General features: G+C 35.2%; 1 protein-coding gene across 9 annotated transcripts; it reads right to left on the reverse strand.

Annotated features, from left to right (window-relative positions):
- Positions 1–14,961: 14,961 nt before the first annotated feature.
- On the reverse strand, positions 14,962–146,842 carry TTLL7 (tubulin tyrosine ligase like 7). 9 transcript variants are annotated; one of them, XM_079139602.1, is made up of 22 exons: positions 146,619–146,841; positions 126,485–126,618; positions 97,660–97,860; positions 97,323–97,454; positions 95,393–95,514; positions 94,479–94,546; positions 90,383–90,541; positions 86,410–86,626; positions 82,677–82,841; positions 79,506–79,664; positions 74,682–74,776; positions 68,731–68,878; positions 68,572–68,645; positions 67,362–67,497; positions 65,253–65,339; positions 61,229–61,421; positions 55,591–55,796; positions 54,487–54,621; positions 52,606–52,686; positions 38,823–38,983; positions 32,209–32,382; positions 14,962–17,167 (listed from the first exon to the last, which is right to left on the reverse strand). In XM_079139602.1, exons 3-22 carry the CDS (start codon positions 97,682–97,684, stop codon positions 17,047–17,049), a joined length of 2,658 nt encoding a protein of 885 aa, XP_078995728.1. In that variant the 5' UTR covers positions 97,685–97,860; positions 126,485–126,618; positions 146,619–146,841; the 3' UTR covers positions 14,962–17,046. The 9 variants fall into 9 exon arrangements, with proteins under 9 accessions (XP_078995728.1, XP_078995729.1, XP_078995730.1 ...); XM_079139603.1 differs by lacking the exon at positions 146,619–146,841 and adding an exon at positions 130,147–131,976; XM_079139604.1 differs by lacking the exon at positions 146,619–146,841 and adding an exon at positions 127,261–128,751.
- Between the last annotated feature and the right edge of the window lie 62,614 nt (positions 146,843–209,456).

The raw sequence follows: 209,456 nt of genomic DNA on the forward strand, positions 1-209,456 counted from the left end.
GAATGAGAATAGTAAACCTCATAAATAATAGAAGGATAAGTTTATCCATCTTTTTTTCTCACTGTTTGATATCAAAAGTCTCACTATAATTTTTGTTAGATATGACCTGATTTCATTTATGTTTGTAGTAAGTGAACCAGGATAATGCAATTTAATTTGGGAATAACAAATACTCTTTAAAAAAAATCAGGAAATGGACAGATATAAAATGAAATCAAGTTTTACAACCATATTAGCTGTATCCTATTTTATGAAGGTCTAGCATTCTAAAATCAGATTAGTCATCTTATTCATCTTCTTTTGAGACTCTTCACTTTAAATTCTTAGCCTTAGCTCCAAGTAGCGAGTGGTGAATATTACCAGTTTCTTCTGAATTAATATCCGACTCCCCACCATGATCTTGAAAGTCTCATGTGAGTAGCTGCTTCTCCATCCTCACTGTACCACCCTCCCTGATTCCTCACATACCAGCCCCACTGGCCTTTCTCTGTTCCTTACACAGGCCATTCTCTATCACTTCAGGACCCCAGAGCTCTGGTGGAATGTGCTTTGACTGGCTGAAATATTTTTACCCTTGTGTCTCTAGTACTCACAGGAGTGCCTGACACATAGTATGTGCTCAACAAATATTAGTTTAGCTAACTGATTGGTTGATTGACGGATTGATGGTTCTTTAAAGTAGATTTCATTCAATTTTTATTCACTATGGGAGTCTTTATTCACTAAGAGAGTTTCCTCTATAAAGGAACCCTGAAGTGAGATATATGTATATATGTGTAGAGTCATTAAGTTATAATATTTAAAGTGGCATTTTTTGCAGATATAAAGATATATATATATGATCCAGGAATATTATGAAAAAAAAAAAAAACAGGAGGTTCACTGAATACATGAAATTTGTCATAATCTGAAATAACTACTTTCAGTATAGAATTAGATCTGAGATTTTAGATACAATGTCTATGTTTTCAAAAGTAGGTATGAAAGAATAAGATGAGTTGTACAAGACTGCAAGGATATATGGGGCAAATGCCTCCTTGTGGCATTGAGTCCCTAACACATGCCTGTCTGAATGCCTAACAGAAAGCTATAGAAATTATACAAGTATTTACACAGAATTTTTTAAAATCCACCAACTTCTTCCTATAAAGACTTCTAAAATTAAATCTTTTAACAAAAATAATTTACATGTATTTCAAGTAATTCATAAATTTTTCTATATTTAAAATCACATGAAAATGCCTTTCCTAAGAGCATGAAACCATTGCATTTATTTGTAATCATGACCTTTTTTCTTCTTCTTTTTCTTCCCTCACCTTGGTAAATGTTCCTCTTACCCCAGGCTGACAAGTATCTAAAGATCCATAAAACATGAGTTTAATAATATAATAAATCATTTGTTACTGGCATTTTTAAGATTTGGCCTTATCGAGTTTTAACTGATATGTTTTGCAGGTACTCCTGCTGTTATATAGAAGCAATATAATTTTAATATTTAGTTACTGCAACCTAAAGATACTGTGTTTTACTGATGGATAAAACTTGCATGTGGAAACAGTGTCCTTATAATAATTAAGGTAATACTATAAGACACAAAATCTAGCAAAATTTCTAATTAATTATAATTAGTTCTTTAAAGTTCAAAATTTAGTGGTATAATCTTCACACTTCCATTTTATTCCAATGTCAACTGTTTATATTCATCAAACTGTCATTACATTTAGCAGTTCTGAAATCATCTTTAAAAAATTTCCATTCATACCAGTTCTCTAAAAGTTGGATATTATGTATGTTAATTGTTTTAAAACAAGACAAAAATTAAAAATCCACCATTCACACATTTAAAACTCTTATGATTATTCTTAACCTCGCTATACCAGATGGAGAAAATGTGTCCTGTTGAAAGCCATTTCTGACAGGAAAAACAACGTCGATTTTTAGAAACTCATAAACATGGACCATAAGTGAAAGCACAATGAAGAAGCATATTTTGCACAGAAAATATCTTAAGACAAAAATATGACATCTGAACAATGCACCATCAGTTGCCATAACCCTAACTAATCACTGCACCTCATCCATCAAGTTCAAAGGCAGGTAAAGTAATAGATTCCTGGATAAAGCACGCACAGGATGCTACTGCCTACAATGGAAAATGGCCACTTGGATGTAATTCTGTTAAGTGTGCTTATGTTGCTCTCTCTTGGTGAAAAAGCAGTACTGTTCAAATTGACTACCACCGATTTTTTAAAACTTTTCTTTGAAAGGTTTTCTTGTTAAGAGAAACAGTCTGTTTTGATACAGCATTTTCAGTGCCATTTGCACAAATTAGAGTGCTAATTGCTAACCTTAGAACAGCTAGAACTACTTTAAATAATTCTGGGTTTCTAAATTGATGTGAATTAAAAGCCAGTTGGAGTACACCTCAAATGTTTTCATTTATGGACTCCAGGAAATTTCATTTTGTAATAAGCAAAGTACCAAATAAAATGAAGAGCAGGAGGGTACTAACTATTTAAGAAATTTGACTTTGAAAACCTGATGCACTAAAAGAAGGTGAAAACATTGGCAGAGTCTCCTAAGTGCTCTATCCACTTGTGTATTTGCAGAAACAAATTATGATCCATTAAAAAAAGAAAAGGTTACTGGATAGACATAAGTGGTAGCAGAAATCCAACATGTAAAAAAATTTTTTGCAAAAACCAGTTTTAATATCAGAACCAGTGGCATGCTGGAGCTAGCTGGTACCAGCTTGCAAGAGCTAACTGAGCATTATCTTCCCAATTCCATGTTCAGTGACATGATTTTGACAGATGAAATCTGTCATGGTGGGAGTATTTACACTACCGAAATTGGAAAAACACTATAAATGAGAATTTTCTGTGTGTGTGTGTGTGTGTGAGAGAGAGAGAGAAAGAGAGAGAGAGAGAGAGGAGAGAGAGAGAGAGAGAGACTGATGGTTAAACATTTACCAGCACAAGACTAGAAATGCCAAGGAATATGCCAATAAAAACTTTTTTCTTTGACCAATGACAATTGGTACATAATTAACAAATTGTTCTAACTGCAATGATTATAAATGCAGAATAAAGGATTTCTCAGGGGATGGCACTACATACTAAACATTGTATAAATGAAAAATACTAATTAATACAATGTAGTACCTTGAAACAAAAGGGCATCTTTCCCCCTCTTTCAAATACTTACAAATCAAATAATATGTAGCATTTTATTGTCAGAATAGAAACTATTCACAATCCCTATTTCTTCTCTTCCAAATCAAGTCTTTTCAGAGCCCAGCCCATTTTTAACCAATTCTCTATAGTCATAAAATAGGTATGAGTAACCTTCAGGAAATTTTTAACTTATCTAAAATATCACACTCAATGGAAGTGAAAAAATGTTCTGTACGCTTTTGTATTTTACATATGAGACTGGTGACATGGATGTTTGATGGTGGAATGAAGATGTAAAAGGTGTAAGTAAAAGTCTATTTGGTAAAGACTTGAAAATGATGTTTCATACGGCAAGCCCCTCAAGTGCTCACTGGGTTACACTTTAGAAAGTAAGACTGGGGAACCTGTTTTAATCTTCCTTTCACTAGGGAGGTTCACCCATAAATTTAGAGAACAACCTCAGAAAGCTACTGCTACAGTATTTCAAACCTTGGGACCTCCTGTCCCAAGACAAGAAAATTACTTCTAAAGTATCACAGTCTCCTGCAGCCCACATATGCCAAAGGCCTCGAAATGAACTTGTAATGCATGGTCTGGTAGCTTGCATTTGTATTAGGTACAGCTCGCTGTGTGTGTAGGATTATCAAGGGAAAGTTTGATTGATTATTATTCCAGTTCTGCCTGTGCCCCCAGGACCCACTTGAATATGTTATACCTCAAGGTGACTATTCTATTGAAAAGAATATAATATTAATTAATTAATTATTACATATAAATAATGAAAAGAAACTAATTGAGCGATAGTTCAGCTAAATAGCTCCAACAATGTCACTAACAGTGACAGCACAGCTGAGCAATTGATAAACAGTACCAGCCATTGAAAGCAGAGAGGCTTTTAAATTCATCTTTGCACATGTTTCCTCACAATGAAAACCAATAACAAAAGTGTATTTGAAATGAAGGGATGTTAGAGAAAACATAATCATTGATCAGCAAGAGTTGTCTGTTTATCATTTAAACCTCAGCATAATAAAAGATATCTGATGATATAATTTATAATATTGACAGAAGGATAGAAAAATCATCATATCAGTAACATGGAAAGAAAGAATCATCATGTGGCAAGGAACAATCAATGGGAATGTAATTTTCAATGTTATAAGTCATTAAGTTGAAGATACATGAGAGTCAGTTTTAAATACAACAGATGATCAGAATCTATTATGAAACCATGTAATAAAAATAACTTTTTAAAAATTTCACCAAATCAATAAGATACTTATTTAATAAAGTAAAAAACCTGACCTCTGAGTATAGTTATTTTGAAAGTTCCTATCATAAGTAATGAAAATGAGACTTCATCTCATTGACTTCAGAAATACACAAATACACATTTATATCAATACCATATGGGTATTATCATTATCATCCCCATTTCACAGATAAGAAAAATGAGAAGCAGGGCATTAATTAACTAACATACAGAAGGTCAGATCACCAGGAAATGATGTGACTGGCAGTTTAGTTCCTAAATCCAGCCTCATAGCAACTGCATAGCACACTTCTCTTCTGGATTAAAGACAAAACTGTACAAATCCCCAGAATCCTTGCTAAAGAGAAAACTCCATCTTAGCCTGTTTTTTTCCTTTTTCTACTCTGCGCCCCCTATTTATATTTTACAATAGCAGACATTCAATTCTGTCTTCTGATCAACTGATTACCAAGCATTCCTGATGCCTGAGGACCATCATCCCGGAACTAGAGACAGGCCCTCCCACCATACAAAGGAGTTCCATGCTGCCAATAATGCAACATGTGTTAGAATTCCTGACAGACACTTCTGCTATTTATTGTTGTTATATTTAACAATTATTTTAGATGACTTTTTCTGTACTAGAATTCAAACTAGTGAAAAGTGAGGCTGTCATCTTATAATTTGTTCCTTTGCTAGCTAGCATAGTTCCTGACACACAGCTGATACTCAACACATCTGTTAAAATGAAATCACATACCACAGCCAAGAAACAGTTTTGAAAGGAAAATCTCAGTCTACATATTAAATAGAGTTAACCATGTATTTTGCACTAAATAAGAATTTTAATTAAAAAAATGTTTTTAGATGGTTCCTTGACTTGTCTCCTTTATTCTTCATACAATATAGGTCCAAAAGTTGAAGGGTTCATTTTTTTTAATCTGCTTCATTATTGCCCTGCCTCTTCTTTATCCACCTGGACTCTGGCTACAGTGTCCTAACTATTCTTTTGAAATTAGCCACCGCCAAACTGTCTTCCCCAATTTCTCCACAGAGGCTGACATAGCCAATTCCATAAAATGAAGACTCTATCTCCTCACAACTTGTTTTAAAATGTTTTATTGATTCCATTGTGTAAAGGGTAAAAGCCAAAGTCTAAAGCATGACATCTAAGACTTTGGGATTTGACCCAATCACACACCTATCCACACACACCCTGTATTATTCTATTTTTCATCTCTTTAATGAAATACCTCCAGTTAGATAATTGTATAGAGAAAAAAATTTTATTTAGCTCATCATTCTGGAGTTTGAGAGCCTGGTTCTGGTTTTGGTTCAGTTCTCCTGAAGGCCTCATGGTATGATGCCAGGGGTTGTAGGAGTGATGTGACAGACATCATCCCCAGACAGGAAGCCAGAACAAGAGGCAGTGCCAGCCTTGCTCTTTTTATTAAAAGAAGGAGAAGGAGAGAAAGAAAGAAAGAAAGAAAGAAAGAAAGAAAGAAAGAAAGAAAGAAAGAAAGAAAGAAAGAAAGAAAGAAAGAAAGAAAGAAAGAAAGAAAGAAAAGGGGGGAGGGAGGGAGAAGGAAGGAAAAAATAAAGCTCCTCACAGAATTAACCAAGAATCCCTCCTCCCTTGGAAGAGCAGCACTCCACTGACCACTAGGCTCCGCCTCGTTCAGGTCCCTCCACCTTTTCACTTTACAGCACTGCCATCAAACTTTTAGCACGTGAGCTCTTGCAACACAAACTGCATTCAAACCATAGCACACCCCAAAATATATTCAGACAGGCTGAGCTTCTCAGTCCCCTGTGTAAGTTGAGTCCCCTGGCTCTGATATTTCCTGTGTCTGGATCCTTCCTTTTTGCTGCTGAAATTCTGCGCATATGTCAAGACCCATGGAAGTGCTCTCTTCTACTTTTCTCAGCTTTCCCACACAGGATACTTAAGATTTCTGCTACATTCCCACAAATGCCTAGTGTATTCATCTATTACTTGTCTGCAGGTATCATTTAGTAGCGATTATGTGTCTCCCCACCCAGTATATGAGCTCTTCATACCCCCAGAGCACAGTGCTCAGCAGGAAGTAGCCTTAGTATTTATGGTGCTAACAACTGACTGCTTTTACATTAATCAAGACCTACAGGGTAAAATCAGAACCAATTAAAAGCTTTCATTTATCATCTCTCTTACTCCCAGAAAAAGCATGTTCATGGTAATTCTATGGTGTTTATGCTTAATATTTCCTAAGAACATGCTGAAGACAGCTTCTTACAATGGCCCAGGTCTTCCTTTTGTTCACACAATGAGATCTCGACCCACAGATGAGTTTTCTAGGGAATGCAACCACCACACTACCTGCCCACTCTGTTCTCAACTTACATGTTACCTGCAAGGAGGAGGAACCAGACAGCAAGGTTGGGAAATGTGTGATGGAAGAACCCTGAGCACAACTGAGAATACCAGACTGGCGTTGGGAGCTCTAAAATATTTCAACACAATTGTTTCTCTGGGGATGGTGGAGAAAGGCATCGTGTGGTGAGAACAGACATTTACTGGGAGGTAGGCTCTCAGACGTTTATACACACCATGCTACAAGGAAAAGAGTAGGAAAGTCCTACTCTACCTTGAAGAAATTGAGGCTCACAGAGTCATTTGCCCAAGGTTCCCAGGGGTTGAAAAATCAAGTCATTGTGGCATCTGAAGCTGCTCTTCCACCCCAGTCTTGCTTTATTGGAAATAACAAAATCTAGGAGTTTGGGGTTCATTTTAGCTAAACATTCCAGGCTACATGATTTTTACTTCATGATGTGGCGTATGAAGTCACCTGAACAGAAAGGAGGACGTGGACAGGTCTGGAATTGAACTCAGCTCCTCCTCCTCTTCCACCCCCGTGGTCCTCGTCCCCATTCCGGGCTGCCCTGGAGTCCCATGGGTGCCTCAGGAGACCGAGGACTGGCAGTGTAGGTGCCGAACCCGCCTTCTGCGCTGGCCCTCGTGGTAGGTTCCACTGCGCAGTCATCTTCCAGGTCTATTTTAGGCCTATGGTGACGCCAAGCAACTCACCCCTCTGCTGAGTCGCTCCAGCTCTCCAGTGTGGGAGCCAAGCACCAGCAAGGCCGGCTCCCTGCTCTGCCAGGGGAAGGTGGTTGAGGATGAGACGCCTTTCAAGAACACCCTCCAGTGGACAGGGTTTCTCTCTAACCTCAGTACCAAAGAGAGGGCACTGTTACATCTATCCCCTCAGGAAATACTACCGGACCCTAGGAGCTTGAGATCCTTAGAGATGGAATCTTGTGTCCCCAGTGATAGCTAGAATGTTCGCTATTTAGTTTGTACCCAAAACATTGTTACTGCATGATGAAAATGATTACCACCTGGTAACACGTTTCCTGAGTCCTATTCTTTGACCCAGTGATAACTCAGTTATCATCATTGGTGAGATGTTTCTGTACATACAATGAGGAAATTGTAATACATTACTCCAAAGACTACTGCTTACTATGTTCCTAGCAACGAAACTCTTATAAAAACCGCGGTGGTATTTATTTTTAGGAAACAAAGACCCTGTCCAACCCAGCTAGTTCATAGCAACACCAGGATTGGAACCTACATCCTCTGCTTCCCATTCCAGAATATTTTCTACTACATAAGAAAAATAAATAGACTAGTAATAATAAACTAAGCACTAATAAAGTAGACTCCCATCTTTGTAAGGAGCTTTGTTTTGATTTTCCCTAAACCTATGCATTAGTTGGTGAAGTGTTAGGTTCTGTGCAGCCTTTTAGAAATCGAAATCCTCCAGCTAACAGTTAGGTATCCAGGTCAGATCTGCAGACTGCTGTGAATATTTCTAGCATGTGTAGAAAGAAGCAAAATCAACGTTAGAATATTTCAGGTCTTTAAGTGTGTTTCTTGTGGTTTACAAGGATGTATAACTTTCATGAGATTCTGAGTAGTCACAGAACTTAGAAAAGCTGTAACCATTTACTTGAGCTCAGAGAAATAGGACGCTATGACTGAGCCAAATTGCTAAGAAAAAATAAAAGTCAAAAAATTTAATCATAATTCAGAAATAATCACTTTTGTCTTTTCTATCGATTCTTTTAAATGTAAGAATTCAATGTTTTAGTAAAAACAGCCAAAATAAGCAAGATTTACTTAGCATTTGTAGAGTAACACATGAGAAAATGTGTAGCTAAATGAGATGAAATTTAGAAGCTGAGAAATGGAAGGAAAAAAATTCAAAAAGCCAATATAAGTAATATTTGGCCAAGAAGCCTGAGGCTAAAATACAAAATCAAACTAATTTCTGAAGAATCTACTTATTTTTTATTTGTAGGAAATGTTTCATGACAAGTCTATTGCTTTAGTTTGGAAGTCAAAATAGAATTAAATTTGCTTATTTTTAAAAACCCCTTCAAGTTCTCCCCAAATTTGAGTTTTCGTTTGTACTTTTTATATTATGATGTAGAACATTTACTGAACAAATATCAATTTGAGCTGAAATGGTATTAGGTTTTGATGATCTACCTATTTTTAGCCTAAGGACTAAGTGATTTTCTGTATTCACATTTTCATCATTTTAATGAGAATGAGGTAATATGCTGAAATGGTGTTTTCTTAGATTGTATTAAGGTTTATATATTCTTGATTTTTCATATACACCATCATATGCTTTTCCTCTAAATCAGATATATTATGAACATGCAGATATAGTAACATTTTTACTGCTAACAGCATGCTGCAGGTTTAAAAAATTAATTTTATGTCTCTTGATCTTTTACATTATCTTATTCTAACACTAGCAACAGCAGAGCTGTAATAGAACAAAGCTTGATGAAATGTATATAGTTTTGTGGTTGCCCTTGAAAGTTTTTGTCACTACAGTGCTTATTTAATATTTAAGGGTTGTCCAATTTGCATCTATTCTTAGAACAAAAGTTGGAATTTTCTTATTTCCATCACATGTTTCCATTACTATATAAAATATTGAAGGATGCATTAATGTAACATTTCAAAAATATCTATTGTATGTAATAGAAAACACGCTACTCAGTCTACAGAAATCTCAGTATTTTTTTAAAATGCATAAAACAGTTTAGATCACTAAAGCACCATTCTATATAATGAATGGTAGGTCCTATATTTTTAAAGGGCAATATTTTACCTGGGATAAAACAGAACCGGGTGTGACAAAACTTATTAAGGCTTACAAAGTCCTACCATGTTGCTTTAAAAAAAAAAAAAAAAAAAAAAAAGACAAAAGTCTGACATGATATATATCATCTCTCACAAATAATATGATAAAATTTGAATAAATTCCATCTTTGTGGGTTGGCCACAAACAGATTTTTGTTTCTCTATTTTCAGATGGCTGTCAAGTGTTTCTAGATATTCCATAATATAATGCAAACCTCTTTTATGCTGATATGGTAAATTTAGATTTTCATTAAAGACCAACTTTTATCATATAATTATGATTAATATATTTTTATAAGGTCTTAGATGACATTCCAACCACATTCTTAAGTGTTTTACATGACTTTGCATATCACAGTCATGTTACAAGTATCTAATATAATTCATGTTTACCATTATGGTTATTTATCTATGGCTAGCCTTCCTGGCCTCAAGCCATTCCTCTTGAAACCCTGGTTCAAATATTCCTTTGTAAATGACCAAATTCTCAAGTAACAAGTCCTTGTAAATTTCTTGACCTAAATTTAATTTTCATTGTTCATTATTATGCCACCAAATGTATTTTTGATAATTCATTCTACACCTTAATTACTTTATTAGGGAATGAATTGGTTTAGTTTGGTATTTTCCAAAGTTTGTTCAATAGAAGACTAATCTTGAGGTATGCATTGCAATAAATATATCATGGCAAAATTAGAAATCGATGCATGTTCTAGTCACTTTCTGTAGACTCGTTTTTTGTGTTTTTGTTTTTGCTGTGCTGGGAATTAAACCCAAGGCCTCATGTAGGCCAAGTGAGGCAAGCATTGTATGATGGAGCTTTACATCTCCACTCAGCCCTTCCAGGATGCTCAATGCATCTTGAGATACTAAAGACTCTGAGAGGTATTGAAAGTAGAGAAACACATCCAATTTTTACACTCAGCATTTTCAAAATTTACCTGACTGTGGTAACGGGCATTATTGTCACCATACTCTTTATACATAATGAGTATGCCTTAAAAGCCAACTTTTTCCATATTATTTTAAAAGCCTATACCCTTTTTTATTGGTTATTTTTAGTTACACCTGACAGAATATGTATATCTTATTGATATAATTATACAAGCAAGGAATATATCTTATTCTAGTTAGGGCCCCATTCTTGCGAACATACATGATGGTGGGATTCACTATGGTGTACCCATGTGTATACATAGGGAAGTTATTTCAGACTCATTCCACTGTCTTTCCTTATCCTATGCCCTCTTCCTTCTCTTCATTCCCCTGATGCACTGGATATCTATTCTTCCCCTCTCTCTTCTTATTGTGGGTTAGCTTCTACATATCAGTGAAAACATTTGACATTTGGCTTTTTGGAACTAGAAAAGCCTATATCTTACTGTCTACAAAAAAACAATATGTTCATTTTGTTTTCAAGACACTATATTTAGTTTTCTGACACTAGAAATTATGTCAGAATGTTTTATTTTTATAATTTAAAATACTTGACATTTAATTAAATGGAATTATAATATGGATTATATGTGTAATTTGATATATATTTGATAATATATTAATTATCTGGTAAAATAGGGAGATGCCAAACCACGCACCCCATCTGTAGCTTCACTGAAAACAAATCAAAGAATCCAACTTTTAAAGTCTGTATAGAATATTCTAACTTTATAAGTTTATGTGAATTTTTAAATACATTTTTTGAAAAGTCATCATTTATACTATCTGGCTGTTAATGCAAGGCATGCATTGCATTAAAGTACCTTGTACATGATAGGATTTATTTTCCAGTACTAGGGACTAAACTCACAACCTGTGCATATTAGGTGTTGTAACAATGAGCTACGTGCCTAGCCTTTTTATTTTGAGTCAGGGTCTTAATAAGTTGCCCAAACTGGTCTTGAACTTGGACTCCTGCCCCAGCCTCTTAAATAGCTCAGCTCTCAGGTATAGAATGCCATATCCCTAGCATGATAGGATTTTTATCTAAAGTGCTTCCTTCCTTTCTATTCTGAGTTGGGGTATAGAGGTAGAAGGCTTGCCTACCATACACAAAGCCCCGACTTCAATCCCCAGCATTGTAAAAACTAAATAAATGAAAGAAAACATTTTAAAATTCCTTATATGTAATTATCTTAAATCACAATTGTATGAGGGTCAATAAGACATGCTACCTTTTGAGGCTTAGTATGTAAAATCTCAAAAATGATGAAATTATAAATTCCTGAAAATAATGAACTTCATGCCAGAGATTCTGACATAATTCTAATCAGATTACTAACACCATTGCTATAATCCATAATTCTAGAAAGATATAAAAGTGAAATTTCTAAATTTTAGAACCATCTGGCTTCCAGTTAACCAAAAGAGGAGTTCACACCCATTTTATTTACTTGACCTGACTTTTATGGCAGGTAGCACTATTTTGGACAGTGCTATTGCTGTCTGTACAGCAGCAAAAAATTACTGTGAAAATATATCTCATCACCTTGAAAGCTTAATTTGAAACCAATTTCTATTACTAAAGTGTATGTATGTGTGTGTGCGTAAGAGACCGAGAAAAAGAAAGAAAGGAGGGGTAGGTGTGTGGGGAGAGAAACAGAAATAAGCATTTGATGACATACTGTAGCTTTCTTATGTTAAACATTTTTTTATTACAGTAACATATCTGAATAATTGAAATAACTTCACCATACAGATACCACATGCTGGAGCATGACAATGCAATGCTAATTGCATACTGTGTTAACATTTCAAGCATATTTTTTGTGACATTATTTGTATTCATATACAGGTATTAAAGCACAAGGGGATAATTTGAGTAATGATTTGTGTTAGCACATGTATTGCTTTCAAGCTAATCCTCAAACCCAGAATCTTCTGCAAATCCATTAATCACATGTTATAGTATGTATAGTCATTACCATATGAACTCAGGACAAGGAATTTTGGTTAGCCTTTGAAAGAGAAATATCAACATTATGTGGTTACTTTTGTAAGGTAAGCCTTCTTACTAATTTAATAATAATTAGTTTATTGAATGATGTTTTTACCAATAGCTTTCAAGTTAGTAGGTAGGGATAAAATGAAGGCTTTCTGTAGCTCTTCTTAGGTAAGACAGTCCAGTAAATACAGACTATGTTATTTGAGTAATTTTCCTTCAATATACTATATACATATTTATGACAGACAAAAAATGGCAGCAGTCTCAAAGTGCAATAAGTTTTAATATTCCAACTTTTGGTTGCAAGACTCTTATTTGTAGCCATGTATCTTGCTTTGTATGGATCCAGCAATTAATGCTTTTTTAGGCATAGAGACTTCAACCTGGTTCCTAAAAATCTCAGCAAACTGACTTGATCCAATAACATATTGGATCTGAATTTTACTGTTGCTTAGGCAAAAACACACCATAAAATTCAAGGAAAATGAATGTTTAAAAAGCAGGATTTCTCTTTTCTTGACTTTGTCCATGCAAAGTTCAAAGCTTGAAAGGGAATTTAGAGAAGGAGCAAGATAAGAGGGAGAAGAGAAACAGAAAGTAATGTAAGGCATAAAATTTTCATCATAAATATATTTCTAAATTTTAATTTATTTTTAAGTTAACATTAGTCCAAAAAATTAGATAACTAATAGTTAGATAACATGACTCAAAAACAAATTCTCAATTTAAAAAGAAGAGCATATATTTAAAAAATCATCAGGTCACAGGAAGACAATTCATTACATAGTTACATTTTTTATTAACTCTTAGAATTAAGTAAACCAAAACTCAAAAAGTAAATTAGCATTGCAAAACAAATATGGAAAGCATTTTCTGTCACTCCTGAGGTATTTCCTATTATTTTTGAAGAATATACAATTAAGAATGAATTAATGCTTTACAGAAAATTAAATAAAATTTATGAAGCTAGTTTTTTGGTGCTTTTGAAAAGGCTGAATATTGTATGTTGAAGAGAATTTCTACACAGAATGACTTTGACATGTTAAAGAAGAGAACATTTGAATTTATTTGTATTAAAACATCTGAAATTTCAAGTTAGATAAAATTCCATACTCATCTACTCTCAAGTTAAAAATAAAATTAAAATAAGATAATATTTACACAGTTAAACCACAATAATAATCTCTTTAATATACAAATTCTCAAACTAATAGTACTCAGGGGCTTTTGGATATATCAATTACCTATTGCTTTGCAACCAATTACCCCCCAATTCAGAAGAAAACAATGTCTTATGTCTGTAAATCAGGCAGCTGGACATCACTTAGTTGGATGCCCTCATTTTCTTATGGCTAGAAGCCATATCATCTAATTATTCATAAATATTAGATGAAAAGAAAGGGATTTTTGTTGTTTGGGTTTTTTAATTTGGGACATGAGGAACTAGTGGAAACTTTTTGTGTATTTAGACCTAACATAGACATATAATAAAATTTGTGTACATATCCTGACATTTTATCTGTAACCAGGAATATCAACTACATACTAAACAGAGGCTACCATTTTCATTTCCATGCTTGATCCTGTTACAACATCATTATATTCTTACCATAAATGAAATGCATTAAAATGTTGCTAGTAAAGTTAATCAAAATATGAAGAACAATAGTACCTTCAACATAGTATATAAAGCAAATGGGAACTAATCTACAGTGCTGGTTTATTTGAGTGAAAACTAATTTGCAGTCTCAGACTGGGTTTGTATTTGATGATTTAAAATAAGAAGGTTCTTCCCTAGGCAATCTGGAAATCAAACCAATCTTATAGCATTCCAGTCTTAAGATTTACCCAATGAGTAGGGGTATGTTTTTCTCTATAACATAATGAAAATATGCTTCCATCGTAAGTAAACCAAATTCCCTTTTTAAAAGCCCTGGTGAGAATAGCTTTCACAGTTTTTCAGATAAAGTTATTTTCTCTCCTAGAAGAAAGAGTTGGATTTGTACTAACACTTATGCTGATATGTTTTTACTCTGTGAATAAAAAATTTATAATAAAAACTAAGGGTATTTTATACCTCTAAAGCATTTCTATGGCCTCTGGAGACTTCATGGTTCATTATTGCATCTTCTCCTCTTAGTTGCTCATTAGGGAATAGCACTACAGCAGCCAGAGTGCACAGCATGCCAGGTAGCATATATAAACAATGAGCAAATGGCTTTTATTCAAAACTTCATCATATCAAAGCAGATCGGTATAAAAAGGCAAATGTGGGTAATAAAATTCTAGTGCTCAAAATAAGGCCAGATGTAAGTAGCTACAGAAGTAAAATTTGGTTCATCAAATAGCAGGGTAGTTACATACTTTTAAATTTACTACTAGTTTTCAATTTGTGTGTGTGTGTGTGTGTGTGTGTGTGTGTGTGTGTGTGTGTGTGTTTCTGGAGGAAGGGTTCCTCCCAGTATTGAGCATTTTCATTTTTTATTTTAAATAAAAATTGCACTCTTGTATGACAAAAGACAGAATTTCCAAAACATGCACTATTGCAAATTAAGTGACCATTTGTGACTTAAGATAATGAAAATGGTCAATGAACTGGGTTGACAGCATTTATCAGCCGCTGCAAGTTGTATCTCCTTCATGGTCAAATCATGATTAAAAAAAAAAAAATACTTAAAATATTCTATGAAATGACTGACTTGTTGATCGTTCTTATAGTGATGATTTTATAAGATTTTACATTATTTATTCTGGAAAAGCTATCCCATGTTTGAGAATTCACAAAATAAGTCATAAATACTTCAGGAATTTCCTTCATCCCAATATTTTGTCCTCTTTTCTCACAATGACAATGACTAATTATTTGGGATGCATTCAGCAAAGAAAATTCCCAACTGGAATGTGGGTGCTAAGTAGTCAAAAAAAAATGAAGTAATGAGCAATAATTTAGGAAAGAAATAAATAATTTCAATCGAAAACTCTCAGAAGATGGCCTTAAAAGCAGTCTATCTAACTTACAACTCTGGGTTGCCAGCTATCCAGTTTCTGAATTAAACCAGGCCAATCTGCCTACTCAGTTCTCCTGCTGTGAGGTCGTTTCTTGATTTACTGGAAATAAATTTTAGGATATTAAAAAGAAGTAAAACATTCATGAATTTTGCAAATGAATTAGCATCTATGAGAAGAACCATTGGTTGAAGAAGTTTCAATAAAATTTCTGAAAGGAATATTACACTTTCTAAGGAGTTCAATGATAGTACTGTTAACATTTTGTGGAAAACTAAAAGCTCATTGTTGGTTTTGAAACTGTAAGTAAGAAATGGAAGTAAATTGCTATGAAACTTATCCATAACAATGGACAGGAAGAAAACTCCATATTGTATTAAAAAAAAAAACTCTTAAAGGTATGTCAATTATTAGTAATATGTGGTTACTAGAATTTTCTGTTCAGAATCATTTAGATTTTCTATGGTGCAATAAGAAACTACCATATTAGACTTTTTAATGTAAACTGGAGTCAACATTGAGAGATTTATTACACAATACATGTGATGCATTATGTTTTAACACCAAAATGACTTTGAAATGTTTGCTCTTCTACTTCTGCAGAAGAATTGTATTTAACTATATGTTTACCCATCAAAGATATACTTTCCAAATAAAAATGAATGTTATGAGACACAAAAGTCTCATAGAATTCTGTCATTACCATCATTTTCTGTTCCTTTATGTGATTCCCTATAAAAGGTAAAGATAAAAACTATATTACATTTTATTGTTAGCCCAATGGATTGTCTTCTGTTTTAGACCATAATATGATCTTATCAGATCCTTACTGAAAATGTACATTATTACATGTTGATAAATTCCCACACAGAGGAATAAAAATGTAGGAAAATCAGGTTTGGATTTTTTCTAGTACTTTACACGTGCTATGTTAATGGTAAGCCCATTTTATACTTAATCCTGTCATCAAGCAACACCAGGCTTCTAAATCTTTTGTGTTTCATTTTAAATGATTACTGTGAGTAAGAGAACTACAACATATTATACTATTAATGCTTTTTCAAGTCAAAAGCCATATTATCTAGAAAATAATTTAACACTGTAATGGGATCTTCAAGATCAATTCTGTTTTATAATCTCTGCAGAAAAATAACATTTCTAGTAGGAAGGAATTATAAACCTAGCAAATTCTAGACATTCACATATTTGTGTAAACAATTTTAACATGGTTTATTATATTTCCAGAAAGGTTAAATCTTATATTCAATTTTCTGCTAATTCTTCTTTCATGTATTATAATAAATAAATATATATATATACTATTTGAGTGCATGTGTGCATATATTTCCACACATATATGTCATATATACATAAAACAGCACTTAATGGTCACTGTCTTTGTGTGTTCAACTTGAGGCAGTAAAATAATTGCTATTATGCATGACCTATGATGATCTTCCTTTCAGTTTCATGAATGGCCATATCGGGATGTAAACAAAATATTGGAGCGTGTCATTCCAGGAGAATTGTATTTTGTGTTGTAGACTGGTGTTCTCATGAAGAATTGGGTACTTCCTGGTAGTAAATACCTACAAATGACAGTTAAAAATTTAGATTATTACAAGCAAATCAGTATTAACATATCTCACTAAAGGGTTATGTGTTCAGTAATTTATATATCCTCTATGAAATATGTTACTGAACCAACAGTACAATTCACATAAAAAGATTTCCTCCCCAAGATCAGGGTAAGAGAAGATCATAGAACCTCACTCAAAGAATCGAATACAGATGTAACATATAATATTATTATCTCAAGATATCCCATAAATAATCATTGAACTCAAATGCTATGAAACTGTTTATGTGGCTCCTGTTAATTTAGAATCCATCATCAGTCCCTGTAAGTAACATGTGGAGCCAAGTATGTCTTAAAAGATGGGATGTAAGAATTTGACAAACCATATTAACAGTAATTATGTTTCAAGAAGCTGGAACTACTGATTATAATTTAAGATATATCATTGATGCATTATGGCTAAGGGTAATCTCAAAGAAAAAGTTAAAGATTAGCATTCATAATTAGATTATAAATTTTATATTCTTAGGCTAAATAGTGCTTATCATTACAGGTTATGTGTAAACCTCATAGCTAGATGTATTTCAGAACATGTGATTTTTCCAGGTTTTAGAAAGACAATATAGTGCATATACTGTACAACATTTCCATTGGGCATGCTGTAAATAAACTATTAATATAGTAAAATGTGTGACTCTTCATAAGCAGAGAGACAAAGACTATAAGAAATTTCATGTCGATTCATGTTATAATTGCCAACAAATGGTCCCCACCCCCCTTTTTTAAACTCATATACTCGGAAACTAGGAATTTCAAAGAAAATCATACACCCATATAACCCCTTTTCCTATGAAAACCTTGATTAGCATTATGCCAGTCCAAACTACATGTCTAGAGAGAAACAAGCAGGGAAATCCTCATGAATAACACTATTTGAAGTATAAGTCCAAGTAATAATGTAAAAGGACAGGACATGCTAAAAAGTCAAAACAAAGATCTCTATGAGAAATTTCTAAGAGGAGAGGTTGCAACAGAAGGAGACTGGTCATTAGCAGTGGTTTTAGAAATAAACAATGAACATCAAATTATTCATTTTATTTTCTTCATTTGACATCGGAATCCTTGGGTGACAGTATCATAAATCTATAGATATATGAAAAAAGTGAAGGTCAAGAACACTATTAGCTACTATTCTATGTTAGATAATATTGGAAACTATTATACATGTCAATGGCAAATTACATTTATATTTGTTTTATCTGAATTTTGTTAAAGAAAATGGATTCATTATAAGCAGCTTTGTACAGCATTCAGATTAAAATGACAGCACTTTCCATAATACACATAAACATTTTTAGCATAAATTATCTAGTAATATCCACTAAATCTATTATCTAACATCAAAAGCTATAAGCAATTGCTCAAATCATTAGGTTAATAGAGCAGTAAAATAATATACAACAAAGTAAATTAAATCAAAATTCCATAATGGATGAAGAATAAAGAAACAATTTCTCACATCATAGTTTATATATTGCATTAATATCATGGGTAATTTATATGGATTAATTATGATGTCAAGAGTTAGTGTAGTCATGATTAATCTGATACCCTTTTTTTTTTTTACAATATCTTTATTTTATTTATTTTTATGTGATGCTGAGAATCAAACCCAGTGCCTCCTGCATGCTAGGCAAGTGCTCTACCACTGAGCCACAACCCCAGCAGCCCAATTTTATACTTTTTGCTTTGAAAAAGCTTCCCTTCCTATTTGGGACAGAGGTACAAAATCAACTAAAGTGTTTGATCAAAATTCATTATTCTGTATTAGTTGACAGTTAATCTACCTTCTTTTAAAATGCATTCTGATTGTACTGGTAATTACATAGTAAACACTTACTCTACCAACTTTCTTACAAAGAATTTCCAAGCAATCAATAGGAATTCAGTAACATTCACATAAATTTTTGTAGTAAAGATCTCCATTTCACATGTGAAAAAATGAAAATGCAAAGTCCAGACCACAGCTAACTTCTATTTAAGTAAACAAATACTTAAATAGCATTTTCGGTGAGCACAGTATTATTTCAAGTAGTTCACAAATGTTAATTCAGTTTTCATAACAATTCTATATATTAGATATTCTTGTTAGCTAAATTTTATGGATGCATAAATTCCATGACGCAAACAGTGGCCAAATTCCTCTCGTATGATCACACAGCTACTAAGTGCAGACCAGGATGCAAAGCCACAAAAGCCAGCTTCAGCATCACTGCTCATCACTACTATACTATGCTGTTAGGACAATTTCACATAATTGTCACTGTACATGAATCCAAATTTTTAAACTAATGGGTACAATTATATATTTTTTTGCAAAAATATGAAGTATGAAATAATGTGAAAATAGAAAAATATTATATATGTCATAAAATTAAACTTTCAATAGAAACAGAAAGTTAAAAAAACTTAAGACTGGAAAAAGAAGTACATATGAACTTAAACTGGAAGAAACAGTTTGCTTACTTAAAGCAAGTGCTGTGGGATATTTTAAAGTATTACAAAGAAATAAAATGTATTATTTGTCTTAATGTCTCCATTATTATCTCTTGGAAGATCCCACACTAGCTGAACACTAAAGATGACTGAATGTTCCTTGCAGTGAAGTTAAGTAATACAATTTGAATTTGTAACAGGAAAATTACCTCAAGGAAGCAAATTTAAAGACCAGGTCTAAAGAGTTTTTATAAAACACCAAAAAGTATGAAAAATTTACAACTTTATATATATTCTAGTTTTTCTTATGTACAAAACAGGCTAACTCAGATGCTTCATGCCAAGGAGAAATAATTCAGACCCCCTTATATCATCTGCTTCACCCACACAGCCTCACTCCTTTTCTCTAAGGCTAGGTATAAGCATCTTCACATACTGTACTGTATACATACTATACACATAGAACACATGCTCATTTATTCCTGATTCAACTGGTTGGTCTTTTATGTTCCTTCTTCTTTTTATTTTTATAGACTGCATTTTGATTAATTGTACACAAATGGGGTACATCATTTCATTTCTATGGTTGTGTACAATGTAGATTCATGCCATTCATGTCATACATGTACATAGGGTAATGATGTCTGTCTCATTCCACCATTTTTCATACCCCCCCATTTCCCTCTATGTAATCTAAAGTTCCTCCATTCTTCTCTCACCCCCTACTCCTACTCCCACTGTATATCATGATCCACTTATCAGGGATGACATTGGACCTTTGGTTTTGGGGGATTGGCTTATTTCACTTAGCAGGATATTCTCCCAATTCCATTCATTTATCTGTAAATGCCATAATATTATTCTTCTTTATAGCTGAATAATATTCCACTGTGTATATATACCACAGTTTCTTTATCCATTCATCTGTTGAATATGAAGAGAGAGCCTAAAGAGTGGGAAAATATCTTTTCTAAACGCACTTCAGATAGAGCACTAATCTCCAAAATTTATAAAGAACTTATAGGACTTTACACCAGAATTACAAAGAACCCAATCAATAAATGGGCCAAGGAACTGGACAGACACTTTACAGAAGAAGACATACAGGCAATTAATAAATATATGAAAAAGTGTTCAACATCTCTAGTAATTAGAGAAATGCAAATTAAAACAATCTAAGATTTCATCTTACTCCAATTAGAATGGCGATTATCAAGAACACAAACAATAATAGATGTTGACATGGATGTGGGAAAAAGGCACACTTTTACACTGCTGGTGGAGTTGCAAACTGGTACAGCCACTCTGGTAAGCGGTGTGAAGAATCCTCAGAAAACTTGGAATGGACTCACCTTTTAACCCAGTTATCCCACTCCAGGGTTTACACCCAAAGGACTTAAAATCAGCATACTACAAGTGTTGCAGCCACATCAATGTTTATAGCAGCTCAATTCACAATAGCTAGATTGGAGAACCAATCTAGATGCCCTTCAGCAGATGAATAGATAAACTATGGTATACATATATATACACAATTTTCCTTCTTCTGGAGGGTCTCTAGAATATGAAGCATTTCAAGACTGGTAAGAAATTAACCTTGGAAATGAGGAAATGTAAGCTCCACTAACTTTCTAGTATTTTCCTAAAGTAGGACAAAGACATCTGACCCCCAACACCCCAAACCAGAATAAACTCAGCTGCCTGATATGGGGAATGGGGAATAGATAAAGTTTATCAGAATATATGTTCAGTATTTTTTGAAAACTTTTTTATTGTAGTAAAATGAAATAACATGAAAGTTATAATTTTTTACCATTATCAGGTACACAGTCAGTGCATTAAGTACATTTACAATATTGTGTAACCATCACCAGGGATTCCAGAATATTTTCATCATCCCAAACAGAAATTCTATACCCATTAAATATTAATTACCATTTTCCCTCCTTCGGGCTGGAATATAGTGCAGTAATAGAGCACTTGCCTAGCATGCATGAAGCTCTGGATTCAATCCTCAGCACCACACACAAACACACACAAAAATTTCTCATTCCCCTCCTCTGTACCCCTGGTAACGTCTACTTCCTCTATCTATAAATTTCCCTGTTCTACATAATTCATATAAATGGATACCACAATATTCATCCTTTTGTGTCTGCTTATTAGCATGTTTTCAAGGTTCATCTATACTGTACTGTGTATCAGATTTCATTCTGTTTTATGGCTGAATAATATTTCATTACATATGTACATCACATTTCTTTATCCATTCACTTGTTGATAGACCATTGAGTTGGTTCCACCTTTTGGCTGTTGTAAAAAATGTCGCTGTGAATGCTGATGTGCGAGTATTTCTTCGAGACCTTGTTTTCAGTTCTTCTGGGTATAACCTAGGAGTGCGTTTCTTGGGTCATATAATAACCTTTCGAGATATTGCCAAACTATTTTCCACAGCTGCTACCCTGTTCTACATTCTCACCAGCAATGCACGAAGGTTCCACCTTCACTCCCTTCCCAGCGCTTAATATTCTGCACTTTTTTAAAAAACCATTCTAGTGAATATTCATTTTGCTGTGATTTTTAACTTTGATTTGGGGGGTTAGAGGATAAGTGCTGGTTTCCAATTTTACCTTTGTCACATGTTACCAATGTGGACTTTGATAAATGACTTAACTTCTTTGTACTTTTTTAGTTTTCTCAGTTGTGAAAACAGTCCAGTAGCTTCTGCCATGCCTGCCTCATACAGTATGGAGCCAAAGAGAAAGTACTTTTAATAATTTATGTATTATGAGCACCAGCCTCACTAGAAAGAACATTCCTACTCTGAGATAGATATATCAAACTATCTTAATGTAGGGTCATACATGATACCAGGTATTTAACTCCTCAGTTTTAAAACTTCTTAATTGTAAAGTATAATACACATTCAGAAAACTGCATAAAACATTAATATCCAATTTAGTGAATATTATAAAATAAGTATTTTATAACTACCTCTCAGGATAGGTAACTGAAGATTCATAGTATCCCTGGGCCCTGAATTACAACATCTCCATGAACTCCCTCCCCATAAAGTTAATCACTATATTAACATTTATGGCAATTTCCTTATTTTCCATCTAAGTATATATTCCTTAAATTTAGTTTTGTGTATTCTTATTTTAAATAAATGTATAAAGTATGTATTCCTCAGTATCTGACTTCTTTAATGAAACTTTATGTTTGAGACTCAGCCATATTGCTATATTAGATGTGCAGTTTATGGATTATCAAACCTGTATAAGATTTCATTGTATGGATATTCGAGAAAATGCATCCATTCTTCCATGGATATTTGAATTGTTTTCAATCTTTACATATTATAAGTAAATACTGTTATGATCATTCTAGTAAGTGTCTTGGTGCCCATGCCAACACATTTCTGCTGAGTTTACAGGGAGCAGAACAGCTGCAAAATGGGTAGACTTTAGTAGGTAATGCTGAACTGTTTGTAAAAGGTACCAGTTTTCACTGCCACCAGCAGTGTAAGAAAGTTCCCATTTCTCTACATTCTCATCAACTCTTGGTATGCAGAGTTGGGTATGCATTATTTTTGTGATTTTGTATTTCCCTGATTACTAATTAGCGTGAATACTATTTCAAATGTTTGTTAGTATTTTTTCAAATATATTCCCCATTTTCCTATTCAGTGGTCTCTTTCCATGCTAGAAATTTGTAGAAGTTCTTATATGATATGTATAAGAATTTTTAATATATTTTATGGATTACAAATACCTTCCTCCATCCTGCAGCATGCTTTTCTGCCCCTGAATAGGATATCCCGATGAACAAATGTTCTTAATTTAACAGTGACATATATTCATCTTTTCACTTATGATCAGCACTTCTCAGTCCTCTTTTTATAAATACTAAATATCTCAAATTCAAGAATATATTCTATATTATCTCCTGAAAGCATTGGTTTTGCTTTTGCTTTACCTGTCTGTTTACTCAGCTGGAAAATAAATTTTTTTTTTATGGCATGGATAAGTTTTTTTTTTTTTTTTTAATTACTATTTGGAAATCTAACTGTCCAGAACCACTTCTTTAAACAAATTTTCTTTTCCCACTCTTTGTAAATAAGGGACCCCGCTTTTTGTCATAAATCATGTCAAAAAAGGTAGGCCAAGGTGTATTTATGGCTCATTTATTTACACTTTTGCAATTTCACATTAGCTTAATTTAGTTTATCTTTTTTTTATTAAAATTTTTTTTTTATTTTTACAGACACATTTTGATTCATTGCACACAAATGGGCTACAACTTTTCATTTCTATGGTTGCGCACGATGTAGATTCATGCCATTCATGTGATCATACATATGGTAATACTGTTCCATTCTACTGTTTTTCCATTCCCACAACCTCCCACCTCTTTTTCCTCTACATCATATCCAAAGTTCCTTCATTCTTCTCTTCCCCCCACGACCCCCCATCATTATATATTGTCATGCACTTATCAGAGAAAACATTCGGCCTTTGGTTTTTTGGGCTTGGCCTATTTCACTTAGCATGATATTTTCCAACTTCATCCATTTACCAGCAAATGCCATCATTTTATTCTTCTTTATGGCTGAGTAATATTCTATTGTATATATATACCACAGTTTCTTTATCCATTTGTCAACTGAAGGGCATCTAGGTTGGTTCCACAGTCTGGCTATTGTGAATTGAGCTGCTATGAACATTGATGTGGCTGCATCTCTGTAGTATGCTGATTTTAAGTCCTTTGGGTACAAACCAAGGAGTGGGATAGCTGGGTCAAATGGTGGGTCCATTCCAAGCTTTCTGAGGAATCTCCATACTGCTTTCCAGAGTGGCTGCACCAATTTGCAACTCCACCAGCAATGTATGAGTGTACCTTTTTCCCCACATCCACGCCAACACTTATTATTGCTTGTGTTCTTGATAGTAGCCATTCTAATTGGAGTTAGATGAAATCTTAGGGTGGTTTTAATTTGCATTTCTCTAATTACTAGGGATGATGAGTACTTTTTCATATATTTGTTGATCACCTGTATATCTTCTTCTGCGAAGTGTCTGCCCATTTCCTTAGTCCATTTATTAATTGGGTTCTTTGTATTTGGGTGTAAAGTTTTTAAAGTTCTTTATAAACTTTGGAGATGAGTGCTCTGTCTAAAGTGTGTGTGGAAAAGATTTTTCTCCCACTCTGTAGGCTCTCTTCTCACATTATTGATTGTTTCCTGTGCTGAGAAAAAACTTTTTAGTTTGAATCTATCCCATTTATTGATTCTTGCTTTTATTTCTTGCACTATGGGGGTCTTATTAAGGAAGTCTGATCCTAAGCCAACATGATGGAGATTCGGGACTACTTTTTCTTCTATTTGGTGATGGGTCTCAGGTCTAATTCCTAGATCCTTGATCCATTTTGAGTTGAGTTTTGTACAGGGTGAGAGGTAGGGGTTTAGTTTCATTTTACTGATATGGATTTCCAGTTTTCCCAGCACCATTTATTGAAGAAGTTATCTTTTCTCCATTGTAAGGTTTTGGCACCCTTGTCTAATATGAGGTTACTGTACTTATGTGGGTATGCCTCTGTATCTTCTATCCTGTACCATTGATCTACCTGTCTATTTTGGTGCCAGTACCACGCCATTTTTGTTACTATTGCTCTATAGTAGAGTTTAACGTCTGGTAGAGTGATAGATACCTCCTGCATCACTCTACCTGCCCAGGATTGCTTTGGCTATTCTGGGTCTTTTGTTCTTCCAGATGAATTTCATGATTGCTTTTTCTGTTTCTATGAGAAATGTCATAGGGATTTTAATTAGAATTGCATTAAATCTGTATAGCACCTTTGGGAATATGGCTATTTTGATAATATTAATTCTGTCTATCCAAGAACAGGGGAGATCTTTCCATCTTCTAAGGTCTTCCTCAATTTCTTTCTTCAATGTTTTGTAGTTTTCATTGTAGAGATCTTTCACCTCTTTGATTAGGACAATTCCCAAATTATTTTATTTTTTTGAGGCTATTGCAAATGGATTGTTTTCCTCATTTCCCTTTAAGATGTTTCATCGCTTGCGTATAAAAATGCTTTAGATTTATGTGTGTTGATTTCATAATCTGCTATTTTACTGAATTCATTTATGAGGTCTAGAAGTTTTCTGGAGTTTTTTGGATCCTCTAAATAGAGAATCATGTCATCAGCAAATAGTGACAGCTTAAGTTCCTCTTTTCCTATTCGTATCCCTTTAATTTCTTTAGTCTAATTGCCCTGGCTAGTATTTCAAGTACGATATTGAATAGAAGTGGTGAAAGAGGGTATCCCTGTCTTGTTCCAGTTTTTAAAGAGAATGCTTTCAGTTTTTCTCCATTAAGAGTGATGTTGGCCATGGGCTTAGCATAAATAGCCTTTACAACGTTCAGGTATTTTCCTACTATCCCTATTTTTTCTAGTGTTTTCAGCATGAAATGGTGTTGTATCTTATCAAATTCTTTTTCTGTATCAATTGAAATAGCCATATGATTCTTATCCTTAAGTCTACTGACATTTTGGATTACATTTATTGATTTACGTATGTTAAACCATCCTTGCATTCCAGGGATGAACTCCACTTGATCATGGTACACAATTTTCTTAATATGATTTTGGATACAGTTTGCCAGTATTTTGTTAAGGATCTTTGCAACTATATTCATCAAGGATATTGGTCTAAAATTTTCTTTCCCTGATGTGTCTTTGCCTGGTTTGGGTATGAGGGTGATATTAGCCTCATAGAATGAGTTTGGTAGGATTCCCTCCTTTTCTACTTCCTAGAATACTTTGAGAAGTATTGGAATGAGTTCTTATTTGAAGGTCTTGTAGAACTCAGCTGAGAATCTATCTGTTCCTGGGCTTTTCTTGGATGGTAGGCTTTTGATGGCTTCTTCCATTTCATTGCTTGATACTGATCTGTTTAAATTGTGTATGTACTCCTGGTTCAGTTTGGGAGAAGCATATGTCTCTAGAAATTTGTCAATGACTTTAGTATTGTCTATTTTATTGGAATATAGATTTTCAAAGTAGCTTCTCATTATGTTATGTATTTCAGTGGTGTCTGTCGTGATACTTCCTTTTTCATCACAAATTTTAGTAATTTGAGTTTTCTCTCTCCTTCTCTTTGTTAGTGTGGCTAAGGGTTTGTCTATTTTGCTTACTTTTTCAAAGAACCAACTTTTTGTTAATTTTTTGAATTGTTTCTCTTGCTTCAATTTCATTGATTTCAGCTCTGATTTTAATTATTTCCTGTCACCCACTACTTTTGGTGTTGTTCTGTTCTTCTTTTTCTAAGGCTTTGAGCTATAATGTTAGGTCATTTAGTTATTGACTTTTTATTCTTTTCTTGAATGTGCTCCATTCAATGAATTTTCCTCTTAGTACTGCTTTCATAGTGTCCCAGAGATTCTGATATGTTGTGTTGTCGTTCTCATTGACCTCTAGGAATTTTTTTTATCTCCTCCCTGATGTTTTCTGTTATCCATGCTTCATTCAATAGTATATTATTTAGTCTCCAGGTGTTGGAGTAATTTGTTTTTTATTTTGTCATTGATTTCTAATTTCATTCCATCATGATCTGATATAACACAAGGCAGTATCTCTATTTTTTTGCATTTCCTAAAGGCTGCTTTGTGGCATAACACATGGTCTATTTTCGAGAAGGTTCCATGTGCTGCTGAGAAGAAAGTGAATTTGCTCATTGATGGATAGAATATTCTATAAATGTCTATTAAGTCTAGGTTACTGATTGTGTTATTGAGTTCTATGGTTTCTTTGTTTAGTTTTTGTTTAGAAGATCTATTCAGTGGTGACAGCAGCATGTTAAAGTCGCCCAGAATTATTGTGTTGTGGTCTATGTGATTCCTGGAATTGAGAAGGATTTGTTTGATGTACATGGATGCACTGTTGTTTGGGGTATAAATATTTACTATCGTTATGTCTTCCTGATTTATGGTTCCCTTAAGCAGTATGAAATGTCCTTCTTTATCCCTTCTGACTAACTTTGGCTTGAAGTCCACTTTATCTGAAATAAGGATGGAAACCCCTGCTTTTTTACTGAGTCTGTATGTGTGGTAGGTTTTTTCCCATCCTTTCACCTTTAGTCTGTGGATGTCTTTTTGTATGAGATGAGTCTCTTGAAGGATGCATATTGTTGGGTCTTTCTTTTTAATCCAATCTGCCAGTCTATGTCTTTTGATTGATGAGTTTTGGCCATTAACATTCAGGGTTATTATTGAGATATAATTTTGTATTCCCAGTCATTTGGGCTTATTTTTGGTTTTTAACTTGACTTGGTTTCTCCTTTGAATGGATTGTTCTTTAAGGTAGTCCCTCCCTTTGCTGACCTACATTGTTGTTTTTCATTTCCTCCTCATGGAATATTTTGTTGAGAATATTCTGTAGCACAGGGTTTCTATTTGTAAATTCTTTTAAGTTTTATTTATCATGGAAGGATTTTGTTTCATTCAAATCTGAAGGTTAGTTTTGCTGGGTATAGGATTCTTGGTTGGCAACCATGTTCTTTCAGAGCTTGAAATATGTTGTTCCAAGCTCTTCTAGCTTTTAGAGTCTGGGCTGAGAAATCTACTGATATCCGTAATGACTTCCCGCTATATGTAATCTGATGCTTTTCTCTCACAGCCTTCAAAATCCTATCTTTATTTTGTATGTTAGGCATTTTCATTATAATGTGCCTTAGTGTGGATCTGTTGTGATTTTGTGCATTTGGTATTCTGTTTATCTTTATTATAAGTTTTTGTACATAGTACTTAATAAATCCTACCAGTCCATGGCTTTATTTCAAGATTACTCCTTTGCTTTTCTGTATTATAATGCAAAAAAGGTTTTGGATAAATATTTTCCCTACCAAAAGTAAATTTAAAAAGTAGTTGAAAATTACAGATGTACAAAACTATTTGAGAAGAACTGACAAATTCATAATAATCATTTCAATGATGAATAAGGTATACCTTTTCATTTTTTACATTTTCTTGCACATAGGTCTTATGCCTTTATTGCTAAACTTATTCTTAAGGGTCAGATATTCTTTCAAGTTATTGAAAAATGATATGTCAAATTTCATATTCTAGTTTTTTATTGTTAATATAAAAAATGCAATTGATTTTCTTATATTGACTTCGATTTCATCAAAATTGTTGCATTCACTTTAATGTATCTACAAATTTGTTTAGATGTGTATAAGCACAATCATACCTACTGGTAATGAGTTTTAGTTCTTTATTTCAAACCTAATGCTTTTTATTTCTTTTGTTTTCCTCACTGAATGAGCTAGGCTTTCCAGCACAATACTGGATAGAAGTAGTAATAATAAACAATCTTGTTTTGCCCTTTGTTTGAAAAGGAAAGCTTTCAACATTTAGGTATGTTTGTTGTGATATTTTTATAGTTATCCTTTATTAGACTGTAGAATATATTTTTCCCCTTAGATGGTTGAGTTTTTAAAGCAAGAATATACACTGAATTCTACCAAGTGATTTATTTATGTATTTTAAAGTCATCTTTTATTCTAGTAATATAGCAAATTATACTGATCACGTCTTAGTGTTATTGCATCCTTAAATTGATGGATTAAGCAGAAGTTGGTCATGATATATTATCCTATTTAAACTCTCTTGGTTCAGTTTGCTAATATTTGGTTTAGAATTTTTGCATCTATGTTCAGAGGTGAGATTGAACATTCATTCTCTTTTGCAATAATGCTCCAGTTGGGTTTTGGTATCAAAGGAATGGCAGCCTAATGAAACAAGGGAATAAAGTTCCTTCTTTTCCATTCTCTGGGTGGATGTGATAGAACTGACTAGTGAAGTCATGTAAACCTGGAGGCCAAAAAGTCGTTGGAGATCCCAAAGCCTCACTGTAACTGTCTTGTTACAGTGGGATATTGAGTTGGTCCCAAAAACTCTAGTGTCCTGGAGATAGATTAATAGATAGATTGATTGATTGATTGATTGATTTTAATTGATCATTTAGGTTTATATATCAGTTCTATTTGCTTAGATATTATGAGCCCACCTCTGAGAAAGGCTTTTTACTCTTTGTGCCTATTATTATATTTCTGAGACTGTAAGATTGAGGGTCATTCTCTTCCATGTAATAAATTCCATCAACTCTATAAAGCCTCTTAGAAAATACCCACAGATCTAATATTTGGTTTAGAATTTTTGCATCTATGTTTAGAGGTGAGATTGAACATTCATTCTCTTTTGCAATAATGCTCCAGTCAATGTTTGTCTAGTCAAGACAAACATTGTCAATAAACCTGACCAATGTTAATTCTATTTTTTCTCTTTTAATTTTATAGACAAATTTGTCAACGATGTATTACCTTAAAATTATTTGGTGTACCTCTTAAGTATATTAAATATATTTACATATTATTTATAATTAAAATTTATGTATGAATATAAATTCATGTGTATTTTATCAGATATACTTCATAAATAAAATGAAGCTAGTAACAAATATTATTACCTCTACATATAAAGCAAAATGCTATAGGTTCCCTTACTTATCTATAAGAGGAAAATTTATGTTCTTAAATTAATGTGACATTGACTTAAGTTTTAGTGGTTAGATTTTCGAAGAAAAGTGTATCTTCTGCTCCGTGTGTTTCCATGTACAACTTCCAATAGTATAACCTTCCTGGCTTCTTACCACAATTGAGTTATCTGATTTGTGGATTTCAAAGAAACAGGGATGCTTGGCTCAGTTCTGTAGAGGGAATGCATCCACACTTTCCCTCCCACTATCACTAAAGGAACTAACTTCATCAGGTAAGGATAGAGGAAAGTCTGGCTGATCCAGCTCTGCCTTGGAGTGGGTAAGTTCAGTTCTGGAATTCAATATTTGAAAACTCACGAATCTCACATCTATACTATTTCCTCCATGTAACTTTTGTGAGTAATGTAGTTACATTAATGTCTGATTCCCACATTTCTTTCTCAAAAGGTTCTGAACATGGGCATAAATGAAGATGTATTTATTGACACTCTTAAATGTTTATACTCACAATACTGGGGTTATCCTGAGCACTCATCAGAAGTCTAGAACTCAATATTACAAGGTCAGGAATATCTCTTCTGACCATCAGAAGGGGAAGAAAATCAAAAGGCCTGAAGCAACTGTAAGGCATAACTTCTTCCTTTGGTGTAACCGGGAAGGCTCGTTCTATTTTGTCTACCCACTAAAACTGCATGATTCATCAACAGAAACAGGGTTATGAAATCTGGAACTTTGAGAATGATATTATAGTCTAAATAAATTCCTTCCTAGACTGGAATTTAAACTTGTCCCGATCATGCTCCCAAAGTATCACCTCTTAATGAGAAGGCTCTTTATTTATATGCTAGAATATCTAAAAAATGGCTATCATTCTTTTTACATCACATGAGACTATTCATGAAATAATAAATTTTATTTCAATAATTTTCTTCAATAAAACCATAAAAACTGTACAATATAATTTGGATATTTACGTATTTTCAAAATGGTTAACTTTACCCCTCCCATGGTTGTGATCAATTGGTTAAGATTGTCAGAAGAGTTAATATAGGTTAAAGGTACTATAACAGTATAACGACAGAATCCAGAACTAAGATTTAAAATATCTCCCTCATCGATTTTGTGCATATTCTAAGGATCCTGCTGTTGCAGGTCACTTTTGGAGAAAGCTATTTTACTATTCTCCCTGAGGTATTTTTTTAATAAACATCAATTTTTAGCTGTTTCATAAAGAAAATACAAACTATTTTGGTTCTGTTTTTCTCTCCGTTTATCCAACTATTAGTAGTATTTTTTTTACTATTGCTTACTTTTTCAAAGTAATGGCCTACTTCCTTCTATGTTGAGTAGTACTATAACGTATACACATAATAAAGCTAATATATTCATCTTTATTTCTAGGAGGAACTAAAATTGTTTTGAGAAATACTAAAATGTGCTTCTTATTTACTCTGTATTTTTGCAACTTAAAAACAATATTGTTTTGTTTTATTTTGGAAAGCTACTATTTCAACTTAACAACTTTCATAAAACTCAACTTTGAAGTGAAACTTGACAAAAATTCAACTCCGACAGATTTGTTTAGTGTTGAAGAGAGTAGTGGAGGCATCTGAACAATAAAGTGAAACCATAGGCATTTTCCCCACTAAAGGCTCCAGGATAAATGTTTTAATGTTCCCATTGGGAAACAAAAGTTGAATTTATTACCACATTTTTGGATGCTCTTACTGCATTGTTAAATGCAATAAACCAAATAAGTTCATTTCCATGTATGCTGTTTCCATCATGCCCAGGTTTGAGATTGCTGTCCTTGTTTAGTCCCTTAAAGGAAAAGATGTGCCAACTAAAAATATTTGTAGATTATCCCATATGTAATTTTTAGCCTTTAGATTTTTTTCTCTAGCTATATAAGCAAAAAGAAACTCTCGATATCCAACTGTGCTGTGGCATTATTTTATATCAAAATCTCAGGGAATACAGAATGTAAACCAGTACCTGGAATTACCCCAGTCAGGACCAATGCCTGAGAGCGATCCTCTTGTGTCAGTTGCATATTTGTAAACCACTAGCAGGCACTGTTTACAAAGCTCGACCAGGCGCTGGCAACACTGGAGCTGCAAAGGAGTTACCATCTCCGGACTTTTACTGAATATACTCTCCCAGGAGGATCTGTTGGCATGGAAACAAACATGATTTCACATTCGCTGTTAAAAATGGCATCCAGCCATATCATTTACCTAGCAACAAACCCATAAAGAAAACTAGAAATGCTCTCAACACACCTATAACAACTACAGATGATTGAAAGGTATACAAAAAAATACAAATTAGGAAATTAATCTTTATATAAGAAAAGAACCAACATCAAATTCATGTAGTATTCCTCTTTAAAGCCTTTGGCAGTACCAACCATTGGTAACTAAAAGGATGACTTCCCAACATCTCCTTAAAAATGGAGTTCCTCCATATTAAAGTTTTAGTAAAATGCTTAACTAATTTCTCAAAAATCAATTATTCTAGGAATTTAGGGTTTGTAAGAATTTGTAATTACCTTAACACTAATAATGATCCCACAAAAGAGTTAATAAGTTGCTGCAATTTAATCTGTGAACACTCAGCACTAGGATAATTTAGTTTAAACCCTTTTAAAACTACATCCATGATATTCCCAGAACATGGGTCCTGTGCTCTAGAAATAACATTATCTCCATAAGTACTAATGTACTGCAATGTGGGAAGCACTGATTTGGATCAAGGTTTTTATTGCCTTGTGGACTTCTGCTGGGAACCGCCTGTGCAAAGTATAGGTTAAGATTGCCCAGTTGCTGTGGTGATGCTCTGCCCAAGAAAACTCTGTGCAAAGGCTCAGAATTATCAGTCTTGACCATGAAATTCAGACACCAGCTCCCAGGAATAGGGGATTCTGAGCACAGCAACATAACCATCTTGTCTCATCAGTGCTGTGAACTTCAAGCCTGCCTGCTTTGCAGAAACTTTCCCACAAATAACCTTTTGATGATAAAACCTATATAATAAATGTGCCAAGCTAGCTCTGGGTCACTGTTCTCAACCAGAGATCAGTGTCCCACCTGACCCCAGCTTTTTCTCTTAATGTTTGTGTATTTTTCTTAATCCCCCACCATCTCTCGCTGACTAGTGTTCAGTCGTTCAGGACACGGCATTGCAAAATCCCAAAGTCAGTGTCCTTCCTCCCTCAGTGTGCTTGGCTCGATCCAAAGCAAGAACTAGTGCACACTTTCCTGGTTACCTCAATTTGTGTGTTTGTGTGTATGTGTGTGTGTGTGTGTGTGTGTGTGTGTGTGTGTACGTGTGTGTTAACAATCAGGAAACACCTCACCAAGCCACCCAGCAACCCAAGAAAGGAGAAAAGCTTTTTTCTCCAATGTAAATGAAACTCTTCAGCCTTTAGGGGAAAGTGATTTGAGACTTGGTAATGGTTCAAGTATCATTTTATATAAACTAATTCATGTAATCCTCAGAGAGAAAAGAGTATAGATTTTCAAAAAGGAAAAAAAATATTAATATAAATATTTTCCTGATAAAATGTACTTTCTAATAGAAAATTCAAAAATTACATTTTCAAACTTCTAGGGTTATTTAACATATTTAGAATTTTACAAAGTGCCTTAGACACTCAAAAAGATATTGTTATTAGAAAGACTAAATGGTTTCTTTTCTTTTACAGGATAACCCTGATCCCAAAAAGAGAGTATATGTAATAATGTTTTTTTTCCTTAACAAAGGAGTAAAAGTCATTTTCATTCAGTAAACAATAATATGCTAGTTAAATTAACTCAAAATAAATTTAAATTATTACTAAATATAAAACCATATGTTTACCAAGATAAAGATAGGTATATAGATAGAAAATAGACTTACCTAATTTGACCAAAAATGGGAAACATTTATAATTAATATGTCATAATCTAGCAGGCCCTAAATCTCCAGACTCAGATATTAAAAATTTATATAGATGTAAATACACACAGAAAACATCCTGTTTTCACTATCTGCCTAGCACTTTTCTGACAGGATTCTGAGTATGTCTACCAAAGTCCACCCCCACCACCACCCTCAACTCTCAACAAGGACGTATTATTTTTACACTTTGGAGTCATTTGAATAGAGTTACTATCACGTCACTCACATTAAGATAATTTTTTCTTTTCTTAACTTAAGGTTTAGAGTTAGAAAAAGAATAAACAAAGTGGGAGAATGACAAAAGGGCTACTTTAACACTCTAGTTTGATATAACTTTCTAAATGATATGTGAGTTATAATCTAAGCAAGTTTGGCTTCTCATTCTCTCATTCTTTTTAAAATATTTAAAATTAATATATGAATCAGAATCCTCTACATATTTATTTCTTGTGTATATAGTCACCATTACTGGCCATACTTCATTCTATTCTGGATTAATCCAATATTCAAGTGTCAGCAAACCAAAACCCCTCACTAAGAAGAAAGAGTGAGTAAGACCAGTTTGCTCAGTTCTGGGATAATGGAGCCCCTCTACACAGAGGAAATCTGTGTCTCCAACAGTATCTCATACTAGGCCACATGCCCACCACCCCACATGGCTGTGTCCTGCGAAACACCTCCTAAGCACTACAGTATCTTAACTGCCAGTGCTAAAAGGCTAGAGAAAGTAGAAATAGTTAAAAAATACCAGTGCTTTTATCAAAGAACCCAGGGTTTCATTTGCCTGCTTTCTGAATCTAAATTCCAAGGAAGTGGAAGTACCAAAACCTATGAATTCAAAAAGAAAAATTAAATGATTAACAGTTCTTTGGGGTGCTCCCTAAACTTCAGAGAGGTAAAAAAGGAAATGAATGATTTTTTTAGTAATATAACAATAAGATATACAATATTGAATACTTCTGACAATGAAGGGGAGTTAATGAAAATCCAAAGACTTAAAAATTCTCATATTGCACAGTAATCTAATAATTTTCACCCCCTTTCTCATCAAAACATTTAATAAGGCAGTTATCTGAAGAGTGAAACTCATTCATTCTTTTCTCCTCTGCAGAAGTACTAATTGATTGGCCAGAAAGGAGAAAGTAAGTTTTAAAAACTCTGGACAGGGACTGGGATTGTGGCTCAGTGGTGGAGCACCACACAAAAATAAATAAATAAAATAAAGGTATTGTGTCCATTTATAACTAAAAAATACTTTAAAAGAATCTGGACAATATATCAACTGAATGAATGATCACCAACAGAAACATGAACAAGCTGAAAAATACTAACAAGAACATCTCCAATTGAAAGTGGTATTAGAACAGGGAGGTTCACATTATTTTAAGTATATTTAGTCCATATTTTATGCATGTATTTTCAATTAGGCATAAAGCAACCTAAAAGCAGACTGCTATCTAAGAATGCTCCTTGAAGTTTATTTTTGCCCTAAAATTCTGAAAGGAAAGATTTTACATGACCAATTCCTACAAGAAAATACTTTTGGCTAAAAGCAGATCCTCCTGTTTGGGTGTTGCGCCTCAGGGGCTGAGTGCAGAGGGGGCTTTTCCAAACTGTGCATTCCTTCTCCCCTGCTCCACTGCCTCTCTTTCTGCAGTAAGTGGCAGACTCTTAGTCTTCCTTCAGGTCTTGGCTGAAATGCTACTAGCTATAGCCACCTTTCCTAAGCTCCAAGGTCTGAATTTGAGTTCCACAGAATCCCAGACTTCCCTTATTCCAATATAACTTGGTAGATAATTTTATTCACAAAAATTCCAAGAATTATTCCCTAAAGAGATGATATTTGAAATGTGGGGCACTATAACAGTTCCAGGGGGGACTACAGGTAATAGAAGGGTTCCTGGTCATGAGCTCAGCCTTGAAGAGGGACAAGGGTATTTTCTATTTGATGCATCGGCAAAATTCCTGAGCCAATTCTAAAGAAATCTGTCACAAAGAACTACATTACTCTTTGATATTTGTTCAAGTGGACATGGAAGGGCTTAATTTGTTTTATTCTTGGATGTATTGACAGACAGAGGCAGAAATCAAGATGGCCTACAGTTATTAGGTTATATTTTTCCAAGCTTTTGCACCTAACTGGGAAAGAGCTGTGCCTTATGTTAAAATAATTCCTTCAAATCTGGGAAACGTAGGGTTTCACTCTGACTGACAGGCTGTTAGACTAAATGTTAAAGGAGTGTATGCTGATTAGACATGATTCAAAGGATAAGATATAAATAGCTGGATCCAAACTGAGAATCAGAGTATTATGTGACTTCATCAAATTAAGGAAGCCTAAGAAACCCATTTGTAAAGCTGCAAACTAAAACCTGATGTTAAATTCACCTCTACAAACCACAAAATTGAAAGAACTGGATGGAGAGTGGAGTCATAATAGAATCAAAACTATTTCTGCTCCACCTGCCCAGACACAACTGGCAAGGAATTTGGAGTTGCAGTAAAACAAGTTTGGCAGGCACTGGTGACCCCACTTTGAAGAGAGTCATTGAACAGCATCAGCTGCTGAGCTTTTGACTCAGATAACCTGGGTCTAAATGTAGGCTCACCCAATTACTCTGGGAATAGGAGAAACTTACATACTCTGTTTCAATTTCCTCATGTGTCAAGTGTGGATAATAATAGTTTACTAAAAAATATCTTTGTGGGGATTTTGTAAGTATTTAACATCTAAAACAGTGTCAGTAGGTCTTCAATTGTGTGACCATCATTATCATTACTAGTAGCAAAAGACACCACCAGGGAAATTTGGAGGGAGTATTACGCCAAGGATAGAAGGATTCTGAAACAAGCTAGAATAGCCTAGCAAATTAGCTCAAGAAAGAGGAGCCCTGGAGGCAAGGAAGTATACTCTACAAATATCTCTAGCATTTGGTACTGGAGATTGCCTATGAACTCAGAGCCACCAGCACCAATCTTAGTATCAAACTGTTTCATTGTCATCCATAGTGGAAAGTAGCTGAGATCCATATACAGCATCAAACCAAGGGATCGACAAATACAAAAAAAAAAAAAAAAAAAAAATTCAATTCTGAATTCAAATCAGGAGAACTTTTACAGAAAGTTATCAATTAAGGAGCTATGGAGTATGGTTCAAATATTTCACTTAAGTCTCTACAGAAATAATTTATTCCCAAGATTGTGCTCAGATTTTATCACACCCCAAGGCACATTATGGATTCTTCCTGTTTGGAAATGGCAGCTGAGGAAAAACATGGTGGTCAGGAATCTGAAAATGATATAAATGACTCAGGATCAGATGGTTAGAATATGGAAATGAGCACTCCAAAATCCTTTTACAAAAGAGAATGGTCTAGTCTCAGGCTTTACATAAGACTCAAATAATGTAGAAGGGACAGATTTTTTAGAATATTAGAAAACTAGTGAGTTTGCTTTCCTGGAGCAGAGTTCAAGTAGAAGAGAATAAGAGAGAAGACTGAAGAAATAAAAAATAGTCAGCATATTAGCCTTGTACCTGCAGATAAGAAATTTAGACTTCGATGATAAATGAGAGAAATCACTAGATTTTAAGACCCTGACAGTAAGATAGTAAGGGAAACAAAACATTGGAGACAAAAATGCCTAGTAATCTTTTAATGTCACTTAGCCCTTCCATCAAAAAGACTCCTCTTGTCAAAAACCCTTTCATACTTTCTCTGTGCCTTTTTTGTTTACTTTCATGTACATCATATTTTGTCTACAAAAAACATTGGCACTTATTGGTTAAGAGTATGAACTCTGGGGTCAAGGATAATGGAGTTCAAATCCCAGTTACTCTGGGTCCTTATCCCCTAGCTGCATCTCAGATTCCTTATCTATAACACAGAGATAATACAGAACATGACTCAGAGTGATGCTATGGGGAATAAACCACTTAACACATGTAAAGTGATTAAATAATGCCTGGCACACATCAAGTAGCACAGTTAACTGTTATCAACTTTCTTGAAAGCAGCTGTATCAGATTCAATTTTGTATCTCCAAAAGTATCTACCCAATAGTTAAATGTTGATGATTGCAGAAAGAATGAATGGAAAACAATTCAGAATAACAACAGTGGAAATAATGTGACAGAAAAACTGGTAGGATTTCACCAATGAATGAATAAAGACAGTAACTGAGACGGAAGATGCAGATGCCTCAGAAACATCAAGCCTGTATGACAAGGAGAATAACACCAGGATTATGGGAAGACATCTCTGAATGTAATGGTATGGAGTGTTCGGTTTCAGATATCTTGAGGAACAAATGACAGTGAGTCACAGCAACTCTGGCAGCACTGAAATTCTGGAGGGATGGAAGGGTATTGTCATAATTTTAGAAGTCTGATACATAAAAGATTTAAGGATATTGGTTTGTAATTTAATTTTTTCATTAATTAAGACTACATTCTCTCCACTGAATTCAAATTAGTTATATGGTGTTGTGTTCATATTAATCATCATATAAATTAAGTTAATTGATAAAAATTACAGTTGAGTACTAACACAATTACATGCAGTAAAAATAATCCATATTTAAAGATTATCAAAGAAATTTAACCATTTTACTGGGCTACCTCTTTAACTTAATAGTAAAATACTTAAAAGAAATGACTTAGAACTTACCCTGAATCACAGAAACAATTCCAGAGCCCTTGGCCATGACTCCAGAGTAAGCGATTAAAAACCCGGTTGAAAATCCGATATAAATTTACTTCCTCAACATCAGCTACCTTCCAGATGCGTGGAAGAACCGTACGAATACTTGTTTTTACTATGTCCAACACCTAGTGGAAAAACCAAAGCACTTAAAAATCTAGGTATATATATGGGCCATGTTCAAGGATGGGCATACACACACACACAAGTTGAACAACAGCGTAGAATTAAAAAGTCCACAAGTAGATCCATATACTCATAAAACTTTGGTATATACAGAGAAAACAGGTGATACCACTGGAGTAAGAAGAGAGCATTCAATAAATGGAGATTTAAAAATAATAATCTTTATGAAAAAGATCTTCATCTGAAGTCGAATCCTCCTTTCAGTCAACAAAAATCATTCTAGTAAACCATCAAATATGTTAGTGGAAATTATGGGTAAATATTTTCAAATCCTTGGTTAGAAAGATATTTTGTAAGTCACAAAAAGGAATAAGACTACAAAAGATTAATAGATTTTGATTATATAAAAATGAAGAACTTCTGATCACTAAAGAAAACAAAAGACCAACTTACACATTTGGAAAACATATTCAAAACTTATATTTCCTTCTAACTAAAGACTAGTATCAGGAATATACAAAGATTTCTAACAACTTTATAAATATCTTAGGAAAAACATAAAATTTATGAACAGGCATCTTACAATAGAGGAAATAAATATGCCCAAATGAACAAAAAGAATAAAATTAAGTCTACATAGTAAGATATCATTTCATATTCATTTAAATGAAAAAAAGTAAAAGTCCAATGATACCAAGTGCTGGAGAGGTTGGAGATCTACGGGGTCTCTGAGACTTATTGGTATAAGTACAAACCAGTGCAGTTGCTCTGGAAAACAGCTTGACATTATCTCCTGAATTTGAAAATTCATATACTATATGTCTCAGAAACTTCATTCCTAAGAGAATCTCTCAAAGGTAAAAATAGGAGGCATGTACAAGATTGTTCATTCAGTCATACACAGTTGTAAACACCTGGAAATGATCTAACTTCCCAACAGTGGGAGAATGGATAAACAAAGAGTGATAGTGGATAAATGAGTTAACTCCCCTGGACTATTATACAGCAGTTCAAAAATGAATAAAATATGACACAAAACACAGAGTATTATGGTAGTATAATGAATGATGAGTTAAAAATAAGTGTCAGTTTATAGAAGCTCATCTCACAATAGCTTAACTATGGAAATAACTGAGGTATCCTTCAACATATGAATGGATAAAAGAAAATGTGGTATATATACACAATGGAGTATTATTCAGCCTTAAAGAAGAATGAAATTATGGCATTTGCTGGTAAATGGATGGAGCTGGAGAATATCGTGCTAAATGAAATAAGCTAATCCCAAAAAATCAAAGGCTGAATGTTTTCTCTGATATGCAGATGCCAACTCACAATGGGGGGCGGTGGTTAGGGGAGAATAGAGTTACTTTGGATTAGGTAGAAGGGAGGGGAGGAGGTATGGGGATAGGAAGAATAGTAGAATGAATCTGACATTATTACCCTATGTACATATATGACTAAATGACCAATATGATTCTACATCATGTACAACCAGAAGAATGAGAATTTATACTCCATATATGTATGATGTGTCAAAGTACATTCTACTGTCATGTAAAATTAATTAGAACAAATACTAAAAACAGTCAAATTATATACAGTGTGATATTTAACAGAATAAAAAACAAGTAATTTTTAAAATATTTATTGGAAAAATACATAATTATGATATTAAAATATAAAGAAAAAAAGCAAGGGACTGGTGAATGCTGAATCCAAGAAAAGAGTTCCCTGAAACAGGGGGCACAAAGGGATGAAAGGGAAAGATTTGACTGGATATAGGTTATTATTAACAGATTAGCTTTTGTTTAGGTATTGGATTTACAGGAGGCATAATATTAAAAATGCTAAATAATAGTAGGCCATATGCAGACTAATGAAGAGACACAATCATGGAAGAAGGACTACAGTTAATCTGGACAACTGAAAATTCAAGTCTTCCTAGAAAATGTGCTTTGGGGAAAGCTACTTTGCCTAAGTCATGAGTACTTGATTTTTATGCAATGCAGGTATTTCCAATAAAACTCTTCCATAAAAAAGTTAATGCCAATAAACACAGTAACACTAATTTCATCTCACCAAAATAGATTTTTCACTTTTTGTTTTATCTAATTATTAGAACTGCCATAAAAATAAGAGTGAAAGATGAAAACAGAAACAAAAATGACTCTCAAATATGAAGGCTGAGCAGAGACATGATTTGAACAAGAACATTTGAAAAACTGGAAACAAATAAAATAAAGTTTTCTTTTTGAAAAACAGCAACATTAAAGAAGTGATGTTCCTTATCTCTGATCAGGATAAATTTAGATTGTTTAAAAATGGATCTGGTAAAAAACTTTCAAAATAATGCCCTATTTCTAAAAGAATACCAGCTACAGTCTCTCAAAATGAACTATGAGCAGCATAGCATCATTGCTTCCCTGCCTGTGCCAGCTGCCCCCTCTGTGAAGTGGAAGCAGAAATGCAAACCCTGGAGTGGATCAGGGTCTGTCAGTAAGGGGACAGGAATGACAGATAAGACAATCTGCAATAAAGTAGCTTGTGAAAAACACTGACTTGGAAAAGCTCAGTAGTACAAATAATGAATGCTTCATTATAAAGAGGAATTTTTTAAAACTTTAATATGAATTATTCTCAATAATGCTGATATGATATGCATATTAGGCATTAATTTATGCCTTTTGTTTTTTACAACTTTCATTGAAGCTATTAGTTTAACTATTTTTTATAGACTGCAAAATGATTCATTGTACACAAATGGGGTACAACTTTTCATTTCTATGGTTGTACACAATGTAGGTTCACACCATTTGTGTAATCATACATGTACCTAGGGTAATGATGTCTGTCTCAGTCCACTATCTTTCCTTCCCCCAACCTCTCCTACCCCATTTCCCTCCACACAATCCAAAGTTCCTCCATTCTTCTCTTACTCCCCCCGCCACCCTCTCCCACCCTGTTATGTATCATCATCCACTTATCAGAGAAAACATTTGGCTTTTGTGATTGGCTTATTTTACATGGCATGATATTTTCCAACTCCATTCATTTACCAGCAAATGCCATAATTTTACTCTTCTTTATGGCTGAGTAGTATTCCACTGTGTGTGTGTGTGTGTGCGCGCGCGTATGTGTATGTGTGCATGTATACATACACCACAGTTTCTTTATCCATTCATCAACTGAAGGGCATCTAGGTTGATTCCACAATATAGCTCTCATGAATTGAGCAGCTATAAACATTGATGTGGCTGCTTTACTGTAGTATGCTGAGAGCAGTACTTATGACTGAGGTGATATAAGAATCAACACTAATAGTAAAATATAAATTTAAATCATTTCTCAATTTTCTACCTTCTGTCAATATATCAGTGAGGAGTAACAGGCTAAAAGTCAATTCAGAAAGGAAAGAATGGAAAACCAGCAAATTATGGGCTAATGTAAATCAATCTAAAAATTTATGAGTTGCATAAAATAATTGAAATTGAAACTGTTATCAATACTGGGAATTATAATACTGCCCTAAATCAATGTTTTCACCTTATATTATACAGGAAATTATTCATCTTTTAAATGATAAAGCAGTTGAGATTATGACATATTCATTCATTTCTCTTTAAATACATCTTATGGTAAAATGCATATAAGATACACAAGAACCAAACAGAAGGGCAACTCCTAGAGCTTCCTGCTCTATGCCACACACTGTGCAAGGTACACACTTAAAATCGTCTTTATTGGTCACCACTCTACACTACTCTTCATTCTAGGGAATTTGAAAAGCTTCTTGGTCTAATATTCCCAGGACACACATGTCCAAAGCAGCAACTTCAGATTGGGATGGGAGACGCTTCTGCTCCACTCTGAATGTGTCCTGCAACATGGAGACAGAACAGTCTTCAGGCATGTTGCACCTGCTAAGGAGCATTTTCCAGACCGGTGAGACTGGCATGGTCTGAGTGACACAGGCACTTCCTCCTTCCTCTCCAGAGTGACAACTGAGAATGTACATCCCCCTTGATCCTCTTGCCTTCAGTTTCCAAAGATCCTCCCCAAGAAGGCAAGCCTGGGTCCTTGAAGAGGGGTAGTTAGAGACACCCACTCCTATGACTTGGAGAGGACGAGGAGACACAAACCAAGGGAAAAACAACCCAAGTGCTTCATCTCTTTCATACGGGTCTTTGCAAAGTCTAACAGTCTTCTGTCTGTTCACCTGTTAAATCTTAAACATCATTTCTTAAGGAGACTTTACCTGCCACCAAACTTATATTATTCTTCAGTGCCTGGTTCCTCCTCCATCATCAATCATCTCACTTTAACTTCCAATTTAAGTATGAAAGACTACTATTTATGTAAAGGGAGGAATTATATCACCTTGGTAATATAGTTACCTGTCTCGAAGGCTTGAGACAAAGTCTACCACTTAGTAGTTGCTTACCTTAGTGAGTTATTCCTTGCAAGAAAGTGAAACCTATGCAGACAAGGTAAAATCAGAGCTAATATTTACCAAGGACTTACTGTATATTAAGTACTATTCTAGGCAATTTTATACATATTAACTCATTTAATCTCAAAACAAAAACATGGGATAGATATTATTGGTCCACAGAATCATTCTAAAAATCTTGAGGATAAATTCCATGATTATACACATTAATATTTCTGCAGAAAATGCGATGTGAATTTTCAATCTCAGCAACAGTCAAAAACAATGCATTATTTCCTGTCTGATGATCATCGGCAACTGAGCTAAGGTGGGTGAGATTTTGCTGCCTAAGGGTTATGAAAAGTTTTTGGTTGTGAAACATTCTTGATCTTGTATTATGTATGAGAAATCTCAGGCACAGAACAAATAAGTAACATGTCCGAGAGTACACAGTTGTTAAGTGGACCATCGTGTCCAGACCTGTGCTCTCAGCTATTTCCCAACATTGCCTTACAATGTCTTCTTTGCAGCTGCCAATATCAAAAGTTGAGTGGAGAACCCAACCGTGTCTTCTTAGACTCACATTTACCACTAGGCAAAAGTATTTGGGAAGGAGCCGGGGGGACCATCCTTCACAGCAATGGAGTAGGACAAGTAGGGAAACAATGACTGCACCTTAGCAAAATAGTCACAGAATAATTTCAAGAATGCAGAGATCAGGCACACCAGAAATCAGACTGTAATAATGTAAATTAATGCCAGTTTTGTGATTTTTTTTTTATTCCTGGTATTTTAGGGTTAGATGCAATTGGATGGAGATAAATAATCTGTGAAACACAAAAATAAATGGTCAGCAAGGTGCCCTTGTTTTTATCTATGTGTTCAAGTGAGGCTAACTTGTAGAATGTAGGTATCCATTTCCTTACATTATGACATTTAAAAGCATCCCAGTCCAACATTAAATTCTCCATGGGAAAAATAAATGGGAGTGTCAGTCAATGACAACATTAATAAAATAAAAAGATTTGTCTTTTCCATATGAGATATAGCACATTTGAAAGCATAAAGCACACTGACAAATTCATGTTTTGTAAGAATATTCAGATGTTGAATGACAAACCGCTCCATATGGCTGAACAGTTGGTCCTAAATTAAAATAATGGCACAAGGTGAAGGCAGTTTAGAAATAACATTAAAATCACTACATGCTGTACTAATGATGCGTGCAGCAGCCATGGCTATAGGGTAGAGGCATCTTGGTTGACGAAAAACGAACAGCTTTGAGCAGCATCTATGTCAGCCCATATGTAAAAGAGATGGGAAAACCATCACCAAAATGCAGTCAGAAGCAACAAGGCTACCCTTGTTGAAATGGCTATGTAGAGAAGTAGTCATCAATAAGTAAAGATCTCTAAGAACCCTAAAATAAATGCAAATATAGCAAACATAATGCAGCCTTCATCTCACTACTGATTTCTCTTCATCCTCTAATCTTAGTTTATGCCTAGATATCAAAACAGAGAACAACCTTCTCAGTGAATGTGGCATTTTCACAGCCCACCGACACTATAGTATTTTCACACATCATATATATTCCTTGCAAACTATTTAAGGCAACTGCATCCTTGGCAGAAAGCTAAATTATGCAAGTGTGGGTTTACCACAACATGACATTAAATAAGATTAACTATTTTCATTTTCTCCTGGTAAGGATTCTTTTCAGTACTTAATTCCTGAACCCAGGATCTTTACATTTTACACCTATCAAGGAAAATGTGAAAAGGCAAATAATTTTCTTTTATTTCCAGGAACATAAAAAAGGAAAGCAGGTGGGAGACTGTATGGCATTCTAATCTTAGTTATATGACATTCTAATGAACAACCAGCAAATGCCTCAATCCTGGAACAGAAAAAGTGAGACAAATATTTCAACAGCAGTCTCTAACTAGAATTCAGATGTGCATTCCACACCTAGAATAGTGCTTTGGACATGGTAATCCCTCAATAAATATCTGCTGAATGCATGTTTGAGTGAGCAAACAAATGAATGAACTCTCAAAATCCCCTGTAGTGCCTAGAGAAGTTCTTGTATAAAACTAGCAACCAATAAATGTTTGTCAAATTAAATTGATTTGCACGCAGACTTTGTGGCAGCTACAGAGATACGCCACTTGAACCAAACTGTTCTAAAGAATGCATGTTTTAAAACTGATGCTTTCCCATCCAGGATCCCCTGTGATATCTAAGCCACGCTTATGGTCTTCCCAGACTCCCAGCCAAGAAGTAAGTGGGGAAGGGCTACTTCTGCCCAGTGCCAGTACGTTCTCTCCAACAGGCTCTGGGCCCATCAACCTGGTCACGACTTTCTTAGAACTTCACTAAAGTCTGAGAATTTTTCCTACCCAGTCATCCTCCCTTCCATTCACAGGTGTCAGATCTGCATTGCAGTCTAAAGGCTCTTCCTGCCTACTCCAGCTCTCTCTCCCCTTTATCTCTCTTAGGAATTTTCCCACATAAATCTCCTTCGTTCTAATTCCATCTTAGGGTGTCCTTCCCAGAGAACTGAACTGGCAAAGCTTTCCAATGATTATCAACTATTATCACAGTCAAAGAAAGGATGGATCTAATTAATCCACATCTAGTGTAAACTAGTTAAGTCCTTGCTTTCTAAATGGGTGACTTTATATAATTATTTAATTCTGCATTCCTAAACTGACCAAATTTCCATGTTTCTTTTGGTTTACTCGGATATATTTCCTAGCTTTATAAGGAAACACCACAGGTCACAAACTGGTGGTCAAATAAAAGGTTCACACCTACACCTCATTTTCACATACTCTATACAAAATAATTTTGCATATGAAAAATTCTTAGTAAAATAAAATACATTAGAGAAACAGCCTGACATGAGACTCCTTAGTAGAAAAGAAAAAAATCAGCTGGCCTTTAACTCTTTCTAAGGCTAGAGGACAATCCCATTCTATGTCTCACTCCTTACAAAAGCCCTTGAGGACTTAAATTAATCTCAAAGAAATTCTAAGAAGTTACCTGCCTGGGGGCAGGGATGGAGGCAGTCATGAATCCAAATCTAAAATACTGTAAGCCCAGTACTGCTTTCCACCACCGAATTTGACTAGTTTTACCCAATGAAGCTTTCTTATTGTCAGGAAAAACATTTTTCAGTTAGTCATTCTGTGATCACTTCATCTCTGCTTTCACATAAAATAAACCTGAGGCATAGAAGAGGTAGAGAAAATTATTTACATATTTAATATTCTACATACGTAAATAAATCAGTTAATATCATTTAAGTTTGCCCTCATGGTGGTCTCCACAATATCACTATACTTTTTATTCATGTCTGAGGTGAATTTTAAGTATTTTACATGATTAACTTAAGCATTATTGATTAAGTGGACACAATATTTTTTAAAACTCCAATAAGAAATGTTCATTTACATGAAAGGTTAGGGTCTCCCCATTGCTGGCTGGTACTCACAATGTGTGTTTGTTATGTTTCTTTTTGTGACTATAGGTGAAAACAATAAATTTTGGCACAGTTAATTTAACAGAAATGAAAAGTTTTGCAAAAATATGTCTTGGGATTCCTTATATTGATTACTCATGGGTAAGAGCTCTTAACCATGTGGTTGGGGAAGAAAGTCGACCCACAATGGCGGAAAGCTACGCCCTGCTGCTTTTCCCAGCAAGGCTCACCCTGAACTATTTGTCTGAGAAAGCAGAGTTTGTTTTGGGAAAAGTCTCTTAAAGAACAAAATGGTTGAAGAAAGAAAAGGAACCACAGTAATCATAACCATAGCATGAAAAATTGCTACAAATAAGTTGCACATGTGGAAATCCTGGGCTTCCACTTCAGCTCACAGCTTGTGCCTTGAATTTCTCAGACACTTTCAGGGGCCGCTTTGCAAGATAAATTTTTTCTACTTAAAATCAGACCTTTTTACTCTTTGAGAGCCCAAATTCAATATATGAATTCCCCTGTCAAAAATAGAAGTTTATTAAATTACCTATGTAGAAGAATGATGGCAACTATTTGGCTAGTGCAAACTGTGGGATGTTAGCAAGCTTCCTATTGTAGGTGGGACATCTTGTGACTTTCTATGAACACAAAGGAAATACAATACCATTCATTTATGCCAAAGCAAGAGGCAAAACAAGAGCTCAAAGAACAGATAACAGGATGGATAAATCATAAACAAAGATCCTGTCCTCACATTAGCACTACTGTCCATCCCTGCCTTAATAGTGAAGTATATGATGGACACTTAAATGAGGTTTCAGATCTAGAACTGGAAGAAAATATTACACAAATATTCTTAGAGTAAATCAGCATGGTAAAAATAGATATACTTTGATAGGTGCTTGACTAGTAAGTTGATAAGCAAGCAGTTATTTTTACTCTAAATTCAGAAACCCAATTAAGCATAACAACTCTAAAACATATGCAATAAATTTTTTCTTTCTATTCACAAACAGTATTACTAATCACACACATTATTTGATCATCCCATACAATGCTCATCAGGCCTTTTCATATCACATGTGAAACACAGAAGAGCACTGTCTTAATTTGTCATTGCATTCAAATGGACACATCACTAGCAAGGAAAGAAGGGTACAGAAAATGAGCTTGGTATTAACAGAGCTCATAAGTCTGAAACTGAACCAATTTAATAAGTGTTTAGAGGATGCCTCCCAAGGTAACTACAGGTAAATCTGACCTTCTTGGTTTTAAAAGGGTGGGAAAAAAATCAATCCATAAATCTCTCAAAGTAGATCACAAGTACAGTTGAGTACAAAGGGCCAAGAACATTCAAGTAGAAAAAGATGATGTTTGGCTGTGGAAGAACCTGACAGGTTTCATGAAGACGAACTCTACCTTCCAAAAGAGTGATGTACAGGAAGAATGAGTCCAGGTAGCAAGGACAGCTAGGCAAGGTCCCGAGGCCCCAATAGACCCGCTCCACCTCTTTTCCTTGCCCCTACCTCAACATGAGATCATTGCTGGGAACAGTAAGCCAGGTTACATCCCTGTTGTATTCCTAGCCCCTTTCCACAGAGAAGTCTGTGTTGTCCTGCCATTCCTCTAGTTTTAAAAAGATTATTCTAACATAAATAAATATGTATATGTATACGTGTGTGTGTACATGAGAGAGAGAGAGAGAGAGAAACAGTGAGAGAGAGAGAGAGAGAGAGAGAGAGAGAGAGAGAGAGAGAGAGAGAGAGAGAGAGAAATCCCCGAAAACAAAAGGAAAAAGGACACCAAATGACACCACATTCCCTTCCTTGGCTTAAGAAATCTTCCCTCCAGAAGTAAGTTAAGAAATTCTGGTACCCAGGTTTACATGGTTTAAATAAATCTTTTAATGCTGGATATGTATTTTTTAGAACAGCACATACGCAGTTAGATTTCAAAGGACATTATATATTACTGTTTAACTTGTTTCTTTAATATATTGATATCTTTTTAGGGTGGTATCAAAGTGAGAAAGCAAACAGTGTTGCTACTTCTTTGGGATTCTTATGGAAATGCTGACCTTACTGGACATTCTTACAAATGCTCTCAATTTATCAGCAGGAAGATAACCGAGAAAGTTCTCATCAAAAAATGCTTCAGAAGACTGCATCTAGATCCACACTCTCAAATACAGAAGCCAATAAAATAGTTGGCTCTTTAAATTAAAATTTAAATTAATTAAAAATAAGTCAAAAATTAAATTCCTCAGTCACATTTGAAGGGTTCAACAGCCACATGTGGCTAAGCACTACTATACTGTACATCACAGGTATAAAATATTTCCATCCTTGCAGAAAGTTCTGTGGAACAGAGCTCACAGTAAATAAGCCTAGGATTTGTATTTTGTCTGGCTGGAGAATGGAAGTTAGTCACACAGGCTTCACAGGTGACCAGTAGAGAATAAAAATAAAACCCACCCAAATCTAAATGGCTCCCTCTATGCCAACATGGGTCACACACTCCGAACCCAGAAAGCCTCCAGGTATCTCAACAGAGGCACCAGAGAGCAGACAGACTCAGTTTCACAGAATCACTGCAGTTGGTGGCTATTTCCTGCAAGTGTCCTTCAGTCATGATTAGTAAAGTGTGGGTAACTTTACTAACATAGGTCAAAGTCACAGTCTTGTACTATATCTCAGGTTAAGATTTGTGGTTCTAGAATAGTACTCAACTGAATGCAAATGAATTGTATAAATGTACTAAAATTTATCTAACCATAAACCTATTGAGAGACATTTAGGCAGCTTCGAGTATTTTGCTTTCATAAATACACCGCAGTAAATGCTCACGTACAGAAATCTCTGATACATTCAGGCTGTAATTCTATAGGGCAAAATGCCAAAAGTGATTCCACTGAGTTATAATGATATGAACATTTGTAATTTTAATAGATACTGCAAATTACCTTTCTAAAGAGGTTTATCAATTTATTCTCCTTCTACTAGTATGGTAAATCCCCTTTTATCCACACTATTTCCATCACTGGATATTATCTGTCTTATTACTTTTTACCAATATGATGGTTTTATTTGCTGTTTCTTCATCATTAGTGAGGCTAAGGATCTATTTACATGTTAATTGGCTATGTGAAGATTCATAAGTTTTCTTTTCAAGGATTTTTTTTATGTTTTGCCATTTTATTTATTACTGTTAATAGGCTAGTTTGCCTTGCGGTTGAGTTGTAGCAAGTACTAGTTTACAGACATTACTTTTCATTTTATGTGCAACATATCTATCTTCTTGATCCACTCCCTCTCACCCAATTCTCTTCACCACTCTACTTTTAACTTGGTTTTAGATGCCTCATGCCATTTGTGTTTGTTTTTATATAGTCAAATCTGTTGATTTTCCTTTTAAGAGTTCCAAGTTTTAGGTCTCTCTTATTTCCCTACTTTTAAATATTTCTGTACTTTATTTTAAATCTTTAATATTTTCTTTTTTACACATCAAATTATAATCCATTTAGTATTTATTTTTGCTTATGGTGAGAGATAAATTCCAAATTAATTTTCTTACAAATAGTCAATTGTTTCAGTACCATTTGCTGGAAAAATCATTTTTCCTACATTGATTTGAAATACCACATTTATCATGGGTTAATGTCTTGTAAATAATTTAACCTATTTCTGGACTCTCATTTTAATTAACAATTTACCTACACTATTCTCTCTTTCAAATTACAAAAATCGCATGGATTCAAGGTTGTAATTCTAATAAAATGCCCTATCTTCATCAATCAATGCCAGAGTCAGTGAGTAGGTAAACAGAGATTCAGGGGTTACCATATGATTTGTAGTCTACCCCTGTCACCAGTTCTGATATAAACTCCTCAATAGCAGCACTATATTCACACATAACAGGATACCACATAAATACTTACTGAATGTACTAATGTACAATAGTGAGTTCAGCTAATGCAGATAAAATATATAATTTACAAATCAATCTGATCAATGTCAAGTTCATCTTATTAACAATAAATCCTAGAAAGGACAAATGGTCATTTGTATTACTGAAAGAATACAGAACTTCACTAAAGCTATTAAAACAGCATATCTCCTTTTAAAATTATGTTCCAGTGTATCTGACAGGCCCCCTTCTAAGTTCCAAAAGAACTATAGTGTTCCTCTTATTCTCCTCTCATATCTCCCACCAGAAGAAAACTTTTACATTTTCCCACCACACTACTATATATATCTTGCCCTCCCTGATTAGAATAAATGCTCTCGGTTAGGTCAAACCCTCCCAGTTTATTCAAAAATCTTTTAGCACCTCTCCTTCCTAGAGGTGCATTTCTCTCTTCTAGATCATTCTCATCAGCACACATACTGAAAATATTTTTATCTAAAAAGAAATAAGAAAGCAAACCAAACAGCCTTCTCATTGGCCCACATCACTCTCCAGCTCCCAGCATATTTCCCTCTCCCCTCTTGGAAAAGTGCCTGCACAAGCTGTGGGTTTTTCTCTCCACTTTTCCTCCATCAAGACTACTCTAGTCAAGTTTTACTCCCCTCTACTCCTCAAACATGTTATGACTGGGTCACCACTAACCACGTTGCCAAAAACAAGAAGAGAGTTCTGAGTGCTGAACCCCAGCAGCAACAACTGGCACAGGTGATTGCTCTGTCTTAAAATAATTACTATGCTCGGCTTCAAGTTCCGGTGTTTTTCACACCCAACCTCAGCCCTGCACTCAAAACTATACATACAACTATGCACTCAACATCTCCACTTAAAATGTATAATCAATACATGAAACAAAGCATGCTCAAAGTCAAAACAATACAATAGCAATAACAACCCTACTCTCTTTCTACAGCATCCACCCACTCAGTTACCACCCTACTTAAACACTTATTAGTTCTTGCCTAAATTACCCTAAAAATCTTCTAGTTAGTTTCTACTTCCATTGTGCTACATTCTGTCTCCCTCGATTCTACTCTCTTCGAGTAGCTCTCATGATCCTTTTAAACTGTAAACCAGGGCCTAGGTTTGATCCCCAGCACTGAAAAAAAAAAAAAAATTATAAACCATATTATGTAACTCTTCTGCTCAAAATATTCCCAATGGCTTCCCATCAGTAAGAATAAATCTCAGAGTTTTTTCACAGCCTGCAAAGTTGTGATCTGAGCTCTGCCTATCATTCCAACTGCATCTCTCACCACTAAATCACTCACTCTTTTCCAGCAAAAATAAATGGACTATGAATAAGTGAAAAAAATATAATGGTGCCTTGCTACTCTTCATGTACATATCAAACTAATTTCTACCTCAGGATCTTTGCTCTAGTTCTTCCTTCTGCTCCATAACATTGTATCTACAGAGTATAATTCCTGTTTCATTTAAGTCTGGCTCGAACATTACCTTCAATCCAGCTTTATTTTCCTTCATCATACTTAATACTATCTTACATTCTATTGCATGTTTATTATCAAACATCTTAACTAAGATGTAAGCTCTGTGAAAGCATAGATCTTCACTGATTTCAATATCCTCAGAATTCTGAACAATAGCAGCATAGTAGGTACTCTGTGAATACTTGTTGAGGAAATGAGTAAATAAATGTGTGTACAGATCTGACTGTGTATTTGACTTACTGACCCTGGCTTAATGCACAATCCAAACAGGCAAAGCTGTTCCTGAGCACTACTCACTTTTCGCTGTTTCACAGAATCCAATTTTATGAGCCAATATGAAGCCACTTTTGTTTTATGATACTTCCAGTTATCGATGATCTGTTTAGGGGAAGAAACATTAAGAATTTATTCTAGAATGTTCATTGAAAGTAATAAATGAAAACTAAAGGGGTGAAAGCCAATTTTATTAATTTGTGGAATGAAAGCAATATAATAGTACTCATAATGAATGCCAACTTTCAGTAAAAGATGTGTGAAGACTTATAACATCAGGTACAGAAGCTATTCAAATCCACAGCTGTCTCTTCTTGTCAAACCAATAACACAATCAACAATGAGTGGAAAGCAGAAGTCTTCAGGCACATATGTTTTGGGAAGAAATCCAAGACATAGATTTTCCATTTTTATTCCCAGGGTTGTATTAACCACATCATCCATAGTAATAGAATATTGAATGATACATTAGAAGGCAGATTATATCTAATTATGATTCTGCTATCCCTTTTTCTTTTCTATAAATCTACAGAATTTCTAAATGCATAGTCTAATAATATATACTAGAGCAAACAAATTATTTACTGCATATAGTGAACATATAGCAAAGAATCTAAGGTTGGTGTCACTATTAATTACATTTCATTAATTATATAAGTCTATATATGTTCTTTATAGAACAATCACATAAGCTACAGATATTAGTTCTACTCTATGACTGTCAAGTTTTCTTCTGATTCAAAACAGCAAAATATAATTAATATCTATGAAATATATAAAATAAATGTACATCTTTGGTGTTACTTAGAAAAGAACTTTATTGAATAAGATAGCATATATAAACAAAAAATATATCTAGCATAACACATTACAGCCAATGTTTATCTTTCTTCCCTTTTATGTAGTAAATAGCAGCTCACTTCAAACAAGACACCATTTTAATAATAGATATATCAACAAAATGCATAATATTTGAGGACTTAATCATAATTATGTCATAATTACAAAATATAAATTGTCATCGTGTATTTATTAAAGCAAAGAAGTCTTCTTCATTGTTGTTTGTTTTTGTTTCTCACTTGCTTTAGGTTTAAAGTAATGCTAAAGTAATGCTAAAAATCTAAGGCCAAGTGTAGGTTTTTATTCTACAGTTGACCACTAGATGGTGCCTCGTTCTCTGTAAAAAACAAAACAGCCCCCCTACCAAAAAAGAAAAAAAAAAAGAGGATCCCAGCAAGCAATGTTGAATTACTGAGGAATTACCTAAGAATAACCATTTGAAATGCATGCTTGAACAAATAAATGGAAACTTGAGTAAATGCTATTTCACCAAAAATATCTTAGTAACTTTGATCTTCTTTATGAATGAGAGTCGACTGTAACGTGAATTTCAGGACTCTTTGCCATTTTGTAATGCTCCACTAGATGGTGCAAATGTGCAGGTAAAAAGAAAAACACAATTCAGCATATGCCATTTCAAAATTTAACCAAAAACTGTGAAATTCAAAGTGTCATTTTGTGTCAGGGCCCCGCTTTTTTCATCACATCTCTTTCCATCCAAAATCTAAATTTTTGTAAAAGATTTTAATAATGTGTGATATTTCTTAAATCACTAGGAACAATAATAATTTAAGACTAATTATTTTTGCCTGATGAAAGTCTTAACATTAAAATAGGACTTTGAACTGAGATATTTTGCATTGCTGATTATAAATGGGACCTTGCTGTTCATGAATGATAATAATTAAAATAATTCCCTATATTTTGTAAAGCTTCTGGAAGCTGAAAAGAACCTCTATTAAGTTTGCTATGTCATTGAAATATAATCCTATCAGTAAGTAAATTTTAATATTCAAGAAGAATAAATAAATGCTCCTTGGCATTTTATATACATCAAATACTCACATCTTCTATCAGAAGTTCGGATTCTGCATCTGACTTTCCTGGAAACCGGATCTTCATGTCTTTGAGAACAATTAAGGTCTGACTCGTTAAATCTTCCTCATCTTCTTTTGTTTTCAGTTGCCGCAAAGTCTCACTCTTAAATTTGAAAGAATACAGATATTTGGAGGGGGTCTTATTTCATTGTGCCAGTATAATCTGAAAGATATTTCTAGGTAAAAATGATGCACTTTTAATTGAAAAATAATAAAAAAAGGAAGAATATATTGTTTTACATTTATAAATTGTTGTCAAGGGTATCTTTCGTGCTTCTATATGGTTGTGGTTTATTTTGCTCAAATAACTAAAATAAAAATATAAATACTTAAAAATGACTTCCTGGTCAGTTTCATTTGCCACATATACCTTAAACAATTGTGGATCAGAAAAAAAAATTCAATCATTGCTGCCAAATGAATTCATCTTGCCTTTGTAAACATCATCAACATTAAATAAATAAATGAAATAATTAAATCCCTGATCTATATGTAGGTACTTTTGTTGCAAAATCAATTCACTGACATCTTTAATTCTAAATTTATGGAATTTTTGCTAAAGACAGAATACTGTATGTTAATGTATATATCATAACAACATAAACAATATTGTACTTTGCTCTAACATATACATTATAAACAAAATTGATACTTAAGTACTCTAAGGAAAACTAATCAATCTGCTTCAATGTTTTTTCAACTTATTAATCAATAGTTCTGGTAAGTAAAATTTTCCATATAACAAATTTTTTGAAATTTAGATTGCATAATATACGGCAAAACCATACATTTACTCAGACAATTTGCAACAATATTATCCTACTACATTAGCAAGTAGAAAATAAAATAATGCTATTCTCAGTGTCATCTTGGAGCTCTGTGATAAAGTCTGTATTTTTAAACATCCATTCTAAATTGCAGCCTAAAATAGATGAGTAATTCTAATACCAGAAGTCATGAATTGAACTATAGAAAGGATTTGAGGCTAATCTGTCCTCTGAAGCAGATTCCCTTTGCCACCAAGATTCAGAGTACAGTCTGAAATCCTGAAAAGGCAAAATAGATGACTTACCACCTGAGAATTGTCAGAGTTGGCTTCATTACTAGGAGGCAGCGGTTTCAGGTAGGAGGAAGTACGATTTAAGGAATGTGACCGAGATGCTGAAGTTGGCCGTGATACTGATATCACTTGTTGAGCAGAAATGGGGCGAGTATCCCCCATGGATGGTGAGTGAGTAGAGATGGACCGAGGGCAACTGACTGACCGCCTCATGGAATCTATCAACAATGGAAAAGAGGGAGAACACAGTAGTAGTGTAAGTAGAAGTTTCCCCCTAGAGCAAGTCTATATAAACTGAGGATTAAAGCAGGTGGCAGTGGAGTGGCAGTAAATGTCAAAGCACAGGCATCATCATGAGATTATAAAATTGGAGTTAATTCTTAAATTTAAACAATAAACTTGGTGTAGAACCCCACTACTGTGCAAAGAATGGCTCTTATGGAATAACACTATAAACACCACTTTAATGTTATGTTCTCAAAACATTACATAAAAGAACCAGAAGAAAGGAAATTAACACTGATGATGCACCCACTATAGGCCAGATATCATGCTCATAGAAGCCCTCTGAAGAAGTGACCATATTGGCTCAAAGGCTAAGAGTAAGAACTCTCTCTCAAGGACACATACCCACATGGGGCCAAGCTCAAGCTTAAGTCTTTACCTATCTGATTCCAGTGGCCTCCCTCTTTCTATAACATCATGATGCCATCTACAATCCTTGGGACAAGACTGGTCACTTATCAGAATCTGTGTACAGGTTAGAGATTGAATATTATTATAAGATTCCTAGGAAGGATAGGAAAGGAGTCTAGAAAATGATCAGGATAAATATGTAAGTTAAGAAAATTTAGACCCCTAAAGAAAAAATAAATAAAACAGAAGAAAAATATAAAGATTATTATAATGTAATTTAAATATATAATTGGTTATTATAAAAGTAATACTAAACAGTCTTCTTACTTACAGACATGAAGAATAAAAAACTAGATTAAATTTCAATACTAAAAAATCTAAATGAAGAAAGAAATATGGATTTATAGAATTGTTACCAGAACAACTATAAAAAATAGAGTGGAAAAAAACAGTGTCTTCCCCAATGCATACTGAGAACATTTAAGAAATAGACCAACTGTTCCTGATAAAATGTGACTCTTAACTCTGGGAAATAGATTATCACTCAATACTATCAATATTTTTTATCTCTTTCTAGTTCATCTGTTCTGTATAACTTTGTTATACAGAACATTTAGTCAGTCTCTCTCTCTCTCTCTCTCTCTCTCTCTCTCTCTCTCTGCTTGGGGAATAAAGGAAGCTTCATTAATTATATAATTAATAAAACTCATATTTAGTCAGGTAGAACACCCAAATATTTCTCTTTGTTAATTGCTGAAATATATTTAAACCTTTATAAAGGATATAAACCATATATTTTGGGATGTATATCTGATGGGTATTTTGAATATGTGACAGATACAATGCTGCTTATTCAGATTCTGTAGAGATTAAAAAGTACACTCATTCAAGCTGTTAGTTCCAACTACTAACTTCTGAGTCCTTCTGAGCACGACTTTTTTATACTCCAACAAAAAATTAACTGAGAAGAAAAATTAGGAAAACTATCCCATTTTATAAAATAAATTAGAATAAAATACTTGGGTACTTGGGAATCAATCTAACAAAAGAGGTGAAAGACCTTTACAATGAAAACTAAACAACATTAAAGAAAGAAATTGAGGAAAACCTTAGAAGATGAAAAGATATCCCCCCACGTTCTTGGATAGGCAGAGTTAATATTATCAAAACAATCATGCTATACATTGCTGGTGGGACTGCAAATTGGTGCAGCCACTCTGGAAAGCAGTATGGAGATTCCTTAGAAAACCTGGAATAGAACCACCATTTGACTCAGTCATCCAACTCCTCTGTGTATACCCAAACGACTTTAAATCAGTATACTACAGTGACGTGGCCACATCAATGTCTATAGCAGCTAAATTCACAATAGCTAAGCTATGAAACATACCTAGGTGCCCTTCAACAGATGAATGGACAAAGAATATATATGTATATATATACATATACACACACACAATGGAATATTACTCAGCCTTAAAGATGAATGAAATTGTGGCATTTGCCAGTAAATGGAAGGAACTGGAGAATACTATGCTAAGTGAAATGAGCCAACCCCAAAGAACCAAAGGTCAAATGTTTTCTCTGGTATGCAGATGCTAATTCACAATAAGGGGGTGGGGAGAATAGAGGTTATTTGGTCTAGGCAGAGGGGAAGGGTGAAGGGGTAGGAAGGATAGTAGAATGAAGCAGACACTATTACCCTACATGCATATATGATTACATAACCTATTTATCTCTACATCATGTACAAGCAGAAAAATGAGAAGTTATACTCCATTTATGTGTGTCAAAATGCATTCTACTGTCATGTATAACTAAGTAGAACAAATTTTTTAAAAAATTTTTAAATGGTCATGCTACCAAAAGCACTATACAGATTCACTGCAATTCCCATCAAAATTCCAATGACATTATTCATAGAAGTAGAAAAAGCAGTCATGAAATTCATCTGGAAAAATAAGAGGCCCAGAATAGCCAACGCACTCTTTAGTGAGAAAAATGCAGCAGGAGGCACCACAATCTCAGACTTTAAATTATAGTACAGAGTGATAGTAACAAAAATAGAATGATACTGACACCAAAATAGGTAAGAAGACCAGCGGAAGAGAATACGAGACACAGAGACGAACGCAAAAATACAGTTATCTCACATGAGACAAGGCACCAAAAATAAACAATGGAGAAAAGATAGCCTCTTCAGCAAATGGTGCTGGAAATCCATATGTAGCAGTATGAAATTTAACCCCTCTTACCCTATACAAAACTCAACTCAAGTGGAACAAAGATCTAAAAATCAAACCAGAATCCTTAGAAAACCTGGAATGGAACCACCATTTGACTTGAGAAGAAATGTACACCCAACACTCCAACATGTCAGCTCAGAATCTAAAGATTCCTAAAATGCCAGAAGTAAAATCAATAATCAACAAATGTGATGGCATCAAACTAAAAAGCTTCTTCACAGTAAACAATCAAGAACGTGAAGAAAGAGCCTATGAAATGGGAGAAAATCTTTGCCACCTGCACTTCAGATACAGTGTTAATCTCCAAGATATATAAAGAACTCAAAAAACTTAGCACCAAAAAAAAAAAAAAATAGCCCAATCAATAAATGGGCTAAGAAACTGAACAGACACTTCACAGAAGAAGAAATACAAATGGTAAACAAATATATGAAAAAATGTCCAACATCTCTAGCAATTAGAGAAATGCAAATTAAAACTACACTGAGATTCCATCTCACTCCAGTCAGAATGGCCATTATCAAGAATACAAGTAACAATAAATGTTGGTGAGAATGTGGGGAAAAGGGTACACTCATACAGTGCTGGTGGGACTGCAAATTGGTGCAACCACTCTGGAAAGCAATATGGAGATTCCTTAGAAAACCTGGAATGGAACCACAATTTGACCCAGTCTTTCAACTCCTTGGTATATACCCAAAGGACATGGCCACATCAATGTCTATAGCAGCTCAATTCACAATAGCTAAGCTATGGAACCAACCTAGATGCGCTACAACAGAGGAATGGATAAAGAAAATGTGGTATATATACACAATGGACTATTAGCCTAAAGAAGAATGACTTTATGACATCTGCAAGTAAATGGATAGATCTGGAGATTACCATGCTACGTGAAACAAGCCAGTCCCATTGTTCATCATTCATTTGCATACATAGAAAATTCATACAGAAAACTAAAACAGCTGAACATCCCAAAGGTACTTGGTAGATTAACAAAAAATTGTTGTAATTTCCACAAACTATGTGAGGAAAGTATTTTATTTAGTTTTTTTGTGTGACTAACTTATCAAACCAAAACATATCCCTTTGAAACCATAAGAAATTTGAATTTCCCAAGTTAGCCATAGTATTAGAAATAATCAGGATTGTGTCTTCAGTCATTTGCAATATATCTTCAAGGATAAAACTCAAGGAGAATTTGTTGGTACAATGTGTAAGATTAAAAAGAATATAAAACAAGGTGAAACCCTTGTTATAATTCCTAATAAGCATAAAAGAAAATATAACTAGTAAGGAAAGGATATATAATTGAATTAGACTAGCTTTAAAATGAAAATTTATATTCAAAACATTCTTTTAAAATCCATACACTGTTTTAGTACACAACTGCACTTATCTCAATTTTTAACCTATTGGTCTGAGGACCAAAAACAATTTCAGAACTTATAAGAACCCCAGAAGTTTTTTCTCTACTTTTCCTTTACCCCTCATTAGTTGTTGTTGTTGTTATGGATAGACAATTAGCTAGTAGGAGCAGGGCTCAAAAACTGACAACACTTAGGCAGGAAACAGAAAGAGAGGCTTTAAGTGGAGACACACTGAAAGTACTTAAGAAATCCTTAAGAAAAACCAGAGGTAGAACAGCTTACAAACTCTGGAAGAGGTGGTCAATGAATACCCCTTAAACAAGTAAATAAATAAATGAAATAGAACATAGTACATTATTTCCAAATATACAAATGCTCAAAGACAGAGCAGTAGCATTAACTTTAGGGAATAATTTAAAAGTAAAGTTAAGACCATTCTTCTAAAATCTTTACCTATTCTTCATTCCACATGCATTTTTCCATAATCATGGAATGCCAGTTTTAAAACACACACATTACCGGGAAGCTAACATATCATGCCATACTGGAGATCAGCAAAGGCTCACAATTGTGTTTACTGCCTAACTGAACTGGTCCCTTTAAGAGAACGCTGAGACAGGGAACTCTAAGTAAACAATGAATACTGGAAAATAATCACATATCAGAGACAGGAGTTTAAAATAAACTGGATTGGAGGCAGCATCAGTTATGTTGGACATCTGGGGGATGAAAGAAGAATCACAGGGACAGTAGTGGGCATTTGGGGTTGAATAAAGAATGAAAGACAGGAGAAAGGGGAATGTGAAAAGAAAGAGAGAAAAGGAAACAGAAAAGAAAGGAGATGGACAGGCTGTTTGGGTGCTTTCCTAATTACTTCCAATGCACCAAAAGCTTCAGTGCTTACCCGTGATGAAAATGGTACGGAACAAAACTTCGAAACTTCAACTATTTCACAATTGTGTGGCTCACAGACACATTCAAGTCAAAAGCCTAGAGAGATATGTTCTGTTTAAAAAAAAATAGGTGGTGGAACCAAACAAAGAGGTGATAGGAGAGGGGGAAGTGGAGAGAGATTACACTGGTTTTAAAAAGAAGATAACCAACAGATGAGTCATAAGGCACATTTTTTTTTTAAAGACCCAGGCAAAACTGCAGTACTTAAAAGCTATAAAATATAAATGGGTGGATCCTTAATGTAAGCCAATTGTTTTCTATTTGCAGAACTTGACAGGGATTGAGGGATGTACGTGCCCAGGTCTGGTTAGGGAAGGAAATGGGGTAGAATCCAGGTCTCCTCGCACACAAGGGTTCATTTGGTTCAAGGACCTTTTATTGAGTTCAATAATTTCAATTCCATGAATCTTCATATATCAACTAACTTGGAAGAAAATGACTTACTGGATTGTTGGATTAATTTGCAGTGGTTGGAGTGCTTAAGATCATATGGAACTTGCTCTTCTCCTTTCTTATTTTGATATTCTTCATTTTCGTCAGATTCTGAGGAGCTGCCACTACTATCATAACTGCTGTCACTGCTGCAGTACTTCTGCTTTTTCATTATCTCGGAACTCTCTGGCATAGAACACAGAGGCTGAAACAGAGGAAAATGTGTTATTCTGCTAGAGTTTTTCAAAAGGCTCATTAACATGATTAGTTGCTATTTTTAATTTTCCCCTTCTGCTTGCTGCTTTTCACTGAAGGCTGAAAATCCCCCAATAGGCTATTGCTGTAGTCTGCTCAGCCTACAAAGCATTCACTGGTTGTTGTTCCCACAAAATATGCTTTCTTAAATAATATAGCTCAGTCATGAGGAAATTTTTCTACATGACTATAATAAAGAAACAGAATATCTGTAAACAAAGAATAAAAATACAAAGGGAAAACATTTAATATAAAAACATCAAAATTAAGAATGTACTTGTCTTTTCTTCATTCCATACCGAGTCATTCAATAAATGTGGGGGTGGAAGGAGAAAGGATGGAAAGGAACAGAAAGTGACAGCCAGAGAAGCCTCCATAAGTAAAGTCACACCTTAAAACAGGGCCTAAGGCACAACAAGGAATAAGGTACTACTTACACAGATAATTTGCTGTGAATGATTAGTTAATTAGTTCTGGTGCTGGGAATTGAACCTAGTGTGTGCTAAGTACAAACTCTACTACTGAGCTATACCCCCTGACCCTTTTAATATGTAAAAATGAAAAAATTTAGCTAATTATGTATTTCCTAACTTAGTCATGAATACCTTATGTCTCTTCTCAGAGGACTCCTAACTTTGACAAACAGAGTCTAGCCATAAGGGAGTAACACTGCTTTTTATTGCCAGTGCTACATTTTACAAAATGATAATAATGTGAAAATCCGTTTGACATGGATATTTTTAGAGGACAGGCCCTATATTGAAGGGTAAATCTGTAAAGACTCGAAATGTCCTGTTAGTATGTTTCAGTATCTTATCAGAATCACTTGTTTCCAATCTTCCCAATCAATGAATTTCCAAAGATGTCAGCTGAAAGAATAGAAAAGAATGGACATGGGACAGCATCACTTCAGAAGGAACAAATAAAACTGAGAAGAGGACTGCTTTGTAATGCAGTCATTTTAAAAGACTATTTGCTACACACACCATTTGCCTCCTATTCCTCTGGGAGAGGTTCCTGCAGTTGCATACTAGAGGTCTGTGTTAAATCAAAGAGGTTTTGATGTTAGCATACATGATAATGAAATCTTGCATACCATGGGATTTCACTGAAAGAAAATATATTCTCCAGTGTAATTGCATAGGATAAAAAGAAAGAAATGGCATTTCATGAAGTGCCTGGAATACATAGTAAGCCAAAGCATGATCTTCTTAAAGTTATAGGCTTTGCAAGGATGAAATATAACCAAAGCAGGAAAGAGGCTTAATACACTTAGGGACAACTTATGTTTCAATGCTTGTTCTCCTTTTGATAGTCTAATCTTTACTGAGCACTAACAATGTTCAAAGAGGTGCATAAAAACATTTACAGTAACACAATCATCAAATATTTTGACAATGTTAGGAAATATGATCTCTAGATGTTTCTCCAGAGGTTTAGCACACACAGAAGAAACTCCAGCACACTTGGACTTGCTAGAAGTACCTTTCCTCAGGCAGCAAGCGTTTTAAGGTTTCTTAAGGAGCCTGACTACACAATTGTCTGACCCTCTGAAGAACCACAGGGGAAACAGACCACTGAGCCTTTGTGTCACCTATGCATTTAGGACTCCATGACCAAGACACTGTAGACTTCACAGCAGTGTAAACTTTCAATAGTGCCTCAACTATAAGAGGAATTTTGGAAATAGGCATTGAGTTACGACCCAAGCCATACTACTTATCTTTATGTTGAATTTTATTATAAAATCAGTCTTAAGTAAAATATGTCTAAAGAATAAGGCAAATACCCATGTATTTACCATGCAGCTTAAGAAAAAGAAGGTTGCTAATATTGTATGTGGCATTTAATATTTATGTACTAATTAATATTTCTTAAATTCTAAAATAAGAAAAAAAAAAAAAAAGTTTTATTTAACCGTGGTCATCTCCAATAAAGATATAGGAGACCAATGTTTGGCATGAGTATCAGCCCTCTAAAATGGAAAGTTTACTTTGAAGTTTGCTCAATGTAGACCCTTGAAAACATTAAGTTAAAAGTCATAAAAATGTTTCTACTTCAAACTATTTATTCAGCTTTCAACTTTGAAATACTGTTGGCTTTAACAATGACAGGCTCTATCCAATTCATTTCATTTCAACAAATACATTTTTAGATCCCATTACTTGCCTAAAATGAGAAGGGTTAAAAAATATACAATGTGAATTCTGCCCTCCAAGAAGTTGTACTTTTGTTTGGAGGCCATTCTAATGTAAGGGGAAAAACAGTGTCTGACTATGTTGGGGCTTTTGCATTTGCTATTCTTCCATGAGCACTGAGCCCCCAGGAGGTCTGGTATGTGGTTTGCCATAACCGATATATAAGCTTAGAAACTTCCCAACATTTCCCAAAATGAAGCCATGATTCATGAATGTAGAAGATTCACTTCTACAAATAACTCTACATTTGTTCCAAAGGAACTATGCCATAGTGCCTGAAAACAGAGCAGATAATTCAGAATGTTGTCCTCCAAAATCTCCTTAGATATGATCTCTCACCAGGCCCATCTTGCACCATTTCACCCTCCAAGAACCTTCCACTTCAGTCACACCAAATTTTTCACTATTTCTACAACACACTGTCAAGTTTTTGCCTTTAAGGTTCTAACCTGAATGTTCTTCTATCCCTCTGAAGGGTGTGGAGCACTCCTCATTTTTCAAGATCCAGTTCAAATAGCAAAGCCTTTATGAGGTCATTCCCATTCTACCTACTGATCCTGTGCTTCTATGCTGCTATAGCACTTTTCATTCTCTATTGTATATTTGCCACATGATCTCCTGCTTTGGGGTTTATCAATTTGCTCTTCCACTTGCCAAAGAAGTCCTTGTGAACATATTCAACAAATTTAACTAAAACAGTTTGAGAATTTATGATGTACTAGATAACTTTAGGCAGCAGAGATGCAAAGATGAAAATGCACTTCCCACCTCAAGGAGCTCACCACCTCATACTAAGGCTAACATGCAAACAGTTATTTGTTATGACTGCTCTGTAAAAATGTTGTCTATGGCACAGCAGGAGAAGGAGGGCAACTAATCATGATTTTTTTTTTTTATACAGGCATTTCAGAAGCATGGACAGCATGAGAGCACAACAGAGCATGATTGTCTGATCATGTAACATAGTTTAGTAATGCTGAAATATAAGGTAAAAGGAACAGGATGAAAAACGTTTCCAAGATTTTTCAAACTCAACCCTTTTTCCACTAGCAAGAACTTCAACATACATTAGGAAAACATACAGATGTCACCACAACAGAGCAGAAGCATGGCAAGCAAACATCTGTCCTTTCTTTCCTACATAAGAGTTTTTTATTTATCCCTAGGATCTGTGCTTATTTTTATTAAAACACTATAATTGTTGCTGAGTTATCAAGAACAAGACTTCCCCTCCTCATTTATCAACATGAGTCTCGAGAGTATGATTTTTCTTCTCTCTAATGCTACATGTGTCCTTGATAATTACTGGTCTAAAGATATAAAGAAAACTTAATACTGAGTTTAGAATTAGAATACTACTTCTTGGTCACTCTTAGCCCCGACTCCTAAGACTTTCCCTAGCACTAGGGAGAAAGCCAAAAAAAGGGAAACAAAACTTCTCCTGTGTGCGAGACAATATCGTCTTTCCAACTCCACCTGAACTCCTTCAAAGTGGTGCCACTCTTACAATGTGAAATATCAGGGAAAACCAGCTTTACTTGGGAGCATTTACTCTTACACTCGGGAAGGTTGAAATACCGCACCTTTGGTCCTCGAGGTCTGGTAGCTTTTCCCATCAACTTTTCATCATCAATCTCACACTGTTCCAAAAGATCCAAAATATCTTCCTCCTTCAAAAAACATTTTATTTAAATAGTGATCACTAATGAACTCTAAAATTTTTCCAAGTTCATCAATCTACACAGAATAATGTACAAGAAGTAATTTTAAGCTATTTAGTAAAGATTGCTCAGATCAATGAAGGAAAACTAAGGGGTCATGGCAAATTCTCTTGAAGAAACTCACTAAAATCTGGTAATACAAATAATATATAGTTAAAATCTATTGTGTAATAATTACCATAAACAAATGTTTCCCTCTGTTATACTATTAAAATCTTCTAATGTAATATAATACTTTAGCCCATTTTAGACACTCAAATTTCTGGAAGTACGGAATTTTCTAGACTATAATTTCATTAATCATTCCTGTACTAATTATTCCAAAAAATACTAACACTCCACATAGTAAATTGGTGACTACACTAAAAATTTCATTTCAAATCAATCTAATATTAGTATTTGGCAACACTTAATGAAAATTTTTATAAATTTTTACTATTGCACAAGAGTATTTTTAGGGCTTTATGGAACGTCCTTTTTCTATAGGCATTAATGGTAGCACCAGTTCAAAAGTGCTCTAATACCTGTCTCTTATGCTCTTATAGAGGCATTTTGAACTCAAAAGGAAAAATTATAAAAACATACACCCCAGTTGATGTTAAACAAACCACAGAAGTAACTATGGTGAAAGAGGTATAATCAAATACTTCACTGTTACTTATACCACCTATAAAAATCAAAACTTTAATATTTATGCTGTGTGCTTCAACATCCCCATAAAAGTTTTCTGAAGTAAGTAGAGGTTTCACTACATAAGAGAAATTTTTAAATAACTTATTCTTCATTACAGTCCAAGGAAGGTTAGCTAATAAAATACCAAAAGACTCATTATAGTTTTGATGAAATAATAATCCTACAATGAATTCCATGGGTAGCGGCATGTTAAAAAGGATCTCACAGAGTTCTGCTTCAGTTCAGAAGAAAAATCGCAACAGACAATACTTTCATCCTAACAGCTAGAAAATGTCAGATGAACTAAACTGGTTTTTTAAAATAGAAAGCCATAAGTAAAAAGTAGTGTAAAAGAACAAATTCCAGAGAAAGGTAAGTTCTTCCAAAATGAACAGAGAAGAATGACCACTTTCTATTTTAGGTCCTTTGTCAAGTCTGAGCATATGAGGGCAAAGATCGGCTCTATCATAGACAAATAAGAGATTCTGCTGGGAGACAGGGAATGCTTTTAACATACTCCCTTTTGGAACTCTTAGATACTATTATTAAGAGATCTGTGTACCATGCTGAGAGGCCCCATAAAAAGAAAGACACACTCAGCCAGCTCCCTGATGCTCCAACTATCCCATTTGATGCACCAAACACAACAGTAAAGCCACCTTGAAGTTCTAGACCCAGCTGAGTGCAAGAAACTGCCTTCAGATAAATGCAACTACCAGATCTACTCCAGGAAAGATCAGTGAAAGAACCACTCAATATTTCCCAGAAAGACTGTAGAATAATGAGCAAATAAATGAAGTGGTTTGTTATGCTATAATGGACAACTGATAAACCTTTCATTAGGATAAACAGGTGTGCGTGCGTGTGCGTGCGTGCGTGCGTGCGTGCGTGTGTGTGGTTTAATTACCGGCTCTTATGCCAGGTCTATGTAGTATTAAGAAAAAATGCTGCATAATGTTAATTATAATGCAAATAACAAGAGTATCACAAACCGCAAGTTTAATTCATTGGATTTCTTTATCCAGTTACACGTATGAATCTATGTAATAAGAATGTTCTTATAATATGATTACAATATTATATCAAAATTCTCTACTCCATAATTTGTCCTGTTAGACATCTTATTTATGAAGTCACTTGGTTTGTTGTCAAACACTACCAACTGCTAAAATGAAAAGCCTGAAATGCACTATAAAATAAAAGTACAATGCTTTTACACGGACGACGAAGGCTGGCTGTTTTTATAGACACACTACTGGGTTTCATCCTTTTTTCTCTGTATCAACCTCCTCCTCTTACCTTCATTCTTTTCAAAGGATTATTCAGCTCTCGCTGGAATGAGGCTGCTCTTCCTGAAAGGAAGGTCTGAAAGGCAACAGCCAACAAATTTTCATACTTCTCAAGCAGTGTTTTATCTTCTGGAGGATAAATTCGTCTACAAAAACAAAAATCAGATAATCCAGTCTGTTTAAAAGAAATGATCATAGTTCAATAGTTAAGATAATTGATTAGACAATTATTGCCCTCCTGCTCTAAGCCAGTTAATACAGCTAACTGCTAGAAACAAAGATGGTTTTGAGAAGATCACAAATTTTCATGTTACTCAGACAAATTCTTCTCTAGAGAACTATCATTACACAAAGTAGTTCCAGAAGATGTGGTATAAGGGTTTGGTTCAAAGAAAGTGACTGGAGAAGAACAGCAACTGTTCGAATTGATAAAATACAAAAATTTGTGGGAGAGTGTTGAGATGATAAGGGATACTAGGGAAGTTTTGACTTCATGTAGTGACTGAAGTATGCAAAAATGAGGCATTAGTCTTAATGGCTTCTTTTGGGGTGAGGAGGACTAGGTAGCAGTAGGGTGGAAGGAATGTGTCCCCTCACTACTAAGGAGGTAGGTGCTGAGGACAGGAAAGACACCTTAACAGGGGTGGAAGAAACTCTACACCCACACCTTCTTAAACCCACTAAAGCAAGTCAAAGCCGGAGAGGAGAGGACACCCTTCCTAGAGCACAAGGAGCTTAAAGAGCCTCTCTAGATCCTGTCAAGGATATTCTGAGGGGTCCCAGTTCAACACAGTCCAAAATCCTGCCTATTGTCTCTAACTTGCTCCTCCAAATATTTTCTTATTTTTCCATTTCCTCAGGATTTGAATTTAAAATAAAGAACAGCAACCACTATGAGTTAGTAGAAAACTATTATTAAACCTAAATTTCCACTTTCTTAAAATAGTGTGTAATAACCAAATCCAGGCACAAGAATAGCTGGTTAAAAAGATTTCCAGTGAGCACTCCACAGGTCAGCTGGCAGGAGAATTGTCAAGTCAGAACCAACTACTCACTGACTAGGCTGACTACATTTTCTTTCTTAAAAGATATTAAGCAAAAGGCACACTCTAAGAATGAAAAGAACAAAAGTAAAAATAAGCATAAGAGGTCTAAAAATATGGAATGATTATTTGACACTATATTTCCTTCAGTGTATACAAAAATGGAAGCAAAGTTACCTATAATTCCCCATATGTCGATTTTCATGTTCTTCTCGTGAAATCTGCTTTCGTACTTGAGCAAGTCTCTCTTTCTAAAAATAAAGAAAGTTTACAAATAAAACCCAATGCATGAATCATGCAATTGAAATTGTGGGTATGTTGCTAAAATGTTCATACCAACTCTTCTTTCCGCCTCTCCAGCTGGTGTCTCTGCTGTTCCCAGTCTGAGGAACCCGGTAGGAGTCTTTTTATTGAATTTTGACCATAAAGTCTCTTTTGAGCCTCTGCTTTTTGTTTTGCCAAGTTTCTCCTTTTATCACTGGTCCTAAAATATGAAACACAAGACCATACACAAGAATTCAAACAAATTCTGATCTTAGTCCTGTGAGAAGCATTTGCAGATGAAAAGGCACAATGCAGATAGGAATCAAAGATGGTTTTATAGATTCACATAATATATTCATCTGTATGGGACTCTGTATGGCAAACTTATGAAAACAAGATAAAATGGAAACACTAGATGCTTGAGGAGCCAGAGGGTCTTGATATACCATACTAACAACTTAGCACCTATACAATCTGACACTGGTCAATTAACTGCTAAGTCTATTACCCCCTGTATTAAATGTTAACAATAACGTTTCCCTCCTAGGGAACTTATACAAATCAATTTGTGGTAACATTAATTGGTAACTAGTCATTCTCTTCTCCCTCTTCAACCAATTCCATTTATATTTAAGCACTCTCATTTATACTGACCGCTCTTGAGCACATTTTTAGTTATGACTGAAATTCCAGCCTAACAGTCATCATTTGTTCAAAAAAAATTGGATGGTCCTTCTAATATTTTATTTAATCATGAAAATTTAGTTAAAATTCTCTGTTTTTTATCGAAGAAATTCCATTGTGGGATTATTTTCCCCTGAGCCACTTTTTCTTATTTCCCTCCCATGTAGCTAGTGAAATAAGTCTGAGGTCTCTAACTCTTCTAGTTTGTACTCCTACATACAACCCCTAAAAGACTTTTCAAGAACAGGATGGAATTCAGGAGAAAAGGAAAAAATCACAACCAATTCTGTCCTCAGCCTTGTGGAAAAAAAACAGATTTCCTATCCTTGAGTTTCTATGCCCATGCCTCATATAGTGTCATTATCCTGGCAGGGTGCAGGTATGGATGCAAATCAAAGGGAAATGGACATGATATCATTTGGCCAGCTTCTGCTGTGAAGAGGTAAAAGAGGTGCTTAAATTCACATATGTCCCCATTTAATTCATCAGAAAATGGTACTGAAAATATAAGACCAAGACTCTGGGCAATAAAGAAATTGCTACTGCCTCAAGTATATATCCCCTCACAACTACAACTTGTAGAAGTGCTAGGAAAATGATCCATTCTCTTTCAGGACAACATAACACTGAGGCTTCAGTGGCAGGCATCCAGTAGGTGGTCAGAACAAAGAAATAATTTGAGAAAATAAACAAACATATCCAGAATGTTGGAAACCATTTAGTAGAGTTGGAACGATGGGTGAATGCAAGATATTCAGGTAATCATAAGGAGTTAACACTAGATTATTGAGTTTCAAGTTTATCTTCAGACAATTAAAAGACATAAATTTTAAAAGGAGAACAGCATAATTATATTTGCATATGTTAAATAAAGATTATGGCCTTGGCAGTATGTGCAGTGTATAGTGGCTTAGAAAGAGGATGAGAAAAGATGATGAGATGCTATTTCATTAACAATATGAAATATGAAGACTGGGAAGCAGCAGCATGTTAGAGAAAAAGAGTGAGTTTAGAAGAATATTTTGGAGAAAGAATAGGAATGCTTTGGTGAGTAATTAAATGTGCAGAATAAGAAAGAGGGATAAACTTGTAATGATACAAAGATTTCTGATTTTAGTGAGTAGGTAATTATGAATATCAATTTTCCAATGATGAATACATATTTGACTCTGAGTTTTCTGGGTAAAGGGAAGAGGTAATACAGAAGTTTAGGTAGCTCATCAAACTTGATTTTTTAAATACTCCATTTTATAGAGAAAATTTATTTCTATATAGAATTCAGTTCACAGGTAGGAGAAAACAGGAAAAGGAAAAAAAAAAATACAAGGGAAAAAAGACCAAACAAAATAAAGGAAGGGGAAAAAAAGGAAGTAAATTTTTTAAAAAAGGAACAAACGAAAAAAGGAAAAACAAAGAAGGAATGAGATATTTTAATTAATATGCTATAAAAGATATAAACATAGACCTACATCCCGTCCACAGTCAAAAAGGCTGATAGACAAGGATACTGAAAAGAAAAAGCAGATCAAACACATGTGAACAGAAAAGAAAACAAAAATAACCTCACACAGAAGTCCTCTCAGATACATTAAAAAATGAAGAAAGACAATCACATTGAGTCTTTCATTTTTTATGATATGATCTCTCATTAAAAAAATAGCAAAGTAACAAGCAGTAAAATCACTTCTTTAATTCACAAATCAGACTATAATACCAGTACTACAATACAGCCCTTGAACTAACAGCTATGATTGATATGATGATGGTACTTTGATGGGAATCTCTCCTTCACATCTCGGCCTCAGAGTCTCGTCCCTGTGAACCTGGTCTGCGTCTCTATGACTGCAGCCACGAATCGGCACTGATGAGCCTCAGTGCCCACTTCACAAACCAGAAAAATCACCAAAGCCTGAAACATCCCGACTCACTTAGCATTTCATTTATTTATTTTGGGGGGATACCAGGGGTTGAACTCAGGGGCACTCAACCACTGAGCCACATCCCCAGCCCTATTTTGTATTTTATTTAGAGACAGGGTCTCACTGAGTTGCTTGGCACCTTGCCCTTGCTGAGGCTGGCTTTGAACTCACGATCCTCCTGCCTCAGCCTCCAGAGTCACTGGGATTACAGACACGTGCACTGCACCCGGCTAACTTAGCATTTTAGTCAGCATTTTTCTACTCAACTGTGTTCATATATTGACCTAAAAAGTTTTGTTTGTGACTTTCTGGATTTCTTCCCACTATTCATTACCCTGTGATTCCATTCAAGGGATTTCTCTAACCATTTGTGTCATATGCGGCATGGATCAAGAAGTACAGAATAAGTGGAAGATTTATAAACATGTTTTGCTTTGTCTTCCCACTTCCCTATTTTTCTACAAGTAATTACCTTAAATAAAAGTCCTTCCCCTAGCCTTGTCTTCCAACCCAAATTATATTTACTACTTACTCTATGCTAGATGTAGATAAGGCCCAACAGATACAAAGAGAAACAGAGCCACCGCCCTCAAGAAGCTGAAAGACTAAACAAGGGTGGGGAGATGGCAAGTAAACAAAGACACAGGGTCCAGGGAGTGCCGTTCGCAATGTAAGAGCATCGTGATAGCACAAAGGGAGAAGTGAGCCATGCTGCTTTAGTAAAGGCTTCAAACAGGAGGTTAGGCTTGAGCTAGGTTTTAAGAATGAGCTGATAAAAGTTCGATCAACCTGTATGCTATGGCTTGAGTATAGCATTTCCCCCAAAGGTTCATGTGCTATTGGTCCCCAATTTAATAGTATTGAGAGGTGATGGAACCTTTAACAGGTATAACCTAGTGGCAGGTGATTAGGTCATAGGGCACCACAGTCAGGAACAGATTAATGACTTTCTGCAGTGGCTGGGTTAGTTCTCTAGAGACTAAATTAAGTCTTGCAGGATTGAGATGGGTATTATGGCACTGAATTAGTTACTGTGAGGAATGGTTGTTTATAAAATGGGTCAGTCTCCCAATTCACTACTATACATGTGCTCTTCTGCATGCATCCACTTTCCTTCCTCTTTTCAACCCTGAGATGATACAAAATGAAGTCCCCACAAGAAGCCTAGCAGAAGCCAGCACCATGCTTTTGGATCTCTAGAACTGTGACCTCAAGAAACCTGTTCTCTATAAATTTCCCAGTCTCAGGTATAGCTTCAGAAAACAAAGAAAGACAGCATACAAAGACATGTTACTCTGACTTTCTAAAAAGAAAGGAAATTCTGACACAAGTTACAATGAACCTAAAGACATGCTAAGTGAAATATGCCAGACAAATACTGTATGACTGCACTCTTATGAGATAAAACTAGGTTACTCAAATTCATCAGAAGCATAATGGTGGTTTCCAGGGAGTAGGAGATGAGATAAAAGGGGAGTTAGGATCAAATGGGTCTATAGTTTCAGTTTTGCAGGACAAAGAGTTTTCAGGTGGTGGTGATAATTATATAACACTGCAAATGTACTTCATGCCACTCGACTGTACACTTAAAAATGATTATAATGATACATTTCATGTTAACTATATTTTACCACAACTAAAAAAATAAGTTTGATGCTCACCAGAGGGACCAAGGTGCATGAATATTAAATGTGAGAAAGTGCAAAAGCATGTAAATGAGAAACAGCACTACAATAAAGTTCTCAGATAAATCAATCCCCAGGCAGAGAAAAAAGAACAAGTGATTGGGTTGGAGAAAGATGCAAGGGCCAGCTCAAAAAGTATCTTGTATGTAATGCAAAGAATTAAACTCTATCTCATAGGATGGAAATTATCTGAGCAGAATATCAGAATTTATAAACATATCTTCAAATGTTGGCATCACTCAGGGCTCTGACTCTGACCCTCCAACTGTGTGATCTTATTCATTACAATCAACTCCAATCTGTACATGAATGTCAATCAGATATCTTTACCTCCTGAGGCACTCGAAACTAAATTTTCCACTTAACATTCCTACCTTTTTGTCTCAAATCATCTTAAAAGTAGCAGATTTATTATGCACCTCAGATAGAGCATTAATCTCCAGGATATATAAAGAATTCAAAAAACTTAATACCAAAAAAACAAATAACCCAATCAATAAATGGGCTAAGGAATTGAACAGACACTTCGCAGAAGAAATACAATCAATCAACATATATATGAAAAAATGTTCAACATCTCTGGCAATTAGAGAAATGCAAATCAAAACTACACTGAGATTTCATCTCACTCTAGTCAGAATGGCAAAGATCAAGAACACAAATAACAATAAATGTTAGTGAAGATGTAGGGGAAAAGGTACACTCATACACTGCTGGTGGGGCTGCAAATTGGTGCAACCACTCTGGAAAGCAGTACAGAGATTTCTCAGAAAACTTGGAATGGAACCACCATTTGACCCAGTCATCCCACACCTCAGTATATATCCTAAGGACTTAAAATCAGCACCTTACAGTGATGCAGTCACATAAAAGTTTATAGCAGCTCAATTCACAATAGCTAAGCTATGGAACCAACCTAGGTACCCTTCAACAGAGGAATGGATTAAGAAACTGTGGGATATATACACAATTCAGCCTTAAAGAAGAATGAAATTATGGCATTTGTCAGTAAATGGATGAAGCTGGAGAATATCATGCTAAGCAAAATAAGCCAATCCCAAAGAACCAAAGGCAGAATAATGCAGATGCTAATTAACAATAAGGGGGAGTCGGGTTAGGGAAGAATAGACGTACTTTGGATAAGGGAGTACTTTGGAGTGAAGGGAAGGGAGGAGGCATGGGGGTGGGAAAGACATTGGAATGAATTGGATATTATGACCCATGTGCATATATGATTATACAACCAGTGTGATTCTACATCATGTACAGCCAGAAGAATGAGAAGTTATACTCCATTTATATGTCAAAATGTGTTCTACTCTCATGTACGTAATTAGAACAAATAAAAATTAGCCTGTTTAAAACTGAATTCTCTCTACCTTCTTCCATCATTTCTCTCAGTCTATAACTCCACTATAATCTTTATCTCCATGAATAGCATATTATCAAACAATCCAAGCCAGAAACCTAGGACTCTTAGAAGACTTTATATTTCCAGTACCTACTGTAATTTTAAAATAATTATTGCAGGTGCATAGTATTATATGGGAAGGAGTCGGGAAAAGAGTTTACAGGAAGAAGGGAAAATATATTTTTAAGACTATATGGGTTTAAAAAATGAAATAAAAAAAATTCAAAGTAAAAAATATAAATGATTATAAGCCAATTTCATGTACAAATGATTTATCTATGCCAAATGTGGGAAGTTTTCCAAAAGATGGGGAAAATACTTTACCTGATGTTTAGTAGCTTCAGTGCATTGAGCAACACTCCCCTTTTTACATCATAGTCTATTTTCTGATCAGTTCCAAAGCTTGGGGCTCGATTAATCTGAAATTTACAAAGAAAACAATGTTGGCAGCCAAATGTTGGAAGGTCAATAAATATTCCATGCATGTTTGTTAATCTAAAGTTATATCTCCAATCAGGAGAAAGAATTCACAATAAATCTCAAAGCTTTATCTGGTGGAAGACCCAGTTGCCACTGCCACATCTTTCCTGCCACCACCCTAGGTCAAGGAATTGACTAGGAGCATGACCTTCTGCCCTTGTTGCCTCAAGCTGAAAATCTTAACCGTCAGCATCATCTCTCCAGGCCATTACCCCATGCACTGGAGTTTTTTAGTTTAGGGAAGTTAAAAGGGATCTAACTTGACAAAGAGTTGGAAGAACAGTAATCATGACATTCGTGTTACCAACACCATAATAATTACATACATGTACATTTTTAACAAGTAGAAAACATCAGTGCCCTCTTTTCACTGCTTCGGGTATTCCTAAAGAATTCATCTTTCGATACATAGAAAATAAGTTGTGTTTCTACTCAGCTCAAAAAATAATTCATCAATTTTCATTTCAAAAGGCATTGACTAAATTTCTCAGATACTCTTTTGCATTGTTCTTTTTTAGTTATACATGACAGTAGAATCCATTTTGATATAATTATACAAGCATGGAATATATCTTATTCTTGTTAGGACCCCATTCTTCTGGATGTACAAGATGGTGGGATTCATTGTGATGTTTTCACCTATGTACATGGGAATATTGTTACATCAGATTTATTCCATTGTTTTTCCTTTTCCTTTCCCCCCACTCTTCCCTCATTCCCCATTGACAAGATAATCTTAAGGGCAGCTGCAGACTAACCTCTAAGAGTCTTTCTAACTGTATAAGGACGGACTAATGGGAATAATGAGTTATTTGTGACCATTCTACTTTCTGATGCCATTCCCAGGAATTCAACAAGATAAAAAAGTAGCACCTTGAAATCGCTCGTACGATATTGAGGGACCTCAAGAGCTGGAGTTTTTCTTTTTGTATTTGTTGTTGTTAGGTTTTAATGTTATTGTTGGGAAAATTAACTGGCATGACAGGTTTTTAAGAAACTAAATTAAATCAGTTGGTTAGAATATTGCTGAGTTTAAAACTAAAACTTCATTTTTCTTCATTACCAACTAACCCCTTAAGCTATCTCAACAAAACTATATGCTTCTAAACATAATTATACAAATTTAGTACAAGGGACAACCAACAGCATACATTCTACAACTGAGACCTGAAGAAATGCCCCCATTATACTCAAAAATATATCTAGGAATACCATCTATCTAACTGGAAAAGTGGCACAGTTTTCCAGCAGAAAAAATAGTAAACAGAAGCAAAGCAAACAGCAAAGAATCACCTGTCATTCACTACCTGGAATATTATTAACCATTTGGTAAAGAGTATTACAGATGTATATGTATGTCTATACATACATATATTACTATGCATCTTATTTTCTAAGTACATGTCTATACAAACCATATTTTATTTTATAATCCAAGTTTTTCCTTAATAAATATATCATGCAAATTTTTCATCAAGCCATCATTTTGAATACATCATACTCCCTCCACAGACATAGGTCAAGTTGCATTTTGACTTCTCTGCTGATTTCTAACTTAGAAGGTGATAGACATAGTCCTATCTTTCTGTGGTGTGGTCTTAAGATAAGGGAATAGCTTGAGAACTATAAAAACACCCACATATTCTAGGTCAACTTGAAAAAACTAGTTTATTAATCTGTTACTTCAAAGCACCAAGTCCTTTCCTTTACAAGTGCAGAGAAAGGGTAAAGTAATATATTTTATAAAATAAAATAGATTTTATAAAAAAATGTTTTAACCATGCTAATTCAAATAGATTTTATGAAAAAATGTTTCAACCATGCTAATTCAAATCTCTGGAAATTTTAAGATGATTAATGATGGCTCTGGCTGCTACATGTAACAAGATTATAAAGTAACCAGATTCAGGAACTGATGATTAAGTGGTTCATTGTAATGTTATCTATCTTCATAGAATTCTTTAGCTATTCCATTCCAAATTGCAGCTGGGAATTCTGCCAGGTATATACCTCCACCAGGATGCTACCAACATCTTAGTTCGTACAGTTTTCATATATTCTTTCATCCATATTCTTCCTTCTACTATAATACAGAAGAAATTAGTATTTGAAGAAGTACACCTTTAAAAAATAAACTAATTAAAAAACTAATTTAGGTGCTATCCCTATATTACTGCTGTTCCTCTGTCCCACAGTCTTTCCTTGACACTCACCTAATCTCTCCCAACCCAACCCCCTACTCCAGCCTTAAAGACTGCTCAGATGTCCTTTCTGCAAAGTTTTTGTTATTTCTTTTGATTTTTTAGGGGGTGGGGTACTGGGGATGGGGCCCTCTACCATTAAGCTATATCCCTAGCTCTTAGCTCAGTTTTTTTTTTGTTTGTTTGTTTGTTTGTTTTTTGAGACAGGGTTTAACTAAATTGCTGAGTATCTCACTAAGTTGCTCAGGCTGACCTTGAACTTGCAATTCTACTGCCTCAGCCCTCCAAGTTGCTGGGATTCAGGCACATGCACTGGCAAAGGTTTTTTGTTTGGTTTGGATTTTTTATTTGTTTGAACTCTCAATTATACATATCTGCATATAAAGATTAATCCCTATTTTTGGTGCTGCTTTCTGTTTCCCTGCTAATTCTTACAACTATTAACATAAAACACACATCTGGATCTCCACTAGACCAAGGCAAATATTCTGTGATTCTTGTATCCCCACCACATAGCACAATATCTATAACTACTCAATAAGTACTTGCTTTAATTCAAGGGTACTTAAAGTATTGACGATCTATTCACACTCCACACAATTTTTCATTTTAAAAAGGCCTTCTATGCTTGAAATTTTCTTCAATTTTATCACTACCAATCATTACCTTAAATTATTCTAGCTAGCTGAAAGCTGTCACATTCTCAGACGTATCTTCTACCTTATTCCACTTGATGGCGCCAAAAGGTTTTTAACAATGTACATCAGACCCACCAGAATTTTAGGTGGATGCAAAATACAAACCAAGAGCTTAAAAAGATTACTTTAACTGTTTTAATATACTAAATGTTCATCATACACAGATTTTGCTTATTTATTTTGGAGATTTTTTAATGGTTCTGATTGATCTGGAAATAATGAAGCAGAGGATAAAGAATTAAGTAAAATGTTGTTTTTAGTCTTTAAAAAACAGAAAGAATTCGACCCTCCAGTCAATGCTGATTGAGCAAGCTAATGGAGAGCTCCAGTAAGGCCTTATATTCCCTTATATTCCTTGCAATCCTCTCATGTGCCTTTACCTCTTCTCCAGTTCATTAAGTAGCAGGGGCAAAGGAAAATACAGCTAAGAACAGGAAAGTATTACTGCAGACAAAGTAGTAAATCGAAAGAAGAAAATTTAAGGCCTTAATAAGTTGAAGGGCCCACATGCAATCAAGTGCTTTCCTATCTAAGGAATGAAGGAAGCAAAGGGTGAGCAAAATTCTTCACTATAATCTTACATCTAGTGCCAGATTGGTCAAAATATGAATAGCCAGCAGAGAACTGAAGATATAATACCAATTATTTGCTCACAATAGATGAAAACACAGAGGGGGGGTTGGCCTTCAAATTACCAAAGTTCATATCTATAAAACATATACTTTGAACATCTTGATCTCACCCACAACTCATTTGGCTTGCTTACACAAACCTTGATATGACAGATGTAACTTCCAACTTCTACATCACTAACAAAAAGAGATAAGTCAATTTAAAAAGAAAGGTAGCTATTGATTATAACTTCTGTAGCAATACGGTATTCAAAATGTAATTAATTCATTAAGTACTGTTTAGATACGTGCTATTTTTCTGATAGCTGCCTAAACACAGTGCTTCAGCAGCCATGAGGAAGATCCATGACCCCAGCTCAGGGAGCGTGGAGGGATCTGCAGAATGGAGCATGTCTGGACAGAATGACTTCCAAGGTTTCCCATGGGCAATACAGATATAAATATAACTGTCTGGAAACAGAAGCATCTTAAACAGAGGTAATTTTAATTTTCTCCTTTACATTATTCCCTATTTTTCAAATGCTATTAGGTGACATTATATAATCAAAGAAAAGTAATGAAAACTCAGGCCTTACCTGGGTTGGGCAGCAAACCCAAAGGCATACAGTTGACAGGCTGGACATGAGGGGAGTCTCAGGCATATAATATGGCCTTAAAGGACAATTTACTCCACCTGGGGTACTGGACACTGAATACTGATTACTAAACCAATTAAAGTCTCTCTCTTCTTAGAGACACTGAAGAGAGACACGCTGAAGGCTTTGAAGCCCAGGCAGTCACACAGAGGAAAGACAGTATCCAGAGTTCAGGAAGTGGTAGAAGCCATGTGGTTGAGAAAATAGTAGACCAAGTAAGTAACTCAACAACTCAGTAAAAATAGATTTGTGCTTACATTCAAAATCTCTGTCCTAGAAATACACTGAATGCTAATTTGGGGAAAGTAATATCACACACATAATTGATTCACTCTTAAAAGTATGTGAATCCCTGAATTTTCATTCTCTTCCTCCCACATACTTTATTCAGGCCTGATTCTAGACAGTTAATGGGGATAACTGTGCCAAGAACACATTTAAAAATCATAAGTTTTAATACAGAACAGTGATAACTTCTCTAACTTGTTAAAGAGTGCCTTACCTCCAGAAGCCAAGGTTTTAGTTTTCTATCCAACAAAATGTCAAATCCCAGGACTTCAAAGCAGACACTTTCACTTCCTGGAGGTTGACCAGGCCTACACATTCGATACGCGTGCAGAACATGAGGTTCTGCCACAATCAGAGTCTTCACCACCAACTCCTATAAAGATTACAGCAGAGGTGAAGAGGACTTATTTACTTGTACCTCATTAACACATATACCAGGATGACATGGCCTGGCCTGACAAACTAGTATTCTGATTATATTTACTAAGCTTTATAGCCTCTGTCCCCTACCACTGCTCTGACTTGGTTTCATCCAACCATTTACCATGCCCATTAGGCCCCAGTAAGTCTCACTTTCTTTGGGTTTCTTCAGTAAATGGCACTTCCTCCTAGCTTGGGTCCCTTGCACTAGCTCTTCCCTCTTCCTGGAACACTTTATACTCACTCACTACCATCTCTGACTCTTTGATATTCTGAAAGGCCTTTCCCAACCCCATTTGTAAAAACAACCAACCATGATTGCTCTCGGCATCACTACACACAGGATGTAACCTGCTGACACAGGACATAACCAGCCCTTTTTGTCAAAGAAGGATCCTCGACTGTCTTACCTACAGTCCCATTTTCAGTACCTAAAAGATTGCCTCACATTAGTAGATGCTCAAAAACATTAGTAACCAAATAAGTTTTTTTAAAAAGTTGATAAATGTGGTTTCTATCCATTCAATATGTAAGATCAGGAGCATATGACAGCCCCATAAAGAAGGGAATGAAAATAATCAGGAAGAAAACTTTCAAGGAGGGTACATTATCTCACAAACAACACCATAGAACTTCCACTGAGACAAAGGCTGAAAGGGCTAGAAAAACATAATCTACGAGAGTTGGGGTTTTTGGTATCATGGCGATTTTGTAGTTCTTAAGGTTAAACTGAGAAGAGAATATTTCCAATTAAAAAACTGGTTATCAACATTTTCTGTGAGGAAACACAAAATACAAAATAGGATGAATTACTAACATTTTTAGTTATACATGACAGTACAGACTGTTTTGAAATATTTATAGAAACATGCAGTATATTTTATTCTATATTTTATTCTATTCTAATTAGGATCCCAGTCTGATGGATGTATATGATGTTGAGGTTCACTGTGGGATATTCATATATGTACATAATAAAGTTATGTCAGATTCATTTCACTGTCTTTCCTATTACTATCCCCCCTCACTTCCTTTTATTCCCCTTTGTCTAATCCACTGAACTTCTATTCTTGCCCTCCCCACCCTTGTGAGAACATTCGAACTTTGGTTTTGGGGGATTGGCTTATTTCACTCAATGTAATAGTCTCCAGATCCATCTATTTACCAGCAAATGTCATAAAGTCATTCTTCTTTATGGATGAATAATACTCCATTGTGTATATATGCCATAGTTTCTTTATCCATTCATCTGTTGAAGGGCATCTAGGTTGGTTTCATAGCTTAGTTATCGTGAATTGAGCTGCTATAAACAATGATATGGCTACATCACTATAGTATGTTGATTTTAAGTCCTTTGAATATGTACCAAGGAGGGATAACTGGGTCAAATGGTGGTTCCATTCCAAGTTTTCTGAGGAATCACCATGCTGCTTTCCAGAGTGGTTGCACCACTCTGCAGTACCACCAGCAATGTTCCCAGCACACCACATCCTGCCTTCTATTCAGACCACTTCAAGACTTACTTATCTGATGCCTTTACACCTTACTTGTCCCACCTGTCTGGATTTATCGGCTCTCAGGTGTCAGACAAGTAAGGTGACATTTTTCTCTCTGATCCTCTCAATTAGAACCAAGTCTGACCAACTCTGAACTTTCATGACCATCTTCCATAATAGATGTATTATTTGATCATCCCAAGAAGAAACCTCAGAGAGGTTGTATGACCTTAATCATACTGAGGCTTTTCAGCAGACATACTCCTCTAACTATACATACTATTTTAATACTTCTGTTAGGACTGATAATGATCTGTTTTACCAAGCTAATCTTTTTATCTGTTTCCTTCTCTCTTTTATCTTCACCATTTGGAATTTCACCACTGCCATGGCTTTAATTATCAGTTGTACCCCAAACACACACTTTTCACTGCTTCCTTGACCTTCTGCCTGAGAGAGCAGTTTAAGATCAGCATATCTAAAGTGGAACTCATCAGCAAAGCCTCATACACTTTAAAAACCTCCCCTCAGGTGTCCATCTCCAGGAAGTTCTGTGTTCTGTCTGTGTCACCTAAAGCTACCACATGTGGTCTTCTTCCATATTTCCATGCTATGGAACACATGCCTCTGCCGTACTCGTGACACTGCCTTCTATTAACAATTTTTGTGTGATGACTGGAACTGTGTCTTATAAATCTTCAAGCTATCAATCAGAGACAGACTTATGCCATGTACTACATGAATTAATGAACAAATAAGTAAATAAAACACTTTTCCTATATCTTCAAAATGAAGTTCTACATCCTCTTAGAATAAATTCCTTCTCAGTCTGTTTCGGATAATGTGGCACACATTCTTCCTACAGTTCTTCCTGGAAACTTCAGAGGGAATGCCAATCTTCTCTACCTGGATATTCAGTTAACCCCAATATTTACCTCACTGTCATCTCTTTTGCTGTGGTTCAATTCAGGCCATTCTTTTCATTTCAACTTCTTATAGAGCCTCCCAAATGCCCTCCCTGCCTACTCTGGATCTTCACTTTAAACCATACTACACTTATTATTTATCTTTTAAGTGCATGGGTTTGGGTTCTATTTCTCTCTTCCACTAAAAACTGAATAAATCCCCATTGCTGACCAAGCTATGCCTCACTTTTCAGACCTGAAATCTGGCCCCACATATCTTTTCAGCATAAGTCTCCCAACCCATATGCCATACATGACAACCTACACCACCTATTACAACTCTCAAACCCGAGCCTTTACCTATGTTTTTTCTTCACCTAGAATTCCTCTCTCTAGCAGTTTTTAAATTCCTACTTGTCAAGGTCCATCACAAGGTCCACTTCCTTCACAAAAATGCTCTTTATCTGCACAATCTGATGTAATCTGTTCTTTATTTTAAATGCTTCATGGTGTTTTAAATTAATGCTGAGAAAAGAGGGTTACAATTGAATGAGATAATCTTACTGAAATATCACTCCAAAACTTAGCAACGTCATGTTGATTTGCTTGTAGGAATTCTGTAAACCATTTGATGGAACGTTTGCTGCCTCTGTTTTCAGTTTCATCCCGTTCAAAACGTTCATTATGCTTGTTCACAGAGTAGTTTGTCAGATGCATGTATAACTGGGTCTGTAACATGTAAGAAGTAAATTCATTACCTAACCTATGAGCCTTTCCAACTGTATGTTTTCACAGAAATAAGGCATTCAACTATTAAAAATGTTTTAAAACTATAGAGACTGCCAATCACTTACTTAAATAATTTTCAATTGAACTGGAATGGCATATTTCCCTTGAAAGGACTGAGAATGTAATCATCTACAAAATTACTTTGTATATGATTCATAATAGTAACTACCATAAAGAAGTATCAAATGAATAAGTATATAAAAAATAATTAGGTTAGAATGTGAAACTACCTATTGCAAAGCAGCAAAATGTTCCAAATTTGTTTTCATTACATTGTTTTTAATATTTTTGGTCCTCACTGTTTCCACCCGAATTTGAAGAAAGGAATTTTCTGCAAAAGTATTTGATGCCTTTTCAAAGGAAAGTAAAAAATAAAAGCTTAGGCAGGTAGCATAAACCAAGAGATAGGACTACCAAACACAACCTCAGGACTCCTATGTTGAAGGGGAGACCACTATATCACATCAACAGGACAGAGCACTCAGTGTCAGCAGACAGAATGAACCACACAATGCTGTGCACATCTGAATGGTTAAAAGTAAATGTACTGTCCTCCACGCTGGGGCTCTTACATTTTAGTCTCTATGTTCTTATATTTGTTGACATTCTTTTCCTTAAATAAACTCCAAAAAGAATCCAAAACTCAATACTTCTCATAATGGTCAATCAATCAACAACTAATGGTTTTTATCAAGCTAGCAGTAAGCATTCTTTGGTCTATCTTGCAACTTGCAAGGGGTGAAAATGATATAATCCCGCCTTACCCTGCTTGTCAACATACAGTGCCAATACAATGCATTGTACATACAGAACTTTTCAAGGACTGGCCAACCACTACAATGATAGCAAAAAAAAAATGTTTATTACATGTCAACACAACTGAAATTCTTGCCTTAAAATGTTTTTATGTTTAGTTTTTCCATATTTAATTTTTATAGAAATGCACACAACTCTTTATACATGTTCACTGTTTTAATAGTTGGAAATAAGAAGAGAAAACACATGCTGCAGCCTGCCATCCAAAACAACCAGTAAAATCATTTTGTTTCTTTTTTCCCCCAGTCTTTTATCTTAAATTGACCTTTTACATAACTGTGGTCTCAGTTTGCATAAAATTTTATATTTCACTTTTTTAGTTTTCAAATCTCATTCTAGGAGTTCAATCATTAAATTATAGACTTAATTTATTGCCTGATACTTAACACTCACATTTAAGTAGGAGAACATCCTTTTTCTATGAAAAACCAAAGCTTATATGATTCCAGAGCACTTGGTAAAAAGAGATCTAGAGGTTACATTTCCCTTCTCTCATTATAAATTCTTAATCCAGTATACTTGAGCAAATTATATACACACAACATAACATAATAATGCACTCTATCACCCAAAAAAGAGTTTCTAAAGTCTTACCCTTTCCAACACTACCAAAAAAAAAAAATCACTACTGCCTCACATAATTGATAGGCTATTTTTACCAATTCCAATTATTTTAACTGTAATCTATGAACTGGCAAATGCCAAATTATTCCTGTAGTTCAGACCTCTCTTCTGAATTTCAAAAGCCCATACAATATATCCAAATGACTACAGAACAGATCCACCTGGAGGTGACACAAACATTTCAATGGAACACAAAACTTACCACAAAACCTTTGATAGCTCATCAGTTTTATCCATGTTATCTTAAATAAATCTCAAGTCCGTGGACATATGATCTGTCCAGCCTCACTGCTGTTATTTCAATTTAAGTCATTCCTCTTCTCATACATGGTCAAACTAAAGTTCAGTCTCTTGTCTCCCTTTCTCCAGTCTTTGCTACCCATCTGAACCCGAGATCACACTCACCATATTACAGACAATGTGACCTTTTTAAAACACAAGTGTCACCCCTTCTTTCCTTAGTTTAAAATCTCAAAATGCTCTCTTTCACTTTAAGTTAAATTCCAAAATCCTAGATACGGTATGTCATGTTTCATGTCACTGTGACCAAAATACCTGACAAGAACAAGTTGGTGGAGGGAAAGTTTATTTTGGTTCATGGTTTAGAGGTTTAGTACATGGTCATCTGAGTCCATTGCTCTGGGCCCAAGCAAGGCAGTGCATCGTGGGGAAAGGGTGCGGTGGAAGAGCACTGCTCCATTCATGGCAGCTAGGAGGCCAAAAGGTGGACAGAGAAAGGGACCTGCAGGGAAGATGAACCCTTTAGGGCACACCTCAGTGAGCCACCTCCTCTAGTCACACCCCACCTGCCTAAGGTTACCATTCGGTCAGTTCATTCAAACAAGGCTGGACTTCTGAACATTACTGCAATAACATAGGAGCTTTGGGGGGACACCTCATACCCAAACCATAACACATGGACTACAAAGTCTTGAAAGATCTGGTGTGTAGAACCCTCCTTTCTTGTCTCTGAATCAACACCCCTTCTTCATCTGTACTTTAGCCAAACTCAATATTCTGCTTTCTCTCTTTTACCTCTGATCTGTTCATTCGTCTGCTGCTACAGTCAATTCCCACCTCACGCCACCCAAACCTGAATAAGCTCCCCATTATTTAGACTTCAATTTACAAACAAACTCTGTCTCTAAATCTTTATCCTCATTCAGGTTAGGTGCCACTGCTATGCACTGCCATAGCAACCCAAGTTTCTTAGACCATCACACTTACCATCAGTTATTATATTTGCTTATATTATTTTCTGCCTCCCCACTAGACTGTTGATTCTGAGAGGTCAAGCACTGTATCTGTTCTGGTCATTCTTTTTTCCAAAACCAGCACAATGCCTACAACACAGTAGATTTCAAACATTTCTTGGTGATTGGCTAGCTCCATACCTTATGAGTTTTAATGAGATGTTTCTTTCTTTTAATGGCCTTTCCTATAAAACTGACGGCTCCCTTGATTTTCCTTTGCCAGGTTTACACATTTTCAAGCATATTGAACATAGTGATATTTATGATCAGCCATTATTCAATTTTGACCCCTCTTATTGGGCATAATTATGTGCATAATATTTGGAGGGAACAATAATCAGGCTTTTGATAAAACAGAAAATAACTGCAATTTTTATTATAATTAGTAGATCCAAAAATAGAAGTTAACTAAAATTTTAAGTATAGATAATAAATTGCAATTTGACTTTCATAAACTGCAAATTGCAGTTGATAATTTTCATGATATTTTAGTTATGACTTTCACGAATATGCAATGGTTGCACAAAAGAAATCTTTACAAAAACTCTACAAAATTTTAACATTAAAAAGCACATATACTTTAATTTATATCTTAAATTCACATTTGGTCAGTATAAATTTATAATCCTCCTTTTTTTTACTGTTCTAACAAAAATTAGTTAGAAGCAGTCTTGTTTATGTATATGATTCTTCTAGATCATAAAAACCTAAGATGAGGAATTTTGATTCACACAATCTTCATATGTAATAGATGCTTTAGTAAATACAAGTTTAACAAATTAATAAAAACAAAAATTCTCTCTGGTATCACTTACCAAATTGGACTCATTAGGTGGAATATACTTTTCTGTTCCCATTCGCACAAGTCCATCATGGTAGAGAAATATTTTTAGCGGATCACATGATGTTACCAGAATATAAATTCGTAAGTCAAATTTGTAACCTTCCATTAGGAAAGGCTTTTCAATGTATTCTTGAACAATTAAATGATCCTGAGATGGAAGTTTGTCACCATTTCTTATCAAAGATATCCTGAGTTTAAAGAGAAACACCAAAATGAATAATTTGATATGGAAACAAAATGTTTAAAAAGTTATCTACATACTCAAGAGGAAAATAATGAAACAGGAACTCCAAAAATCTATCCCTCCACAAAGGCAAGAAATATTTTTTTTTAATTGTCATAATCAACATTTTGGAGCCCCAGAAACTTATTAAAAGCCTACAACATCCAGTGACCATTTAAACAAGGAAAAAAACAACTAAACTTCTAAAAAAAGTTTTGTAGCGTTTTAACCTACTCTATTCCTACCACTTAATTCCAGTTCAGCAATGACCTTGAACAACTGCCCATGTTCCTAGCACAAGTACCAATTCTGGATTGCACAGAATGGACCTTATTCTTGCAGTTGTTTATTTTACCCTGGGCCTCCCTGGAAGAACTCAAGGATTTCCATTTACCTTGTGTAATTCAAAGTTCTACCAGTGCTGAGGTGCCCCTTGAGGGACAACTGTTGAAAACATTTAAGGGCAAAAGTCTGTTGCCTAGTGCAAAAAATAATGCTTGGAACAAACAACAGACTAACTAAAAAAGACTAAGAGAAAATGCTTGGGAATGAAAATCTTTGGGACTTTGAAAAACCTGTCATATTCCAATGAGGCTAGAGTGCAATGTTCATGCTCCAGGCTAGTCACGGGATCAGGAAATATCTGAAAATGTCACACATTCTCACCTCCGACTAACCATCAAACTGTAATAAGCAGGCACTAAAGGCTAAAGTGAAGTGGGAAAGGAGCACCCAACAAACAGCACACATCTGCAAAGACAGTCAGGTTTCATATTCAAGCTGTTTGTTTGGGTCTAAGTGTTTGAGGGTATCTGTCAAATTTCCAGCTGAGAACTGAGCTGACAACCAGGAACTTCACTGGCCACACACAACAGACAATACAGACTTCAGGAAATCAGTTCTAAGAGGTCAATAAACAAACAACAACAGCTACAACAAAGCAACAACAACAAACAACATGAGGGGGGAAAAGTCTGATTTCCATGGTTGCTACATTATAATATTCAACAAAAATTATGAACTATGCAAAGAAAAAAGAAAATATAACCCATATGCAGCGAAATAAAAAAACTAAAGCCTAGACATTGGCTTTATTAGATAATCAACTATTTAAATCACTGTTTAAAATTTATACAACGACCTAAAGGAAACTATATACAAATAACTAAAGGAAATCATGAAAACAATGTCTCATTAAACAGAGCATATCTTTTTAAAAAAAAAAAAAAGAACAAACAAATTTTGGATTTAAAAAGTACAGTAACTGAAATGAAAGTCATGAAATAGTGTATTGGTAAAAGCATAAAAAGAATCAGTAACTTGAAGATAAGCCAACTGAAATTATCTAGTCTGTGGAACAGAAACACACACACACGTACACACACAAATAAAGAAAAATAAAGAGAGTCAAAGAAACCTGTGAGACACCTTCAAGGATATCAACATACACAAAATGGAAGTCTCAGAAGGAAAGAGAGAGGAAAAAAAGGAATATTTAAAGAAATTATGAATGAAAACTTCCCAATTGAATGAAATAAATTTATGCATTCAGGAATCTTATTTAACTCCAAGAAAAATAAAATTCAAAGAGATCCATATCTATTTTATAATAATTAAATTGCCAAAGAACACCAGAACTTGGCAACACAGATAAATATGAAAGTCACTATCAATGTAGTTTGGGTTTGTAATTCCTCATTTATTTTTAATGATTTAAAAGACAACTGCATAAAACAACAGTTATAAATCTATACTGATGGACCAGAATATTAGACAAATTACAGTGTTAATCATAAGCTCAAGGCAACCATTAAACAATAACTCTAAAACTTACAATAAAAGAAATAACAAGGGAATTAGGTGTTAACAAAAAATTCTATTTACACAAAAGAGACTATAGTAGAGAAATTTAGAAATAAAAACCATATAAAACATATATGAAATAAACAGCAAAAGGAAGTAATTCTTTTTCAGTAATTACATTAAGTATAAATAGATTAGCTCTCCAATGAAAGAAAAGGTTTGGCAGAATTAATTAAAAAAAAAAAAAAAAACCCATGGTCCAACTATATGCTGTCTACAAAAAACTGTCTTCAAAATCAAAGGTCTGAATAGGATGAAAGTGAAAAGACAGTGTATGTAAACAACAATCTGGAGTGCTATACTAGTATCAGATAAAAGAAACTTAAAGACAAGAATTACAAGAGGCAAACAATGACATTATAAAATGATAAAAACTGTCAATGCATCAAGAATATATAATAATTACAAATATATATGTATTTAGTAATTGAGCTTGAAAATATATAGAATATATAGAGCAAAAACTGGTAGAATCAAGGGGAGAAACAGTTCAACAATAACAGTTGAAGGTTTCAATACTCCACTTCTAATAATAGCACCTACAAAGCAGATCAGCAAGAAGTAGACACCTTCAAAAATTAAAAGCATCTTTACCTACATACTGTTGCATTATATGACATAAACTCAAACAATACAGAATACCCTTTTAATTATCTGCTCTTTCGGTTATTTTTATATTGTAACCAAAAGAAATTTGAAGACTATTACTTATACACATTTTAACAATAAATATAAATATATTTATACTAAATGTTACACTAAAATTAAGAAAAACATAAAATTTAGTAATCCTTCCAAAAAATTTCCTTTTGATACCTATAGGAAGCCAAATAAACATTAATCAATTGAAACAAAACTGCCACTAACATACTTGATTATTCTTGTTATCAAACCACATTTAAATATAATATATATGATTGAAATATTATGATTAACAGTTAAAGGAAAATTTTGGACAATAATTTTGCAAGTAGATACCACTTCCAAGAATCTTTTTTCCCATGTCATTTTTTTTTTTTTTTTGGTACTAGGGATTGAACTCAGGGGCACTCGACCACTGAACCACAACCCCAGTCCCACTTTGTATTTTATTTAGAGACAGGGTCTCACTGAGTTGCTTAGCACCTTGCTTTTGCTAAAGCTGGCTTTGAACTCGAGATCCTCCTGCCTCAGACTCCTGAGGTGCTGGGATTACAGGTCCCCATAGCATTTTTAATAAAAAATTTAAAATAACTTAAGTCTATTTTATTAAAAACTGCCTCAGTCATATTTTTCTAAAAGTTCATTGCAGACAACTAAACATAAGAAAGCAAAAGGAAACAAGAATGTTAAGTCCACATTCTAATCTCAGTTAACATGTCTAATTCTTGAGACTCTAGCTTTAAATGTGTTCTACTCATTTCTAACCCAATTATCATGGCTACATTTAAAAAAAAAAAAAAAAACAACTATTTATCCAGCAAAGATCATACTATTCTGCTTCAGGGTTCTAGTTAGGCAAAGAGTAACTTCCTTTTCATTTCTTTCTCTTTACTATAGCAAATGACTTTCCCTCCAAGCTTATTAAATTATAAATGAGCATTTTATGTTTATGAAGAAAACAGAATACAGATTTTTCCTTCCATTTTGTTATCTATTAAGTTCTCATGCCTGCTGATTCATTTTTTAAATTAAATTACTGAAGCTTGTGAGATAGGTTAAAAGAATAAAGCTCATTAAGCATTTAGTTCCAAAAATCAATAAAAACTTAATTTTATTATTTTTTCATAACAGTACTCAACCATGAGTAATTATGCACATTTATTACTTTCCCTCCATTTTCAAAGTGTTTATATATTCCAGGTATATATAAACCTACCCATGACCCATTGCACCATTAGCTGGTTTTACTATAAAAGTTTTCTGCTTCCGTTTTTTCTTCAATTCTTTCACATAATTCTGGAATTGAGTATATTCAGCAGGGAAGATCCATGTTCGAGGAACAAAGGTATAATCCAGAGGCCGAGACTTGATCATTCTATAAATCAGAGACAATATGAAAGATAAATTCTATTTAAATTTTTATTTTATTTCTCTACTAGGGATACTGCAATGATTTAAATTCCCTCCATTTCTTCATTTATTCCTTCACTTATTGATCCAGTTCAACAAATATCTATTAAGCACCTACTATGTACGAGACACTAGACTAGACTTTACTAGATCCATTAGTGAAAAACGTAAACCAAAATCTCTGCCCTAGTATGTGGTAATTTTCATATTGCTGCACCAAAGATTTATTTGATCATACACAGTGCTAGGCACTGACAATATTAAGATAAATGCAATATGGTCTCTGCTCTGGCGAATCCACAGAAAGGCCATTGATCACAAAACCAAATGATGACTGCACGGATGGCATATGAGACAAGGGCATGGGAGTGTGTCACTGACTGACAGGGAGGCTCAAGGCCAAGAGCAAGACACAGGGGCTCTTTAAATGTGATTTTTGGTTCATCCATGGGAAGAAATTTTGGGTCATCCATGGGGAGCAACTAATTTACTTTTATGCTACTGTTTTTAAAATTTAACTGCTTTTCTGAGAAACAATGTGAAAGCATCTGAATCAACAGAGGTGCTGATTATTATCTGTATGCACTATCTGTACTTGTGATTGTATAGTTATATGTCCTGATACTTTCATTTTGCTATACATTAGGTCATCTATTCTATTAGATCACATAATTTAGAAATAATTATAGGCTTAAAATGTTTAATCTTGATTAATCCCAAATGTTAATTTTGTACTTAGAAGTTCCCAATAAAATGAAGAAATTATGAGAAAGGTTTTTTAAATATTGCCTATTTATGAAAATTTGATTGTTTCAAAGGAGAATTTTTTTCTGAAAGTCTTTTATAAGAAGATAGGGCCTCCAAATGAAATTGGTAAAAATTAAAATGGAGTCAGAGCACACAGCTTACATAGAATTGAGTCTAAATTCTATGACTGGGTGTGGAATACATCAGTCACTTCAGTTACACAGTGAAAGACTCATATATTTTAAAAGTGCTTCCTCATGAGAATCCTATAAAAATGATGCCACTATAAGAAAATAATTACACATTTCATCTGGCAAATCTATTTTAAGTCAACAAACTAAATAATCTCAGTACAAAATGAGAATAATATAAGTTGGTTTGAAAATTAAAGACAATTGAAACAAAGCAAAATAACAGTGATAAAGTCCACAGTTTTTGTTTCCAACACCTTTAAATTTATTATATATTTAACAATGATATAAAATTAGATCAAGTAAAAGTTTTTATCAGAATAATACATTTTAAAAACTAACCATCTGGTATTTGTAAATGGTACCATGCTTTCACATATATATTTGGAAAAAACTCAAGCACATGCATATTCAAGTGAATACCTTATTCCATCTAAGTTATCTAGCTCAAAAGAAACGAAGTTTTTCTTAAGAAGATATCTGGGATCATTTGTTTTGTCATAGACTTACTAAGTGATATTAAATAAGTAATCCTGTTAACTATATTTATATTACTAGGTTATAACTTTTTATCTAATAGAAAACTATTTTTTCCATAAGGAGAATTCCATGGGCTTTGTGGAATAAGAAACTGTCCGACTACAATAGCCTGCCAACCACACAAACTTCTTTCTCTACAAAGGAGCCAAAAGCATCTTTACAAATTGAGAATCTGGTCAAATTACCGCCACTACCAGTCTCCTCACCCCTATATCCCCCATGGCTTGGAGATAAAGACCATAATTCTGAACATCTTCACCCTCAGTTAATCTCTTCCCTGTTTTCCAACCATCTCTCTCTATGCCCCAATTGTACTTGACATTATTTCAGTATCTTGATCATTTATGTTTTCTCCTACCACCTGACCTTGGTTCATGCTGCTCCTCCTACCTGGATGTTTCTTACTTACTGTACCAATAAAGTACTATTCATCATTCATATATCAATTTCCACATCACTTCTTCAGGGAAACTCTCCCATTCCATCCTAACAAGGTCAGAGCTCCTATTCGACACACAGGCTGAGGACTACAAACCAGTACTTCATAGCAATTATCAAAGTTGCAACTGAATGTTATAGTAACAATAGGTCTGCTGTTGATGACTTATGTTCCCAGGGTCCAGCACCATTCGCAGTACATGGTAGATACTTAATAAATGTGTTAAATGACAAGTAAGACACATGCCCAAAACTTTACAGAGGTAATTCCCTTCCCCCCCCCCCAGGTCCATTCTTCTTATAATCCTTATAATCATGCTACCTACAATATATCCCAAATCAAAAACCCAGGAATCATCCAGAAAACCTCTCCCATCTTTAATACTCACATCACAGCTGTTTTCAGTCAATTCCATCTCTTTAACATCTTTAATAGCAGACCAATTTTATCTCTAATAACACACAGATTTATTCTCTGTTCCTCATTCCCACTATCACTCTTGTGGTTCATTAGATAATCATTATTTCTTAACTAGATAGTGATGATCATCTCACCATTTTCTCCTCCAGTTCTACCTTCATTGAATTCATTATGCACAGTACCACCCTGATTTTCTCAGGCATTATTTCTCTGCGTAAGTTAATTCAATAACTCCCTCAGATGAAAAAAATTTGTTGAGTAGATAAAAGAATAATGAAATAAAATATAATATGGTACATGTGACCCTGCATTTGCATAAATCATCTCAGGCTGAGTCTCACAACATCATACATAACCATAGAAACTACTTAAAGGTGCCCAAATGTCATGTTGGTTCAAGTCTTCACGTATTTTCACCCACTGCTATCTCTGCTGTGAGCTTTCTCAAAGAGTAAACCCTGTACACTTTTCTACATCCATTGTATATTTAACTATACCTTTCTGACCACCAAAGTGACCTCTCCCTAATAGTGGCATGTGACCACCATGACTTTAACACTTCATATTTTTCTTACTCCTCTACTAAAATGTGAGTTCTAGGTAGGAACTAAGTCTTACGATCTTTTTACTCAAAAATTAGCAGTTTTTGGAGCATGCACCAGACCTACAAAAAAACTTGTCTCGTGAATAGATGACTATTTATAAACTTTAACATGGAAGCATATTAATAGTTCTTAATTATAAACATAAGTTTACTAAACTTGAAGAATAGAGTTCCTTTAAAAAGTTCTTCTTACCCACTCAACACTCTTAAACTAAAAAAAAAAAAAAAAAAAAAACAAACTAAAACATAAAACAACCTACCAGCAGAAATATAAAGTAGACAAAAATTCTACAGTTCATTTAGCAAAACACTGGAGTACATGTTAACAATTTTTTCCATGAAAGTACATTGTTACTGACCTCAGAGATAAATTTTTGTGCATGTACATCCCTGGGTAAGCATGCATACATGTATCTACGTGTATTGCGTGCACATATGCACCTATTACAGTGTGCCCGGCACATGTAAGATGTGTTCAATAACCAGTATAAAAACACACGTGTGTGCACACGCACACGCACACACACACAGACACACACAAGCACACATACATGGCATATAATGCAACAAATTAGTTACCGCACAGTTTAACTAAAAATAAACAAATATCAATTGAATGCCATACAGATTGCCACTTACATTTAAAAGAAAAACTTCCATTACAAAGAAACAGCAAATTACAGTAAAAAAGAGAACTGACATTATGAGATGAATTCTGATCCAGCTCTGCTATTAACTATGTTTGACTTTGAGCAAGATATTCATTTCTCTGATCCTCAGTTACCTCCTCTGCAAAATGAAAGACTAGAATGAGGGAACTGGTAAGATCATTCTAGCTCTAAAATTCTCTCTCATCTAGAAATCATTTCAAATCAATATAACCTTATAAAAGATAACACTACAATATTGATAGTATAAAATCTCAAACAGGTCTTCTCTATTACAAAGAAATGAAGATTACTTGGTCATATTTCTTGCTAAGAAATCCTTTCTACAGATCTCCCCCATTCCTGGAAAATGGTTGATCCTCTGGAAAATAAAAAAAGTAAATATTAATATTCTCATTAACTTAATGAATATATTCATTTATACTATAATACAATTAAATTCATCCTTTGAGTTTTATAAACTGGAACTTATTAATGTAAAATATTTTAAATTAAATTATGGAATTAAAGAATCTGTCATAATAAAGAACACAATTGTAAAATTTTAAAGAAATCAGAGAAAGATTTTACATTGATGGTAAATAATGTCCTGTGTTGAATAAGTGGTAATTCAATATCCAAATTGTTTTTGAAATTTCTACATTTACTATCTTAACACACATAGGGATTGTAGAAAAAAATGCTGAAAATGAACTTATCAAATATTTGCTACCACTGACTAATTGTGTATTATCCTCTAAATTAACAAATGAAGGACTATATAAAATGTCAATTGACTGAAGTTCCTTGTTTTTAGCTTCTCAATGTGATGTCTACTTTCTTCTGAATAAAAATTTGTGTTGCATTGTAAAAATAAAAGCCCAATTACATATATCTGACATTGCAAGATATTTCCATTTCTTGATCTGCCTATGCAATCTAGTCCATTTCACTCCTCTTTGTGTAATGCAGAACACATTCTTAGGAAAAGGGTTTTTTCCTATTAAATCTTCTTTAAAGAAAGAAAGAGGTTAAAAGGTAAGCTTTTTAAAAAGATGCAGGCTTCATGCAAAGAGTCAACACAACTGCAAAGCAACAAAACAGGCTGTTGAGGTAAGCTAGAACTGAAATCTACCACGTCAGCATACTAAGGACCTATATAAAGAAACCATGATGGAATTCATATAACTTTCCTCATACCAAGAATTGGTTGTGATTAATGTCCCACCTGGTAATTCTGCAGCTCTACAATTTTCTCCTGCTGAACAGCAGAATCACACCATATAAGGTTACTTGTTTCATCCTCATCTGGAGTTTTCATAAATCCCATTTCATCTATTACTAAACGAACTGCAAACAAATAGTTAAACCAGAATTGAAATACTTCTGAAACATTTATATATGTAATATACAGTATTATAAATACTACAAACTAATTAATACAGTATTTCATTTATAAAATACACATTAGTTGTAGCATAACTTCAATTTTAGTTAAAACAGTTTTATCTAGGACCAAATTTTTCTCAAAATAACCAAGAACTGTATTAGGTTATACCCCAAACCCTAATTTCAGTCCTCTCAGATTTAACAGGCACACAAAACTTCCAAAGGGTTAAGTAGTCAATTTTTAGCACAATAAAAACACAAAAGTAGCTGAGACAAAACCTATACTCAGATACAAATTTGCTTTTATTTCTTCTTCATGACCTAAAGATAGGTACAAAAGGGCAAAGGTAAAAATAGCCCCTGATCTTGAGACCGATCTTGTATTTTCCACCTCCCTAGTTCGAATTATTTTTGGCTCCTGAAACTAAGTCATCTCTGTTTACTTAGAGTATGAACTAGTGTAGCAGAATTCACTGGAAGAATTTAGATACTGACCTAACTCTGTCATTCTACTGAGGAAGTTAATACTCAAAAAAGCTTCATTTTGAATACAAACTATTTAAGCATTGCTCTCTGATCTAGATTTCACAGTTAATATACTGACCTTTTTCTTCCAACAAATTTCAATTTTAAAATAAAGATAAGCAATATACTTCGCATAATTCTGGGGTTCCAACAGAATTCTGAACCTTAACAGAATGATACAGAGCTATACAAGAGTGCAAGAATGTTTTGTTCATGTTTTCTTTTTACAGGAACCCTACCTATAACATATCAATTGTTGGAATGATTTATCTCAAGTACAAGTACTGATAACCCCAAACCTGTTGGTCTCAAGTCCTAGGGACTCCTGATACTTGCTTGCTGAAAAGAAAGAAAGGACTCTATATGCAGGCATGACAGGCATAAAGAAGTAGACAGTGAGTGGGTGGAAGAGGTGAGGGAGATAGAAACAGCTGCTGAGTTGAAGTTGCTGCTTTCCAGGGAGGCTTGGTGGAACCTGGGGTTGTACTAAAGCCCCAGGTGATCATATATAAACACATGAGAACTGAAGGAAAGGTTCATTACTGACTCCTGTCACAGCTCTGGCATTCCGAGGACTGTGCCACCTACAGCTCATACATACAGAGGGCAAGGACAACAGCAGCACAGCCTGGGAGACTCCTTTAACCAGTTCACAAGCAGCTCAGGAGCAGACCTATTCCTGAGTAAATGAGAGCCACTGTCAGGGGCCTCTCAAAAATCACAGGGAGGACGTTGAGATAAATGGAACTCCTAGCAATTATGGAGGAGGGAGTACGATGCGCTTCTTAAATCTCAGTATCATGTGCACACAAACCAGTGGAGCTGGGAACATCAAGCTTGCATAAGAGGAATGAAGAAGATTTATTCTTTTTTTATATTCACAAAATCAAATTTTAGGGTCAGTCATATATAAATCCCTTTTATAAAGAATGTCAAAGTTCAGAGAGCCAAATTGAGCTTTAAGGAAAAAAATACAATGTCAGGTTTGAAACTCACTTTTTTTTTTCACCTAAGCTATTTAACTGCCTTTTTGTTTGAACTGAAATTTTAGAAACCACTTAGGATCTTTTCAAGGATATCATCCTCCACTGCACAGAAAAAGAATCCCTCTAACGTGTCAGAAATTTTATAGAAAACACTTAAAAACCCATTACATAAAAGATAGTTATCTCTCGGTATTGTTTTCAACACCAAATCAGTTTTTCAAGCAATTTTTAAAATCACATGATTCTGAGGAAACTTACCAATTTCAAACTTTGTCCCAGCAACATTTGCAGTAATGATTCCCTTCTTCTTCTTCTTTCTGACTTTCCTTTTCACAGTGCTTTGATAAGGTAACTCCATATTCAGATCCAGGGGTGAGGATCCCTGAATAACTTTAAAAGAAATGTAAAAAACAACCAAATATAACTGAAATTGAAAAAAAAAATCCACACCAGAAACACAAATGCCCTCCAACAAGGTAAAATTATAATTTACGGTACTTCAAAAGTACACAAGCAATTTTGAATATTCAACAGTAAACAGTTAAGGATCTACAACAAATCACATGGTGTAACATGGCTCAGCCAGTCTGCTTACCTCCGTCTTGAGGCAGAGATGGCATTACTGCCTATGCCAATAGGAAAGAAGTGTATGTAGCTGTACCACGCTCTCATGAAATCTGGAAGTCTCAGGTTACTTTAAGTAGGATGTAGTCCCAAATGACTGCAAGTTCTTATCATATTATCTCGGTGGAATCCTCAGATTTCAAGACACTTAAGTTATGGGCTATGAAGGTACCTATAGGGATTATAAAACAAAATCATTTAGAAAAAATGTTTTATGAATTCTTGATACATGCCAATATTATTCTTTTTTAAAGGTCAGGTAATGACAAAAATTAATGTATTCAATCAACAAATATTTATTAATCAATTTCTTAACCTTATACAAAATGCAAAGTGATGGTTCTCCATCCTGAAAGAGAGCAAGTTAAGTGGAGGGGGTTTTATGAGATTATGTATAACTTTTATGAACACTAACATACATAAGTGATAACAACAATAAAAAAATCCACTACCACTTATTGAACACTTACAATCTTCAGCATTATATTATGCCACTTAATTTCAGCAAGTCTTTGAGGTAGAAGCTTTTTATCCCCATCTCACAGGTAACTAAATTTAGCTCATAAAGAACAAATAATTTTGTCTGCTAAGAGACAAAAGTGGAGATTAAAATGAAGATACTTCTAATGTCAAAGTCAGAGTTAATTAACCAGAAACCATGCAACCTTCAACCCAATACCTAAAATGTAACTGCATTTAAACATGAGTAAAATATTGATATTTTATAAATGAACCACCAGGGTAGAGAAGGCTTGCTGAGTGAGTGAATGCAGAGAAGTGATTTGTCTTTAATGGGGAAAGAGGAATAATAACAAAGCAGACCACATTTGAATTGTATCTTAAAAAATAATGATTTTGAAGGGCATAAAAATAGGATGAGTATCACTATAATGATCTTATTTGAACACACAGAAAAACAAAACAAGCATTTTTTAAATGAATGACCCATTTTGATTGACATGTTATCATGGCCTACAGTATACTTTGTGTGTGCACTGTATGTGTATGAACTTAGGCTTCTGTGCCCTGACTATACTGTACTGCCAGGTCTCTATTATCAACATTCTGATTTCTCCCTTCATAGTGTAATAATCTTTGAGTTCTTATAAAACATCTCTATGTACAGTGAAAAATTATGAAAACTATTATTATGATAAACAAAGGCATGTTACCAACACCTTCACAAGGAAATTTACCTAGTCATCAGAAATTCAGAACTATCCAGAAATGCAGCTACATTAAATGTAACTCACATATATCACTCCAAACACCATCGTTATAAGATTCATTACTAACAAAATTTAGAGTTTTATTTGTTCACAGGTATCACTTTTACTAGAGTAATTGTCCAGTATAACTCAATACCAAAACTAGGAATATATTATTTATTACAGAACAACAGTGGCAGTGTATTAATATTTAAAACAGTTCATCTCATTAACCAACCTTTAACTGCAGTTCATTTCTCCCCCGATTTCCAGATGTAGAAACTAAGAAGGCTGGAGGTAAGGCAACAGAGCTTAGAAACTGCAAACCTAGACTTTGAACTCAATTCTAACTAAGTATTCTCTTCATTGAATTCCACTGCTTTCAGACACCATGCTAATAGGCTACATATACATACAAGAAGTTTACATCTCTTGTATGTCAGTATTCTGGCATGTCTTGCAGTATGTACTGCAACAGTATCCACAGTACTTAAAACCAAACAGTGAAATCATAGTGAACATCTCTAACCTATCTCTCAGTTCCCAATTGCAAGCTGGACACAGACTAGATCACATCTCAGAACAAAAGAAAGTAGAAGCATAGAGTTCAGCTCCATTTCTTTCTAGAAGTTTTCTGATACTTCCGGGAGATAACTGAGTTTACCAGGTCATGTCCAACATCTTGTCACTAGAGTAAACAAAGGCCCCCTTTATAAGTATCAGAGTACTTAGTACATTAAAAGTAGGTGCCAAAGTCAACAAGAGTTTGAAAACAATGTTCGTTTACACTAGGCTCTGTGAGCAGATATGCTAATTTGTAACAAATCTTGTATTTGTTTTCTATAGAGTTCAAAATAAGACTGTTTAACCCATCCATTCAGGAATTTTAAGTCTTAGAAATTATTATGTTCGTATATAGACTTCATTTAATTTTTTTATGGTTTGGTAAAAATGTTTAACAAATGTGAGGACCTCACTATATCATCCCAATTATAATTATTTCACTTTATTCCAGGCAAGAAATTTACAATGACAGATTTATCATACTACTCAGGTAAGCCACAGTTATCTGCTTTCCCGAAACAGCATGTTTCAGTTAACTCCCTAAATTCCTTAAGTCAATGATTTCTAAAGTTTGACTGCAAAGGAGAAACACCTGAGGAGCTTTTGAAAATCTTGGTGCCCAAACTAAACCTCAGAACCAAGTAGCACCTACTCAACAGCATTTTTAAAGCTCTTCAAGTGATTATAGAATGCACCCAAAGTTGAGAATCTCAACTACAGGCACCTAATGACATTTAAGCAAATAAAATTTTAACATACATATAAAATTATAAGAAGTGAAACAGAAAAAATCTTTACAAATTTTAAAAATAAGAAAAAACAGATTTTTTAAAGCATTTATAAAAATCTTTATGTCTAGTTTAACCAAAAAACTGAGGAACAAAAAAGAAATAGATCAACAGAAAACGACTCCTAAGAAAAAGAAACCAAAAAATCATTTCTAAAAGAAAAGAATTTGCCAAAATTTCAAGCAAATAATAACCTTGAATATAGAACTTCCTAGTACCAATACATAACACAATTGAAACAAAACCAAAATAATTCCAGTACATACAAAATAATTCCGGTGCAAGAGAATCCTTTCTTTCCAGTTTTTCATGTTGAACTTCTACCACTTTTCTCTGAAATCTTCCTCTGATCATGTCCAAAGAAATTCATTTCTCCCTCCTCTGGTCTATCATGGAGATCTTTTCTCATACTTCTATCATAACCAGCAGCCAAGAAGGCAAGTTCCATGAACAAGGTGGTTTTTTGTCCATCTTTTTCATTCCTCCACTCCCAGAGCCTAGAATGGTGCCTGACACAGTGTCCAAAAGGCACCTGTTACTGAGTGCTATGGCTCAACATTTATGCCTCCTCCAAAATTCATGATGAACTTAATCCCCAACCCAACAGTACTGGCAGGGGGACCTTAGGGGATGATTAGGTGGTGAGAGCTCCTCCCTCATGAATGGGATTTAAGACTCTCATAAAAAAGGCTTCCCACTGAATTCTGCCCCCTTCGCCTTTCTATCCCTCATGCCCCGTAAGGCCAACCTTCCCAGAAGACACAGCACTGAGGTGGCAGTTTAAAAGCAAAGAGTGTAGTCCTCAGTTGACAAGGATACTTCTGGTACCCTGATCAAGAGATTTCCAGTCTCCATAATTATGAAAAATAAGTTTTTATTGTACATAAACTACCCAATCTATGGTATTTTGTTCTAACAGTACCTATGGACTAAGACAATGAGTTGGAAAAAAAAAAACCATGACAGCTGGGAATAAGGAGAGATGGTCATGGGGCTCTGAGAAAAAAACATGCATCATTTACAATCTATTATTTTCAAGTTTTTAAAGTAAAAAAGGCAAAGTATAAAGAATATTATACAGCCACTTGGGTATATACAGACTGCAGTAGCTGCCCTGCTATGGCTGGGGACAGGGCCCAGGGAGACTTGCCTGCATGAACACCTTTTAGCATCCCACGCATACTTTACCTATTCAAAAAAACGTAAAATACTTATAATAAAAGTTTCTATCAACAATTTCATATTTATAACCAAAGCCATCAAGCTTCATGTCCTCTTTTTGTTACCTGGCATCATAATTTTTGGAATCTAGCTCATTCCTCATCTCATTTCTATAATTATTATCCTTTGGCAGGACTTTTCAGTTCTCAAAACTCATAAAAACCAAATTTTATTAGTCAGAACAAAGTATGTTTTGCTTCAAATTAAAAAAAAATCTCAGGAACTTAAAATAATTAAGAACTATTTCTTGATCACACTACATATCCACCAAGGATTGGCAGAGATGTTTGCATCAATAGATAGATAGATAGATAGATAGATAGATAGATAATGAGGTATCCCCCAAAGCTCCTGTCAATACAGGAAAGTTCAGAGGTAAATGATTGGATTATGAAATTTATAACCTAATAAGTCCATACTAGTTTGCGTAGACTGACACAAGTGGGGCATGGTTAGAGGAGGTGGGTCATTGGGGACATACCCTGAAAAGGGTTCAGCTTCCTTGTGACATCTTCCTTCCTCCTCAACCTCTCTCTCTCTCTCTCTCTCTCTCTCTCTCTCTCTCTCTCTCTCTCTCTCTCTCTCTCTCTCTCTGTTTCCTGATCTCCCCATGAGCTGAGCAGCTTTCCTCTGCTTGGCCCTTCCTCCATGATATGCTACTTACCACGGGCCTAGAGCAGTGGAGTCAGCCATCTCTGGGCTGAGACCTCTGAAACCATGAATCCCAAATAAACTTTCCCTCCTTGAAATTGTTCCTGTTGGGTATTTTAGTCACAGAGAAGAAAAGTTAACTACAACTCTCACGTGTGTGTTTTTGTATGTGTGTGAGTGTATGTATGTTTTACATATTTACAAATCTACATATGTTTTAGTTAGCTTAGAAAAAACATTTGAAACAAAAATATAAAGAACTAGGTGAATGATAAACACCAAATCCGATACCTCTTGAGAGAAAGGAGGAGGATGTAATAGCCCTGTTTTGTACATTGAGCATCTGTGTTCTTCTACATACCAGAGATATATTTCCCAATATAAAGTATACATTGATTATAGCTTACTCTTTTGAAATAACAGGTAGACATAAAACAGTCATGATACTTTTGTTTGAGTCATTGTGTGTCTTTTTAAGTACTATGTTCTAAATCACATTGTGGAAAGTTAAGTGTGATCCTAACTTGTCAGCATTGTGGTATCACTAAAGGACACCAAGCAGAGTAACATAATCAAGAGTTCTCTTTGACAGAGCACACAGTCAGTTATTGTGAGTGCCGGAGTGGAGACAGAGAGTCTAAGGAGGAAATTTTAAAGTCCAGGAAAGAGATGCTAAGAGCTTGATCACAGATCAAAGCAACAGATACGGGAAGAAGAATACTGCTACTATAGAATAGTAACAGGACTTGGTGATCAAGAAGGGAAAAATAATCTCATATGACATGGAGATTTCGAACTTAGGAAACTGGGTAGGAACTGTTACCAAGCATCAAAAAGGAAATGCCTACAAAAAGGAAAGAAAACTGGAGGTATAAGATGATTTCAGTTTTACATAAGCAAAAAAAGATGAATAAAAAATAGAGACAAAATTAGTAATTGGAGATAAGGAATAAAGAAAAACATCTATTTTTATAAATGGGGACCCACAGAAAGGTCCCTTGCTATTTTTGTGCTATCTGCCAAGAAATGACAATAGACTTCAAAATGCACAGCTGCATGATGGGTGAACAAGTGACCTCACCCAAACACCCCCAGTAACAACAAAGCATTGACACCACTCTTTGTACAAATTAAAGGGTTTAGAGAAGCTACTTACTCCCCTACTTCTGTCCCTTTTCACAGCTGGGCATATTCCCCAAAGCCACAGCTAAAGATGTAGTTTCTTCTAGATATCTGAAAGTATCATTTGATCAATCTCCTCTATATACCTGATAGCAGTAATGAATCAAGTGTGATATGCTAGAAGAACAAACATAACTATTTATTCTTTCTATAACAGAATTAATGTTGACCTTGAGCAATAGTACCTCCCACATGTGTACGACTTACTTATTTTTCAAATTGACCTTAGTTTGCTTAGTATTTTTTCAGTATTTATGGTTAAATTACATCACCCACACTTAGAACTGTGTTCTATCTTGTCTTTAGAATTTAGCCTACAGTGACAATAAAAAGGGGGGTACTGATAAAAAGGTAATGGTAACATAGCATATCTTAAAGGCATTTTTCCTTATTACTGTTTGTATTTTTACTACTTAGGATAAAAAAAAGGCAAAAACCTCACTGAATAAATGGTGAATTGAAAAAGTCAAAGCAAGTAACAATTATAGTTATTTAAAGTGACAGAAGACAAAATTATTTCACAATGTATCAATCATATACTTAAATGAGTTGAAAGGCCCTTTGGATACATTTCTCCTATAATATAACATTTTCTCCTAGAATATAATATTTCAGATCTAAAGAGTTTTCCAGTAGTCTAAAAATAAATCGCTTCTGCTCCCTAGAAATCTCATGTGATGTTATCAGTTAACTTCATTTCTCACTCACTTTTGTCAAACCATTGCCTCCTCCTAGTCCCTCATCCTACAAAGTACTGAACCCAAACCAGCAGAGTAGAACTTATACGTATCCTCCAAACACCCAAACTATGCTTTAGTACAAAAAGAACTCTTGTTCTAAGCTAGGGCATTGGAACTGACTGTTCTTTGGACCCAGTTCTTCCCAGAGTTGGATCAAAGGTGAAAGTGTGGGGTAGAGGTGTGGCTCAGTAGCAGAGTACTTGCCTAGCATGTCCAAGGTCCTGGGGAGAGGGAATCAGACCAAGGTGGAAGAGAGGGAATAAGGGAAGTGGAAAATTTCTAAAATAGCAAGTTCTGTGTTGTTTGCCAGATAATGCACAATAGATATTAAAATGTGCAGCTGCTTAGCTGGTGAACAGATGACATCAACCAAATGTCATTTGATGCCAGTATTTATAGTTCCAATCATCCAAAACTTAACTCTTTAACTTCCTCCTAAAAATCTGATGATCCTTTTATGTTCCCCACTTGGTAAAAGATACCAAGATATACCTAATATTGAATGTCAAGTATCCAAGAGAAATACATCAGAATTATCTTTAATTTTCTGTTGAACTTCTTGCTTAATACCCATTCAAAGTATACCTTGTTACCAATTTCAGAGCATATCTTAGTTTTGCTAATTGTATTTCCATCTGCTTCTATGAATCTTAAATATTAAGTTATAAAATTCATTGAATTGTTAAGCCTCCTATGACACCCATATTAGTTAAAAACATTTAGTTAACACTACTAGCCACCTACCTAGTAGCTACTCACTAAGTAATACTTACTAACAAACCAACTATTGGGGCTTATTAGGGGTGGCTTTGTGCCTAACTAAATAATTCCCTTTCCCAGACTTCCTTACATGAATACATACGTGGCCATGAGGCTACAAGAACATGGGGATGATAAGCCAATGAGGTAGAAGTTAAAGTTGCTGAGCATGGAAGGATAATCAATGAGCACTTATTTATTTCTCTTCCTTCCAAACTGGGAAGCAAAGGTGATTGCAGGAGCTGTGGCAATGCACAGTGCCATTGATTTTGTCTTGGAAATACTACATCAACCTTAAACAGCCTACCTCCAGAGAAAATAAGCCTCCTTCATGTTTAAGCTACTGTTTAATTCTGTTACCATCACTTAACTACACCTTTGAATGGACAGGCTACTCCAAAAGAAATTACTATTTTGGTTCTAAAAAAGATATACTAGTCAAAATGCAAAGTCACTGATACAGTGATTCTGAACATTTACCATTTTTGCCACGGTCTATGTTTACCCATTTTCCACTAACAGTAATTTGATTTTCCTCTGGTGAAGCACTTCTCCCTCACTCTCAACTCCTGTGCAGGGGAAAAAGAGATCATGCTACCTCCTTAGCTCTTATGTGCACTCACTAACTTGCCTAGGAACCCAATTAATACAAAAACTGCTGAGAGAAAGCATAAAAGAATTATTATAGTGGATCATCACAAAGAGTAAGGTCTGAAGAAATGACCAAAACATGATCCTTACATACTTTTTAGATGAACAACAAAAAATCTATGAAGGAATGGGACAGGATGGATGGATACCTTGAGCAAGGTTCTAGGGACATCGTAAAGAGATCTATGGGTAAGCAATGTAGGGAGAAGCTTGTGGAAGACAAGGGTGACTTCAAGGATTTTGCTTATTTGGGCTCACTGCAGTCCCATTACTAATCTCTGGTAATCATGGCTAATTTCTAAACTTGGTATATGAAGGGCATTCCTCTCAAAAGAATCTTTATGGCCTGCTGCATATAGGGAAAAGCAGGACAAATGGCCCTTACTAGTTACAGCTCCTCAGATAACTTCAGCTTGAAATAATCAATATGCCAAAATGCATACTTTGCATTAACTCTTCAAAGGTGTTTTGGGTAGAATGAAGCTGATACTAGCTTCAAGGATGGGTAAGTGACTTACAAATGAAGAATTCCATCCCCTTGACCATGGAATTGGTTCAGCAATGAATATGGATTCAACTAAGGTCAGTCAGAGTCAGCACTGGAGCTAATTTTAAGACTCAGGAAGAAGACAGGTTCTTCTTCTGAACTGGATTTGAGTCTGAGAAGAAACATGCCTACAGCTGTTGGTCCCCATCTTCCCTCTACACAGAGCCTGAGGAAGAATTTAGGTTTGATTTTTTTTTTTAAATAAAGAAAATTACTCCAAAATGTCTTTGCCTAAAATGCCACAATTTAAGTGAAACCTGTTACCTCTCTGAGACAGCCTGCAAGATGTCAAGGTATATATTCTCCAGGCTAAACTCAGATCCTGGGACACAGGAGCTAAACTGCTGAGAAACCACATCAGGGGCTACAGTTCTCTAGAAAGTCTTTGAATTTAAAATTTTTAAAAATTAACTGTACTAACTTCTAGAATCAGTAAGGTTGTCACAGTTTTCAAATCCCTCTAAATTAAATCCCAGTAAATTATGACATGGTCCAAGAATCAAAGTTTATAAAATCCATGTGGAATAGGCAAACCCATAGGCCTAGCCCACATAATGCACCATGTGTCTCCATCAAGTAAGCTACAATGTGAGCAGAACATTTTAAGAGAGAGTAATAAGACTATTTTGTGTCTGAATCATTAACTGAGATCCAAAGTGAATTTACAAGATAATCTTTGAAGAGAAATAAAATATTAATACCATTTATCTAGTAGACTGTTAAAAAACTAATTCAATTCAGTTATATTTAATAAGTGCAGCTTATTTTAAAATAGAAATCTTTCCCAAAAGTCATTCCAGCTCTTTTAAAACACTCTCTCACACCACAATCTTTGTCATGAAGAGAGTCCTTTTTTGGAAATGCAGAGGAAAAGAACTATTTTTGTCCTTCAATCTAAAAACAATAATGGAATGTAGAATACAACTGGGGCTTGAAGTTAACCAGTGGACAATAATATAAACTCCACAGATATTCTGAAATAATTCAAATTCATTTTTTTAATCCTTCATTCCTTCTCTTGACCACTGTCTTCTCTTCTCACACATAGTAAATGCTATAAAGATGTGTCACCAATGCTTAGAAGTTTATTTATTCTTCATTATTTCATTATATATGATGTTAAAGCAGCAAATATTTGTCAGTGCTCATCATCTCATTAGGTATCCTAGAAAGAAAAAAAATGAATGCCAAAGATAATATATATGTGCTTCCAATGATAGCATATAAAAGGCAATAAAAACTTGCTGGTATCCCCTTGAGGTACAATTAAAACAACCATAACGTAGCTGACCATGAGAGAACACTGGAGTACAATAGTGGACCGATGAGTCTCTCCAAGAGACTTAGAGAAACACAGAGACATTGGATAGTGGAAGAGAACTGGAATGAAGAGTGAAACAGAATGACCCATCACCAATTGCATGGAATCATGGTAAGGGTAGAGGAGAAAGAGGGAGAGTCCCAGTGCACACCACTGGCATAGGATTCAGCACCCTACAGAAACAGAGGCTAAACATTTGAATGATGAACTGACTCTGGAGAAGTTCTCTGCCATCTTGAAAAGGGCCTACTGCCTGAGCTTACTGCTTTGAGAAACAGGGCAGAAGGGAGAGAAGACTCCTCCTTCTGGAATTGGTAGTTTGACAGACCTGCTGCTAGAGCCTAGGAGAGTAAGCAGTGGCCCCGGGTGGGAGGCAAGGGCTGAAAACACCAAAACTGGATGGAGAATTACATAGAACTCACCACCATCATCCCCCAGTACAGATCTTTGAGATACCACAGCCTTCCTCTGACCTCGGGGACATGCAGAGGCACTTCCTGGTGAAAAGAGACATGCAGACAAATGGAATGAAGCAGAGGACCCAGAAATAACCAACCTATCTACAGTCGACTAATTCCTGACAAAGTGAGGGAAAAAAAAAACAGCTTCTTCAACAAAAGGTGCTAAGAAAACTGGGTATCCAAATGTAGACAACTAAAACTAGACCCCTATCTCTCACCCTGTACAAAAATCAACCCCAAATGGATCAATGATCTTAATGTAAAACATGGAATTCTGAAACTGCTAGAAAAAAAACAGGGGAAACACTTCAAGATATTGCCGCCAACAATTTCCTGAATAGAACACTCCAACAGCTCAGAAAACAAAAGCAAGAATTAACAAATGGAGTTACATCAAATTAAAAAGCTTCTGCACAGAAAAGGAAACAGTCAACAGAGTGAAGAGATAATCTTCAAAATGTGAGAAAAATCTTCACTGGCTGTTCGTCTGACAGAGAATTAATATCCAGAATATATGAGGAATTCAGAAATTTAACAACAAAAGAACAAGTTATCTATTCAAAAACAATGATAAAATGATCCAAATAGAAACTCTTCAAAAGACAAAATACAAATGGAAAATAAACATAAGGAAAAAATGCTCAGAACCTTTAGCCATCAGGGAAATGCAAATCAAACCTACCTTGAGATTCCATCTCACTCCAGTCAGAATGGCTACTATCAAAAAATAATAAAAATTAACAAGGATATGAAGAAAAAGGAACCCTTATACACTGATGATGGACTGTTAATTAGTACAGCCACTACAGAAAGCAGTATGGAAGTTCCTCAAAAATTAAAAACCGAACTACCATATGATCCAGCTATCCACTCCCAGCTATTATGGGAAGGAAATGAAGTCAGCACACAAAAGAGGTACCTGAATAGCCATCCATGTTGTGGCAATATTCACAATAGCCAAGATATGTAATCAGTCTAAGTGCCTGTCAACAGATGAATGCATAAATGTATGTGTATATATGTGTGTGTACAAATACATCATATATATATATCTACATACACACAATATATATAATATCATTCATATATATCTACATACACACAATGGAGTATTCTTTGGCCAAAGAGAATAAAATCCTGTCATTTTCAGGAAACTAGATGGAACTGGAGGCCATCATTTTAGGGAAAATAAGCCAGACACAGAAAAACAAGTATCACATTTTCTCTCATATGTGGAAACTAAAACAAACAAACAAACTTAGAAATAGAAGAGAGACTATTAGAAAAAGGGAAGGAGGGCAATATAAGAGAAAAGGGAGGGCAAAAAAAGGGTAAAAGGGAGTGTAGACATAATTGAAGCATAATATATACGTGTAAATGGAAATGTCACAGTGAACCCCATTACTTTATACAATCAATATGCATTAATAATTATAATAAGTGAATGTGTGTATGCCTCCTGTCTTTGACATATACATTTTTCTTTTGGGGAATTTATCAATTCACAAACTACTTGAAAAATAAAAATACATCTGGAATCCATGACATACTGTTCTTATCAACTATAAATACACTCAAGAATGATGACTGGTCCTAGATATCTATTAAACCATATGTAACCATATACTCAAAATGTGCACCTTAGTGTTATAAATTAAATTTTATACTAAATCAACAAAGCCAGTTGATTTCTCAATTGTGACTCAGGATCTGGACTTACTCTTTTTATTTAATCATACCTAGTATTCAGAATTATCCAATATACAAGTCTCACTAGGAAAAAAATTCACATTTATTAGAAAAATTTTAATCAATGTACTGAAAAACTCACCTATTTCTGGCTTGAACTGGCTTAGATGAACATGCCATATTGCTAAAATTTACATTAATAGATTACTTTGAAAAACTTCATTTCTCTATTCTCAGGCACACTATTAAAACAAAAACAGACTTATTTACATTAAGAACATGGCAAAGATAAATCTTATAACAATATACATTCGGTATACAATTTTCAACACTCTACCCTCATTATTGTTATTCAATTGTTAAATTAAACTTTTCACTTGAATGTGTTCTAAAATACATATCAACTAAAATGTCAGTGTCTTAAGGGCAAAGGTGCAGGGTATACAGGCTCTTCATTTATAAGTCCCCAGTGAGCATGTGTTTAAGGAACTAAATACTTCAAATTCTTCTTCCTCATCCGCAGACCTAACTTCCACATCTTCACCACACACCCCAAAATCATAGTCTGAGAACTGAAACTTGCCACCTACTATTAAGTATACAGCAATAGGTAAAAATAGTAAAATCACTAGGGAATGATTAACTCACTCAGAAACTTTATCTATGGAAGATCAAGATTTGGCATCACAAAATTAAGATCATAGATACCAGGTAATCTTCTGTGATGATTAATTTGATATGTCAACTTTTGAGAGGCCACAGTACCCAGATACTTGTTCATATGCCAATCTGGATGTAGCAAGAAAGGTACATTGTAGATTAAGTTAATATTTAAATCTGTAGGACTCTGAGTAAAGCAAATAACTCTCCATAACATGTGTGAGCCTCATCCAATCAGTTGAAAATTTAAGAGAAAACAAGTTGAGCTTCCCCCAGAACAACAGAATTCTGATTGTCTTTGAACTCAAGCTGCAATATCAACTCTTCCCTGCCAGCCCACTCTGTAGATTTTAGACTTGCAAACCCTTCCTAATCACATAATCCAATTGCTCAAATCAGTATCTTCACTCTCTCTTCCTCCCTCCCCTGGCCCACACTACACACACAAACTCACACACACACACAATTGTTTATGTTTCTCTGGAGAACCTGGACTAATTCATCATTCCATAGGATCAGTTATATTTCATGTAACTAAAAATATGATTGAAAATGCTTAGCATGGCAAGAAAATTCCAGATGCAAAGATAAACTAATATAAATATAATCAAGATTTAAAATAAGGATGATCATTATAAAAGAAATAAATGGATGAGGACATTGTATAAAGAAGAATCAACAGAACTGTATCTATAACAGAATGGGGAAATGAGAGATACTATCTATAATCACCACCATATTTCTTTGATTGTAAACCATACTGTTTTCTTTTTTACCATTTAAAAAGAACCTCTAAAATTATGATGTATCTTATCATTGCTGTCAGTCAGGTGGCAGTCCTGACATTGTTATTATTGTCTGTGCATACACAACAAAATTTACACCATCAGTGCTGGAAGCTGAAAGAAAAATCCATATAAGAGAGTGGAACTCTCTTAAGAAATACTGGTACTGGAGAACAAAATAGATCAAATCATATTGTTATATTGTATACATATATGAATATTTAATAATAACTGCCAGTTATGTATATAATTATAATACCCCAATAAAAAGTATAAAAATAAAATACTGCAACATCAACTCTCAATGAATGATGTGGTGTGAGAGATGAATCAAGAAGAAATTACATCCTCCAATGTAAAGAATTTTTTTTTTTTTTTTTTTTGTGGTGCTGGGGATTTGAACCCAGGGTCTTGTGTTTGCAAGGCAAGCACTCTATCAACTGAGCTATATCCCCAGCCCATAAAGAATTTCTTAAGGAATGCTTTAACCAACTAATTTTACTTATATTTTCCTTTTTCTATATGGATGAAAGTGATGTGGTACTTAAAAACCACCTGTAATCACCTCTTTCAGCATGTATGAAATAAACTGCAGGATTAAGATAGCACTGTTAGGGGCTGCAGTTGTGGCTCAGCAGCAGAGCAGTTGCCTAGCATGTGTGAGACGCTGGGTTCAATCCTTAGCACCACATAAAAATAAATAAATAAAATAGAGGTATAAAAAAATTTAAAAACAAAACACTGTTACATAATTGAAATTGCAGTTCTTTACCCCAGTGAATAAAACATTGGTGTCTTACATGCATTTGATCTTAACTATAGTGAGAAACAACAACTTAATAGCTATCAGAATTTCTAGTGCACAGAACTCATGACAGCAGTAACCACCTTTTAAGTCTTTACAGCATGCTAGTAGTTCTCAAACTAGAATGTGCATCAGAATCTCCTGGAGACAGACTACTTGTGCTTCTCATTCAATACAGCATAATTCACATGAGACTCACCCCTGGGCAAGGCTGAGAATCCTTCTGTACTTAGACCTGGATTAGCTAAGGGTCAGAGGGTTGAGCACAGAGGAAGGACATCAGTTTTTGCTGCTGCACAGAGGAAGGGACAATGACTGATTCATGCATGATCTATTTCTAAATCAATGACATCAACAATCTGCAGAAGGCATTCAGGTTTATAATTATTAATGTGAAAAAGACAGAAAGTGGAACTCAGATCCTTTCTAGTTCTAAAATTCAAAAGTTTTGGCCCAAAGTGGAAAGGGCTTAAGTTATTCATTTATAACCTAGATAGGTTTTTTAACACAAGTCTCACTCAAAATATAACTTTTCATATTTCAATTAAAAATGAACCTAGAGCCAGACATGGTGGTGCAAGCCTCTAATCCCAGTGACTCATGACGGTAAGACGGGAGGATCATAAGTTCGAGGTCAGCCTGAGCAATTTAGCAAGGTTCTCAATAACTTAGTGAGATTCTGTCTCAAAACAAAAAAATTGAAAAAGCTGGGAATGTAGCTCAATAGTAAAACACCCTTGGGTTCAATTTCTAGTTTGACAAAAAAAAAAAAGGATATAGAATTAGAATGAGACTGCTTTCAGCAATTCTCCTCAAAAGACAATGATAAAACTGCACAAAACTGTCAAAGAAACAAACATTCAGGATTCTGGAAAATGACCAAAGGCATACAAGAAATGAAGAAGCTTCAATTCAAGGAAAAGTGAGAAAGCCAGGAAAATGAGAATGCTAAACTTCATAAAGTCAGTCACATATGGGTCAAATGGAATTTTCCTTCTCGTAAGGAAAGTAAGTCGTAGTAAAGATATCAGTGATGAACCTGGGGGAAGAAGTGGGAGTGGCATTTTAACCTAGGACCATTCTCATACACCATCACCCATTTGTGTTAGTTCTTCCAAGGCAGAGCAGGAGGAGGACCAGAATCCATGGTGCTGGGGGGAACTGCCTTGATTTGAAGCAAAGTATGGAAAAGCACCATGTCTCTGGACTTGCCAGAAACAAGAGCAAACTCAATGGTACATATACCTGTGGTTCTGATACTGCACCATAATACAATTAGCCAGAAAAATACTGGTGTCATGAGTACCAGTCCTTCATCTCACCTAACCCCAAAATGAGGTTGCCTGTCATTTCTTTCTGCTTTCTTTACACTCTGCTCCTCACTCTTCCACCAAGAAGATAAGTGCATTAGCAGGTGATCAAAATGCAAACAGATAATATTTAAACTCACATTATTTATGGGGATGTTTCTCCTCTTTAACTAACCTGAACTCAATTACATTTACTTCATGATTCTCACTTGGGTTCTAGTATGTTATAGTTTGGATGTGATGTGCGCCCCCCTAAAAGCTCATTTGTGAGACAATGCAAGAAAGTTTAGAGGAGAAATGACTGGGTTATAAGAGCAGAAGAAGATCTACGAGCAATCAATAGATATATGAAAAAATGTTCAATATCTCTAGTAGTAAGAGAAATGAAAATCAAAACTACCCTAAGATTCCATCTTACCCCAATTAGAATGGCGATTATCAAGAACACAAGCAACAATAGGTGTTGGCGAGGATGTGGGGAAAAAGGTACACTCATACATTGCTGGTGGGGTTGCAAATTAGTGCAGCCACTCTGGAAAGCAGTATGGAGATTCCTCAGAAAGCTTGGAATGGAACCACCATTTGACCCAGCTATCCCACTCCTTGGCCTATACCCAAAGGACTTAAAATCAGCATACTACAGAGATACAGCCACATCAATGTTCATTGCTGCTCAATTCACCATAGCCAGATTGTGGAACCAACCTAGATGTCCTTCAATTGATGAATGGATAAAGAAACTGTGGCATATATATACAATGGAATATTACTCCGTCATGAAGAATGATAAAATTATGGCATTTGCAGGCAAATGGATGAAATTGGAGAATATCATGCTAAGTGAGATGAGCCAATCTCAAAAAACTAAAGGACAAATGATCTTGCTGATAAGCGGATGATGACATATAATGGGGGGGGTGGGAGGGGTTAGCATTAGGGTTAGGGTTAGGTTTAGGGTTAGGGTTAAGGAGGGTGGCAAGAATGGAGGAAGGAAGGAATGTATAGAGGGAAAAGAGGGGTGGGAGGGGTTGGGGGGAAGAAAAAAAATAACAATGAATCAAACAACATTACCCTATGTAAATTTATGATTACACAAATGTTGACTCCATGTACAAACAGAGAAACAACATGTATCCCATTTGTTTACAATAAAAAAGAAAAAGAAAAAAAAGGAAAAATGAAAGATTACGTTCCACTTATGTACGATCTATCAAAATGTATAAATGCACTGTACGGACATATACAACTAATTAGAACAAATAAAAAATTTAAAAAATATTGATTATAAAAAAATAAAATTCATAGGGAAATGAAAATTACAAAAGAGCTTTCAGCTTGAAAGCACAAAAAAATTTTTATTTGTTTATAATCATTTCCTCAAAGTAAAAAAGATGTTCTTAGAAATGTATCAGGAATAACATTTGATGATATTCAGTGTATATCCCTGATTACTGTACTTTCCGCAAGTTTACTCTTAGTAAATTGACCATGAGGTAAAAGGGTAATTTAGTAAATTAAATATTTAGATTTCCAGAGAGGATACAGGTACATGTGAACACACCTGTACAGTAGATAATGGTAAAATTTTCAGTTTACTCTCTAGATTGTACAGATTGAATCCAGAGTTACATTACTAAATTCAAAATGTTATTTACAAATAATATCTCATATAACACAACATTAAATGTATCACTGCTGTATATACAAATCATTACTTTATGACTTTAGTACTATTAAATTAGAAAACTGGGCACAGTAATTACTAAAATCAAACTCAAAACATTTCAAGTTATTAGTTTGCTTATTTAAAGATAGTTTATCAATTTTTTCTGTCATTATCCATTTATGATAAAAATGCTGAAGGCACTATGAACAGAAAGAATTACTTCATCATAAAAGCTATATACAACAAATCCAAAGTCAACATCATAATTAATGAGAAAAACTGGAAATGAAGCCTCTAGAATTTAGAATAATACAAAGATGTCCACTCTCACCATTCCTATTCAATATAGTACTTGAAATTCTAGCCAATTCAATCAGGCAAGTGAAGGAAATAAGAGTTAAAAATAAAGAACAGAAGTTAAATTATCACTGTTTACAAATGATATGATCCTATACTTAGAAGATCCAATAAGTTCCACCAGAAGTCTTCTAGAGTTAATAAGCAAAATCAGGAAAGGAAAGTAGCAGGATACAAAATCAGCATCCAAAAATCAACAGCTTTCCTATACACCAATAATGGATTTGCTGAAAAAGAAATCAGGAAAACAATTCCATTCACAATAGCCTAAAAAAAAAAAATATATATAAGGAATAAATCTATCCAAGAAGTTAAAAATACCTCCACAATGAAAATTATGAAACACTGATCAAAGAAACTGAAGAAAGACACTAGAAGATAAAAAGATTTTCCATATTCATGGGTAGGCAGAATTAATACTTGTAAAATGGCCATATTACCAAAAGCAATATACAAACTCAATGCAATCCTCATCAAAATACCAATGATATTCTTCACAGAACTGGGGGGAAAAACATTCAAAATTCATTTGGAAGAATAAAAGAACCAGAATAGCCAAAGCAATTCTTAGCAAGAAAAGCAAAGCAGGAGGCATCGTGATACCAGACCTCAAATTATACTATAGAGCTATAGTAACAAAAACAGCATGGTACTGGCACCAAAACAGGCATGAAGACCAATGGAACAGAACAGAAGACATAGAGACAAACTCACATAAATACCATTATCTCATAGTAGACAAAGGCACCAAAAACATATGTTGGAAAAAAGACAGACTTTAACAAATGGTGCTGGGAAAACTGGAAATTCATACGTAGTAAAATGAAATTTAACCCCTATCTCTCACCCTGCACAAAACTCAACTCGAAGTGGATCAAAGACTTGGGAATTAGAGACCCTGTACCTGCCAGAAAAAAATGTAGGCCCAACACTCCAAAATGTTGCCTTAACTCCTAAAGCGCAAGAAGCAAAATAAAAACTCAATAAATGGGATGGCATCAAATTTAAAAGCTTTTTCACCCCAAAGGAAACAATCGAATGCGTGAAGAGACAGCCTACAGAATGGGAGAAAATCTTTTCTCACCTGCTACTCGGATAGGGCATTAATACTCAGGATATGGAAAGAACTCAAAAAACTTAACACACACACACACACACACACACACACACACACACAAAGAATAATCCAATCAAATAAATGGGCAAAGAAACTGAAGATACTTCTCAAAGAAGAAATATATGAATAGAATATATATTTTAAAAATAATCAACATCTCTAGCAATTAGAGAAATGCAAATTCATCTCACTCCAGTCAGAATGGCAATTTTCAGGACTACAAGTTACAACAAATCTTGGCAAGGACATAGGGAAATGGTCACACTCACACATTTCGGTGACACTGCAAATTGGTGCAACCATTCTGGAAAGCAGTATGGAGATTCCTCAGAAAACAAGATATCCCATTCCTCAGTGCATATCTACAGGACTTAAAATCAGCATACTACAGTGACACAGTCACATCAATGTTTATAGCAGCACAGTTCACAATAGCAAAGTTATGGAGCCAACCTAGGTACTTTTCAATATGAATGGATAAAGAAAATGTCACACACATACACACACACACACACACACACACACACACACACACAGTAGACTATTACTCAGCCATAAAAAAGAATGTATGGCATTTGCCAGTAAATGGATGGATCTGGAGACTATCATGCTAACTGAAATAAGACAGTACTAAAAAGTCAAAGGTCAAATGTTTTCTGTGATATGTGGAAACTAATCCAAAATAAAAGGGGAAGATAAAAAAAAGAACAGAAGAAAGATCAGTGGAGTAGACAAAGGAGAATGAAGAGAAGGGAGAAGAATTAGATAGGGAAAGGTGCTTTTCAATAGATGAATGGATAAAGAAAATGTGACACACACACTGAAAGATCAGTAGAGCAGAGGGAAAGGAACAGGGGAAGGGAAGAAGGAAGAAATGGGGACATACTGGGAACTGAATTAGAACAAATTATATTACATGCTTTTATAATTACATCAAAATGAATCCCACTATCATGTATATAACTAAAAATAAAATTTAAAAAATACTCCTAATAAAAAAGTAAGAAAAGAAAGCACTGCTAATGGCATCCCAATACACAACTTCAAATTACATTACTGAGCTATAGAAAAACAAAACTTGCGTAATACTGATTAAGAATGGAACCACAATATGACCCAACCATACTTCTCCTTGGAATTTATCCTAAAGAATTTAAGTCATCATACAATAACAATACATGTATACCCATGTTTATAGCAGCACAATTCTCAATAGCCAAACTATGATAAATGGATAAGGAAAATGTAGTATGTATACACAATGGAGTTTTATTTAATCAAAGAGAAGAATGAAATTTTTTCATTTGCAGCAAAATGGATGGAACTTGAGAGTATTATATTAAAAGAAATAAGTCAAACTCAGAAGGTCAAGAGTTCTAAGTTTTCTCATAAATGTGGAAGAGAAAAAAAATAGAAGGGATAAAAAAAAGTTGGGAGAATCTCCTGAAAATACAAAGGAGACCAGTAGAGTAGAGAAAAGGAACCAGAAGTAGGTAGGAAGGGAGGAAACAAGGAGATACTGGGAAATGAAACTGACCAAATTATATTGTTCTATTGTGTGCATGTATGAATATGTAACAACAAATCCCACTATTATATTTGTAATGTACCAATTTAAAAAAAGGAAAATAAATGGGAACTTTTCTCTCTTGACCATCGCTAAAGGAAACTTCTAGAAAGCATTAGCAAAAGCCTAAAATATGTTCTGTAGCTATGCTCTTAATTTGATAATTCCACTTCTAGAAATCAGTTCTAATAATATCTTCCAAAACACTGAGGCAGATTTGTGAACAAGAATGTATGGCAAGACATTATTTAGAATACCTGTAACCAAAACCAATCTAAATGTATCCAATAAAGAAATTAAATAAGATATAGACAAACAGCAGGTTATCATATGGTCTTTAAAAATGACTGTGAAGAGATTTTCCTGGTATAGGAAGACATAATTATTTGAGTAAGGATGTTTAATAAATGAAATAATATTTATTTTACCATGAATTAATGAATAATGTCAAAAAATTTGCTTTAACTTATTGCAACTACACAAATATGTCTAAACTGTTATATTTCTTTTTCAAATCATTATATATTTATTATAACCTAGCCAAGGAAAAACTGGTATATCACATTTCTTATTTATCTACTTTACATATGAAATTTAATTTCTTTGTCTAAAGTTCTTAATATTTTAAAGCAAAGATAGGAAAAAATTCAATTATAAATGATAAGCCAGGATGACTGTTGGTATATAATTAACCTCTTAAAATAACCTATAAATTTGACTATTCTCAAGAGACTAATTCCTAAGTGGTACACAAGGATTATATTTGTGAATTAAAACATTTTGTCTTTATTTCAGTCCTTGGAGTAATTCTTAAACCACCTCTGAGGTTAATACTTGCAGAATAAATCAAAATATAAAATAACTGATCTCATATTCCAGGAATCCAAGCCAAGGCTGACATCATCATGTAAAAATAGCTAACAGTGAAGTTACAATATGTTATATTTGTATGAGGTGCTATTCACACCCAAATCAGAGAAAATTAGGAACATTCAGTACATACTGAATCATTTAAAAGATTTTCCCTTTAGAAATGAATAGCACACTGACAAAATCTTAGAAATCTTCTCTTCCTAATCAATGCAGAAGCACTTCATTTTTCAAGTTCTGATTTTAGTTTAGACATGTCCTGTGTGAGATATCAACAGTATATCCAAGCAGTAACTCCAGGAAGCAGCTAAAACTTAGAGGACATTTACAAGTTAAGGAAATAAGATGTAGCTGTAGGTATTACCCAAGAAGGCTATCTTAGTTCAGGTTCTCCAGGAACAAACCCTAATATGAGGATTCAAATACAATAGTTTTGTAAAATGCAGGAAACACCGGTAGAGGGCCAGAGACTCAACAGAAAGGAGGAAGACAGCCAGTAAAGGGTGTTTTATAAAGCCTGCTGCATTAGCACAATTCACAACAGCCAAACTATGGAACAGCCTAGGTATTCATGAGCAGACAAATGGATAAAGAAAATGTGGTGTATAGACTCAGTGGAGTTTCATTCAATCATAAAGAAAAATGACATGTCATTGCAAGCAAATGGATGGAACTTAAGATAATTATGTTAAAAGAAATAAACCAAACTCAGGTCAGGGGTGGTATGCTTTCTCTCATATATAGAAGTTAGAAAGGAAAAAGGACAGATACAACCTAGATGCCCTTCAATTGATGAGTGGATAAAGAAACTATGGTATATATATATACAATGGAATATTACTCAGCCATAAAGAATGATAAAATTATGGCATTTGCAGGCAAATGGATGAAATTGGAGAATATCATGCTAAGTGAGATAAGCCAATCTCAAAAAGCCAAAGGACAAATGATATCACTAATAAGTGGAGGATGACACATAATGGGGGGGAGGGAAGGGTTAGTGTTAGGGTTAGAGTTAGGGTTAGGGAGGGGGGCAAGTATGGAGGAAGGAACTACTGTATAGAGGGTAAAGAGGGGTGGGAGGGGTGGGGGGAAGGGAAGAAATAACGGAGTGAATCAAACAACATTACTCTATGTAAATTGATGATTACACAAATGGTATGCCTTTACGCCATGTACAAACAGAGAAACAACATGTATCCCATTTGTTTACAATAAAAAAAAAAAGAGAGAGAAAAAAAAAAGAAAGGAAAAAGGAAAAGAAATGTGGTGGGGGGTGGAGGGATCAGGGTAATTGGTGGGAAGAGTCATGAAGGAGTCATGAAGGAGTCATGAAGGAACTTGATCTAGGGGATGCTTACACAAGTACAGCTAAGCTGGACCTTTAAGATTTGTGCAGTGTATTCTAAATATGTTGTCCCTAAAGTATTAAAAAGGTAGTGGCATGCGCCATCAGAGAGAGGAGAATGAGAGGACACTCCAAGGTCATAGAAGTCAAAGGGAGAACGAAGTTTCCAAAAGCACAGCTTGGGCAACCACATGAGATAATACAAAAGGAAAGATGGAGAAAAAAAGAGATCATCTTATTTAGAAAAGTTCATGATTATTTTTGAGGCAGCAACAGGACAAATCAGATTACTAAGATAACTAGATGGAAAGAGATGACCTTCAGGAAGTAAGAGGAAAGAAGATGATATATAATTCTGGGAAAAGGGGAACTCAATGAAAGTTTCTTGCAAGGGGTATGAGGGGAAGATGCAGATGTTAGAAAAAAACTTGACATATTTGAGAGCCAGTAGGTTGAAGATAATTAAAAATAAAACAAAAGTGAAGTACATGATGGGCTAGGCACAAGGGTCTAATTACAGCTCACAGGCCAAATTCACCTCATGTCTGTTCTCTAAATAAAGCTTTACTAAATTAAAATCAATTAAATAAAATGAATAAATAAATTTAAAAAGAGTCAAGTAGGTACAGTATTTATACCAGAAAAAACAGGGGACAGGGAGATTTACTGAAAAGCCAGCCCAATTTGTTTATGTATTGTCCATAGCCGCTTCTGCCCTAATAAGGTAATGTTCAATAGTTGCAAAAGAAACTAATTGGTATTATACAGAAAAAGTTTGCTGACCCACAAACTAAGTCAAGAGGATTATCTAGGAACTGGAAGGAAACTGAACAGACACAGAGAAAAGAGTAAAAAATGTATCCTTATGAAAAGATTTAGTGAAAGAATGAAGGAGAGATATAAAAAGCTAGCCCTATTCTATGCCAGGGAATGATCAGGGTACTGAGTACCCATAAAATTAAAATAGTATTAATCCCCGGAAAATAAGTCAATGATGATAATATAAACAGCTAGTACTGCTCTGTTACTGCTGCTTCTACTCCTGTAGCAATGACAAATATCAGAATTATACTGCCTACTAAATGTTTCCATCTGGATATTCTCAAAGCCACCAAATACTCAAAATGTCCAATACAAATTCATGATCGTGATGCATTCTTCTCCCTCCACTCTCAGCAATTTCATCATTAAATCCTGTGTGCTTTACCCTCTTAATATCTCTAGGACTCACTGTCACTTGTTCACATCCTCTTTACCTCTGCCTCTAATCCTAGCCACCATCATCTCTCACTTGGACCACTGTACTAACTTCCTCACAGTACGTATCTCCACCCTCAATCTCCTTCAATTAATTTTCTGAAGTGGAATGCAGGATTTCAAAATACAAATTTTGTCAAAAATCTTGCCATCCTACTCTCCCATTTCTCTTCCCCCAACACTTTAGCTGCTTTTGATGGCTTTTCAATGTTCACATCATGAAAACTAAAACCCTAATCATAGCCCAAAAAGACCTTTTGAGGACTGATAATATCAGTTCAGCCTAAAATATTCCATACAATTCCTTTCCCTGCCTGGTTTCAAATTGGAGTTAGCCAAATAAGTTAGTGTGTGATTTTGGAAGGCAGAATTAAAGTATTAATCATTATGCTCTGAAAGTTAATGTAAGGCACCATGTACTTTTTTAGCTCCTGCATGATAGCATAGGTCTGCTTGCTCTCCTTGTTGGCATAGTAAAGCACCCGACTCTGCAGCTTCCCCAGCTCCTGCCAGCACTTCTCCTTCATTCAGCTCCTCTAAACCTAGGACCCCTCCTTGGCAAAGATCAAACCCAGGCCCCCTCAGTTAGGCAGCTCCTTGGCAAAGATCACCAGCTCCTTATGAAGGTCAACCACATGGTCAACGTTGCAGAGAGTGAGAGTCTGACACAGACTCTGGTTTTATCCTAGTAAGTTCCAACTGATGTCCAGCTGTTCTTTATGATAGCCAGCCCTGCTGATTCACCACCAGATGCAGAGATACCAGTCCTCTGGAGACATCTTCCAATTTCTATAAAACCTAATTCCCAAATCATTTTCAGAGGTTCTGTCTCCCTGTTGCAGCCCCAACAGAACCAAGTGCCTGTCAGTCTTCCACTCTTTCCATCCAGATCCTGAGTCACCTTCCCTTTCACTCTCCATGTTGCAATCACCCACCACATATTATTACTACACGAACTCTGCACGTTCTATTCCTTCTTCCTGGAATTCAACCCTTCCTGTCTTTAGCCTTTGCCTACTTAGAGTTCATCTTCCCTGACGTGACTCTTACAGTCTGAAGTACCTTTCTTTTACAATGTTTATCATAATAATTATGTGTTTAATTGTTTAATTCACTCTCATTAGACCATAAATTTGCAGAGAGTCCTGTTTGATTCTGCTCACATATCCTAAGCACCTAAAAGTACCTGCGACATGACAGGCACTCAATAAACATTTATTGAATGAATGAATGAATGAATGAATGAATGAATATTTGCTCTGTATCAAAGCACTATGTTAGGTGTTTATGTAGGTTATATTATAGAATACTTAACAAAACCTCAGAGACTCGTACTACTATCATTCCCATTTTGCAGATAAAAAGTTGAAGAAACACTGCTGGTAAGTTCTGGGACTGGTATCCTACTACTTAAGCAAAAATGGTTTTAGTTTGAAGCAACTGAGATTAAAGAAGTTTGCTGACGTACCTAAAGCCATCCTGGCTTCTAGAGGACCCAATTGCAACACCAGTTCATTGCTTTTTCTAGAAAAACTTGATCCATCCACCTTGCTGAAGACAGGCTTCAAATGTATCCCTATACTGTTTTCCATGTTCACATTCACCAACCCTATCTTGACTAATCTGTACAGTGAGCTAACTATGTGCACTATCTTCTTTTCAGACATAAGCAAAGGTGATTAGAAAACACAACACAGCACCTTTAACAACACACTGTTAATTGATTATGACCAACTTCATTACTTTTTCTTTAATATCATTTTAACACATCTCAACCTCTTTAATGAAAGGAAATGCAGAATGGAAATATATATTACCCTGTTTATATATAAAAGTTTTTCAAAAGAATGTAGTTAATTTTTCAAAAAAAATGGAAGGAGGAAGAAATAAATATAGTAAGGGAAGAAAGCAAATGGAAGATGATTAAGGAGAAGAATTAGGAGTTAGATTTTTCTGCTTGGCAAAATCAAGTCTGTTTACTTAGTCACACAGGAATGCATGAACTCATTACCGTCTATAAAATATGCTTAATCATTAATCCTAAAAAAATCATATAGTCTCAGTCAATGCTGTCCCAAAATCTATCCATGACGGTTTCTAGATTTCAACTTTCACTCACAAGGGGCTCTTAAGGTGCCACAGTGTCAGAAGAGGCAATTTGACAATGACAGAAGTGTAGAACCACATGGCAGATGACCATACTAATATATGTGAGTCTTCATAAGAGCCAACTCTGGTTTGGATATTTCTCACAAATTCTAGAATTCAATCCAAGTGGATTATTACCAGTTTGCGTTTTGTCATATTGGAAACCTCTGGAAACAACTGACCATTCATTCAAATCCATTTTACAATTGAGACAACTGAGACTCAGAGAGACTCAATGACTTATTAAAGAATTCTTGACAGGTCTGCCAACTCTCCAAACCCTTGCACTATACCATGTTGAATTCTGAAGGGCAAATATGCCACCATCATCAGTTGTGTTTCCTACCATCTTGAAACCCTGCAGAGAAAGTGTTAAATAGTTCCTCTGCAAATCTGCACATTGGATATCGAAGGGGCTTCTCTTTATATTCTGAGCTCTACCTACTGATTTGTAACCAAAATAATTCTTTCTTCCTTTAAGTTGTCCTTGTCAGGTATTTTGGTCACAATGATGAAAAGCTAACTAACACAAGTGTATCCCCATTGTTACAATGCCTACCACATTATGTCTTATATTTCTACATATCTGCTTTAAAATTCTTATTGGAAAGGGCAGCGTCATTCTGAGCAATATGAGTAAAACACAGAAACTAACATAGCAGAGTTTGTTTTTTAATTAAATAGATCAGCCCTCCAAACTACATATTCTTACCCACTTTAATGTAAAACAGACTTTTCTAATTCATGTTTCCCTACTTGCTTTTAATTCAACAGGCATTTGTTGAACAATTACCAAATAAAATACACCAAATAAGTTATGATTTCTTTCTATGTTATGAATTATAATGGAAAAAGAATTTCATAAAAACACTAATTGAATACAAACTTCTATTCTTTCTTGATTTTGACTTCTTAGCTCCATCAAACTCTTCATTATCTATGATCATATCAATAAAGTCATTTTATCATGTCTCCCATTTCTCAACTTTATATGAAATATTGGGATGTTTTGATAATTGAAAAAAGGTTTTTTTAATAAATATGCATTATATGTATGCATACATATAACATCTATATGTGGCTTTAATACCTTATATCCTGACAAGCAGAAAGTCCTATATATCACAGTGATCTAAACAATAAAAACATTTAACAGATATTATTGATTGCATCTAGTAAGTACCAATTAATATGGAAATAATATATATTTTTTTAAAAAACAGAATTAAAACCAGGCATGGCAGCAACTAAGAAGGTTAAGGCAGAAGGATCTCAAGTTCCAGGTCTGCCTGAGTAATTTGGCAAGCCCCTAAGCAACTTAGCAAGACTCTGCCTCAAAATAAAAATTTAAAATTACTATAGGACAGAAATGAGAATTAAAAGAGAATTCCAGAGAGCATACACATCACTCCATAAAAATCTGTTTTAGGAATCCATAGGAAAAAGTCTGCCAGTCTTTCTGAGAAGTTAAACTTTAAAATTTCTATAAACATCATGCAATTTTCAAACAAAAGGGAAAAAATTATGTAGCACTTTTTTTCCTTAAATTACTGGCCCAGATCAAATAACTTTATGATCTTCTATTTTATACAGCTTCACATAACACTCCCAGGCTTAGTCATTAGAAGCAAAAGCCAGCATGTTGAAACTGACTGGCAAGCAATACTGCAGATTCATGTCAGGAAGATACAGCCTACAGCACCCAGAGTGCAAAGATGTCCAAAGAAGGTAGAGAACTGGTCATAAGCCAGTTCTCTCCTTAGATCACCAACAGAAGGAATAGGAATGGACAAATTCACAGCTTGCTGTTTGAATTTCAATTTGGCTCTTCTAGCCAAAAAAAAAAGGTAATGGGGCAACACACACACACAAAAAAAAAATGGAAATGGGGCAACACAAATGTAAAAACTTTCAAAGCCAAAATGTGATTCCACGGTAGATGATTTAGGTATGTTTTTAGAATACAGCACTGTTTTTCTTATTTGCTTAATGCCATATATAAGAGTTATGTGACTATGTCACCTAAAAGTTTAGATTGCCCTTTAGATACCATTCCCTGCAAGAAGCCTGTATCAATGCACTTCTTGTTTTCCTCATTTTGTCCATTAGATTTTATGTAACATTTATCTTACCTACTTAATATATAACTAAAAGCCATAGAGTAAAAATAATAATCTTTCATCCACTATGGAATCGGAGGCAGCTCTCAAACAGATCATAAAAAAATGAAGCAGGCACAAGTCAGAGAGCTTAAGATACCAATGTGCCCTTGTATGAACCCATAAAGTTTTTCTTTCTCAGCTTTTTAGTGCATTTAGGTGACTGTTCACAAACAGACAAAAATACACAAGTAGAGAATAGAGCCTAACAAAGGGACCCTTAGCCAAAACTCTATCCAAATGAGATGAACAAATGAGATGGGTAAATTACAGGCACTTAAAAAAAGAAGTAGTAGGATTACCCTTCCCAATCACTCTCTAGAATGGTATACTGGAGATTCCATATATTATAGAGAAGAAATGTTCTGTGTCAAAAATCAAGTATAGTTCATCTAAACCACAGTAAGAATGGCTTACACAGAAAAGACTAAGAAAAATAAGTGTCTGACAAGAATGTGCAGGAAAAAAAGAAGCTTGCATACTGTTGTTGGGAATATAAATTAAGACAGGAAAAGAAATCAGTGTGTCAAAGAGACACCTATACTCCCATGTTCACTGCAGCAGTATTCACAATGACCACAAAATAGAAACAACCTAGGTGCCCATTCAGTTATTAGTAACAAAGAAAATGTACACATACATGTACATACACAGTCATCCAGTTTTCCTGAGAAATTATAAATCTCATCCATAAAAATAAGACTTATATTTTAATATATGTTTACAACTGACTTTTGAGAAACAGTTTAAACCAAAATTATATCACAAGGCCTTCCAATAAAGTAAGAAGTACTTTCGTATTCAGAAAAGGAGAAATAAATGAGAATGATAGGAGATATTTATTTAAAACCCTCAAATTCCAATCTAGTGGTGATCAAAATGAAAATTTCTAATATGAAATACAACAGTACTAGAGTATAGGGTATATATTTGAGTCTTAATTTATTGGTTAGTTCAACACATACCTAAAGAGCGTGGTGGACTCAGAATCGTATGACCATGACCTTCCCACTGGATTAGTTCAGACAGGAAGGACCTGGGCCCCTCTCCTCGGGGCCCTCCCTTGGAGACAGAGGAGATCAGTTCTAGCTTCAGCAGCCTGCAGACACAGGATGAAACTGGGTTAGTCCTCTGTGGATAGCCCAGGGTGGCTTTAAATGATGTGGAAAATGTGTGGAGACTGCAGGATTTGCTAAAGTCAAATTCTTATGGGATTAATAAGGGACGAAAATCCTACTCTTAACAAAGACTCAAAAGATTTAAAAAATCAAAAACCTGATAGGTTCCTCTGATAGCTTTAAAAGACCACTAACAAAGCAAGTAACCCTTGTGGAATGCTTGTGCAATTACTACAATGTGTAGGAAAAATCACCTTTTATGAAGATGCAAGTATTAGAACAGAAAGAAGAAAGCAAGCATATGGCTCAACCCAGTAAGATGAGAGCTCTTCACTTGCCAAATGTGATAAGCCACATGCCCATACCTCCAGCTTTACTTTTCCTCTTACCTTGGCTGCCTTAAGCTATGATTCTCAAACTTTTTCATTTAGGAACCCTTTACACTCTTTAAAAGTTATTGAGTTATATGGTTTAGACCTTCAATATTTACATGTTAGAACTTGAAAGTGATTTTTAAAACATTCATTATTAAATGTTACTAAAAACAAAACATTTTATTTAAAAATAACTATAAATTTCAGAAACAAAAAAAAGAGAACAGGGAGATAGAGATTGTTTCACACTTTTTCAAATCTCTTGAATGACTTGGTTCACACTGGACAGCTGTATTCTTACATGTGCTTCCACATTCAATTTAAGTTGTTCTTGTTAAAGAATATGAGAATCTGACATCACAGAGATATAGCAGCAAAGAAGAGGCATGAAATCTAAATTAAATTAATGAATCTTTCATTTTGTGTTACATCAAAATGCACAAATATCCGAAACACTCTTGAGCAAAAAGAACATTGGAGACAACACACTCCTTAATTTCAAAATATTTTATAAAGCAATTATGGTCAAAGGAGTATGATAATGGCACAAAAAAAGACATATTGACCAATGGAAAAGTATTGAAAACCCAGAAACAGACACACACATTTATATTCAACTAACTGATTATTTACAAAGATATCAAGAACATACAATGAGGAAAGGATAGTCCCTCCAATAAATGGTGTCTTAGCCCATTTTCCGTTGCTTGTAACAAAATACTTGGAAGTCAAATAATTTTTAAAGAATAAAACTTTATTTACCTAATGGTTAAGAAGACTGGACTGCACTTCTAACAGTATGGCCCTGGCATCCAGGAAGGGCTTCTTGCTACACTGTTAACATGGAGGAGGGCACCACATGGGGAGACAGAGCCAGCAAGCCAAAGAAAGGCTGGCTTGTATAACATTCCTGCCATAACCCATTTATCCATGAATCCATAAATTCATGGACTATCCATTTGTGCTGGTTGAGCACTCATGACCCAATTACCTCTTAAAGGCCCAACCTCCCACATATCAACAATGGCAATCAAATTTCATCATGAGTTCTGGAAACAATAAATCATATTCAAACCATTGCAAATGATATTGCAAAAACTAGATATACACATGTAGAAGAATGAAATTAGAACCTTATTCCATATACAAAAATTGACTCAAAATGGTTTAACAACTTAAACATAAGAACTGAAACTATAAAACTGAGAATAACAGCCTTTGGGGCAAGAGTCCCCTATATTTCTCCTTTACTAGCAAAGCAATAAACCTTCTTTTTCGTTTTTCTCAAAACCATGTCCTCATTATTGGATTGGCATCCAGAACAAGAACTGAGCTATTGGCAACAAATTTGGCAATCCAGATGGGACCAGAAAGCAGTCCTTGCTCATCTTTCTTGTCAGGCCTGGCTCTCCAAGGAACCCCACCTTCATGTTGAGGATTCACAGTGCTGGCAAACTTGTTGAGAGTCAACTGCAGGAGAGTGAGGAGATGGATGAGTTTGCCTCGGATTGAACCAGAGGCACTGTTCCTGTGAGTAAGGCGAGGGATTGAGTTCCCAGCAGCTGCTGAAGCGCCTTTTGCTTTGGAGAACTCCCGCCTTCTGTCCCTGAACAGTGTAGTTTGCTCCATCATGGTTCACTTTGAGAAAAAAAACCAACTCAGGTCTTCATATGACTTCAACTAAGTCAATTTCTGATCATTAACACTGTTTCCTAAATGTATAAGAGATTTAAGGCTATCCTTTGATTTTTTTTTTTTTTTTGTTAATCCATGCAGACCTGTGATTATTGTTACCATATGTTCTGTATTCTAAATTATACTTTAAAAGTTAAACTTAGTTAAATGTAAAGCTTAGGAGAGCACTTTGCGAAGTTGGTGTTATCCAAAGTAAAATTATCTGCAGCAAAAGTCTTGGATTTGTATAGAAATAATAAATTTGGTTGGTATTTATTCCTGTCATTTGATGTTTTATAGCTGGATAAAGTAACCTGTTGTCAATAAGTTATATATACAATTTTGTGTTATTCTTCATACTGAAATTGGAATTTAAATGCATTTTTAGAAGATAATAAGCAGATCCTAATCTGTTTAAATGTGACACTGTAAAACATGGAAGCATTCTGCTACTTTTTCCACAAAAAGGAAGTTAAATGCTCTCTAACCTTTCTTTGAAAAAAAAAAAAAAAGAAAGAAAAACTGTAAAACTTCTAGAAGAAAACATAGGGGGAAAGTTTCTTGCCACTGACTTGGCAATGAATTTTTGGATATGATCCTCAAAGCACTAGCAAAAACAGAATGGCATCAAATTAAAAAACTTATGTGTACAGCTAAGGAAACAACAGAGCGAAGAGACAACAAAATAGGAGAAAATATTTACAAACCACCCATCTGATAAGGGGAGTTAATATCCAAAATATATGAAGAATTCAAAAACTTCAATAGCAAGAAAGCAAATAATCTGATGAAAAAAAGGGGGAAAGAATGAAAAGTCATTTATCAAAAGAAGAAATACAAATGGACAGCTGACATATGAAAAACTGTTCAGCATCACCAATTATAAGGGAAAGCACACAAAAACCACTGTGAGATATCACTTTATATCTGTTAGAATGGCCAGTACCAAAAAGACAAAAGGTACCAAGTACTAGAGAAGATGTGGAGAAAAAGAAATTCTTACACTCTGTTGATGGGAATATAAATTAATACAACCATTATGGGAGACAACATGGAGGCTCCTCAAAAAACTAAAAATAGAACTACCACATAAGCAGTGATCCCACTTCTGGGTGTATATCTAGATATCTGGAGGAACTGAGATCATTAGGTTGAAGGGATATCTTCACTCCCAGGTTCATTGCAGCAATGGAGCATTATTCACAACTTCCAAGATATGGAAACAAGCTAGGTGTCATACCAACAAATGAATGGGTAAAGAAAATATGGGGTGTGTGTGTGTGTGTATAATACACTATGGAAAACTATTCACCCTTTAAAAGAGGAGATTCTGTCATTTGTGACAACATGTATGTATCTAGAGGACATTATGCTAAGTAAAATAAGCCAGACACAGAGGATAAATAATAATCTTATTCACATATAACATTTAAAACTCATTAAAAGTAGAATGATGCTTACCAGAAGCTGAGATTGGGGCAAGCATGATGAACTGTAGGTCAAAAGGCATAAAATTTCTGACTGGCAGGAAGAATGGATTTTGAGCTTAACATGGAAAAGTGACTGTAGTCTACAATAAAGTATAGTGATGTGACACTTAACAGCAGGGATATGTTCTGAGAAATCATTGTTAAGCAATTTTGTCAGTGAACAAACATCATGGAATGTACATAGTAGATATAGACTACTATACATCTAGGTTATATAGTATAGACTATTGCTCCTAAACTATAAACTGGTATAGCACGTTACTGTACTGACTACTGCAGGCAACTGTTACACAATAGTAAGTATTCATATATTGAACACATGTAAAGATAGAATAGAAAAACTGGACAACAGAACTTTTTCAATTCCATTATAATCTTCTGGGACTATCATCATTGTCTGAAACATCATTGTACAACACATAACTGTATTATATGTCTTAAAATAACTAAAAGAGTATATTTCAAACATCTCACCATAAAATGACAGGTAAGTGACATGATGGACATATTAACTGACTTCATTTAATCATGTTACATTAGATATACATATCAAAACAAAAATATGTACTATTGTAATTTGTCAATGAAATATAATAACTTTAAAAATTCAGTGATCTATATTATACTTTGAATAAAAGTTTTACCTGTTCATCATTCTGAAACATACTGAATTAGTCATTACAAAATACTGGTTTGCTCAGCTATGCAGATCTTCCAAATGTTGATATATTTCATTATACAGTATTTAAAAAACACTAAATGATTTCATCGAAAGCATATTTAGGTACTGGGAAGAAGAAAAGCTCACAGTGGTGGATTAAAGTTTCCAAAATTCTGACTTTTTTCTTATAAATACAAATTTTGTCATTTGCAACAAACACTGATTTTCCTTGAAGTGATAGGCTCATTTCATTTTCATGAAAAATGACTGCCAAACACCCAAATCTGAAAAAAAAAAAAAAAAAACTGTTTTATGCTAGTCTTTCTTTCAAGTAAAAATGGTATGGTATGTCAAAAGCATCTAAAAATATCACACAAGTGATTTTCTTGAGACAGTCATCAAACTTTGATGTACAGCAGAAATGCTCTGTGCATACTTTGCTGTGAGTAAAACAGCACATTAAAAACCATGTACACTGATTCTGAAACAAACTGTAATAGATTTAATTTTTTCTGGTCCTGCTTTTTATATACAACTGACTACCCTGGAAATTACCCATCATAAAACAATGAAAGGACTCTGAAATGTGAAAGTATAAAGGCAGACTAGCCTTAGGAACTTCAGGATGTAAGAAGCAACAATGTGGTGAGTTCCCTGGGTTTTCTGTTTATTGTAGATTCCCCAGAACATCACAGAATCTTCCACCCATGAATACCAACAGGCATCCACAAAAAAAGCCTTCTCACGGAACCTGTACCTCCACTTCACAAGGAAAATGACTTCAGACAGTCTGATTCACTAGCTTGGACAGTGTCAGCAGAGACTTTTGTCTTTCCTTCCTCCACCCAGAGTCATGAGGCAATGGCTCTGGAAAGCATGAAAAGATATGACAGAACCTACACACCAAACCTAAATAGGGTGACCGCCTGCTAAAAAAGTCTAGAGTTAAATAGGACTGAGAGTCTCCCAACATAACAACTAAAATGCCAAGAGTACCATCAAAATTCATTTGTCACACCAAAATTCAGGAAAATCACAAACTGAATGAAAACAGACCATCAACTGATGCCAGCATCAAGATATATCAGATACTGGCATCATACTGGAATAATCCCAATATAATCAGATACTAGAGTTAACCAGAATTTTAAAGCAACTTTTTTTTAAGATGCTTCAATGATCAATTTTTTAGTTCTCTTGAAACAAATGAAAAAACATAAAACACCAGCAATGAAATAAAAGTTATGAAAAAGGATCAAATGGAAACCATAGCGCTCAAAAATATAACTGCTAAAATTAAAATCTTGCTGAATGGTATCAATACTAAAGTGGTAATGACTGAGAACAGAACTACTGAGCTTGGGAAAGATTAATGAAATTTATTAAACTCAACAACAGAGAGAAAGCAGGCTGGGAAAGCCTCCAAGATCTAAGTGACAATAACAAAAAATCTAACGTTATCAGGCTGGGTAGCTCAGTGGTAGAGCTCTTGCCTAGCATGTATGAGGCACTAAGTTCGATCCTCAGCACCACATAAAACTAAACAAATAAAATAAAGGTATTGTATCCATCTACAACTAAAACCATTTTTTAAAAAAAATCTAATGTTATTAGTAATTAAGAGAAAGAATATAGAGTAACAAAGCATTTGAAGAAATAGTGATTGAAAACTCCCTAAGTTTGTCAAAAGACAAGCCTCCAGATTTAAGAAACTAAGTGAATCCCATATACTAAGACATATCAAAATCATATTTATGAAAACTAAAGACAGAAAAAATCTTAAAAACAGTAAGATGAATGACAATATTATTTGTAAGTTAACAACAATCCAAATGACAGCAAATTTCTCATCTGAAACTGTAGAAGCCAGAAACAGGGGCCCATTTCTCAAGTGCTAAAAGAAAATACTTACTTACTAACCCTATCTACTATATCTGGCAAAAGTGACATTCAGAAATGAAAGACAGAAAAGACATTCTAGACAAAGGAAAACTAATAATTTATTAATAGCACACCTAACTTGAAAGAAAGTCTTAAGAAAACCTTCTAATACAAAGAAAATGATAACAGAAGACTGGGGTCTTCAAAAAGGCAAAGAGAATAACAGAAAAGGTAGAAAACAGAAGTACACATAATAGCCTGTCACTAACCTCATAAAATTCTATAATCATTTTTTGCAGGAAAAGCAACATGTCACACTGTTACAGTAGTCAATGTATGCAGAGGAAACACTTCATTATATTTAAAAAGTGGAGAGGGTAAAAGAACCTACATGGAAGTACAGTTTTCTATATCATGGTTAAATGTCTACAGTAGGCTGTGACAAACATATAAAAGCACCCAGCAAGAAACCCATATAAAAAAGTGATATAACAAAAAAAATCATAAATAAATCAAAATGCAACTCTAAAAAATGTTCAAGTAACCCACAGAAAGGCAAGAAAAATAAACAGAGAAAACACACAAAAAATAGGAGGAAAAGGGAAAACTTGACATATCAATAATTACTTTAAATGTAACTGGTATAAATACATCAATTAAAAGAGAGTTCAGCAGAGTGAATTTTAAAAATATAAACTAATTACATGTTGTCTACAAAACAACTCAATTTTCACCCATAATGTCATAGGTGTGTTGAAAATCAAAGGATAGAAAAAATATATCATACAGTCATGAATTTTATAAAGCAAAGTATCTTTATTGATACATCTAAAGCAGAATTAAAAGCAAAGAAAATTATTATGGGCAAGAAGGGCCATTACAAAATAATAAGAAGCTCAACTGACAAAGAAAATAAAGCCATCCTAAATGTGTATGTGCCAAACAATAGAGTTTCAAAATACACAAACCAAAAACTGATATACCTAAAAAAAAAATTTAAAAATTTACATATGTAGGTGTGAACTTCAATACCCAACTCTCAGCTATTGTAGTACTACTAGACAAAACTGTCAGCAAGAATACAGGAAAGTTGAGCAACACCATCAACCAGTAGCATCTGACTGACATTGGAACACTGTACTCAAAAATAGAACTCATATTCTTTAAAGAGCCTACAGAGTTTTCACCAACATGCACTACTGTGGCTCATAAAACATACATAGGTAGTTTAAAAGAACTTAAACCATGTAGAGTATGTTCCCTGACTTAATGAAATTAAACTAGAAACCAACAGCATAAATAACAGCAAAACTCTAAACACTTGGGAATTAATATGCTTTCCCAGTCAGGTGTGGTGGCACATGCCTGTAGTCTCAGCCACTCAGGAGGTAGGTGGGAGGATCACTTGAGTCCATTAGTTTAAGACCAACCTGGGCAACACAGTAAACTCCATATTTAGACAGAAAATAGATAGATGATAGATAGATAGATAGATAGATAGATAGATAGATAGATAGATAGATAGATAGATAGATAGATAGATAGATAATAAAATGTTTCTCAATGGTCGACAGGCCAAAAAGGAAGCCTGAAAGGAAAAAAAAAATTTAATTGAAAATGAAAGCAAAATACATGAGAATTTGTGAGATAAAGACAAAACCATGTTGAGAAGAAAGTCTGGAGCATTAAATGGTTACATAAGCAAAAGAAAACAACAACAAATCAATGATCTAAGTTCCAGGGCTGGAGTTGTGGCTCAGTGGTAGAGAACTTGCCTGGTGCATGTGAGGCCCTGTGTTCAATACTCAGAACCACATATAAATAAATACAACAAAAGATTCACTGACAACTACAAAAATATTTCTTAAAAATCTAAGTTCCTACCTTAAGAAGCAGAAAAAAAAAATGCACATATATGTACATCGATGTAAATATATATACATATATGTATATAGATACATGGATTAACTTGAAAATAGTGAAATAAAAATGATACCTACAAAAACTAGATTTTCAAAAAATGTTAAATCAATAAACCTCTAAAAAGACTGATAAAGATATTTTTAAAAGATAAGACACAAGTCACCAATATCAAGAATAAAACAGACTATCTCAACAGAATCTATGGTCAATAAAAGAACAACAGGGGAAAATTCATAAGGAAAAACTGTGAATAACTTTACTCATAAATTCAACAACTTAGAAGAAATGCATCAATTCTTAAAAAACCACAAATTACCAACTCTTAGGATAAAACAGATAACCTGAATAGTTCTCTAATTATTAGAGAAATAATTTTGATTTTGTCATTTAAAAGTTCCTGAAAAGGAAATATCCAGGCCCAGATGGTGTCACTGGAGAATTCTGTCAAACAAAAAATTTACACCAATTTCATACAACCTCTTTCAGAACATGAAAGAGAAGTGAAAAATACTCTGACAATCAAAACCAAATAAAGCACAATAAAAAGGAAACTATGGATTAATGGAAAATATATTTCTCATGAATTTAGATGCAAAATCCTTAACAAAGTTTTGCAAACTGCATCCAACAATGTGTGTACATATGTGTATGCATATGTATGTATGTAAATAATGTGTGTGTGGACATGAAAAATTGAATCTTGTTTCATGTGTGCCAGACTGATTTGATAGTTAAAAATCAAGTAATGTAATCCACCAAATAAACAGACGAGGGAAGAAAAACCATACACACGTATCAATTGGCATAGACAAAGCACTTGATTCAATTCAACAACCATATAGGACAAAAAGACTCATTGTACTAGGAACAGAGGGGAATTTCCTCAACCCCTTAAAAATTATGTACAATTTCAGCCCTCCATATATGTGAGAGACTATTTCCGAGACCCTCCATGGGTACCAAAATCTCTGCGTGCTCAAATTCCTTATATAAAATGGCATAGTATTTGCATATAATCTACACAAATTCTATATTCTTTAAGCCATCTCTAGATTACTACCTAATACAACATAAATGATATGTACATAGATATTATTCTGTACTGTTCAGGAAGCAATGACAAAAAAAGGAAATGTGTGTATGGTTGGTTGAACTGAATGATGAAGGACCCACAGACAGAGAAGTATAACTACAAAAAAAACTACAGTTAGCAACATAATAGTGAAAGACTAAATGATTTCCTCTAAGGTTGGAAAAAGGCACCCTCACCACTTTTATTTTCATAGTACTGGAAGTTGTAGTTGTTGGAATAAGGCAAGAATGATAAAAGCATATAGATAAAAAGAAGAGAAAAATATTTATATTAACAGATGACAAAATCCTATACATTAAAAAATATTCAAAAGATCTTCAACTTCTAGAACAAAAAGCAAGTTTGATAAGGCTGCATGATATCATATCAAGATACAAAATCTCCAGGCGCAGTGGCTCGCACCTATAATCTCAGCGGCTGGGGAGGATAAGATAGGAGGATCACAAGTTCAAAGCCAGCCTCAGCATCTTAGCAAAGCCCTCAGCAAGACCCTGTCCCTAAATAAAATACAAAAAAGGGCTGGGGATGTGGCTCAGTAGTTAAGTATCCCTGAGTTTAATCCCTGGTGCCCCTCCCAAAAAATCAACTGCATTTCCACACATTAACAAAGAAATGGAAACAAATTTAAATTTCCCTATCATGTACAATTGCTCCAAAGAAAATTTAAATACTTAGATATAAATCTAACAACACATGTACAAGATGTATAATCAAAATTATAACATGCTGATAAAAGACACCAAAGAAGACTTAAATACCTGGAAAGACATGTCATATTCATGGACTGGAAGAATCAATATAGTGATTCTCTTTAAAATGGTTAATAGGTTTGATACAATTCCTATTAACATTTAGTTAAATTATTACGACAAAATCCTACACTGAATAGATACATAAGTGGGTCTTCACTGAGAAAAAGTCAATCAAATTAAGTATGATTTGTAAAATAATTATGGCGGGTATCATAATTACATAGTTGCAAAATAATCTTGTAGACTTTAAAGAATAAGGAGAAAAAGAATTAATAAATATCAATTTGAAACAATTTCAACAATACATTCTTTAAACTGCTAAAAATAACCTTTGCTACATAAACCAAAAAAGCAAAAATACAAAAATGAACTACACCAAACATCATTTGGTTTTTCAAAACTGGGGACTGAATTCAGGGGCACTTGACCACTGAGCCATATCCCCAGCCCTATTTTGTATTTTATTTAGAGACAGCACCTCGTTTTGCTGAGGCTGACTTTGAACTCTTGATCCTCCTGCCTCAGCCTCCCGAGCCACTGGAATTACAGGCATGCACCACCGCACTTGGCCCTAACATCATTTTTTCTGCACTAAAGGGCATAATCAACAAAGAGATAAGATAACACACAGAATAGGAGAAAATATTTATTTGCAAATCATATCTCTGATAAGGGGTTAACATCTAGAATACATAAAACTCCTACAATTCAACAAAAAAAAAATCAAATAATGCTATTTTAAAATAGGCAAAGCACTTAAAACAGACATGTCCCCAAAGATGATATACAAATGATCAATTAGCATATGAAAAGATGCTCAACATCATTAATTCTCAGAGAAATGAATATCAAAACCACAATGAAGTATCACCTCAGAAATCAAGAAGTATTGGCAAGTTGGGTTTGGTAAAATTAGAACTTTTATGCACTACTGATGGGATTGTAAAATGGTGTAACTCATATGGAAAACACTATGAAATTTTCTCAAAAACTTACAAAATTCTACTACTATCTGATCCAGCAACCCCACTTCTGGGTCTAATCAAAAATAAATACATAAAAGCAGGATCATGCAGATATATTTGCAAGTCCATAATCATAGAAGCACTAGTCACAATAACCAAGAAAAGGAAGCAACACAAATGTCCAGGGATAAATGAATGGATAAACAGGAATATTATCCAGCCTTCAAAAGGAAATTCTGACATATACACAGATGAACTTTGAGGAAATTATTTTATGTGAAATAAGTCAGTTACATATGATTCTACCTGTATGTGATATTTAATGTGATCAGATTCACAGAAACAGAACATAGAGTGGTGGCTGTCTGGGTGAAGTGGGAAGAAAGGTGAGCTGAGTTGCTCAATGGGTACAGAGTTTCCAACAAGTAAGATGAAAAATTGTGGCAACCAGTTTCATAATAATGTGAATATATTTAACATGCTAGGCTGTACACTTAGAAGTGGTTAACACTACTGTTAACTACTTATGTATTTTTATCAAAATAAAAACTATTAAAAGAATCCAATACTACAATATTAACTGGCAAAAACTTATGCACTTGTGGAATGCTTACCTGTCAGAAATCTCCCAAAGAATTACATAAATAGCAATATTTTTACACTATTCTGAAAAAAAAAGAAGTTAACCACAGTAGTCCACCCTATTGGATCCTAAAATCTCAGATAGTACTAGCCCTTATATATACTGTTTCTTCTTATACATACTTACCTATGGTAAAGTTTAATTTATAAATTAGGTACAGTAAGAAATTAATAACTAATAATAAAATCAATTAAAACAATATACTGTAGTAAAAATAATGTAAATGCGTCCCCACACACCCCACTCTCTCCTTCTCCCCCTCCAAATACTTATTGTACTGTAAATCTTAACAAACTCTGTATATTTTTTTTTCTTTCCTTACTAAATTGAGAACTTTCACCTTTTCAGTGAAAGGAAGCACTTACAGTTTCTCATTGGTCTACCAAACTGCCAGCATCGCTACTCTGCACTTTGGGACCATTGTTGAGTAAAACCAGGGTTACCCGAACTTATAGCACTGGGCTGCTGCAATGGAAATGACTACTAAGTAACTAACGGGTGGACAGGATATGAAGCCTAAATACACTGAACAAAGGGATGATTTCCATCCAGGCTGGAGAGCATGTGAGGGCATGAGACTGCATCATGCTTCTCAGAATAGCATACAATTTAAAAAGTATAAATTGCTATTTCTGGAAATTCCCATTTAATATTTTTGGACTACAGCTGATCACAGGTAACTGAAACCCTGGAACATGATAACATATATAATGGAACTATTGTATTTTGTTTTCTTCCAGAAAATATGATAATCACTTTCATATTACCAGAATATATATAGTAATAGAGAGAGAGAAAAACTCCAGGGTCATACCAGTAGTTCATTTTTCTTGGAGATCTAAATCTCTCTGTTCATAGGTTTTGTTCAGTGTATTTGCTTAACTTCATTTCCAGTAAATGCTATATTTTACTACCTTCATGCATTCTATATTTGGATTATTCCAATTACTTGTAAGTTCTAAAATCAAAATTTACAATTACATTGTTAAGCACAATATGGAATTATATATGCCATACTATAACTAATGAAAAATGTTTAATTTTTAATTCTTAATCAAGGATGAAAATAGCTCTTTTTTTAATTGGCAACCTTTGTAATATTATTTCTATTTTTTGAATTTTTTTATTTTTACAGACTGCATTTTGATTCATTATACTCAAATGGGGTACAACTTTCCATTTCTATGGTTGTACACAATGTAGATTCACACTATTCATGTACATGAATCATACATGTACATAGGGTAAAGATGTCTGTCTCATTCCAGCATCTTTCATACCTCCTCCCCCTCCCCCTCTCATTTCCCTCTATGTATTCCAAAGTTCTCCATTCTTCTCTTACCCCCACCCACTTAACCCCCATTATGTATCATCATCCACTTATCAGAGAAAACATTCAGCCTTTGGTTTTTTGAGATTGGCTTATTTCACTTGGCATGATATCCTCCAATTCCATCCATTTTCCTGCAACTGTCATAATATTATTCTTCTTAATGGCTGAATAATATTCCATTGTGTATATATACCAGTTTCTTTATCCATTCATCTATTAAAGGGCACCTAGGTTGGTTTCACAATCTAGCTATTGTGAATTGAGCTGCTATAAACATTGATGTGGCTACGTCACTGTAGTATGCTGATTTTAAGTCCTTTGGGTATAAATCGAGGAGTGGGATAACTGGGACAAAAGATGGGTTCATTCCAAGTTTTCTGAGGAATCTCCTTACTGTTTTTCAGAGAGGCTGCACCAATTTGCAACTCCACCAGCAGTGTACAAGTGTACCTTTTTCCCCACATCCACACCAACACCTATTATTGCTTGTGTTTCTGGTAATAACTATTCTAATTGGAGTGAGGTGAAATCTTAGGGTAGTTTTAATTTACATTTCTCTAATTACTAGAGATGTTGAATACTTTTTATTAATCACCTGTATATCTTCTTCTGTAAAGTGTATGCCTAGTTCCTTAGCCCATTTATTGACTGGGTTCTTTGTATTTTTGGTGTAGTTTTTTAAGTTCTTTATAAAGAAAATAGCACTTAAAATGTATTATACACTCAAAATAACTTTTTAAAAGAGAAAATGACTCTCATTTCAAAGTGAAAATACCAAAACACATTAATAGTAAATGGTTCTTTCGGGCAAAAATGTTTATTTGGCACTGATATTTGACATGTGAAAAAGCACTTGCACAAATATACAGTCTGCTTAATTTTAAGATACAGTGACAACCCTTTCAAATTTCTCTTAGTATTTTTATATGTCAATTTTCCTTTAATTATAATGGCAAGTTCCAGAAATAACTTGTTTACATATTCCAAAAATAATGGGTTGAAATGTGTGTGTGTGTTGACCAAAGTAGAATGATGAGAACTGAAAATAAATGTCACAGATCAGTAAAAACATTCAATAAGTTACTTTTTCCTCAAACACTCTTAAAGAAGTAAATCCAAAAATACTATCCAATTAAGGGGCAGCTGTAGACCAGTTTCTAATACCACTATGATTCTGAAAGCTAATTTTGTCTTATTTTTTTTCTCTCTAGCTCTATTTTTTTACATTGTTAAATTGGACAAAATAGTACCTGCCAATCTTTAGGATTCTAGATTGAGACATGCTAGGTAACTAAATATCATCTTGGATGTGATCAAACCTAAAGCTAAATGAAAATACCTTCATCTGATTTCATAAATACTAAACTGATTACATAAAGTGTGCAATTTTATCATTCCTCTCCATAGAACTATCATGTATTTGTTGGTTAGCTGCAGAGTGTTCTAAATATAGACTGAGATGTGTGCTGAAATTATTGTCCTAATTTTTTAGCAATTGCTAGGAATGTTACACATTAGGCATAGAGTTTATTTGAAATGTACCTTAAAAAACAGATTTTAAATAATAATGACAAAATTACACATGAAAATTTTTCCAAGAAACTCAATAATTCAAATTAAATTTACAGTTCCTAACTTTTTCTACCAATACTGCACACACATGACATAGTAGGACCACATCACTTAAAACAGATTTTACACAAAGTTTAAGTGGGGTAACTTCACTTGTAAAAGAAAGACAGTACTACCCTAAACAAGAAGTATACATAAGCATCCTTAAAATTGATTCAAAGCCTCGAAATGATCTTGAAGCTGCTGCCTGGATTACTGCTGCTCTATCATCCAAATCTACAAATGCTCAAATTGCTTAAAAAAGATAATATCACTGCACATACACGAAAGGAGAAGCAAGGACAATTTTTTTACAAAAATAGGCTACTGCCATCTTGTCAAATTAGCTGTGGCACCAGTTCACACTTTACAAAACAGTATTTAAGAGAAATGTTCCAAAATAACCCTTTGTCAAATATAACATTCTACTTCACACGGCTAGGCAGTGGGACAAAAATAACACAGAAGTTTGGAAGCTCGGGTGCCACAGTACAATTTAGAAAAAGCAAACAATATAGGTAGTTCAGCACACCCAGTGGACCAACAATATCATCACTTTCAACAAGGAAAACATTTTCAGAGATCTTTGGGGCAGCCAGAGAAAAGATCAGTGAGCACTTGACCACTTAACTCTAAATCTTCAAAAGATTTAGACTGAGATTTGTGTATTGACCAGGTACTTGCAAGTTATAAAAAGAAGAAAATATATTTATCACTCACCTTCTGAGAGCCTAAACAATCCCAGTGCCTTAGCTCTGTCAACTACTATGTGTACTAAGACCAGAAGTGTTAACAGATAAATGTCAAATGGGAAATAAAAGCTAGCGGAGAATAAATAGGAAAGTATATTGAAATTTAACTTTTAAACACTAGGGAAGATTCTGAGTCTCACTTCAATTTCGAAAAATAATATATGAGGGAAATGGAAATAGATTTATCACCTCCTAAGAGCTTACGCAAATTGTTTAATAATGGGTCCCAACTACACACAGGACAGATTCTACCTGAAGTACTCTGCCCACCTGAATGTCCAGTTCCATCAGAAAACACCTCTTGGGACCTGAAAAGGGGGGAGAATGGCCAATTTGAGGTTTGTAATATGATGTTTTTGTTGTCATTGTTCCTTTTCCCCAAGAATGATAGAGTCTTATAATAAGCTGCCTCTGCTCCCTAGATCTATCCTCGAGATACATTCATATCCCTGACGTACTCAGAGATACTTCATGGATTATGAGCCTCAACAGCCTTGTGGCCCTAGGTAAGTAGAAAGCAGTCCCAGAAGAAGCTCAGGTGCAAACGTGGAAGAGAAAGTCAGAGGCCTGACCTAAGACCATGACAAAACTGGGTCCCTGTTCTTATGATAAGAATCAAGTGCAAAGTGTCCCTATAACAAGAGAAACTGAGGCAAGTCTCTCTCCCCCCGAGGGTAATTTTCTCTGGTAAAGAGATATTGGGAACAGGGGAAGGGAGTATCTGAATACTGAGGGTGATGTTAGGAATGTTATGCATCTTCCAGTGGCCACTGTTCTCAAAAAAGGTCATTTCTGGCAAATGTGCTCAAGGAAGGGGCAGGAATCTGCAGTGTCCATCAAGTGTGCTTTCCATACAGCCTTGTACTTGTACCCAGGGCTTCTGCTAGATGTGGGCAAAGTTCCCAAATTCCCATTGTCACCAATGTGAATTCTCCAAATAAGAGTGCAAGAGTGAGCTCATATCTGTGCTTTGAATTACTAGGATAATGAAGTTAGAGATGTGAGAATCTGGTACAAGTGGATGGAAGCTGAAGTCTAAAGTTACAGATAGGGTGTACAGTGTGTACTGGGGCAGGGAGGTGGAGATTTAAAGTTAAAGTCCCCAAATACAAGCCTATGACCAGAAAGTCAATGATCATGACCATTCTAAGACTATAAATTCTTGCTCACTTCACCCCCAAATATGTTCTCCCATTTTAATTACAGCTTCTCTCTTCCATAGTCCCAACTACCCATCTTTCTCCCAGCTCCTATGATTTAGTTAATCTTTCTAATCAAAAGAAGAGGTTGCCTGAAAGAGTATAATAAGGAGCTTTAGACTGTATTGGGTACCTTCAATATTAATATGCAATTATTCTATATTCAATATGTATATATCACATATGGAACATATAGAATCCAACAGCTTCAAAACTTGCTTAAACTACTCTAAATCAAAGAATTCATACCTTTTTACCAGAGACACTATCCTAAAGAATTAGTAGTCAAAATAAAGCAAAAAATTATGAACAAAGATGTCTATATCTATCATGGTGTTATTTATTAGTAGTAACTATATCAGTAAAATAGTGACTGGAATAATTAGGAAATTCTAGTACATCTACCAAGTAGAAAATTATATATTAATTTTAAATATTTACTGCCTAATTGTAATTCAGTGAAAACTAATGTTATAGCGTTTAAAGTTAAAATATGTACATACTAAGGGGAATGAAGGAAAGTGTGGGGAATGAGAATAAGAAAGACAATAGTAGAATTAACTGGACATAACTTTTCTATGTTCACATATGAATACATGACCAGTGAAACTCCACATCATGTACAACCACAAGAATAGGATCCTAAGTTAGACTCCATGTATGCATAATATGTCAAAATACACTACTGTCATGTATATCTAAACAGAACAAATTAAAATATATATACATAAGTAATTAATGCAGCACAATTAAAACTATACATGGAAAAACTCAAAATATTAGTCAAGATTGTCTTTACTTAGTAAGATGATGTGATTTTTTTTCTTTTCATGTTCTTAAAGTTTTTAAATTGTTCATAATTCTATAATCTGGTGTTTTTTTTTTTTTTTTTAAATAAAAAGGCAAATTTCCTTGAAAGGGAAGGATTTTATTTGAAATTTTTTTTTTCACATTTAATTAATATCAAATTATTTTACTATTAGGAAACATATTGGTTTCTGGAAAGGGACTTGGGGCAAGGGATATGGAGAAGAGGGACAAGAGAAACTTGACCTGCTTAGAAATCTACACTAGTTCTCTATTATTACCAGATCAGACACAGATCTCACACCAGACATTCAAGGTTCTTCATAATCTGTCACCACGTATCCAAAAGAGATGAGCATTTCTCACATTTGTCTCCCATTCTCTTTGCCTATGGAAATGCTTATCAGTTCTGAGGTTGGTTTGATACACTTCCATTCATGAAGACTTTGCTGATCCTCTGATCACCTCAACCTCTGCTATTTCTGCTTTTTCCTAAGGTGGTGCTATAGCACTTAATTCTGTGTCACCTTTTTCCAATATAAAGCCAATTCTAAAATATTTTGTTAATTACTCATGTGTTAAGTAAATATCTCCTTAGCTAGACTTTAAGTCAGGAATTTAGATGGTCTGCAGACAGCAGAAATTAGATAAATACATACAGGGAAAGACACAAAGTATAGTTCTAAAGCTGGGTTGATATTACATTCATGCTTTCAGTGATGTTATCTAAATAAAACATGATGTCTCCCTTTTAAAGTGTTGCTACTGACCATCCATCATTAGGACATGCACTGTCCTTTTTTTTTTTTTTTTTTTTTTTTAACAGCAGTGATGCTGTATTTTTGCTTATTCATTCAAATCAATTCTCCTGTACCCTTGGGATTCAAGAGATTGAATTGCAAAATGCCTCACCAAGGTTCAGAGTATAGTCAATAGATATATAAACACAAAAAGAAATGACCTCCTAGGAATCAAATTTAAGACTATATATAGAACCCTACTTCACTTATAGTCTTGTCTGAACAACAAATATGAATATGTGTTCAATTTTATGTCCTTATTTAGGCAGTGGGTTTTAGTCTATCAATCTCCCATTAAGTTAAGAAAGAATTCACCAATGTAAATGACTCAATACTTTAGAAATGATAAACTAAATGACTATGTTCCTATCTGCCATTAAATACGATTCTGGCACTTAGAGAAAATAAACATTTGTCCTATAGCATCCTGCCCCAAGACATCAACAAAGTTGTACATCTTAAGAGAAATTCATAAATCATGAATGAAAGCAAATCAAATGACCCACTAAAAAAGAAAAAAGAACGTGACATTCATTATTTTTACAGAAGGAGCAAACAAGGTCAGTATAATTCTTGACTGAAAGGTAGGGCAAAAACAAATCAATTCAATTCCCCACTGTACGGAACTCTGTTTTATGACAACATACATATTTTTTAAATGAGAGTGGTAGCACCTAAGAATAAATTCTTGTCCACATTATACCACTTACTGAGTACTCTTGGACATTCTGCTTTTCAGTTATTTTGTCTACAAAATGGAAGTTATTGCTGTCAAATTACAGAGCTGTAATGAACCAAATAACACGATCTGAGTCTGTTTATCTGTCACCCCATTGTGTGTGATGAGCCAAATGGTTGTTCTTATTTCAAATGTTACCTAAAGTTTAAAAAAAAAAAATCCAGATTTCTTTTTACTGCCCTAATTCATTTCTCCATGACTTTCTCCATGAGCATCCACCAAATTTCACTGCCAAAAATGTGTTGAACATCCATCATGACCTAGCTCTGCAATTGTTCAAATATTATTTTTTGCTAAATGCTTTCTAAGAAAATTGATTTTTTACACATGAAAAAGAAAAAAAAGTTCTTTTGTACTAAAAAAGCAATAATTCCACATACAGAAAGTTTACAGGTTGTTGTTGCTATTGTTTGAGATCATTTGCCTATGAAAATTCTATATTTGATAGCTAATACTGTGTATATACGTATACTTTGGACTCACTAGTGTTTAATACAGTAAAGTCCATGGCATTTGGAGTTAGGGAGACCTGAATTCAAATTCCTATTCTGTGACCTTGAGAATGTAATGTAACATCTCTGCTCCTCACTTTTCACATTTGTTTCTGGGTTGTTGTGAGGATTTAGTGAAATATTATATATAAAAGTAAGAGTTTAGGATATGAAAGTTTTACTTCCCACCTCCCTTAAATCTTTTCCTTCTGTGCCAGGACCAAACAAACCCACCCAGAATACAAGACAACTTTGACAGAACATCTCTCACGTTAGCGGAGAGAACGCTGTAGTATAAAATAAAGTGAATTGAGGGCATGACCCAATACAGAGAGAAGCAGAGAAACAGAGGTACCTACAAGGGCCCTAGACTTCACTTGGATGTGGGGGAAAGACATTAATCTGACACACTTTTCCAGAATGCACCCCATACTCACGGAGGTTTGTACTAGCTTGTGGGAAAAGCACGCAATTACAGAACAAGCCGGCAGGGATCCTGTCTGATCACCCCACCCGACCCCGACGCCCAGGTCGTCTACTGAGAGCCCAGAAACTGAGGTGCGACCCGCAACTGACCTCGTCCCCTTCCCCCCCTCCCCCATTCTGCCCAAACCTCTCCGCGCGAATGGTGCTGAATCATTAGCCTGACAGCAGCAGCTCTCCGTTCCGCTGCTCGGCTGAGGACACTGTCCCCGGGACGGTCACTGGGGCGGGGGGGAAGGGGGGTGCCGAGACCTCCGGGGCGAGGGGACGGTGGGAGGAGGTCGGGGAGGTGGCGGCAGCAGGTACTCACCGGGCGAGAGAAGCCCAGCCCCGGTCCTCGCTTCCCCGCTGCGGGCGGTCCCTCCGCGGCTCCCGCGCTCCGCCACTGGCCGGCGGGCGGCTGCCCGGTGCCCGGCAGCTCCGCTGGTGGTCCGGTGACCCCCTCCGCCCGCCCACCGCCAGCGGCAGCCACGGCTCGGGACTCCGGTGCTCGACCCGGAGCCGCTGGAACAGCTGTAGCTGCCCAAGGGGGTGGCGGCTACCGACGGGCCAGACCATTCTCCCGCCGCGACCGGGGGTGCGCGACGTGCCGAGAGGCGCGGGCGCAGAGGGCTCCGAGGGCTCGCGAAGGCTGGGAGCGACCAAAAACAAGGGAAAAGCTCGACGCCCCCCGCAAGGCTGGGGCTTGGGGACAGGAGGGACCGAGGGAGGAGCCCCTGCTTCTCTCCCCGGTTTACTGAAAACAGTGTTCTAGCTTTTCCTGGCACCCCCCTCCCCTTTAGTCTTGGTCGCGCTCAGGGCTCCTTTAGAACGCGGCAAACAGAGGACCTAGCAACCGAGCGCCTGGGCGGTGTCCCCTCCGAGGGAGATGCGAAAGGGCGTTGGCCTGCGCGCAGCGCTGCGTGCCACCTCCTCTGCCTAGCGGCCCCGTGGCACCAGGTCCTGGTGTGCGGTTTATCACCGACAGCTCGCCCACCAGACAGTGGAGCTTCTCGAATTTTTGAAGGTGCTCCTCAGATCCTTTAACTAAGTAAGCATCTTTGTGAAGCAAAAGGATAAAAGGGTATCCAAGACCGTGTTGGAAGTTAGAAAATAAAACCATGTGCAGCCCCATCCTGCAGATGCCTTGTACCTGCGGAGAAGTGAGGAAGAGTTGTGAATCACACTTAGTTCCAAATGTTAAACTACAGCAGTTGGAATATGTAGATTTAGGATGCTGTTTCAATTTCAATTCAATTTAGAGAGCTACAAAAGATTATAGAAAAATTCGGTGATATTTATTGCTCACCATGTTGAACATTAATGTCTGAGAAGTGGGAGACAATCATTTCCTTAATATGAAATGAACGTTGTAGAAACTGGGAAGAGCTCCCACACATACATTCCTTGGACTTGTGTGCTCCTGGCCCCTTTTGAAATCAAACACACAGGTTCATTTCAGACCATGGCAAAGCTCAATACAAGTGTACAGTTTTCCTTATAGAAAGAAAGAGAAGTGAATTCAGAATTAGCAATTACCTATAAAATTAAAAGAAAAAAGGCATCACAAATAATACAAAATTTCACAATTTAAAGTAATTTTCTCTAGATTGAAGTTTTGTCCTATTCTGAGTAAATAAACATAAGTTCAGCACCTACTTTAAACTAAACATTGTACTGACAGTATTGTCAATTTCAACCCTTCACTTACTATTCTAAAAACTGTGAGATTGGTAACATTATTCCTAATTTTCAAGTAGGGGAACTGGATTCAGAGTTTGTAGTGCTCGGTTAAACTCTCACAGACTATGAGTGGCAGAAAGACTCTGCAGCCTGGACTTCTCACCTAATGCCTTTCCACTAGTGTCTATGGGAGAGATACACATAAAGTCTTATCACATCTATGATTGGCACTGAATGTGAGCTTGTTTAACCTTCATTTGTGAGAACTGGGTTTCACAGTGGAGAGATGAGACCTTAGCTGTATCTAAAGTAGACATCACACTGATGTAGAAATAGGAATTAAAAAGAAGAGGCTGGACTTCACCCAGAATTAAACTGAAACATCAACATCAGCAGTGCACTGCTAGGGTCAAATAAGAATGAGGAGGAATTCTCTGCTGCCTTCCCACTAATCAGTCATACATGATCATTTACAGTAGATACACTAGATTATACTTTATGCTGCACTTCAACCATATTATACTATCATTCTTCCAATCCTAGGAAGGAGCAAGAGTTTTACAATAAACCTTCTATCATGGTTCTTCATGTACCTTACCAGAATTTCAAGAAAAAATAACAGGATAACAGGGCACTAAAAACTCTCATATCTCCTTAAGAAAACTTTTTCAAAAATCAAGAAGAAAATTGGTTCTGTATGGTATGCCATTGTTACTATCTAAACTGTTATTATCAGTGTTCTCACGTCAATACCAGAACAACAGAAATCCCCAGAGCTCCATGTTGCTGCAGAGACAGAGCACTGGGTCTCCAGAGAAGCCAGGCAGCAGCGACTGTGGGCCAGAGTGACCTCAACCTTAGAAAGGTGATCCTTCTCTCCACGAGTACTTGTTTTGCTTTCAAAGGCAACAATAGGAACAGAACAAGGGTCAACAAGATGCCTTTTCCACTAGGGCCTATGTCAGATGCTGAATGATAGGGATATAGGAAGGGAAGATAAGGCCTTGAATGAACCACCTAAGATGAAGGTGGAATTTACAACTTATCATTTATGAACCTGATGGACTGATGTCATCTCAAGCCATCTATTTATAGGTGACATGCTTAGCACTTACGTTTCTGAATAAAGGAAGAATAGAATTTTTGAGATGGTCTTGGAACTGTCAAAAAGAATGGAGGGAATTGATTGCTTGGTACCTGCAGTCTTTGCTCTCCCTTCAAATTGTTTTGAGCCCTCAGGAAAGACAGTAGGGCCAGAAGCTGAGGAATCATTTTCATAAATAACTTCATGAGTTTTCCAATCTATTAACTGTTTACTCCTGGACTGGTGACAAAGGATAACAGCCCAGAGCCATTATGTCCACTAGTCTGCCATAGACCTCTAAGCAGCCTTGACACCAATAAGGAACTACTCTGTCCAGCAAGGGCATATTCTCAGGAAGGACACTGTGATCAATACAAGGTCAAGGAAATGACTCGAATCCGAGAGCAGTAAAGAGAAGGAGTGGAATTGTTTCTGAGCACCTTGGAGACATAGCTGAGGATTTCCTGTGATGAATGAGGGCGCCTGGGTTGGAGGGAATAATTATTACTTAAGCAGATTGTTAATCTTGATTTAAACACTGAAAATTAAGGTGAATTCATTTGTATTCTTAAAGTAGCACGACTTGGGGACATTGAAATATATTTCATTGAAATGATACCAATGAGAGAGTAGAAAAAGAATACTTAATGACTTTGATAAAACTTCATTGTGAATCATACAATGTTGAACCTTGAATCAAGAATAGTTATTAAGTATTTACTATATGTTAACCCCATGTTGATGCATGTAGTGTGATTAACATTATTTCAAATAACTATTGCTTCGGAGATTAATAGTGTGTCTGTCTGGTTTTAGCTAGCACTTACTAAAGTATCAGTGTGTTTGAGGTGTGATTATCACATGCAGTAAGTACTGTTCTCATGTCCATTTTATGGATGAAGAAATCAAAAGTTACACGGGGTGAACTAAAAAGAGGCAAATCTGGTTTCAAACACGAATCATTACTGTCAACATACTTTTACTGCCTCCTGCTATACAGAAATAAGGGTACACATTGAAGGTTTCTCTGCTTTAAAAAATTGATTTGTATTTTTTAAATCCATTTTCAACACATTTCTAAAAGAAAATGAGTCATTTCTCACAAAGAAGATTTAAATGACAGTCTTCCCAATGGAAACTGAGTGCCCCTTTTTAGGTTTCTGTGCTCAGAAAAGTGATCCTGAAAGTAGAAGTGATCATTGCAGTACAAACTTTACCAGTGATTCCTGTAACTCTTGCTGCAGATTCTGAATGAAAGAACTCAGATGAATAGCTGGAGTCTACATTCTTATGAAGCTCCATAGGTGATTTTAACCCACAATCAGTAAATCAAGTATGACTACACCCTACAGGACAAGAGCAATGTGGACTCAAAAATTAAATAAAACAAAACAAAAATTTAGCCTCCTAGACTTCATCCTGCTTCGTTTATGGAGAAGGAAATGAGAGATGGGTATTTAAAACCTACTATATATAATTTGACATTTGTTGTAGAGAAATGTTTTTATTAAAGTCTTTAGAACTTTCTTCCAGTGTTGTTTTGATAATTACTGACAAGTCTTTAAGAAGCTCCAAGTTAAAGACTTTTTCTTTTTTAGAGCATTATGGTTACACATAGTTGTTTCATTCCAACAAACTCGTGGATGCATGGAAATTGATTGAAGACTAAAATTATTAATAATTACTATTACATAGAGACAGTATATACTGTTGTATGTAGACAATGTAAGCCCTTTTCAGTTAACATATGGCATTTTATGTCAAATAAATAAGAGTATTTAGAACTGCATAGATTTATGTATTAATTTTTGAGAATTAGCATTATAATATTAAGTCATCCTATCCAAGATGATGATAGTTTTTCCGTTTGTTTATATTTTTTGCATCTCCTAATAATATTTTCACAATTTTACTCATATACTGTGTCCTGCATCTTTCTTACCAAATTTATATTAAATTATTTTAGAGTTTGTCTTCTGAATCAAATGTTATTCCTATATCCTTTTCTAAGTAATTTTGCCTGACTAGAGAGGAGCTGGTGATTTCTACAATTTATTTTGCATTCTTTCAATGCATCAAATTCTCTTATTTGTCTTTTCATGGGAGTTTCTTGGGTTTTCAAAGAAAACAGGTATATGATCAGTAGTAAGAGGTTTATCTTCTTTTGTGTCATTTATACAAGTTGTTTTATTTTTAGTTGCTTAAAGTACTAATGTAAATGTTATAGTACTTATCTAAAACCTGATTTTAAGTAAAAGGTTTAATTTTTGCCATTTAAGATGGTATTGGCTAGTTGCTTACCTTTATTGTTTAAGTAATTTACTTCTGTTCCTATTTTGCTAAGAGTTACCCTTAATTGGTCACTAGATCTTTATCTGATTCCCTCTCATAGTCTATTGATAATGCTTTATCCTTTAATTATCCTTTAATTTTAATGTAATCAATATGTTGCTAGACTTCCTGATATGGAACTGCCCTTTCATTCCTCTAATAAAGTCTGTTTTGTTGTGGTGTATTACTCTTTTGATTCACTCCGTTGTATTCTGTAATGTGTCGTCTACGTTGAGGTGACACTGGTCTGCCTTTTTAATTGTTGGATTCCTTTGTAGGCTTTGTTATTTGAGTTATTCTGACTTCATAAAATTAACTGAAGAACTTTCAATCTTTCTAACACCTACAATAGTTTAAATAATATTGAAATTATCTATTTTTAATAGTTAGATTAAAAATTCAGCTATGAATTCATCTGTCTGCAGTCTTTTTCAATCGTGTATCATTAATCACTTCTCCAATCTCTTCTAAAATAATTGGTCTATGCAGATTTTCACTGCTTCTGTGTCGGTTCTGATGAGTGTTTTCCTAGGAAAGTGTTCATTTTTCTGTTTTTTTTTAATGTATTGATACCAAGTCATTACCAGTATTTACTTAAAATTATTTTAATCCCTTTAATCTTTTCACATATTTAATCTTGCCTACTTTAATTTCATTCTTTTTTCTTTAGTAGGCTCACATGATGTTTATCAATTTTATCTTTTTAAAGAACCAATCTTTGAATTTATTATCTTTTTCTACTATCTTATCTACTTTAATAATTTCAGCTTTTATCATTAATACTTCTTCAAAATTTCCTTTGTTATTGTCATTCTTCCTTGAATTTAAAATAAGTACTTAATTTCTTTATTTTCACCTTTTTGTTTCTGTAATTAAAGGCCATATATTTTCTTCTGAGTTCAGATTTTGCTCAACCTCATTGTTTTCCTTGTGTCCCATTGTTTTAAAAGTGTTCAGTATTCCCACATTTCTTGACATTTCTATATTTCTTCTTTAATTTCCTCTTTCATACAAGGCATAAATCACTGTTTCTTAATTTCCTGTTAACATTTTTAGACTGTGATAACAATATAACCCATAAACGTTCTGATTCTTTGGATTTGTTAAAGGTTTCTTTCTGGCTGAGTGCATGATTCATTTTTGTAAAAGTTTTATGGAATTACTAATTATATTTTGCTTATATGTAAATACCCTATTCAAGACATAAAATATACTATATTAAATTGTTCTATGATGTGAATGTTTATACACTCCCAGTATTGTATATTGAAATCTAATCACTAATGTGGTGATTAAGAGATGGTGTCTTTGGGAGGTAAGTAGATTATAAGGACAAGCCCTAATGAATGGGATTGTTGCCCTTAAAAGAGGGTTGACTTGCCCCTTCTACCATGTGAGACACAACAAGAAAATATCATCTGTGAACTGGAAAGAGAGCCCTCACTAGATGTTAGATCTTGGACTTCCTGGTCTCCAGAACACCAGGAAATAAATTTCTATTGTTTATAAATTAGTCAGTCTATGGTATTTTGTTATAGCAAAGAGAATGGTCTAATAGCAATATGTAATATGTTGAATCAAGTTTAATAGTTACATTATTCATTTATACTATGTCATCTGTGTAAGTTTTTTGGCTTTTGTATTCATCTGTTAAATTCTTTCAATTCTGGAAAAGATGTACTTAAAAATCACATTCTTTTTTGTTGTTTTTGTTTGTTTGTTTGTTTGTTTTTGTTTTTTGGTAGAGGGAGGTGGTGGGATACTTGGAATTGAGTAAATGCTTTACCACTGAGCTACATGCCCAGCTCTCACTTTTATTTTAAATTTCTCATTGTTGATGGACCTATATTTTATTTATTTATTCATGTGTGGTGCTGAGAATCGAACCAAGTGCTTCATATGCCAGGCAAGTGCTCAACCACTGAGCCACAACTCCAGCCCACTTTTTTTTTTTAATTGAATTAAAATGTTCTCATACCCCTAAAAATTGTATAATTTCTTTCTTATGTTGTTTGCTAAAAGCAGCAATTTATGTCTCTCCTTATCTTTTTTAGTGTTTTTAGTCTTACATTCCACATTTTGTGCTAGTGTTGCCTCTCGATGTCTTTCTATACATTTCTATTAATTGATTTGGTTTGATTCTTCTTTTATTTTCAATCTCCTTATTACTGTTTTAAGAATGCATTCTGCAAAGCACATTTAAATCTGTTCTTTTATTCATCAAATCTAAGTCTTTTCCATACGAGGATTTCAGTCCAATCACATTTTGTATAATACCTGATTTTCTTGAGTTTCTTTTCATCCTATTTTGTACTTAATTCATCTGATCATGTTGTCCACTTTGGTCAGATATCTTTCATAATCTTTTTTTTTCTCACTTATTTGAAAGTTTTAACAGTTTTTTTTTTTTCCTTTTCATACGTGGTTATCTTCCTTTCCATATTGCTCTCATAATTAGAGGGCATTACTGGACTATCATATGAAAGCAAGGTGTTAATATTTTTATTACCAGGTCTTTTATTTCCCTCTTTTCTTCCTCCACTGAGTGTTTTAAAATACTTTTCCTTTCTCCCTCTTTTAACATTCTTTCTCTCCTATCAATTCTACATTTCTCTCTTCAACTTTTTTCTATTCTGAGATTTCTAGTCTACTATTTGATTCAAATTTTTTTCTTCTTGTAGATTTTCTTGTGATTAAATACATAAGTAATTAATTCTTGCATATCTGCATATAAATATCTTTCTTTCACGCTGAGAGGTGAATGATAGCTTGTCCAGGGAATGAATTATTTGGTTGTAGTCCTATTCTTAAAGTAATCTATGGATACTGATTTATTATTTCTAGTTTTCATTACTGCAGGTAAGAAATCTGATACTAGTCTGATATATTTGTCTTCTATAGATCGTTTGTTCTTTCTCTTGGAGACTTGTGAGTTTTTTTTCTATATCATTAGCATTCAAGAATTTTACAAAATTTACATCTTTTCCTCTGATTATTTTCCATTATTGACTTTTTCACATTTGTTATTTTCTCTCCCTTTGAAATTGGGAGAAAGGCTGAATTCATTGAACTTGACTTTCATTTCCTCTTAAGTTTCACTTTTTTTACCTTATGCTTTGAGATATTTCTTAGTCCTGAATCTTTAAGACCAGTAATTCAGATTTCAATAGAAACTATAAGTTCCTTCAGTTCTTTTACTCGTTTTATGTGGGGAGCCATGTTTTCATTTCCAAAAGGACGTTTATGCTGTTCTTGGTTCTTAATTCCTGTTGTCACTTTCTCTTCCACCAACACTCTTAATAGTGGTGTTTGTTTTGATAACTGCTCTCCTCTGAGCTATTAGATGGGTTATTCTTCAACATCAGCTCATTGGTGCTCATGCTAAATGACAGGAATTCCACAGACAGTGAAAGATGAAGTCCTTTCTAGCGACAGGGGCCTACAGTTTAAAGCAGAGAGGCTGGTCCCAAAGGAAATCACCCCACCCCTGATCTCAGGTCTCCCAGTACTCTCACAGCCTGAGAAACAGGAAGATCTAACTTCCTGCACAATTCTTTCTTGGCCTTGTGAAGGTCAGGAGATCTGAGCAAACATTGTCATCTGTCCTAAGACCCACAGACTTCTAATCACCCAGCATTTTCCAGTGTCAGATTCTCTCAGCTCTAATTAGCTACCTGTTGATATTCTTTGCCCATCCCCTGTGGGAGAAAGCGTTGTGCTAATTTCTGTCTGCTAAAAATCCCAACAAAGCCTAGACCTCACTTCCACACAGCTGCCCATGGAAGCCAGAAGCCATAAGGCTCCTGAGAGGTAGATACATGAAAGCTGAGGATAAAGGAAACTGAAGCAGTGTTTGTGTCAACATATGACCAGAATCTCCCTTAGGGCTAACCATATTCTTCTACAACTCAAATTAACTTTTATTTGAATGATTAGTCTCTAGTCAAGATCTTTGACATTTTCCTTGGGTCTGGGTCATGGTTCTGGAGTTTATATGATGCTGAGATGCTGGGGTAGGAGAAGTAAGCATCTACTCTGAGTCATCTGACCATTTTGTTACCCTCATAGAACCAGGCTCTCTGAGTCAGTTGTTATTGCATGTTCTAACACCTATTTTCATGTTCTAAAAAGTATACGTAAGGACAATGAAGCTAGGGCTCCTGACTGAGTCCAGGTTGTACATGCATTGAAGATTAGTTAGGACTTGACTGAAGACTAATTTCTGCCAAGCACATATCTGAATGAGAGACTGAGGAGTTTCCTGGTAAAAAAGTACTCATCCTAAGGGAGAAAAAGTGAGGTGCACAAGCTTCAGGACCATGCCTTCGTGCCAGGAGAGAGAGTTTAATATCTTTTGTTCACATTGTTCTCTAGCCCAGCTCCCAGATTCAATTCCTGAGAAGGTAAGGGCTCAAGCAAAACTGAAAAGCCTATTTTACTGTAAACTAAGACCTCCCAAAAAATGATATTTTGGGCCTCCATGACAAAGATGAGTGAGTCATGTTGCTTAATTTGGTATTTTGGCTGCTTGGGATTTTTGTTTGTTTATTTTGCCGGTTTCAACCAGACCCGTTTTAGGGACAGCACTTTATCATCAACCAGCAAATTGAGGGAGAAGTGGCACAGCTAGTAGCAGATTGATTTCCTGAAATCTCAAGCAAAGGGAAAGGATGCCACGTGGTTACCAAGTGTCCTGAGCTGAGAACTCTCTCCATCAGTCCCACTCCTCTCAGGGAATCTCAGAAACAGGTAAAGAAGGAACCTTGTCTGGCTGCTTGTAGTTACTGTGTCTCCCTTTTTACTCCCAGACTCTGAAGTTTGAAGAAATACAATTTTATAGTCAAAACTTGACCTAGAAGGAAACTGGATCACATGGTCATTCTCCAGAGTCCCATAAGAAATCCATGACTGATCCAAGGACTCAAATGGCTCATCTACCTCATAATGCATAGTGACATCTCTTTTTCATTTAGGGAAGGAACATTTAAAGGAATTCACCAACAAAGCAGATTTTAAAATTTTTAAAAAGACCCTCTCAAATATTTGTTCTACTGATTATGACTCTACATTTTTATGATGGAGTTTAAGGACTACAACATCCATCAATCCCTCAAGCAAAGAGTGATCTCTGATACGTGCATGGCTCCCACACTAGGTTGATATGATCTAAAAAAGAAATGTGACTCTTATTACTCAATGCAGCTCTGCTCCCACTTCTCCACTCTGTCAAGAATGTGGCTTAACATTTTCTGTTTGCTGCTCCCAGTGACAGACACCTTCTTATAATTTGTAAGTCTGATTATTTTAAGAGTGAGACTAAAATTTCTGGTTGATAATTATAGTAAGTCAATGTGTTATTAACAAAATTTCATTGTATCAAATTTACTTCTGTAAAAAAAATAATAAAGCAAGTTGGGCATGGTGGTGTACACTTGTAATCCTAGCCATTTGGAAGGCTGAGTCAGAAGGATCACAAGTTCTAGGCCAGCCTCAGCAATTTAGCAAGGTCCTAAGCAACTTAATGAGACGCTGTCTCAAAAATAAATAAATAAATAATAAAATAAAGCAATTTGATCTAAACTAAATTACTTAGCCTACAAGCTTGGTAAATTATTAGGATAAAAGAGCTAATAATAACTTTTTAAATGAACTTGCAGTAAGCACAATACACAGTACAAAACACATCATTTAGTCCTCATGAGAAGACCATATAACTTCCATTTTATAGATCAGGAATTTGAAATTTTCAACATTAAATAACTTCTTCAGGTCACAAAGGTAGAAATTGGTAAAACAGGATTCAAAACTAAGTTTGTCAAAATCCAGGTGTTCCTGATTTCTTAGCACTTACCCATCCTTAGTTCTTTACTCTCCTGCCTCATTAAGAAAGAGAGGTCTGTGTAGTCCACCACATCTGGGGACTCAAGTATCCCAGATAGAATATTTCATCACCAGGTCAATTCCTCAGAAAACTATTCCATTTGCCAAGAAAATAATATAAAATTAAAATTGTTAGCCTTCTGGCCCACTCTCAGATTCTCAAAACAGCAATTTCCTTAGAAGCACAAGATATGAAAACTGACTCACAATAAATAATCCTATCAAATGTGATTCTGTGCTGCCGCTTACTTTACCCTTTGGCTTTAAGTCGCAACCAAGATTAAGAGATCCAATGAATTCTCAGAACATAGAGAGCAATCACTGAAACTCATCCAAATATAAAAACAGGGAGAAAAGTAGTTTTATACTATACAGAGTACTTCTCTTCCGAAGGTTATGCTATCTCTTTTTCTCAAAGTATCATATAATAGACCACATCATGATTTTGCATTTTCATTGAGTAAAAATAGTTTCCCTCGTACTATTTTATGCTCTTCCATTATTACTCATTGCCAGAACAAAGTATATTAGCATTTTACAGTTCATTATTACCTAAATGTTCAAGAATAAAACAAAATTAAGCATAAAATTAGTGATTTAATTCATAAATGTTCTTTGTGTTTTGATTATTTGGTCATAATTCCAACAATAACATTGCCTTGCATATAAGAAGTACCAAATAAATATTTGTTGAATGAAATCTAGATTACAACAGATTAAAATCAATAAATCAGTAACAACTATAGACATAGTAGAAATTTACTTTTTTCTTACCTACACAGAATCCCCCCACCCTACTCGCGTGGTATAACAGTTATTTTGGTGCATTCCTATTGTGTCTTGCTGTGGTATTTCCTAAAACCAAGAGACAGACATAAACAGACCAATCAGAAATTTCCCAAGATTTTCACTCTTGAGAACCCAGAAGAGTTGGAGTTTGTCCTTCCATTGAAGTACTACAACTCGAGTAATTCTTGTTGCCTCAACAATTGAAATTTCCCTTGTTCTTGCATAATATCAAACATGTCTCTCTAACTTACTTGTGGATTCAGTTAGATCCCCAAAAGCAATATAAGATGTCTTTTTTGTTTGTGTAAGTTAGCCAGAATTTATTTCTGTTACTTAAAACTGAAGAAGACAAGATTTCAGTTTCCTCTTAGGATATACCAAGTTATAAATATTATCATCCTAAACTTAAAAACAAGAAAAAAGCTAGATAATCTACAAAAGCATAACCAGCCTTAAGTATTTCAGAAATCTGCAATCATAAGTCAACTAAATAATCTGAATTCCAGAGAGGGACAAGTTCTTTCAAGGAGAGACAGAGCACATAAACCTTTTGACCTTTAGCAGAATGTGGTAAAACTAGTGGCCCTCATGAAAGTCAATAACAACAACAACAAAAGCTAAAAAAATATTTAAAACATTTTAAGCCCCATGTGGCATAAAAATTTGGGGTATGGGATAATTGGGCATCCCAGGAAAAAAGAGATTTCATTCACTCTTAAGCATTTTATGCTCACAAATTAACTGATAAATCTTCAAGAGCCACCTCATTAACATTGTGATTGAAATGATTAACACAAGGCCTTAATTGCTTCTGTTTCCTTTTTGCTCTATGAAGCAAACACCTAAAATCACTTGGAAAAGTGCAGCAATCTTGCCTACAAGGTACAGCCAAAGACTCTCTGCATGAGGAAACAGTAGAAGCAAAACTGATCTACCTCTTAGGGAGAGGCAAGAAACACTCTTGGGTTTTGTATCTTACATTTCTACTAATCAAGAAGTGTGCACTTAGGGTCTTGCTAAATTGCTGAGGCTGGCTTTGAATGCACAATCCTCATGCCCCAGCCTTCTGACCACTGGGATTACAGGTGTGTACCACAGGACCTGGCTAAAGTTTTGTATGTTTTCATTGTGAGTTTTGGCTATATTTTCCCACGAATTCAGTTATTATATCTCTATGTTATAACCATGTTTTCTAGGTTATTTTGTTTGTCTGTTTGTTTTTCATGCTTTGCTATTTTGAACCTTGCCAACCCCTGAAGGAACCCTTTCCTGGGGTTAGTTAATTTTCTACATAGCAGGTAGTTCACCTGCTAATGTCTTCCAGATCTAAACCAACCAATGCAGAACTCGTATTCCCATCTACCTCCTTTATCAAACTCTTGCATCCTAGGCCACAATTCACCTATCCTAATCACCTCAGATCCGAGAATCAAGCAACTAGAGAGTCCCTATTTCCTGAGTCATTTCTTCTGTTTCTAGGGTCTGTGAGTACCAACTTCTTTTCATGACAACTGTTTCTGTGTCATCATGTTTTACCATACCTGATTAAAACAAATACTAGGTGCTTGATTAAAATGTGCATTTCATCTCCTGGTACAATTACAATAACCTTTTTTTAAAAAAACCATTTCAGAAAAGGCGAAAATCTCTAATTGTAGTTTTCTTAACATCTAACTGGTTTCTTATTTTGGGCAATAAGTGATACATTGTCACCTCTGGTTCAGTTGCTACAGGAAGAGTTAACTGGGAGAATAAAACTTTACATCTTTACCATGTAGCATAACTAAAAACCTCAAGATACAAGATTTTGGAAAAAGTTTTTTGTTGTTTTTCCCTTTGTCTCTGAGCAATTTTTTTTTCATCTTCGAAATGATTCAAATCTTGCTCCAGTTCTGCTGCACTTTTCAGTTGTCTGACAATTCTGAGCAGCCACTTTATTTTTACCTCTCCTATGTATATCCCAAATTAATGCAAGTTGAGATTTATTGAATTGCTCCTTTGACATGATTTTATTGAAGTCTTTAATATGGAAATTAATGGTATTTTTCTTCAGGTAAAGGCATACGAAAAGCTTTTGCCCTTTGCTCATCTATTGTATCATGAAATTAGAGGCAGCCTGGAGGTTTGTCTTTTATGAATGGATTTTTTTAGATGACAGGGTCTGCAGGCAATTCTTTCATGTATTTACATTCTGGCATCATCACTTTGCCCCAAGATAATGAGAGAAGATACATGAGTACCTCAGATGATTTTACTGCCACGTCTGAGGACCAATCTCGTACATCCTTCCAGGACTCTGCCTGTGTCTTCCATGAGAAGCATGTGGTATATTTACATAGGCAGGGACTCCCCTGAGGGTTCTTAGGAGACCATTCTGTGAGGAAACAGAATCATTAAATTGTACTGGTTTTCAGAAAGGTTTTAGTTAAAAGCTATAAAGTGATAGATCATAAATATCAATATTAATAATAAAAATCAATGTCAATATTATTTACATGTTCAAGAAAAGACTAGCCAAGGAATTCATGCTATTATTCTTTCTGGGTTCTAGTAGAAAAGCAGGATTACATTCAACACTACATTAGTTTTTATTTTATTATCACTTTTAATAATAAACTAAACTTTTTATGATTTTATGTTTAAAAGTTCTCTGTCACATGTTTTCTGTGAGGAGGATGCTACCTAAGGAATCTGAAAGATTGAACTTAAATTCCAATTACCTATTTCCTTTTCTGATAAAAAGGTTGGTGTATAGAATGATAATTTTCATCAACCTCTAATCAGTTCAGATTCTGGACAGTACTATGGTAGCCTCAACTGGTTTGTCATTTTGGACATTAAGACTATTTTTGATAAATCATATCTCTTCCCAAGCTTGCTCATATTCTGCTGTATAAGTATATTATCATATCATATCATATTCTACCTATTATCATATTTTATTTTTTCTTGAATGAGCCAAGGCTTAAAGACAAAGATTCAGGCAATGGAGCCTGATTAAGAATAAGCAAGGTGAGGCTGTCCAGGTAGCAAGAACACCATGAAGGAGGATAGAAACATGGCCGCATACAGTTCAGGGTCTTACAAATTGGAACATGAGAGCCTGCAGAGGCATGGGAGTATCTGGGAGAGTGTGATGACGTAGGAGGAACTGAGATTGTCCTCCCGAGGGTCATGTGCTGAAAGCTTGGCCCTCAGTGTGGCAGTGTTGGGTGATGTTAGTTAGGATCTCTTCTAAGAGATGAGACCTAGTGCCAAGTCACTAGATGCTCTCCTCAGAAGGGATTAATATAGTTCTTGTAAGACCCTGAGTTAATTATCATAAGGGCAGGAGTGATTCTGATCTCCGAGGTACTCTCTGGTTTCCTTTCTGTCCTCATCATCACTCCCTCCTACATATGCTCTTGTCATTGTGGTCCTCACCAGAGATCAGTCAATGCAGGTAACCTGCACTCGAATATCTAGAACTGTGAGCTAAATAAACCTCTTTTCTTTATAAGTATTCAGACTCAAGTATTTTGCTATAGTAATTACAAACAGAATAATACAACATTCCTCTTTATATCTAGTTGTAGGTTGGCCAAAGAAGTTTCTCTTGCCCCTCATGGAATTGTTTTTCTCATTTCTTTTTAAGTGTGTCATGCTTAACCAGTTAATATTTTTCTGGAATTAAACATATCATGACTTATGAGGTTTATATGTTGTATACAATGCATGTTGATCAAATCCACATTCTGCTAGAATGGCATTTGAGTGGTGGCAGATTCAAGTCTGTCATAGTATAGTCTGGCACTTAGGCTGCAATTCCCTAAAAGAATAGTTCTTGCTCATTCTTTGCTCTTTTCCTACTTCCCCTTTACACCTCCCATCTGGTTGGTAGTGGGGAGGTTGTTTATGACACAAGAGAAAGAGGCTAGGAAAGTTCTATGAAGTTCTGCCTTGGTTAAACCACAGATTTCTCGTTAGTTGCAAATTTAAAAATTCCTGCTGCAAATCAGAGCAAATTCATCAATTGTAGCTGGGAGGTTAAGCAACGCTTGACTAGATCCAAAGACACATGACACCATTTATAGAAATAATTATCTTGCAAGAAATAATTATCTATCCCACCCAACCCTCCTGAAAAGCTTATGAGGTAAGTGCTATTATCTTCCCCCATTTCACAGATAATAAATCTGGTTTAGAGAAGTTTTCCAAAATGACACAGTCTATACCAGAACTAAGACTGACCTCTAACTCTACTTCTGTACAAAAGAAATAGTCATTTTTTTCTAAAAGTTAAACTCGAAATTTACCTCATTATTCATGCTGTGCTCAGTCCTCTAATACTGCCAAAGCCTCCTGTACATCTTCCTCAGAATACACAGGTAAACTACTTTTTTGATATTTGCCTTCCCTGAGCTACATAGAGGACAAGATCTTGTCTGCCTTGCTCCCCACTATCTGGTCTAGAACTTAGTGGTCACCCAATGTAAGTTTTTTGAGTATTTTTGAAATCTTCTAAGTTTGGAATTTTCACATGAAAATATGCAATGCATACACTTTATGGAAAAAAGTCTACCTTTAAAAATGTGCCTTCCTGGGCTGGGGTTGTAATTTAATGGTGGAGCACTTGTCTAGCACTTATAAAGGCACTGGGTTCAATCCTCAGCACCACATAAAAATAAATAAAATAAAGGTATTGTGTCCATCTATGGCTTAAAATATTTTTTAAGTGTGTATTCCTCATGCACTGAATATGCTAAAACAAAGAATTTGACTCCCTATGGATCAAATATCTTGTAATATATACATTTGTCGAGTTATAGAATATAGTCATTAGGAAATTATCTGGTTCAATTCTCTCATTTTATAGTTAGAACCCAAATCAATTACATAAGTAGGCCAAAGTCACACAGTTAGGCATGGTATAGTTGGCATCAGAGCCCTGACTTCTATGAAGTCCATCTGTTATTTATCTTACCTGACACCTTTTCATTTGTAGAAATATAAATTCAGTGGTTTTTAAATCATGCAGAAAAAATATCTGGGCAGTAGAAACTCAGGGAATATAATATGTACACATACAGAATTTATTAAATTAAAAAATAGCAGAAAAACATTGAGTTTTGAGGTTTATCTAAGCATCAGATGGTACAGAAAGGAGCAGGTGCTTGTTGGGATTGTTAGTAATAAGTCAACAAAAAGAATCACTACTTTCTTTGTAAATGGAAAGTTTTTCTCTCTCTCGTTTTGCATATTTTCCCTGTTTCTTCAGCACTGTAATCGTCACTACCTTGGTAAAATTTGAAGCCTTTCCTACACATTCAGGATACATAATATGGGAGTAGACTCCCTGGCTTGCCCGACAGCTAAATAGCCCCACTTGAATTCATAACAAGATTATCTGTGTTCTGAAGCCAGAGAAAGCCACAACATTCCCAAAGAACATATTCTTTTAAAAATTTTTATTTGTTTTTTTATTTATACAAGACTGCATTTTGATTCATTATACACAAATGGGGTACAATTTTTCATTTCTATGGTTGTGCATGATGCAAATTCATACCATTCATGTAATCATACATGTATATAGAGTAATAAAGTCTGTCTCATTCCACCATCTTTCATAACCCCCACCCCCTACCCCGTCTCATTTCTCTCTATGTAATCTAAAGTTCCTCCATTCGTCTCTTACCCCCCACCCCTCAACTCCCATTATGTATCATCATCCACTTACCAGGGAAAACATTTGGCCTTTGGTTTTTTTGAGACTGGCTTATTTCCCTTAGCATGATATTCTCCAGTTCCATACATTTATCTGCAAATGCCATAATAATATTATTCTTTATGGCTGAATAATATTCCATTATGAATATATACTACAGTTTCTTTATCCATTCATCTGTTGAAGGGCATTTAGGTTGATTCTACAATCTAGCTATTATGAATTGAGTTGCTATAAACATTGATGTGGCTCCATTACTGTAATATGCTAATTTTAAGCCCTAATCGCCAAAATTTATAAAGAACTTATAAAACTTTACACCAAAAATACAAAGAACCCAATCAATAAATGGGTCAAGGAACTGGACACTTTACAAAAGATATACAGGTGATTAATAAATAGATGAAAAAACATTCAACATCTCTTAGTAATTAGAGAAATGCAAATTTAAAAAACTCAAAGATTTCATCTTACTCCAATTAGAATGACTATTATCAAGAACACAAGCAATAATAGATGTTGACATGGATGTGGGGAAAAAGGCACACTCATACATTACTGATGGAGTTGCAAATTGATGCAGCCACTCTGGAAAGCAGTATAGAGCTTCCTCAGAAAACTTGGAATGGACCCACCTTTTGACCCAGTTATCCCACTCCTTGGTTTATACCCAAAGAATGTGTTTTTAAAAACACTTGAGAATCCCCTACTTAATGTATTCCTCAAAAAGTGAAATGTGTTTGTGTGAAATTTAAGCAATATACAGACAGGTTATAGAGGTGTAATGGTTTCTGCACTCAGAAAATTACAACTTAATTATAATCACATTTTTAGACACCATCTTTAATAACATTTTAATCATTTGTATGTCTTTAAGATTTTTGCTCTTTTGTTTTGCAGTTGATTGGCATTATACCAAGAGTTTTATTTCAACTGTCAAGCTAACTTGCTATGAGGAAAAGACTCCAAAATAAAAATATAGTACTAAAAACTTAGAAATCAGTATTCTGCCATGTTACTGTCTGGAGGTAGGTGGGCTGTAAGTGGGTCTGTTCCACAAAATCATTCAGGTACTTGTGGTTCTCCTACCTTTGCTGTCTTTGTTCACCTGATAGATGCATAGTTCCCATGAGGAAAAGAACACAGAAGTGAAGGGCAAGTAGCTGCTTCTTAAGAATGGGTCCTAGAGGTAACACTTACCTCCTGTGCTCATATCTCATTGGGCAGAATGGTTCCATGTTCAGACCCAGCTGCAAAGTAGACTGGGAGATGCAGTCTTCACTTTTTAAACTCATGAAGTCCATTACTAAAAGAAAGAAGGGAAGAATGAAAATCGAGAGACAAATAGCAATCACACATACCTCTCTCATCTTATGTATCCAGAGTGAATGGATACAAACACATTTTTCCAGTTTGACTTTTCCCTTTTGATATTTTATGTACCTCAAGAACTCTTAATAGTTTTTGGCCATACTTCAATTGGCCATCTCTCCAGAATAATACTAACTAATAAAACTAATAGGTACTATATTTTCACTGCTGACAATAGGGTGGGAAATTCGTATTCAGTTGGTATTAGTAGAATATTTTGAGCATTCTGTGATTTCTCCACTAAAGTACCAGGAGCTTATAGTCATAGTTGATGCAAAATTTTGAAATTTGTCCACTTTTCTGTGAAGCTTCCTTTTCTGTTAAACAAAACATTTGATCTTTAATCCCCAAATGTGCTACATTCCTCCCCATCAGATGTGTAAGAGCTAAACTATTTCTCAGTGCTTGGTATAGAGAATCTGGAACTATGTAAAGCCTCCAAACTCAAAGATGTCTTGTAAAGAAATAAGGAGAGAAGAGTCGCCCAGCAGAAATGTGTGTGAGGCAAACCAGAATTGAACTGTGCACAAGAGCAGAAAGGCTTTGGCTTCTTGGGTAAGCACTTTTCAGAAAATCCATTTTGAAAAAACAGAGACATCCAAAGTCTCTTCCCCATGGGGCCTACTCCTTCCAGAAACACAATACAGTAAAATGGCACACTGATTCATGTTTTCCCCAACTCTCTAAAGTGCCCTAGATGATCTTTAAAACCTGGCACTGGGGTCAGTATGTAACCTTTCCCAACAGTGATATATGGGGGGTATTATTACCAACCCAGTTTTACAGATGAAGAAACAGAGACTCAACAAAGCGAAATGCTTATCCAAGGCTACTAACATAGAAAGTAGGACTTCAACTTAGGTATGCATTTCTAAGACATTTCACTATGCTTCCCATCTATACTAGTCCAAAAAATGTGGCAATCAACTGAGCCATTCTCATTCATCTTTCTTACTCAGTTAGCCACCAAGTCTCACCTGTTTGCTTTCTGTAATAACTTTTCATTGATTCTCACTTCTATATTACCATTGCTCTTAAACTAATTCAAGGACTTTTTATTTCTCAAATTTACAGTTACCTCATCTTGCCTCAAATTTTGTCCCACTTCTAATCCATCCTCGATATAATTATGCAAGTGATTTTGTTTTAATAACAGACATCTGATCCAGCCTCTTCCTTGTTTAGTCTTTGTTGACCCTCGAGAGCTTTATTAAGTTAAGTCCAAATGCTTAATTTGATATGACAGACTCTTGGAAATTCACCCTCTGCTTCTCTCTTTTGTCCAGTCCAATCGCCACCAGCTCCTCACCCAGCTGCACAGCCCTTACTCAGAACAAGGTCGTATCTCCCATCATCCAAGCAGTTCTGGTCACAAACTTGCAGAGAATCCTCTAATGCTATAGTCATTACCCAAAACCTTATTTTTGAAACATAGTCTGTATCATCTGTTTTAAGTAGCCATGGATATTTGTGTTGCTATGTCTCTTCACAGGCCATTATGAAATATAAGGGCATGCCCCTTTTCCTGCAGCTCTACAAATACACTGTCTTTGAACGAGTGGGAGGTCTATTTTCTCTTTCTGCAGTGAAGAAAGCCATTTGGTTTCTTTTTGCGATTACTCTGATTTTTGGCAGGAAGAAGCACTTCCAAAATAAGTGCTATATAAAAAGGTTTTTCTTGCTCCTTAGAAGTCATTTATTTCACTGTGTGGAATTGTCAAATGTCAAACCAGAACCATAAGATTTGAGGTAGTCGAAATAATTGCTGCTTCTCCCTTACAGTGCTATCCATCCCGTCCCTACGACTGTAGGCTTAGCCACACATGTCACTGTGGCTGATGAAGTGGAGTGGACATGGCAATGCCAACCATAAGCAGAAGTTTTAAGAGTCTTCATCAGGTTTTACAATTCCGCAATTCCACTAGTGGCTAGGTATAGGTTTCTCTGTCAGCCAGATACCACAAGAAGACGTGATCCAGAATTTAGTCAATCTGCTGTTGATATGTAATGAGAATAAGAAAGAAACTTTCTTGGTAGGCTACCAACATTTCCAAATGATGGAACTCCAGCTTATCTAACAAAAGTGGACTGTTGCAGTGGGGTTTTTGATATTCTCCTACTTTGTAGTCTACCATTAACATTATTTATACATGCTCATCTATGATCATTTAAACATCTTTCACCGACTTCTGTACACACTGTAGTGAGGTCTTGGCACCTATCTTGGAATTTCAAAGGGATACCCTGTCTTAGGTTTGGAAGGGACCTTAATGTCATTTGGCCTGGTTCCCTATATGACACTACAATATCATATATGATATTTCCAACAAATTTCTGCTTAAGCAACTCTAGTGGTGAGAAACTTGCTCCTTCCTAAAGCAGCCCATATTATTTGAAACAGCTTGATTTGTTAGGAAATTCTTCCTTGTATTTAACAGAATTTGTTTTTCCCTTAACTTTGTATTGCCAATTATTCTACTTTCTGTGGCTGTTCTCTTCCTTTCCCTTTGTCTACTCTTCTCTAATTATATTTCTGGGCCATTTGAATATTTTTCATAGGTTATGTTTTAAATTCCTCATCACTATCTGAAAAGCATCACAGTTTGTCTTGTCTCTCTTGGTCATTGTGCTCAGAACTGACCCACTGCAAGCAAAGAATATTTCAATTCTTTGTGAAGAATAGAGAAAGTCTATTGTTTTCCTTTTTCTAGACTCTACATTTCATTCATTCAATTTAAAACTATATTAACTTTTTTGACTGTTTTATCATTTTATGAAAAGCAAATTTTTTTAAATAAAGGGAATAGAAAAAAGAATTGCAAATGTGAATAAGACTGTAATGGTGGATATAGATGAGAATTTTGCATTACACACAAAACCACTTCAATGATTTTAACTAACATTAAATGATCATTTCAGGCCCTCATCCATTCTCATTATTTCTTACCTATGATTTCTCTCTTAGTAACCTTCATTAATGTGTTCTCCTTGAGAAGGTATACTCCTCTCTCTGCTCTAACTAAACAACCATGTACCTTCCACAGTATTCCCCATTATCCCTACACAATTACTTTTTTGTTTTGTTTTGCTTTCCTCTAGATACTTCTGTTAAACTGTTGGTCATATTGCATCATAGTTATTAATTTGTATGTCTATAAACATCACCATTAAGGACATTGTCAAACTTAAATTTTCATTCCCTGAACTTCAAAAAATGCATGCCTGGGACTGGGGTTGTGGCCCAGTGGTAGAGTGCTTACCTAGCACATGTAAGGCACTGGGTTCCCTTCTCAGCACCACTTATAAATAAATGAATAAAATTAAGGCCTATCAGCATATAAAAAATATTTTAAAAAATTCATGACTATATTGATGTATACATAAAATCCCAGCTACTTGGGAGCCTGAAGCAGGAGCATCACTTCAGCCCAGGAGTTTGAAACCAGCCTATGAAACACAGTGAAACCCTGTCTCAAAATATATATGTATAGCTAACATTTATTGAGTATTTACTGCATATCAGACAATATTAATCACTGCACATACATTATATAGCTTACTGATCACAATACCATGAACTAGGTAATATTATTATCTTCATTTTACATATAAGCAAATGTGGACTAAGGGATTGAATGACTTACCAAAGTGGTACAACTAACAAGGGAAGGATTTCAGACCCAGATCTTTCTGCCTCCAGTGAATATATAGTAAATACTCAGTAAAGATTTACGGTTCGGGTCAAAATATCAATTTCTTGAAAGTTTTAAGTCTTGATTTAACAAAAGTACTTTTCCTCTCTATTGTTTCAAATGAAATATGAATGTTCACGGACAACATTCTTTAGTGGTTATTGCTACTGAACAAGCCAAAATTCTGTGCTGAAATCTTATCCATTCCTTGTCAAGGCCCTGGTAGTTCATGACCCATGGTTCACTACTGCTGTCAACCTCTGCTCCACCTTTCAGGGACTGGAGTCAGCAGTTGATATTGCTGGTGTCACGAACACTATAGTCACCTCTGTTCCCCAAATTATTATACTTTATATAAATTACCCTCCAAATATTTTATACTCAGTTCTCACATCTAAAAATATTTACCACAGTGGATTGTTGAGAGTTATTATTCCTCCCCCCTCCCACCCCCACCTCCTTCTCCTCCTTCTCCTTTATGTGTGTGTGGGAATGGGGGATTGTGCATGCATGTGTGAAAAGTGCAGGGAGAGAGTAGGGTGTGATAGGTTTGATCAGAAAGGATAAATAAGATCAAGCAAGTTCAAACAAATAGAACTACTAGCAACTTTCTTACTACTCAGTTTTGAGGCAAATACAAAGGCTGGACAAGACTATTCCCCCCAATAATCTGTTGTAATAACTTTGGGAAAAAAACATGTTTTAAAAAAGTATACTAACACTGTTACTTTATGCCTTTCCATGGAAATGTGCCATGCTCTGCTAGTGTTAATAAAACCAAAAAATTGAATTAAGTAGAGAATTTAATAGCATTTATTATTTATTGTGTTAATAGCTTTAAATACATTGGATAAATGGGAGACAATGGTTAAGAATATTTGACTCACTAGAATGGTTAGCATAGAAAAGAAATAACCACAGCCAAGCAAATGTAGGAACAAATGTAGGGCAAAGGAAGTAACCTAGGAGAGGATGGAGTAACAGGTAGGGAGTAGAGCTGTTGCAATTGAATGCTTATGGCCCCCTCAAAACTCGAATGTTGAAGCCTAATCCCCAGTGTTGCTGTGACCCTCTAAGGAAGTGAAGTAAAATGAGATCACAAGGGAAGGGCCTGATCCAACAGATTTGGTGTTTTTATAAGAGACACCAAAAAGCTATTCCTCCCTCTCTTTCCCCATGCTCTCCAATCCACCATGTGCACACACTAAGAAAAAATCTTGAGAGGATATAGTGTGAAGGTGAGATGACCCCTTCCTAAAGCCAGAAAGAGAATACTTACCAGAAACTGAATTGACTAGAACCTTGATCTTGGACTTCTAGTCTGCAGACATAAGAGAAAATAAAGGTCTGTTGTTTAAGCCATCCCATGTATGGTGTATTTTGTCTTATCAGCTGAAAAGACTAAAGCAAGGACCTTGGGAATAGCAAGTGACAGCTGCAAGGGCCTAGAATGTGTATCGTAAACCAGGCAGTCGGTTAAAAAAGAAGACATAGTATCACTAAAAACTCCAAGGACGGGAGAGACCACTGGAAGAAAGCAGAGCCTATAATTTTAAAATAAGACTCCTGGATACAGAACCAAAGTAATTGACATGCAGAGAGTGGGAGGTTAATAATAATAATTGTAAATATTTATAGAATGCTTCCTACATGCCACAGGCTTAATGTATAGCAGTCCAAAATATATAGTCATAATATTGACAAGCAGCAGTAAAGCCATCTGTATTTCTTTGTAACTGAACTTAAATTGCTCATGATCTCTCCATTTATGCTCAGTAGAGGAAAACAATCTTACCACTTCCTGTGTGAACACATTGGTTCCCTGACCCACAAAGGGAAAACTATTACAACAGAAAAGGACAGATGTAAGCCAATAGAACTTCTACCTAGGAAAATACTAAAGCAAAAGCATTAGTACATCTCTGGAAGTACTGCAGAGATTGTTGCCACCATCAGACACTTGAAGGATTCAGGGACTGGGATTCCCAGCACATCCCCATTCAAAGAGTCTATTTATATTATGCAGAAGACAGAGTTTAGAGAATGACAGAGAATTATCATAAGCTAAAACAGATGGGAATTCCAATTGCTATACCAGATGTGGTTTCATGGCTCAAGCAAATTAACACATCACTATGAGGCATCTGATATGCAGTTATTGATCTAGCTAATGCCTTTTTTTCCATTGCTATCATCAATACTCACCAGAAGCAGTTTGCTTTCAGATGGCAAAGCCATCAATACACCTTCACTGAACTACATCAGGGATATATGAACTCTCTAGCCCTATGAATAATTTAATTTGCAAGAATATTGATTGTCATTCCCTTCCAGAAGATTCCACATTGTTTATTACATTGATAGAATTTATGTCAATTGGATTTAGTGAGCAAGAAGAAGCAACTATCCTAGACCTAACAGTAAGATATTTGCATGCTAGGAGCTGGGGAATAATTCAACAAATATTCAGGGATCTTCTATCTTATTAAAATTTCTAGAGGTCCAGAAGTGAGAGGCATATTAAGATATCCTTTCTAAGGTTGAGAATAAGTATTGCATCTGGCCCTTCTTATAACCCAAAATAGGAACACAATGGACTTTAGAGATAACATATTCCTCATTTGAGTGTGCTACTTTCAGTCATTTACTGTATGAACTGAAAACCTGCTAGTTTTGAGTGGGACCCAGAATAGAAGAGGAATCTGCAATAACTCCAGATTGCTGTGCAAGTTTCTCTACTTCTTGGACCATATGAGCCTGCATATCTAACGGTATTGAAAGTGTCAGAGATACTGTTTGGAGCTGTTAGTAGGTCCCTATAGGTGAATCACAGTATAAGCCCTCAGGATTTTGGAACAAAGTCTTGTCATCCTCCACAGGAAACTATTCTCCATTGGAGAAACAGCTCTTGGCCTGTAGCCTGGCTTTAGTAGAGACTGATGTTTAGCTTTAGACCACCAAGCTAACATTCAACCTGAGCTGCCCATCATGCTCTGGGTGTTATCTGACCCATAAACCTATAAAATTTGTTGTGTACAATAATACTTCATTATCAAATAGAAGTGACATATGTGTGATGGGCCTGAGCAGGCGCTGAAAGTCCAAGTAATTTCATGAAGAAGTGGCAGTCCTGTTACACTGCCTTCTATCTCCCAGACTGCGCCTTTGACCCTAGAGGAAACTTCCCATGATTGACAGAGGAAGAAAAGGATTCAGCCTGGTTTAGACAAGGTCCTGCATGATATGCTGTTGCACTACAGGCACCATCAGGAACATCCTTGAAGGGCAGTGGTGAAGGGGAATCTTCCCAGTGGATTCAACTTCAAGCCCTGGACCTGGTTGTTCACGTTGCTTAGAAGGAGAAATGGCCAGACATGTGATTATATGTAGATTCATAGACTATTACCAATGATTTAGATGGATTATCAGGGATTTAGAAGAGACTTGATAGGAAAATAGATGGCAAGGAAATTTGGGGAAGAGGTATATGAATAGATGACTGAATAGGATAAAAAACAGGAAGATATGAAATGATCACTTTGAATGATCATTCAAGGATAACATCATCAGAGAAGGATTTTAATACCAAGTGGTTAAAATAGTCAGCCTCTTCCTCTGGACACCCCTTTCATTGTTCAATGGGCTTGTGAACAAAGTGGCCATGGTACCAGGAAGGGAAGTCATGAATGGATTCACTCAACAAAGAGGACCTGGCTATGACCACTGCCAAGTGACCAGTATACCAGCAGCAGAGACCAACGCTGAATCCTGTTATGGCACCATTCACTAGAGTGATCAGAAAGCTACCTGATGGCAGGTAGATGACATTGGATCACTTCCATCAAGGAAATGACAGTATTTTGTTCTTATTGGAATAGATACTTAATTCTGAATACAGATTTCCCTGCATGCAAATGTTTCTAGAAAAACCACTATCTGTGGACTTAAAGAATGACATCCACCATCTTGGTATTCCATACAGCATTTCTTGTAATCAAGGAACTCACTTCACAGCCAAAGAACTTTAGCAATGGGCCCAACCTCATGGAATTTATTGACTTTATCCTATTCCCCAACCTATCCTGAGTAGCTCGTTTGACAGAATAGAATTATAGCCTTTTGAAGACAGAATTATAGTACCAGATAGATGGCAATACCTTACGGAGTTGAGACAAGGTCCTCCAGAAGGTTGTAGTTGTCTCTCATTGTGAGGAATTGGTTCTGGGACTCTTTGAAGATGCCAAAATCTGCAGATGTTCAAGTCCCTCATATAAAATGGCATAGTATTTGCACACAACCTATGTCTATTCTCCTGTATACTTTAAATTATCATCACTTATAGTGACTAGTACAATGTAAGTGCTATGTTAATTGTTATATTGTATTACTCAGGAAATAATGACAAGAAGAAAGTTAGTACGTATTCAAAATAAATGCAATTTTTGGGGGGATATTTTAAATCTTCAGTTGGTTGAATCCATGAATGTAGAACCTACAGTTATGGAGGGCTGTCTGTGTAATAATACTATGTGTGCTCTGAATCAGTATCCAATATATGGTCCTCTTTCTCCTATAGCCAGGATTAAAGTCCAAGAATCAAGGAGTAAAAGTGGATGTAGTTTCACTCACTAATATTCCTGGTGACCCACTAGGTCAATTTTAGCTTCCCATTCCTGTAACCTTATACTCTTCTGGCCTAAGGGTCTTAGTTCCAAATGCAAGAATGCTTCCACCAGGACAATGATTCCATTGAACTGGAATGTAAGACTCTCATGTGGCTACTTTAGACTCCTCATTCCTCTGAATCAAAGAAGGCATTTACTGTAATGGCTGGGGTGACTGATCCTAACTATTATAGGGAAATTGCATAATGGAAGTAAGGAAGAATATTTCTGAAATACAGGAGTGCTCTAAGGTATTTGCAAGTTTTACTATTCACTATGATAATGCAGGGACTTTCCAGGGGTATTTATTGATACGATAATGGAGACCACATCAGCGTAAGGATGCTGAGATTGACCAGATCACCATAAATCATCTTGAAATCACCAGACTGATGTCATTCTTACATACCTTACATACCATACCCATTCTGCACCAAAATCAAGTTCTCCCTTCCTTTTGGGAACTACTCAGATCCTTTTTTTGGAGACACTTCTTCGGTCTTCTTCAAGGACCTCCCATAAACCTCACCTTTTAAAAGTCAATATCACCTTTCAATACTGCCACCATGGTGACCAAATCTTTAACATAGTAGGCCTTGGGAGGACATTCATATAGCCAAACCATATCATCCTCCCCCTGGTATTCAAATGTTTATATCCATCTCACAATGCAAAATTCTGCCCCTAAGAATCCCAGTCTTAATGCTCAAAATGTAAGCCCAAAGTATTCTGAGATTCAAGGTAAACTCTCAACTTTGAGCCCCTTTAAAAATGAAAATTAAATCATTATCTTTTAAGATATACTGATTGGACAGGCACAGGGAAAACATTTCTATTCCAAAAGGGAGGGATAGGGAAATAGAAAGGAGGAATAGGGACCCAAATAAAACTGAAGTTCCATGTCTAGCTTGCTAGGTGCACCATAATAGGAGATGGGTTCCCAAGACTTAGACAGCCTTGCGCCTACAGATTTGCTGGTGCAGCCCACAAGGCAGCTCTCTGAAGCTAGCTAGTGCCTGCAGATTTCTCTGGTGGGTGTTGTATGTCGCTGGCACCTCTTTCTCTATCCTCTCCCCTTTGGCTTTGGCTTCACTTATATAGCTCCAGTAGGTCTCACGCCATCAGGGCCTCTCTACAGGGATTCACACTGCCTTGCCACCAGGTTTCCCTTTGAAATGACAGTGGAAGCCACCATGACTCTATAACGCTTGCATTTTGCATGTCCACAAAATCAGCATCACATCAATGAGGCAAAGTCTGAAACTAGCAAAAACTGCACCTGGGCAACTTGCACCATGTCACTGACTGTGAGTTGCTTTGCTGGTTGAACTTGGGGGAAAAGATTTCATGAACTTGGTGCTGTATATACAGGGCACCTCGTTCTCTTTCCTGGAAGAATTCTGGCCTGGAAGTTCTAAAATAAATTTGTACTTCTAAACTCCCAAACCTGTGAGAGAGGCTACAGCCTCCAAGATTTCTGAGACACTCTTGTGCCATCTTTCCTATTGTCCATATGTAAAGCACTTGGCTTTCTTTTATGGGTTCTATTTTCCTTAGCAACTAACTGTACCCTCCTCATCACACCCTTTTATGCTTTTTCACTCTTTTCCTGCCAGGCTGCAAATTTTTCATCTCTCTCTGCTCTGTTCCTTTTTGCTTCTAATTCATACTGCAAAACTAGCTTAAAATAGCCAATGATTTGTCTGCAACGATTTGTTGTTTTGAAATCTTCCCCGTCAAATGATCTAGTTCATCGCCTTCCACCAAGTCTCAGGGCATGGGCACCATACATTCAAATTTATTGCCACAGTGTAACAAGGAGAGCCTTTCTTTCAGTTTCCATTAAAATCGTCATTTCCAAGACTTGGTCAGTCAGTCCTTTTGTATCCACATTTCTGTCAATATTCTGGTCCAAGCTCCCCATAATAGCCCTTAAATACTTCACTTATAATATTCTAGCCTTTCTCTAGCCTGGTCCTCCACACTTTTCCAACCTTTCCCTATTAGCCAATTCCAAAGGCTTCTCTATTCATCTTCATGTGCAGTTATAGTAATGGCCCACCCTTCATTATCAGTCTTCTCATTTAGTCATCTAAGTATGAAATAACTAACTTTATGATGAGAAATTTTATTTAGCTTGCAGTTTTGGAAGTTCAAGTCCAAGATTGGGTGTCCCTATTGGTTTGGCATCTGGTGAGAGCAGGACATCATGGCAGAAATGTGTGTAGAAGCAAATGGTTAAATCTCAAACCAGGAAGGTGAGACAGACAGACATACAGAGAGAGAGGAGAGGGAAAGAAATGAAGAAAGAGAGAGAACAAGAGATGACAGAGACAGCTGTAAAGATTGTTTCCCTTTCTTCTGCTGTTTTTGTCCTATCTGAGCCTATAGTCTGGGGATGGCGCCACCCACATTCAGGGCAGGCCTCCCCGTAATTACCTGCATGCCAATTTTATCTGGAAATCCCTCACAGACAGAAGTATGCTGTACTGATTTTCCAGATATTCCTCACTCCCATCAAGTTGACACCCAAAATTAACCACCAAAATTTGGACGGTGGAATTTTTTTTTGAAAACTGCCATTTTTGTGTTCTAAAGTTTGGATACAGTAGCAGACACTGTGGCAGGTCACACTGGTTTTCTAGTTAGGTGTGGGGCATCACCAGGACTTAACAGCTTCTCCAGCTCACCTCAGATTCCTTCTTATTGTCCTGGGCTAAGTGGATGTGAAGCTCCAGGGCATAAGCACCCCTTTCTTCAGCAGGCTCCTCACACCACCAAGGCTCTCACTGTCCTTGTGGCCTCAATCATCACCGCCGTTCTAATTTGCCCTTATTCTTCCCCACTTGTTTTCCAGCACTCTCCAACTGACAGCTCAGTTGAACTATTGTGATTTTAGACTCAAACCCCAGGTACAAGACTGGCCAGTCTGACAAGCTACCATGATTGTGCAAGGTCTAATCCCTGTATAAAACCCCTTATTCTGTGCACCACATAGTGTTTTTCTTCTCTGAATGAAAGCTATAGGAACAATGCTAGCAAGAAGTAGACAACATTTTTATTTAGTATTTACTTTGCATCATACACTGTGCTAAGTGCTTTGCATGATTTACTTCATTTTAATCTTGGTAGCAATAGCATAAGGTAGATACTACTTTTCCCCATTTTACATAGTTAGGAAATGAGAGTCAGAGGGCTGATGAAATAGAAATGCAGTGGATACCCCACAAGAACTGGCTCTGAAAGCTGTACCTGCATCTTAGCCCCCAGCACTTTAGTTCTATACATCTGCACATTTATCTTCACTTTTTCCTGTTCATAGATTTCAACTATTTCTGAAACTTACACAACTAGACATACTCTGATTCTGTGCTGTCAATGTCTCACTTTCATGGAATATTTGACTTAGCCTTCCAAATATTATTATGATTAGGTTTCTTTAAATCGTAGCCCAGGCAATATCCCAGACTCATTTATCTGCTATCCTAAAAATGTGTTATTAACAAAAACCTTTTGAAGATCATGTATGAACCAAAATTGAATGAATAGCACACAATTCTAAATTTTGTAAAATGTTCTTACACTGCCACTGATTCTGTAAAGAGAAAATTACAACTAATACCTGTTTTAGTCATCTTTGAAATCTCTGTGACCAAATACCTGACAAGAACAACTTAGAGGAGGAAAATTTTATTTGGGGCTCACAGTTTCAGAGATTTCAGTCCATAGATGGCCAACTTCATCGCTCTGTTCTCAAGATGAGGCAGCACATCATGGAGAAAGGGTCCAGCAGAAGAAAGCTGCTGAACCCATGGCAGGGTCAGGGAGAGGGACTGCAAAGGGTCACAGGGAAGATGCACCCTTCCAGGGCTCTTCCCCCAGTGACCTATCTCCTCCATTCATGACCCAGCTACCTACAGTTAACATTCCATCAGTCCATCAAACAAGGATGTACTGATTATGTTATAGCTTCTATAATTCAATCATTTTACCTGACTATTCCTGTATTAATAGGAACTTACGGGGGCACCTTATGTCCAAACCATAACATTCTACCCTTGGTCCCTAAAAGCTTATCTCTATCTCACAATGCAAAACTTATTTAGTTCATCTCCAAGGTTCCCATAGTCCTAACAGTTTCAATAGTGTCCAAAAGTCTACATCCAAAGTCTCCTTTAAGATTCAAGACAAATTCTTATCTGTGAGCTCCTGTAAAAATCCAAAGTTACATATATTCAATATACAGTGGCACAGAGTAAACATTCCCATTTCAAAAGGGAAGAATGGGGGCACAAAAAGAAAGGATGGGGCCAAAACAAGACCAAAATCCAGCTGGGCAAACCTGTCTTGTAACTCCACATATAGCATCTAGGACACATGGCTGTGAGATGTTATTTCCAAAGAGTTTGGGCAGCCCCACCACTTCACCTCGCTGCTTTTGATACACTTGGGCTCTCTTTTATGTTGGCTTTCTCCACAACCAGCAGTTTTTTTTTCAGCAGACAGTCCATATTACTGGAATCTTTTAATTCCTAGAGTCTCTATTCCAGTTTCACTGCACCTTCACAGCTTTATGCATCACCCTCTCAGGAATATTCCACAGGAACTGACCCTGCTACACTTTGCCCAGCCTCTCAGGCCTTCCTTTGAAATCTCAGTGGAAGATTCCATGACACCTTAACTTGAACAACCTGCATTCCTTCAGAACCACCATGGTCTGCTGCCAACTCACCCAGTTCCTGGGTCCCCTGCAATCAAGACTCAGTGACCTCTGAGTACCTGCATGGCTCAGAAGAGTGACATAACTTCTTAGGCCCTGCTGTGCAAGCAGAGCACCACCATCGTTTCTTCTTTTTTAAAAAAATGTAACTGTATGCATAAAGTTTATAGATAAGATTTCAAATCCCACAATTAAGAAACTAGCAATTGTTGAATTTGAGTGTGGTATCAAAGAATATCTACATTATCTGATAAAGTAATTGTAATATTCTTTCCTTTTCCAACTACATAGTTGTATAAGTCTGGAGTTTCCTCAAACAATTTACAACAGATAAAATACAGAGGCAGATATGAAAATCCAGTCTTTTTCTGTCAATCCAGATATTAAAGATTTTTTTTTTTTTTTTTTTTTTTTTTTTTTTTTTTTTAGTTAAGGTCAACACACTGCAATGGGATGAGTCATCTTTTTTTTTTACTTATTTATTTTTTTGTGGTGCTAAGGATCAAACCCAGCATCTCACATATGCTAGGCAAGTACTCTGCCACTGAGCTACAGCCCCAGTCCCTAGGATTTTTAAAAGTGTAAATTAATGCCACTCTTCTAATTTTTAAAATTTTTAGAATTTTTTTGTTATTTTTAGTTATACGGGACAGTAGAATGTATTTTGACATATCATATATACATGGAGTATAACTTCCCATTTTTGTGATTGTACATGATGTGGAGTTACACTGGTCATGTATTCATATAAAACGTGGGAAAGTTATGTCCAATTAATTATACTGTCATTTCTATTCCATCCCCTCTCCCTTCCTTTCATTTCCACTTTCATTCTAATCAATGAACTTCCATCTTCCCTCACCCCTCACCCACTTATTGTGAGTTAGCATCCAAATATCACAGAGAATATTTGTCCTTTGGTTTGGGGAGATTGGCTTATTTCACTTAACATGATAATCTCCAGTTACATTCATTTACTGGTAAATGCCATAATTTTAGTCTTCTTTATGGCTGAGTAGTGTTCCATAGTGTATACTATGATCTCTTCTGAAAGGAATTTTCCTTTCTACATCCTTGAACCTGCAATGGGAGTGGTCTTGCAAATTCCTGAGATGCCCTTGAAGCATCTTTCCCATTGTTTCTGTGCAAAGTATTTAGCATCTCTTTAGGAACAGCAATCCCTTCAATAAGCATAATTTTTGACCCCAGTTTTATAAGCACTTTTCTGGCCAAACTGAAAGTTTTTAAAAATACTTTAACTCTGCTTTCTGCTCCCAAACATCATAGTGAATCTAGATGGATAAAATCTTCCAGCAATATCCATGCCATTGAATACTATACTGCCTTGAAATTTCCTCCACCAGATTATCTAGTTCTTCACTTTTAAATTTACCTTTATACAATGTTTCAGGACATGAGCAAACTGTAAACAAGTTCTTTGCCAGGATAAAGCACAGGTGGCCTCTAGTCCTGTTCCCAGTAAAATCCTCATTTTCCTCTGAAACCTCAGGAACACAGTCTGCTTTCCTATTGGCATGCTGATCTTCTGAGCTCCCACCAGAATCATTCATTAAGCTCTGCTTACTACATTCTATACTGTTCCAGCTTGTGTCTCTAAACTTCAAAACTCCTCCTGCATGCCAGCTCTGTAAGGTTTCTGAACAATGCGGTTAGTTTAGTCACAGCAACAACCCCACTTTTTGGTATGAATTTCTGTTTTAGTCATCTTTTGTGTCCCTGTGACCAACATTCCTGAGAAGAACAACTTAGAGGAGAAGAGTTTATTTGAGGCTCATGTTTTCAAAGGCCTCAGTCCATAAACAGCTGACACCATTACTGTGGGCCCAAGATGAAGCAGCATATCATGGGGAAAGAGCACAGGAAAGGAATGTTTCTTAGTCTATGGACAGGAAAGAAAGTGGTGGGGGTTGGGAGGGTACAGGAAAGATGTACCCCAGTCAGTTCAACTAGGATGGACTGATTAGGTTATGGCTCTCATAATCTGATCACTTTATCTCTGAATATTCCTGTATCAACAGGAGATTTTGGAGGACACTTCGTATTTGAACAGTAACACTGCCCTTTCTAGATGTGTCATTATAAAGACATGATGCTTCCCTTTATTAGAATTATAACATTATATATATGTTGGTATATTCACACTTTTTTGCCTTAATATTTCTAGAGAAAAATGATGACTTTTGGATTTAATCAGATCCTCTTACTTGAAGTCCAGAATTTATTTTTCTATTTTTCCTAATTATTTGAACCAAACTTTTCTAAGGGGAGAAAACAAATCATTTTATATTTTTGGAAGAATAAGATAAACTCTATGCCAACACCACTTACTTGTTCTGCTAACTTATTTCTCTAAAACTAGAAACAAAAATAAACTTAGAGTTCAGAAATTATTACTAATATTTCAAATGAATCAGAAAATTCCCCCTCTGAATCTTTAATTTATAAATTTACTAGAAACTTTTAATAATTTATGTGGGAACATAAAGTACTTTATTTTGTCATTTCTTTCTAACTCAAAACAAAGCATGATACAAAGTAGAGGCATTTTTATACAATGCATCAATACTGTAATATTTAATAATGATATATTGTATATTCAAAGTAGTTAAAAGAGGATTCAAAATGTTCTTGTCATAAAGAAATGACAAATATGTGAAGCTAAATTATCAGATTTTAGTATTCCATGATATAGACATTTATTGAAATACCATTTCTGAACCTATAAATATGTATAATTATTATTTGTGAATTAAAAATAAAATAAACATAAAAATGCCATTTTGGGTTATAAATAGCATTTGCTGAATTGTTTCTAAGAATAGAAGACAATATTTCATTGCTAATAACACAAATAATACAGAAAATCATAAATGACACATAGTGCTTACTATATGCCAGTCACTATTCCAAGATTTTTCTATCTTAACTAAATTTTTTGTTTTATAATTACTCACACATATTAACTATGCACATTATTGAGATTCATTGTGATTTTTCCATCCATGCATAAATTATGCATTGATCAGATCTGCCCAGGCTTCTATCCTCTCTCCCCTCCTCTAGGTCCCTAATAGTCCTTCTTCTACTTCCAGGGGACTTTCTCTCTGGGCCTTTTTTCTTATAAATACTGCATGTTTTTAATGAAGGTTACTGTTGACCTTCTTATGCATGAGGAACACAGCTATTCTATTTTCATTCAAAAATTTTATTTTCCATCATTATAACAATGACTTTGAGAATATTATGAAAAAACAAATTGTTGTAAACTAGTTAATCTAATAGTGTAGTGAGAGTTTCAGATTTTGTCTTAATTACCTTTAACTAGTATTTTCTAGTCAAACTAAAAGAAAACCCTAATAATTTTTTACCCTTGTAATTGTTCTCAAAACTTAGCATTGCACACACACATACACACACATGCACAAGAGGGGTGAAGAATCTGTTTCCATTCTTATTTTTAAACCTAAAGAAAATCTCATTTAAAAAGGACACAAGGTCATGGATCCAGGAAAGATATCGTATTGATTGTTCACTATCAAACCCTACATTTTCCTTTGCTGAGACAGAAGTGCAATATTAATTAAAAGAGATATGCAATTAAATCAACCACAAACATTTTCTGATTTACTTTGCTAGCACCAGAATACTCAAAAAGATAGTATTGTCTTGGATCAAACTAACTTGCATATTATAGTATAGATCATATTCCTACAGAAATTAACAAATTACCTTTGCCCCCTTTTCTGAAAGATGCTGTAAAATGGTTTCTAATACCAGTCCAATCCAATTAAAATTCCTAATGAAAGCCATTTAGGATCATTGGAATTTAACCCCACTTTTCTTAATTATCTTTCTATGCTATGTTTTGAACCCTAGTCCCAGACAGGTCAGCTTGTGAATCTTCAGGTTGTTCCCCCCAAAATCCCCCTAAACCCTTACCTAATCATGTCTCCCAGCTACTTCTAGACCTCATTCTTGAATCTTCTCTGTGGAGCACCACAGACTAACATTACTGTGCAGCTGAAATTAAGGCCATTGAATTTAGAGTTTATATTATAACCAGTGAGGAACAACTAGAGGTAGTTAAATAAACAAGTGATATGACATGCTCATAATTTTCTTGTCTTTAAAGTCCTTGATGTAAGTCAAAGAAAACATCTTGAGAAAAATGATTTAAATTCTGAGGTAAAGTAAATAACAAAGGAATTTGGTCTAGCTAGTGATTCATATCATAAATAAAGAGTTCTTAAGCAATTTTATTTAGAAATATAAGACATATTTTGCATTTAATCATATTTCAGTTTTCTTCTTATGACAGGTTATTTCTAGATATAATATGCTAACATTTCAGCTGTATTTATCAAAACAAAGTGAAGTTTTAACTGGATTACAATAGAAGTATGAAAGAGGAGACAACAGGACTCCATAAGCATGAGAATTTAATCCTAGCTGATAGTTACACTGGATGAATAATATGTATCAGAGGTTAGGTATAGGCCTTGGTAGGTTTATATTCTTCTGAAGAAATGATTGCCTGCGTCAGGAATGGTGGGACACACTTGTAATCCCGGGGTGCTTGGGAGGCTGAGGCAGGAGGAACACAAGTTCTAGGTCAGCCTCAGCAACCTAGCAAGCCCCTCAGTAACTTAGACTCCATCTCAAAAAAAAAAAAAAAAAAAAGGGACTGGGGATATATTTCAATGGTAAAGCATCCCTGGGTTCCATCCCCAGTACCAAAAACAAACAACAAGAAGTTACTGTGTGCCTTTTCTTGTTCCTGTTCTATTTAATGTGTGTCATGCTGGTCCTGATCCAGCGACCTAATACCCTTGAGGAAGTATAGGTCAATGAGAAAGACATGACTGGTTGGTTGTTTAGCAAGCGTTTGTTCCTCTTGAGCAATCAGGAGACAAGGTCAATACTGTGTAAGGAGTCCACTAGATGGTGAAGAAAGGCAGGAAAGGAAGGAAGAAAAGGAGAAAGAGACCTGGAGACACATTTTGAAGTAAGGCATTAATTTGGGTTGAAGCACAGTGAGATTCCTCATCATATTGTTAATAAGTGGCACAAGATCCTGCCCAAGGAGGAAAGAGACTAGTCCATAAAGTTAACTGTTTCAAAAATAACTGGAGTCAAATTAGCAGGAAAATGGGCTTTATTTAAAGTCAACTTTTTTTTTTTTTTTTTTTTTTTTTGTACCTGGGATTGAACCCAGAGGCACTTAACCCCTGAACCACATCCCCATTCCTTCTTATTTTTTAGTTTGAGACAGGGTCTCACTGAGGCTGGTATCGAATTTGCAATCTTCCTGTCTCAGCCTCCAGAGCTGCTGGGACTTACAGGCATGGGCCACTGTGCTCCCAAGGCTAAAGCCAATTTTGAAAGAAGATGGAAGAAATTTAATTACTTCAGAAATTCCATCTCTGAAATCTCTGAAAATTAGGAGAACTTTAAGGGATAAAAGGCAGGAAAAGTGCATACGCAGATTTAGTTAGCCTGCAGTCACCCAGATCTGAGAGGCCATCTCCACTCCCATCTTCCTTGGTGCATGTCAGGGTCAGCGGTTGCAGCCTCCCCAGCTTCCTTCCCAGCCTTCCCAAATGGTGAGGTTGGCCCCCAAGGGAAGAATTTTAGGGAACTGTGTGCAGGGTTCTCATGGGTACTGAATGAGTTCTGAAAGACCTTTACAATATAAGCAATTATATGTCCAATCTCTCACCTGAGCTCCAGACTCATAGCCAGTTGTCTGCTTGACATCTGCTTGACTTGTACATTTAATAATCACCTACTAACTGAATATGTTCAAAACTGAACTCTTGATTTCCATTCTCTACAATTCTCTCCAAACTTGCTCCCCAATACTTCCTTTAGTAAATATCAAATTTCATTCTCTGAATTTCTCTAGCTAATCAAAAAAGTGTCTGCTTTCACTCCTCACTTCCTCTCATATTGTATAACTAATTAATCAGCAACTCCTATAAACTCTATTTCATAAGGTGTCCCAAGCCCAACCCCTTGTTAACCTCCGTGCTTACTTCCCTAGTGTGATCTACAATTCTGTCTTCCAGAGAAACAGACTGAACTTGCCACCCTTCACCATCTGAAAACCAGACTGCCTTCCTCTTGCTGAGAAGGGAAACTGGGGAGTCTTACTCTCTCCCTGTTTCTCCAATATCTTTCTCCATCTCTAACATCCTGTATTTTCCTAGTCTAAGTTCTAAGGAAACACTCTAATACCTTTTCTTCTCCTCAGTTAAAAAGATAACATATTTATCTAAAAGGGAGACACAGATGCTGGTCCCAGGAGGGCCTAACTTATATAATGAGGAGGCTGGGGAGAGGACTTGGAACTTGAGAAACTCCTTTAAGGCGAATGACTCTGAAGGAGGAAGAACCTGTGTAACTCTTGTCTTTATCCTAAAGCACCCCTTTCATTCTTTTCAGTTTTCCTCCTCCCAGAGCTTGCTTTGTGTGTATGTGTGCTTATGCCCGCTCATACTGGGAATTGAACCCAGAAGCACTTTACCACTGAACTACATCTATATCCTCAGTTCCATTTAAGACAGTCTTACTAAGTTGTGAGACTGGCCATGAACTTGGCATCCTCCTGCTTCAGTCTCTCCAGTCACTAAGATTACAGATGTGTGCCACCATGCCTGGCTCCTTATAGATGCAATTTTTTTTTTTTTTTTTTTTTTTTGCCAGTCGGGTTGGGGATGGGGTACCAGGGATTGAATTCAGGGGCACTAGGCCACTGAGCCACATCCCCAGTCCTAACTTGTATTTTATTTAGAGACAGGGTCTCACTGAGTTGCTTAGCACCTTGCTTTCGCTAAGGCTGGCTTTGAAATTGGGATCCTCCTGCCTTAACCTCCTGAGTGGCTGGGATTATAGGCATGAGCCACCATGCCTGCTAGACGCAACTTTTGAAACAATGAAGTTTCTTCCATCTTTCTTCAAAGCTGACTTTGCATAAAACCTATTTTCCTACCAATTTGACTCCCACTATTTCTGGAGCATTAAGTATAATGTACTACTAACCTCTTTCCTCCCTGGGCAGGATCTGTACAACCAGTAATATACCTGGACTACCATTTTTGGTAGTCCCATTGTTAGGTAGTAGCTAGCAATGAGCAGTGAAATGCAGGCAAGGTCACAAGTGTTCTTTAAATTACTTTAGGGTCCGGGCTGTGGATATAGCTCAGTTGGTAGAGTGCGTGCCTCACAAGCACAAGGCCTTGGGTCCAAATCCCCAGCACCACAAAAAAATAAATAAATAAAATATTTTAGGGTCTTCTTTCAACTACTTCCAAAGTAGACAAGAAAGCAAAGGATGGTAGAAAATAAACAGAAGCAAGGGAAATCACCTCAAAAGAAAAGAATTAATGGGACTACGCTAGGAATTATGGCTCAAAGTATCTCCAATTGTCTGGAAAGGAAGTTTCTTTTAGCACCACAGGCTCACTAAGGTAACTTCTGACCAGCTATTGACCCCAGTGCCCACATTAACATGGAATTGACTTGTAGATGAAGCCCCCTAAATAGGATGGCCACCATGACAGTTCTGGAAAGGACTAACTGAGGTCAAAAACTCCACTGTCCAACCTGTAGAAGGAGTTAAAAAACTGATTGGCAACGAGTACAGAAGATGGTCCCCAGCTTTCCTGGTAAACATCAGACAATTATAAGTTTGGTAACAGCCTTCTCTCCTTTTTCTCTGCTTAGAGATGTCCTGCTATCTTTCTTGAGAGTGCTCTCTGGTTGAGCCTCACTTTGCTTTTACTTTACATTCTCCTCACTTTCACTTATAATACAGTTCTCTTGCATGACTTTTGGTGTTTGACTTTAAATTTTCTGTTGTCAGAACACAAAACCTAGGTTTGGAGTTTTAGCTCCCTGCTTTCCTGTGACACCATCAGGGTGCACACTGAATAGTTTATCCATAGATTGAGATTTCGGACCTTTGGGTCATTTTGCAGTACTGGCTATCTGCCATTGGGCTCCTCTTGGTTGGGCTTAAGTGACCCATTTGGGACTTGAGCTGCCAGGAACTTGAGTAAACTGTTCTATACCTTTGCTTTTAGGTACTGGATTATATTGATTTGGTTGGGCACTCATTTGTTTGGTTTTATTGGAAGATTGTTTAATGGCCAGTATTCCTAAAATAGCACACTGATTTATTACAACTCTTTCAGGTTTGTTAACTTGACAACTGGCTTATTAGGCAAACTCAGATGGCTGCAATAAGAGCTTTATCTTCCAAATATAGTCCTTGCTTCAGTCATCAGATGAGCCTCTATCAAAAGGAAATGGATTAAATTGATACATGATCATTTTATTAGACCTCATAAGTTCTCCCAACCCATCGTGACTAGTGAATTTACTATGTATTTTATTCTGCATGCTTAAATTGTATGTTTTTGCTTTGTGTAATTAAGGCTTTTATTTTTCTCTATCTAAAGTACTTTTTGTTGTTTTGTTTTGTCTGTCTCTAGAAAAGAAACTCACTATCCAGACCTTGCCTTTGTCTTTAAGACATGAATTTTCCACCTGGCCTCAACTTTGAAAACACATTTAAAAGTTAACTGACTGCTTTCAATATCAGGTCAAACGTCTGACTTTCAAAACTAGCAAATGTTAAATCTAAGTTTTAGATTTTTTTTCTTGTATACACCCACATGTTTATATGCTTATGATTTGTCTGCATGTACCAAATTGACTTATAGAAAATTAGTCTGAATGCCTTTTGATTTATATGATTTTAGTAAATCTATAACAAGTAATTTAAACTTTTTCATAATAAGAATGTCTTTAAAATCTAGTAACATTTTTCTGGCCTGCTGAAGAGTTAGGATATTTGCGCTAGACACTTGAGATGTAGGGTTTAATGTTTCCTATATATGACAACCTCTTAGAAAACTTTCAGGAAAAAAAAAGTGAACTTCAAACAATAACTATGCCTGAGTTCCTTGAGCAATCTAAAGACAGCTATTAAAATGAGTAAATTGGATAAGTATTTTGAATTATTAAAAACGCAGGTTTTTAATTATTTTAATTTTATAAGAAAATCATAATTTAGAGCTAAAAAGCATAGTGTTCTAAGATCAGAAGTGTTCTGTTTTCTAGTAATAAGTGTGTAATGCTTATATCTATGTATAACATTCATGGTTTATCTAAAATGTTAATTGTTCAATAGATGTGGAAATTCACTATCCTCATCATTCTCCACTTCATGCTGCTCTGTCACTGAAGTTTATCTTAAAACGGACATGATATTTCCTCTTCTCTTTCTCCCAAATTAATAAGTGAATCATAATCCCTCTACAAGGAATATCTGGAATGTAGCCTTTGAATAGCTTCTTTAAAAACCCAGAGTTCTGCCAGGCCTGGTGGTGTACTCCTGTAATCCCAGCAGCTGGGGAGGCTGAAGCAGAAGGATTGCAAATTCAAAGCCAGCCTCAGCAATTTAGTGAAGCCCTAAGTATCTTAGCAAAACTCTGTTTCTAAATTAAAAAAAAAAAAAAAAGGGCTGGGATCGCAGCTTAGTGGTTTCTCCTTTTCTAGCAAAATAATAAATTCCTTTTTCCTTTTTGTCAAAACCATGTTCTCATTGTTGAATTGGCTTTGGGGACAAGGATGGAGCTTTCACTAACACTTTCCTTGTTTCATGCCTGAGATAAGCCAAAGGAAATAACAGATTATTTAAAAGGCTGGTAACCTATGTATAGTTTCTATTTCTGACTTCTAGAAAAACATTTTATAATGATCTAAAATTGTGGTGTTTTTGTTGTTATTAATTGAACTGGCTTAAAAAAAACTTTGTTTGCTGGGCTTGTGGCACACACCTGGAATCCCAGAGGCTCAGGAGGCTGAGGCAGGAGGACTGTGAATTAAAAGCCAGCCTCAGCAACAGCGAGGCTAAGCAACTCAGTGAGACCCTGTCTCTAAATAAAATACAAAATAGGGCCAGGGATGTGGCTCAGTGGTTGAGTGACCCTGAGTTCAAACCCCAGTATCAAAAAAAAAAAAAATTAGGTTTTATCAAGATAATCTCTGAGTTTTCTGCTGATTTTGCTATGCTTTTAATTGCTTAAAAGAAAATAAAGTCCTACAAGAGTTAAGATTTGTTCAAATCTTCATTTATTTAGTGTCTCTTTTTGTTTGTATTTCTAGTTAAATGAACCTCCCTTTTTTTACAGTGATGTCATATGTTTTATTGATACAAATGCTCTAAAGCTTTAAAAATCTGACAGTGTGAATATAATGCTGTTAATGATGAGTAGTGTCTTAACATATTATAGAGGTAACTAAATTGTTTTGCTAAGTTACTAAGTTCTCTGAGTAATAATAATACTGTCTATATTGCTTATAGTTATTTTTACATAACATGAACTATGTCTCTGTAGTTCGTAGGGGGCAGTTCTTTTTTGTTCATTCTCCATCTCAAGACAATTTAAAAGTTAAAGATTTTAATATATGTGTAAGACTGGCTATTTTAAAAAGGGGTTTTCTTGATGAAACTTGTTTACATTGTGTTGCAACTTAGTTTACAAGTTTCCAGTTTATATGTATGGAAATAGATGGGATGGGTTGCCATTAATCCTTACAACCTGTTTTCAAAGTTTTTACAATTAATTCTATAAAATGTACCTAAATGCTAAAGATGTTTTCTACACAAATGGTGTTTAGTCTTGATTTACATAAAAAGGATTCTAGTTAAACAGGCACTCTTCTAGTGCAGATCTGACAGGATTCCTTCTTTCCACAGGTTGCTTTTCTTTGGGTAAAAATGATAAAACTAAAGAGATTGTGTTTCTTAGTTCAAATCTGTTATATAGACTGGATTGCTTTGTTCTTATTAGTGGTTTGTATTTTTCTGGCCTAAGAGTTAATCTTTTTTTTTTCTTTTTGATACTGGGGACTGAACCCAGAGGTGCTTTACCATTGAGCTAAATCCCCAGTCCTTTTTAATTTTTTTTTTTTTTTTTTTTTTGGAGACAGGATGTTACTAAGTTGTTGAGACTGGCCTCAAACTTTCAATTCTCCTGTCTCAGCCTCCCAACTTGCTGGGATTACAGGTGTGCACCACCACATCTGACTAAGAGTTAATCTTTTAAAAAGCTTCTGTGCTTAAAATTGCCTGAAAAGGAATCTTCTACTGCTGACTCAAACCGTCACTTTTCGTTAACATGGGACCACTCAGATAAAAGAACTGAAAGAGCTCCCACAAAGGGAAAGCCAAGATGCTTGGCAAATGAACAATGGATTGGTTCAGAGAAAATCATTCTGGATGGGTTGGGGGTGGGGGATGGAAATCATGTACAGTCACTTGCCAAAACCCACCCAAAAATAAACAGCCAGGAGGTCACAAAAAGAGAATTCTTACACAGATTAGCACTAGACTACTTACCCTGGGCAGAGCTATTAAAGATTTCAGAATTTGCCTCATTGAGGAATAAGCATCTAACTTCTTATGTTCAAGCTCCACACACTGATCCAGAAATGGACTGCCAGTCAGATGATGTGGAAACTCGATTCCCTCAAGATTAAGGGTATGAACTAAATGGGAAGAGGATTTAAAATAGACTGAATTTGGACCCTGCCCCCCACCACCAAATTGGGAACACATTCCTCCTGCCCAGCAAGGAAGCGGAAAGGCTCTGATTCCCCCACCTGACTGGCATCAAAGAAGATGAGAGTAGAGATTGCCAGCTCAGGCCTGTCTTAACTGCAAGCTCACTAAATCTACATATGCACGCTTCCTGTCTTTTGTCACGCCCCTGCCTCTTCTTCAAAAACTCTGCTGAACTGGGTTAGGGCCCTTGGTTATAATCACAGCAACTCAGGAGACTGAGGCAGGGGGATCACAAGTTCAAGGCCAGATTTAGCAACTTTGCAAGGTTCTAAGCAACTTAGTGAGAACCTGTCTCAAAAAATAAAAAGGGCTGGGGATGTGACTCAGTGCCCCTGAGTTCAATCCCTGTATTTAAAAAAAAAAAAAAAAAAAAAAAAAAAAAAATTGTTTTAAGTTATGCTACTTTTCAGAGTTATCAGAGATGGAACTTTTGAAACAATTTAAGTTTCTATCCTCTTCCTTCAAAGCTGGTTTGAGCAAACTTACTTTTCAACCAATTTGACTAAAAATATTTGTGGAGTAGAGTTTTATGGCCTAGCTTCTTCCCTCCCAGTTGGTATTACTGCTGCCCACTAACAACTTCATTTGAAATATAATTCAAATTCTTACCATGGCCCTCAAGACCCTATGTTGATCTGCACTCACTCCCCACAGATACCTTTCTGATCTCATTCAGAACCTCCCACACCTACTCCTTCATACTGGTATCATTCATTCATTTGTTCCTTAGGAATCATCCTTGACTTTCACATTTCACACACATCAGGAAGATTCTCTTGCCTCTACTGTTAGGGGACAGTGGCAAGTGGTGGGAAGGTGAGGTAAATACCCTTAACAGTCCATGCCTCATCTGATAGAGAACAAATAATTCAGCCCACTTTCCTCCAACTTTGCCCTCTCAGCAGAAAGCAGCCAGAATGAGTCAATGTCCAATATCCTAAAAGAATTTAGGGGCCCAAGGTCCTTGAGTGAAGAATGTTAGGAGACAGACAGATGGGAATGGTGGAAACATGAAGTTCAGAGAAGAATTCTATAAAATGGGCCCACTGTACTTACATCCACATGCTTTCTTTTCTAAGAAGTAATTTACCTGCAAATCTGCCTAGCTTAAGTGGACAGGCTGTGTCACATTCCTCAGCAAACTACCTGTTATCTGCAGGAGAAATGTAGGCCTGAAGAGGAATCCAAGTTACCCTGAAGGGTAAGACATTTGTGACTCTTTTCACAGATGATCCTGACACTCAGGGCGATAAGGATAATTCCTCCTAACCACAAAATCTAGAAGATTTTATCATTAAGAATCCAATTAGAAGCCTGGTGCAGTGGCACACGACTATAATTCAAGGGGCTCAAGAGGCTGAGGCAGGAGGAGTGTAAGTTCAAAGCCAGGCTCAGCAAATAGTGAAACTCTCGGAAACTTAGGGAGACCCTGTCTCAAAAGTGAAAAAGGGGGGGGGGGGCAGGAGGGGATGGGTATGTGGTTGAGCACCCTTGGGTTCAATGCTCAGTACCAAAAAAAAAAAAAAAAAAAAAATCCAAGTAGAACTGGTTATTGTGGGCCAAGGTGATCTTGAGTAGTCATGTCAGTGGGGACTTTAAAGTCTAGATATCCTGCTGTCAGTCAAAAGTCAAGAAGTGGACCTGGGTGGGACTCTCTGGAAACTTCTTTGGGATCCCCCAGTAAAACTGAAGTGCAAAAGGGGCACACTGTCCCTTTCCTCTCTGAGAGGACCTACTCTCTCCCTTGAGAGTGTCCCCTTTCCCTTTGCCTATCCCTTCAATAAATCATTCCTGTTACTCTGAGTGACATGTCTGAAATCTTTTTGACTTTATTGCAAGAATCGGGGTTTGAAGGGATGGGGGGTCTTCATGCTGCCTCAGTTTTCTGGAAGGCCCTAGCTTAGTAACACTACCACCAAACATCCCAAATTTAACTACACTGAAAAATAACATTTAAATATACACTATTTTCCCATTTACATTGAACTTTTTTCTATTTAATTCCATTGATTTGTCTTTTAATGCCTATTATTTCACTCTATTACCTTCATAGTAAAATATTTTAATATTTGATAAATCTTGTGCTTTCCCATTAGCATACAGTTTTATAATTTTCCTGATTCTTATCTGTGGTTAACTAGGATAAGGATGAGGTAGAAGTAAAAGGAAAACTTTGGGCTATATAGTAGTTATGGTACTTGACAGGTACAGGAAAGAGGGTAACTATGAAGACTGGAGTTATTGTAGGCATTTATTAACTTTTAGTTAAAAATACTTTTTCTTTTGAAAAAGAAAAGTTCAAGCTCAAGTCATTAAACTCCATTAACTTTATGTTTGTGGTCAATAGTAGTGTTTGAACTTTGGCTCCCACAGGCTAACTGACAATTAGACTCAGGATCTGTTTGCAAGAGGGCCAATGTTACAATAAAGACAGAATGTCCAGCCTTTCCAGGTCTCCAATGTCAAAGACAGAGTTATGATGGTCTTAGGATAGAATCCTAAGACCCACAAACAAGCCTGAGACTAATACCACTAGAGTACCCTGAATAACAGTCCCTTTATACCTATTGAAATAGAGTAGACACCCCTTAGCTAAAAATCTTATAAGAACCTGAGATGAGACAGATTTTAAACATTATGTTTGTCATCTTCTCCATCATTCACTCACTGCCTTGGCTTGGGAGATGTAGCCTCTGCTCCATGTGGAAATACAGCTGATCCTCATTCATAGACTTGGTTTGCAAGTTCACCTACTTACTAGGATTTATTTGTAACCACAAGATCAATACTCATGACACTTTTTTGTCATTTGAGGTCATACCCAGAGCTACAAAAAGTTTGCATTGTTAATGGTATACATTCTCAGGTTAGGTTGAACAAGGCCACACTGTGCCTTCTTGTTTCAGCTCTGATACTGTAAACAAGTGCCCCTTTGCCACTCTATTTGGAGTCATATTTTTCCAATTTTTGTGCTTTTTATTGGTAATTTCAATGTTCAAAATTGACCCTAAGTGTAGTGATGGAATGTTGTCTCAGTGTTTCTTGGAACAAAATGTGCTTTATAGAGAAAATGTAGGTGTTAGATAAGCTTCACTCATGCTATGTAGTGGCTATTGACTGCAAGTTCCACATTGATGAGTAAAGAATGAAGGGAGGGAGGGAGGGGAATACTGATCAGTCAGTACTAAGGTACAGTTAGGTAGGAAAAATAAGTTCTGGTGTTCTATTGCACAGTAGGGTGAGTACAGAAAATCACAAGGCACTGTATATTTCCAAAGAGCCAGATGCAATTTCGAGTGTTTTCACAAAGTATATTAAGAAGATAGATATGCTTACTCTTTTTGAATATTTAATTTATGTACATATGTATCAAAACATTTGTATACTACCCCATAATAGGTACAATTTTATGTCAATTAAAAATAAATTTAAAAATTAAAGGAAAAGTTACTGAATCAATAAAAAATATTAAACAAGGTGTCTTTAAACAAAACACATATAAAAATGATTATTTATTTATCTGATGAGGAAAATGTTATAACCAGAAGCTCTTAGAAATCTATTCCTATATTTGTCCAATGAATAATGGTTCGGTATTTTCTAATTCAGCGACTTTATAAAATGTAACTACAGCAAGTAATAAGAGTTGAAGCACCTTTTATACAAAAGAAATTTCGTGACCTGGCTATGAAGTACTTGCAGGAACTAGGAAACACTTTTGGGATTAGATTAGCAGTAATGGGCATGGGGGAATATAAAACCAGTAGGAGAAATTACATTAACACAGGAATATTCTCCCAGGCATTGTGAGTCAGCATTTTGATAAGGATTACTGGGGTCAATTTTATTATGGTTTTGAAATGACATTAAAGCTTGGATGTAATGATGCCTATAGAAATGAAGTGAGGGTACTAGAAATGCTTTGGAATAGTTCGGTATAATGCTTTGAATATAGGAGACTGGAAAATCATTATCTTCCTGTTTCCTAAGGGAGTCCAAAGGACACTTTTTTAAAAAAGCAAAGCAATGAGGAACCTGTGGATGACAAAGCTCAATATTTCAGGACTGATAGTAGAAGATAGCACCATGGAACTGATTTTCTTAATTGTTTGTGGAAGTACTCCTGAATGGCAGAGGTTAGTTGGTGGCCCTGTACATTAGAGGCAATGTGGACCAAAGGACTATAATGGACAACAAGGTCAAAATAACAATCAGGGTGCTTTAATTCACAGAGAACTGTGGTAATGGCAAATATATCACTGTGTTGCCGCAAGTGAAGAAAATGGACAGTTAATGAGGGTTGTTACTTAACTTGTATAAACAACAAAAATTGGTAGTAATTAGCTACTACAATGGAAAATAGTAGTCTCTCAGCCATTTTATATCTATATCAGTTCACAAACACAGAGCGTATTGATTGAAGGGAAGCCAAACCCTCTCTTTCCTTAAAGAGTCTGTGGTCACTTATCAAGGTAATTATACACTAAAGAGGAGGGGCTGCTCATATATTTTTTTAATTCTCAGATATGGAATATGAATTGATATTGATACCAGGGATCCTGAAGTGACATTACAACCCTCGATAGACTTGTGAAAACGTGGTAATGAATGGAGTTCTGATTTAAGCCTGTCCTGAAGTAGGTTCTTTGGATCTATAAATTTCCTAATAGTTAGTTTCCCAATCCTCAAGCATATATTTAGGATAGATATACTCAGTTTCAGGCAAGGGTCTCAAAGTTTTCCTTGGTCTATGGAATACAAGTCACTCTTATAGGAAAGACCTTCCAGAAACCCTTAAAACTACTACCTCACTCCCATCCCAGCCAAAATATTAAATTGAATCAACTATATTCCAGGAGGAATTTTAAATTATAGTATCACTATCAAAAACTTAAAGGATGCAGAATAAAGGGGTGGTAGTTCCTGGAGTGGAGTTGTACCTTCATTCAATATGTCTATTTCTCATATGCTAAAGTAAAATAGAATGCAGTGGATATTGTGCACTGCTATAAAGTTAGCCAGGTGGTAGCCCTAAGTGCAGCTGCTGAATGCTGATCAACACAGTCTCCATAGATACTGATCTTATCATGGAAATTGCTCTACCCATTAGAGTAATGAGGAATAAAAATGGTATTTACATGGTAAAGATAGCATTATTCACTCGTTATCGTGACTTGTCTTAGTCCATTCCTGCTACTGTAACAAAATACTACAGACTGGGTGTTGTGAGATGTTCCCCAAAAGTTCATGTGTGAGAAAATGCAAGAAGATTTAGAGGACAAATGATCAGATTATGAGAGCCTTAACCCAATCAGTGAATTAATTTTCTGGTGGGATTAATTGAGTGGTAACTGAAAGTGGGTAGGGTATGGCTGGGGGTGATGGGTCATTAGTATATACCTTTGGGATATATATTTTGTAACTGGCAAGTGGAGTCTCTCTCTGCTTTCTGAGCATCATGTGAGCTGCTTCCCTCTGTCACACTTTTGCCATGATGTTCCACCTCACCTTGAGACCTGAGGAATGGAGTTGGCTGTCTATGGACTGAGACCTCTTTAACTGTGAGCCCCCAAATAAGTCTTCACTCCACTAACATTGTTCTTTTTAGGTCTTTTAGCCCAGCAGTAAAATCTCTGACTAAAATACTGGGTAATTATTGAGTAACAAATTTATTTCTTAAGTTTTAAAGGTTGGAAAGTCCATGATCAATGTTGTGGCAGATTTGGTGACTAGTAAGGACTGCTATCTGCTTCCAAAGTGGCACCTTGTGGCTGTGTCCCAAAATGTGGATGGAGGAAGGGCAAAAAGAACCTAGTTAGTTCCCTTCAGCTCTTTTTTATAAGACTCTAGTCTGTTGATTAAGGTACAGTCTTCATGGCCTAATCACCTCCTGAAAGCTCATCTCTTAATACTGTTTCATTGGAGATTAATTTTCAGCATGAACATTCAAACATTCAAACCATATCAGCCTACAACAATGTCAATTCTTCTGTCTGTCAAAACGCAGTTCACTGAGACCTTAACATTTGACATTCCATAGAATGTAATGCTGGTTCACAGTGGGCTAAGTGGATCTGATGAGTAATAAGTGGAAAACATACTCAATGCTCTATGTTCTAGTAAGACATAATGCATGCCAGAAGGTTGGAGATGAATTCTATGAAAGTTGTGTCAGTAACACTAGTGAAGTTTTTAGGGATTGAGTGATAGTCTAATTTTTTTTTTTTTTTTTTTTTTTGGATCATGATTAAGCTGGTAACATCTCATTTTGGAACGAGAAGGCTTGGCTTCATTTTATATAGTATTTTTTTCCCTAATTTGTCAATTTCTATTTCCAAACTATCTTTACTAATCCATTATTCTTGCTTTCCAACACTTTCTACATACTTTGATAGGAATTGCCATTATTTGCAAAGTAATCATTATTATTTACAAAACTGTTCTCCAAATGAATCACATAAATTAATAATCCCTTTCAGACACTATAAAAATACCATATATTTACAAGCCCAGTGTCATCATTTTCATGCAATAGTGAATTAGATATGTAAAAAATCCTATACCATTATTATTTTATTTGCATGGGTAAATCTAAATTTCTTTTTATATTTTTTGGCTGTTCATATGTTGCCTTTTTTTCCATCTTATTCATTAGTAAGTGCTCTTTAATTTAAATCATTAATAATTAATTATCTAATTTAATTTATAAAGTCATTGATAAATCCATTGTAATTTTTGTAATTTTTTGATGTTTCTCTTTTCTGTTCTCCCTTTTTTTTCCCACACAGGCTTCTAAAAACATTTTTTAAAATATGTATTTTATATATATATATATATATGCACACACACACACATATATATAAACACATATATAAACACACACTCTGTCACACAGTCAAATAGACTAGTGCTTATGTTAGTAAGGAAGAAGAGGTAAATAAACTTTGGAAAGGGATAAATAACACTGACTCCAGTTGAAAGTTTTCAATTCATTGTTCACCCTGATAACAGAGTCATTTCTACAATGCACATTAGACCTTCCCCTGTGAAATCCTTCAACTGTTCCCTTTCTTATCAGGACATAAAAACATATTAGAATAGGTTACAAGTCCCTTTTAATTTTGTCATTTTCTACTTCACCATCTTCATCTTCTTCCACTTTCTCATAAAGACAATTCCTTATAGGAATTTTTCCATTTTCCTGACCTGACCACACTCTTTCACATTTCACTATCCTTGTCATACAGGCTGAAATGTCTGTACTGCTTCATGAATTTGTTCGCATCTGTCTTAGTCAATTTTACACTGCTACAACAGAATACCACAGACTGTATAATTTGTAAAGAAAATAAATTTTTTTCTTACAGTTCTGGAACCTGAGACATCCAAAATCAAGGTTCCAACATGGTGAGTGATCCCATGGCAGAGGGCATCAGATGGCCAGAGCAAGTCTCTCTTCCTCTATTTACAAATCCACTCATTCCATCATGGGAACCCCATCCTCATGACTTCATCCAACCCTACCCCCATCCCAAAGCCCCACCTCCAAACATTATCTACACGTGAATTTAAGGATTAAGTTTCCAACACATGAACTTTGAGGAGACACCTTAAAACCACAGCACCATCTCTTAAATCCTCTGGCCAACTTTCACTTCCACTCTAAGTTTAACCACACTTCTTTTTTTTCCTGCATGCTTTTCACAAAGTCACAGATAGATATCTTCCCTCTCAATAATCCCATGAAAGCCAGCAAGTACTTATAAGACCCTGTTTTTGTTCTTTTGTTCTTTTTGTTTCTTCCTTTTTCTTTTTTGTACTGGGGATGGAACCCAGGGGGCGTTCTACCACTGTACTACATCCCCAGACCTTGTTTTTTGTTTTGAGGGAGGGTCTCACTAAGCTGTCCAAGCTGACCTCAAACTCTTGATCCTCTTACCTCACCCTCTTGAGTTGTGGGATTGCAGGTCAGTGCCACTACACCTTGCATCACCCTGCATTGGAAAAGCACACTGCAGTAGAAGGAGTTTGCTTATTTGTGTTCTCCCCTACAATAAATTCCATGGCCTTGCTATCTTTAAAGTGTGCCATAAGGACTGGCAGACAGAACAAGCTCAGGAAGTGTTTGCTGAATGAGTGAATGAGGTTCTCTCTATCACCTGATGCTTTTAATAACATGTCCCAAAATATAGGAAACAAAATTGCAAATATTATTTTAAAAATCAACATATCCATTATCCTAGAGGGAGATTTTGGTGTATTTCTTTCAGTATTAGATTAAATATCCAAAAGTCAGTTTGCATATAAAATGCTTCAATAACATGATTAACAAATTTAATAAACATATATGAACAAACACAACAAAATAACTGCAGAACAGTTATTCTTTTTATGTAGATTTGTGACATGTGTAAAAATGTACTATTTAGCCGGGCGCGGTGGCCCATGCCTGTAATCCTAGAGGCTTGGGAAGCTAAAACAGGAGGATTGCAAGCTCAAAGCCATCCTCAATAACTTAGCAAGGCCCTAAGCAACTCAGAGAGACCCTGTCTCTAAATAAAATGTGAAAAAGGTCTGGGGATGTGGTTCAGTGATTGAGTGCCCCTGAGTTCAATTTCCAGTACCAAAAAAAAAAAAAAAAAAAAAATCCTATTTAATTGCTCAAGAATCACATTTAAACAAAGTCAATGAATAAAATAATACAGAGAATGTGCTCTAGCAACAATACTAGAAATTAACAAACTATTACTAGAAAAGCTCTTATAGGCTTTCTTTTAAATGTAGGATTACATAGTTTAAATTTTTGTATATGAAATATAAATCAAAGTTCTTTTTAAAAATATGGATATTCAATTGTCATTTAACATAGTTTCTTTAAAAGATCATCCTTTCTTCACAGAAGTCATAGTTTTGAACCTTTTGTACTTTGTCAAGAGTCAGTTGAAGATATATGTATGGGTCTATTTCTAGGCTTTATATTTTATCTCATTGATCTACTTGTCTATTTTTATACCAATAGCACACTCTTGATAGTGTAGATTTATCATCTTTAAATTAGACAGTAAATCTTCTAACTTGCTTCTTTCCCAAAGTTGTATTAACTATACTAAATACTTTGCATTTCTATATAAATTTTAGAAGCAATGTAATTTTATCTCCCCTCCCCCCCCAAAAAAAAGAAAAAAGAAAAAAACCAAGGCCTTTTGTAATTTTTCTTGAGAATGCATTGAAATCTGTAGACAAATTCTGGAGACGATATTTTAACAAAACTGAGTTTTCTGAACTATTAACATGCTATTTCCTTTTTTATTTTTTCTTTTTAATTTTTTGCTTTTTGTTTGGATATGAGCGATTGAACCCAAGGGTACTTAACCAATGAGCCACATCCCCAGCCCTTTTATCGTATTTTATTTAGAGACAGAGTCTCACTGAGTTGCTTAGAGCCTCACTAACTTGCTGAGGCTGGCTTTGATCTTGAGATCCTCCTACCCCAACCCCAGAGCTGCTGGGATTACAGGTATGCACCACAGCACCCAGCTGAACATGCTATTTCACTTCACTTATTTAGTTTTTTAACAACTTATAGCTGTGATTTTTAGTTTAAATTTTTCAGGTTTTGAACTCTGTTAGATTCAAACTTTAGCTTTTAATACATCTGATGCTATAGTAAGTTATATTTAAAATTTTTAAATTTTCACTTGCTCATTGCTTAAATATAGATATACAATTGAATTTTAAATAACAATTTGATGTTCCACAACCTTGCTGAACTCCCTTAGTAGGTATGGTAGCTTCTAAATAAATTTCATTTGATTTTCCACATCTACAACCTTCTGCAAATAAAATATAATTTCTTCTTTTCCAATCATACAGGTTTTATTTCTTCTCCTTGACTATTGCACTGACTAGAATCTCTAGTAGAATGCTGAGCAGAAGTGGTGGAGGCAGCCATTCTCACAATGTTCTGGTTTTAGGGAGCAAGCATTTGATCTTCCACAGCTAAGTCTGTTGTCAACGGCAGGGTTTTGAATACAGCATATATCTCATGGTTAAGGAAGTTCCTGTCTATTTCTAGTTTGCTGGAAAGTGTTGTTTTTCTTCCTCCCCCTCCTTCTCTCCTGTCCCCCCTTATTCTTCTTTCTCCTCCTCCTCTTCCTCCTCCATCAGGGATGGAAGTTAGATTTTGTTGTATTATTTTCTGTATCTATTGAGATGAATATCTGTTTATAATATTTTACTTTGTTAATATGGTACATTACATTGATTGTTTTTCCAGTGTTAAGAAATACTTTTATTTCTGGGATAAACTCCACATGCCAACGATGTATTCTCCCTTTTATATGCTATTGGATTTGCTATGTTAGAATTTCATTTAGCATGTTTGCTTGGATGCTCATGATTGATAATGATCTGTGATTTTCTTATCTTGTAATGTCTTTGTCTGGTTTTAGTAATACAGGAATGCTGACACCACAGTAAGTTGAAATATATATCCTCCTTTCCATTTTTCTGTATTTTCAATTTTCTGATTCTGTGTAGACTTGGTATTACTTCTTTCATAAATGTTTGGTAGAATTAACCAGTGAAGCTATCTGTGCTTGGAGTTTGTGACATAGGAATAGATAAAAGTTTGTTAGATTGAACAGCAAAAGTAGGATCCACAAAAGAAAAACTATTAAATAGAACTTCCTCAAATTAAGAACATCTATTCTTTGATAGATACTGTTAATGAAAAACCACTGATTAAAAGAATATATTTACAAAAAACCTATCTGATAAAAGACATACTCAGAATGTATAGAGAACTTTCTAACTAATAATAAAAAAATTTAAAAAGTAATTATGGGCACACGGCATGTCAACAAAGTGAAGAACAAACACCATATATGGTCTTCTCAATAAATGCTGAAAAGGCAGCTGATAAAATTCAACATCCCTTTGTGATAAAAACATAAAACAAATTATAGGTGGAAGATAACTCTACATAATAAAGGCCATATATAATAAGCCAACAGCTAACATTAACAAGACAAAGATGCCCACTTTCATTACTTTATTTAACATTGTACTGGAAGTCTTTGCTAGAACACTCAGACAAGAGAAAGAGATAAAGGGCATCCATATTGGAAAGGAGGAAGTCAAATTTCTCTGCTTGAAGATGATATGCTTTTACATATAGAAAACACTAAAAACCATCAAAATACTATTAGAACAAATAAGTTCAGCAAAGTTGTAGAACACAAAATTTAAATTTAAAAAATCAGTAGCTTTTAAAATACATCAATAACAAGTTATATGAACTAGAAATTACACAGTAAATACCATTTACAATATCAAAGAAGGAGGAGGAGGAGGAGGAAAGAAATTAACCAAAGAGATGAAAAATCTATATAGTGGAAACTATAAATATTGATGATGGAAATGGAAGGGAACACAAAAATTGGAAGCCATCCCATGTTCCTGGATTGTAAGAATCAAAAGTCCACATGGGAACACTGTTAAAATAAAAATTCTAGAAGCATTGTAAATATCCATTCATAGTATAATAGATGGATAATTTATGGCATATTCATACAATAATGTATTCATAAAATATTATAGATCCATAAGATGAATAAATTACAGTACATATATCAACATGACTGTATTTTACATCATATGAAAAAAGCAAGTTACAAAAGAATTCTTATAAATTTTAAAAATAGGCAAAACTAAACCATTTATTTTTCTAGAACTGTATGGGTAGCAAAACAACCACCACAAACCTACAATTATAAAAGAAAACAGGAGAATGATTAATTGAGGGTATGTTTGTATCTGGATGGGGACAATTAAAGGGGGGGCACATAGGATATATTTGAAATATGAAGATATTCTGTTTCTGGCCTGAATGTGGGTACATAAGTTTTGATTTACTGTAATTATTACTGAATTTGTACATTTACACTTATACAGTTTTTGTTTGGTATGCTCAACTTCACAATTTGAGAATATGTAATAGAAGGGGTGGGAGAAAGAAGACTCGAGGTGGAGACAGTAGTTACAAGATAGAGCTAATGCAGTTATCTACACAAGGAAATCTAAAGACCTGGAGTTCTGTTTCAGTGAAGGGGGGGGGGGGGGGGACACAAGACACAGTTTGATAATAATTTAGAGAGTAAATGAGTTAATGTAAGTGCCTTGCATGATAAATGCCCAAAGTGAAATTCAGTGTTAGTTTTCCTCCTTCAATCCTTTTCTCACATGTATATAAGTAAATTGCAAAAATATACTAAATAAGATTTCAATGCCAATTCCAGAAGTCCAGTACAAACCGAAGTATGCTTAAGGATTCTTGTACAATCCTGTGTTAGGACTGTTGATCTAGGGCAGTTAAGATTTTGGATGTAATAGAATATGGTAGCAGTTCTTCAACTTAAGTGTACTTAAAGGTCACTTTTAAACAAATAAAGAACAAAACACACACACACACACACCCATAATGTTTTGTTAAAAGGCAACTTAATTTCACACAGAAGATTTAATAGGCTTGGGCAGGGCTTAATTTTGAATTATAGGTTTACATAGGGTTCAGGTATCTGCATTCATAAAATAAGCACTGTTCAGTCATATTAACACAAATAATTTAGACTAGATTTTTGGAAACACTGGTTTTACTCATTACAGTTGTGAAATGAGACTAATATGGGTTCAAATGAAGTATGTTTTGGTCTTCCTTTCCAAAGTGCATAAAACCTTGGGTAAGTAATTTTATTTTTTATGCTTAATTTTCATCTTAAGAAGTGGAAACACCATAGTTATTATTGCATAGAATTCTTCAATGAATTGTAATTTTGCTCACCAGGAGTGAGCTGGTATAATTCAGATATTTAACTTTCCACAAAAAATTAATTCAAATCCTGATTATATGGGTTTCAGGACCAAAATTTCCTCATAATTTTATATATACCTTTGATGGATTATATTTTATGTGTACCTTTGATGGGGTTATATTTTTCATACATCCCTCTGACTCTGATTTCCTTCCTCTTAGGCAAAAATTACTCTCAATTTTTTTCTCTTCAGAGCAACCACAATGACAAGACTGTTGCATGCAACAGAACTCAATTGAAGATTGAGGGGCTATCTTAAGTGCTACACTATAAACAATTTGGAATCAGTCACATGTTAGATATGCTATCTGCATTGGCTGCACCACCCCATACAATATGTCACTCTCCTTGACATCTTGCTAATTCTATCCTTCTTCCTCACTACCTTTCTGGAATTTTGAACTTTCTCTTAATTAGAAAGAGGAATTCAGCTCTCTCTAGCTACTCCTACACTTTTACAGTTATTCATCGAAAAACAAAACAAAACAACTTATTTATGAGTTTCTAAGAAAGTAATTGTGGTTATAAGTAGCATATAAATATAAAATAAAATGTTTGGAAATAAATTTTGAAAAGTAGTTGTCATATTTAAAGTAAAAGAAATGAAAATCACCTTAAATTTTCTATAATACTTCTACCATATTCTTAGATTTAATTGAATTTAACCCCTTTGACTTTCAAGTCAGAAAAACTAAGAAATTATATTTAATCTCATTTTCTTTACTTGGACTTTCAAGAATTACTTATTTAATAGAATAAGATAGGAGAAAATTAAACATACTTTTTTTAGTTTTTCTTTACTTATTCTAGAAACAATATCTTGCCTTCTATCACAAGAAAATTAAGATTGTAGTTAGCTTAGTTAAAACACTGTATTTCCAAAATAATCATGAGTTTTAAGTGGTAAGATTTCTGACACAACTGTATAAAGATCAGTGACCACTGATTTGGAAACTGGAAGCCTTGGTTAATTTAGCAAACCACTTAACCTTTCTATTTATTCTATTTTTATAATGGGATGAGATGTATTACTTTTTGGTGGTTGCCATAGCAAATTACCAAAAACAAAGTGGCTCAAAGCAATGCAAAATTTTCTTTTATCTAGCCAGATCAGTGACCTGTGCCTCACTAGAAGAGAATATGACCCCAGAAGGGCCATATTTCCTTCTGAACACATGAAGGTAGAATTATTTTCCTTACCCTAACTTGCCTCTAGTGGTCACCCACATTCTCTGGCTTAGTTCCCTTCCTTGATCGTCAAAGTCAGCAGTGGCATGGACTTCTTCTCTTATCACACCATTTTGACCTCCTGTTTTGCCTCTGTTCCACTTTTTAAAACCCCTGTGATTACACTGAATCAACAGAGATAGTCCAGGATAATCTCCTGTTTTAAAGTCAGCTAACCAGAAATGCTAATTCCCTTCGTCATAGAAGGTAAGATACTCAGAGGTTCTAGTAATTTGGACCTGGACACTTTTGGGAAGGCATCGTTCAGACTACCACATCAAGTAGAAGAATATCTTCAGTATCTTTAACAAAAATGAATATAAAATAAAAGTAAAATAAAATAAAAAGTCTATGACTCTATGATAAAGCCCACCACATATTTTGGAGGGGGGAAGGAGTACCATAAAACAATTCCACTAAGAAATATTTGTCTTTACTCAGTTTGTTAAATAAATCCACTCTGTTTTTCTTTCTGATTTTTTAAATTTCTATTTATCTTCTTTAGATAGTGGGAAATCTCTGATCCCCATGGATGAGTCTCATGACACTGCTAATTACTTGCCTTGTTCTGGGTAAGATCAGAAGCTGTAGACAACTCACACTTGGTATAACTCACATCGCACATGTTAATTTAAAAATACATTATTGCCTTCATTTCTAATCTCTCTTGCCCTGTCACCAGGACACAAAATTGATTAAGAACTTTCAATCTTTTATTACCATTGTATTATATTACAATTACACTATAGTACATATTTAATTTGTCTTATTTTCTATCATTACTTATATGTACATGGTGCCTTACACAGGCACGTCTTGAGGATAGGGAACAGATTCTGTTTTTCTTTGGATCTCCCACAATACTCAGCATTTAGTAACCAAATTTATTGAGTGATTGTTATTAAAATATAAATAAAAGAATATAATTAAAGAACAGAGGCAGAGCTATAGTTATTGAGTGCCTATAGTATAAAAAAATGTATCCTATGGGCTTTTCATAGATTATTTAATTTAATCCATATGACTTTACACTTTGGGAAACTAAGGTCAAACAAATTAAGTAATTTAAGTGGAGATCAAATATAGTGGAAAAACCAGAGCATACTTCCAGAGGTTTTTTTTGTCTATAACACTCCCTTTTTACCTCACTACACATATTCTAGCTGGTCACTATCAATAATATGAATATAAATTAAACTAATTTAGTGACCCAGATTCTTCCCTTTCACCTTGGTCAAAGACAGGCTGCAAAATATAAGAGTTGAAATTTCATGAGTGTCAAGTTTGGTGATTTCATAAAGGATCAAAAGATTGCAAATTCAGGTGTTAGCATTGTTCCACGGATACAGTCAGAAGATGCACAGCACAAAACTGAAACACCAGATATCTCACTATAGTTTTGATAAACATACTGGTAAAACCAGAAACTCCCAAATGAATGTAAAATTTTTTGAAGCATATTATGTATTAAGAAAGGGAAAAGAGGCTGTTGATTTTGCTTCCCCTCCATGTTTCCTCTTCTTTTTTCTTTTGACACTTTCAGGTTTTTATTCCAGTCCCTCTGTAAAGGAGATAAGCTGTACTTCCACTCTGGCAGTCCCTCACTTTTGTAGTCTTTGAGCATCTTACCTAATCACAGTTGATTCTTTTAGTTTCCTTACCTGTGAAGAAATATTGGAAAAGATAAATTCCAAACCTTGGATTAAATATTTGTTAGTGAGCAAAGAGATTGAAACTATGTCTAACAAGAAAAATTTCTACTAAATTTGAATAATTTGAACAATTATCATATTTGTAATTTATTAGTTATGATATTTCTTCATTTTGGAAACATTTTGTTCTTGGCCTGATATTTAATTCAGTATCATTTGGTTTAGGACATACTATTCATTAATGAAATATTAGATTATATGAATTACTACTAAGCAATCAAAATACTCAATCTTTTAATGGTTAACAAATTTTACACTTACACTTATTTGGTATAAAATACAATATAAAAGCAAAATTACTTGATCATACTTTCCAAGAATTATCAATTTCAGTTTATCTGCCTTGATAAAGTAAAAACAAGTATTTCTATATACATTGTATTTGAGGGTGTTTTATTTTTATTTTTTATGTCAGGGGTTTGAACTCAGGGACGCTTAACCACTGAGCCACATCCCCAGCCCTTTTTATTTTTTATTTTGACACAGGTCTCACTCAGTTGCTTAGGGCTTTGCTAAGTTGCAGAGGCTGGCTTTGAAGTTGGGTTCCTTCTGCATCAGTCTCCAGAGCCTTCATGATTACAGGCATGTGCCATCATGCCTGGTAAGGGTACTTTATTTTAAAGTACTTGGAAATCAAGTAGGCAATATAAGAAATTGTCAATGTAAGTAAAAACTAGAAAATAAGTATAAATAATAATTTATACATTTTTTTCCCTCTTTTTCTCACTCCTGAGTGAAGATGTAACTCTAGGAAGAAGATGGCAAGGCTCTTCGTTCCTAAGCCTTAGTTTTCTCATCTGTAAAATAGAGATAATATAATTTAATCTTAAAGAGGATTAAGAGTATGTTTGTCTTGCATAGTGATGGCATATTATCTAATGCTCTGCCATTTATCATTTTAATGACCTTGGTCAAGTTACTTAATTCCTTTGCATTTCTGTTTTATTCATTTGTATAATAGGACTAAGATATATGAGATATTTTGCTTTTGTAGGTTTTGTTGTGGGGATCAGAGCTATTAATGGCATGTGACACGTATTTTATGAAGTATTAGAAAATAAATAATGATTTCTAAAGCAGCTGCCACTGGTACAATTTTTTCTACTTCATGTTCTCTGATTAGCTGCATGTTCTTAGATTAACAAAAACATTATATGGAAGTAGACTTAAAGTCTTTTCTCTACACAACTTTCTTCTTACTGTGGCTGCTTCCCTGGGGAACCAGCAGCCTTTCTCACTCAATGCTTACTTATAGTATAGCAAAGACATCAGTGGTCAAGGAACAATTGTCCCATGCTAGCTCTAATCACTCAAGAATTGATAGACAATGAATGAAATTTCTGCCTCTTGTAGAATTTAGAGGAGGAAAAGAAGGAACAATTGAAAAAGTTCTTTAGATACTATATAAGCAATTGATTCCAATAATGCTTTTCTTTTCTTTCTTTTTTTTTGGTACTCGGGATTGATCTCAGGGGCACTTAACTACTGAGCCACATCCCCATCCCTTTTTTGTATTTTATTTAGAGACAGGGTCTTGTTGAGTTGCTTAGGGCCTTGCTGAATTGCTGAAGCTGGCTTTGAACTTGTGATCATCCTACCTCAGCCTCACAAGCCACTGGATTACAGGTGTGCACCTGGCAATGCATTTGTATGTAATTACAAGTTAGTGATTACTAACATTAACTGATCAAAAACTACTTACCAAACTATACTTTTAAAGTATGATCTCCTTCAACCAAAACAACAGTGTAAACTAAGAAACAGAAATAATGGTATAAAGAAAAATTGCAAGCAATTTAAATTGCTGATCATTTTTTCTAATATTAACAAATAATTTACTTTCTTATCTTAATTTATATCTTATCACATAACATATGATAAAGTTAAATTTAAAAAGGAGATAATTTTACAAAGCTGAATTTTTTACTTTATATATCAATGTCCTAGGTTATGTATGCTGTATCTAAGTTCCTAAGAGCTGTTAAACATCTCCTTTGCAAATTAATGATTTACTAAACAAATGGCTGGCCTCTTATTAGGGACCTGGAGCTCAAAATAATGTTAAGGAAAGTGTCAAATTATGCACACAACACTCTTTTATTATTAAACCTTGTCTTTAACAGGGTTTACATATGAAATTCACCCAATGAGAACAGTATGGGTATTCTAGGTTCTAGAAAGATTCTTTCTAGGACAGAATATATAAAAATTTGATATATAAGTGGTTTGTTGCTATTTATTGAACTTTTTACATATGTAGGGCAGAATATCACATATGCAAAGCTAAATGTGATTAGAAGGACATGGCACTATTGCATGCTGAGACAAAATCTCACTTTGTCTAGTTCAAATAATGATTTCCTATTATTTTTATCTTGTTCAGATTCAATGGATGTAAATCCATTAAGCAATCAGTAAACAGTGATACTCGATCAATATAGAATATCCTCAGGTAGTAAACTTGTTCATCTATCTTTTCAATTCAATAGGATTTCAGATGGAGGGAATTTACCAGAAATCCCCTACATTCCATCTTAGTTCTTATGTGAGTTTTCTGACTAGATCTGGGAACTCAATTAATAAGTGCAAGAGCTAATTAACAACAGAAAAGCATCAAAGTTTTATTCATTTTACATGCACATGGGATCTTCACCAAAAAAGCGAAGTCTGAAGAAATGACTAAATCATGATGTTTTGTATTTTGTAAACAAACTGCAAAAACTTTGTGAAGGAAGGACAGGACAAATGGATATCTGAACTCAGGCAATAAATTCTAGGGACATTACCAAGAGATAGAAGTAAGGAATGTGGAAGTGTTACATTTAGATATGAGGTGTCTCTCAGAAGTTCAAATGTGAACAATGCAATAATGTTTAGAGGTGAAATTATTGGGTTATGACAGCCTTAACCTAATCAGTGCATTAATCTGCTGATAGAGATTAGTAACTGAGTAGTAACTGTAGGCAGGTAGGGTATGGCTGGAGTTTGGTCACTGGAGGTGTGCCTTTGGGATATATATTTTGTCCTGGTGAGAGGAGCACTCTGTTTCCTGATTGTCATGTCCTGGGCTGCTTTCCTGTATCACACCAGTCTGCCTTGATGTTCTACTTCACCTCTGGCACAAAGCAATGGAGTTGGCTGTCTATGGATTGAGATGGCATTGAGATCTCTGAAACCATGAATCCCAAATAAACTTCTCCCTCTACATTGTTCTCGTCAGGTCTTTTGGTCACAAGCAGTGAAAAAACCAACTAAAATAAGAAGCTAGTAGAAATAAGGGTTTGGTCAGAGACTGTTTATTCAGGTTCATTGCAGGTTCAATTATCAGTGTCTGGTACCTGAGGCTATTTTCCAGTCTTGGCATGTGAAAAACACCTCCAAAAAGAATATGGCTTGCTATAATGGAGTAAAAAGCCAGGTGGTCCTTTCTAAAGTTACAGTTGCTCAAGTGATTTTAGTTTGAAATAATATACCAATTTGGCATATTTTGAGATGGCGTGTCTATAAGTGCTTCAGTTCAAATCCTATTATGGAATAATAGCTGGGCAACCTGCAGCAAGTTATTTCTCTGTGCCTCAATTTGCGCATAAGTTAAACAATGATAGTGATACTATAAATCTCATAGGGTTCTTAGGATCAAATGAGTTACTAATTCCATAGCACTTGGAACACAGTATACATGGTGTAAATATTTATTAGTTTAACAGAATTGACAATAAGAGATAGCAGGAAGAAATTACTGAGAAGTTTCCACAGTTACCATTCTGTTTTTTTTTTAATT

The sequence above is a fragment of the Sciurus vulgaris genome (genome assembly GCF_902686455.1).
Source record: "Sciurus vulgaris genome assembly, chromosome: 1".
NCBI lineage: Eukaryota > Metazoa > Chordata > Mammalia > Rodentia > Sciuridae > Sciurus > Sciurus vulgaris.

Excerpts from the sequence above, each read along its gene's own strand:
- TTLL7 (XM_079139605.1), bottom strand. The coding sequence starts at position 97,684 with ATGCCATCTCTGCCTCAAGACGGAG. Across the intron at positions 94,547-95,392 it reads TAGAGCTGCAGAATTACCAG|AGGATCAACCATTTTCCAGG; the intron begins GTGGGACATTAA and ends TTTATTTTCCAG. Across the intron at positions 74,777-79,505 it reads TAAAACCTTGGCTTCTGGAG|ATTAATCGAGCCCCAAGCTT; the intron begins GTAAGGCACTCT and ends TGTAAATTTCAG.